The following is a 246,408-nucleotide window of genomic DNA, read 5'->3' as shown; positions in this document are numbered from 1 at the left end:
ATAGTGAATGCCAGCACAATAATTATATGTGAGCACAATTTTCAAACTGCCCAGTATTTTTGCTTTATAGTAAGTACTAGTACTAATGATCAGGTGCCAAATGCTGACATGAATTCACATATAAAAAGTTATCCTACGTATTTTTTTCTTATAGCTGCTTGTGTTTCTTCTGTAAGCAGGACCTGTGTGTGTGTACTTGGAGGTTAAAATTCCTTGTAGAGAAGATTATCGAATTACCTGAATAAGTGTCAGCTGGGGTCACTCCCCTCCCAGAGTTCCAGACCAGCTGTGCTTGTCTTCTTTCTAATTGCCATTGGTCTCAGATCACTCATATTTCACACTCCTTCCTTATCAGTCCCTCTCATCCTCTCTGGAACTAAACTGTATTTATACTTTGATTATAATTCAGACAGTTTTTGTTTATTTCCTTTCTTTTTAAAAATTTTGGTAGAGAAGAGGAGATACTTGAGGCCTGCTGCTGCAGAGGTGTAGGGGTAAGTAGACAAAACTGACACTGCATAAGATCAGTATCAACCAGCAAAATTTCTGCTTGATTCAGAAAGGATAGCTTACTGGGGTCAGAGCTTCTCTGCAGCCCAAAAGAGCAAGAGATACCTGGAATCTTCTTCAACAGACCGAGGGAAACCACATTGCTAAGTCTCTTGAGTAAAGACAGTAGCTAGTACTGTATGAATATAATCTGACATCTTACTTGATATTCGTTGGATCTGATGACATAAATATTCTGATAGCAGTGTGTGTTGATTTTTCTTAAAGGAGAAAATGTTAAACAAAATAATATATGGCTGTAGACTCCTGATCTACAGGTGCAGGTTACTTCTCTTTGGCCTTATTCTTGTTATGAAGGTAGAGTGCTCTCTAAAAGGGAGATGTTAAATCAAAGCTCAGTGTATTCTGTAGCCGTCGTAGCACTAATAGCTATTGATGCTACAAATTCTGTTGTCTTTGTTAGGATTTTGGCTTGAATTGTCTCACTGGAATTAAAAGCCTTCTGTATACTTGCAGATTAGAAGGTGCTGCTCCAGTAATTCAGATTAAATTGAGCCTTTCGTAGCCTGTTGTATAGGTAGCACAAACAGTGCACAGATCCCTCGGGAAAGAGGGAGATAACTGTGCATCAAATAAACATATATACTATTATATATTTGTGTTTTGGCTAAGATGGGAGCAGGTGTTTGACACTTTGCTGTCTGTGCTCCCTTCAGAAAGCTCCAGTTCGTTCCTGTGGCCCATCCCTGCCCTGTTCAGTTCCAGGTGGTGGATTTGCCACAGAGCATCTGCTCTGTAAAGTGATATCTCTTAAGAAATGTAACGCCAGCTCTGACGTGACAGTGTATTACCAAGTAAGGTACTAGAGATGTGCGCATAGTCGTTCATATTACCTGTAGTATTTGCTGTGCAGTCACAATTTAAAGCGCAGTCGGTGCAGAACCAGTCTGCATAGTTGCTGTGGAGGGCAAGTGACCTGAATGGTAGTAATTTTGTAAGCACAGTTCCTGTGCTCAAGACTTACTAAAATCTTTGATGAAATTACAGCTTATGTTATTTTGTGCATGATTATTTTGGATATGTCTTTTTTGGTTTTCCATATGCCAGGCACTGCAGTCTTGGTTTTGTCACCTTACCTTTCTTGCCAGTTGATGCTTTTTTCCCCCTTCGTGTAATTCAGGGTAGTCTTCCCACCCATGCAGTGGATTCCAAATGAAACGATTTGCTTTCTGCTTTGAAGGCACACTGAGAAACCAGAAATTGTTAGCTAGTTGTTTTGAATGATAACGTACTGAGCATTTAATGCTGAAGTCCATCCAGGCTGGATTTGTTTGTTTGAGGCTGGGGTGAGGAGTTTAAGAGAATGTGTGCTTGTGGTAAGTTTTGACCGTTCCTAACAAATCTTGAATGCTTATTAGTGTGTGTATAGGCTGCATTTACATACTATGCAATGCTTGAGACTTGGAAGAATAATGGTTAATATTAAGATAGGTCATAACTCTGATGACATGCACTTGTTACAGCCTACTAGCACTTTTATGGTGTAAGTACCTGGGACTGTCCTGGTATGGTTCTTCAAACAATGCATTGTTTTGCTTAAGAATTAATAAATGAACATTTTAATTATAAAATATAAGTGCTTGTGAAGGTTAATCTCCTGTCTTATCCTGTTGCAGTGACATAGATTTACCTGTGTTCATCTCTTCCTAAATCAGTGAGGACGGGGGAATCTGGGGGGAAGTTTAGTGGGTTTAGTCCATTCTTCCTTAATTTGACCAGGCTTGTCTGCAGGGTCTGAAACAGCATGGGTATGGTCAAACACCTGCTGGTGTGAACAGGAGGACATTTTGACTAAATTCCAGCTTATTTCAGATGCACATGGAGGAGCCATGTTTCAATTTCCTGCAAACCAAGGAAACACTTGGGTAAGCTCACTGTGGGCAGGTATAGAATCATAGAACCATAGAATGCTTTGGGTTGGAAGGGACCTTTAGAGGTCATCCAGCCCAACCCCCCTGCAGTGAGCAGGGACAGCTTTAACCAGATCAGGTTGCTCAGAGCCCCATCCAACCTGACCTTGGATGTTGCCAGGGATGGGGCCTCCACTGCCTCTCTGGGCAACCTGTTCCAGTGCTTCACCACCCTCATTGTAAAAAATTTCTTCCTTATATCCAGTCCAAATCTATTCTTCTTTAGTTTAAATCCATTATTCCTTGTCCTGTCACAACAGGCTTTGCTAAAAAGATTGTCCCAATCTCTCCTATAGGTCCCCTTTAAGTCCTGAAAGGCCACAATAAGGTCTCCCTGCAGCCTTCTCTTCTCCAGGCTGAACAACCCCAACTCTCTCAGCCTGTCCTCATAGGAGAGGTGCTCCAGCCCTCGGATCATTTTTGTGGCCCTCCTCTGGACCTGCTCCAACAGGTCCATGCCTTTCTTGTGCTCCCATTCAGCTGTATTTTCCTGAACAATTAGTCCCATATACCTTGTTGCTATGGGAAACCGTAACTGTAGTTAATTCCTGGAAGAGTGTAGCTCAAAGTCCAGAGTAATGTACTACAAACAAATGCAGCATCATCACTAGATGCTTCTGTCATAGCTTCTCAATTGATGTATCTAGGTCTACAGTTGGGCCCATGTCTTATCTTAGGTTGAGTATAAATGAGACTTGGGGTGCACCCCTATCCATGTTCATTTGTAGTACTTAGAGTCTGAATCTGGGCCAGTGATGATACTTGGAGTATCACACCTTCTCTAATTTAATTGTGTTGGTGCCTTATATATTGAAGTTATATGAGCTTCTGTAAACTGATAACATGACTGAAGAAAAAACCCAAAATGTTCTGGATTTGGTGGTTGTCCATGTAAGTCGTAATAATGCCTAAGACATTGCTGTTCATTTGTAGCTATCTCCTGGGCAAAGAGTGATAGCTAAGGCAGAGGAGCAACCTTAACTGTCATTTGGGATTGTGTGCCAAAGTCCTATGGCTTTGTCTCTTAGTCTGCAAGAGACAAGGTAGGTATTCATGATTGGAGTCTGTATTGATAGTTCTTAATGGGTAGTTCTTAAATTGCCAAAATTTAAAAAAAAAAAAAAAAAAAAAGAAGAAACAAAGGGAGATGTAGATTGGAGAGTCCATGCCTCACCACACTGGGATGGAGCTCACATCTACTTAAAGCCAAAAGGGCAAAAGGATTTGAAATTTGGCCTGTCCTGCAAAAAGACCGGTGCTCATAAATGACAGTCTGTTGAGGCATCTCATACAGTTGAGAGAACAAACTTATTCATAGAATAAACTTCTTCAACTAGTTGAACTATTTAGAATTTCTTGTTCTTACAGTGCTTGTATTTATAGTACAGTGATACAGATCTTGGAAGCTCATGTTTATCTGTCAGTTTTGGAAATGAAAATAATTTTACATGGTGGTTTAAAATCTCTGCTGTGCATACTCAACCATGTTATGTAATGCTGGGATTGCACAGACTGTGTCTGTCTTTTTTTATTCTTTTTAGTAAATAGATTCTTTTTTTCTCAAGTCCATTGCCTTTAAAATTTTGCTGTTCCCCTTTGCTCTGTTAAGATTCTAATATTGATAATAAAAAGGCCTGTGTGAACAACAAAGCCTCCTAAAATAATCCATTTTGAAATTATTAACTTTTTTTTTTTTTTTTTTTTTAAATTATGTGTTTGTTAAGCACCGTCAGTTTTAGTGCCTGAGCAACTCTGCATGGGTCTTTTTGGGTGATGATGCTTCTGTTTTGAAGACTGCTACTATTTCGTAAATGAGTTTTGCAGTTTCACAGGACTGTCTTAAAGGAAGAGCAGAAGTTAAACATGCCAGCTGGAGTACCTTTCTCATTCAGCTCCTAGGGGTATGATTATGAATACTATGTGATCAGAGCACCTCTACTGAACATTACCTTTTAAACAAGGGATATTAGGTATTTATTGGAGAAAGGTGCTCCAAAAGAACCACAGGAGGCAATTGAGAGGAACAGAAAGGCAGGCACAGGTGTAGAAGTGCTTCTGTGACCTTAATGGCAGCCTAGAGATAAAGGCTTTTGGTCAGGTGTTGCCTGAAAGAGTAACTGTGAAGGTTTTCCTTCTCCTGTAAATATTAAGGAATAAAGGAAGGAAAGGTATGTAATTGTCTGGTGTGGCTCCACATGGAACTAGAGCTGCCTTTGAGGTCCGTGAACTGCTTTGTTCATATGGACAGTAAGTCTGTTAAGCTTCAGTTACTGTATTTTCTAAAAAAATTCCATCTTCTATAGTAAATAAGGCAATGATTAAACAAGAAAGAAAAGCAAAGAAATTACTCATCTGCTCATCAGGACTGTCATATTGGATCAGACTAATTCCATTTACCCCATCTCCTGTCTGATAGTAGCTAGTAGCGGATACTTAGAAAAATAATTATGCCCTAATGCCTTCTCTGCACCATTAATGATTTTATACATAGGTATTGTACATTCTCTCAGTTATGTCGTTCTGAGTTGAAGCTTTGAAAAATGTAAAATCTTCCTCAGTTATCCTTGTTGACCTTCTTGGTGTCTTCTCTAGCTGCATTAGGCCTTATTTAAGATGGAAGGATCAAGGTTGTATGCAAAATTAAAAATACTTATGCACTGTGAGTTTCCTCTACAGCAAGAGATTCTGTTAACCTCACCTGCTCTTTTGCAGGCTTCCAGCCTCTGATATGTTTGAAAAAGTTTTTATTATTAACTTCTTCATGACTTTTATTGGTGCTGATCAAAATAATATGAAGTCAGTTTATGAGGTCAGGCTTTTAAATGTGGCACACATTTCAGATATTGCTAATGATAATTTAACGTAAATTTTGAATAATTTTCTGTCAGTTTTTCATTATTACTGGAAGTCTAAAAGTCAATAGCCTTTGTAAGAAAATTCCTGTCATCAAAACTTAGACCTAAACATTACTTTCCAAGTATTGTCTTCTAAGCATTATTGCAAGGTGTTCTCTTTGCTTAGATCTCACTTAGATCTGTGCCTTACTAGAAAAATACTTAAATTCAGTTTTTTTTCTTGAACGTTTGATCATAAGGCTTTCCATTATCCTTTATGTGTAATGGCTTGAATTAAATGAATGTATATGCTTTCAGCTAAGTCTCAGTGGGGGAATATATACATGAAAATAAATTACTACAGTTGGAACTAATTAATTCCTCAATTGGCAGACTCAGCAGATAAAATCCTGCATAGGGTAATGTGAAATGTCTTTGTTATTTGGCCTCAGTTGTACCGGGCCAAGAACTGTAGTTAGAACCTCTACCTTTCCACCTTACTTTGTAGCCTATGGGCAAGGACTGAAGAACTGAACTGATGTGAAGACCAAAAAAAAAAAAAAAAAGAAGTATCAGTTCAGCCTTCTCTCAGCTGTAATCCTGTGTAAGCCATCCATGTAACCAGGCTAGGGCCTATCAAAAGATCGAGGAGATTTGCTTGTTATGCTATCATAACTTTTACCTCCCTGCTAAGATGGCTGCCTTATCATGACTGACAAGATTACAGTGGTTTCCTTAATAGTGTGGAGAACTTAGCAGGCAGCTGCAGCTAATCTCTTCAGAAAATGTTCTTCCACTGAGGTGCATAGTGAAATTTGAATGCTGCAAATAATTTTAAAAGATTATTATTTTTTTTAAATCATGTTAATTCTCATTCTGCTTGTTGATGCCTAGGCACAGATACAAGTTAGCATTACTAATCTCCTGTAAGAGCTAAGAACATGGCCTTAACTAGTGCTTGTTGGTTTCTTCTGGTAGATGGTACCACTTGGCATGAGAAATCTAAGCTCAGTGTCCTGAGGCAGGTGGCCTCACTTCTGGGGACACTGTTGTGACGTAATCTTTTGTGAAGCTAATATTTTGTGTTACTGCATCTGCTGCTGTGATATCGAAAGCCACAAGTTCAATTTTGTGTAAAATTTGATTCTGTGAGACTTGCGTCTTGGCTGGGAGCCTGTGTTTGTAGCCATACAAGGAAAACAAGGTGCGTTAGCTCAGTTTGTTTTCTACTGATAAAGGCGCAACAAGCCTGGTAAACCATTTGCCACGGACATTTCATCTAGCTGAGACTAGCCAGTTCAGTCTCTGTCACTGCCCCGAAGAAAGCCAACTCCCCCCCATTTTTCTCTTACAGGGACTTCAGATGATTTACTTAAATGCATGGCTTTGCATATTTTTGTCCTGTGACTAGGATGACCAGTGTATGCCTCTCTTCCAGCTCATTGCAGCAGATTAGGGTTCAGTCTCACTCTTTATGTGCGAGAGCTTACACAGCCCTGTCCCTGGCACAGACTTTGGGAGCTCTGGTTCACCCCAGATCTACCATGTCATCTTGGCTAGGACAGGCTTGCTGCCATTCCGTGGGAATGATGGTTTACAAGTTGTTGCAGAAACACACAGCTGCAGCCCCCATTTCTGTCATCAGGACAATCCACAACAACCCTCAAACTATGACTGAAAACAGCTCTATCAAGCTGTTGCCTAGGGCTGTAGTGATACCTTCAGCAACCAGTATGCTGTTTCCAGGGCATCCTTGGTCAGTGCAAACTCTTACAAACAGTGCTCCTGTTATAGCTGTTTGAATAGAGGGCACCAAGACCTGCAAAGTAAGAGCGAGGGAGTGTGTGAGTGTGGCTGTTTTGTTAATTAGTGTTTTGAGCTGGCCGCTGAGCACCCAGCATGTTAATGTGCACATGGACTGTGGCTGGAATCTAAAAGATGGGTTATGTATCCCACATCTAAATTCACTGTCTCTGTTGCTATCTTTCTCCCTCTGAATCCTTCCAATGTTGAGACTGTGCATTTAGGAGACAAGTGAAATTGGCACTACTCTATGAACTCCTGCGCTGAAGCAGTGAAAAAGCTCGCAATAGACCATGGCTATAGCGCCCTTCTTGAAGGCAAGTTTGTAAATTAGAAAGATTTAAAACTCTTTCACAAAGTTAAAGGACTAATTTGATGGAGGTGTGAGGAAATTATGTGTACATATGCCTGCAGAAGGCAGAAAGGTAACCAAGTTACATATGTTATATAAACACTAAAGGGATTTATACAAGTGCGTGTAGTTGTACAGCATCTTAATGTTAGCAGGCAGCACAGTATTAGAACGGATTATCTCATACTGTACAGTTACTATGTGTAAAAAGGGAAACAAATAAACAAAAGTTTATTGCTAATACAGCATAGAGTAAAAAAAAAAAGGGGGGGGGGGGGAGTATAGCAAGCATACCTCATACCTCAGTGCCCCAGACAGGTCTGGGACTGTCCTATGAGGCTCTTTCACTTCTTTTCATTTGTACTTTCCTCTCTGGTTAGACTTGGAGAGATTTTTTTTGGTCTGGTTGTCAGTTTTCCTATTTGCTATCATATTACCCTGTTAAAATATTTAACTGAAATGGAGAAATATTTTAAAGTAAGAAACCCCTATTTTTAGTTAAATAGAAATCTAAACCACCAATATTTACCAGTACCTAAGTCCATGTTAGTTTCGTAATAACTGTTTGTGTCTGAAAAGCATTAGCTGCTTGGCAGCGTTCCTTTAGGGACAAAAATTGACTGAAAGTTACTTTCAATAAACACACTGCTTCAAAAGGCTGTACACCACCACATGACAGTGAAATGTTGTATTGTCTTCAGTGCTCTGATTTCTAATGCTTCTTGCAGTGTCTCCTGCAAATTAACCTGGGGTCGAAAAAGAACGGTCATTCAATGCACAGTTTGGTTGTCCTGGTTTTCAAGAGGTACATATCAATGGACATTGGTATTTATGGCTACTTTATTCCCCTGGCTGATAACTTGCATTTTAAGTTAAGTTATGCAGTAGATTTCTCACACAGACTGACCAAATGGGCCATACAGCAATACCTGAAAGGAGAAAAGTCTTTTAAGCATTTGACTGCCTGCTCAAGCTTCTCGCTAGACAGGGAAATGTTGTACCTTCATTTGTATAGGACCCAAACCGCCCATCCATTTCAGAAAATGCCTCCCGTCGTCCCTCCTTGTTCACAATATCCTTGTTTCTTACCTAGGATTTCATTTTTACAAGAGAAGGGGAAGAGAGAGCAAGCTAACTGCACATTTAGTTCTGACTCACTCGTGTCTCCAACTAAAGCTATAACTGTACTTCTAGTACAGTGGATCTCATTTCAGCTTTTTTTAGAAGAGATTGTTTGTATGTTTTAAAAAAGAAAAAGTTAAGACTGCCTGTTGTGATTCCAAGAATAGCAGTATTTCTGTCTTTTTTCAGGACAGCAAGAGTGGATATTTGGCTGTAACAAGTTGTTCAGCTTCTGTAGATATGCTTTACCAAAAGCCGTACCAAGAAACTGAGTAGTTTGCAACTAGCCCTTGAATAGTCTAACCCGTTAATAGTTTGGGTTAAAAACTGCACCAGTTTTGTTGTATGCACCATTCACTTTTGAGACAACATTTTCTCACAATGGGTAAGGACTGGTGTACTTCTACCACTGGAAGCTTTACTCACTTATTTTAGTTACATCACTGATATAATTGTTCAGCTCAAGGAAATAATGAACCCAGTACTGTTTTCCATGTGATCTGAAGATGGCCAAAACCAAAGTGGCGGAGAAAGATAATTTGGAACGAAACGGTCTGTTCACTTCCATGTAGAATGCAAACTGTTTTCAGTATTGCTACTGTGAAGCTGCAGCTACTGCAGATACAGAGCGAAACTGTACAGAGAACAGCTGAATTATACAATAGTGTTCCCAAGTCCCACTTTGGGTTTGGACAGTTGAGAGTTAAGGAAAACTCAGACCAAAATATGATACAGTTCCAGGTCTAGGACAGCATTTTAAGCACTATAAAGTAATTAGTTCAGTAGTCCCAGATAAAAAAATTTAATCTTTCTATAGAAACAGTGCACTGTTTTACAAATGTGTTCATTTGGTTTTCAGTAATCCGTACTGACGTAAGTACAGCAAGTGTTACACAGAGCAGATCCCTCCCCTGCCCCTCCCTGGTCCTTTTGTCTGTAACATAAAAACTGGAACACAAAAGGCACCAAGCAAGAACTTACTCTAACAGAACTTCATATGACAAGACAGAGATCAGAAATGATTACAATGTTAAATATCATCCTAACAATCATCTGAACCATATTTAAAATAATTAATTTCTTAAAAAACAAATTTGGTGTTTGACTTTTCAGTAGTTATAAATCTGTAAAGGTTGAAATCAACACTGCACATCAAGTTCATTTACAATGGTTTGAAAAAAACCTGCAGCCTTCTATACATGGTTTATACAGGTTGGTTTGTGTGTATGTGTTCTTAAAAAAGTATCAAAACTGTAGAACTTTCAAATATATTTACATTCATCTGTTAGTTACAGTGTTATCACATACAGCCTTTTCTCAGTTTTTTTCCTTCATGTACACAGCGCATGGATTTGTAGAAACAGAGCTTCATACCTTAAAACAATAATTGGATAACTCAATCATTTTTTTCACTGCCTTAAAATCTAAAATTTGAATAGAAGGATGCTTGATTATTTATGTATTGTCTATGCAGGCCATGAAGTATTCTGAGAGTGCGTATTATGTTTGTAATGTATACTAGGTCTTCAGACACTTTCTTCCTTTTCTTAGTCAAGAATCAACTTCCAGCTCACATTACACTGAATTTTTTCTAAAAGAAAGAAAAACAAAAGGAAAAAAGGAAAAGAAAGAAACCCTGAACCTATTCAGGCTGAGTTTCTTCTACTCACTTGAATACAAAAGCTTGGACTGACGTAAGAATGGTAGGAAGATTTCTCTAGGTTTTGGTACCGTTCAGGGAGGTACTAGTCCATTATGCAGTGGTAGGTAGGTATATTCGTGTCCTGTAGAATCCCCTCGGAATCTTACAGAATGAGATGAGAAAAAACTTTTTTCTGCAAGGTGCAGGATGACCCAGCCAAAGATATTGGTAGGGCTGTGAAGTTTTACCCTCCTTTAACCTCCTTGCCTAGCGCTCTGTGGTATGTGAGACCTACCATGGTGCGGGTTGTTCTGTTGGTGGTAATTTGGAAGGCAATTGCTGCGCTTTAAAGAATGCTATGTATGGTGAATTCAGACACTGCCCTATAGCATCTCCTAAATCTGGACTCTTGATCAGTATGAGTAGGGGAAAAGGGCAAGGAGGGAAGGAATTAACTTCTGTTATTGTGGGGTTTTTTTCCCCGCTGATGAGCCAGGTGAGAATGCTCACTTTGGGTGTATGGAAGTATATGGCTAAATCTTTGTTGCCACTAATTCTAAACTAATTTGAGAGGTGCAAGATTCCCAGTGTGGAAGAGCATTTACATTTAGAAACAAACAAACAAAAAAGCTAAATCAAATTTGTACCAAGCTGTAAAAAGCAACAATAGAAAACCAAAGAAAACGTGGGCGCTTTAGGAGTTTCTCCTGACTGAAATGCTGTAAGCAACAGCTCTTCAGTAAAAGCACTGCAGATGAACTTTTCTGGATAGACTGGAAAATGTAAAAGCAACCCTTATGAGCCAGTTTGGAAAACAGGAGCTCTGTTTGTTATGGGAGTGCTTCATTTGTCAGCTATCTTACAGTACAGCTCTTTCTTACTTAGTGTCTTCAGATCTCAAAGCAAACTTCTCAAACATCCTGTAAAAATTCAATTATCCCTAATTTTCATAAACGTAGGCTAGTAGTTTTAAAATATATGTTTATATTTTTATATATGTATATATTTATATGCCTATATATCTATCTAGCCTAGATAGATATATACACAGATAATCTATGCACAGCAAGCCAAACATACAAAAAATAAATACTCTCACCCCTCTACTATATTTACAGAACAGATCTTATAATCCAGATTTTGTTAATAAATATTTCTAAACTGCCTGTACAGAATTTGTTTTACTTATGTTGATGGATAGCCACAAAGCATATTCAACATATTTACAAAATATCTATAAATATAGACTTAAAATAAAGCAATAGCTACTGAACCTTCAGCCTGGCTGGTTATGTACATTGAGTTAGTAGCTCAGCTGTCGCTTATTCACTATCACAAATGGGTAGTGCAACAAGTTAAAATGTGTATAAAAGATTATACATACAAAACTCTCACATCCTTTGGATGTCTGCAGTTCATTATAACTTTGTGGTTACCCTTCTGCAACATAAATAATGATTAAAAAGAAGAAGCAGGTTCTGTGATTCAAAGCAAATTTGTTGAGTGTGGTAATTTGGAGCAGCAACTTCATCCTCATGGCAACCCGTCATCTTCTAAGCTTAACGCTACACGCTGTGAAGGAAGAAAAACACGCTTGAGGAGAAAGTTTGTGACTTGTGAATTTTGATGCATTAGAACCAAATTCTGACACTGCTGCTAACTTGTATTTCCTGTTTAAAAATCTCATTGTTGTCCCTAGTGTAGTGGTGACAGAAATCTATTTTTGATCCGATTCTTTTCCCCAAATGGAGTTGCTCACTCAAGTGTTACTAAATAGGTGTTGCAAAGTTTAATTCACTTGTGAATTACATGGATAAAGTTCTTTGTAAGGGATGACACCTTCTTGTAGTGTGATCTTTAGCAGGATCTTTAGATAATATAGGGCATTACCTATGTGCTTGCCTGCCTGCCTATAGAAACTATATTGCCTTCACTCATTACTTAGAGATCTTTGTGCTTTCTTCTAAAAAACACAATGCAGTTGTAACTGCCAATGCCTCATCTCACCAGGGCTGCTGCTTTGAAGGAGGCTCCTTTACAGGCAAACTGCCATGCAGAGCAGGTTCTCTTTCTTCTGCATACACAGGACTTGCTATCAAAATGATTGTTTGCTTTTTGTAAAGCTTAATCTTGCCAAGGCAAATTTCCTTAACTTCTTACAGAACCTCATTCAGAGGAATCTGACTGTCCTTTACAGTTATATTATACAGAATATATTCTCCCTGGCTTGCAGAGAAACTCAAGTTATCCTTAAGATAGCTTAGACACTTGGTAGCAGTCTAAGCACAGGTATAATGGAATCCTGTAGAGGATAAATAATCAGCTGTCACATACTGAGCTCTTGAGATAGATAGCTTTACACTTGCTAGCTTACTACAGGTATCGAGTAGGACGATTCTTCTTCATTTGAACAGAATATCTTATTGTATAGACTGCTATATTCTAAGACAACTGCATGAACAGCCTAGAAGTTTAGGCTTCTGCCTATTCAATGACTATTAATGAAGTTCTGGTTTTTGTCACTGTATGCCAAATAACCAATGCTGTAATCGGTTGGAGATAATTCTGTATCTACACTCTCAACAAAATTAATACCCTCCATCAGCAGTTCCCTCAGATACTTACTGCTGGGTAGACATGTCCAATTTGGGCAGTCCGCCCAATGTGGATTTCGTCTTCATCTTCCTCTTCCGTTGTCTTCCTATACACTGGATTATCAAAATTCATGCTTTTAGTATTCTTCCGTTTCCAGTTTCTCCAGATGAGGTATCCCCCCATGCACAGCAAGCCAATGACCACTGAGGAAAGGGGAAAGAAAGGGCTGTTAGCCAGGCATGAATCTGCTGGGATGTTCCCATGTAGATATCCATCCTTGTACAATTTTCCCAAAGCCAGGCTACTTTTCTCCATTTCAGCAGTTCCTGTACTCTTTCCCACCCCAGCCCTGGAAGTCGGAAGAGTGTATTTACACTAGCATTTTGGTATGATCTCCTTCGAAGGTTAAATCAAATCAGCTTACCGACAGGAATGACAATTCCAATAACAGCTGCTGTCACAGTTGAATCAAAGCCTTGGTCATTATTTGCATCTGTAATTACAGAAGTAGTTCTGATCATTTAACTCATTTGCTGATTTTAAAGCTGTGTCTAAAGAATCTTTTATGTTAGTAACCATGTTGTTCTGCCCATCAGAAAGCTTTTGTAATAGAAGAGTTTATGAAAAGTTCCGTAATAAAATTATTACAGAGAAGATAAAAAGCATATACACACAAATCTGGGCTAAGCTGACCTGCTTTTTTCTTAGGAACAATAAACAGCCTGGTCGTAAAGTGCTACTGCCCTCGCAGGATTGCAAACTATACACCAGGAGAGTGTGGCCAGTTAAGGGAAGCACTCAGTACAGTGTTACCAGATAGAGAAGCTCTAACCAGAAACGAGTAAGTTACCATACTTGTGCGTCCAATTTTCAAGCACAAAAAAGGAGGCCTGTTTTAAAAAAACGTGACATTTAATGGAAATTCCATGCATGGATCCAGGGGATGCTGAATAGTGCTCTTAAAAATCCACAGTAGAACACTTTCTAGTACTGACACAATTAATGATTTATTGAGCTGTCAGAAGAAGAATGTAGTTCAAAGCCATGTGCACAGCTTTTCTTTTTAATTATTTTTTTATTTATTTACAGCTAAGGAGTTAGTCAACACATACATCACTCACTGCTGCAGTCTGCCTCAGCATCCAAGAGTGACCCCAAAACTCGGTATTGTACTTAGAAGAGAAAAAAACAATTTTAGGGAAAAATAATTTTTAAAAAAATCAATATACCTTTCAAGTTATATACTTGAAAATGTTTGCTCTGAGCTCTTCTAATAGGGGATCAGTAAAGAAAATTTATTTTTGCTAAAATATCAGGAATTGAAAGAGGAGGAACTAACTGTAGTTTGTCCTTTGATACACCAATTCATGGAACTTAAAAGGCAATTTATCCTTTTAAATACTTCCCTCTGGCAGGTTGTTCTATTACATAGTTATTTACTTAATAAGCCAGACTATTTCAAATGTGGACAATTCAAGCACCTTGCTTCCATGGCTTATTAAAAAGTTAATTACTGCATTCGAAAAAAATTTGCACAAAGAGAACTTACAAGAATGAATTTTAGAAATGGGATTCTGCCTTCCCACATGCAGTACAGAGTGCAGCGCATCACTATTACTACAAAAAGGCATGCTAGTCAAATAGGGATGGGTTATTTTTGCTTTCCAGATGCAATGGAAACTGCCTATTCTGCTCAGGGAAACATTTAGGGGAAAAAGGTATTTTACTCTTTAAAGCAATCTAGATCTGTTCGAGGTCTTGAGTAACAGTCCTGAAGAGTAAAGTCTTTGCTCTGGACTAGAATATGTTTGGTGGGGTTTTTTTTGTTTTGTTTTGGGTTTTTTTGTTGGGTTGGGTTTTTTTTTTTTTTTTTGGAAAAGCAGTTCAGCTTTTCTGCTTTGCCTTGGCAGCACGATCTAGAGGAATTACCTGTCAGCACTGAGATGGTAGGTTGCTGTTTCATTACACACTCATTGTGTAGGGTGAACTTTAGGAGAGCCTATTAGTGCTCTCCATTGGGATACTTGTCTAATATTGTAATGAAAAAAATCAAACGTATGTCATGGATCAGGCCACATTAACATGCAAAGCACAACCATGCAAAACAGATGCAGCTTGTCTTGGGCTGTAGTAATTCCAAACGTCCAGCAGGGCTAAAGCTGGACAGGAGGCATGTTTCACCCACAACTTGTGCTGGATCACATTAATAATTAAACAATTAAAACAGGTAAAGTGCCTGTAGCATCATCCATATTACGGTATGCAGCACTACAAACAGCACTGAAGCTGGGATGAACTAGTATTAGGCACAAGGCAAGGACTAGTATCAACTCTCAGGGCCTTATCTCTAGAGTCAGCTTTACGTGTGTTGGATGAAAACTTAAGCTCCTTAACATCCTGAGCAACTGGAATCACATAACAGAGGTGTCTGCAGAAAGAGTACCTGATTTCTCCTGCAATGCAACAGTATGTGCCTGCATCTGACCTGTTTATAACTCAGTTGTTAGGTCAGGTCTCCCACCAGTGCATGAGTTTTTGTGATATCGTATATACAGAAAAAGAAAAAAGGAATCTCATTCTCTTACAGTGCTGTGATAAATTGCTGTTTCCAGTGGTCATCTCAGAATCTATAAGGATGGATGTGGCGGAAGGTAAATGAAAACTTGGGGTGGTAATGGTAGCTTCTGATACAGCTTTGGGGACGACTTCAGTGGTGTTACTGGCACTGCCAATTACAGCTGCAATGGTTGTGGTACTGGCAGTACGGGATGCTGCAGTTGTAGAAACCAGTACAGTAATTGAAGTAGTTGGAAGATCTGAAAAGCAAGAGCAAACATGAAATTTGGTAGAAGTACACAAAGCAAATCACAAATGGTGATATCAGTCTGGAGAGGATTGTTATGTTTACTGATTAGAAGCAGAAACCAAATTCCAATTCTATTTACCAGGTAGTCAGACATCAATAGTTCTCTGCCTAGAGCTACAGCAATGATTTCCTGAAGTCAAGCTTTATTTATTAATAGTAATAAAGCATTCTGGATGGAAGGTAGTTAAGAAGTTCAGAAACTTAGGGGTTTTTTCAGTACCTCAGAAGATACTGAATTTGTACCAGGAACTATTTGCATGTTAGGGAAAACTACACTGAAACCACCTGTCTCTTCAGGATATTATCAACAATGACTGTGGCCTCCCCAGATCCAGAATCTATAGGGCAATAACATGACAAATTTTAATGATTTATTGACCATTCACACTTCTAGTGCTGGGTCTTATCCCTTTTTCCCTCTTCCTGCTGTATTTTTTTCTGGGTACGCTTTCAAAAATAAGTTTTCAATAAAGGACACCACAATGCTGTGCTCAGAAGGCAGCAGGTATGTGGAATACAAAAGCTAACGTGTGCTACACTGTCAGGAAATACATTCAATCCAAGTATGATTCTGTTGGAATAGCGAAACAGTGACGTGATTGTATTTACCTTTGTAGCATTTTTTCATGTCAGGACCCAGCCACATATTGTCAGGACAGGCACATGTATATTTGGGAGAATGGGGAGAGATCTGAGGTGCAGGAAGACACAAATACTCGCAGCCTCCATTTGGCTGGGGGCTGAGCTCACAAGAATCTGGAGCTGTTCAAGGATGGAAGACAAGATAAGTTATTTTTCTGATTATTTCTTGTTCTTGGCAAAGAAATATCAGGTCCTCTAAGAAGACTCTCTTCCACTCCCTACCTCAATTAATCAAGCTGCTTAATCATCTTTACAGTTTGGAGTAGAGTGAAACCTTATAGACTACTATAAAAACTGCCCAAATATATAATGAATGGCAAGCATCACAGTGACAAGAGTAACTCACTGTTATCAAAGATGCTAATTAAACAGCCATTAACGAATTGCAGACTTTTCAATAAATGCTGCTGCTGAATTAATTATGCAGGAACTTCAAACATTAGGCATCAATTTCACATTATTACTTGTGCTTTCTCTCTCATCAAGAACCATCAGGAAGCATTTCATTTGCTAATTAAACAAACCTGATTTAGGGCCATGATACCCCAAGGACATGTCTTACCTTTGGGCTGCTTTAATTCATGAAATACCACGATGTCATGAGGATTATTGAGATTTTCTGCCAAAATGGAGATGTCCAAGCCACTTAACCTGTTTGCGCTGAAGATTGCTTCGTTCTCCAGGTCAGTCCAGAACACTCTGTCCTGCAGGAAATACACAGGATTTCTGACCTGGCCCTGCTCAAATCCAACTCAAGTTGGATTAAAATCCAGTAGTCACAAAGTCAACGCAATGTGTTCCCACCTTGGGGCACCTTCAGTTCATGCTAATTCTATCTACAGCTTTTTTCTTTTTTTTGGACACTGTCATTTCTAGTGTTTAGAAGCACAACAATCCTACATGTTTATTAAGTGCTTAGTAATTCTCAGTAGCTATGAGACTGAGACAAGGGAGCAGAAATTTGGTTAAGTACAGAAGAGTTGCATCCATTCTGTTTCTGAACCATTTTTTTTTTTAAAGACACGGTGGATCAAGAGCAGAACCAAAGGGCCATACCAGAAACTTTTGTTATCTCTGCTGGTTTTTTTTCTCCTTTTCAAATTTAAGACCTGCATTAAGCAGGTATCTATGAAGAGGCCAGTGACTACAGCACACCTGGAAGTTGAATATCTATTTCTCTTTTTTAATTCGTATCTTTTGCATGGCATACTATGATTGAAGATACAAAATAACTGGTCAAGGAGGTACACAGGAATTACAGTTATCAAACAGTATTTATTTGCTTGGTCAGCTATGTATGCTGCTGCCTGCTAAAACCAACGTATATTTCAGTAAGGAAAGCCACATTGCTGGAGAACAAGGGCAAATTATGAAAAGCAAAAGGGCTGTCTGTTATTCTAACCAGCCATTCAGATGAGGAAGCATGCAGAGAGGTTAAATAACCCAAGAGATCCTTCCAAATGTTGCTGATGAAGATAAAACTAAAGAGTCTTGGGGAAACCTGTGCCCAAAGTTAGATGCCTAGATATCACACATTACATGGGAGGAATAAGGATTTTAAGGAACAGGGGTTTGCTGAGTCAAAAGCCAACTTAGTTAAGTGAAACAAAAAGAAAGGAGGCTGTGACACACACACCTTGACAGGGAGCCAACCAGACACCTTTCTCTGCTATAGCTTACCTAGAGCAAGGTGCCAAAGTTGAAGTTTTTGTTCCCATAATCATTTAAATATTGCAGAAAGGAGCTTAGCTACAAGAGAGAAGACTTCACTGCCCCAGGCTAGTGATACTTGGCAATCCTCTGCCAGGGGAGGAAGAGCTGGATTGCCTCTCTGCTTCTACCCAGGCAAAGCAGGGATTTGAATTATGTCTTCCATACCACTGGGGTACTCCTGAGACAGGACAGGGAATGCAGAGCTTCAAACGCATGCTTAGCATGAGATACAAACTGGAAGGAAGCCATTAGTCCTGGGCCCTGCTGGGGAGCTGTGTATAAACTGATGGCAGAAATGTGGATGCCCATTTAGGTAGTAATTTCTGCAGATCTCGGTTCTTCCTTGATGACATTTGAGGATCTGAACTGTACTATTTAATTAATTACTGCACTGCTCTTAGTAAGGCTACGGCACGACACTGAATGGTACAAGAATACTGAATCTACTGAATCTACAAGACTAATAGGGTTTTCAATGGAACATACTCAAGTAGGAGTTGGAAGCCTAACGCCTTCATGAAAATAGGCTTATGTCTTTGTAGGATCACAGCTTTTTGGACAGGGAAGTTTCTCTGATGTGTGGCAGGGTTTATGTGTCAGTGTTTATGTGTCAGTTTATGTGTCAGGCTGAACTGGAGCAGTTCAGCCTGAAAAAGGATTATCTGACCCTTTCAGAACTAGGTGAACAAGCACCTTTTTAATGCCAAGTCCCCACCCCCAGCAATGCACTGGTGCACAGTGACTGCAGGGGGAGCCCTGTGAGTGCCTTGCTGGCACAGATAGTCCCAGCTGAAGCCTTGAGACTCCTGAGACAGGTGAAAACGTTTCTGAAGATACTTCTGCAGATGCTGGGATGGACAACAGAAACAACTAGCCAATGCAGCAAAATTTAAGGGGCCGTCCCCTCCCCTGAGGGTTCTGTTTGCACCAGAAAATGCAACACAGGTATGCAAAGATGGTGTGAAACAAAGCTGCTGGGAGGAGCAGTGTTATACTGCAGGCTGAGAGTCTGCTCTGAGCCAATGCAGCTCCCCTCAAAGTCCAACTTTCAAAAGACAAGAGACGTACTGCAGTGTCACTCAGTGAATAGTTGTCCCACCTGCTGATCACAGTAAGCGGCTTCTCCCTTCCCTTGCTAATAGTTTTGGCCTTTCTACGGACAGTAGGCTCAATTCTAATTAAGGAAAACCCATTACCCATTTTCCAGTTCTGTGGGAGGTGTTACGCTGGGCACCACCTGCCCCTCACGGATGCACTGGTACTACATTAGGTAAAAGCATGAGACAACGCATTGCTGCTTATTAAGGGCTTTAGAAAACAATTTTCCCTGCTGAACCCACACCAGGTTAATCAGTTTCTATAGTAGCAAACGCCCTCGCTGAGCTTTCTGTGCTATGCAAAAGGCAGAGCTTTTAATCAAGAAGAGCTTTGAGACCTCTTGCAGTCTCCAGTCTGTTCTGCATCCGTTTTCGACTCTTACCTCAAACACTGCTAAGCCGAAAGGATGGCTCAAATCGTCAACAGAGGAGATCAGAACTTTTCTGTTGCTGCCATTGAAATCAATGCAGGACAGTGAATGCAATTTGGAGTCTACCCAGTAGAGACGCTGATTCAGCAAATCTGAGAAGTGAAACACAATGAAGCAAAATTACACACAGCTCCTGCAACTCTTTTTTCTCTTGCCCAGCATGTTTTTCATGCTGGCAGCATGACTAATCTCTTTATTATTGGGCCTCTTTTTTTTTTTTTTTTAACCACTAGTTCTGATCTTGAATCAGTGCCCAGATATGCTGGGATAAGACCCTATAAAAAAGATTAAAGAGGAGGAACATTTTGGGGGGTGTGGGGGGGGTATGCCTGGCTGACAGCTTTGTACAATGAGGTTCCTTTGTTACCAGAGCCACAGGCCAGCAGCAGTTTGGGCTTCCCAGAGTCACTCCATCAGTGCCTGCGCAAGAAGCTTCATCCCTCTCAAGGGTATTCAGTCCTTGGCCTCTTGCTGGAGAACAACTGTGATTCAAATGAAACACCTCTCTGAAGGAGCTGTGCAACTTACACATTTTCAGGGAAGAAGAACCCTGGGTCCAGAAACCCTTCTTGTGCTGCAGAATGGGGGAATGCTGGTGGTGGGGACACTCCTACCACAACCAGCCAGGTGTTGGGGAGGGTGCAGGTAAGAGTGGGAGGGAAGGATCCAATGTTATTTAGAATGCTAAGCACTGAATTTCTCTTCCTGGAGCAAATTCACTAATTTTGGATGAGATTCACTAAACAGAATGCAAGTGGAGGAGTGCCAACACAAAACAAGTTCTGTAATTAAACAAGTCACTAATTAATTTCTTAATTACTGAATGATAACATTTGTTCACAGCAGTAGCATTTCAGCACTATGCTATGGTAGCAGCATTTTCTCCTACATCCTTGCCATGGCCAGAATTTTCCAATACAAAACCAAGCCGAGAACCTCACATCTGCATGGCGTTAAACACACATGGCTGTAACTCCAGAGGAGGGTGTCCCCTGCTGCCCTGTGAGGGCAGGAAACCTCCTTTCCACTCTTGCAACTTGGTGTGGCAGCGAGAACAACCACAGCCCTGTGTGGGCCAGCAGGATGCAGGAAACGAGCCAAGATGGGTTCCATCTCGCTATCCCCACCCAGAGCGGCTGGGCAGGCATGTTGACAGGGAGTGGGCTCTGCAGGCTGTGTGTCTTTCCTTGATGTACTGTGCATTAATCAGGCCAATGAAGTATCTTGACACTGCTTCTGAGACAGGGCTGGGTCCAGACACACTAGCACCAAGGACTCTCTGATGCTTCCTGGACTTCCAAAGGGTTGTTTGCAGCTCTGCATCCTCCCCCCAAATTTCCCTTTGCCATAAGGCACACCTAAAACCAACTCAAAGCTCCTGCAGTATGAGGCTCTGACTGTGGCAAGACTTACTGCCTATGCTTGCTACTGAAAATCGCTTGTGGTGCTGAGCAGTATTTCTGCTCACAGGACAGAGTATTTCCAGGATTTTTGTGTGCAGGTGCCTTTGCATATTTACAATTTTGTTTTCCTATTTAACAACAAAAATAAATTTACGTCAGCCACAGTGGACGCTGTAGCTCTAACCTGGGCTCTTACCAAGTGTGATGCCATTTGGCCACTCAATGTTGTCAGTCACCAGCACTTGCCGCCCCATGCCATTCAGGCCAGCTTTCTCGATCTTAGCTTTGTCTCCCCAGTCAGACCAGTACATGAACCTGAAAGAGACAGATGCAAGAAAACAGTAAATTGGACTCTAGTGTAAGAAATCTGCGCTACTAATTGGAGTAGGAGGTGCCCTGTTCTCTCCTTATTATAGCAAAGCCCCTCAGCCACTTCAGTTAATTCTGATATGCACCTAGTGGAGCCACATACTGTCCCACAGGGTACGCTGCCACAAAACTTGCACCAGAATGCAAAATCACACCTTAGTAACCCCATGCAAACTATCTCCTGGTGTGTCTGCTAAGTATGTAGACTTCACTTAATCCACGTATCCCATACACATGTCAGACAGACTACTTCATTTCCCAGCTCAACCTATGTGCCTGGACCAGCTCAGGCCCATCAAACACATGACCTGACCATTATTTTCAGAACTTTCTTTAATGGGAGTGACCTTGCAAAGAGTTAGTTGAATCATCTCAGCAGGCCCATTTAAGTTCAGTGGATCTACTTATCTTAAAAGGCATCTGAAGTCTTGATGAGATGAGAACCACCCACAAGTTTGTAAGAGAGGCAGAAAGAAGACTGGAACATCTCTGTTGGCGAAGGGAGTGTTTGTGGTCTTTACACCTACCTCCGTGTGGGATCAACAGCAATAGCTCTTGGCTCACTGAGGTCACTGTTGAAAAGTGTCCTCCTCCTGCTTCCATCTGCAGTGGCCACTGAGATGGTCTTGTTTCCCGAATCTGTCCAGTAGATATTCTTATGAACCCAGTCTATTGCCAGTCCTTCAGGAGAGTTCAGCTGGCTGTCTATCAAAATCACCTGCTCAGCTGTGTCACTCGCTTTGTCTATGTAGGCACTGCAAAGACAGGACTCGTCACTGGACTGACACATGGCATGGAGAGGGCCATGCACATGTGCATGGGGGTTGGACCTCAGACAGCTGAATGCCTGGTAGCAGCACTGCAACCCTATGCAAAGAAAATGCACATGCGGCAGCATGACTGACATGGAAACCCTTATGGCTGCATGCTGCAACCTTCCACTTTCTCCTACAACTTGTTCTTATTTCCCTGTATCTGGACGGCAGGGATTTCCAGAATAGGGAACTGTAACTTTATTTTTCTACCTGCTTCCTGCTATAACTGCACAATTCAGCAAAACATTTGACTTCAGGCACATTAGCTTCAATACCATCGATTCATTGGACATTAGAAATACAGTGCTCTTATATTAGCAATGTAATACAGTGCTCTGCTGAACAGAGTTGAACTTAGCCTGCAAATAAATGTGCTTAAATGTATTGCAGAATTAGGACCTGTGTAACTAATTATGATTCATCAAAGGAATTCATGGAGCTGTACTAATTTTGCAAGTGATCTCATCAGATACAAAGAAAATGTTCACTAAATATCAGTGGTAGCCTCAAAATCTTTCAAAACGCTAATGAAAGGCAGCAAACTCCACATGGATGTTTCATAAATAACTCAGTGTTGCTCCTACAAGCACGCAGGCTGATTCTGCTCTGTTGCCCCTGTACCAATATCAGTCACACTGGGTGAAACGAAATGGAGTTATTCTGAGCTTGCATCAGTATTTCTAAGAGCTTAGTCTGGCTCTTAGAATAACTTGGTAGATCTTAAAAAAGTTACAAAACAGCAGAAAGTTTCCAACCCCCGCCCAGACATTTGAAACTGCAAGATGGTTTACATCTCCTGTTCACTGCCTATCCTGCCTTTGGTCATGGAATGAGAAAGTAAGTTGTATGGGAGCTGAGCGCTCAAGTATCAGATTAGAGACTTGGAAACAAATGTCTAAAACCACAGATTCTTGACACTGTTTTATGGTCTGTGGCCCAGGCTGGAATGGCTATGCAGAGTCAGCCTGGATTAACAGCACGCTACTGCATCTTCACTACAAGGAATGGTTTTGGTTTCTCTCTGACCCAACACCAAATGAACGGTATCACTGGGGTTCTGCAGGGCATCTGACAGTGTTCCCAAGACTGTTATTTTAGTCTGACGAGTGCCACATGTTCTAACTACACAACTCCAGGTCAGTTAATTCCTCCCCAGTGAAACAGTCGTGTTCAATACTTCTCATCCACCACTGCGGTAAGCTGCTGCGCTGTAGCCCCAATGTGACTCCCTGCACTGGTGGGGAAGCCGAGAGAGCCTCCTGTGGCTTTCAGAATGGGAGGGCTGAAATACAGGTGATATTTCAATTCTCCCAGTAACTAAATATTGTAAAAGATCTTCTGACACCCCAAAGGGGACATCACCTCAATAGGAGAGGATCTGTCAAGGCGAGTGAGGTGAGCATTAAGAAAGATGGGATCTCTTGCCAGCAGTTCCCTCCTGTACCATAGTTTTCACCTTGCAATAGCCTCTCAACTATAGACTGCTTTTCCCCAGAGGACTCCTGCAGGCGGAGTCCTGTTCTCTGCTGGAAGGACATGGTGGCCTTTTGTTGAGAAGTGTTTGATATTAGTGACAGTAGCAGTATCTTAAACAGGAACATTAATTGTTAAGAAGTTATAATTGCACAGCTGGCTCTGCAGAAAAGTTGGGACTTACAACAAAGCTAATGCAAGCAGGAGTAAGAAAGACAAAAATTCTGTTGTTTGGAAAAAGAAAAAGGCTTGGTATAGCCACGTTCAGGGTATGAACACTGTTCAGTGGCCCCCAGCGCCCCAGGGCATTCACCGTCAGAGAGCTGCAGAAGGAGCAGTGTGTCTTGAATAATTCTCTGTGTATGAATACAAAGCCCTTACCCACCCCTGCCTGTGCCGACAGAATCAGACACAGTGAAAGCAGCCAGCTTCCTTCTGAACCATGTCCCCATTGTCAGAGCCCCACAGGCCTGCTCAGGGTACCTGCCTAGCTACTTGAGTGCTTAATACTCAGCACAGCCTGGGCATATTTCCCTGCCAATGGAATGGGAGCTACCACAGCCTGCAGAAACCCTGGCTTGGCTTCCACACACTGAAACAAATCAACCTTTGCCTGATCATTAGCTAAAATCCAGAACAAATCACTGTAGAAGCTGCAATAGGGTGCAATAGCTATGCAAATCAGAATATACATGGGGGATTTTCAGCACATAAATTAAACGCATTTTTAACTAGGCACACTCACAAGCCCCGGTACATAATACTGTGATGGATGCCACAAAAACAGCTGAAGGAAGAGGGAGAATGAGAATTACAGAATGTGTCCTGTGGTCAAGTGCTGTGAATTTAAATCCAGTCTACCAGAGACTGCAGTGGGCAGCTAGTATCTATGTTGCTACCTCCTTGCTCCCACCATTTGCCTCCTTTGTGCTTTTAGATGCCATGTCCTTTCTGGTTTCACGTACAGCAAGCACACAGCACAGCAGCAGTCTCACGCAGCATCGCTTAGCCATATTATGATTCAGTAAACAAGAGTCTACGTGTAATTGCACAAATGCAGCAGGATCTATTATTGACGAAAAGCCTTCCTGTATTATCAAACCAGGTAACTGCACAAGCCCCTGATTTCTTTATCAATTACCAAAAAAGCTTACAAAGTCTGGGCCACAACAGGTAATCTGGTAAGGGAAGAAAACCCCTCAGGTTCACTGTACCCTGCATTGTTTCTCTGCAGATTGTCCTTAAAGGGTACAGATCGAACCACAGCTTTGGAAAGGTACCAAAACACACATCCTCTCTTGCCCCTTACCTGTAGATTTTTCGGTAGAACAAATCACACCAATATATTCTGTTTGTTGACACCTCCACATCCAGTGCCACGACATTCTTCAGCATGGGAATGATGCGGGAGTAGTCCCTTTTCACCAGGTCTATCTTACGGACCTCATGGCGATTGGTGAAGATCAGGTACGGACTCTTGCCTACCACAGAAAATAACCACATTTGTCATTTTAGCAGCTGACTCAAGGGCTGGATTCAGCTTTCATTTCTCAAACAACAACAGAACTATCAGTCACTGATAGTTCTGCTTTGTAAGGAAGCTTTACGCCACACCAGAAGCAAGTGTAAATGGCTTCCAGAGGCAGAGCTATCACATGTGGACATGGGGGACTGCAGCACCTCTGCGGTCACTAGATGCACACTGGGTCTTGGTCTGCCCAAGAAAAACTCTGGGGAATGTCCTCACCTTCAGTTACATATTTCAGATACAAAATACGTGGGCCAGATTTTGGTGACTCATGGCCAGGACAAGGAAGAGACTGCCCTCTGAGCTGGCTGGAGGGAAGGGAGGCAGCCAGACTTGAGGCATGATAGAGCCACACTGAATCCAGCAAGGCCAGGACTGGTTGCCAGGGAGGAATTTTAGACTGTCACGTACATGCAGAACTCACACAGTCCACCTGACCACTTGGGCTCAGGCAGTTCAAACTCTCTTTTTTGTGGGGCCAGAGCCTGCAGCCTGGTTGCTGGCGATACTGCTACTGCAGCCATGATCTCAGGCCAGAGCCTCTCAAAAAGCGTAAAGTTGACCTGAATTTTCCAAAAGACAGGAAAGCAGGACACATAGAAACCCAGTAGTTATTTTGCTTAGAAGATCATAACCAGCCCTCCATGGTTATTCACAGTGGGCCCAATGGAGGCCAGTTTGCTACTGTAGGAGGCAGACACCTATGTTTCTAAATTCAGACCAAGAGGTGCACATCCTCGCCCTCTGCAAGTAAGCAGAGCACGTGATTCTCTGTGTTCTTAAAGTGTCACTAAAATAAGCTACGAGTCAAACAGCTAAAGCTTTAGTTTGCTCTGTGGACCTCCCTGTTTGAGGCGGGGACAGGATGGGAAGCTCAGAATGAGCTTTAGTGGCTTACACTGGTTTGTCTCCAACAGTGGCCAGTAGAAGATCCTAGTGAAGAGCATCTTTCCACTGGGAAGGACAAAAGGGGATTCAGGAACATGATACTGAAAGGGAAGAGCTGGGACAAGGTTCTAGCTCTGGAACATGTTGTGCTGCAGGGCTCCCAGCACAGGCTCTCAGGCACAACAGCATTTTCTAACCAACAAGCAGATCAGTGTCCCAGGCTTTGGGTCAGTCCTGACTCACTGCAGATGTGAGACTAACAGACTTTATGAGGACAGAAGGACACTCTGCATACCATATAGAACCTGGGAAGAAAGAGGTCACATGGATGAGCAGGATAACACTAGAGAGGCAATCTTGTATTGCAGGTAACTCACCCTTCCTCAAGAGACCCACCATTTCCATTAAAGAAACCCCCAGCATGGCTAATACTCAGTCTTGCACAATTCAACTTTCTATCCCTCTGACATTAATATCCATTTTTGCAATAAGGTTGAGCAAACTGCTGGTGTTTGTGTTGGTATTTGCATAGAGGCTGGGAGGGTGGAGAGGTGGCTACCCTACCGTGCTTTAATTGGGGTGTTTTCTTCCTTTTAATACTACTACCACTAAATGTTTTTGCTGCACTGTTTTCAGTAACACCTGTCAAGAGATTTTTGTTTCTAGTTTCAGCTTCAAACGGCCAACTAGTGACTGTAATCTTGCTCTGTACACTGTTAAAATATTCTGATCTGCATGATCAGTAGTTCTTGCCTAGAGACGCATCTGCTATCACTGCAGCAGTTCTGTGCTGCTCGAAATGAAATGTCTTTGCTTGCTTGCTTTGCTAGTTTTCTTTTGTTTCTGTTCCCCTAGCCTCAGCCCTGCAAGCATATTTTCTTATCGGAGTTGTGATGTTGAGCAAGCAGAGTTTAAGTGCCTATGGCACTGTCTTACCTACAGCTTTGCAGTTCTTGGACAGGGTGTCCATCTCATATCCCTCGTAGCACTCGCATTTGTAGTCCCCCTTGTAATTAATGCAGATCTGGCTACAAGCGTCTGGATTCTCACATTCATCTATGTCTGAAAGGAGTGTTTGAAACCCATCAATAACTTGAAATCAAACCATCTGTGATGGAGCAATGCTGAAGTGAATATAATCATGTCTCTGTATGGTGAAACACAAGGGACTGCTGTTTGCATGTAAATTACCTCCACACGTTTTTTTATCCAGAAGCTTGTATCCGAGCGGGCATTCACATTCATAACCAATCTTCAAGTCTTTGCATATGTGTGAGCAACCACCGTTGTTCATAGAGCATTCATTAATACCTGGAAAGGATATACAGATTATCTATGACAAAAGAGGGCTTTTAGTTGTAAGACTGAATAAAATTAAGAGAGGTCCTCACAAATTTTCCCATATCTATGAGCTTTTGGTAGCCAGGAGCTGGCCCCACAGAGCATATAAGTGACTTCACAGATAGGAAGCTAACACCGTATCACTTTCTTGCTCTTTATTATTCCAAACCAACACTGTAGGATCATTTGGACTGAAAGCTAGTGGCTAAATTAACAGGGAGCCCTGGGGATACAGTGTGTGTGAATCTGCATCTCATCCCATCAGAGAGCTGCTGCTTTGAGCATGTTCTGCCACATGCGAGGAACTTCCAAGGGACTGACGGCTTCTCTCCAGGAGACTCCTTCTTCCCCATGCGCTGGTTCATGTTGACTTTTCTGAACAGTCTCTCTGAGCTTTAATAATTCATGCTGGGGGAGTCTCATCTCCCAGGGGCCAGCTATTTTGAAATACTGTACTATTTTCCCATCTAGCTCCAAGGAATGATCTATGTGAAAATTCCAGAAAACACCAGAGTACAGTCTGTCAGAGATACTCCATTAGCACTGAGATACAGTCCTCCCACAAACACCTCCCACACAACAGTCTCTGCTGGCAGCCTGCATCAGCCCAAGTGTGCAATTTATGAAGCAACAGCCCCCATCCCCTCCTGGGTCCCTGGCTAATCCAAGGCCACCTCTCTGATCCTGCTTTCAAGTGCTGAAATGAAAAACAGACTAAACGGATCCTTGTAACTAGAACTGAATGAGAGGTTGAGGAAAGCTGGTTTCCTGTCAGAAATAACATTTCTTGTTGTTGTAATTAACCTACACAAGGTGAAGAGAAAGTCCGCTCCCTAAGTAAGACTGCTGAAAAGAAGCTGCGGGATTTCAGGGATAGTGGGCTCACTTGAACCAACAAAACTGATTTGCTTCAATCAATGCAATTTAAAGGCAAATTTTTCATTTATCTTTTACTTCTTACTTCCTTGCACACTGCAGGTGAGCAGTACAGCAGAGCCATTAAACCAGTGGTCTTAGAAGAAAATGAAAACAACCACAAGCCAATTAAGTCAGTAAGACTAGGAAAATACCATGCCAGAAGGAACCCCATCTCAGCTCTGGAATGCTTTCACCTTCCTATCTAATACACACACACATACAGATACCAATACATCATTAACAGATGAAGTTCACTAGGCTCCAAGAAGGTGTCCACAGAGTTACATTATGTGTTATCACTGTTCAGTGATGTTTATTAATGGATATCACCTATTCTTACACTTGCATAGGCCTCTAGCAAATTGGGTCATAAACATGCACAGCTGCTCTCTGCAAAATACTGCAAAGGCTGTTTTGACTAACAAGCAAACCTTCACTCAGATGATTCCCATGGTTTCAAAGGTGCTTTGTGGAATGGATTTAGAGACTTAATCAAGTGCTGGTTACTTGCTGCACTTCTCAACAGGAGCTGAGGAGGAGCCAGGCAGAGATGTTACCCTGTTTTTCTGCTGGGCAGCTGCTGCCCATTACCCAAACTTCAGCAGTATATTCACTGCCTGCCTAAAATAAGACAAGTGATGTTCTGTCTTCTGCCGTGCTTTTTGGGGGAATCTCGGAGGACACTGCAGTGTCTAGCACACAGCTAGACAGACACACCAAGATGAGGTGCATGTCCTGTACCTCCTGCCTTCTGTGTGGATTACTTGTGCATGGGCATTACATTCACAGCAATCCACATCATTCTGCACTCTTAAAGAAACACGTTTCCTTTTCGGGGCTATTCTCTGCTCAGCTTCCTAACTCAAACGACACTTCACTGCCAGCCTGGGACTGCACCAAGTCAGCCACGGCACCACCATAAGGTTGAGCGCCTAGCCCAGCTGTGCTGTGCCACTGCCCAGTCTCCTAAGACAAACTGGGCTGCCAGCTTTGTTGGGAAACCTCCACAGACAGACAAGTTCCAACACCCACTCAGAAAGACAGGGAGATGTGGGTTAGTGTGGAAGAAAGCAAGGGCATACTGAAAGCACAAGGTTAAGAGCATCCTTGCTAGGCATGCACACACACTTCTTGTCTGATACAGAGGAAGGACTGGCAGTTCTTCCTGAATGTGAGTTATTTAAGAGGCAGGCGCTGAGCTCCATGCTACTGGTGCTCCCTGATGTCATGGAAAGGGATGCCGGCCTGAGACATTTCCGCACTGGGGAAAAAACCAAATGTGTTTGAGTAATGCTTCAGATTGGGGCTGGTACACACAATGCCTGGTGGGAAAGGTGAGAGAGGGGCTGCCCTAGCGAAAGCGGCACAGCTCTCTGGCCTGGGCTTTCCGTTCTGCTGACCCTGACAGCCCCCATGCAGACCCAGCTCTCATGGCTTGTGCATTCTTGCTAGCCCAGAGCTGGCAGGACACTGCAGAGAGCAACCTGCTCCCATTTCTAAGGGAAGCAGTGACAACATGTAAAACCCAGAAATGGCTGAAGTCATCTCTCAGTGATTGCTGTCACTCTATGTGTTTTCACCTTCAAAGCATGTTCCCAATGCTAAGTTTTTATGATGTTATCATCGTCTTACAATTCAAAGATAATTTAGGCAATGAGGCTAAATAAACTGGTCTGTGCTGTGGAGGACACTAGTATCTGGTGAGAGGGGGAATTCTTGGTTCCTAGTCCCATGCTCCGTTCATACATCCCTCCAAGAATAAAAGCTGAGTTGAGAAGGGCACAGTTCAAACTTGCAGATGATCAGACTAGCCTACTAATTATATTCATATGAAGGGTGATGAGAGAATAAAGGCAAGGAAAGAGGAGCAGAGTGAGAAATAGCATTAGCAGCTACATGTGGTTACACTCAAAGCTGTGAGCACCAGATGGAGGAGAGGGGAAGCAGTTACAACAGGAGCAACACGTAGAAGGCAAGTACTGTACCACATTCTTTCAGAGGCTCGTCAGACCCGTCCCTGCAGTCTCTATGTGAATCGCACACTTTGCCTCCGTCAATGCACTCTCCACTCTTACACTGAAACTTGCTGGGACTTTCACATGCTGACTCTGTCATGTTGGGCAAGAGAGGAAAGCAACTAAGTTAGACGAGGCTCATGACAACAAAAAGCCTGACATAAAGCTTCAAGAGGGTGTCATTAGCAGAAATGGGATGGGATTAAGCAAATGAACATTAAGCCTGAGTATCATGCAAGGAACTTTTCAAGTCATGCAGTCTGCCTGATCAGCACAATCATCTCTCCCAAGCAACCCCACTGCCAGAATGGTTTAAAACTCTCTACAGGAAGCTGCCTGCCATGGCCCAGAGGAGCAGCACAGGCCTCTTCGCTTTCCAACGGCCACACAGCTCTCGCAGGCTCACGCCACAGAGCACAAGGAGTGCAGAGTTGTCTGTACTTACCTTGGATGCAGCCTGCCTCGTCGCTGTTGTCAGGACAGTCATGCACCTTGTCACACTGCTTTGCTCCGTGGATACAGGTCCCATCGCCACATTGGAATTCATCCGGCCGGCAGGTCACCAGAGCTTTAAGATAACACATTCAAGCATTAGCCACACAGGACTTAAATCTTTTGTGTGGTACCTTTTAGCCATGTACCTCTGACACTGCTGGAGTTTTGCACCCTCTGTCAGAAAATGTCACAGAGCATCAGCAGCTTCCACCAAAGCAACAGAGGCGGCAGCTGCCTCAGCCACTGTCCTCCTGTGCCCCTCTGCCATCCCAGATCACTCTCTATGTCCTTGGAAAAAGACCCCCAAAGCCCGTATGAGCAGATCTAGTGAAAACAGAATCAGTGCAGGCAGTGAAGCTTTTGGGTGAGACACAGGAAAGTAAGCAGGCAGCAAAACTATCAGCAGTGGAGCCCTCCTGGGGTCTTCAGTCTATGTGAGAGGCCAGGCTGCTTTCCAATGAGGAATGCAGAGTGGCACTGGGTAGGCAAAGGCTCCTCAGCTCTCCTTCCTTCAGAAAAAATTATATTTAAGATATATTTTAAAACATGTTCAGGCTAAGAGCATGGGAAAGAGCCATGTATTGACTCTCTCTGTCAAATCCAGTGTGGTCACACTAGGGATGAAGCTAGCAACACAGACATGATCATTCAGGTTACTAAATGCCCATGAGCTAACAGACCACTGGAAGGCAAAAGAGCTCCACTACACTGTGGCTTGATGTTTCTCAGGGTTACAGGCCAAAAACATCTCCAGTGTCAGGCCAGGTTTCAAGCCTGAAGCTCATTTGCCCAGGTCAGATTATTACAGACTTAAAACAGATCTGATGAACAGCAACGTTGGGGAAAAAAAATGAAACAGACATCTGCACTGACCATACTAAAAGCAGTCATGTCTCCTTCCCCAAGGTTACACTAAGTGAGAGACCTCACTAGCTGGGACCAGACTCGCGCTGACAAAGGGTACAGGCACTTGCTAGCCAGCAAAAGGCTGCAGCCTGTAGTTCACTGGCAAAACAGGCTCCTCATTCCTGGGACATGTTATGCAGCTTACTTCTGAGGGGACCGTCTTACAGATGTTTTCTTAAAATCCTATTAAGGCAGCGCACCCTGGAGAGCTCTTGATTCTAGCCTTTCCATCTTGCTGATTGCATCCTGGAATCATATGATGGAAAAACACTGCCTCTGAATAGCTATAGGAGGTCAGCACTGATGTTACTACATGGGAGGTGAGAGCTATGTGGCAGACCTTCCTTGACAATTTGACAAACTGGTTCTAATACAAAAATTACTGCTTTCACATAACCCAGGAAGAGCCACAGACATGAAGTGAGCTAGCATCGATACCATAAAGTATTAGTTGCACAAAGGCTCAGCATCTGAGGTGATTGCACAATCTGCAAGGTGATTGCATCCCACAGGATGCAGGATCCAGATTCACGACTGCTTCACTGAACTTAGCTCTAGTGCATCTTCAGCAGGCGAAGGACACAAGAGACAGGGAAAGCCACAACTGCAGGGCTGGGGCGGGGGGGAAGGGAGAAATCCTGCCTTTAGAAATACATAGTATTCACAAGAGGAAAGTTTGGAAATAACACTGCTCCTTGGAGAGGAAAGCCATATGCACTATATTCATAAAAAGCTGCAAAGCAAGGAAAAAATCCCGAGCAATAAGCATAGTTATGGGACCAGCTGTTTCACCACATTTCAGCTGATAAACCCAGGCACAGAAACAGGAAACTTCAGTGGGACATCTGGGACAGCAGCTCCAAACTAAGCATGTGGGAACTGCTGCTCTAAATGGAGAAAAATGAAGTAGAGGAAGAAACAAAGCTGTGGTCTGGGAAAATCACAGACCACATATCTGGGTGGCACTGAGAGCTCCTGCAGGGAGGCAGAGGCACTTCTGCTTGAACCGTTCCTGCCATGTACAACCACCTGCCTGGAGAAGCTCTGACGATGGAGAGACCACCTTCCCCCTAGGCAATCCTGACCTCTACCAAGCTAAACCTTGGCCATTGCAAAGCTTTTCCTACCATCTAGCCGAAAATTCCCTTGCCACAAATATTTCTTGTCTTCACCCCCAACAGGAAAAACAGTTTAATTCACCTTTTCTGTAGCAACTTCTATATGTGGAGACAGTTAAGGATGGTCCTGTATTTCTGACTGTAAGTATTAACGCCCCGCAAAAGCGTAACATGCAATTAAAACCAATGGGGGTCTTGTCTTTCCTGGAGGAGGAACAGGTCTCCAGGTTATCAAGTAAATCTGCATGACAACAGCTACAGATTTGGAAGGCAGCCATTATAAAACCTACTAATTGTCCTAAATGTAATCTTCAAAGGTCTTCTAAAAAAGCAGTTATAGCTAGATGCTAAGAATAGAAAGGTTTCTAAACCTAAAACAAATTAAAATGAAGGAGAATTTTGCAGGAACTGCAAAGACAATGTTGCACAAGCACCACAAGACTGAGAGAAAAATGACAGCACAGCTCTTAGCTCAGTTGCTACAGGGACTGCAAAACACAGACGTGGGACAATACAATGTCATCGCACAAAGCTTTTACTTCAGGAAGAAGAGAAAGAAGTTTGGAGACCAGGCTTGGTTTCCTGTCTCACTTCTCACTCCAGCAGAGCTGTGGAAGTTCAGACCTTTGAGGAATGGTCCCTGAGCCTCTTAACAGACATCTAAAAAGAGCACATACAGTAACAACTCTTACTGATCACAAAGATATTAAAATGCATATACAGCATTTCCGGTTTGTGGTCCATTTTTCAGTAGGAGGAGAGGGAATGCTATGTTTATACTGGGCCTGGAGAGTATAAGTTTGAGGGGAGAGGGCCAGGAACTTTGTTATCCTGAAGCCAGAACACAAACCCATCTCAGCACCGCTGGCAGAGTCGGCAGCAGGTTGCCATCAGGTCCATTCCCAAAGCAGAGCAATATCCCAAGAAGATGGAAGAGCTGTGCTGTTTATTTGCACAAGATGTTCAGAAAATTGCTGTGCTATATTGGAGGGTTTAAATCAGTGAAATCTCAGCAGCTTTATAGCCATCTCCTCTGCTCCGCAAACCAAATATGAAACAATTTACCGAAGCCCTGCTAAATTAACAGGCACACTCAGACACACTTCCCATTTGCAAATACTGCACAAAGCTGTATTGCTCAAATTCAGCAGATATATTCCAGATTCCAAGTCTAAGCCTGTGTTTCTTCTGTCTTCTGTCCCGTCCCCCCCTCAAATGAACTTAATCTCAAGAAAACCCCAGCATTCGCAAAATGCATCAATCCCATTTTATAGATGGAGAGACAGAGGCACAAAAATGTGAGGTCAGGTCTCAGGGGATCTGTTTTCTAGCTGTCAGTTGTAAGCATTATTTATTCTCCCTCCTGGATGCCCTAATGTGAGTTGCAAAGGACATTTTAAAATATAACCATTCCAGATTTGAAGACTAATACATCTAACCTAATGTTCATTTTATAAATATATATACATATTTGAATATATATGCTAGGGAAAAAACCCCAACCACCCAATGTTCTCACATGGCTTTCCCGAAATGACTCATTCCCTCCTATTTATTTGCTGTCTCACTGCCAAAACCTGTTTACCAATTGTCACCCTTCATTTCTGCTCTACTCATTTATCACCCCAAAATGATTACAACAAACAACTGGTGATGGCCTCATGACATTTATTTTTAAAGCATTACCTCCCATTCCTCTATTTTATACAATGCAAACCCCATATGGTTCCCATTTGGAGAGAAGACATAGTGCTGGTATCTGCAGTTTTAATCAAGTCAAACCTAGTGGTACTTGTGCCATCCCTGTTGCTAAGGGGATGGAGCAGTGTCATACACCTGTAACTCCCTGCGTGCCACGCGATACTGATCTCAAAAAGAGAATTTCTGGAGAGGAAAAAGAATAATAAAGGTCAATCCCTAAACTCTTCAGTCCAACAGATGAACAGTGATGCTGAGTTTCCAGAGCTCTCAAATGTCACTTTCTTACTGCAGGCATGTGCACCCAAGCAACAGCTGCATTTAGGATTGGGAAGCAACATCAGTTTTGACTCTGACCCAGCTGACCCATCAGCTACATGAGCACTCAGTGCTGAAAGTCCTCTCCTGGCTACTACCTTAGAGATTCCCCTTCCTGCGCTGTAAACAGCAGCAGGCTTATGCACCTCTCTGGCATGGGGGTGACTCCTAGCTTGCATGGGTGTTAAGGGCAGAACCAGGCACTCTGTAGCTAAAACATGGGGCTTTGAATCCCACTGTTTCCTGGCCCACAGGACTGAAAGCAGCAGAAGCAGCTAACATGCTCGTTTCGCATGGGTAGATAAGCTGCACATTGTGCTGTACTGAGACTTACTGGGAAGAAACCTCGGGTGCTAAATCTCCGCTAGTCAGAAATGTAATTGTCTCAAGTCACTTCTGCCACATTTCCTCCTTCCTCCACTGGTTGTCAGTACTGTGCTGTGCTGCAGCGGTGTCCAGCTGCGTCCTCTGCCCCAGGGAGGCTGCCCTTGGCGTACCTGGAGGTGCTACTTGGTGAAGCCGCTCTGTAGCTGAGGGGTGCTGTCAGAGCCATGCTCCTTTTGGGCCTCACGTCTTGGCAGTTTGAGCTCAGCTGGATATTGCTGGTGTCTGTCAGATCAAGGAAAGAAGCTGGGGAACAGAGGTGCTCCCTCTGCCTCAGCAAGGTACATGTACACAGTCCCACTCCTCTCACCCAGCAGAGTGACAAAGTAAATGGGGCCGATAAAAGACTTTAAAAAAATCCTTTCAAGCTGAACCACAGGGATTGAAATTTTAGAGACATTTCATCAGAAAGCGCCATCTGTAAGCTGCTCCCCTCTTGGAAATAGAAGGGAGCTCACCTTTCCCTCTCCTGAGTTGTCTAAACTCAGCCATCTTGCCTAGTTGCCATCACTGGAGGGAATGCAGCCTATGGGACAGAGGTCAGTTCTGCTGGTAGTCCCCTGCACCAGACACCAGTTCTTCAGCTGTGTTTGTAATGCGGGCCTAACCACTGCCTCCTGATTCGGAGGGGATACAAGTACAAGAATTGTCTGCAGGAGGTCTCAGAATGAAAACAGGCACCAAACACCACAGGCCGTCCCAGCTAGCAGCACACATCTCCACCAGACATACTCCTGCCTGGCTTTCTCACAGTCACTTCATACTGAAATGGATGCCAGGAACCAACTTTGTCTCCTGGCTCCACTGTCCCTGTGATGCTTCAGGCCCTGGAAATACTGCCTGGGTACCTGCTGCCCAAGAGCTCTGTCACCTCCTGTATCCCCTTCTTGGAGATGAAGGAAAAGACATCCTACCTAATCAATCCATCCCTACTCGGAAGGGGGTTGACAGCAACGATATCCTTGTACCCAGCAGTCAAAGCTGCTGTCTTTCTCACCAAACGTATTTGGCTTCTCCTGCTCTGCTCTCACCTCTCTCTTAAAAAAGTCCTTGGCTCTTTTAAAGGCACAGCAGCTCCAGGGTTACCTGTGGCTCACCCCCCTGCTCTCCTGCAGTGTAAACAGTGGGGTCCAGGACTTACTACATTCTCCTCCTCTTGCTAAAGAAGCCACTGAATTTCCATCTGCCTCTGTCTGGGAGAGAGTCTGATGCCCTGCTCCTTGAAGGGCTCTCCCACAAAGCTGCTCTGAGCTCACCAGCCTGGACTCCGTGTTGTCATGGGTATGAAAAGATGGTGCTGGTAAAAGTGGTACATTTTCTTAGGTACCTTTGCAACAATGTCTGGTTTCTGCAGCTGGTTGCTGCCTTACTCCCCAGAGGTGGCCCAGTGTCAGAGCTGCTAAATATATACAGCTATGTAAATATTTTATTTCAATCTTGTGATTATGAATATTTTAGCAAAACATTTTGCTCTTATTTTCTTGTCTGTCTCTCTCTCTCCCCCCCTCTCTCTCCCTCCTCAGGTAAGTGACCAGCTTGAACAGTTTAGTGGCTAAAAATGGATGAAACATTCAAAATACCACGCACACCACCAACACCATGTTAAATGCATAAAGCCAGCTGAAAAGAAATCCATTATTTATTAGCTCTGTGCCTTTATCAAGCCAAGCTCAAAGTGCATTTCAAACTGGATTCTTCAGAGGTGCTGCTCTTGACTGCCTTGTTCAGTATACTCTAACTTCAGAGGCAGAAAACTAATTATTTTTTTTCTGCTGATCATATATTCCCTTTAGCATTGCGGCTTCTAACCTCCAGGCTGTGACCCCACCATGCAGCCTGAGGGCTTTGAACATTTTTCCCATTTTCCATCCCTTGTCTTTCTAGTGAAACAGATCTCTTCTGAGGCACAGTACCATCCAACACCTCTTGCACCTTCTCTCTGAATCCTCAAGGAAAATGCATAAAAGGAGTCTGGAATATCCCTGACCCTGCTGGGTTGGGCACCCAGCCATGCCATTTGGGACACAAACACTCCTTGTCAGACACACAGATGTTGCACAGACATCAAAGAGCTGCCTTAAAACACAGCCCACAGCAGCCTTCTTTCTTGGCCCCTCTCCCCACAAAAGAGAGCCCTCAGCCCTGCCCTACCCCTGCAGACACTCACGGCAATCCTGCTCATCAGACTTGTCCTTGCAGTCTTCATCCCCGTCGCACTTCCAGTTCAGGTGGATACATTCACCATTGCTGCACTGGAACTCATGAGCCGCGCAGGTGTTGAGGGCCTTGGCATTGTATCCACACTGCTCTACAGACTCGTCCGACTGATCCTCACAGTCTGGCTGGTTATCGCAGACCCACGACTCCGGGATGCACACGCTGTTGTTGCACTGGAACTCATTGGGGTTGCAGGTCAGAGGGGAGCATTTTCTTTCATCACTGCCATCCCCGCAGTCATTGTCACCATCACACACGAAGATGATGGAGATGCATGACTTGTTACTGCACTGGAACTCATTGGGAGAACAGGCTTGGAAATAAAAACAAACAGATGAGCTGTGAGGTCTCCAACCTACCCCTCATCACCATGCCAGCTTTAGCACATTACGAATGTCTGAGACGGGGAGGGGGAAGGCACAAAAGCATTACCTTGGCTGTCCTAACCCAAAACATTTTTCCCCGATGGTAAACTACATGGCAAGAAGCAGGTGAAGACACAGTGGTCATCTCCCCAGCTGTGCCATAGGATGCATCCTCCATAGGCCATGGGCAGCCCTGAAGAAGCAGGGGCAGCAGGGCTGTGAGAACTGGAGGTAGAAAAAGTGGGGGGCCAGCTGCAGTGCTGGCCTGGTGTTGAGGCAAGAGCAACCAGGCAAGCCCCGGTGTATGGGGTGACAGCACGGAAAGAGCGGGGAGATTGCAGGGCGGGCTGGAGGTGTGCTGGTACGCGCTGGTGGACTCGCACAGCACTTCACTTTGCTCTGTGCTGACATTACCAGCTTCCTGACTTTCACAAGCACAGAATCAGGTTTCAGGATTTCACAGTGTGCGTGGTTTTGGACATATTAAGTGGGATGTGTAGGGTAAATATTTAGTGAGTCGAGCATCAATTTAGCTGCAATCTGCCAGTAAGGCCCTTTACAAAACACTGAATGCCTTCCCTGGAAATCACAACTCAGCATTAACATACAAATGAGGCGTTTGTCAGATAGGAAGCTGAGTGAAGTACTCTCCTCTGCAAGCCTAATGGACAGCTGAACCAGAGAAGCCTGCTGAAATTAAACTTTCAGGTACTCCAATAATGTGCAGTTCACAGTCACTTTATTTCATCAAGGTGTGGGGAAAGCAAAACCTTGGAAGAAATTCTCCATAACTACTTTTAGGTAGTTACTTAAAAAAGAATTCTGCTTCTGCAGTTTCAGTTGTCTACAGGAAAGTTTACAAGTACAATAAATATATACAAATAAACTACACTTTTTTTTTTACATTGCACTGGGAGTCTTTTTGTCTTCAGAAGCAGAACTATTTACTGTTGTACCTGCAGAGCACCTACAATAAACCACACTGTTCAGATGGTACTGATCGTTGCAATGGCAAGTGCATCTGGAAAGCAGCAGAATCTCTGTAAAGGAGTTGTCATATCCCAGTTTTCAGCCAACAACAGGAACCCAGTGGTATTCTACTGAAATATTATGTCTTGGTTTATACCTGGGAATGAAACTCTATTTATCTAGCAATTAAGAACATGTTCACTTATACATGGATACTTATTTACATTCTAGCTTGCAAACTTGCTGGTCTCTGTCTCTTAACCTAAGCAGCCTGTAGTTTTACATCAGAGTGTGTCAATACATATACTTCTCCCCTCCTGCCCTGTGCTCTGTCCCATTTAGTCCCAGGTTTTCCAGATGTTATTGTGCCTACCAGAGTAGCAATCTGCCTAATTAGAAGAAAAGAGAGGTTTGCCTTCCTTGGTGCAATACTACCATGCACTGGCTATGACCCAAGCTCCCTCCAGCAGGGATAAATGTTAAAGAGAATCGTAGCTGCACACTGCTGTGTGCCCAACTTGACATCAGTAATTAAATGCAAGAGTGTGGTCACCAAAGGAGCACCTAGTGTTAGAAACCAAAGCATCATCTGGTCCAGGTGGGTTGCTCAGGCTCCTTCTGTACTCAGTAGAGTATTTTGGATATAGAGATGCCCTCAACAGGCAACTCCGGCCACCTACGCTGGGATAAGAACTGTCCCTTGGAGAGGTTAATATTTCTCCTCTCCAAACAGAGGGAACTGAGATCAGACAACTAGTATTAGGAGATGAATCCCTCTCATAAGGACCTGAAATATGAGCACAGTCTGGTGAAGAAGCATCAAAAAACCCCAAACCTCTTTTACATGGCAGAATTCAGACCATTAAAATGCTCCGGTTTTCACCCAAATTCTGGGCTTTTTCTTCATTGAGCATACTTTTCTATCCTTATACCATAACTAGAAATTAATTCATCTATTAACCCTACTGATCAGTACACAGCTGTATAACCTAACACTCTCTTCAGATGATGCATACTATGGAACTGCCAAGTGGAAATTTAAGGTAACAGTTATAATCTTGCCAATCTATTTAAAAAAGGAACTGAGAAACAGGAATATTTCTAGGGCTATGTACAATTTCTGTAACAGATCAAGGCTGAGAAGAAATTGCATTTCTGGCGTTATTTTGATGAATCTCAGAAACAGATCAGTGAGCAAAATTTTGCATAGTCCTTTGATCCCTAATTTTTGGGCAAGGTTGTAATGATTTGCACACTCCAAATGTGCATTAATTTCTTTTCCCCCAACTGTAATGAGTCCATTTTTTTCCCTCGTTGTTTTCCTGGTCCCACCTCCACCCTTCCTTCTGTCTGGATGCATTTCCCTTCAGAAATCTGCTGCATTGGCAAATTAGCGACTGATAAACATATGTGTGGGATACAGACAATGGAAATTTGCACAAAAGCTCCTCCTCTGCACCTACAAATCCCAGTACAGATACAAAATTACTGATAATCGCAGCCAGAAAGCAGAAGCAGTTCAACTTTTGTAACCTCTCATGAGGACTTTCTCTGTGAAGCTTGTGAATTACTAGCTAGAAAAATTGCAAAGTCATGATTATTTCATTTCTTTTTAAAAATTAAATTTAGTGTGATGACAGCACTAGAGACTAAAAGTTCTCCCTCCACTGAAAAAGCACAGCAGCCTGGCTGTTGCTAACTCCCCCTTCCCACCACCGCAGTCCTTAGGTGGGGATCAACCTCTGCAACTCATTTGCGCAGCTAAAGCCAGGGGCAGTGGCACCAGCACTGACAGGGCATCACCTGCACTGGGACAAGGCCTAGGAGGCCAAAGAGCAGCTCTTTGTGCTCAGGTCTTCCTGCCTGGAAGGGCAAGAAGCTCAAATGGGACAGTTCCTTCTGGGTCACACATGCCTCCAGCAGAGACCTCCATCTCCATGTGCAGCTGGCTGTCCTGCTGGCCATGGGAAGGCAGATAACATTCCAATTCCTCTCACCCTTCCATTATCCTCTCTGACAGCTAAAATCCGCAGGGCATGCCAGGATAAAGCAAAGTCTGCAGCTTCCAGCCACTTGCGGACTTGCTCTGGCACAGACAGACAACAAGAGAGAAAAGCTGCTTACAGTCCCTCTGTACCTAGGCCAGAACACTTGTGCTCTTCGGGGTCCCTGCTGCATGGTTTGGTGATGGTTTGAAGAACCTAATAAAAAGCAGTGCTACAAATTATCTTACATAGCACCTGGAGAGATGAGGATGGGAAAGTAAAGGCCCAGGGACAGTTTACTTCACACCTCCTTTCATAAATCTGTCAGGGTACCTAGGTAGTCCCATCACTACAGCATTTCACTGTCTCCAGAGCATTTCAATAGAAAATGTGCAAATAGTAATTAAATGATCACTGGGGTATTTTTTCTTTGACTTGAGCAATTTGTTTGCATTCTCTGCTTTTGCTACCTGTCCCTATTGCAGTCTTATTCGTGTACAACAAAGGAGACAAATATTAGCTTGCATTCCTTAGTGCCAAAGAAATTAATAAATGTTATACTCTAAGGTGCAAAACCTATTTCAAATATGAAGTGATCCCAGTAGAAATCTTGGAAATGTTTGTCAAGAAGGTTTTAACCAACAGGCTTTAAAGCAGTAAACACATAATTACAAAAGCAGTTTTGCACAGTACTGTAATCCGTTAAGGTTCTTCACGGTTTTAGGAAGCAAAATATCACATCTAAATGATAGTGTACATGCGCTTTGGCCTATAGACAATATATACCAGAGGTGTTCTGCATTAATTTCTGCCTTGTACTATATGCCAACACATAGAGCACACCTGTCACCGTTTTTGCCTCACAGCCTCCAGCTGCAGTCTTGTCACATCTTTTGAGGAGAGTGGAGCAGAAGTAGTCTTTGGATAGATGAAGTCTTTTTTTTTTAAAAAAAAAAAAAAAAAAAAGAGAGAGAATGCAGTTGTGGAGTTAGTGTTTCAGTACTTGCTGGTTCTCTTTTGCCTGGAGCCAGGATTTAACCAGAAGCTTTAGTGAGTAGTCTGGTGCAGCAGGGACAATCTTAGTTCAGGCACTGCACAAAAAATTAAGATAATTCTACCACATGCTTTTTAAGTGCTTATAGAGGAAAGTAGAATGCTCTAAAGATAAAGCGCATTCTTGGAGAACTGTAATTTCAAAAAATATATATTTATACCTAACAATGTTTCTACAATAGACATCTCTACCAAGCATGGATCCTCACATCTGGATAAAACTCAAAAACATGAAATAAACAGGCTATCCATCACTAATAGGAGCTGAGAATTATATACAATGGACTATAACTGCTGCCACTGCTAATCTTTAATTGAAGATTTTCTAGCTTTTCAGTAAGAGTCAGATATTTAATTCATCTCTCCTCCAAAAAAGTCAGTTCCACTTGAAATTACATGAATGGCTTAGAGAAAGATAATTATTTGGTAAAATTTTTGGTAAAGTGGATAACAGCAATTACCGATGCTGAAGACAAGAAAATAATATGAATTATTACACTGCATTTTTCTGACGCCCTTCCCAAAGCAACTTAAAAAAAGTGTAGCTCAAAATTGCCTGTTTGCTTAAACATGATAATGCACCTTCTAAAGATGGCAAAAGGTGATTTGTGCATACTAACATTTGCATTGGGGAGGGACAGATCTGCTGTTGATTCACACCACTTCAACACTGGCAGGAGAGGCTGGTGGACTTCAGAAACTCTCCTAAGCTGTGAGGTTTAGGATCTGAGCTCCACATGGCTGCAGGAGTGGAATGCCTGAGCTCCATCTGCCCAGGTAATTCTGCGTGAAGTGCAAACCCAGCTACCACAGGCCACATAAATTAATCTCCGAGCTGGACCATGAGTAAGGAGGTCACAGAATCCAGACAGGCTAAATTAAGCTGGAACTCCCAGGCCAGTTACCAATGCTGTCATCATGTTAGTTTTATTTAACTAGTATTTATTTTCAGGCTTAATTGTATCTAAATTATTTGTTTTGTCTGCAGACAATTAGTGTGCTTACCAAATATCTGAATATTTCCTACAGATCCTTGGTCAAATGCCAACTGGTTAAAGCACAGATCCATGCCTAGGACAAGTTTCCCACGGAAAGCTGCACTCCGGGAAGGACAGCAAAAGAGATGGAGGTAAATGAAGATGACCTTGAAGCACATTGCTCTGAAAAAAATGACAGGCCTCCCATGGAGGGAATAATGCAGCTGAATTGCAGTCTCACTACTAACCGTGGTTGTTGCTATGGCGATTGATACCGAAAAGCTCATATAGACAAAGACTGCAGAAGGAATAGTAATTCCTGATACTGTTCAAATCACTAATGTAGCTAAGGAGCCATCTCACGCACTCTTGCAAATTAATATTTGCATGCGCTCACTGCCTTTGCCACACTGCTCCCCTCAAACACAAATGAGTTATTTTTCCATTCTCTGCAGCAGTATTTGCATAGTATTAGTTAATTATAATGGAGCAACCGGATGCCAAAGCGCCTGCTGATAAATTATAGTTGGTTCAAAAATGTATTTACTGATTTAGAATATATTTTCTGAGAATCATATATTCATTCAAAAGGGTTTAATTTTCTGAAAATAGAATTAATTGTGACCCCACAATTTACAGAGAAAAGCACCTGATGTACAAAAGGTATGCACACACTGAATTTTTTCCCTGTCTTTAATCTTACTTATGTGCAATAAAGTTGCTAACTCATAGTTGCAGCCTCCTCAATTTTATGTCATACCAGGAAAGTGTTAGGAAGTTTATCACAGGTTCTTCTGGTAAATGACCCCAAAATAAGAAGTGAGTCCAGTGTAGAGGGTTTAGGGGTAAAATAAAGAAGCTTGGGAGAAGAAAAAGGATGGTCAGAATGCCTAAGGTTGATACTGTGCTGCTTTTTGCTAAAATCCAAGACACCACATGGGGATCTCGTGGGGATAAAGATGTAATTATTACTCTTTTATATTCTGTTTGGGATATAATCAGGTGAATCAGATTAGAGATGTTTGGTACTAGCCAAAATTTAAATGGGAAAAAAAAATGCTGGGATATATTTAGTGGGTTTCTTTTCTGACTTTGAAAATTGGAACCTGTATGGGACAAGCTCACTCCTATTCCCTCAGACATGGCTTGCTTATTAAAATGGCAGTTTTACAAATTACACCAATTTGGCAAATCCCTCAGAAACATCTGATAACATCCATGAAACTAACAGCTGCTTTAATATTATCACACAAAATTCTGTATTTCTGAGGAATATATAAACGTTCTTCCAGCAACCAGAACAGGGCATTACTGAACAGGGCCTTGATCCTGTGACAGTACACACAAAAACCGTATCACTGCGTACGCAGACCTCTTGGATTCAGCAGGACTCCCTGTGGATATGACGACAGCCTGCACAGAACTTTCTGCATGACCAGGAGTTAATTTTGCTATTGCAGAGTTTAAATCACAGACACTTTGCCAGGATCTACTCCACAGATCTCACCTTCCATCCGTTGGGCAGACTTCCACTCTGTGCTCATCTGCTAATACAGAGACACAAACTGCCTTATTATACCCGCCTGTTTTCTTCATTGCTTTCTCGTTTCTTATGTCCAGCTCAGGAGAGAGACTTCATCAGAATCTTAAAAGCTACACTTTAGTCACATTGGCAAATAACAGCACAATTTGTTTTATTCTCAGAAAATTTGCAAGCTCCATTTTTTTTCTGACTGGGAAAGGCAAGGAATTCAAACCCATGTCTGTTGGTCCACCTCTATGTTGCTGGCCTGCCACCTCCTCCTTACCCACACATTCCCAAGCACAGTTTAACCGGTTGGAAAACAGAACTGTTCCACCAGAATCAATCAAGCCTTTTACACTGCCATAACTAAAAAGGGAATCCTGGAGGTTTGTAACAATCTACAATACTTATCTTTATTGAACGCAGATAAAGAACAAGGGAGCTGCAACTGACACTACAAAGCTACATGTGCTGCTAATGCTTGTGCAGCTACCCCCATGTTATGGTAACTGTGCACACATCAAAAGCACCCATAGAGAAAGAAAAAAATCTGAATTCTTAGGTAGAATTCTTCATTGATGGAACTGCCGCACAGGCCTATCTGTGAAAAATAGAGCAAAGAAAAGCCACACTATCCACCCTCGGTATATGTTTCTGAACCAATGGGCCAAACAGGTAAGGCAGACAGAAAAGCCCGGACTCAGCCTGATAATCTGGTAGCTACAGCAATGGAGGGTGCACGGGTTTTAACTCAGATGAGTAATGAGGGACAAAGCAGTGCTCACATTGCAAGCAATGAGGTCACTGCCCCATAAAATCTCCAATTCCACTAATTTACTTTGCTTGGTGGGAATTCTCTGTAAGAGGAGATATTTCTTCTTATTGCAGTTTGCTTCACTATTAGACTTAAATATTCATTACATTTAGAACATGGCACTATTAACTCTTCTGGAGCACAGAAAAACCAAGGAAACGCTGAGAGTTGTCACATCTTACCCCCCCCAGCCCCCCCCCCCCGTTTACCCAACTGTCTCTCACATTTCTCTAGGAACAGCAATCCAAAGTGAGTTTGAATGTAGGTTCATTAACAATTAAAAAGATGCTTTTGAAATAAAACATTTGCAAGACAACTGATCTGAAGGGAAGAGTACCTTAAAAAAGAAGCATCAAGGATCCGAGACAATTGGCAGAATTCAGTGTAGCCAGATTCAAGGTTATGAACATAAGCACACACTGTATTGATCAAGTCTATAAAGTCAAGACCACTGTGGAGGTTTTGGGAGGGGGAGAGATTGCCAGACTTTTCAGGAAACAACCAGCCCCTAATTATTTTCACTTATGTGATATTAGGGGGCATAGCTATTACTTGATGTAAACAACATCATGTACCACATAATGTACCCACAATTCCACAAAAGAATGGTGATAATTTTTAGAAAAAATGTCTTGGATTTTCTACTCAAATGGAAAATTTAAAGACTGAGTAACACTCACTGCAATGAAAAGTGTAAGGGTCGTGTGCTAACTGCAGTCACTTTAACAGTAGTGAGATTTCTACGGCATTAGGATTTGCCCTTCAGTATCTATGGCTTTGAAACAGAAGGCAGCATTTTGCTGGATTTGGGCTGAGATGAAGAATCAACTGTGCAACACGAGCAATTATTTTAAACTTGTTGGAAAAAAGAAGTGTATTGAAGTGTATTTTATCATGAGCTAAACCTTCCCAGTTATATTTTATCAAATAAACAAATTCCTTGCAAAATATAACCAAAGTTAATCCAACTACTATATCTTCCTCTGTATGAAAATAGTGTATTTCAGCCACTAAGATAACTTTCAGATGTTGTTTTATCCATTAACATGACTCATAAACGAGCTTTTTTTGGTTTTGCATCAAACATTACATGGTCCTTTCCTGTGTAGGACTGTACTGAGATCAAGCTAACTGATTTTGATTCAGTCTTCAGATCATATGCTCAGGAAGCATAACTGTTAAGCACTCGTTAATTAATGTAATGCCTATGTACCCATGACCACTGAAGGATGGAACTTCTACCCACGTATCTGCCATCATAACACGATCATTGGCACTGACAGCTACAGAAGATTTCCCTTAATAAAACTAAACAGATTCTTCTTTTTGGATGAATAGGCTCAGAATTATAGCTCCACTCTTATGACGAAAGCATTTCAGGACATGAAATACAATCATATTTGGCAATAAGAGATGCAATTTCTTGGCTATTTCAACTCCAAGAGCTCTAACTGTTGAAAGACAGACTGCCCAGAAGATAAACATAACTACAGGCCAATTTTTGCTGCTCTGACAGTCAACATGTGAGATTGGAAAGAAGAATCAGAGACAACTTCTCCAGCTAAAGTACCGAAGATCAGCAGGACAAAGCTTTTGTGTGTGTGCACAGGTTCAGCAGTATTAGGCTTTCATTTTAATTATCCACAAATGTTTTTATAAAACCAGTTCTTTCATACCACTCTTCCACAACTCTGTGAAAAATTATCATTTGGGGTGTGGGGGGCATAGGGGGTGTGTGTGTGCATGCTTGCAGTGTGTTCTTCGCATCTACTCTTTTTTTCTACTGTACCTTCAGGGAAACATTGTAAAAGTCCCAAATTCTGAATTGGCTTGTTTTCATATTGTGTTTTCGTCTATTATGTTTTAAAGAATAAATTATTCATGGAACGTACTGATATAGACAATTTATCTGTAACTGAGGGATCAGCACAGACCAAATGTGCAGAGGTCACCACCAAAGCCTGCTGTTGTGAGCAAGGCACCACTCAGTACTGGGAAACTCCATTTGCAGAACGGTACACGTATCTGTTCTTTTTTAAACCTAAGCTCAAGAGACAGCAGTAGGGAAAGCAAAGCTATTTTTCCCTAACCTTCTGCAGGTAGAGCCCTGGCACAGCTTAGGCCATGGCTTTAGGGTTTATTTCTTGACTTACACAATGACTATCTTGCCTCTATCCTAAGTTCATGAAGTATTTTACATTTAACTACAACAAGCATCCAATATATTAAAAATGCAACTACCTTCATTTTTCCTGTAAGAGTGCAATTAAAGGTAACTACCAATCTCATTTTTCTTGCTGTTTTGTTCTGAAGGAACTCAGGACAAATATGATTATGGACTGAGATTTTTCCTCAATAACAATGGGGATTTTTCTGCAATTACTACTGCTTTCGAAGGAGCTCTAATACTTTAAGCAGTGATAAAGTGGCAGCTGTGCATGTTTAATTTCTGAGAGCCAGGGCATAATGCACAAGCATTAATCCCTCCAGCTGTCCAGTAATTAAACATCATGTAAAGCCCAGACGATATAATTGCTGTGCTACCTTATCTTATTTATGAAGGACTTTCATTTGTTAAATCTATAGTCATTTTCTTTCCATCCTTGGAAATAATCGTAGATTCCTCCACCATAGCAAGTATACTCAAGTTACAGCTACCTTCTATAAAATGACAGGAATTTCAGGCTAGCCATGTCTCTCTTCATCACATGCTGAAATAATCATGAATAGTGATAGTATATAAATATTTCCTCTACAGGCATGAATAAAATACTATGGGCTTTAACCCCATTAAAATTGGTGGGTTTCTCAGGGAGTCTATATGGCAAAATCTGATTCTTTGAGTTTGATTTCCCTCTGAGCTCAGTGAGGAACAGTACTTCACTGTGCACCTAGCCTGTTAATGAAGGTAATGAACAGAATTCGTAACTTTGACAAAAGCATGTATTAATCAGGCTGCAAAGGAAGATAAAATTAGTGCTACATTATCACCAAGTAAAAAGCTCTCAGTAGGATCTGTGGAGATTTGGAATGAACAGAATCAGTACGGCCAAATCCCCACATGTAGGACTGGAAGTGTGACTTAGATGCAAAACACAGGTATCTTTTACTGCATGAAGAAGAAAACTATAGTGAGACGACATGATGTTCATTAATGCTACAGGACAATGATAAAAGATGATAAAATAATTTAACTGTCAACAGAAAGGTCACTTCATGTGAGTGCAGGTACAGGAGCAGTGTGGAGGCAGGTGGCTTTAAATCAGCTTTGTCATTTCCCCACTCCAGCTGGCTCAGCACCAGGTGGATCTGCTGGAGGGATCAGACCAGCTTTAGCCTGCTTTAAACTCTGCCTTCTGCCAATGGTCCTCAGGTGATGTGAGGACTATTGAGCAGGGCATTGGAAAGAGTCGACTGAAAGTTTTTGGCACTTGGACCTTACAAGAAAAAGACCCCTCACTTGTAGGCACCGCTGCTTTTTATGGCGTATCACACATGTGCCTGGAGCTTTGCCAGGAAAGAATAAGTGAAAAGCTCCAGCCCTGAGGATCTTGTAAGTGATATATACACTGTGGAAACGTGAAGGCTGTAAGCTACCATAGCAAGAACATGTGGCTTACAGCTGAGCAAGACTGTGCTTACTGTTGTTTTCCTTATTAATTTAAAAAACTTTACCCAGTTTGTTCACTTTTAATCTGGCATATTGTTAACATAGGGCTGAAAATCTAGAACTAATTCTGAGATGTATGGTCAGCAATGAAAAGCTGGGAGACCAGGGTCCAAAAGAAGGTGCTCTCAGTAATGAAGCTGTCACTGTCATGAGACTCCTGCAGGAATTACTGGTTCTCACTCTTTGACAACCTAATGAGATGTCCGTTACCTGCACAAGTTCCCATAGATCCCTGTCTCTGTACTATAGTTAAGCAGAATAAATCACAGTATGGGAAAATAGCTTATTATGCTATCACTATACCAACAGATACATCATTTCACTGTATCTGACTATTGGGAAAGAGGAAAATTGTACACTTCCAACTCCTCATCTGCAAGACACAATTTCCATACTAGGTGCAAGAAGTGTTCCAGGTGAGAACAAGTAACACAATCAGAAAAAATGGGGCCAGAGCCTTGCACTCTCTGTTGACCAGCCCAGACTGTCAGGAGGAACAAGCAATGTGTGCATTAATGGGGTGCAATGCCCATTTCAGGTGTTACAGGATGGTAGCTTTTCTGTTCTAAAGCCATGCTGAAATGCTCTCTGCACTCCTGAGTGGCTGACAAAACACTAGTTAATATCTCTCTCAGCAGAGATTTAACAAGTTCTGCAGTAGTTAGTAAAGTCCAGACTGACCCTCAGTTGCAATGCTTTAATTACAGTCTCCCATACTTAATTTCTCTTTTTAGTCTCAGTAAACGCTTTCCTAAGCTTGTCCAATCAATTGTGACACAGGTTAGGTACGCTGGGAGCAGAAAACCTCAACCAGGGAAACAAGAAAAAGGAAGCCAGCACCTCCAAGCCAGGAAATTCAAGATTGCTCTTATATTATTAACTGTTGATGTGAACTTAAAAATAAGGGGTTTCTTTTTTCATTTTATATACTGTTTTATTTTAAAAAGGTAGATACTTGAATTTTCAAAAATTGTTTGTGCACTGGAAGTTAGCAGTGGACTTAAAGCCTACCTGTTGGAATTATTTAGGCAGAAACACACTTAGCTACCCTACATGCATGAATTAATACCTGCAATTAATCCCTGGTGCAATTACAGCCTGTGTAGACACAAATCTGTTTCCCTAATCACTGCTGCTTTATCCACTGCAGGTTAAATAATTCACAGCTTCCACTGCTTCCTTGGGAAGTTCTTCCACAGGCTGAAAATTGCACCATTCTTCCTCCTTGTTCATGGGTGAACAACAATAAAGTGCCTTACCATCCATTGATAATGGGTTCCAAGCAGTATGATGGGGTCAGTGCCTGGACTGCTTATGAGAATAACTGCATTCCTAATACTGGCACCAGACCAGGCCTAACAGGCCAGCAAAGGCTGTTTTACACAGCTCTGTGGAAGTTTTTATTTTAATGGATTTCACCTATCAAATTGTTGTTTCTCACTCTAGACATGGCAGACAGGACCCTTATTTCAGATAAATACAGTCTGCTTTGCTTACTCCTAAGGCTAGCTTTTTATAGGGCTAGACTGTACACGGAGAGATGAGGGGAAATATTTGACTTATCCATTGTTTGAGATGATGCATTTTTTTTTCAGCATACCTGCACTCAGGTAAGTCCAGAGCTTGCTAACTGCAGCTGAACCCTTTGTCTAGAGGGGATTATACAAGGACAGCATACAAGACTGCAAATTCTCTCCTTCCTTGAAGGAAAGCTATTCTGAGCACTGCTGTGACAAACCTTTTTCAGATCACACCGGATGCCAGTCAAAACACCAAGTCTTCAACAGTGACCAAAAGCAAAGGAGGGATGTAGAGCACCAGTTTGCTTCCATTCGTGCAAGATGATGCACCAAGGACATGGCTGATACAAAGTGCAAAGGAGAACCCACCCCAAACAGAAGATTCTTTTATTCACATTCTATACTTTTTGTCTCCGAATTTCTGAACAGCAGCTTTCTCCCTCCAGCTGGCCATGCCAGTGCTTACCCTAACTATGCTGCATAAATTTCACATTGATTCAAAAAGCAATTACATAATTCTGAGAAGAAAAATCCATCAAGAATTATCAAATCCAGAACAGTACCTGAAAAGCAAGTTGCTGGAGCCAGAAGCAGACACAGGAGGAGGAACTATAATATACTTGCACTGTTCTTACAGTTTTGGGTGATTCTACTACCATAATCATTGTTTTCCTCTCCTGCACTCTCCTGCAGCAGATGCTCCCTTAACTTGGACTGTGAACATTTTGCCATAGGGACAGGTGCTTGCACAGCTTCAGCACAACCAAGCCCTGCTCCTGTATCTGGATACCAGCACAATATTGTTCGTGTTGCAAATTACCAATGCAGAAATGCAGGCTCAAGTAATGTTCATAAACTCCATATTAAGTTCTTTGAAGAATTATAATACTAAGAGCCAGTTATTCCTACCAAGAAATTGGAGTATCCATAGTTAAAATATGTTTAAAGTGTCACATTAGCTTGAAGTAATAGCTTTATTAACATGGATTTAGAAAGAGCTTAGAGTTTTTCTTCTGGATGCCCTCACTCACAATATCTTCAAGTCATCTTCCACTTGTTTATTGCACATGCAGGCTCTCACCGTAGAAATTGTCTTGAGCACAAATAAACTCCCTTCCAAACATTTATCCAGAAAGATGTGTTATTTATAGACAAGTTGGTCAGCTCTGTGAGAGATGCAGCCTTAGCTATGACAGGGTGCTCTGCTCCAAGGGGCTGCAGGTGACAGTCAGTGCTTTTAAAATGAGAACAAAAACGTGGGCGCAGAGGTTAAAAAAAAAAGAAAAGGTCTGAACCTAGGAACAGGTTTGTTTTTTTTTTTTTTTTTGTCCAGATACTGTGTGCTGCTGAGATAAGAGAAAACAGATAAAGGAGGATTCTAAACAGAGAAGAAATGGGAATGTTAACAGAGTATCAGTGGATAGGCTTAGTGAGGTTTATCAGATTTGGATAAAAGAGAGGACAGCTATCAATCCTCCACAAGCTCTCAGAGTTTAAACAGCTAACACATTTGTTCTCATCCATGAGGAAAACACCTTAATTTGACAAGCAACCTCACTGAAAATGCTCCCACTACAGCCACTCAGCAGTACCTCCTGTTTTCTTCTCAAAGCAAGTTTAATGCCTCTGAAAGGTGCTGAGTCGACAGATCTTAGCACTGAAAGCTTCTGATGTTTGCAGCCACCCAGGAAGCTCCAAGTTTGCCTGTCAGTGCCTTTCTGCCTGGTCCTCTGGCCAGAGAACGGCCTGTCCCACATTCAGACTCAGCAGCAACCCATTGGCAGAGATTGCCAATGTGCACCCACTGAGGTGGCAGCCTATGTGGGGAATACGTCATAAGGAACTAGATGAAAGTCACCAATTCATTTCACATGACTTACCCAACAACCACTGTCAGAAGACAGTAATTTGTCCTTGGATTGAATTTCCATTTTAAGAACCGACACGTGCACTAAAAATGTGGAAGATAAGCAAGACTAGAGATGCTGAAACATCCAGAAGAGAAACCTCAGCTACTTCTAAATCCATTAATAGCATCATTATGCTGAAATTATGTGGCATTCGGAACATACTTACATTCATTTTGGGGGTTACCTAGAGCTTGAAAAAAAGAAGTTCAACACAGTTTGAAGTAGAGTTTTAGTATAATAAAAGACTCCATGAGACAACTCCTACTGGTGTAAGCAGCAGCAGCATTAAATTAGTGGAGGCAGCCACCAGTGTAAAAATTTTAATTTCACTAACTCATATTGGGAAAAGAATAAATTTTTCAATAGCAGTTACAATTATCTTCTGAGCTTGTCTGTAATTCAAGCCTCCCATTCAAAGGAAAAAAATGCATATGCTATAGAGAGAATACTAAGAGTTTCATACAGAAAAGAAATAAAAGACTTTTGAAAACTGCTAAAACATCATTAGCTTAAAGGACACAGGACCAGGGGTCTAAGCACATCACCAACTTACCATATCATAGTAATTTATTACTTAGGAATTGTCCATGCACACGCACTTAATTCCACATGAAACAGGAGGCAACGTAAGGCAACCCATGCCTTTTCCCCCAACTGGAACTATGCTGCACAGGCTCACTGCAAAGCACAGTAACCTGTTACTGATACTCCAGGACCTCTGAGTCATGTGCAATATGGAACGGAGATGCTTTGAAAAACTCTGTATTGAAGCTGTAGTTAATTGAATTAGTGAGCCGCACCAAACCTTCATACTGAGCTTCATACATAACAAAGCACACACTAGGTTTCATTATCAAGGGGTTGAGGGAGGTGGTTATTCTCCTTTAGCTGGTAATTGTTAGGTCGTATCGGAAATACTATGTCCAGTTTTGTGCCACCCTGACAGTACAGGAAAGGCATTCGCAACCTGCAGAAGATCTAGTGGAAGTCCAGCAAGACAGTTATGGTGCTGAAGCATATGACACAATGAGGGCCTGAGGGAAATGGGTTTGGTTAACTTGGAGAAGGTTAGAGGGAGATCTTATTGCAATTTTCCAGTATCTAAAGGGGTGATACAGTGAAGCTGGAGGCCAAATCTTCTCAGAAGTGCACAGCAAAAGGAGAAGAGGCAATGGGCACAAGTTGTGACAAAAAAAGTAAAAAAGGACAAAGAAAAAATATTTTTACAATGAGTGGCTAAACACTGGAACAGGTTGCTCAGACAGCAAAATCTTTGGTAAGACTTTGTTTGATAAAGCTGACTGCAAAGAAATAAATTTATCCACACATTTTACTCAGAACCACAAAATGTTCACATAAAACGTATTTCATTACACAACTTCAATGAAAATATGTAATATGTAATGTGTATTATGAACTGGCTAGGTATTAGAGCCCAAAATTCACTTTTCAAATGAAGAAACATCAGTGTGTGCGTGCATGTAATCATTCAACTCTTTCACCAGTAATCTGGAAGTAAAAATAACATTGTTGATACCACATACACCACCAGAAATATTGATGGATGGGTGAATAACTACACAGAGCATGAGAAAGCTTCTTAATAGCCTGGGATCATTTGCACACAAAGAACTGAAGAATGACAAACAGAGTTATATAAGAACAGTATTAGAAAAGTGATTTTACTTCTGCACAGGCTGGTAAGACTGATATTCCCTAAGTTCTGGTGGTCTGTATAAAAATAAAGTTGGAAAATAAGCTGGGATACTGAAGGGAGCCACAAAAAAAATGAGTCAAGCATTCATTCAAAAGAAAATATTTGACAACAAGAAGCATAAAGATCTAAATATGTTTAGTCTATCAAAAAGACAGTTTGAGAAATGGCTTGATTACACAGTGTAGGAGTTTTCACAGAGGCAAAACACTGTTAAAGAACTCTTTCATTCATAGAATCATAGAATTGTTTAGGTTGGAAAAGACCTTTAAGATCATCCAGTCCAACCATTAACCCAACATTACCAAGTCCACACTAAACCAATTAAGGGTAGACTAGACTAAACCATGTCCCAGAGTGCCACGTCTACCCGTTTTTTGAATTTCAACAGAGAAAGTCCCAATAAAAGGCAATGGCCATTTAGGGACTGAATTTAAAACAGTTACAGTAAATAGTGTATCATTCTCTCTCTGTCCAGTGAAACCAACAAGCTATTAATAAAGAAGTGTCCAGGCCTATCTATTATATCCCAGCAGAAACTAGCCTTAGTCTATAGGACCGCACTCTACAGGAGGAAGGACATGGTGGTAAGCTGCTGAGCTACCACAGAAGAAGGTTTGAACATTGTTATTTAAGTACTTACCATATCATCTAGGTATTAACCCTGATAATCATGTTCCAAAATACTGTATTCTGCTACAGTAGTAAAAGAATACTTAATTCTCCATAGAGTTCACTTTATATTCTCCAGCCAGCTCCAACTGGAGAATCCTTCTTTCCTCTTTTTTTCTAAAATTCACTACTAGCACTGCAAACGTAGAGTGAATGAATTTGTTGGCAGGAAAAGTCATCCCTTTACGTGCAATTTGTAATAGTCACTCTAGAACTTTTATAGTCCTAAAGGGAGATGCTGCATACATATTAAAGTATTACTCTAACTCACCAGGAGTACAACCAGCCTCATCAATACCACTTTCACAATCCTTCTGCCCATCACATCTCCAGGACGATGGTATACATTTGTTGCTTAAGTCTCCACAGCTAATTTTTTCAGCTGGACATACTTGCTTGGCTGGAAGAAAAAAAAATAAAACAAACAAAAACTTAAAGATAATTCTAGGCATTGCTAACATTGTTTACACTTTTAAAGTTACTTTTACTTTGTATGGCTCAATCCTGAGACATATTGTAATGAAATCCCAAGTCAAGACTCATTTTGAGGTATGGCTGCTTACATGTCCTGTACATGCTCCCCAAAAGAGATCACAATACTTTTACATGAAAAAAAAAGGAGGGGGCAGCGAGGGCAGAAAGCACCACTGTTTATTTCAATAAAATCCCAGAAACTTAACTTTAAACTCAAAGGAATTAGGGGAGAGGAACAGAAGTCAGATTCATATGCAACTTCTACCTAGCATTTTTTGCAGGCAGGCTCTTGCTTCTGGCCATCCCAGAGACACCGAGTTGCAACAAACCATACATAGGCCCGATGGCTCTTAACACACTCTTGGGGCCTGGTGGCCCTTTCCTACCTTCTCCTTGGCATCTCAGTTTGTGCATAGGCTAGAAGTGCCCAGCTTTGCACTGTGACTTTCCTCTCTGCAACATGCTACTGCCTCTTGAATCAGGTCTCCTTGCACAGGCTTCCCCAAAAACAAGGACCTTCCTGTCCTTCCAGCCTATGCCTAACACAGCCAATCCCTTCCAGGAACGTAACTGTACAGGAACATGCAAATAAAACAAATACCACCCCCCACTCTTATTTTCAAGCTTAACTCAACCAAAATGAACTGAAAGAGTTGCTTCAATAGATCAACAGGGATTTCAACTAAGAACCTAGGGGTAGTTGGTGAACTGGCAGGAGGACTGGAAGACTCAGTGTTAGCAATGCTCAATACAGCAACAGCACTTTCTGTTTGTGACTGCCTCAAACCCCCAATACACTGTGCTTTTGCTATTAAAAGACTAGTGCACAGCAGCAATAGTACTGGACAAACTACTCTGAAAATATTACCTCAAATTAAGCCAGGATAAACAAATTGCCTGATTTTAGTATAAGGGTTTACTTATATGTTTGGTATTGCAAAGCAATTTCTAAATTTAATCATCTAGGCAGATTATGGTCAGTAAACCTGGGGAAAAAGTGGCAAGCACAAGCATGAACTCACACATGTTAAACAAACTTAACTCTAACTACCTAAATTAAAGGTTACTGTGATCTACAACGTGGAGACACAGGAAGACCCACAGAAGCAAAACCCCCAGTACATGCAAGAATACAACTATGAAAAAAAATCTCCCAAATTTATCTGGAACCAAGTAAGCTGTGAAGCTTGTTCTCTTGTAACTATTTTGCACTGCCAAAATTCCTTTTTTTTTTCACTAGTGTAAAGACCAACAGATCTACATTTATTGTGACAAGGCTGCTTGAATGCATAATGTTCCACAGTTTAAACAATTGTTTAGTATTCTGGAATCATCAACCAGTTTGGCAGGATTTGCTTATTAAACAGAACAATTTCTCTCTTTAAAAATATTACATGTTTTCAAATAGTTCTTCCATTGGTATTAATGATGATAATGCTATATATGGCTGCAGGTGTACTGAAAAGGGAGGAACCTAAATTCTGAATTAAAACTTTCACACTACCCTGCCCGTGGTAAAGGTATTTATGCAAAGTCAATCAGCTTCCCAAGTGTTGAGCAAGAGGATGAAAATTAAACCTCTCCCTTTCCACCTGCACAAGAAGGCTGTAGACGTGCATCTTATAGCCCCAAAGCATCCATCAGCCACTTAGAAAGCAGGGCCATTTAATCCCAGGATTTCTCTGTTTTAACACCTTGAAGTGCTATAAGCAGCAGCTTCTAGAAGCTGTGGGCAACCAATACATCAAGAAAAATTAGGTCCTACCACAGACAGGCAGTTAATAACAGGTGTAATGAAGTTTTATAACCCTGAGGCAAGACAGCATTTTTGTTGACATTTGCTCGCTGCATACCTAAATAACGTTTATGAATGTTGCATGATCTACAGAGCAGGGGAAAAAAGGGATCCTTACTTAGGCTTTTTGATTATTTTACCAGCAAGTCAGTAATAAAAATCACCTGACATAGGAAAGGCTCCACACCACCACCCCACCGGGATCAACATGTCTGCCAGCTCAGATCGGCACCCCGCCACAGGCTAGGACCTATGTCCTGCATTTTCCCCTTGACCCTGGTTCCTCTAAGCTGCAGGTTTATAGTGCACGACTGCAGGGACGCTCGGTGGCGCTGAGCACTTGTGTCCTTCCACAGAAGTCAGACAGCACATCTGAAAACCAGCTCGCTTGCCAACTGTGCAAAATGGTGTAAAACAAGGTGCTTGCCCTCACCCTCGAGGAAGCTGGCAGGCCTCACTGCGGCTGAGCTGCTCCAGACACCATCCCCAGAGCTGTATGCCGGGGCGCAACATCCTTAAACATGCCCTAATTCATGGATACAGAAGGAAAAACAAATTCTGTGGCAGCTGATTGGCAACCAGCAGCCCCCTCCAACAAGAAAAAAATGGAGCTAAAATGGTCCATTTGGCCTAGAAGCACCACAGCCCCTCAGCACAGAGGGCTCACACCCCAAAAATACTGCTTCTACCAGCCTTACCCAGCCCTCTCATGCATAGGTGCGAGTCTGGGGAACATTGCATGGAAAAATAAAAGTGCGCAGCCCGGTCGCTGTAACTTTTTTTTTTTTTTTTAACCCTCTGTACAGAGCCACACAAGAATTACAGATGGCACTCTGGCAGGAGGAGCCTGCAGGGGCCCGTGAGGGAAGGCGCCGGAGGCCTCGCCTCACCTCACTGCCATCAGCCCCTCTGAGGAGAAAGGTGCCAACTCAGAGGAGAAGACAGTAACTTCTGGGAAAGGGACAGGGATGGCCGTAGGCCACGCGTATGAGGCAGCACAGCAGGCCAGGGGGTGTGAGGCCTGGCTGCAGGGAAGGGACCCCAACCCCAACAGCAGGGCTGCCTTGTCTCCCGAGGGACCCACCAAGCAGCATCGGTGAAAACAGGGCTTTTTGCCACAAATATCTTACAGAGGGACAGCATGACTGAGGTCTCCAGCAGCTACCCGGGCCATCAAGGCCTCCAAAGCCTCTCAGCTCTGAGGTGCAGAGCTCCACGGCCTCCGAAACCGAGCTCCCCCTCCCAAACATCTTCACCACCAAACCCTGGCTGCTGAGGAGCTGCTTCAGAGAGCCCGGCAGATGGGAGCTTGCTGCTGGGGCAAGGAGGTCACAGCTCCCCGTACCCTGCACATGGCCGCGCGAGACAGAGCGCTTGCACCCTACTGAGCCCCAATTCTGCCCCCCACTCAATTCAAGGTTGGGCGCTGTGATGAGGTTTGCTTCTAGGCCACCCCATGCTCTAAACCAAGTTTTTACCATAAGCAACACATGCTTAGAATACATGAGATGAAAATTATTTTCCTCGCCAGATTTATTACTCCAAATGGATTTCCATGCTTTTGCACTTTGAAAGTTTGTCTCCTGAATGCACTGCTCAAATGCAGACATGAGCAAGGTTTGCATTGGACTGGTCTCCCACTTTTCCCAGTATTGCCAAAGAAAGTCACAAAGACATTTTTAATCAGGTTACTGGTCCATATCCCAAAAAATTGTTCTAGTTCTTCTTGCTATAATGATGGAAAGGAAAATTTGTTTTTGATGCCAAGTAGGACCAGCTTTTACATCCTCATAGTAAATCTCCATTGAGAACTAAGTAGGTCAAGACAGGCAAGAACACTTTCCACACACCTGATTTTGAAGAAGGTGAAATATAATTATAAAATGGTATCATAACACACTGGGATCATTAACCAGCAAGAAGGTTATTTATTGGTCACAGTTTAAGTATGGGCATTGCTTTTGCTTGGCTGCTGTAGGCAAATGCTTAATAGCTTTGGGAAGCTGAAAGGCTTGGAAAGGTATGTACAGAAGACTCCTATTTACGAAAAGCAATCTCTGTGTTAATCATCTCACTGACAGCATAATTACAGACACTTAAAAAATGTAAATCAAAGCTTGAACTTGCAGGGATGCAGCAACAGAAGCTGCTGTTGGTCACAGTTCATCAAACCTCTGCGTTCCAGTGGTTTCTGCACCCAAGCAATCAGTGCATGGAAGCCAACAACTTGTAAGCGCTGGCAGATAACAGATAGTAGATCTTACATAAAACTCAAAGCAAAATTTTGATGAAAATACTTCTGCATTATTTCAACAAGTTGAGTTCCCCTCCCCACCCCTGGAGATGCTGCAGCAGTGCAAGCGGACTTGATGTGGTTGTCCACACTACGAAACAGGCTTTTAGCTACTGCAATCCAGTATGTTTCTGTACACTGCTTACACAAACCCAGGCCTTTTGGGCTTACGTGACCAAAATGTTTACTTCCTACTTTCCTCTTCATCCACCCAGAAAGGAAAGGGTTAGCGCTGTACATGATGGTGAGTGCTCTTACCCTGGATATATTCTGGACCAATTCGAGTTATAGCAAGATCTGCCTTTTCAGAAAAGCACCATTAAACAAGTTGGTTGAAATGTCAGACACATCAAGACCAATTTATCACAATGAACTGCAAATGCCAAGGATGGACAACAATGGTTTATTTATAAGGAGACAAGAGCAAAGAAGACAAGAAGGTTCCATTTACTCACTACCGCCAATGGCACATTCTTCTTTTTCTTTAGAGGAGGCTACACAGTCTTTCAGAGAACCATAGAGCCTAACTGGCGCCCCACTGTTTGCTTCCTCTTGTGCCACTGCTGTGCTTTTCAGGCTCCGGACATCATGTATATTCAAGAAAGCCCAAGAAAACAGAATTGATTTACTTTCAGAAGACCATTTGTCAGGTTCTCACCAAACAGGTACTCTAAGAGCATACACAAAATGTAATTAAGCAGCTTCTACTGGTGGGAAACCCACAAGACTTTTCATCAGCAGACTGAAAGAACACCCTTTGTGGAAATACATCATCTTACAGGTCTGAACAGTTTCTCTATATCTGCTGAAATAACCCCATCCTCTCCAGACTGACCCCCATGTTTTTCCCAGGTTCTTCAGAAGAAAAATCCCAACCCAAAACTTCATTCTGCAACAGAGAAAATACCATGCTGAAATGGTTTAATTAATTTCTGACATGCCAATAAACTGTTCCTGCAAAACTTCCACTACTACCCTTATTATGGACCTTAAAATTCCTACCTCCCTCTTTCCTCCAGCAATGGTTTAGGTGTCGGCTTTTTTTTAAAGGAATGTTTTTTAACAAGGACCTCCCCCCCTCAAATACTGCTCTTAAATCTTCTTTTGTCATAGCTGGCAGTCCTATCTCAGAGATGTACCAAGAACAAAATGAATGTTCATACCTGCCCATGTGCAGGACTAGTACCTCTATGTTTCCAGCCAAAACAAGCACAATTGTTAAATGAGCAACTGTTCAGAAGAGAGGAAGGGAGCTGACAGGTAGAGATTGCCTAGGGAAATTCGGAACTTGGAGATTTGTGATTCAGAAAAACATCTCAGTCACAAGTTTGCATATATAGTTGGGTTTTTTTTTTTAATATATATATGTATGTGTGTGTGTGTGTGTATATATATATGAATGTACATCCCAGTCTACACTCACTACTGACTTACATCTGATATTTTCCCATTGAAGTATTTAGGGTGCCTAAGAAACACCTTTCAAAATCCATCTGGTGACTTAAATTACTATCACAGCTGAAGGTGCATCTGCACCAGTATTTTCCTTTCCTTGCCTCTTCTCCGACCTCAGTGTGGGTGCTAGGAACACTGGCTTCTACCCTATTCACCCACTAGTTCCCTCAGTAGCTCAGGACAGGTTGCTGTTGCCTTAGTTTACTTCACTTAGCCCTGAAAGACACATCAGGTTTTCTGCTAAAGAGTGTTATATAATCATATTTGTTATATTTAGTTATCTCCTCCTTGTGCCAAGCCAAGCCCAAAGCAAACAATATCAACTAAGAGGCTCATTTACAGTGAGAAGTGTTCATGTGGGGACAGCAACATTCATGGTGGATGCGTCTCGGGAATTCCTTTGGCACTGGTGTACAGAGCACGCACACACACCGTGACTACACAGGAACTCCCCTGAACCCACAGCTTCGCTGGGTGCCTGTGTTTGGATCTATGTGTTAGCAATACACAAAGACAGAACACGTTACAGGGAATGTTAAGCAAATAATTGTTTCCACAAAGGTTAGGATTCTGCAGTGAACTTCCCCTTCTGTGATGTAGTAAAGGAACATGCTACGAGCATCAGCCTGCTGGGATTGCAAGCTTTATGTGAACTTGCAACTTCTAAAGCCTGTGCAACTGCATCCAGTAGTAGTATTTGGTTTGCTCACCATATCTGTATTATGCATACACTTGAGATCACTGACAAAATAAAGGCATCTTTACATTTCCAGTTGAAACCAGCCCACGCCAAAATGAATGTCATGATTAGCGGCTTAAGTGAATTAAGATTACAGCACTTGGAGACTTGGAATGAGACCAAGCCAACACCACAATTGATGCCTTTGTTGACAGAGGAGGCAGAGGAGGCTGACCCATCCATCTGCTAGCACAGGATGGTCTGTTCAGGTCAGAATTGGGACGTGCTGACAACACTGATTCCCAGGACCTGGGAACTTGGGCTGCTGCTACCTGACTACATATTTGAGTATGTAAGAACACACTTATGTGCAATAACCTTTGTGAGAGCATGCAAAGGCAGGGAAATAGTGAAAACATATGCTCTCTGCACAAAAAGATAATTAACTTATGGCTGTTTCCTTTAAACTTTGAACACAAATTACTATAAGCAACTCAAAAGACAGATTAGGAAAGGCTACTAAGAAACCATACTATAAAGGACAAGAAATCATATCATAAACAGCATTATTAGTTGATAAATCTGATAAAAAGTTAGATTTTGTGGCATGATTTGTTTGATGGTGACTGATGTTGAGAAGTTCCCAGGGGAATGGAAAAGGATTTACACAGATTTAACTCCACTGCACTGCATAGTACAGCCCTTATTAAGTCCATTCTTGTGTGCTTGTAAGAAAGGCTTCTTTACAACAGCATGGGTTAGGAGTCTTCGATGAGACTCCTCCTCTACCTAGAAACCGGAGGGATAAAATAAGCTTGGTGTACAAAGGGTTCAGCACGTCTAAAATAGATAGCATGCACCTTGCTTTTGTGCAGACTATCACATTAGTGATTATCACCTCTGAGATCAGAGTGAAATAATCAGGAATTCAAAATCCCAGGATTAATCCTAATTACTGAAATACAGACTCACGGTCAGAATAACAGTGAGGTAGCTTTTATAGGAAAAGCATGTTTCAAACACAGACACTACAACCAACCTCAATGAAGAAAATGATTCTCAGGGGTAGTGCCAATAGTTTTAGTAGGTAATATAAACTGTATTTGAGCACAGTGTAAACAGGTAAGATATTTCTGTAGTAGGCTGAAAAGACAAATGGCATCAGATTTTATAGTAACGAGTAAGTGAGCGTCATGTCTCACAACTTCAGTCACCTGCACGGGTCAGGGAAAGGATTCTTTACCCAAGTTCAGAGCTATCCTGGCACACTTATGGTTTGTTTTGAAACCTTTCCCAGAATACTGAATATTGGCACAACTCAGAATAGCATGCTGGACAGAAAGGACTAGTACTCTTGGGCTTCCAGCACATCATTTTTCTTAGATTTCTGATTGCTATGTCTTACTCACCCATTTAAAAAAACCAAAACTACCATCAGACTTGGATAAGAAAAGCATTTCCTTCTCTCAGTCAGACTGGCAGGACTTCAGCTGATTTTGTCTTTCTGTAAACACAGCAAATGCTCACTTGCTGCAATCATCTGAGCATGTCTCACCTAATTAATTTCATAGCTTTGCAAGATATTGTTTTGACGGCACTTCTGTTCTCCACCTGATATGCCCAACAGGCCCTGCTGTTGAGAACTGAACTCAAGTCACTTGGCTCATTTCAGGTAAATCCAAGTCAATGTTAATGGCCCATGGTAAAGAGGAGGTCAAACTGGATGATTTCACAATGCTCCTTGGCCTCAAACTATAGGAAACTTGCGATACTTTCAGTAGGAGTCAGGAAGCTTTCTAATTGTTTTTAACCTATCCTCATGGTCATACTTTCTAAGTTTACAAACTAAGATCAGATGCTTAACAATAGTCAGGCTACAGGTTGTTGAGCCTCATTAAATTCCTTCTTTTTGTTTTAACTATCTAGCACTTGTAAAATGACAGTGTTTTCGTGATGTCTGTAGAACACACAGGGACCGTCCCCCACTGTCAAGTCTGGTTGAGCACAGACAGACCAGTTTCTAAGAGATCCTGACAGGTTTTTAAGTATGAGAAAGACCTACATGTCACAATAAGGATCTTCTGCTACTAAACAAACCACACTGCATTATCTGCCATCACACACATGATAATTCAAGAACATATTGTAAAGGCTCATTCCCTACAGCAGCTTTTATGCCCAAGCAACTTGTCACAGAAAAGTTCCCTTCCCAGGGGACACTTAACACCTGTGCACAGAGAGTTAGCAACTCCTCAACTAGCTCAGTCCTTGGACTCTCTTGGCCTTTGTACTCCACCTAGCTCATTCAGCCCAGCTTCTTATGATCAGTAGTACTTCTTCGCTGTTAGTTAAATGGCTCTAAGCATTGATTTGGTCAGAGATGCATGAATCCTTTAATAAACTCGAATGAGATGTAACATAACCCAGGGATTCCAATCCTTACTACCATTTTTATATAGATTCTGGACAACAGTAACATACAAAACAACTATGACCACCACCTACTTGTGGCATGACGGCACTAAGAAGGTGTTGATCCTGTTGCAGAGCCAAGCCTGAAGGGTAAGACTCCATGTGGCAAGGCAGAAGAGCTGAACAACAGAAACAAGGTTGGCACAGTCCAACTCCATCTGAGTAAAACATTGTTATAGTGTTTGCAGCCATGTGAGATACTACGAACCTCTTGCCACCTCTAAATGCTACAGTTCTGTATCTTTCCTGACACCACAGCCATATGCTCACTAGAAATGTTTACTCAGATTAATCCAGAGAATAAATTAAAACAGCCCTGTAATGACAGGCAAGTGCCTAGCTTAATCACTATGAAGCACAGCCCTCATTGTTTAGGGGAACAAAAAGGGGATTTTGACAAACTGAAGTCTGAGGCCCTCTCCCAACTTTTCTCCCTATTTCTACCAACTTTGGCCCTTTGCACGTCTTCTCTGTGGATGAGACAACTCCATGATTTACCCTGGACTTAAAAATGGAGAAATGTTTGAGCACACACGGAAAAATCCTGGTCCAAGAAATTCGCTGTTGCCTTCAACTGAATCAGGAATCAAGTCACAGATCATGTTGAGACTTTGCCAAAATGGCTCCAGCGACTGCTCCATCCCAGCTAGTATCCTGGAGGCCAACATTAAATATGGAAACCAATCAAAATATATCCTTGCCAACTGTGCCATTTACTTCCTTATATTAAGTCACAAAAGGATATTACTGCTACAGTGATTTTTAAGAGGAGAATATAGAAGATTTAGTTTTGTACTTTTATCAGCAGCAGTCATAAGGCAAACTAGCCCTCTTAAACTCAAGCAGGATAAAACCCTTAACTTATATCTGCTTACAGGAAGAGTTCAAGGCACTCATTTAAATCAGAAAGTAGCCTCTGTTGGTATTTATGGGTAAAAAAAGTGCAATGTCAGAGACTTCAAACAGGATGGTGCTACAAATGCCATTGAAGCCCATCATGTAGCTGAGCAGGAGGAATGGGCATGGAGTCAGAGTGGCTGGATGCTTCACCCCACCCCACTGAAACCCTAACATGGTCCCTCCCTGTGAAACCACCGAACCTTCTTGCCCTTCTCTCTGCTCCACCTCTAAGCCAGGGCAGAACTTGTCTTCTCAAGAGGAGTTGTGACACTAAGACATTATTCTGCCTACTGAAAACCTGCGTTTCCATATTAGAGTTCTTCAGATCATTTTGCACTACTAAAAATTTTATTTTCCCTTCGCTGATGACCATCTCTGATCTCAGGGATCAGCTGGTCATGCCCTTAGCTTGGCACAGAGGAAAGGAGAGAAGGTATTAGTAAAATAAACACAGGGAAAAGCTTAGACATCAAAGAAAGTGAGAACAGGTGAAGAACAACCTGTTCTTGGTGTACCTTAAGCAGTAATGTGTACTGCTGATCTCAAAAAGTTTAATAATTTAATAAACTGACAGTTGACTGTGTGTGTTAGCAAATACATAGGCCTGTTAGCAAAACCCAGGACTCAATTTTCTTTAGAGATAGTTTTCTAATAGCAAAGCTATTAAACATTCCCTTTTGCGAGAGGCGTTTTTCACGCTCAATCAACAGCAAAGATTAAAAAAATCCAACAAAGAATAGCTTTGTTTAAGAAGGTCAGTTAAACTACTGCCCTTTTTTTTTTATCCTGAACATGACATCTTTAAACTCTATTGTTTTTACAGCTAGTTTCAGAGTGAGTGATGTACAACATTGTCCTGTCAAACCTCCCATCCCACCACTGTCTACATCAATAATTACCCTGTCAGTCTGGGCACACATTGCCAGTTGTATGCAGTTCAGCCTCCCCTCCTTTTTGCATTAACAGTAATGGGTGAGGTCAGGAAAAGAAACAAAAAGAAACAAACAAACAAACAAACAAAAAACCCAAAAGAAAAATACGGGGGGGGGGGGGGGGGGGAGAGGAAGAAGAGAATTTGCCTTTCCTATAGTCCAGAAATCAAACAGCTCCAGTCTTTGACATGGTTGAGAGCAGAGCTCTGTTCCTCAAATCAGATCCTCTACCTCTGCTTATATCCGGGGATGCCTACTGTGAAAACCTAAGTCTGGCTGCAGACAGCCTTTAAAACTCTATCATGATCCACTGTGTTCCCCCACGATTAGCGATGCATGATGCTTTCAAGGCAATTCTGATTCAGGCAAGCCTTAGGAGAATAAAACACTCAAAGGTAACAGCTGACCCAGCACAGACTGGTAGCAACGTAGCTGGGAATCAGCGAAGTTCAAACACAGACATGCTACGGGAATAAAGAAGAGTGTCAAGGAAGAAATGAGAGTCAGGAGGTTAAGGCGGCACAAGCTAGGCATGAATGGAAGTCAGCTAATTAACCCTGAGAAATGCAACTTTTGAAAGGAAATCTTGTTCGCTGCCCTAGATCAGTGATTCCGAAGCCTTGTGGGCAAATAGATTTTTGAACAACTTTCAAACTTTCTCACGCAGCCACACAGCTGACAAATTGATGCATTTAGCTGCTGAATACAGCTCTCGGGGCCTGCAATGGCCTTGCTGAGCAAAGGTGCACAGCTGGGGAATGACTGCCTCAGCCTTCCTCCACCGAAGTGCGACTTATAAATAAGTCTTTTGTCATCTATTGAGGTATCAGCCTGGCCATGTCAGCCATGTGCCTAAGTAGCACAGCCTAATTCCCATTACCTGGGCATCCTATGGGCACACCAGACCCAACTCCATAGCCTTGACTTACGAAGCCTGTCCCTCATGGCCTGACTTAGCAGAGACCGCCAGAAGAGCTATTCTCTACAGAAATGCAGGTAATAACTGTATTCTCCTGATCTGTAGTAATACAGTAGTGCTTCTTTCTCTATTCCTAGGCTTTTGGTCTAAATACATTGCAGCTTTATTAACATCAACCTTCTTCACTAAAGATTCAGTGATAAAATACTCCAGATTCAGCACACAATAAATCAATCATACCTCCCCGTATGATTTGTAACTCAGCAGTTTGAAAGCATCTTGGAACAATTTCTGCACAGATACTTTTAGATAAAAGACATTTACTTTTTATTGAATCAAACATTATTTGACTGGTTTTGGTTTACAGATCCAAACGATGGAGAGTTTTCTAGACTCTCTTCTAATCTGTGGCACTGTGACCCTGAACTGTTGAAAATTAGTTTCTAAAAAGAATTCATTCTTTTCACTAGCAGTAATCTCGCTTAGTACAAGCCTACCAGCCACAATCACCTTGCCCACTTGTCAAATTCTTATACAAGCAGCTGAGCACAGCACCAGGACCGATTTATCTATTTCTCTTCCCATATATTAATTTCTGGAAGTCCCCATAATATGCATACCAGACCGCTTCATTCCTATTACAGCAAATCCAGAAACAAATTCCAGAAGGCGGCTTATTTCGTACACATTCTGGCACATTTAAGTTCTTGACTTCTCTACTTCCTTTGAAGCAAATTAATGCTCAACTCAAAATTAGGTTTTTAAGCACAATTTAAAAATCAGTTCACTAGAGTATATCACACAATTAACAAAAATCAGCTACCAGATGTCAGTCTGAACTTGAAGACAGAAAAAATATCATATTTTGTAAGTACTGAAAGTAATTACAAAAATCACTTAAGCTAGAGAAATGCCTCTGCAAAGGTGGCTCTGTTTTATGTGGCCAGTACAGAGACTGGAATTGAGAGTACTAAAGATATCAAAGCAAACATCCAGAACAATACTGGGATGAACCCACTGGCCAGCTACCTTGATAAAAGGGGTGTGTGGATATAAAGATATAAAAAAATCCTGTAACGATCCTCATAGTAAGCAGCTATGCACTGTGCCCATTTAGCAACCACATAAACCAAGAAATATGTGGGGCCAACTTCCATCTCCAGTTCTTCCCAGAAAGTCCGACTTCCACCAAGGCACCAGGAGAGTACTTAGCCTATAAAATGAGATGGAAAATAACATATATATATAAACTGGCAGATAACATACATGTAGACTGTATTATAATAAGTTTTCCTGTGGCAGTCCTGTCTCTCTCTCTTGTCACTTAAGCAATAACCAGGAAATTATCAGATATTCTAGCACTATCCTGAAGATAAGCATAGTTTGATATCTGATGAACTCCTAATGAATATACTGTTAATTGCATAACCTTCCTTCAGTACAGTAACTTTTCTGTTCATCAAGGGCATGGATTAAACAGCTTCTCTGGTTTAGAGCATCCTTGTAATTAATAGTATATTCTTCCGACTTCTAAATATAACCTATAATGAGATGCTTTAAAGAATCCAAGCTGCACCTTTCACCAAGCACTTTTGATCAGATGAAAACGAGCCAGAGCTTGTTCAAACAATGGAGCCTGCTTTAACTGTGACTGTCAGCTTCCCAGTGGGCCCAATCCTGAAAGGCAGCAAGCCTACTTCAAGCAGGTCGTGGCAACAAAACCTGCCAACGGCAGAAAACACCTTCCTCTATCTACAACATAGCATCTCTTTATCTCTGGGGATATTCTGTGCAGATCAGAGATGAAAAGAAGTATATATAGATATATTAGATATAGATAGTATATATAAGATAGTATGCATAGATATATACTAATTAACTTCTGCTCAGTGAAGAATAACTCCATGAAAACTCTGCATCAATCTGCCTATCAGGCAGTAAGCTAACACACTGTGCAAAATTTCACCAATTACATTTTCTATCCACGTGACATGTCCCCTCTCAGAGGTTTCTCCTGTTTTCCATTTGTTGAGGAAAGACAGATCACCAAGGATCACAGAACAGAAAGAAGGTATCAAGAAACCTACGAATGATGATGCACGGCTGGGGAGGACGACAAGGGTCGCCCTCCCCTACCCATGAACAAACTATTTTCCCTTAACCGAACAAGGCTATTTTTGCCCTGAAAATTCCTTCCCAGTGATCTGGATGCCCAACTAATTCACAGATGGAGTACCTCCCAGTGTCAGAGCTTACTGCGGCTTGCAGCAGCTGGGCCAAATGTCTTTATCTATAAACTGTGCAGCTTCACTGACATTGTTTGCACCGGCTGAGAGAGCTTCCCATGTTTAAAAGCTACAGGACCATTAAAACCAGCCAAATGGTTCCATAGCAAAAGGTTGTCATTTCTACATCAAGACCCCGTTTAAAGGGCAGGATATCTTTAAGACAGGTATCTATTTTGATTTAAAGGCTTCAGTTGGTAAAGATTTCTGGACAAGGAAGTCCACTTGTTTATTTACCACTACTGTTAAGAGCTGTATCTTATCTCTACTTCTCTTATCTAGTTTTGGCTTCTGTTCACTGGATCAAATTATGCTGCTTCTTGCTAGGGCTAAAGAAACAACTGTGTGATGAAACCTCTTCTCTGAGGAGACAGGTGTAAATCAATAAAGGCAACTCTCAACCCTCTCTTCAATAAATCAAACACCCTTCTAATAAGGCGTATTTTCCAACTCAATAATCATGTGAGCCTTGTAAGATTGTTCACAACCCCTTGTCTAATAACCTTTCCATTTTATAGCAGCTACCCATGTCTTTTACCACCTCTCAGTCACCTGTTCTTCAATTTAACATGGCCTCTAATTATTTTGTAAACTACATTTTTATAACCTGTATGCTTAAGTCAAATCACGTATCACAAAATACACATAGTAACTTATTAACATACACACTATCTTATTAACAAGGTCACGATTCAATCAAGAAACAGTGAAAAGTGAGACAGCTCCTGTTTTCCCCAACATGTTGACACGGATTTTTTTTTTTTTTAAACCTTGATTAAAAAGATTGTATTCCATTATCAGCCTTTCTGTGGCTTTGTCCAAAACTAACAAGAGCATGATCAGCACATACAGCTCTTGGAGCTGAACTGTGTACTGTTGTAGCAGTTTGAAACTCAAGTCTTGGACTGCAAACCTTCTACAGCAGGTTCTGTACCATGCTGTTTAATGTTTTAAACTACCACGAAAATACCAGCTTTTACTCACTTAATGAAACTTCCACCAGTGTTCCAACATCTGTAAAAAAAAATAGCAATAAAAGCTTTCAAAAAAAAAAAATACAGACAGAAAACTCACTGGCTGTGTCTTTCAATGAGAGTTTGTCAGTACTTCTGGTTTTTTAAAAAAAGAAAATTCTAATAGCTGCGGTTTAGTAGCAGGCATGCATTGAATCTGCAAATGTTATCTTCTTCCTCCTCTTTCTGAACAAAAGTTAGAAGTACTCTTGGTATTTACTCATTTTCTGCCACTGCAGCTTACTGTTTCACTCTCATTGAACAGTATCACACTATATGGATTTACTTTTCATACAGCTAAAGAATTCCTTACAACTCTTAATATACCCGGCCATAAACTTTTCATGCATACTTCTGGCTTTCCTTATTCAATGTCTTTATTATCTAACAACCCCTTGTACCTAGACTGTAATTGTTTCAACTATCAATATTATAGGTTCTTATGCTGATTTCCTATGGAAACTTTGTTTCCATAAACAATTAAAAAACTCCCAAGAATCTATTTCTCTGCCCTCATAAATTCTAAAGGCAGTGGCCAAGTCAAAGAAAATAGCAAAAAGATAAGAGGTCTCTAGGAGAGTTCCTATAAGGCCAGTGAATATTCATGACTGGGCAGAATACTCTGACAGAACAAAAGGCTGCCATGTAAGCTCAACCTATATTGGAAGACAAAGAATCCATGCAGGAGGAAACTGGGGAAACCTTTTCACTCAAATGCTTACCCTCTTATGCACCAAAAAGTCAATCAAGTCCAGGACCCAAATGAATGGGGAGGGGGTTGGCGGGGAGAAATCAAATTTCCCTAGTTCTGGTGCTCCTGAAGCTACTTGCTAATCCAGTGATTGAATTACCTTTATTTGCAAGAATCCTACCCACATAGCAAGGGGGAGGAAGAGCTCCCAGAAATGTAGTAAAATGCGCTGGTTCTTAAGGGCTCACATGTGCCTTTTTAACTTTTTCAGCAGGAAGACGTTCTTTCCGCCCTAGGCTAACTAAAAGGGGTAGAATAGATTTCAGATAAAGTTCTGTCGCCTGTATAGTAGCTAAGATTGCGTTTGGTCTAGATCAGGTAATTTTTATGACTTTCAAGTTGAAAGTACAACTCATTTCCTATGCAGGTCAGCTATAATTTCCTATGCAGCCACCTAAGACTTGAGAGAGTCTGATGTCAGAACTTTAAATAACTTGCTGCTCTCGCAGTGTCTAACCTTTCCAAAACCTTCTCTGACAAGAAGATGGAGTTGTCTTTATGTAGGTTTTTCCACCTGCCAACTGCAGGAGAAAAGACACACAGAGCTCAAGGGGAAAGGGTCTAGCAGACTAAGAGCTTTGCTGTAAGACTCAAAGCACCTGCCCAGCCCTCCTTCACACTAAAGACAAAGAGTAGCAAGAAGCCACCATCCCTGTCTGCTAACATCAGGGACATGGCATGACTGGCAAGCACACACGCACCTTCCATTAATCATCCTATGCCTTGCAGAAAGGTCAGCTATACCGCTGTGAGACAGCTCCTCTGTGGTACGGGCATCTGTGCCATCTTCCCCAAAGACGACAGATGCCAGTCTGCTAACCTGCTTTTAGAAGAGGGAAAGGATAGCCTGGCAGAGATTTTGATCTGTGTCACAATTACAGTCCAGACCTGCAGCATCACACACTTCTGATGAGCCCAGGCTGGAGTTGATAAAAGAGGCTGAGCTAAACCAGTATAACCTTCAAAATATAAAGGAAATAGTTTCTTACATTCCCCCTAAAAAGCAACTGAAAGTATGACAACTCTCTGAATACCTAAAGAATTCTTCATTCTGTTGGGCTAAAAAAAAAAAAAAACCAAACCAAACCACAAAACAAACAGGAGTAGCCATGTGAAATCAGCAAAATCAAATATCCACTTCCTACTCTTTGAAATAACCTCAATATCCTGATTGACTGTGACTGGCTAAGTGTGCTCATAACAATGTTCTAATATATCAATTGATTACCTCAGCCTTTTCAAGAAAGGTAACAGTGAGCCACACAAAAGTATAAAACCAGCCTGCAAGTCGCCCCAGCATCCGGATTCCAGCACTATTTTGAAATAGTACCTAGTCTCAATGAACCAGGGTATACAGAAAATAAAATGCAAATTCAGTGAGCATATTCAAGAAAAGGATATAACATGCTCTTGTTGACTTTCAATCAACAGAACAACCTGACTTGCTCTGTCCAGTCTCTCTGCTGTCTAGGTCCAGTTCATAACATGGTTTTAGCTGACAACACCTACACGCTACACAATGTGCAGGAGCCCCAGGTGTAGCAAATGTTTTTTTAAAAGACAAATTCGTGCATCCATGTATTGCGTGTATTGACATATGTCATCCACGGCTGCCATAACTGTGCATTGATCATCACACTCAAGGACTGCATGCTACTGTTTCTCCTTCTCCTCCTCCCAAACCTCTCTATTCTCTCCATCCAGTCAGTTTTGATCTCTAAAGATCTCTGGGGTTTGGGAAAGTGGTTAAGTAATTAACAGTACAGAGGAAGTAAGTCAGCACATGTGCGGGTTTGAACTACCAAAATTTTTCCTTTAGCTTAGTAGGAGAGAAAATGTGTCTTGAAAGCCAGAAACATCAGCCCTAGTTCTCATAATATTTGATGAGCAGATAGGGATGTATTCACTCTTTCTGGGACATGTGTTGTGCAACAGCTTCCAGTGACAGCTGCTATATACTCTTTGGAAAAAAACACTTCTTCCAAGCCAGGACCATAGGAGTTGAATGACAAAAAAAAAAAAAATCCAAGTTAAGGAGAAGAATATGCAGAATTGTTGTTAGGCTATGAAAAGGTAAGAACCGATCCCACAATTCTGAAGTTCCTGATTTTGCATAATTATTTAACACACTTTTCTCAGGAACCTGAATCCCAGACATACTTTTCTTTAATTCTTTTGCAAAATTTTAGAGATCTCCCCTCCATTTATTATGTATAACAAGGATTACTTTTTTGTTTAGTTTAAATTGGCCTTTTCTAAACATCATTCTATAGCTTCAAGTTGTTTCCCTTTGAAATGTTTTCACAGTGGTCGTCTCCCTGGTATTTAGAAATCACCATGACTAACTCCTCATAGCTTCTTAAATATATGCAAAAAGAAAAGGACTTCGATTTATGTTGCTAAATGCAGTCACATCACAGACTGTCTCCTGAAGCCAGCCTTTAAAAACTGTAATAAGTATTTTATACCATATGATGAAAATATCATGGGCTCCCATCTCATAAAGAAAACAGTCACACACGTGGAAACTCCTTGCTCACTAGTCTGTGGAAAGAAACTGTAATGCAGAACTTAGATACACATGTGTATAGAAGTTGGCATGCATAAGCACAGTGCAATGGCCACTATTAGATAAACAGAATATCTTGCACATCAGGACTCAAACTGTGCTCAGAATTCAGGCCACCAGTGATCTGAGGCCACCAACACTTTAGATCTGTTACTACTACTGTTTTTCATGGCAAGTATCATCTAAAAGGATAATTCTGTGTTTCAAATAAAACAAGGTGTAATGTTTACACCAGCACAGTCTGGCAACAAAAGGAAGGACAAAGAACAATCAAAATTTTGCTTTTTCTCCGTAAGCCTGCCATACAATACTGCTTAAACATTTCTCCCTTAAACCTTCACAACAAAGATTACTGGCTCATGAAAGTAACAAGGAATAGTTCAAAACACACTAAACAAGGGAGCGTGACTGGTACTGAGACAACATCACACTGCTGTTCTGCAATGACGTGCTGATTTCTAGACAACCCAAAAATCCATGCTCCCAGTCCAACAGCAGCTAGAAGCAGCAATAGCGTCCTTTAAGTTTCAGGACAATACAGTCCAGCTACAGCATGCACTAGTACAGCAAGATGCAGAATCTGAGAGCACATATAGAAGGGATGATCTGTGCCTAAAGGCTACACAGACTCAAGACTTCCACTTTTTTTTTTTTTAATAAACTTTCACATGGATGGTTTTGAAGAAGTTGCTTAAGCTCAGTTTTTGTCAGAGCCTGTGCATCTCACTGCACTCACTAAATTACTGATGCACGTACACATGATATTAAAGCATGGACATGGCCAGATGCCCTCCTTCCCACTAGCACTACAGAAGCAAAGTCTGCAAAACAAATTGCTTCCTAGAAACCATTAATTTAGGGCATTCAGCTTAGAAGAAACTGCCTACGCTGAAGCATCAAAAAAAGGTCCATTTAAAAAAATTTGTAATCTTTTTCAAAGGTCTCAGCTCAGAGCCTAGAAATATCTCCTTGTGCAATTCTGAAAGTCTAGGCTTTACTCCTTAACTTTACTTCTTAGAAAATAAACTAAGAAAATACTTTACTAAAGAGGTGTGAAGAAAACATAAGTAAGGGATTGTGAAAGAACAATGCTCAACTTAAAATGTCCCCATGTTCTTAACTTTTACTCAGTTAATTAAAAAAAAAAAAAAAAAGGCAAGAAATTAGACCAAGAAGAGTACCGAAGTTAAGAGCTTTTAACCCGATGGTAAAGTTGAACCACAATTCATAGCCCTATTATTAACTGGTGCCTATCAAAGAGGAATACAGTCAGACTTACTCCAACCACCTAGTAAGATACAGTGGCACCACTGCGAGCAGCTTTAACAAAATTACACCACGCCGTTTTTGCAGATGGTGACACTCTGAACCACTTCCCTCACCTATGGTCCCACTGCAAGGCGGCAGCAGAGCCAAAACTCAAACCTAGGTTTCTTGACTGCCGGGCCTGCATCTCAACAACTTCCCTGAGCAATGTCATGCAAGTCCCCTGAGAAACATGTACTGACATCTTAACTTCCTACCACTACCTCCGTGTAGAAAGCAGAAGCAGCTGTGCTCCACCCCTGGCACCAGACTCCTGTTTCTCCCACCCCTTACTTTCACCCTCCTACCTTAACTGCTGCTCACCCTGCCCTTTGCACAGAGCATCCTCTCACGCTTCTTGCTCATGCTCTTTCTCTTCCTCAAATCCACCCTCACAGGCTACTTTTGCCAAAACTTATAATAATCTTGTTAATAGAATTATATATCGATGTATCTACTATATATATATATATATATAGGTAACAGCAAGCCATGCTTGGCCTCAGATGAGGGACCCTTTGACCTTATTATTATGATCCTTGTTTCACTCCTTCTGCTATTCCTCTGTTTCGTTAGTCTTCAAGTAAATTGAGTCTGTTCTCATATAGAACCCACTCTGCAAGCCCCCATGCGAGTAACTTCACCACAGCCGTAAGCTCTGTGCTAGAAGGCAGCTGCACAGGCCTGGGCAGAACCCCATTGGCTTAAGCAATGCTCTGTTGCAAACACAATTAATTAAAGGAAATGGTGAATGCTATTACAGGACCCATGTTTGATCTGCTTTTCTGAAGCACCCTCACATAGCTCTTGGTGCTGAAACAACCTCTGAGTTTAATCATGGTTTGTAAAAATAGTTGGTGGTTATCAGAAAGAAGTACAATATAGAAGGGGTTTGCAGTAGAGTAGTTAAGTGCAAAAAGGATTTTGAAATGTGATTTTGAAATTGACAATTTTTCTTTAATCCCTTTAAGCAGTTTATTTTCCTGTCTGGCTTGAATATAGTGGATCAGGAATTGTTTCTCTTGAGTTTCACATCAGATAAGCAATTAGGTAATTATGGAAACAGAATGGAACTTTAATTATAAAAGAAACCATAGATTGTTCTATTGTGATCTTCTGCAGCATTGCTGTTTCTTATAAATGAACATATTGTGCAAGCTGGGAAGAAACCATTGATTAAAATAATCAAAAGCCCTACTAGAACCTTAGACATGTTTTCCCTTTGTGAAAAAACAAAACATTCTATCTGAAGGGTTGAGAGATTTCTCTCTCTTCCAAGGCTCACTTTAATTTTAACTTGCAGATTAATTTAATTAAATCTGTTCTTACAGGGTGGTTTGGTTTTTCTTTATTTTTACATAAACTATACGAAAGCTTGGTGTACTCTGATAAATCTAGAAGATTAGAAAATTTTACCAATAGCTTTTTATCTTGATTTCCTACCAGTCATTTTCAGCTGAAGCAACTTTTTTGACTAATATGCTGTTTCCAACCACACCAGCAATCAAATACTTTTGGAAGTGAAACATCAGTAGTTGCATTTACAGGTACCTGATAAGCAGAGCAACTTTTCTGTTCCTGCTCTGAAAAGCTAGAATATCATTAAACACATGGTCAAAGAGTTCAGTCATAGGGAGGAGTCCATAATTGGAGTTATCCACCATGTTAGGCTACTAACTGAATAGTCACCACCTTTTCCCCAAACACCTCTCTTTTTTCAGTGGAGCGGGTGCTCTGCAGTCGATGCCAGCCCAGTGCAGCCACATATGTACCAATATTTCAGGGGAGATCGGGTCCAGCAGAGGCAGCACCACTTCTGCAGATGCTCAAGAGTATAAATGAGACTGGGGGGGTTCATATACAAAGTGCATGTGTGCATGCTGGCTCCTTTCTTTGGCTGGCTAATCAAAAAGCAATTCTGTACCCTGGGTGCTAGGAAGAAGGAACACTTACAGACCGCACGCTAGGCTCCATCAAGAGACTGCTGGTTACAAACAGTGATGAAAACACTACCTCTTCAGAAGAACTGTGGCTAAGAGTCCAGCACACATCCATGGGGCTCTCCGAGCCTCGGTATCAGCAGCTGCTCTTTCGTTTTCCCTCTTCCCAGGCTCATTTGCTTTCTCTTGTTCACAGATTACTCCAGTTCTAATCAAAACAAGGAGGAAAAAGCCCCACAGAACACTAGGGGGACAAAATTATACAAAGGATAAAGCAGTTGAGTAGCATTGAGACCATAGCCATTTGTAAAAGAGATTATGGCTGCAGAAGTGTTTCTTATCAATAGGGAAAATAAAGCCACAAAAGGTCCCTAGATGAGCAAACATAATGAAACCTGCCAAGATGAGTGATAAAAATTATAGAAAGAAAAATTATACAAGTCTCCAGGAAGCTGCCGGAATTAATTGTAAAACACTTTTCCTGCTACCTGAAGTCTGCACTTAATCCAAATGAAAAGCTTGCCTAAGTATGCCACAACATTGGTATTTTACCTTGTATCTGCCATTATGATATCTCCTCTCTGTTCTATCAAAGGATCGAGTATACCAAACAGCACCCAGGGCTTTTTAAAAATTCATACTGTAGAGGAAAAATTGAGTGCAGCGTTACACTCCATGTTATGCCATCTCCAGCACCCACAGAGGTTGAAAGGAAGCCATCCTGCACCATTGCTGGTAACATCTGCATGGCCACAAAGAGGCAATTCCTTCACCAAGATCTGAGCTCACACCAAGTGAAGATGCTGCTTTTTCATGCTAAGGTGACAACTCTTCTGAGGTGTTAAAAGTATTAACAAATTAATTCCTGTTCAAAGGGACCAGCAGAACATGAAGAACCCAGGGCAAAAAAAGGATTCAGTAGACTAACATAGACTTAAGTTCTAATATGTCCTCAGTCTTCTATGTGCAAAAGAAAGTAAGTCTGAAAAGGCTCTGCTGCTATTAAATAACTGCGTTTCTTATCTTGGAGTGAACATTTAATCTTTTATATACATACAAAGAAACCCCCACCTGTTTTCTTTTTCAGAGCATGGAACAGGCAGCTTAGATGGCAATTTTAATTGAATGTGTTCAGGCTGTTGCACAAGAACAGTAGTGTGTAGACCTGTGGCTGAGAAGAAAAGGCTTTCCCCTACCACCTACACCTTTACTTCATTACAAATATTCCTGCTGGTTCACACAACTCAGCTCTAAGTTTGACACTTGCAACATGTCTAGAGGCAGAATTTGAAGAAGAGACATAAATTCTAGCAGAATTCAGTATTTTAATTGCTATTTCTAATTCACATTCCATACAGGGCCAATATACCTGCTGAAATGCTTGAACGACACACCATTATTTTTTTTGTGTCTGTGTATTTAGAAATGCACATATGCACATGTATAATTTTACCCATATAAATGCACACGCAATAACTAGAAATGACATTGCTGACTGTCAAACATGGCAGACTTGCTTTTCCCTGTACAAAAAAAAAAAAAAAAAAGGAGAAGCATGGTTATGTTTGTGCTAAAATGACTAGTGTTTGCAACCTCTATGCCAAAACAGAGAATTCAGAGTCTTTATACAATAACTTGAGTCTTGTACAACAGTCCACTTAAAGAACTCAAATTACATGGTAAGATGACTACCCTAGCAGTATAAGCCAGAATAATGGTGCAATAACTGGCATGAGTCCATTCATATGGGAATGTGTAAGCCCATGCAGTCTAACAAAGGTACTAAGTCCTCTGTATGTTAATGCAAAGGATTCTTAAGATGTTTTAAGGTGTTAAAATACAAGACAGGGTGAGCTGAAATCTGTCGCTCTGAATATAGCCACTGAATACCGCGTCCCTACAAAGTAGACTAGAAGCTATTGCTAAAGCAAAGCCCTGATTAAGGTGCTCAGCATCTATGGAAGCTCTTTGCATCCCACAGTGCACAGGGTGAAGATCCACACTACCCTCACGCGTGCAGATAACGCCATCAGTGACCATGCCTCACCCCAGAACACAATCTGACTGAAAGCATTTCAGAGACTTAATAGTCCCCAGTGCAAGGTTTAAATTACATAAATTATCTACCAAAGCATGCAGAGACTGCATATTAAACCAGTCTTAATCATGATCCTAATCCTCAAGGAAGCAGGATGGACTATCACAATACCCTTATTAAAACTGTAAATTATTTCAGTGGGAGTTTGTCCTGAATGAAAACACGATCCTACAACTGTAGAAATGGAGAAAGAGAGGAAAAATACCTATCAAGGAAAAGGTGGTGGAACTAGGAATCACAGCTTCAACATACAATTAATTACAATATTAAAACACAGAAGCTATTTAAATGTGAAAAATGTTAAAATAATGTCATTTAATATTCACTTATTTTCCTCACACCATAATTCACCCATTTAAGAAAGGTGAAAAGGTTTGCTTTCTGTGCTCTTGCAGTGCAATACTGCTTCATTCAGTTAGCAAAACATTTAAATTTTCAAATTGTGTTTTGCCTTTGATTCCCAGGAATTATTTCCTTTTCATATCAGTCACAGTAAATAAACCAACTGTGATCCCCCTCTCCCCCAACAAACAAGCAAAGGTATAAATATAAAAATCAGGTAATCTGTATTTCAGAAAGCAAGCAGCAAGAGAACAGAGAAAACAAAAGCACCAGGGAATGAAAAGCTGCTTGAGTATTTCTGAAAACCTCTGAAGTTTTTACTAGTTCAATATTTATGGCCTGTTAAATAATTACACATACAAGAGCTTCATATGCTCAACTTTCACTTTCCTGCTATTCTCTCCTATTGAAATAACTGCAAGATTGATTATAGCCATAAAAAGGCAGCATCAAATCCTTTTATGACCATTCCTGTTTATGAACTGTGTGAACACATTAGACCAATAGGAAAAATATTTAAACGCCAGCATCTAAATCTTTGTAGCAGTCAACTAACAAAAGCTCAAAGTTGATCTGAGGTACAGGAACACTGCAAATGTCAATGCTGTATGAAAAAGCAACTTTCTTGCAAGGTAACATTGCTTAAGAAAAGAACAATAAAAACGTCCAAAAAGACTCAACCAGTATTTTCTATTGGTTTTCCTATTGGACTCAGCCTGAGATAAAAGCTCTAAGCACCTTCCCTTAAAAGGGAAAACACATTTTGTTTTGAACAGGTACTACTTAAAATTTTTAGCACTGGTAGAATTGGAGCACAATCATTACATACCCTAAATTCATTTACATCTCTAGGTAAGTAAAATGCTGAGACCACCACAGCCATGTAATCATCAAAACTAAGATGTAATTCACTGCCCATTAGCCACAGATAAAGTTATCCCACTACCAGGGATAAACAGCCAGGCTTTTGAGTTTGCTGAATTTCCTTTGATGTAAAATGATAATTTCATGCTTCAAGAAAAGGAACAGGATGCAGGAAAAACGATTTGGTTCCTCACCCTGTCAAAGACTTCTTATGTTAGTCCCTACAGTTTTGTGTCCTTTGAGGTCAACTTGGGGTTGCTCAAAAAGGACACCTGGAGGCATTCAAAGCAGTTACAGTGGTTAAGGAACCAGAGGCCCTTAGGATAAAAAGGACTTAAAAATCTGCACTAGACTATAAGCCACGATCCGTAGGGAACTACTAGTCGGCCAACAGACCTCAAATAAGTGTTGTCCATCTCTAGTGTACTGTTAAACACTTTCATGGAAAGGAGTTTTCAAGAGTCTGGAACCTTCTGCTAAGTAGACTTGGAAGCTAAGTTGCATACTAAAGACATAAAAATGAATTCATTTTTAAGTTATATTTTAGATGTGGTAAAGCTTTGACAGAGGTGAGTGAACAATGCAAAAACTGTATCCTGGTTGTAGAACTGTGTCATTTCCAGTTACCTGACAAAATAATCTGAAATGAGAGACTACATACAAGGACAGGCTGAGGGAACAGCATTTGTTCACCCATCAGAAGAGAAGGCTAATGGAGGATTTTATTGCTGCCTTAAACTACAAAATGGGAGGGACTAGAGAAGATGGAGCCAGACTGTTCTCAGAGGTGCACAGTGACAGGATGGGAGGCGACAGACACATGCTGCAACAAAGGAAAATCTGGTGAGATATAGGGACTTTTTTCATTAATAAATATGGTCAAACCTGAGGACAGGGGTCCACCTTGAGCAGGGGATTGGACTAGATGACTCCCAGAGCTCCCTTCTATCTTAAATTATTCCATGACTTCATAGAGAGATTATCATGAGCTGTTTTCATTTTACTCTGTCTCAATAAATTTGATCTCATTGACAAATCAAAGCTTTCATCATTAGCCCTACAAACCAGTCTGGGCATCTGCAAAATGAGACTGCCTCTTTTGTGCCTTGCCACTGGGAGGGTCCTGTAGCTCTAGCAATGTTTCCACACCCCGTACCCTGTCCTATATTTGTTTTACAGATGCGGTCCTCAGCGGCTGCAATCTAGCAGTGCCCCCAACAGCCTGCCAAGGACAGTGACGGGGGGACAATTGCAGGGGGTCAGCAACAAGACTAGCAAAGCTGCTGTATTCTATGTTGGCAATCGCCAGTTAGTGTAGTGAGAGTGTTGTTAAAATGCACACCTGCGTATCTGACATTAACATCACCTTATTCAATTCCCTGAATGATCTGTAACAAATCAATCCAACAGAATGGTCTTTAACTTACACGTTCCACTGCATTTACAATCCCTCACCATCTTATCACATATATACAAACAGATCTGCTCTTAATGTTGGGGGGAAAAAGATAAGGCGGGGGGGGGGGGGGGGGGGGGGGAATCCTCTCTGTTACTGCCCCAGGTCCTAAAACCTGGTATCTGGCTGTGCCTGGCTGATTTGGCCTAGTTTTTATTTTGCTACTTGAAGTTCAATGGCCCAGTGTATGTGACAGTCCACCCTTCTCCCAGGGTAAGTTCTCCAGGAGCAGGGAACAGTTTATTAAGTGACTTTCCACAACAGCGCAGTAATGTCACCAAACTCACTCAGTCATGCAGGAGACCTGTATCAAAGAAGAATAATAGAGACGTAATATCCTTTGGGGTGAGCGGAGAGCTAGGAGAGCACTGTGCATTTGGGGGCGAGCAATACTGTCAATACTACCAACAATTACAGAATTTTGCATTTGGGCAACTTAATAGAAAATGAGGACAGAACTGACCACCACTGTGAGAGATCAGCATAAGCAGCAACAGCACACAAAATGCCCAGGACCATGGAAAATACCCATTAAAAATATAACTGTCAAGTTTAGATACATCTCCTGGAACGACTAGTGAAATGTACTTCAAAATAAAAAGGACTGCATGAACTGCTACTCTATTTCAAACCAACATTCACGCTTTGATTTTATATTCCATTTCCATTTAAAAATCTCTTTCCAAGACTGCTGCTTATTAAACCTGCCCTATTAAATCATTCCCCTATTAAATGCAATATGAATTCAGGTTTCCCCTTCTCTTTTTCTTCCTCATAACACCCTACTGTACGTTCCTGTATAACAATTTCTGCTCTTAACTAGGAGAATGTCACATATCTGATAAAGAAATAAGTGGTGAGTTTATGCTGCCTGCATTCCTCGATCTCATTATATATACAATGTCCTAAGGCAAGAGTTTGCCAGCTTAGGTTTTCACTTGCTCTATCCTTTTAATTTGTGTTCCCATCAGTGCTGTTACTGTTTGTTAGCATTTGTTTTTATTTTTCTCTAGAGATTTTTTGTTTAAGTCACTGGTTAAATAATCAAAATACTTCAGAGGGAAATTTAAAATTTCCTTCTTGTAAAAAAGCAGAATGATTCAGTACCTGCACTGGAACAGCATTAGGTGGATAACATTCATTTTGCTGGAGGTCTCTGTTAGCTGAGTAAGAAAAATGACTTCCCTTCCCCCTCTCTCAGCTTCAAGAATCTGGATAGGAAAATAGCAAGGAATCTTTTCATATGCATAAGCAAAGCCTGTGTGTATCAGCAGCAGCTGCACCACAGCTCTAGGGTGATCACCAAGCCACACTGCACTGATTTTAGTGAGAGCGATGAAAAATAAGTCTGGGGCTCTGGCCATGATGGGCTCTCCAATGGGAGCGTATGTGTAGGCTACCAAAGATCTCCTGCAGTTGGCATAGGCATGCTGCTGTATAACCTTGCAGCAAACAGTTATAAGATCCTCAGTGTTCGAGCCTACTCTGAGGTCAAAAATATTTTCTGTATCTCAAAACAGCTGCTGGTGAGGTACGTGGGAGTCGCAGGCGTTGGGCTGACAGAGGCACTAACTCTACTCCCACTACTTCCAGATACTTTGCTATCCTTTTTAATGATTTGTGTGGAGCTCCTTGCATACTAACAAGCTGGCATGATGAAGATGAAATCCATTATCACTTCAGAGCACCTTCAGCAGCGGCAGTTTTGCACCCACTCTAGGCTCTCCCTCACGGCAGGCAGGGAGAAGCAGCAATGGCTGATGTAAAACAAGAGGACAAGCCTGCTTCTCCCTGGCTATTTTCTTGGCATGTATCCTGCAAGGCCACAGTGGTTCATTTGCTTTACATACAAGCAGTCATCCTTTCCTGAACCAATCGCTGAATGTAAAAAGGCTTTGTCAAGGAAGATGAGGCTAGAAGTTGGCATGCCCAAGTACTCATTCTTGCCCTTCCCCACCAGGAGTACCACTGCAGCACAGCTAAATGGTGTTTCTTTGTTCTGTCTCACCCACCATCCCACTTCTTTTCATTTGTTAAGTATGATTCTCAAAAGAACTTTCTTCTCTTCAATATTAAATTCCTCCTCCCTCTTCTCCCTCCCCCAGCCTCAATCAACACAACTTCTTAAATTGCGAATTTGGTCCCTTCTGCCCCTTGTGGATAGCACTAATTTCTGAGTTCACATGATTTTGCTTCTCTTGATTTAGGGGCTCAATCTGCTTCCACACAGAAACAAAAAAAATAATACCCACCCCCCCTCAACTGGCAGTATTTCTGATGATGACTTCAGAGAGAACAGATCCAGCCCACAAGACACCCCTGAGTAGATCAGCTCACAGAAAAGGGGGACACATTTCTTTGCAACCTTAATATAAATTAAGTGAGACAAAATAAATTCAGCAGCCAGATAATAGCACTGAAAAACTGACAGATGGCAGAACACTGAGATTTAGTGGTGACACACGTTACATGAATAATTCACTTGGACAAACCTATGGATGTGAGAGCATGTTTAGGTTAAGGATCTGGCTTAAAGAAAAATGAAGAAAGCTAACCAGTTTCTTATTTGTAATGACCCATTTCAAACCAAAAGCCTGGATAACCATCTTCTCCAAAATCAGCCCATGCTAGAAATTAATCAACCTTCAACTAGCACCAAAACCCACAAGAGCGGGAAGTCCTATAGATCTCATCAGTTGACAATTCAATGGGACTCAAAAGATACCCTTATAGCTACCACTCCCAGCCACATTCAGTGGCTTGAAGAAAACACAGTTTAAAAAAAATAATTGCATGAATAGCAGAAAAGGCCCCAGACATCACAGGTCCAACAGAAGTCTGTCCAGCTGTGATGCCATCTTACCTATCTGACAGGAGACAGGTCAAGCTGTCCTGAACACCTGGGGATGGGTTACATCCCTAGAGAGGATATTAAGTACAAAGCTGAGCAACTTCAGTGATCTGGGAAACAGAAAGAGCAAAGTACTGTCCTGGTTTTGCAGTGGGGTTATCTAACAAAACAAACAAAAGACCACAAACTGTTACCTTTAACCGAGCATTAGAGATGGGGACACAACATCCCTAACTACCAATAGAAGAGCACAAAAATATTTAAAAACACACCACAAAAGCATTCAGAAAATAAAAAGCCATTTAGCAGGTGGCTAGATGCTGAGAGGAACTGCCTTGTTTTCATCATATTCTAAGCTGGAAATACTCCTAAAATGCAACAGTCAGCATTATCAATGCTCTTAACCTCCCTAGCTTGCATGGATTATGGACAATGTCCCAATGTTGCATTAATCGAGGAATAACCCTAGATCCTGGCAGAAGTGCTGGCAATTATGTGGCCTGTCTGAAAGCAATTGATTTTATAAAGCAGTTTGATATTGCCAGAGGTGAGAAATCTCCGTTTCTCAACCTGCCCCTTCCCTAGGGAAAATCCACAGTGTGCAGGCTCCTCCAAAGGGCTGTGCTGCATTTCTAAGCAGGAGAATGAGACCGTCATAGGGGCCTGCCATCATTCCTCAGCCACATGGAGAAAGTTCAGCCTTGTTTGCATCAAGGAGAAAGAAAATGGGACTGGAGGTAGGGACCATACAGGAACGTCCAACTATATGTCTTTCCTCTCACTACATTCTCCGTCTGTCATTACAGCCTCTTTTGTGCCCTTAAATAACATTTACACACACAAAGAGCTAGGCCTTTTATGCTAAGGGTACAAATTAAAAGCAAAGCCTAACACTCCAGTTTCTTGTTTAATAGTCCACCAGGTTTATGGCTCACTGCTGTCTTGACCAGCGGTGGTAGGAAGACCTACAAACATATGTGAATTAACCCCACAACCAGCACTGTGCTTATGCATTACCAGGTTGATTCTGTTTCCTCACAGAGCAGATTGGATCAGCCTTTGAGATCACACATACTTTGACAAGGATACAAAACATGTGGGAAGAATGTCCTTACCGTGCAATTAAAGCCTACAGCTGTTAACAGTCATAAGATTAAAACTACTTGATCTTCATCTGATTAAGTGTGAACTTCAGATCTGAATAATCCTGTAAAACAAGTTCCAAAATTCTAGCTACAGACATTTTTAAGATTTGAAGGCAAGCTTTTGATTGGTACAGACAGAAACATTGGTTTCTCTTGTGAGCTAGCCACAAGTCAGACATAGACTTGTCTTAAGTATCTTGTGAACATCGAGACACAAGTTCATGGATCCATCAAACAAAAATTGATCTATTTTGGCTAAAACTCATAACAAAACCTAAATATCCTGTGCTGAGACAAAGCATGGTAAATCTGCTTGAGAGTGCTACAAACAAATAAAATACAGCACAGTTATATGCCACAGTCTTCGAGCTGGTTTCAAAGCCCTTATATTTAAAAAAAAAAAAAAAATTAAGAATTGGTCCATACAGGTACTGCTACTTTCCCTAGGAATTCTCTTAGGCATGTACTACAGAATGGGAACAAACTTCCTGTGTCAAGGTGACACTGGCCCACTCCCATTAGCAGCAGGGAGATGTTTCAAGGGCCATCTATTTTTCTGAACAGAAGAACCACCACAGAAATGCTGACTTTAGTCTCACAAGGTTTCAAGCGGGGAGAGGCGGGCAATCACACAAACCTGAACAAATTACTTTCCTCTCAGGACCGCAGACTCATAGTGTAACAATCAGAGGCTCAGGTCAAGTCTCTTTTGCAATACTTAAGTTGTAGGCTGATTTCCCCAGAGGATGAAGTAAGTCGGGGAAAAGTGGAAGGTGAAATGGCTAGAAAAGGAATGGAAGATGATTAAGAGAAATCGTCAGGGATCTTAGCAATGCATGGCCTATACACAGTCCACGCTATAGCCTCTGACAAGAGATTTACAGACAGAGACTGCAGTGAATGGAGCTGCTTAGTTATTCAGCCCCGCTCCAGGCAATCAGGCAGTGGAAGTAGCATTAGTAAGATAGCTTTTGACTAAGGAGGATGCAGGGTGAAAGACCAACACATACAGTACATAAATATGTTAATGTAGTTACTGAAGTAATTTTTTCTGTAGCCTGTATATGGCTGTGAAAATGATTCCATTCATTTTATGCAAGGGAAGTGCATTAATCTTTCTTAATTAGGGAGAAAGTAGGACTGGTACTAGGCTTAAAAATAAAAGTATGGTTAATTTTGAAGGCTTCTATGTGCCCCATTCTGGTGAAATCCAATAAAATACTTCCTCCAACATGGCTTCTGACTCATGGGAATGTATTTGTGAAGTACTTACTGGAAATTCAATAGAATGGCTTGTACTAGTTTCTTGGTCTGTCCAAGAACAAATCTGCAGATGTACATAAGCACACAAATAGAAGTCTATATATTAGTGTTTTCATTAAAATATCCCTGGGATTCCCTTCAACTCAACATCAGACAACCTTCACAGTTCTAGAACAATGGAGCACAAATGGACCTCCTTGGAGAGTCAAAAGAACAAGATAAAATGCGCTACATGAAAATCAAGCATGTCCTTTTACTTACTGAATCAATGGGTTTTTAAAAGGTGTTAGCTGCAGTTAACATCTGTCATACATAAAGTCTCAGCTTTAGTTATTTTACATTGCACATCTTTGATCTGCTACCTTTTTCTTCATTTGTTCTCAAAGGCAAAAAAAAAAAATTGAGCAATATTTTAACATTGCAAAGTTCCTCTCCAATGACAGAAGTGCTGTCTGCAGTGACGATAAATCCCAATATGTTACCATGCAAAATGCTGCAAGTCTGAGTTTCCAAAAGGCCTGGTCCCAGGTGAGTGTGAATCTTCATGCACCACTGCTGATCATGAGCTCTACAACCAGATAAACTATAAACAGAGCTAGAGATGTTTTCAATTCCGTTACAGACAGAAATACAAACTACTTAGTTCTGCCTGTATCACAACCTGGAAAACTGGTTTGAAAGTTTGGAAACCAGATGATTTGAATGACCCGAATCTTTTGTGTCTTTACTTTCTGCTCTTACAGAAGGAAAAGTTGACAGATCATCCTGCAAGTGCTGGGAATAAGACCTCCAGTTTCTCTACGCTTTGATAAGACAACATGTCTGAGAAACAGCAGGTTTTTGTGCTACTCACTGCATGCTGCTTCTGATTCATCTGACCCATCAGGACATTCTTCTTCACCATCACATTTCCACCTGGCTGGGATGCAGTGGCCGTTGTCACAAGTGAAATCTGACTCAGCACAAGTTTTCTTCGCTGCAAGGGGAAGGGGAAAAAAAAAAAAAAGCACTTGTCATGAATATAAGCAGTGCAAAAGACCTCCATTGCATCCAGTCCCACTAAGGATGATACCGATTGCCCTGTATTGAGAGGATTCACTTCACATTCAACATAGCTTCTTCATGACAGAGTCAAACAGGTATCAAAGATGGGTGTTTCTTCTTGCTAGAACTCTTATCCCTCCATTATTTAACATAGTTTCACTCTCTTACGTCTTTTTCCAGACATTCAAAAACCAGGGGTGTTCTTTTTCAAAATAATTTTTTAAGGCTTCTACTACAAAAAGCTACTGCCTACATGGAACTCAAAGTGTGCTGCATGATTTACAGAGAGGTAAGACAAACAAGTCTCACCTTTGAGGTACTGTTATCTAAGTAATAATGTTTTTATCTATGCAATCTATTCATGGCTTTTTAGTACATCTGTCACCATAGTAGACGATCATAAAGCACCCCTCCAAACACTAAAAAAAATTTCATTAAATGTCAACCACCCCATGCTCTTTGCTTTGCTTGCATTAATCTAGGGCTTGAAAAAGATGCAAGACATGAACTCAAGCAATTAATTGGTCTGTTCCTCTGTGCCAGCAGCACAGCACAATCAGTGCCCTGTAATACAAATCAGCATCTTCTCACCACAGCAGAAAGAAAGTAATCTATAGATATCCGGCCCCTTCAGTCCTTGGCCTCAGTGTCAATGTGATCACCAGTCACTCACCGCTTTTGCAATGGTGACTTTAGTGGCTTTTCTGCCAGGAATTGGACTGAACAGCCATACCATGAGAGTTGTGAGCAATGGCTCAGTCTCAGTGTTACCACCCTTGAAGTGCAAGACTCTGTGGCTAACTGGTATCTATCTACCTTTGTTAGCGATCAATTTAGATAGGAAGCGGTGACGGGGAGAAGATTTGTTTCTTCCCTCTGCAAAGCTGCTGACAACCTAATAGGATCACAGGAAAATTCAGGTAGTAAAGGACCTCAGGAGGTCATCAAGTCCAACCTCCTGCCCAAGACAGGGTCAGCTCTGAGGTCAGACCAGGTTATGCTGGGTTTTATCCAGTCCGGTCTTAAAAATCCTCAAGATGGAGACAGCGCAACCTCCCTGGGCAATCTGTTCCACCGCTTAGCTGCCCTCACAGTGAGGTTTGAGCTTGATAGCTATTCTCTGATATAAGTCATGTGCACATATCATCGTCACATCAGTATTTCTTCCAGCAAACATTTTCAGAGCATTAAACACAACAGATAAGCCTCCAGGGTTTGATTACCCACTCCCCTCCTCCTTTTTTTCTTACATGAGCTGCTGTCAGGGAGGGAGCCACGTTAAATATCGGTCACATGCCCACACAGGAAACAAGAAGCATTACTGTGTGAGGTGCTGGAGAGGTCTACATGGCCGAAATCAAGTATTCATGTTCTAAACACAAAACGTGCAGCTTCCCTGAGCAGGCATCCAGCAGGAAGACACTGCAAAGCGTCACAAAGCAGCTGTACAATCTCTCAGGATGCACTTTATAAAGAGAACATAACATTTACTCCCCTTCTGTTGCTAAATGAGCCAGATTTCGGGGAAAAAAAAGGACAATTTTCTCTTCAGTCATTCAGAACCAGATATTATGAACTAACATAGGAAAAAAAACCCACCCCATATAGACCAAGAGTTTTACAAGAGACCAGTGATACTAAGAATCCAGTCTCATCTTCCAAAGACGTTGTACATCTGTTATCCGAGGGAACAGACCTTCCCTTGAACATCTCCAGTTAGAAAACAAAAACTTGTGAAACAGAATATCAAGCATCAGTTCTTATTTATTTAATGTAAGTTTGATTTAATTAATCTGATGTATTTAACGGTCAGAAACTCTGACCAGATACAGATGGGGTATGCATGCATAAGCAAAGTCGGAGCACTCCCCTGCTCACTGGGAAGCTGACTGGGTAAAATGTTGGTATCTACTGTTAGGGGAAGGTTATGGCATCTACAAATGAAACAATTACATCTTCATCCAGAAAGCAGAGACTAGTATAATACCGGACACATAAGAAACATAATTTTAAAAACGTGTTTAGTTTTATACCAGCTCTCTCAATGTCCTAATGTCTTGCTTTCCACAGGAAAGCTGTCCTTTGACTCATTTTCTAGAGATCCAGACATCAACACAACTACTTTTCTACCTCACAATAAACCTCTCCTTTTTTCCATCAGGCTAACATAACACTCCGATCACTGTTATTTCCGGGACATGTGGACGCAAGCGCGAGCGAGGGGGTCAGCCACAGAAAAGAGCGTAACAGGCATTCCCTGCAACACGGCCAACCTGCTCACAGCAGATGGTGGCACTGATTGCTTTGTTCCCCTGACGCTGCTCTTCGGCAGCACAATTAATAGATTGCCAGGATTCACAAAAGGGGGAGAAAAGCATTACTGACAGTCCCAGGGCATCATTTGGAAGGTGTTAACATGCTCCCCCAGTGCAGCTCCCCTTCACAAAATGAAGTTGGGCACAACCGCTCATCAGTGGTGGCCTAACAAAAAAGCACCATCCCTGTCCGCATGCCCACCCGAAGGTCCAACAATCCTGTGCCAGATAAATCAGCAGGATACAAATGCATTTGGTCCTTTGTTTGAATCTAAGCTGTCCCATCTCTTAAAGGAGCATGATTAAGGGAGGGGGAGTGCAAACCTGTCTATGATTATTAGACTTCCTTACACTTTTTTTTTTACTGTTTCTGCGTTTTATTATTTATATTTTATATACTATATTTTATTTGTTATTATTTTTTACTACTATTACTCCAACACATTGGGTCACGGCTCTGCAGACTGTCTTAATTCCAATAAATTCTGCTTTGTGTTGCAAACAGCAACCCAGATTATTCAAACTGCAACAATACTGAAGCACTGTCTCATTTCTCACCTCTAATGCAAGACTAGAATCACTTTATTTCCAAACAGATTCACCTTCTGGCACTCAATCATCATGTCTCTGGGATCACAACACAGGCAGGGAGCAGTTAATTAAAATATCAGCTCTCTGTCTTTTTCTTCCTTTTTCTTTTTCAAGCCCGATAACCTTTTCTATTAATCTCCCATGTTATACACCTTTCTTCTATCAATTCTCTATTAAAAAATTCATTGACGCTCACACCATAAATTGTCAGTGGTGCATTAAAATGCAAAATAAATAAATACATCCCTTTTAGACAATGGGGAGGACACAGGTTCATTTTATGGTTTCACCTGGCTCAGAAATAATTTTCCTTAGCTAATTGTTCCCCTGAGATCCATTTCCTTTGCCGTAAGCAGCCCAGGCAGCTCTGCTCACATGTCTCTTCAAAATGAACATAAACAAACAAGAGTAAGTAGTCACAGCATCCCTGCGCCTCTGCTCCTCGGGGGGCAAACCGATACCTGGAACAAGAAAAGAGAAGGCTACTGAAGCGTACACAGAGCCTTTCATCTTCTTCCCTGCTCGGATGCAGAGAGTGACACCAAAGAGACTGCCTTTCTTTTGACTCTTGCTTGATTTGCCTTTGGTACCTGCTTTTCCTTTCTCACATCTGCAGCGGGACAGATATGTCAGAAACTCCAGGGTGGAAGTCGGCATCTGTGCGACCATGGGGCTCAGATCCCATGGGGAATGAGCCCTGGCTTGGGCAGCTTTCCAAAGGAAGGCTTGGTCAAAGGATGTCATTCCTGCTTCTCTTCTCCCAGGAAGAAAGGTAAGGGGGGAAATGAAGGTTTCAGCTTTATCCAGCCATGACAGAAAAACACCTTAACACACTGAATTTTAAACCTAACTGCATCAAACAAACATGGTCCCTCATTTTGCAAAATGTCCTTTTCCTCTCCATTACTCACATCTCTTATTCTGAACTGCAAGTAAGGATTCAGGGTTCATCCCTGCAGCAAATTAAAACCAGAGAACCCAAGGAGACTGATTTAGAATATGAATGTTTATAGAGGGAATTCATAAAAAAGCAATCACTGGGGATATATATAATTAGATTGGAGGAAATAAATACATACTGAAAGGACCAAATCTTGAACTTGCTAGGAGCAGGGACTGGATGATTTAAAACGTGACTTCTACCTTCCAAAAATACCGCTCTCTGAAAGATCAAATCCCTGACCCTAAAGCCAAACAGGTATCTGAATCTAACTGAAAGGTCCAGGATTTATTCTTTTTTTCCTCTTTCTAATAAAACCCAACATCCTCCCACCACCCCCACAAGCCCTTAGTCACTTAATTTAACCTCACTTAACTTTTGCTTCAGTTCTAGAGGCTTTATGGGGCCGGAACGTCTTTACAATTACTCTTTGTAAGATACCAGGCCCTCTGTGATTCAACTTCCAGTTCATGCCTCTTGTTTATTCCTATTTTGCACATTTGTAATACTACAATAGTGTCATTTTTCCTAACTTTCCCAAACCAACACAGCTGAAGAGCAGAGTGAACATATTCCCTCTCATCATCAACAGTTCTGTGAGCAAACCTATAGCTATTCAACGGCAGCAGTGATATAAAAGCACATTTTCTGGTAACAACTTGCCTGTAAAGGACAGTTAATACAAAGGTTTCCCCCCATCCCAAGAGAATGAACCTCTACGTAATAATACCAGACTCTAAACACAGGATTTTTAGATTAAGGTTTTGTTCAGTCTCTGGGTCGTGTATCCAAACAGAAAACCAGGCTGAGAGCATCCTTGAGCATCAACCTATGAAGACCCCGCAGATCCCCTTTTTCCCCCATTGTTGAGATGGGATTGTTGAGATCCCCTTTTCCCCCCAACTGTTGACCAATTTCCACCAATTCTGAAAGGGGGGAAAGATGTGAAAAATAAGTCTACTCCTATAAGTTTCATAAAATTGGTAGCTGAATAGAGAACAATCAAAATTACAGCTCCGCAGAGGGAGATGAGGGCAGAAAGAGGCCACTGGGCCAGTCCGCGGCATGTGCTGCCAGCCAGCTGGGTCCATGCAGCTTCTGCATCTCATACCCCAGGTAGGTTTATTGCAGAGAGAAGACAGCAATTAGGGATTAAAAAACAAATGACCAAGAGCCCCAGACACTAAAAACATTGAAAAACTTTGTTTTCATCTGTTATGCTACCCTCATTCCTTTACACAGATCCTGCTCCTGTTTTAACTTCTGAATCAACACCAGACCTCCCATGAAGCTGTGTATCTGTTCTCATTTGCAGACAGTATTCAGCCTTCTTGTGGAAAATAGTTTCACCTAAGCCGCTGAAAAAATAAAATAAAATAAAGTAAAAGGCCATACAATGAAAGTTTTGCTGTGATCCTTCTGCAGCAATAAAATAGCACAATGCTGTAGGATGTGAGAATGGGAAGATGATGGTAGGCCAGAAAGAGAAACTGAAATTCATAAAACAGGGTTTCGTTTCACGCTGGGAAACTTCAATGGCAACTTTGATCAGTGGCTTATCAGAGCCACTGACAAGACTCCATACAAGAAGAAGAAAAGTAGCATCACATGAGTTCAGGAGCTTAACACAGAGCGTCGCCATCACTCAGCCCTGAGAGGTACCAACAGCGGCTTGAAGTGTAACGTTGGCCACAAGCTAGCTTTTCCCAGAATAAAATACATCATTATTACGGCTCACTCTGCCCTTAAGGACCTCAATTAATCCAGTCTCACAGTGAGCAAAAATCACCCCAGTTGAACCATTTGCTTGGCCCAGTGAGGTTTTCTGCTTACCAAGAGAAAAGCAGGGGCTGGGCTCATTTTCCAGCTCTTGACAGAGATTCTGGGCTATGCCAAACTTGACAGGAAACAGGTATCTTCCATTTATATAACCTCAGTCAACTCCTGATCGCAAACGCAGCCACCACGACATTGCAGATGCCCCTCCCAAACAAAAATTCCCAGCAATACAAGAAAGCAAATTGGTTTTTAATTTTTTTTTAAGTTTGAAGTTATGTTCAATGCAAACTTGACATATACTCCCACACACAGAGCACTCTTGGAGCAGGAGACTGAGCCCCAACCATGCACTTCATCAACGTCCCTGCACTTCAAAAGAAGTCTTTGGTATTGATCCCAAATTCTTTGACCAGGTTATATACCCAAAGGACGTCTTAGTCCTCTTACAGAGATTTGAAAATCGTAACCTACATCTGACAATATTGCAGCCCGAGTACTCTCAATTCCTGCTGTTGACTAACGTGGTATCGATTTTGCAAGGGAGGAAGTGTAACAGGGAGTGTACGACAATCCACCCCGCTGTGATTTCCTGGTCACAGCAGGTGGGCAAACAGTCCTCCATCCCTGGCCATGCCCAGCTGCCCACGCTTTAGGCACCCAAACACCAGATGTTGGGAGCCCGATCCCACCAGCAGCACCTCTGCCAGGGCTACGGTATCGGCTGCAGGCAGCCCCTCGCTGCCAAATCCTCAGCATGGGAAATTCCAGGAACATGTTGTTTTGCAGCTACAAAATGACAACAGATAAGATCTGAGAGTTGAAATGTCAGGAAATCCTAGTGGATGTGGACTGTCGAGTCCTTTTAATTTGCAGACAACTAAGGATACCTTGAACCAATGAAAGGGAATATTTAACCGCTCTCTGAATCCGGCCACTTTTTGCATGCTGCCATCTCAGCAGGCAATTACATTTATAAAGCAAGATTAATCAGATCACCTCAAACAGCCGGTGTTCAGATACAGACCACAGTCCCTTTGATACTCCACCAGAAACACATTTTAAAGAAGCTTCTCCCCCAGATCCCCTGAACTGGCCTCAGAAAACAATGCCCAGTTGACAGAAGCCTAGTCAGAGGGTTTGGGATTGATTGAAGCTGCTATTACAGTAACCAAAACACGCAGCTGCTGAGTCTAAACTAGCCCCTCTGATCAATCAAATCAATTAAATTAAAAGCAGAAAAAGAGATGTCACATGTGATTTTTTGTTAGTATCAAAGGTATCCACCTTTGTGCATTTTAAATGGTAGTATGTGTAAGCCTCCTATTTAGAATTATTTAAATACATTTTCATGTTTAATGCTGAGAGTAATGTGAAGAAAATGGCAGCACCTAATTGCAAGCTAGGGAAAGCTATGGAAAAAACACAGAATGCTGAAACCGCATTTTGTTCTCATGTATGAAATTAAAGTGACTTCAACTAACAAATACATGCCTTCATTGCTAAATTTACTGATGTAATCAAGGCAGAACTGAACAAAATTTTTCCCCAACCTGTCCTCAGGTTGCTCTGTTTTTTCCCAAATATACAAACTGGTCTAATGAATACAGCGTTTGTCCTTAAAAAAACCATGCTTTAACAGTAGGAAAAGCAGGAACTCCAGAAGAGAATTCAAGGACACAATGACCACTTGGCCTGGTGTGCTCCTTCAAGGGCATTAGAGGTCTGTAAAACATGCTACTTGGGTATTCAAGACAAGTTTCCCCTTTGGAGTTTGAAGGCTTCAGCAGGGCGCTGGGGCTTTGTCTTGCCTGGGGAGCTTCTCAGCTGCGAACAGCTTGGGCAGAGAACTCGAGCGCTGCCTCACTTCAGAGGAACGTGCTCCACTCTCCTTCGGGCAAGGCTCCTTCCAACATCTGCTCCCTTTATTTTTCCTTCAGCTTTCTTGGTTTTTTTAAGATCCACTTGTAAAGCATCAGTGATCTTTTAAGCTGTGCAAAACCAGGTTTTGTGACAATTTCCTCATTGCTATTTTCCAGGACCCCACATCACCTCAGTGTTCAAGTCTCTAGAGTTTAAAAAACCAAAACAAACCCAACAAACAAACAAAAAACCCCAAACAACAAACCCACAAGAAAACCAACCAACCTCCCCCCCATTCTACTTGTAAATTGGAAAATCATGTCCTTCTGCAGAGGAAGGGGGAGGAAGGGACAGATTTTTCTACCAGCATCTTAAATACACCCCCAGCTTTGCTCAGAAATAGGCTGACAACACTGTCCAGCCTGCAGTCACCTCTGGGTGCTCCTGATCAACCTCGCTGCAGTGTGGCAAGTTGGCAGGTGCGAAAAAGTACCTGCCATTCAGTGCCAAAACACATCCACCGACAAAATCTCAATGACGCTCATCCTCATGCAGCAGCAACAGTGACAAGGAACTGGCAAGTGTACAGACAGGGTCAGGTTTCAGAAAATGTAATATTTATTACAACAAAGATTATACAAGGTAGCACTGTACAAAAGGACTATCAGAAAGCTTGCTCCTCTTACTTAAGAGATCTGAGAACTTGAAACACACAAGCCATGCATGCCCTCAGTTACAGGTATACGGACACCGAGACGTTAAATGACATGCCAAAAGTCATGCAGCAGATCTGCGGCATAGCCAAGGATATGACGCACAGCTTTCAGGCACATCTGCTAGTGCGGTATCTCAAGCCTAAGTCAAAATTTCCTCTTTATGGAAAAGAGCAGCCATCGCTCTGCCGTGGAAGTTGAACGTGTTTCCAGAACTCCATATTGCTGCAGTCATGACCTCTTCAAAGGATCTGGTATGCTCTGAATTTCCAGTTTGTTTCTAAACATTTCTTTGACTAAAGCTCATCCGCACGGACTTTTGCTGACAGAATTGCCAGCTTTGTCTGCCTGCTCCGGATTTTGTTTTGCTTTCTTTTAACAAGCAGCAAGACATTGTTGCAAGACACAAGCTCTTGGGTGGCACCTACATGTGTGTTATTTCACAATGAGGGACATCTGCAAATTCCTCAAGAGGCACTTGACAATATTCGTCTTTCTGTTTCTGGGAATGAAACACTAGGGGCCATATTCTACCCTGATGAAACATCACCAAAGTCCATGAATAATTACTGGCCTCAGTGGTCTCTGTGCAAAATTGGACACAGATGTTTTTATGACACCCTATGATGTCTGTTTTCAATATAGGTTTTATAATCCTCACTTAAGTCAGTATTTATAGGTGCCTCCTGGAGGCGTACAACTCTGCTGTTCAACAGGATGGTCACAGGGAATGAAACTGCTCCTGGACAGAAACGTGAAAACAGTGAAAAACTCCCCAGGCTCTGAAACTTGGGAGTGACTGATCCCAAGGGTTGGACTCCTCAGCCAGGCTGATACTGTGCTGCAGTCCCAGAAGCTTCAAAACTCTTGACATCCCCAAATTATTAATGGCTATCCCTCTCCATAGAGAGGTTAAACAATCAACCCCCGATGAAAAAAAACAGACTTCCTGAGGACAAAACATACTAAAGGCCATTTCTGCTAGCAAATATATTAAGGCAGAAAAGCAGAAGTTGTTAACAAAGCAATTCATTAATAAAAGTTGTTCGTGGAGCAATTTTTGTTCCCACCTACAGACACGCCTACAGCTCATCAGATAGGCACCAAGGAAATAGAACAGCCGTATTTTAAGGCTGAATTTGCTTTCCCTTATTCAGAAAAGGAGAGGAAGGAGGAGACTAAGGACGTGTGAATGCAGATCCTTTCACTAAGCAATACTGAGAAGGGATATCAGGAAAAGGAGGGCCTTCTTATATAGTTAAGATTTCTGCTCTATTTGATGTTTTTAAGGATTATTCTGTTTTCATAGGTGGTGGTGACAAGATCTCCAAGACCAGTGGAGAGGATGGCAAAGAACATCCCCAAAGCCTGAAGGGCTACTATTTCTTGCCTGGGTTATGCCGTTGATTTGAAACGTTACAACACTGGAGCTTAGAGGGGAGACACCATGTTGCTGGATTTGCCTTTCACAGCTTGGACACAACACTCTTCTCATTGCCTATAAAGCACACCAAAGCAAAGCATGGCATCTTCAGCAGAATTTCATGCTAAGTGTGCTAAAAATCAAGTTTGCATGCAGGAAGTAAATCCAGGAGTCCCAAACTCTGCACAGATCCAGTTATGACAAACCCTCTACCATGCTCTCGCTGCAGTTACATGATATACGCTTTTTTTAGGGTTAAAATCAGCGTGAGGTGTTTCTGGCAATCCTCAACCCCTGGTTGTATGTTTGCCACTTTACTGCTAGAGCCTGCCCTTGCACAACTGTGTATGCGTTTTGCAGCCCAGGTCACTCGGTTGACATGGGCTGTAAGAACATAAAACACATCTGTCAGGAAGCAGCAGCAGCAATTTCACCAGTCACCTTTGCCACCAGAAGCAGAGCAGTGTGATTACACACTGGGAGTCCCCAAAATTGCAGGCAAAGTCACTTCCTCCACAACTTAGCCTTAAAACAGCCAGAAGAGAAATATATACCATTTAAGCCCTGTTTTGCAGAACTTGGCGTGGGTCCAGGCTGCATACTGTTACTACAACCGCACGGAAAAACAGCAACCTGATATTTACACCTGCAAGCTCTGTGTTTGTAAGCATGGTAAAACACACACATACCACATTCCTATGAACAAGCATTACACATTCCCAAAAATGCGTTAGCTGCTAACAGGCCAGGTATCTCTGTGCTGTAATGTAAATAACCCAAATCTAATGACATGCTGGAAACCCAGCAGAACTCAATGCAAAACTCACAATCCCTAACAATCCAAAGAAAAGAGGAAAAAAAAAAGGAAAAAAGCAAAGGCTCTTCAAGAGCCACGATCAAGGACCGAAATCACGTACTTGAAGCCTCAATCCTCTCAGTGGCAAGAGGATGCTTTCTGTTGGTAGGAAACAGGGAGAGGGGACAAGAGAGTCGTAACAGATCTGGGAGGACTGAGAAAGTATTGCCAGTTCTGTGCACAAATCCATGTGGGTGGCCAGTAGGGAAAGGCAACATGGCTCTATGCTCCCGATTAGGGAATTACATGTGTAGTAACACACCCGAGCATTCTGTTTTGCAGCTAACAGCAGGCGAAATGAAGCTGTTACTTTGCTTGGTTCTGCTGCATTTGTTTATTTTTTTATTAGAAGCAACACCACTTTTAATGTCACTTCTATACACGGTCCAGTGGCTTAATATTGGATCAGTGTTTGCTCTTTTTCTCCTGCTCCTAATTTAATCAATAAGTTGCAGGGTGAAAAATGTAAGATATGCTCTACACAGTTAAAAATAACACCACATGCCATGGTTTACTTTTCTGGGAGGCTAAAATACTACAATTAAAATGCCCATTGCACAGTCTTGGAAGAATGAAGAGTCAATAGCAATGAAAGGAGTGGGGATTTTCCTAAAGACTTAATCCAGTGTTTTCAGCTTTATCCTCTTTTCCCATTTGCTTTGTTTTTAGCAAAATTATGGCACTTTTTGGAGTAAAAATTTATTTCTAGGATTATTAAAAAAAAAGTTCCCCTTCTTGACCATGCATTCCTTGTCCTGAATTCTTTAACTGCTTCAAACACCAAAAATAGAAATGGAAAACGGAAAGTAATAATCAGTATGCCACAGAAGAAAACATATATGCAGAAAACCCCTGTACCATAATGCACACTACTAAGAAGCATTATTGTGTCATACCAATACGTATAGTACAGGAACTTGCATTGCATTAACTGCATAGCGACACATCAGGAACATCCAAGATGATAAAAAAAAAAATTTAGACTCTGGTTCTTAATAATCTTTAGACAGACCAGCACCACAGATGTCCCTCTGTATCTACCTGTGAAGATATGTTTTCTACAGCTCTGTTAGCTGCTCTGTAAAGAAGACATGAATTGCATCCAATGACTAATTTGCCAGGAATCTTGCCTTTTTAAGACCACTGAATAAGAGCTCTGGGAATTGTAAGGAATCGCACACAAAAGCATTTTCAGAAACGTCTCCAAAGCCAGCATCATTTCAGACTGAACAGCAGGTCCATCCTCTGATCCAAGTCTGTTACGGCAGAACAGTGCCAAACAAACGTCGATTAAATATTCTGCCAGGAAGCATGAGCGGATGGGCTTTTGCATTACATTAAGTGAAGTGGTCAGGTTAAGAGTTAGGCAGCGGTCACACAGTTCCTCCATTCAAGCACAAACCTCTTCACCCATCATCGTGTGCTGTCAAATCCTTTTGTGCATTGCAATATTAAATACTAGTACCCTGGGGATGGGAAATGAATAGGCACAACATGGAAATTATGATGCACGGAGCAATACCCTTTAACCTATTAACAAGTATGACCAAGCTTACTTATTCTGAGCTCTCTAATCATCAAGGCAAGAAGACATCAACGGCTACTGTATCACACTGACAGGGCCTTCAATGGCAAGTGTGGTTCAAAGGTCCATAGGAAACACAAAAAGGCTTTGTCTTTTTATGTAAAGAACAAAGCTACCATGTGGCACAGCATCACGCATGCAATTAGTCAGGAAAGTTAATACAGTAGAAGCAGATGGTGGAACCATGTCAACATTTTTAGTGGGCACATTTCCCCTTACTCTCAAAGTTGCTGCGAACTGAGGTCATGGGGGAGCAGCAGGCAGATTGTCCATAAGCTGGACCACACCAGGGATCAACATTATCCTTTTATCTACCTGAGGTACCTGTGTGCTCCCACTTCTGCTGTCATAGCTCCCATTTTTCAGACACCTCCTCTCCACGACATCCCCATGCCACAGGTAGCACCATTAGCCTCACTGCACACGGAGGGAAACTGAGGCAGAGACAGTCAGTCTCTAACCCAGGTTGTGCTGGGAGATGCTGACAGGCAAAAGCATTAAAAACACACCTTCTGTGGCCCTTACACTGCTCATTTTGCTCATTTCTGCAGCCATGAATTACCAAATGCTATACAAATCACCTGTACAGTACAGCTACAGGACACATCACTCCAAAGTACTTTATAGATTCGCAAAGAGCAACCGCTCCTCCAATGCTTCTCACCTGCCAGCCCTAAAGCTCAGCTAACACAGGACAGGAACAAAAGGCTTCTTACCACCAACTGCACTAGATGTGCAGAAAATGTAAAACCCAAACCACAAGGATTGCACAAAGAAATACAACACAAGAAACACTGTGATTTGTATGACTTTGAAGCAACAACCCTGCACACAGCCTTCAGACAAAAGTCTCCCCTGCTGTTATCGTCAACCAATTCTGACCAATTCCCCAGCTCCGTACCTCATGGATTTCAGCGGTAGCCAGGTGAGGATGGCAGGAGCTTTCAGCTCTACAAGTCATTTTATTAAAATTAACAACCAGCAGTTAACTCAAACCGCACGTATGCTCCAGTCACTACAGCTGCCGAATTCTGCAGCCCTCAGTCCAACCCGCTTTCCTTCAAAGCTCCTGGCAACCCATTAATTACAACACATTATTTACAGCTTCCAGGAGCTTGAAACCATGGGATGCACTTGATGGAATTTATGCAATTACGTACAGTCAGTCCTAGCGACAGGCTCCATTCTTGCTCTTGCTCGCCTCTGCTCCCACACTCGGCCGTTTCCTTCCCCGCAGTTTATCCACGCGGTGCTGTTCAGCCTGGGCCTGCCACGGCGCGATCGGCTGCCATGGAAATGAGCAGGAGGCAACAAAGGAACCGCGAGGCTCTCGCTGGAGGATGGAGGTTGCAAGGCAATAGCGCAAGAAGGCCAAGACAAAGAGAAACCAATTTGCCTGTTGCCTCTAAACACAAACAACTCTCCCCCTTTGTGCAAGATGTTGATGAATAGTTTTCCCTTGGTTTAGAAAACCAAGCCCCTTCCAGCCAAATGCAACCAGGCTAGGTGGACGGCGCATCCTGCCTTTGGTCCTATGCAGCAGTCCATCTGTTAGTGCTTTTTGGCAAAACATCAGTAATGAGGTGATCCACAGCCAAAAGCAAACCCGGAGGATGTGTAGTTTAACTTACTTAATAAGCAATCCCCATGTCACTCGTACCGCAGCATCAGCTGCAGACAGATTTTCTCTACTTTCAGAAGGAGTTTTTCTTTTTTTACTCCATTATTAAGTAGTCACACTCATCAGCAATTCCCTTGACTTTGTAAGAAAAAAGCATTTTAAAACATACATTAGAAGGTATGACTGACAAGCATAACAAAGTCTACTGTGTCTTTGAACTGATTTCCAAAGGTATTTTATGAGAATAAATGGAAAATAAAGTTCTATGGAATCGTGAACTTTTTACTGCTTAAGGAGTCCCACACAAACACTGCTGAAAGATCAAGTACCATAAGCCCAAGACATACACATATATAATCCTCCCAATGACTATAACTTTTTTTTTTTTTTCCCTTCTATGTGTTTCTCAGGTTTTTTTTTCCAGGAGACCAGTGACTTAGCTATGTAAAACCTATGGAAACCATCTTTAATGAGACATAAAAAGGAGAAAACTCTGTGAAAACAAGCCACTACCAAAGCCTAATAGCTTTCTTCCAGCAATACAAAAGAGGATTTTGGCTGTATTCTCCTGTGGTTCATTCACAATAGGAAAGAAAGCAAAAAGCTGAGAAAGCATTTCTTGCATGATGCAGAAGCAGCTCCTCAGATTTCAGCCTGCAATTCCAAATACCCAGCCTGCCGGCACCATGCCCTCAGCTGGTGTGAGCAATGGCTTACCCGTTTTTAAGTCACTCTAGCTACTCCAATTCAGATTACCTCTATGTCCTGGTTTCAGCTGGGATAGAGTTAATTTTCTTCCTAGTAGCTGGCATAGTGCTGTGTTTTGGATTTAGTAGCAGAAGAATGTTGATAACATGCTGATGTTTTTAGTTGTTGCTGAGTACTGCTTATGCTAGTCAAGGACTTTTCAGCTTCCCATGCTCTGCCAGGTGCACAAGAAACTGGGAGGGGGCACAGCCAGAATAGTTGATCCAAACTGACCAAAGGGCTATTCCATACCATATGACATCATGCTCAGTATATAAACTGGGGAGGGTTGGCCGGGGAGCAGCAATCGCTGCTTGGGAACTGGCTAGGTATCGGTCGGCGGGTGGTGAGCAATTGCATTGTGCATCGCTTGCTTTGTATATTCTTATCATTATTATATTGTTATTATCATCATTACTATTTTACTTTATTTCAATTATTAAACTGTTCTTATCTCAACCCAGGAGTGTTTCTCACTCTTACTCCTCCGATTCCCTCCCCCATCCCATCGGGGTAGGGGGAGTGAGCGAGCGGCTGCGTGGTGCTTAGTTGCTGGCTGGGGCTAAACCATGACACTCTAGAAGTCTCTTTCACCAAGATGTATTGCAATAGTGCATTGGCATTATTTAAGTCCAGATTTAAATGTACTACAGAAGAGGTATTTTTCACCACAAGCCCAGAAACACAGGAGTTTGTATCAATATTTGGCTCCTGATAAAGTCTTTTGTCACTGTGATTTTCATAAGCACAACTACGAATGCACTTGTAGGAGATCAGTGACCACGAAAATGTCTCCGAGATCACTGTTTTATTATGTTTTCTCTCTTTTCCAGCATTGCCCATTCTGTACGTGGTCCTTGTGGGTGATAAAGTACCAGTATTTTCTACCTAGGGCAGCCAGAATGAAATGCTACTTTTTAACAAGTCAGTCAGCAATATCTTTTTAGACTGTTCAAAAGAGGGGTTTGTAAAAGCCTAGCCATTTAAGTATGGAGTCCTAAACTTGCAATACTTCAGTAATTTTCTGGGTCCCCAGCATTAACATACACTAAAAACATTAACCTACATGTACAATTTTAATTCAACAGGATTTCTTTTTTTAAGTTGTCTTTTAAGTCTGTTATATTGCATATACTGGCAATACTGCATGGCTACCACTGCATGCAGCAAATGATCTGTAGCCCCCAGCTAATCAGTACCCTCTAGAAACAAAAAAGAAGCATCAGAACCAAAAAATGAGATTCAGGTGTGAGAATTCTGCCTCCAGCAGGAGGGACAGCATCCCCAAACTCAGCATGTCAGAAATTAAGGAACAACCAGAGGAACCATCTTCATATGTTCCTCTAAACTCTTCTCTACATAGCAGCACAGGTAAAACCCTATATGGAGACTATGGCTACCAGGTAAAGTTAAAAGGTTTCATAACTACTAAACACCATCCAGCCTGCCACCACCAGAACTGGGACCGGTGAGCAACATCAGAATTAAAGTTCCCCTCTGCAAGTGGTTTCCAGTCACCTAAGTGTTACCAAGACAACTCCAGCGATCAGAATACAAATCACCTTTGGGGTACCACAGTCAACTCCAGCACTTACCAACTCTGCATGCAAATTTAAATCACAACAATTTAAATGACAACTGTGTAAACAGCAGAAACTATTAAACTATCACAGGAGTCAATGGTACTATAGTCAGGAAAAATGTTACTGGAGGCAGCAACAAAACGGAGCAAAAGGAGGAGGAGACACACACATAAAAAAGTTCGGCCTTGTAATTCATGAGTGCCAAGCAAGGGCTTCTCATTCCCTAGGAAACATCACTTTTTCTTTGACTTCTTCTTGTCCCGGATATCAACTATAAATAAGTCCCGATGTTGGGGCAAAACTTTACATGTAAGAAAGCCAGGCAGCTCTGGGTGCCGAGAGATGCCTGGTTATAAACAACCCTGGAGCTGTGCATTTCAATTGTTTTATCTCTGACAACTGCAAACAAAGGAAGGAGGAAAACAAAAAGAAACCCCAACCCCCCCAAAAACCTTCTTTTGCCTTTGGCACCGATGGGTGATGCAATCTTAAAACTCAGAGTATTAAAGAAATGCTCTGGATGTACAAACTGTTCTGCAAAAACGCTGATAAACCAAGCACAGTGGTAGTTACATTACTGGCCTGAAAAATTAATTAGTACAGCTTCAGCAAGTGTAACTATATGGACTTAGGCAACATAACTAAGAATTTTAAGATGCATGAGCTCAGAGACTGAAATCTGAGAACAAGGGACTGGTGGGAAACACTGAAAACTGCATTCCCCATTAAAGCTGTGTAACATAACAGTAATTTTTTAATCCTGTCAGAACATTTTCCCTGAGAAGTCCCAAACACTTTACAACCAGAACAGTTAGACCCAGATTTTCAGGAGGAAACTGGTGGTGCCCTCAAATTTAGGCTTCCATCAGGAGGTAACTTCACCTGAAGCTTCTCACAACCAGCGAGAGCCAAGAGAGTTCTGGCCAAACTCCTTCCTCACCCTGCTGTCCCATCTTCACGCAGGCTGTAACCCCCACCCCCCACAAAACCCCTGAAGCCCTGCATTTTGGTGGGAGCATGCTAAACTGGATCCCTCATGAGCAAACAGTAGGGCAATAAAAGTGAGAAAGATGGAAAGATAAGTGAAATAAACCACTTGGCTACCAGAGCTTCAACAGCCATTTAAGTTATGTTAGATATATGGAATAAGTAAGATTTATTAATAGGCTCCATATTCCTCCAACAAGGCTCTTGAAATATTCCTGACAGGCGGTCTGGACCCTCAGGCAGCTTCGCAGATCACCCACACAAATGAAAGCCAGCTCAGAAGTCCTGCTGTCCACTGCTCACATAGCTGCTTGGGTGTTGCTGAAGTGTTCACACGCCTTCATTCTTCCTCTTACAGCGACACTTTATCAAGTGCTTGGCTACAAGAGGATTTACTGATTAAAGTATCAAGAGGGCAAGCAGCTCAACTGCAGAGAGCCAAAAGCAAAGCAATGTGAGTCTGACCACTGTTCCACCTTTCCTTTTGCTAAGGTGAAGTTTCTATCAGATTAATAAAGTGTGGCTTTTAAGTAAAAATTCTCATTCTCCTGCCAGGTTAAATTACTGTTGGATAGTCCATATGACCAGGCAGGAGCCTCTGTTAGAGTATGACAATTTGCCTGGTGGGACTCTCTGTACAGCTACAATCACTTGAGATGTTGATCATTCCATAGAAGATGTGGGATACAGCCTGTTATTAGGCCTTTTCTTGCCCAGCTGGGAGCAATTGATTAAATCCCAGCAGAGTTTATTTCAAAACCCAAGAGAACTCTCTTCATGTTTGTGCATGAAAAACTGCTCATGTTTTAGTCTATGAACATTCAGAAAAATATTTTGTAGAGCCTACCATGTATGTTGCTGGCTGGCCCAAAGATGCTGAAGTAAGTTAATCAGAGAGTGCTCCAAGGGGTCATGGCACACAGTCATCAGAAAATCTCTGATGTTTTGGGTCAAAGAGATGTCACAGGGACTGGAAAGTCAGTTTTCAATTAAAATCCAACTCATTCGATGCTCAACTTGACAGTAAAAGAAGCAGACTATTTCCCCAAATTCTGTAAACTCTGGAGCCTTTGCTGCTTGTGCGAGGAGCCAGGAAGAGCTGTGCCAGCACACAGTGGTCATCATGACAGTAAGGGTGGATCTGACAGAAACCTAGGTTTTTAATGACAACTCAAGAGAAGATAAAAATGGGATCTAACTGCCACGCTGGGCTACATGAGCCCAATATTACTTGAATGTTAAGTGCAACTGGGGAAGAGGAGTACAACAGAGTACGATAGTCATCAATTCTAATGACCATGTGCTGAACCAGCTGTGCCACGCAGGCCTTCCTCTGCAAATCCTGCAGTTACTCCAGTCTGTGGCTTATCTCATGTGGTCACCAGAGCTAGGATAGATGAATGAAGGTTTCAGGCCAAATTTGCTGAGCAATCACTCATTCCTTGGTGGTAACATTATAATTAAAAATAATAAAAAACCTGGAGATACAGAACTCCAGTTTCCCAAAAGATCACTCCCAACTATTCATCAGTGTCAGAAGCTGCCCATTGAGTGGACAAGCCCTACCAGAGCCAGGTGCAGGGCTTTCAAGGGGCTCAATATCTAGATCAGTTGGATGTTCAAAACCTGCCAATACTTTCACCATCTTTTCATCTTTGAATCAATCTGGCAGCTGACTGAGGTCATAAACCTCAGAACTTCCCTCAGTCTTTCAATCTCAAACAACTTGTCTGCTCCTTCTCCCTCCCTTCCCATTTCAAATCAAGTCGTAAGTTTTAGCCCAAGCAGTACAGTCTGGCCACGTGTCACACCTGCATTGATTATCTCACTTATGCCTGGTTCCATGAGACACTACACTTTACACCAGAACTGAGTCTAAATGGAAAGCTCGTAACTCCCAACCAGATGCAGCTGAGAGCCCTGCTGTGCTCTGCTGCGGTTCCTGGCCAGCCAAGTGAAGTGAGACTCCCTGAAACCTTCTGGCCACCTAGAATATGAGAGAAGCAACTTGAAACAGCTCCAAGGATTAACCTGCATTTAGAAATGCTTTACTGCTGGAGTGGACAATATGAGCATGCACTATGAGCTCAACAGCACTGAACAGTGACCAACTCAGAAGAGAAAAGGCAGTTTGATGAACAGTAATTCCCACCAGATTCCTTAAGCCTGATGCACATCCACTGTAACTCCAACTTCAGTAAAAACCACAGCAGGACCTATATATAGCCCTATCTATGCCATCCCTTCAACAATCATATATGCAGAAACAACTGCTAAACACTGGCAGTTTATTACTGAATTCACAACCCATGGTTTCCTTAGTTTTTCTTAGCTCCTTCACCCTGAATTACAGGCATTTACAGTTTGAGGCTCTGCGCACTTTCCCACTTGCCTGTTCAACAGACTCAGACCATAAAACCTGAAGTCTCTGTAGTTCTGAGGGGAAAACATGCTGCCCTTCAATAATTAGCTACAGTCCTTCACAGAGTTACTGAAGCACTCAAACCAAAATAAAAAATAATGGTTTCAGCATTATCTTGAATGCAAGAATAAAATAAAAATCTGTTTTCAGAGCGCTCGCCATATTCCAGGCGGCCAAGTGGGCACTGGCAGCTGCACTGAATTCATAGCAATGCAGTAATTAAACGCTCAGTGGTGTGCGACACAGGAATGTGGAAGAAGTCTAACCAGCAGAATCACATCTTCTCCCTATGGTGGCAAGTCCTTCATTCTCAGACCAGAGGCATGATGGAGGCACGAGGCACCTCTGTTCCACATTCCCTCTGCAAGTCAGTACATGAAAACAATACGGAGTCCCTCACTGCTCTGTCAGGCCTTAAAAACTAAAATAATGAAAGCCAAGTGAAAAGATGAAAGAGCACTATGCTCTGCCATAACTTCCCTGCTCACTAGCCATTCCCTGAAGGCCAAAGCCCCCTCTGATTGTTCTGAGAGGGGAGAGGTAAGGATTTTTCCTAGAGATGCTGCTTCATACTATGGTAAGAAAATGCTGTTCCTTCACATGTGCAAACTGAAGACACTTCTAACTCGCTGGGAGTCAAACGGGGCTATAACATGGTGTAATAAATTAACCTGGCCCTGCTCGTAAGCCAGCGGCACAGATGTGACTTACTTTACTACCAATTGGAATTGATGTACAAAAACACCACAGGTTTCCTGCAAACTGACAAATAAAAGCGAGACTTAAACAGAATCAATTAAAATCTTCATTCTGAAAAGAAAAATAAAAAGGGCATAAAAAGATCTTCATGATCCCCTACTATGTGGCAGCTACAAACAGCTGTTAAGGAGAAGCTGTGTGATGTGGTTCATCTCATCTCTCCAAGTGCTTGCTTTCTCAAAAGCAGAAGATGGGAATAAAGAAAAACAAATCTCTCAGAAGGCCTAAAGAAGTCAAGAACCACACGTTACTATTGTTAGAAATAATTTTGTTCTAATGACTCTGTCCTACAGTACTTGGCATTGGGAAGTTCAATCCCAATATCATTGATCAGTGGGTGACTTCTCTGTTTTCAGTCTATGTGCAAATTTCTCCATTAGTTGCCTCTGGGAAAGGAATGAAACTGGGAAAGAGCACAGAGCAAAGGGTCCATCTGCGTGGGGGGAAAATAACTGCACACTGGCTTTGATGCTTTTCACTTCTCACACATTTCTTTGGCTGCTACAGGCAAAAAAATAAGCAAAATAATGAACATGTAGTTAAACCCATTGCCAAGTCAATAGCAGCTCAATCCCAGGTTGGGTAATCACCTAACTGGTATCCCTGGACATGCATGTGGTGATTTAGCATGAAATGAATTATTAATGAGGACAGATGTCTAAAACCGACCACGCCCCCCTCCCCTCCAAAAGCTAACAAAAAAACCAAACGCCAGCTGATATCAAATATGGAGCAAATGCAGCTGGAAAATTTAGAAGGCATAAGTTTCTCCAAATGTCCGTTCATTTAACGGTCCTGTTCCTTGAAACTACAGCCACTGGCCAGCAGGTGTTTCCCATCTGATGGACAGAGTCATTCACAAGTCCAGCAGAAGCAGGTAACACACAGACTCACCCATCCTTCCCTCCTCTGCCTTCAGCTCTTTATTCGGAAAGAGGTGGAAGGGAGGAGTAGGTTGGCAGAATAATTATTAGAGAAGGGAAGGGGCCTATGCATGAATGCACACCAACTTGCAAACTTCCTTTCTCATGAAAGAATAAACGATTCAAGGATGTGAAGCTGCCAACAGATAGCAGAGTAAAGCCACTTACAATATTTCAGCAAGAAAGCTTCTGTTCCCTGCCTTGGGGAAAAAAAAAAGTTTTCTTTCTCATAGAGCTGGCTCCATTCTTTTCCTTTTTTCTTGTCAGCTCTCGGTCCATGGCAGTTCATTATGAAGATATGAATGTTTCACTTTGTTCTTGGGTCAGCTAGGTCCTGTCATACAATTCAATTGGCAGGTGAATTTTAAATGGGTCAGAACTGACAGTAAGCTGTTAAAATGAAAATAAGCTGATTGTCCCTGGGAATAGAAAAGAACAGAGAGGACTTTCAGAGCATCTGTGTCTCCAGGTAACCTTCATTATGTAATGGAGCTGCCTTACACCGATTTTTTTTTTTTTTCCATTTCTTTCTCTTTTTCCATGGAAGAAACTAAGTCAAGGTTTGCTAACAGTGTAATAGCTGTTTATCAAGGGTTAAACTTAGTAAATGCATATAATGCCTGGAAACAGTATAGGACTCTCAGACTGTAAGAATCACAACCTCTGGGTCTTGCACGCATAGGGGTTGTGCTCCTTGCATATGCAGGACAGGGGCCTCTCATGGTCCCTACAAGGCTGCTGCACAGTGAGCAAGGACCGGCCACAGGTCTAAGGCTACAACACACAGGAGTGCCCAAATTCAAATTAAGGACTAACAGTGACCTGTCCTCCATAGCAAAGGTTTACTGGCAGTCTCCTGAAGACTAAATTTGACTCTCCCCTAAAGCCAGATGCACTATGTACAAGGGTACAGTTATTCTGAAGACAGATGAATTTATAAATAGTTGCTTAGAAGTCTTCAGGCTCATGCCAGTTTTCTGTGGAAACACTAAGTCCTTTGCTAACTCAATTCAAGTACAGGCTCAAGATTTAGATCAAACACCCACTGTCCTCTCGACGAGTCATCCAAGGCCAAATGGAGACCAGTCACTAATATTTAAAATGTAACTGATGATGGCTACTGGCTGCTTAGAGGACACTGTTCAAAATTATATCCTCTCAAGAATCCTCGCAGATCAAAATCCAAGTCAGAAGACAAACACTTCCTGCTTCCCCAAGTCATGCTGTGCTTCCAAACATAGCCTGGAAGAGCTCTTCTAATGGGTTAATCTGAATTTATGTAAGCTCAAATGGAGAACAAAATCTGGTCTTCCATGTTTTAGCTGCAGTAAAACAAGAAGCAAAGTGGAAAGCCACAGACACCTGCTGTTGCCCTTGCTGTCACAGTCCAGTGACTGCTGGTCCAGTGGACCAGCTTTTCTGCTTTGAGACCAGAATGGCTGACAAGTTTTTAAATAGCAGAGCAATAGAAAATTTGCAATTATTTCAGCTTCAGGCCTGTCCTTAAGAGATTCAATGTTATCTAAAAACTAATAAAAACATTCAGAACACACACACACAACAAAATTACAATTTGAAGTATTTTTCCATAGTCAGCAATAAGAGACTACTTAAATTTGATTTATGTAAACATAAAATTGTGGAAAATATACAGCTTGCAGTGATATTTCCGTCCCCTTCCCAATCACCACCTTGAAAAGTATGTATTGTTTTCTGCTTTATTTGAATTAAATCTTAAAACTGGATGTTTATGTCAGTTTTTATTAGTTGTTTTCACTACTGTTTCTTAGTGCAATTTTACTGTACAACTTGCCACACTGCAGAACCTTTTTTTTATTCATGCAGCAAAGAGGCTGACAGGGTGAAGCTTTAGTTTGTAGCTTAGTCCTTTTATTATTAGTCTACATTTTTATGATCTTTTATAAATCAATAAAATATTTTGTAACAGTGAAAGTGAAAAACAAAAAATGAAAACCTCCCTCTAGCCTTTCAAGAGCACAGCAGAGTCCTACATCAGTGACACCTGAGGGGCACCGCATTTGGCTGAATCCCCATTCTGTGGTGGCATTGCCCCATGGCTTCCTTCCTTCTCTGGACCCCAGGAGTCCCCAGGAAGAAATCCCAGAACAAGTTGGAACAAGCACGTGAGCACACACACACCAGCCCACAACCTTTGCTCTTCTGCAGCAATGTGTTGCCAGCTCCAAAATAAACTGGAAGAGGTGGGGGGAAAAAAAGGGGACTCAAGCCAATCTCCACATTCCTCCCACACCTTTCCTTGCCAGGATTCATATATAACTTGTCGGTTATAAAATCTGCTCTCTGCAAGGACAAACCTCCTCTGGAGCAGCAATATCCCAGGTGTCTCCAAGCTGACCACTCTGCCAACAGCCACGCTCAGCAGCTCTCATTTCACAACCAAATGCTGTATGATGCTGGACAGAAGCAGGGTGAGATGCCATTCCCACCCTGTAACACTTTGCAATCTACATTATAACGAGATAATAAATCACGAGCGTCCTAACATCACATTCAAACAGTGATAATGCACCCTACCTGCCCCCAGGGCACCTATAAATCACAACCCCCTTTCCAGAACGTGTGCATCTGTAATTTTACAGATTCAAAAGGTCAAAACTTTACCTGCATTTACTTTTATGCTATTCATACATTATTAAAACCTTTTAGGAATCACCCACTTGCTCCAGGCCCTCCCACAGCGATGGGCAGCAAGGGCATGCTAGCTCGGGAATTATTATATATTCCAGGTCAAGGACAACAATTCAAAGTCAAGCACAGAAGAGAAAGATGCTAAATAAGGTCATGTCTTAATATTTCTAATTTAGCTCCAAAATAACCATTTTTATTTAAATTTGTGTGCATTATACAACTAACATTGGAATCTCTCATTTGAACACATACAGCCGTTTACCCAAAAGTATTACGATGCTCTAGAAATCTTCCCACTATTTGTAAGGAGCAAGCAAGAAATCAATCTACCTGCACAAAAAAATTCAGCTGCTTCTGACCTATTTATGAGAAGCCAAAGCACCAAACAGCCTATGGAGATGGAATAATACAGCATTCATCTGAAACTCTGAGAAAAGATCGATCCCAAATAGTCAGTTCTCTTTCCTCCTCCAGCTGTATGTATTGGACAGCCAACACCTGCCATAGCTTTACACTCTTCTGCCAGTACGAAGGAATATTCATTTTTGCCCATGGGAAAGGATGAGAAAGAGAGACACAAATAATTTTTATCAGCATTTCCTAAAGCAATTTTTTTTTTTTTTTTAAGACTCCCTTCAAAGATTAGTAACTCCTTCATTGTTGATTAGTTTGAAAGATTTCATTCAAAACATGGCAGAAGGCAGCATGGCAAATCAGATGTTGAGTTTAACAAAAAAAAAAAAAAAGCACAAAATGCTGAAAACTTTAGCATCGAGGCTGCTCACCATTTTGTGTGACAGCACTGCCTACACCTTAAAAGGGGAACAACTCATTAGCAGAAAACATAATACTTCCTGAGAAGTTTTAAACCTGCTTGCTGGAAATCAATCTTCTAGCATACGTGTGCTCGCACAACGTACACATATGCATACACATACTCGTACACATACATAGCCGTTATGACCTTAACTATCCATCCTCAGTTATTTGGAAATTATGCAACTCTTCAACTGCTGCATCCACCTATCTAGCAGAAATACACCTTTCCAAGCACCGTCAAACTCAGAAATATTACTTATATGCTTATATCTCCTTGTTTTCCAGGAGATATGATTTACTTACCAGCCAATGAACACATACATGGTCACTGTTTATAATGCCCAAGTGCCTGTTACTGCTTACTTATTCAAAGATTGAGCGGACAAGAAGTGCAACCTTACAACCAAAGGACGCACATACAATACGCGGAGAACCTCCCAGCTACCCCACGGCTCCCACACCTTGGAAGACCCTCCCAGCCACTTCTGTAATGTCATTTTCTTTAGAATGGAAACCCGTGCTCCACTTTGAGTTTTCAAAACTCAAACAGCTGTACACAAAACAAGACAGGGCTGAGCACACAGGAATATTCAGTCTTCATGACACCCCGTTAGAAACTTTGCTGGGGTCTTATGAGCCATGCTAGCAAGCCATCCTCCTGCAGCAGTGAAGGCAGTGAACAGCCTGATTTTTAACAATCCAATGAACCCAAGTGACACATTGCATTTTTAAAACTTACTTAAAGAGCTGCCAGAAGCCTCAGCCTACTGCTAATGGCAGCGCGTATTTGAGCACCAAAGAAATCAGATTTCACTGGAAATCTGGGGATTTCAGGGAGACCTGAGGTTAGCGCTTCCTCCTCCCTCGCTCCTGCCAATGGATGTACACTGATACAGCACCAATAGCAAGGACTGCCAAGCCCAGCTGTAGCTGTAAGCAGCGCTTTATGAAAACAAGTAATATCTGAAGCTGGTTTCAGACCACGTGCTGCATTTTGACCACCCTCTCATCCATTTGAAATTGCAGATGGAAATCCTGCTCCTTAGCAAGAAAAATCTTTCTGACAACAATGAGGAACTGGGAAGCATCTGGTCTGCCTTCCCCTATCCTAATCTCATGGGAACTCAGTAGTCTGACCTTTCAGCGGGGTTGTGCTTGAATAATTCTGGTAAACTCACCCTTTCAACCCATCTCCTGCTTTCAGTTCAGCCTAATTTATTGCCTATTTCCATAACATGCTCCTCTGGTGACCTGTGTATAAACAACAGTCACTTATACAAATCAACATTTTTTTTCATTTGGTTCAAATGCTTTCATATTTACCTGGCACCTGCACAGTATTTTGGACTAAAAATCTCTCACTTCAGATACCCCTGATCTTATCCTAATCTTGTATTTCCTTCTCACTTGCCTTGTAACATTTGCAAGAATGAATCATGGAATAAATAAAACTGTTAAGTTGCAGTGCTGGTTATGTTACTGTGCTTGGGATAAACAGACCATCACAACATCATCGCAACATGCTGAGCCACCCTAACAGCCGTCAGGACATCATAAACTCACCACACTGTAATATCACACATCCATTCCTACGGGTACAGGCTGAGGTTTCTCCAAAGCCTGAAAACTCCAAATACACTTACTTTCTTAACATCACTCGAGATGTCATTGTCCTGGAAACACTTCCTATAAACAGTCAATACCAATGGCAAAGCCAGACAGGTTTAATTCCACTCCTAAGAACGTTCTCCACTTCTAAGACATTCATTGAAAACATTTACTGACCTGCTCCCTCTAACTCACAGGATGTTCCGAGTAAGTGATGGACACATTGCCAGCAATGGCTGCTGCTAGCAGAAATGAGTGATGTTTGGACTTTCATGTTCCACTAAGTACTAATATCAATTACGAGTTCTTGTACACTTACAACGTATCATGTTCACTGGTCTGTACTTGTGAATCCATAAACTGATCATTAATGTAGCACCAAGGCCACAGTAATATTTTTACTGTAGAGAAGGACAGCACAACATCTCATATCAAAGCAGTAAAAATCATTCCCCGATGAAATCAAGCAAATAAACATGTTTCACATAAAAGATCAGACACCCCCCCACACCCCCCAAGATCTAGCCTTATTGATGCATATTAGCTCAAATCTGGAGCCACTCACCTCTCTCCCCCACCCTCTTGCCACACAGCATGTATAGCATGCACTTGTGCCTAGGCTCCGAGAGCTTTATGATACTGTACATGGCTATGAGCAACTAAGTTTAAAATACAGCCACAAGAATCTATAACCAATAAACCACAATGAAATTCTGGGTCTGTCAGGGTGAGTGTGCAGATTGTCTCAGTTTGTAGCGTGAAGCACACATGAAGCTTCTGTGGTTTACCTTCTTTCTAATAGGTAGAAAGCTTCATTTTATTACCTACCCTTGAATAATTAAGACTATTTGCTCAATGGTGCAGCACCTCAGCCCATGAATAAGACTAAACAAACTTTTTCCTAGTGAATCTCCACTGACTTAGTTAAGTTTTATTACACCTAAGATCTCAGACCGGCAGGAGTGTGAACAAGCATGAAATCTCATGTTCTAGGTCCAGGCAGCCCAGACAGTCTCCACCCTAAGCTGGTTCTGTTCCCAATAACTTTAACTGAATCACTTGGTTTCCTATCTTTCATCTGGAACATTAATATATACTTCACAGCCCTGATTTAAAAAAAAATAAAAAAAAAAAATCTGTGATTTAAAGTTTTCACAGTGCTTTGAAGATGACAGCTTCAACAGAGAGATGTGGTTTATTTTTGCTCAGGAAATTTCTGCCATTGAGTTCTGTTTAAAGAATGTATTTATCTGGAGAAAAATCTACTTTATATGAATAAAAAGCATTGTATTTAATAACATGTCTGGGGAAAAAAACAAAAAAAAGAAAAAAGAGGAAACATGGCACAACAGGAAAAGATCCTGGACATTAAACGTTGGCAGGATCAGAAAGCTCCATTGTCTCTCCAAAGCACCCTGGAGATTTAGGGGATCCCTGGAGTGATCCTACATGTCCATAACACAAGCCAAACAAAGCAGGCAACTATTGCATCAAAACTCTGAGGGTCCTAAGCTTCAAGAAAAGCTTGCCTTTTGCTTAGTTCCCCTCATTTCATAATTTGGTTAATAATGTAGCAGACCTTCTCTGCGAAGTCAGAACCTCACCTACTGGTGTCAACAGAGGTTTTCTGTCTGGATGAGCAGTCTGTGCTCCTTAAGCGGGTTCCACTTCATCAAAGCTGCATCAGTACGTATTGCCACAATAAAGTGCATGTTGCAGAACGTGACCAAAAGGAGCATCTTATATGCTTCCTGGACTTCTTGCTGGTCAGAGGCGTTAAGACAGCTGCGGCCTGAAGCAAGGAGGCTATGTGGATCTAAGGCTTGCCTGTTGTTTCCACACCCTGACCCAATCCTGCTGCACAAACTGCCAAGTTTATGCTACTTTCACTAAATATGACATTATGTAATTCCCCCCCCCTTTTTCTTTCTTTCAAAGAGGGGGGTTGCTTTTGTTTTGTTTAATTTGTTGTAGCTGCTGGCATGTGTGAGGAGAGCAGCATCCCAGTTACAATAGTTTTGGAAGCTGGATTCATTGTGTTGTGACGGGCTGCTCAGGGCTCTCTCTGCATTTTTCCACTTCCTTGGCAGAGCTGCAAGCAGTACAATGTCAGAAGACAAATTACAGAGGCATTTACCCAGTTCTGGGGCTTGTTGTTTGCTATTCAGCCTTGACCAAACTGGCATGATGTACTGAGCACGCTCCACTGCTTGTGGGACAATTTTCTTGGCACTGCAAAGAGACTCGTCATCATATTTTTGGACAAAGGCACTGTGCTAAACATACCTAAGTATTTTAGAATACAACCCTATCGATGTAAACCAGCATAGCTTTACAGAAATCAACACACTTATTTACATTCACTGCTGCTAAGGATTCAGTCCTTTAACATCCTATCAGTTTGAGAACAGGGATTTTAAAACATATAGCACTGTAGGATTTGTGTTTGTTCATTACTGTACAGGCTTTAAAATAGTCGTCATAAAAGCTTCAAAATACAATCATCAACCAACATCATTCACACAGAAGCAGTATGTGAACTTTGCCAGCTTATAAATAATGAGCACATGCGTTGTATGTGCTGTTACCAGGTATATTTGTAGAATTGCCCACAGTTCAGCCATGGTAGAAGTCACACTAGGGCAAGTTTACCAGAGAAACCTGCTTCATACCCAGTAACCCGACTTGCTCTCACATCTCACAGGCTGTTAATTCTCCCTCAGTAGTTTTCTTGCCCCTAATGCTCTTTCCTTTTCCCCCTCAAAGCATTTTTCCTCTATCACAACAGCCATTTCAGCTTCTGACTTTAACTGTGTTACTTTGAGAGCTTCTTTTAATGCACCAGCTCCTGGCTATCTAAGGTACAGGCAGGTACCTCCACATTTCATGCGGTGACCAGCCTGGTCACCTCTCCCTGCCAGTTCTTGGCTCTCATGCTCCATCTCGAGTTTAAGAGAGACGCACTGAAATACTAGCCAAAGTGCTTGAGCTTGTTCATGGACTCACAGCTTTGTATGAAGACCTTTAAAGCAAAAAGTAACCTATTTTTCATGTTTAAATGAAATGTGAGAAATGAGACAGTAGAAACAAAGGCTTGAATTCTTCCCCCTTCCATGTGCTCCTCCACTTTGGCCTTTCCTGCACAATCAAGGCAGTGCTGCATCTAAGGCTGGGACAAGGTACCAAGCATCAGAACAAGAATTTAACTCACTCTCAAAGTGCAGTGGAGCTATGGAATGTCTCTAGGCAGATACTGTTAGTTTAGGATCCAGCTCTTTTATCCCTAAAACCTTTCAGAAACAAGGAGAATGTAAGTCACAGCTCTTCTCTCAGGGAAGAAGGGATTCCTCCTCTTCTACTGCTGTGGAGTCTGCCCTAACCCAGAAAGTGCTGTTTGGGCTCGTTGAGAAAGGAAAATCCCAAGCAAACTCCTTTCCTCTTTAGAAGGAGAAGAGCAAGGAGAAGAGAAGAACCAGCAAATATAAGTGAACTTCAGTCTGGATGCCAGGGTCCCTTCCAGCACTAAAAAAATGCTTTTGAGAACTAGACATACTTCTAGTACAGTAACAAGGTACCTGATGGAGCCCTGAATGTTACTCACAGGAAAGGTTTGGGTGAGAAACAAGATAAAAAGCACATTTGTGGAGATGTAATGGATCAAATCCACTGTGGCAGGTGCAGTTTTGCAAATCTAAGTTGAACTATGCTCCCTTATAGCAGTCCTGTGTTCATACCCATGTCAAGAAATCCCATCAGGCATGCAGCCCTGATACAAGGAAAATACCATTTCTCAAATACGCAGCACACTATTATTCACTTCAAAGCCTTTCCTAATATGCTACAAGGTTCTGAAATTATTCCTTGAACAGGTTAATTCATTAAATGGTTGGAATACTTTCCATTCTTTGCTTACACAATGAGTTTATCCTGTGATTTTGCTTTAATGATTATTTGTATAAGGTATTAAGTTGACTAGTAATAGACAATTTACAGAAAAGATAAATTGGCTGAACCTATTTAAGTTAAACTAGGTTTCTGCACCAAACATGGAGACATAATGCAATTCTGCTTCCTCTCACCAGCACTTTGATGGATGGTGATATTATGTAATAGGGATATTATGGAGGAGGAGAAACCTTGCGTTAGCACAATACAGCAGCTCATAAAGGCTTCAAAAAACAACCGCATTGCTGAATCGGGAAGTAAAGAGGAAGAGCTGATCTTAGAAGGAAAAGTCATTACAGGTTATAAGAAGGAACAATCTAGCTAGGGAGTCAAAGCATGGATGATGACCACTGGCTTCATCCCCCTGGCTGCCTCCTTTACATGGAAAGGCTCAAAATGAGCCATGTCTGTGTTACTTTTAAAGCCTATTTAAAACCAATACAGAAAACAAAGGGATTAGGAGAGAACTTGGTTTTAATGTGAACCTCTCATTCTCTGTTCCAGCCCCCAAACACCACCATTTGCCCGAGTCGTTGAGTCCCTGTACCCCGTCCCACCCCAGCACGGTCACAGCTCTGAGACAAAGATTACCCTTATCACATGCCTGCATGACGTCCTGAACTACAAAGTCCTAATTTTTCATGACCGTTCCTTTGGGGGCCACCTCCATAAAAATTAACAGTTATTAATCACCAACAAATCTATTAGGTTCCTAGATCACATGTGTATGGACACACACATGCGTGTGTACATCAGAAAGAAAGACTAAGAAAAAGATTTCCTGATTTTTTTCTTTGCTGAGACATAGCCACTGGCGACATTCTGTTGGGGCAGCACTAAGACAAAAGATCAAGTAACACAAACATACTAGCTCTTCCTAGTTTTAATCCTTTTCCCAATTCTTTCTTCTAATACGCAGTGTCATTTTGCACCTAAGTGAAGTCTAGCATGCCATGGAGTCTTTCTTGCAGAAAATGTCAAAATAAAGTCTAAATCCTAGAATTTAGGAAGGAAGTGCTGAAGATCAAAAGACAGAGAGCTGCACTACTGACTCAGAGCCCAGAAAATGGTTCCCGAGGGGACTGCAACAGAGTAATGCTAACAGGGATATTTTCTGAATTATCTGAAGGAAAACAATTGGAAATCGGAAGTACAGAGGCACTGAATCGTTATCTGAACAAGTGTAACACCCGGGTTATCTTCTCATCCGATGAAGGGGTGGGGAATCCTACTTTCTAGGAAATGACAGCTGCAAACTGCAATGGGAATTATGCTGTTTACTGTCTCAAGTACTCCATTTTCACACAGAAGAGTTTACTGCTACACAAACTCTTTCCTATGCCAGCCATCTCCCAGTCTTTTAGGGACCATCTACATTGTCACTGCCATGAGACAGGGACCATCACTTCTGTGTCATGCATATCCACAGTGAATAATAACTAGAGCCAGCCAGTCTCCCCATATGAGACTTTGTGCACATATCCCAGGTTGAAAGTCTCATTTTCTTATCAGAATCTATTTTCCTTCAGGCTAAATCCTTCACCATCTTTTCTCTGACTCCTGCCATATGCAAATGTCAAAGGGTCATATACAAAACAGCGAGATGGAAAGGAATGAGGACAGAAACATCTACTAACCAGAATGGTGCTGCCTGCAGACTCTGTCCTGGACCAGAGGGGTTTTCCTCCTTACTGTCTTTCAGCATAAAGGAATAAGCACTGTGCAAATATACAATGATAAAGGAGATCCTAAGATGTAAAAGGATTTTAATGACTGGCTTTCACTGGGATCCTAATTATGCTTTGCTTGCAGTGCTCACCTTGTTTGGAATAATGTTGCATCATTTTCCTGATAGAGAGAAGGCAGACTGCCTATCTTCTGGATCTGCTGAATCTCAGAAAACACAAATTGTTCTCTTCTGATTCAAAGAAGCGGCAGTGACAAATTTTCTAGCAGCTATTCAAGGACTTAAAAGAGCAGTTAAGCTTCCACACTTAAATATATCCCTTTCCCTAAAAAGATTTTGTAGAGCCCCATACCATTTGTGTATTTGGAATAGATTTCCATACTTTTGAACTGAAACAGATGGAGATTAAGTGACATGCATAAAGGGCCCAGAAAGTTTTCATTTAGCAATCATAGATTCAAGAGTTTTGAGGACTAGACTAATTCAAAAAGTACTAAAGAAGCCATGATAAGGCCAGCACTGTTACTGTTTGTGCTGGGTCACAACAAAGCTCGCAGCTGAAAGTCAGACATCCTCCATAAGACTGAACTTCCCAATTTCAAAACTCAGGAACTTTCTCCCTCTTGGACTTCCCCCTTTCCATTTACATATACATGTTTACACATCAGACATAAGCAAATGGGAGAGAGAGCCTATAAATTAACAGTCATGCCTTCTAGCGGTTTGAAAAGACAGAAATGAAGAACAATAATTTGATAACTGCTCAAACACTGTGGTCTCATGGGCTGAGACACAGGCTCTTTTCATTGCATTTTATGCCAGAACATTTCTCTACTTAGCTGGATGGGCCAAATTAGCACAAAAATGCCATGTCTGCTCATTAGATGAGCGCCAGCCTGTTCAGCTGGTATAACTTTACCTTGTATCACTGCGATCCTAGAAGAGCATTATTTCTACCTATTCTCCACGAACACCACCTCTGGGGACCCAATCACTCTTTAGCTTCCTATTTCAGCGCCTTTTCTGCTAACCTTCATGCTTTGGATGGGCAGGCTTTACACCAGCAACCTGCACTCACTGTTGCCCCCTCTCTTCAGTGCCAGGTTATGTTACAAGACCTCTCAGGAACAAAATGCAAAGGCCCAGAGGAAGATCCTATACTGCAACAGGGCAGGAGTTTCCCATGGGTGCTGGCTGCCATCACCTTAAAAGGAGTCATCCTCTTGTTTGAAATAAAGTTGTGTGAAGAAACACAAGTTTCAGTAAAGGCTGCTTGGGGCTATATAAAAGGCCTTTGAAAAACATTCAAAGACCCTTGTACAAATTGCATAGCTCCAGCTAACAGATACAGCACCTGTCTTAATATACTAAAATTCACTGTCGGTGCTCCTTCACTGACACTTAAGCCAATGTTTTATTTCACATTTGTTGCAGAGTAGGGATACGCACATTAGGAATCATTCCACAGCACTGACACACAGATGCGCAATACCAGTGACACACTTGTGTCCTTGAATCCTCGAAGTCTCCAAAGGGAGAGACAAACAAGGCTCTAGTACTTGCAATCCTTACGGAGTAACAAGGAAACCTGTGGATCCCCCAGACCCTCACAGGAATCCCAGGTATGGAAAAGCAGCAGCACTCCCAAGCAGGGGGACATGGAGGTGGCTACCCCTCACAGCTACCCAGGATGACTTTACCTCCCAGGCTGCTGGCTCTGAATAATGTGATTAGGTCTTTGAAACAGTCTCTACAAGTTTAAGAGCAAGTCGGGCTGAGAGCAGCTGTACAGAAGAATAGGAAAAGGTCTATTTCTCAGGAAGATCAGCCTCCTGTACAGGAAGGACAGGCTGCCCAGTGTGCCAGAGATGTGTTCTTTGCCAAAACGCCAAAAAGAAGCAATAGAAAGCTCTAAGTCAGTCTGCCAGTTCCACAAGCACAAACTGACTGCAAAGCTAACACTGGATTACAAAGAATCACTTTTCTGCTTGTGTTAAGCAACCCTCTCCAACACCACTGAAAAAAGCTCACCATTTAAGCAGCAAGTGTTGAGACCACCTGACAATTATCAGCAGTGACAACAATAGTTAAAATAAACCCCAAATATAATTAAGAAGAGGCAAGTACTTTGGTTACAAGTTCTGCATTTCCCCCCCAGAAACTGTATTTTCTACACAGAGAAGCAAGTATTCTGGTTATGGCATGCATTAAGCAACCGGGGTGGGGGTGGTGCGTAATCAGAGCATGGAAATCACAAAGCAAGTTAAACAAAAGCAAAGAACTTTCAATGTCCTGACACAAGAGAAAATATTTAGAAGTTTAATTAGCACTGACCACTGTACATTAAGCTTGCTATTTCCTGAGGGGCTTGACATTTTGGATGCTGCGAGAACACTGAGAAATATCAGCTCTTGCAGAAAGAACTGTTGTTAAAATCTAAAACCCACTTTGAAATACAAAGACTATTTGCACAGCATTAAAATAATAGCTAGAACTGTCAGTCTGGGCTCAGTGAGAACAGAACTACTTAGAGGAAGCACGTGAACCTGCCAAGTGATGTACTGCAGAGATTTTTGCAAAACGTCGCCTCACATCCTTGCACCCGTAGCTGAGACCACCACCAAGAGCATAACTGCATCTACTCCAGGGCAGCCACTACTAACTGACCTGTGTTTCTCCACCTACCTCCAGAAAGCCACCTCTGCAATACAGTTGGCCACTTCTCACCAATAAAAACTTAAAATTTCCTGCAAACCCCAAGCACAACTATTCCTTCAGGTCTTTTTCCATTAATGTCTCCTACAGAGTCATCTCTAGGGGGCAAACAAACCACCCCCAAAGCCACAGCACAGCCACAGCTGGTCTACAGGCAGGCAAGGCACACAAAGCTGCTGCTTCCAGTTTTGGGCAGGAAATTTCCAAAGGATTTCCTCTGGATGGCACCTGAAACTGCCATCACCCTGTGAGCAATATAAAACCGCCTGGTTCCTTTGGAAGGTTTGCTCTAGAGCGAATGCACTAGACCATGTTGTATTTCACCCCAAGTGATGCACAGCTTCCTTCTCTCTGCCCTCCCCAACACAGCCATCACCTCTGATCCACACTGAATGCAGGCACCAATACCTTCACGTGAGTCTTGCTGACCACATCACCCTTTCAGTGCGTTTTTGCACCAAGCAAAACCTTCCTGTTCCTCTTTTAATGCTCAACTATCAGACTGCTTACTGAAGTCTCCTGATCTCTCTTGTCTGCTCCAATCTGCCAACAAATCTAAGGATCTCGGGTACTATTTTCTGTGTTCCCCCATTCCCAGAAAGCCTCCCTTGAGTTGCTGCCTGCTATAGTACTTCCATTCAAATCTCTCCGAAAGCCCCCCTCCAAACGCTCCGTCACAGCACTGAAGAGAAACCTGGTGGAGGCCACTTCAAACAACAGTTTTCGTTGTGATCAGCAAACTACTGACACTGAAGCCAAACTCGGCAACAACAGAAATTTGCTTGAGGCACTCATTGACAGTAAGTCGTATCGCCTTCTGAAATAAATACAGCATCAGTCATGACAAATGCTCTCAGTGACTGGTCTCTGTATTTTCACGTAAATAAAAAGGGGGATTGATCTGCTTAAGGTCAATTCTCACCACATCAGTTTATATTTGCATCATTTTTATTTTGTTTTTCGTTTATTTAATTTGCTTTGCATTCCTAGAATCCAAGGTCTTCACAACAAAGACCTCAATGTCTTTTTTTGCTACAGAAACAAATAATAGTGCCCAATTCTGTTGATGCAAGCACAAAGTCATAGGCACATCCATCCAGGAGACTTTTTCAATGTCATACAGCTCTCCACTGTCACAGGGAGTCTGGATGCAGTCATTACTCCTGTCAATCTTTAGGATGCAGAGATGAAGAACCAGCTTTATCATTCCACACTTTGATGAGCTTAGATATCGTGGCCCCTGGAAGTAATGACAACCATCTGTGTTTGCCTATGGTTATTACAGAGTTACACTGTATGAACCACTGGAAAGGTTCACTGACTTCAGAGCCTGTGTCAACATACACCAGGTGAGAATTTGACTCTTTCTTTGCCTAATGGAAAGACAAAAGCACAGAGCTTCTGCTTGTGAGCCTGTGAGACAGAGATTTGTGCACCTTGGCTCTCCTGTTATTTCCAGCTGGCCAAATGAGCGGAATTTGTGCTTAAAAACAACCAACTCCCTCCCAAAACCAGTATTTGTCACATTTATCATAGAAAAAAGGGACAAGTTATAAACACATACATCTGTCCAGACAGCACCAGTGACAGCTGTAGAACCACATGCATTTAATTAACTCAATATGTAAAGTGTCAGACAAATTTTGTACAAAATTCAGACCTGGGCCAAATGTAGACCCAAAAATAGGTGAACAAAATCTGCACAGAAGCGCTACTGCTTTGAAACTGTGTTTTCTGAAAGCAGTATACATCAGCATAAACCCACACTGCACATTAGCAATCGGACACAGAGCACTCTTAAACTTTGAGGAGATGTGAGGGGCAGTGTTTGTTTACACTGCAGCATCCCAGAGATTTCCAGATTTCTCACAAAGCACTAAAATCACTGGGAACTATCACCATGCAGTCCCCCCCTCTTGATCATGCATGACTTAGAAGGGAGGGAAGAAACAAGCTTGCCATAAGCAACAGCGAGTAATTAAAGATATGCCCATTTGGACGTGCAAAAGTACTTCAAATGGCTGGTTAAAAAGCTTGGTGGTTTTTAGCCCAACCGACTGCCAGCAAGTCTTTGTAAATTAAGATATTCTGAAACCAAAGGAAGCTCCTCTCGGTTCCTCCAGTATTTTAAAATTATAGAACCACAGAACAGTTTTGGTTGGAAGGGGCCTTTAAAGGTCATCTACTACAGCCATCCCTGGTGTGGGAAAAGGTTGTGCTGTCCATGTGGGTCCGGCCTGCCTCTGGAAGAGCCTGCGTGGCCTTCCCAGCTTCCCAGCTCTGGGATCGGCTCTGTCACTGAAAGCTTTCAGGGTGATATTGGAGCTCCTGACCCCAGCCCCTCCCCCACCTGTTAGCCTTCCAGTTTGATCCCAAATGAGTCTTTTTGGTCCAAAAATATTTTGCCTGTGGTTCCAGATGAACTCTCCCCCCACCCTTCTGATCTTTAAGATCAAATCAAGTTATACATGCGACAAAGAAATCTAGCAAAATCAAATCTCTGTTTCAGCTTTTAAGTCACTTGGACCCAAACTAAACTGCAAGGTGCATTCATCAAAGGGTTAAAACATGTGCCTGGCTCTCCTTGCTGTAAACTTACAGTGCTGTAATTTTGATTATTTTTAGAGTGCACAGGTTTTGTCATTTATAAACACAACTTAAAACAAAAGTTATTGGTTTATATCCTTTTTTATTACTCACTCTGTAATAACACTATAAAAGCATCATTTTTTTACCATCTCAGCATATGGATGCCTTATGATGATCCAGTACATTACATTAAGACCAAGAGAATTAAAAGGCAATAGCACACTTGTGTCAAAAGTTAATATAGACATCTGCACATACTAAGTGCTGTTATATTTAAGTGGTCTTCACAAGAAGAGCCAAATCTTCTTTATACACAGTACAACCCTTGTTTACATGTCTGCTCAGAGCACCATGATTATCTTGACTGGGCTTGGTAACAGAGCAGCACTCTTTAGCCCAAAGAGTGAGATACGATATAATTACTCTCTCAGGAGAAGGCTAAAGGCAAGCCTCAGAGCTGACCTTCTCAGACACGTACAGTTGTGTCTTAGCATTTAATTAGTCTGATCTGACCTGAAAACATTTGCTATCCCATCAGCTCTGTGAAGGAATGCACAGCACAAAGCCAAAGTGGCAGTGACTCAGAACAAACCCAACCTAACATTGTAAAATAGAATTAAAAATAAAAGATATAATCCGTGGTTCAATGGCTTTAAAAAAATCACAAAGTGTTGTCAAATATTCATTTCTGACAAGGATCAGCAGCACTGAGCAAAAGAGACTGAACTACCTCTGGGTCCCACCAACTGTAGAAGAGCTCATTAAAAATGCATCCAAGAAACAATTTTCTCATGCTGCAAGTCAAGTTTTATTTAAACAAACTAAAAGCCAGACAACTAAGAAACTACAGGGAACCAGGCACCACACACATCTCAGAATCTCTGAGGTTTTGTGCTGGAGAGCAATCACTCAGCCCTGAATGCCCGGGCTGGACTCTCCATGAGAATACAAAAAGCTTACCACTTCGCCCATGAATCCTTAATTCCTCAATCTGAGAGAATGCTGTTGGGAGCTTAAATGATTGGCATTTGAAGCCAAATGCAAGTTATTAAACACAAAGAAAATTAAGGTTTCTAATATACTTGGTTTTCTGTCTTAGTTCATAATTTGCTTCCACAGTATCATAACTCTTAACCCCAGCCAGCAACTAAGCCCCACACAGCTGCTTGCTCACTACCCTCAGGTGGGATGGGGGACAGAATCTGAAGAGTAAAAGTGAGAAAACTCATGGGTTGAGATAAAGACAGTTTAATAGGTAAAGCAAAAGCTGCGCATGCAAGCGAAGCAAGACAAGGAATTCATTCACTACTTCCCATCAGCAGGCAGGTGTTCAGCCATCTCCAGGGAAGCAGGGCTCCATCATGCCTAACAGTTACTTGGGAAGACAAATGCCTTAACTCCAAACGTTGAACCCTTCCTTCTTCTTCCCCCAGCTTTACATGCTGAGCATGACATCATATGGTATGGAATATCCCTTTGGTCAGATGGGGTCAGCTGTCCCAGCTGCATCCCCTCCCAACTTCTTGTGCACCCCCAGCCTCCTCGCGGGTGGGGTGGGGTGGGATGGGATGGAAAGCAGAAAAAGCCTTGACTCTGTGTAAGCACTGCTCAGCAGTAACGGAAACACCCCTGTATTATCAATGCTGTTTCCAGCACACATTCAAAACATAGCCCCACAGTAGCTACTGCGAAGAAAATTAACTTTATCCCAGCCAAAACCAGCACACGCAGGTATCAGCAGATATCAGTACCTTGTACTCAGAGTCCAGTATTGGATGGTACGAACCTCTAGTGCCACATCTCACCCAGGATATATTATCTCTTGAAGTTCCCCAGCTCCTCAGACTTTCCTCCATCTGCTGACTGCACTCACCTCCTAAGATGTGGCCCTTTGAGTACTCAAATGCTCAACAACCCCAATTTCAACCCCCCGGGTCTTGTTCTTTCACTCCCTAGGTTTGCTCCTCTCCATACAGCTTTGTGCAGTTTATTTTGGAGGTCATTAGGCAGCTGTATTACAGTCCTTCTCACACAGCCTGAGAACTAGACTGAATTGCTGAACAGTGAGTGAATAGAGTGGGAAATGGAGCAAGGGAGGCACATGTGTGGGGATGGAGGAATCACAAAGCTTCCTATGGCAAAGAAGAATCAGCTTGCTTCTCAGTTGCTCCTTGCAGACGTTTGGGTTTTCACCACAGTCTGTATGTATAAAGCAAAACTCTGATCTTTACTCCAAACTCCCCGCAACCTCATTTCTCAGTCAGTCAGCAACCACTCTCACATTACACTAGGCACCTGTAGTCCATGTCTCATTTTTCCATTTCACCTGTAGTCCATGCCTCATTTTTTGATTGATACCTTTTTCTATTTTTCCTCAACCAAATAGCACCTCGCACACCCTGGGCTCCTCTCTGCTTAAAGGTACAGGTCTTGTCTGGAGTCTCATCAGTCCCAGTCATTGCAGGATCCTTCTCTCTATTGTTGAATAGATGCAGACTTCCTTTTTGGCTGCCTACCTCCAGCCAAGGACTGCTACAAACAACAAGAAAAACTGACCAGCACTTTGGCACATCAGCCCCACTTCTGTGCATCCCTCCACCGATGAATTCACACTCCTCTCATACCGCAGCATGGGATGAGCCTTCACCTCTTCTCCAGCCTATTTTCAAAGCAGTCTTTCTTTTGCTTTTCCTCACACGGTCACTAATGTTTCAGAGGAGCTGCTGTAATCCTAAGGAACCACATTACTGCAATCAAATACTTCCTTGAAGATGCCACTTGCTAAGAAAAACTGAATACAGGTAAGTTTGTAACATGTTCTTTCTAGCAGCTATGACACTGACCTCAGCACAGCAAATAAAACACAGTCCCAACCACACTAATAATAAAAACCCAAGTGACATAAATTATGTTACTATAGCTAAGCTAGTCCATTTCTAATGGCCCGTTTCTAATACTACTCCAAAAATTGCAAGTAACATCTTTTTGACTAGCTAAAATAAACATGCTTGTCAGCCCTACTATGTTTGCATCCACCATACATTTAAAGAACTTCCAGAAGCAACAGATAAAGCCAGGACTGACTGAAGTCTCATACAGTAGGGCATGAAACCCCAGGTAAATTTCATTCTGCTTTTACTTTCGCAAATCTCATTCTGGTAGGCCAATCCCCAGAGATGTCTATTCATATGCAATGTGAGGTCTCCTTTTCCTTCCCTGTGCCAAAAATAATGCATTACCATCTGTTCACAACTAACAGACATGAACTGCTTCCACAATGATCCTGTGTAAGAGCTGGAAAACTCACGCCAATCTCTACTCAAACACACACTGAGACAAAAACAATGAAAACAAAACAATGCCATCCCCTTAACCATGCATGTCCATCCCCCTCTCTCATGTCACCAGCAGAAGGATGAGAATTAATAAGAATGCTGCTTCCCGAGAGCTTTGCTGAGCTGAACAAGAAATAGATCTGTCTCGTTCTGTTTTATTATTTATAACACCCCAAATCTCTCTTGTAACCAGCTAGTGCAAAGGCAGTGACAAGAAGTGAATATGAATGGAAAGCTTCGTAAACATACAAGAAATAATGCCAAAAAACCACAACAAATTTCTTAGAAATGAGAACTCAGAACTTCAAAGTCAAGTCAACCGAAAAGCAACCTGTCAGGGCAGTAACAAAGGAAGCTGGTGCCACGTGCACAGCAATTACTGCATCTGCAAATTCTGTTGAAGAGCATCCAGCAACAAAGCCTCTCCCCGCTAGTCAAATGAAGGAAATGTATCCTTCCAAAGACAATATAGGCAAACGAGGGGAGAAAGGTAAGGGAACAGAACAAAAGGGACATCCCAAAATACTTGTTATAGTCCACTTTATGATTTTACGTGTATAATTGAGAGCTACTAGAACTGCAGAGTCACTATTACTGCAAAGTCATCATTGACTCAAAATGTTTCTTGAAGTTACTTGGCTCAGAGGGAAGATGATGATGATCAAGGACACACATAGTTGTGCTGCCAGCATTAAAATGCTGAAATAGAAGTAACATATAATTAGAATTTGTCTCAACACTGCCGCATGTGTAAATGGAAATAAAAAGAATTCTGCCCAGAGTTTGTATTACCTATTGATTTTAAGGCCTATACCGAATAATGGCAATTGTTCCGAATTGACTCATGCAGAAGCATATGCTCCAGCATAGGCCTAAACTTATATTAATATGACAAAAAATAGCTTTTTTTCTAGGACCTAAAAGTATACTGCAATTCCCATACACAATCATAGGACTATCCAGTAAGTTTTCTAGTTCAGAGCACTGATGATCTACCCCCAGCCCCCCAAAATTAAAAAAAAAGATGGAACTAAAATGATTTTATACTATGCCAGAAACAGGAGGATGCTTGTAATACTTGTGAGGCTGCGAGCTGGCCTCTGCAGGTTTCCCCTACAGAGAGCCCACAAGTTCAACTTCAAGGAGCTATCTGACATTCACTTGTGAAAAAAGTACAGAAAGAGATAGAGTGGTTTCAGTTACCAACCTTACAGAAGTTTCTTACCGTTCAGACAGTGGCTGACCAAGCAGGCACCCTAGTCTGGTTTTAGTGCTTAAGTTGGTGCTCCTATTCCAGACTGAGCTCCAAATACACCCTCAAAATGGAAAAGAGCGAGCATCATCTCTTCATCTCTCACTGGTACCCCTGAGTCACATGGAAGACAGGTTGGCAGAAGAGACAGACAAGCGCTCTTGAAGAATAATTGCGGTTTACTACCTTGCTGCTCTTTATACTTACCTCAATGTTCAAAACAACTCTTATACAGGGATATGCCTTACTTTGTATGCTGGGATTTGAAGGTTTTCCTTATTGTTTCCTATCCTGGATAATCACTAGCAAACACCAACCAGTTCATGGACAAGAGATACATGACTGCACTTGCTCTGTTTTTAAACCACCTTATAGAGAATTTTTATGAGATCAGCTAACTTGCAAGGAAGACCAACTGTGTGTTTCTCAGCTGCCATTTCATTTAGATGAAACGAGGCTGTTTTCCAGATTAAACTGATAAATTCATATCCCTGACGATGCAAGTCCAATCACTCCTGTTTACTTCAGCCCTCTCAATGTTTTACCTGAATACATTCATGCCTCCATCACCATTTTAGCTTAAGAGATATGACTTTAATTATGAAGCTCACACCTTTTGGGGAAGGCAATGGAGGGAAGGTTTCCACTTAATCCTGCATATATTGAGGCAGAAATTAGTTCTTTTGCTCCATTAAAATGAAGCCTCAAAATACTAAAATTGTATTTTTTTTTCTTAATTATTCCTGCTGTTGCAAAGCTACCAGCACATATGTCACTGGAATAGAAAGATCAGTCTTGTAGGTAATAAGTTTTATTGAGTTCTCAGAACCATATCATCTGTCCACCAGACTTTTTAATTTGCCACATGAATGGTTCAGTCTAACACCAGCTCTCAGAGTATTTGGGTAGGATAGAGTTCATGCTGAGTGCTTCCCTGAGCCAAACAGAAGTATTCTCCAATGTATACACAGATTAGAGAATACTTTTTTCCCCCACAGCAGTATTTAGATCACTTTTTACCACTTTAGTAGCAGATAGCCAATTTATATTTGGCTATTTTCATGCAAACTTTACCCACACCTTGTTTGGCCACACTAAAAACAAACGGAAAATCTGCAGGGTTAACATTGCAGAGCATGGGGGGTGGTAGGGGTGGGGTGGGGTGTAGTGCAGATCTTCCATATTGGTAACTGAGACCAAGTACTGGGGAGTTCACATCACAGCCTTGTAAAAACTACACTCTATTTGAATGGAGAGTACTCAGGGCTGAGGGCCAAATCTTTTACTTAGTGAACTCAAACCAAAACGGTAACGTATCAAGGAGTTAAACTCAGTCAAAAAGAAAACAGAATGAATCCCAGAACCCCACAGAGTTTGACAGGTGTGAGCCCTTACAAAAGCCTTCAGCATTTTCCTTTTTACCTGCTTGTATGAATCAATACTGCATAATCAGGACAAATTCCTGCTTAGCACTCCACGTGTCTCTCGGGGCCAGAAGAGGTCCTGGGGTGAGACAGTACAGCAGGCAATGGTACAAGAGGACAATAATTAGTGGCAGTTCTGACAAGTTGCGATACCTCTGGAAGTGATAAATCCTGGGACTTGCATATATATCCCGTATTATTAAGAAAAGCCAAGCATCCTCAGACTCGAGTGACATTCAAAATCCATGTCTGGTTTCAATGGCCATTACTTAGCTTCACTTTCTTATCACCCCATTCCTCCTGAAATTTTACCCTAAAATATAACTGAACACAAAGTTGGGGGGGGGGGGGGGCGCGGGGGAAGAAGTACATAGTCAACCTGTCCTTCCCACCATCACTAAAGTCAGTCCACTTGAAATACCCAAAGTATTCAAAACCCAGGTAGGAGCCTTTCTTTGCATGAGTAGATTCCTGATCCCTCCTCCCCACATCCCCATCATCTTCAGTTTCACCAGAAGTTCTCACTGTTTCGCTGTGTTAACACATTTTAAAAGTTTAAACAAATCTAGTATCAGTATCTCAGTATAAAACTCGGGGGGAAAAACCCCACTCGACTGGACATCTGTATTCTTGATTTTGCAGTATTTTAATTATGTTCAGTGAGGAAATTATTTAAACTCCATCAATGTAAGCCACACTTAACCCAAATGAAGGACATAAACACAAAATTCTGTAACAATTGGCTAGACGGATTTAATTGAAATTGATGCCACTTCTGCCTATGCATAAGCCCAGGGTAAGTAGAATACCTGTGTACAAAGTGGAATATTTATCTGGGAAAAGGGATATATTTAGTAGTATTAATCCTAAATAGATGACAGAATTGTAATTGGTTTTGGGGAGGAAAGAAAAAGGCTATTAATTTCAACTTACATTGAACAAGATACATCAGGGTAAAATATTGACAAAGCAGATGATTCTGTTCCCTTATGCAGAATGCCAACTGGCACCCAGCTTCAAAATGCCACTTTAAAAAACAAACCAAAATAAGACTAAAGAAATCAACCATTTGAAAGACTACATTGCACATAACTGGATCACAAGCAAATTACTTTTCTCTGCAAGAATATGAGGAGAAAAACTCTACTGTAGTTCAGGGAAGCAACCACCTACTTCTTCAAAACACACGTGTATAAACATGTAAGTATCTACCTGTGTACGTACTTCCCCTTTGTGGCCAAGACCTATGTGACCTCAGGGACTGAGTACAAAAGTCAGAAATCTGGACAATTCACTAATCCTGTGTCCAAAAGACACAATAGCGCAGCAGTTGATGGTGCAACACTTTTTTGGTATTCTGTATTATTCTATGATAACAAAACTCTGTGTTATTAATGATTTGAAGGCTATCACCCCTCACTACCCTTCCAGCTAACAGGTCAAGGAAACCCATAAAGGGAGGACAGGGTCGCCTTTAAAACAACCCACACAGTTGCAACTATCACAGCCATAGCCCAACATCCCTGTCACTGCAGCGCCTTGGAAAACAAACCAGCCAGGGTCCTTGTTCGCTGCCTAGAGATGCTCCTACCGTGGAGCTGGAGCCAGCTGCCGTGTGTACAGATCCTCTGGGCTCTGCCCAGCCACATCTTGCCCAAGCTGTGATGTTAGAGTACCTTAAACTGCTGCCTTTGTGCGGATAGGGACGATCCAGGCCTCCATTTTTCATCCGCACAACGTTTTAAACACCCCCCAGATGGGACAGCGGTAGAAGCAGCAGCGGCTGGACTACGCTAACCACTGATTGCTGCCACCACCAAAGGACTACACAGCAAGTCCCTTTCAAATCCACTTTCCACTCCCAATACTGCCAACAAAACACAGGCTTGTACGAACGACCTGCCTGAATAAATTCAGTGCCGAGATGTCCCTTCAGCAGGAACCAGGTACGATCAAGGAGCACATGACGGGTCCTCTCCCAACAGCCAGAGACCTACATACGTCGGTGCGGCTTTGGACATGCTGGCTTCCAGCACTACCTGGACTTCTCAATTAGCAAGAGCAGCATCTTGGGAGAGCTGTCCTCATGTGAGCTGAATGTATCTCACAATTCTTGCTTGCAGGTTCCCCCTGAAGCAAGTATATTACACACTGCTTTAGAAAACACACAACAGTTCAGAAACTACTGCTCTAAAAGAACATTGTTTATAAAAAAAATCACACATTCAAAGCAAACTGTCAAGCAAGAGTTCCTGAACCACTTTAATTGAGCTCCCTTGTGTATCTACAATATAGTACAGACTTATATATTCCTGGGCTATTTTCTTTCCCTACTAGCTGTGCCTCATTTACAGAGCAGGGAATTACTGAATATTTCTGTTCACTGTTTTAATTCTATACCTGGTTATTTGATCTTCAATAAACACTATCCAGCCTCTCCACTGAATGCAAAGCTGGCAATTCCCTTGTGACATTTTATAGTGCTCTCCCAACAGCCTTCTAACCCATTTTAACCCAAAATGTATATGTAATAAATAAATAACAAAATGCTTGAAAGACACATCAACCGCACACAGAAAAGGTCACACTAAAAGGTCACAGTTTGGCAAATGTTAAAACACAGGAAAACTTGTCATGTAAATCGGAAGTGTCAGAGAAGTCCTTGCTATAAAACTACCACCAGCTATGTGTACTTTAAAAAAAAAAAAAATTATGATCTGTGAGACTTTAGCTATTAATCATTCAAGGCAGAGACAATTTCCACTTTTGCTGCAGATGCCTCCCAGGCACCCCTTGCCTGGCTGAGATGGCTGTGCCCCCTGCCCACTGGAGATGCTAAAGGACTCCCACTCTACCCTCAATCCCAAGAGGCGCTCTGTGTCACACAACAGCCGAATCCCAAAATGCACAAAACGTGTTGTTTCCAGGCAATACAGTGTCAGCAGTTCCCACAATCACTTGGGATTCGTTCTTCTCTTACTGCCTGGGTTGCAAATAAATTTCTTTCTGCGCCTTCTATTTTTTTCTAAGTCAGCAATAGGGTAATCCTTGGAGAGTTACGAAGCTGCTCTTTAGGGAAGTAGTTAAAAAAACCTAGTGTTTGGCAAACAATATTCTTGCTACAAGTCTTAAAAAAAAAATCAGAAAGCAAATTTCTGTAATGCATTTTGAAGCAAAACTATACTGTTTTGAAAATATGATCCCATTACTGTGTGTAAATTTGCAAGTATTTTTCATGCATTTTGCTTTAAGACAAGCTGTAAAAGGAAGAAAATTTATTACTGCACCCTTTTTCTCCCTCTTCTTGGTTTTAAACCGCAAAGGAAGTTCTCACACAAAAAACATTTTTTTTCTGCCTTTCTTTTTAAAATAAAACATTCAGGTCTCATCTCCCTCTGAACATGTCAAAACTAGCAAGCTTATGTTATCACAGGTAGCAAACAAAATCTGATTAACTGAAATGTAGGGGATTTCTTTTTAATAGTATTTAAACCTATTAGATGGCAGCAGAAGACTTCTGTTTCATTAAAAACACTTGAGAGAAAAAGCTTGTTGCTAAGTATTCAGCAACATTGCTCCATCAGTAATACACTGAAAGCTCTTAATCCCTAACCCATGGATCACACAAAGAAACCCTCCCACAGAGACAAGATAAACTAGCAATAGCCCTACTAGTTCAGGTGACATGGGGCGAAAGCCACATGCAGTCAGACAATGAAAATAAACCACAAATATTCAAAAGGTTGGTGGGTTCCCCCCCACACAATCACAAGCAGAACTAAACTAATTTCTATTCTCTAATGTGCTTTCCTTTACAAAATGTGTTCCAACTTTATCTGTTTTCAACAGAAGTGCTCACAGGCTGTATACAGAGTGGAAATGCACATGTAATTTAGATGTAATTTAGCAGCTAAATTATCTTTGTGGTAAAGGTCCGTTACTAAATCACTTCACTGGAAAATTAATAATAATGAAATAGTTATTAGCATCCCTTGGACATATATGCCATCCTCAGCATGTTTTTGATAATAAAGTGGTCCTTAGCCCTGTGCCAGTTAAATCAGTAAATGCATATTAACTTGCTTCAGAATACACAGGGCACTTTGCTTGAAAACTACTTAGAAACCAAAGATGAACTGAAATCTTCGCCTCACACTTAAAGGCTAGAACATTTTATCTGACGTTCATTCCATAGTCAATAAAAATGCAGACTAAGTTTTTAAAGAAAAAAACCCCAACCTATAAAAAAGAGAGGAAAACCAAAAAGCGAACTGATAGCAATAAATACAGGGCAAGAACTCTTGAAAGCAACATTCAAACAAGATGATACAAGAAGAAATTCTCCAGACAGCAAAATTAAAGACTACAGACATTTTAAGATACGCTAAAAGTGACAGTAATAATGTAGAAAGTGCTCAAAAAAAGTTTCTATTCCACAGCAGATCACCACAAAATACTTCAATTTTAACAAGTAACACAAGGCAGTTAAACAGCAGCTATTAAATTCAGACTTTTTAATGCAAGTAACCTGCACCCCAAGAGTTTATAAGAGCTGACTGAGGGGAGGCAATAAAAAATACTGTTTATTTCCATTAAATCTTAGAATACTCATGTCATTCCAGGAGACTCAAAGAAAGCTAATGTTGTGTCAGAATTTAAATACAATGAATGAGTGCTTATCGACCTGTCAACCTAATATCAGTTCTAGCTAATCTAAGAAAGTGAATTACATTTGTCTTTAAGACAATCAACATAAGTTTATAAAAATGAGATCCTGTCAAATTAATCTGTTGTTTTCCTTAGCGGGCTATGAGCCCTATAGAAATAACAGCTTTTGTAGCTTATCAAAGCAGATGTGAAGAGCGATTTGATTAGTGACTGGGAGCACCTACCTGGCAAACAAAAAGGGATATCAGAAGAGTCATTTAGCCCAGCAGGCAAGTCTACCGTGCTCCAGTGACTTTTGGTTGAAGGTAAGTTCAGACTGGAAGTGTAACATCATTTCCAGGAGCTAACAAATCTCAGAACAGTGTTGCAGAGTCCACTGCCTGTTCTGCAGCAATAAGCTGTTAAATGAAATTCAGATTTTTGAAGGAATGAAAGGAAGAAGAAAAAGGGGAATTGCCTGTCCATGAAGCAAAGAGCAAGTCCCGGGCAGTCACACAGATGACAACTCTGCTCTCACCTGTGCTCAAACCCATTTCAAAACGTAACAATAAATGTTCAAGAAAGATTTATATTCCCACATGTGCTTCCTCTATAGCCTGCTCATGGCCTGATTCGGGGCAAGAACGGCCCCCCACAGACAGAAGGACACGCGCTTCAATTAGAAACAGATGCTAACGCACCACTAGTGCTGCCAGATTACTGGTATTAACCTTGTAGAACAATTATTAAAGCAATAAAGTTAAAATGAATAGTTATCTAGCTACTGCAAATTGGTATTATGAAAATGAGTCCTGAAGTTATTACAAAATTTCATAATGCTTCATAAACCGTTAAGTACTGAGACGTGACAAGGTAGCTATCAAAGTAGTCAGGAGACAATCATTGGAAAATAAACTAACCAACTGTTTAGCCCAGGCCCTGATTACACAAAGCGGTGACCAGCTAACCTCATCAAGCAAAAGTCACCATCTATCACATCAAAATGCCCAGGAAACACAAGCTGGAAAATAAACAGGTGAAAACGCATCTCCACGGGCACTGCACGCAACAGCCGTAACTGCAGTACTTCCCATCAAACATTATTAAGCAGAGCAGCACCGCCTGATAATGTAATTCTACGACGTTTAGAAAGGCAGAAGGAACAGAGCTGGAGTTATGCTAGGCTGGGCAGAAGACAGAAAGCCCCCCCAGCAGACCATAAACCATAAAACCAACTGAGTGAATCAGGCTCAAAAAGCATTGCATCCTGAGTGAGATGCAATCTCTTAAGATACTTGCAGGCCAATACAAAGGGAGCAACACAGCAAGAGTGGCATGCTGAGGGAGAGGGGGTTGTGACGGTTTGGGGAAAACAAATGGAAGATACTGTTAATATAAAGAAAATATTTAATTGTTAATATCTGACAGCAATTCAGGAGATGATGCACTTAGTTACACTTTCTGGATTACCCTTAAAGAAGACAAGTTTCCAAAGGCCTGACCCATTTTTGCTTCCACTGAGTATGTGCCATTGATTCAGTGGGGAAAGGCTCGCAATCGCTATCGGTATTACATGACTTCTGCCTAATTACAAAGATGACAGCGAGCATGTCTTTGGGTTGGACGCAAGCAGAAGGTATCATCTCTATACCCCCTCTCAACTGCTCCACTGCCCTCTTTCAGCTTCAAACTACTTGAATCCCTCCAGAACATTTGCCTATGTACCAGGTATGCTGCAAAATGTCCTCAGACACCAATCCTAGCAGAATTCAGGGGTTTTTGGCAGAACCAGGCCATGCAGCTCCAGAACAAAGACCAGCCAGCTTTTGTAAATTACTAATCAGGTAACACTGAAGAATTTCTGGGGAAAGTTGAAACAGAACTACCTATAGATATCCATTAGTGCCCAGATAAACCAAAATGCAACCAAAGGCATGTTTGAAGCTTTGCTAGCTTTAGGTTACATTTTGCCTCATCTTTCAATGTGTTTTGGAACATTAAGGCAGTTTCTCTAACATATATAAAAAACTTGTGAACACAAGTGGGTATCTTACAGTATAGAGTTATTTTTACTTGAACTTGTTTGAAATGGCCTACATAACTTATGGCTAGTGTATTAACTATTGTAGCTTTCCCAAAGGCATGCTGATAAGAACTTGACGTTTCATCACATACAGCATATGTATTGTGGCCTGGACTTTCCATTATTTACAGCTTTGCCAAACAAATAATTTCAACTGAAGTGTCCTACATATGGTCTGTTATCCCCCCACCTTGAAGTCAGACACTACAAATTTAAGCTATACCAATCTGTAAAGCCAGAGGAAGTGTGGTTCTCCCAATTTAAAAAAAAAATGTTTTGAATTCAAACATTTCACATTCAATTTTAACAATGGTTTTCTGTGGTTTTACAACTACTTACAAGGGGGAAAACCAGATTTCTTGCTTCCATTCCTCTCCTTGCAATAGTGAGGAGCTGATTCAGGAGATGTTACGATATACACAATTGTGTCACAAATATTTGCATAATCTGAAAGGGCAGAGTTCAGCGTGCAATAGTCACTCATGTTCCATTATTCATAAATGCTCTGACAGCATTTCCACGAATGCCCAGTAGTTAATGAATCCTGAAAGCTTTTAGTTCAAACAATTATTCCTCATGAAAATGTGCACCAAAGCATATTATTTGTTACTCTATTTGCTTCTCTCCATTTAAATTTCAATTGCTGGGCAGGAAGCAGAAACAAAACCTTCACTGTTGGGTGACAGCCACAGTAGAACAAATTATGAAGGTGAAAGAGCTGATGAGCATACACTAAATAAAAGTAAGTCCTTCAAAGTACATTAGTGTGAGCGCCACACATCTGTATAAAATAAGGGTCAGCTTATGAATTATTTACAAGCCAAAAGCAGGATATGACTGATTAATATTATTTGCTATTTTCAGTTCAAAACAACTGCAATTAACTCTGCCTTTGCTATTACCTGAACAGTTAATCTACACTAGGGAACAACGCAGCGATGCCCAGTTCCAACTGATAACCATGGGAATTGCATTACAAGAGTCACTTTCAACAGCATCTCTAACCCTGCCTCCTACACGAAAGGGATGTTTTCTGGGAACACCGCAGCTCAGGGCTAGCAGCAGCCATGTAACCTCACAGCCCTCCATGCTGCACCAGCCAGCAGCAAAGATGTTCAGGAATGCTGAAGGCAGATGCTCTACATCCTCCCAGCTGCTCACAGGGAGAGCACGTCGTGGCTTGATAAGAAACATGTTTTATGCACAGAACTTGGATTGAAAGAAGAGTGGAGAGGGGCAAGTCAGTCTGACTGGCTTTGAAGTCTGACCTGCCTGATAAAGCAGTTTCTGCCACGCCAAATAAAGGTCTGCGCTCCCCCAGGAGATAGGCCACTCTTCATGCATCACAAGGGAGAAAAATCCGGTCGCCGTGCTTGCCGTCCTCTCCTTGCCACGGGTGAAAGGTGCATCAGGAGATGTTACATTCTGTTTGCAGCTGAATTACTTGAGCTGATAAGCATTTTCAAGTGCCTGAGTTTCGGCTCCCAGCGAGGCTGGATCTGGGAGCTGCCCCATTATATCTACATGCTCTCTTACACACATATATCCTCCCGCTATGGAGGAAACATTTGTTGTAAACATATGGAGAGGCCCTGCTGGAGGCCAGCATTTAATGCTCTAGTTAATAACATTTTTGAATTAAAAAAAAGGGGGGGGGGGAGAAATAGAGAAAAAAATAAATTCAGTAGTATGTGAACACAAATGGTAAGCACAATGGCTCTCAGGTGTAACAGGATTTGCCAAGGTTTGAGAAACCAAGCTTAAAGATATTCTAGGGCTCTAATAAATAAGGGACATGGCCCCCATACAATACATGAAAGAATTGGCTGCCTATGTAAATATACACACACACAGAGGAAGGGGAGATTCAGCCTGTTTGTGGTCATTTTGAGGCATGCTGACAGCAATTTGCATTGGGATGGCGTTTCTTAACAACATTCTCAAATACAACAGAACAGTTGTTTTTAAATGTCAGGCAACATTTAGCTGACTTGTCTTGCATGGTCCTCCTCTTCTGTACAGGGACTAGCAGCCGCCTGGCTGATGCTCTGGGTTGTTTTCCTCCTGGCTGGATTTCTCAATTTAGCTGCCAGCATTTTTGTTCTTTGATGACTGGGTTTTTAAGCTGGTACCCACTGCTAATGATAATGGCTAGTCAGGTCTATTACAGCGCAGTGTAATACTGACAGCCCACATCCCAGAATGGGGAAAAAAAACAAGCGGGTTGGATCACAGAGAGGCAGAATGTGTGGGTATGGATTTCGCTCCAGGATCAGCTGTGCCTTCCTTGACTAATTAATCTGCGAGATCTGAACAGTCGGTAGAATGGAAAAAATGGGTCAAGTTGGCAGCATGGGACTTAAATAAATAAAAATGAGGCATTAGCTTAGACTGTGTCTGTGCTTTGTTCAGGTTTGAAAACAGCACAATATAAAATATAGTCTTAGAAAATGAGGTGAACTGATGACAAATTAGATGAGGGCACAACACACTCTGCGAGGCAACTTCTTCCACACAAAAGACAGCATCAGTACCTTTACAAAAGACCAGACCATGACACCGTTAGGATGCCAAGATGGACAATGCGCACTTAACGTACGAAAATTAAACACGCTTCTTGCAGGGAAGGGTAACACCTAAAAGATAAAGGCAGATCTAATCCATACAGCTACAGTTTTACTTTACATTAAAATTTATGTTGTATGTGCATGTCTTTTCCAAAGTCTGGGAAGCTCAAACAGGCAATCCCAAAGAAGGAAGCCCAGCATCCCATCCTGTGTGTTACTACCTGTTTTGCTCCTTCAGTTTCCGATTTGTCAAAGCAGAGCTGAAGGACTGACCACTACGGTGAACCTTGTCGTTCTTTACTACAAAATGAGCTGGTATCTGACTGGGGTAAAGCTGACTGCTCACCACTGGGACAAGGATCATTGCTCAGGAACAAGAACTTTGGTTTCAGTCATGGAAAGCAAATTAATTTCCTGAAGCTCAATTTTCAATGGATTTGGTGTAGAAGATGTTCAAGAGATGAATGAAGTTTTTGAGACCAGAACAGGACTGTGTGCAGATTCTGCGACGTCTTATGCAGGTACATAAGACCCTTTCACCAACCCCCTAAAAACCCAAGAAACTCAAAAGATAGAGGCAGGAGACCTACTCCCTTACAGCTTTGAGACCTCCATCCCTCATTCAAATGCCATTGAAATCAGTCCACAAATAAAAGAAGCCAGACACTTCTATGCCAAGAGTGAGTGTATGCAAGTCTTCTTGTTACAGGAGAATGAGATGAGGCAGCTGAACACACCTCGTGACAAAACAGACCCAATTCTAACCAGATCCACAGTAGATGGACCACTTCTCCCAAGAAGGGAAGCTGTAGTGTATATTGAGTGAGTCAGAGGGTGCCAGTCATGTTCACGTCTAGGCACTAAGTTCTTCTATGCCTCTCAAATACAGCACTGATTTAATCTAAGAAGGTTTAGAGAAAATAACTTGTTCTTGCCTTTCTTCACGGAGTGCCTCTTTTCCCACTTGCCTCTGCCCACTCCCTTCCTACCCTTAAAGCACGAGCAGAACTTAATTCGATCTGTTACCAACTCTCATTTGGGAGAAATCTTGCCTTGTATGAGGTACCAAAGAGTAAGAGCTGGGGACTCAAGAATGTTTTAAAAGGATCACTGAGCAGGACAACATTGCAACACAAATTCTGGCTCCCAGTCATACACACAGACAACTGAGCCACCTGCCAACATTTAAAGCAAATGAGCAGAACAAATTTCTTTGTGAATTTACTGACCAACTTCCCTCCTCCTCCACAAAGGCAATGCTGTGCTCCACCCCTGCCCTCTTTGGGCAGCTCACTCCCATCTTCTGCCCAGGATTTTATTTTGGTCTGGTAATTGTTGTCTGCTACAGAAGTTACTTACAGCTACAGAAGACAAACGGCAGGCAAAAGCAGCTAAGACCACTGAATTTGTCCAAAAGCATTACATGGTGTATATTTCATTCTGTAACTTAACTAGGCAGCCACAATAAAAGCCCCAGACTTCTCTCCTTGTCCAGAAGCAATTCAGGCCCTGGGGAACGATCATGAATAGTGGCTAATGTGGGTGATGCCATCTCTAATGCAACAAGGTCAAAATATATAATTAGCATTTTTCTCTCAGGGTTTCTTTCTCTTGCTGTAGTTTTTGCTCAGTTTGCTTTCCTGGGCTGGGGGCCATTCTTGCTGCAGGGTAAATCAAGAACAAGCTCCAGTGAAGACAATAGTGCTATCCCAAAGAAAGAGAAATCCAGCTCTCAGTTTGTAAGGGTACTCAGCATTCACTAGTGCCAACTCAAATGCTACAATGAAAATGCAACTCATCCATCCAAGAGGTTTGTCTTCCATTCATAGTCAATATCATCAGGTCAAAATTTACAGCAAGGAAAACAACACAACTGTTGTTGTTTAGCCCCTGTCAGCAACCAAGCACCACGCAGCCACTCACTCACCCTCCCCTCCGGTGGGATGGGGGAGAGATTCGGAAGGGCAAAAGTAAGAAAACTCATGGGTTGAGATAAGAACAGTTTAATGATTGAAATAAAATAATAGTAATAAAAATTGTAATGAAAAGGAGACCGATGGGAGAGAGAGAAACAAAACCCGGGGGGTGGGGGTTGGGGGGAACCCACAAGTGATGCAACCACTCCCCACCCACTGACCAATGCCCAGCCAGTTCCTGAGCAGCAATCACTGCCCCCCAGCCAACTCCCCCCAGTTTATATACTGAGCATGGCATCATATGGTATGGAATAGCCCTCTGGACAGCTTGGGTCAGCTGTCCTGGCTGTGCCACCTTCCAGTTCCTTATGCACCTGGCAGAGCATGGGAAGCTGAAAAGTCCTTCACTAGCATAAGCAGTACTTAGCAACAACTAAACCAGCAGCATGTTATCAGCATTCTTCTCATACTAAATCCAAACCACAGCACTATGCCTGCTACTAGGAAGAAAATTAACTCTATCCCAGCCGAAACCAGGACAACCACCTTGATCCACCTTAGAGCAAAAGCTAAGAGCAGAGCATATGAACTGGGTGAAGGGGACCTCACGAGAGTTGTTAGCATACCAGGAACACAGCAATGAACTTTCATTGGGATCTTTGCACTTCTGGTGGAATCTCAAAGACGTTAAAAGGGTGAAGAGTTGCCATGACAATGAAAGGGAAAGATAGATCTCTGAGGCAGCGCTTTACCAGCTTGGGTGGAGGATACTTGCTGCTGGTTCTACAGAACAATGACTGTATTCACCTCCCTGGTTAAAACCACTGCCTTCCTTTCTGCACACAGCATTGGTAATAGCTAGTCATTTATATATTTCATGGGCATCAAGGACAAATTTCAAATGGAGGGTGCTGGGGAGGCAACCGATAGTTTATGGCACAGTCTAGATTTGTTCTTTATATGGAGGCGTGCTATTATCTTTAGTAGGCTCACATCCTCCTCTCCCAGCATGTATGTTGCAGTGCTGCCCTTCCACCTCACTTGCCTGCAGATCTGCTGCATCCCTTTCAGTGGGGTCAGCCTGCTGCGTGCGTTTTGCTGTCACTTCCTTGGCAGCAAGGGGGCAGCTGGGAGGAGGAAGGGGTCACTGCCCGTGGCACAAGAGACTGTAATGCACCAACACAAATCTTCCACATTGTCACCCAAAGTAAAGAGCACATCTCTAATTCTGTCTCACAGTAACCACCAGAACCTGTGATGTCTCCTCGATTCACATGTGTCTTCCCCCATTTCCCTCCCTGGCAGTTTTCTGCTCTTTTCCTCTACCTGAAACTCAGAGCACACTTGAAATCTGTCAAATGGTTTCCATTTGTATCCAGGAATCTCAGTATTAATAATACATTTTTACCCTATTATTTCTACTTTCAGTGAAACTTCATAGCAAGCTGACAATTTCTACCTTATAAACACTCCCATGACATGATTTCATGAAGTCTGGATGGCACCTGAAGCAGCAACAGGAACTGCAATTCAGCCACACGAGTCTCTGCTTTGAGGAGGGATGCTCGCATCCTTCATTGTGGTACCTGGGGTTTGCTGTCATCAAGTCGCTTAAAGCAGTGTGAAAGGTGCACATTTCAAAGCCCAGCTACTGGGGAAAGGTAAGTCCAGCTGTCCTCTGCTCTGAGAGGCCAGGAAAGTAAAGCAGAAATCACCTGATTTATTCTCCATATAACACAGGTGGCAATAAAACAGGATAATACTGTCTCAAGAGCCAAGCAAGAAAATCACTCTCCCTTTCTTTCCAGCCCCCCAAAAGAGAGCGCAAAGCAGAAAAAGCAAGAACCAGCAGACAAACCTGCAGGACAGTGTAAGGGAGACATAATATGACAGGAGACCCTCCAAAGTACATAGCTAATGAGATGACTGATTAGGTACTACATCCCAAATAATGCTGGGACTCTGCAGTGGGCACTGGGGCCAGCTTTCCATGACACAACACAAAACCTGGTGGTTTCTCTGAGGAAGAGAGGATTAATTATATTCAATCTAAAGCCAAGGGATCATAAAAAGTGAGCCTCAAAGTCTGGCAAGCTGGTTTCAGATTAAATTCAGTGTTCAAAAGATTACCATTCCTTTTCAAGTTTTTTTTTCCTTCCTGCTCTTTCACAAAGCCCCTCCATCTCCACAACATACCCCTCTGCCTTCCTGCAAATCACAGTGATCCAATTTCACCCACACCCTCATCTTTCTTATTGCTCCACCCCAGCTTTCTAGCCCTCTACAGCCCTGCTCAATGGGGACATGCAAAAATCTCAACCCCTTCTCTCCTCCTCACCTTCCCGAGCATTATCTTTGATAATACTAAATTTGGGTTACACAACCTGTATTCACTCTGTTCCTGACAACATTTCCTTGGCTGTTCCTACACTGACAGAGTTGCTCACTTCCACTTGCATAAACTACATTCTCCTCTCCTTGAGTTCACCCGAGTCCTTCCCGTACCACGCGCTTCCAGCGGCTCAAACGCACACCAGCCCCACGGACATGTGATCTGTGACTCACAATTCAAGTCAGCACTTAAGCTGCTTTCCCAAGCCCAAATCCAAATCATCTGACCAAGCATGCCACAGAGTACAAACACAATCCACCTTAAAAATCAAGTTCTGCAACCAGGTGTCATTTGCTGAAGGAAATTTCTCCCTTGCTACTTCAGAACACAGCAGAATTTCTAGACAATCTAAGTGCTACAAAAATGGCTTTGTAGTCTGAGCCTATCCTACTGCATCAGCTCTCCTGCCATGGAAATGCTTCTCTTCACAAGGTTTATTACTTCTAGTATCCCATGTGAAAATTAAATATACTGTAGAACAAATGAACAATAATAATAGTAGATAAGATACACAAATTAACCTGTTACTGACATTGGAACTAAAAAAGACAAAGCCAGTAGTTGCTGACAGCCAGATCTGACATTTAAGCATGCATCATGCACAGCTAGAGTCACTCTTTTAGTATGAGTGCAGATGAGAAATCCTCATCGTGTGACAGATGCATTCAACAGCTCCTGGGGCAGATGCAACTATGAAATAGATTTTGGTGTGGTCCAGTCCCCCAGTACGGCAAGAAGGGATGCACAGAAACACATGCTAAAGCAATGGGAATTCCTAAACGATTGGAATAGGGATAACTGTGGAGATACCAGCAGAGCTAAAAAGCTGTATTCTGGAATCATTATTTCATCAGTAAACACAGGGCCCAATTTTGTTCTCAGCTACAGTGATATAAAAAGCTACAGTGGAATCAGAATAATCGTACTGCAAGAAAAAAAGTGTTAATAACAAAATCAGGTTTGTACTACCTGTGAATCTATGGGCAACATCTGCTGTGCTGCTCTGTCTTATTTTGTTTCAAGATTTGTGGCAGTCCCTACACTTACAATGGGAGATACAGCAAACAATCACTTCTGTTGGTAGTAAATGATACCCTCTAGATGGTCCTGCAGAAAATCTTATGAATAGCTGTTTCAGTGCTTCTCAAAAAGACAACAGATATTGTACTGTTAAAAAAACCCCAAAACCAAATAATACAATAGTCTTGTTTAGACACATCCTTTGTGAATAATTACCCATCAAAATTATATGAAGGTGATGTTAAATATGTTCTCTACTTGAGGTTTTAAATAACATCATCCATTATTAAAAAAGCAAAGACGTTTACTGAATTGCTACAGTTTCTTCACAACTTGGACCACTCACAAGGTTTTGGACTCTGAGCTCATCTCATTGCCAGGCCAGAAGCATGAGCTGCTTGCTTGTTCCCAACATGTGCTATCACAAGCTAGAGGTATATTTCCTTTTACACTGTAGTTTTTTAAGCAAATGTCATGAAAAATTTCTAACTGTCTGTCTATTTTTTCCCACCCTAAATCATCTGTCATACTTTCTCTATTGTAGCAAAGTACAATTCCTTTTAAGGAGCTGTTTCTCTCAAGAAGAAATTGTGGAACTCTGTCTCCAGGTTCAGATCACATGTAAGATATTTAACATGCGGATAAAGAGTTAGATTAAAATAGTATTAGAGGTTGCAAAACCCAGCTCCTATTGTCAATTCTGACAATACCTAATTTTTAAGGGCTTGACTATGCCTTCCATGTTCTTTTAATAGAAATCCTGGAAGATTATTCTCACGTTTTGGAAAGAAAAGAGGAAAAAAATCAGACAGAAAAATTACAATTCCAGGACGGAAGCTAAACATGCATCTATAGAGATTTGCACAAAGGTTCATGCCCAGCCGAATTTTAATGGGGCTGTTAAAAGCACATCCTCAACACAAATGCAAAGCCATGACAGATTTCAAGCCCTTAATGACTCAAGTTCTTCAGTGAAGACCAAACACACACACACAGTGAGACCATTTTCCTTAAGTCTCTGATAAACAGCTCATCTTTTACTTTATCAACAAAACCTGTCTGAAGCAGATACAGAGTATATTTGGGTGTAGATAGCTAAACTAGGACAACTGAAAGCAGGGTTTTAAAAAGGGAAGTTTTGAACAGTGTTCATCACAGCCAGTGCTTCTGCTAGATCCATTTTACTCCAATACAGTTCCTGTGGCAGTGATACAGTCTCCAAGCCAAACTGTACGAAATGGAAGGAGAATGTCTTTGTTAAACAATCTGTGAAAAAATAAATAATAAAGGTAAACAGTTCCTATACCTTTTGTGAATTACAGCTGCAAAACACTGTGAATACAGAGCATCCAACTACCTTCATTACGCTCTCATTCTCGTAATTCCCTTCCTGTGAGTGCATGCAAGGAGAGCTGTATGCAGACTGCATATAAAACCTCAAACTTATACAGGCAGCTGTGTATTTCGTGAGCTTCTGTAAATATCCAGCAGGATAACTAGACAGACAATACCTATACGTATAGCACGCACCACCTAGGAAAAGTCACTGTCCCTGGGAAGACAGACATACATCAATATAGCAAACGCTTGTACTCCTTTATTCTCAGGCTGCAAACTATGACTCCTAAATACTACCTCTCCACTCACCTTAACCTGCTAAAGCAATATGTTCTTTGCAGTATTGGATGATCACTTCATTTACAAAACATACAGTCCACCAAATACTGTTATTTGAGATCTCACATAAACTCATGCAGCGAAGGGCACGGTCTTGCATTATTACATTTTCTCCAGTGCTGTTTCTTTAAAAAGAAAAAAAAAACCCAACCCACAAACACACAGACATCCTGATGATCCAGTTATAACACTGCCCCAGAGTAACAGCAGCAGCCCAAGGGAGGGTGCTGTGGACCAAGGTGTGGGGTTAGCACAGTGAGTGGGAACTTGGGAGGACAGGAACTTCTGAAGGTAATTTTTTCCACCTGTGAAAATGTAACATTTAATTTGCCCATAAATCGACTAGCCTCCAGTGTATTTCATACATGGAGAACATCCATTACCTCAAGCCCTAAACAGTGTCTTCCAAATTAGGAGAAATGAACCCCCACAACCACATCTAAACCAATCAAATCTAAAATCATTAGAGCCATGTCTTTCCACCCTCCCCTTTCCAATTTAGTTAGTGTCAAAAGAGTAACAAGTAATCGGAAAAATTCCTGCTAGGCTTATCTCTCAGTCCAGTGGGATCTCTAAATCTTTTATCTTATTTTTCATTGTGAATGCTGATAACACCCATACTTGTTCAGCCCAGATTACGACATACTCCAATACACATTCAGTGAGTGACTGGAATTTACATCTTGCAGGAACCCGGTTTCCCAGGAATCTTCCTTCACCGTGCTGAATTTTGTGGGTAAGCATCCAAAGGAGCAGCAGCATCTCACAGTTTCCAGAGACCTTCAGTGACCCTTTTATAATCTGCATTTCAACCACTGGTGTATGACCCACACACACACACTTCAAAATAAATGTGTTATTGGTCTATTAACTTGAGAAACACAAACTGCAAGGGCCATTGGGGCTTTATGATAATATTTGTATTCTGGAAAAACTCTTGTGCTACTTCAAACTTACATGAGACTGTAGCTTTTGCAGGTGTCACCGATTTCTCTTGGAGAGATATCAGGAACTATTGCAGAAGCGATACTCCTTTGCTGACAACAGCTGCATCCGTACCAAAGGTTGCCCGGGCTCAGCTGAGTCATTCTGACTCTGCAGAGCCTTGGTCTGAGGCTCCCAGATGGCCACAGATTAAAATTTGTCATGCAGCTGGTATTCACACGCTCATTGACCTCTGTGAATGAAATTTTGAGACCTCTTGACTCTCAGTGAGCAAGTTTACCATTATTGCTAACACCAACATGGCTGAATGAGCAAGCCTTCCATACGGCAGGAGACAGACTTGAAGAAAATCAAAATTCAGTGGGCTGGGATCTTCTAACATCATATGGCAATAGCTGCTTCACATCTTTCTTCCTGTACAACAGGAAGGTGGAACAGTCATAGAATCATAGAATCGTTTAGGTTGGAAAAGACCTTTAAGATCATCCAGTCCAACCATTAACCTACACTACCAAGTCTACTCCAAGCCAATCAAGGGTAGACTAGACTAAACCATGTCCCGAAGTGCCACATCTACCCGTTTTTTGAACACTTCCAGGGATGGTGACTCCACCACCTCTCTGGGCAGCCTGTTCCAATTCTTGACCACCCTTTCCGTAAAGAAATTTTTCCTAATTTCCAACCTAAACCTCCCCTGGCGCAGCTTAAGCCCAATGCTAGTCACAATGCTAAAGGAACAGCAACCCTCCCCATCACACACCATCCACATGGTGGAGCATCCCCTGTGTGGATATTGCCACCAGGAAGAATGCTTTACTCTCTTCAGCCTTTTCATACTCACCTGCTCAAACTGAGAGAGACCACACAGCACATCCCATGTGAACCAAAATACAATTTTAGTTTACCATTTTATGCATCTCTAGATCAGGACTGTATAATTAGCTGCCAGCAGTCAATGCCTAATTAAATAGAAAGTGAAAATAATAAGGAAAATATCTAACAACCTAAATGAACCTGAATTATTAACAAAAACTGCAAGATTGATTTGTGTGAGAAATATTCACAAGAAAAGGTGAAAAGGAAAGAGTAACAGGAGCATAAATACTCTGGAAGCTCACCACTTGGTCACCTATCGAATGAATTTCCACTAGTCATAAGAAAGCACTGAAAGATCTGGATAAACCACAAATTTCAGGAAATTCTGCAGAGATCAAGTCTCCTGTCAAAGACAGGGAAAAAATAAAAGATCTCATTCATTTTACATACTTTGCCTAGAAAACATAAAGTCCCTGGGTTAACCTGAACCACAGCAGAGTGAAAGGGTTCACAGAGGAAGAGTTACTCTTCTGGACACAAACTAGCTTCAACAAAGCAAGAGGGGAAATTTTTCTGTAACAGCCTGTGCATATTACTCTGAGGGCAAAAAGAAATATGTTATGCACTAATATATCCAGCACTGGCTACTGCTGGAGGCAGGATGTCAGCCACAAAGGGACAATAGACTGATCCCATATGACAATCCTATATTTCTGTGTATTTAACCATATAATTAAAACCTTCTGCTGCTACACATACTAATTAGATGGGCAGCATTTATTTCAACAGTCAGCACACCCTTGACTGACAGCATGGCAGCACCAGGTGACTACAGCAGCTAGGCTAATGCTTAGCTGTTTGGAGATGTCAGTGCTGGCTCATCAGAGGACGTGCTGGTAGGACTCAACAGGGAGTTAACATGCATCTCCACTGGACTGCATAAGTACCCTTAAAATCACCAAAGACGGAATCGCTCCAAGTGTAAGAGACGCCATGTGTAACCATCTTGCAAAGAAACAGTGACAAAGCCAGATCCCAAGGAGCATCCACTGGGGCCTCAAGCAGAGGATGCTCAACAGTAAGCCTGAGAAGCTGTAACTCGGGACTTTAGCTAACTAAAGCTTCACATACCTGTTTCCAGCGCAGCTTCCAGTTCGGAACATTTCTATAGACAGTGCGATTTGCAGTGTGGTAATACATCCTGCAGCAGACTAATTAACGCATAGGAAAATCTGCACTGAGGAAAGAACATGACTTAAGCTGATGTAATTTATCTACCCCCTCCAACAATGGCCTCCAACAGCACAGGTGCGCATCTGCAACCAAATGCAGAAAAAAATTCAATCTTGCCTCCAGGTGCACCTTATTAAGCATGCCCCCCACCCACCCACTGCAGGACCTCAGCACCAAGTGCAAGACTCTCCTGCAGACCTTCAGCTGGTCTTCAGAATTCTAATGGCCACTAATATTTGTAATTAACCCTCCCAGTTCCCAAGAAAAGACAAAAGACACTTCTGCGTAAGAAACAGCAGCCGCAAACCACACAAGAGCAGCATTCTCTGGGTTGCAGAACACCACAAGCATCAAAGTCTCAGGGAAACTTCACCACTCTTGCACGCATAGAAGTTCACCAGATAGTACCCGAACTGAATAAACAGTTACACTGCCCACACACATTCATTTACACATCATCCTGTGCTGTTAAACTAACTGCTTTCTGCATACGTTAACAGTTTTTCCTTTGAATTTATCTCGGACCTCAAGTGATCACAGCAATACACGGGCCACCACAAACCCTGCGGGCTCAGGTAAGTTGGGTCCACACCACCGTACCACCTTTGGTCATTAGATGTGGTACAGTTGCCTGGCTCTTGTTAATCCCTGCTACTCAGCTGCCTTCAGGAAATGAATGGCTGTAATCATCACGCTGCCTTTGCGCTGAAAAGACAGCATTAGGTTTCATCAGCTATTTCACTGTCACACTGCATTGTCCGCAAAGGATAATGAGCCCAAAGGCTCTGCCACTCCAACCGCTTTAGTTTGATAGCGAACATATTACTTCATGGCACACAATGACAGGAGACTGTCCTGGAGCACGGGGAGAGCCTGCAGACACTTGTAGAGACAAGGCACACCTGTGTCTCTGCTCACATACTTTTTTTTTTTTGTAGATTTGTATTGAGGCTTGGGCTTGAGTTTTCCCAGTTCTCACAGCAGAAACTTGCAGTCCTCATGGAAACAAAGACATAGCACCATTCTTTAAGGGTTTCTCTGGATAAATAAAATAAAAAAGTATTCTCTGCAGAAATTTTTTTTTTTTTTTTTGGTGTTTAGTCGGAACTTCTGGTTATCGGTCAGGGAAGTGATTTTAGGTTGTAACTTACTTGACCACATCTTATGGTTTTTGCTTCTTTTTGGTTCATCCTGGATATTACAAAATTGTGTTTTTTACAGTTTGCTCTCATTTTCACATTCCTAAGACATGATAATAGCTGGGCTATAAGCACTGCAGTGAAGCATTAATTGGATTTTTCCAGCACCTTTCCGCTCTCCACTGACAAAAATCTTTTCCAGCTGAGTTCAGCAAACGTGCATTTCTGAGCGAAGTCAGCAAGACCCCACACTGAGTCACAGCCAGTTTAGGTACAAACAGTTCCAAAGCAGAATTAAAACAAACAAACAAAGCCACCAACAAAATCTCGAATGCTTATTTAAAGCTACAAACTGTTGATCTAAAAAGTTGGTGCTGAGGAGGGAGAAAATGTAGTCAAAACATTTTTAATTTGTGAAATATTATCAAAATTTACTGATGGGGGATACCAAACTAAGCTATGCACAATCACAAGGCACTGACAAACACCAGTACAACGAGCTAGGCTGAGAGCTCAGTGACACTGGGATAAATTGTCTCAATTTACAGTGGCATTACTAGGAAAGCTCTGTCCAACAGACAGCAGGAAGAATCTTAGTTGCAGAGAACATGAGTCAAGGAGGACCCATCCATCTGCACCCTGTACCACTTCTGCCTGTTCTGCCTGGATAGCATCATTCACATACTGCAATCACCCCCCTTTTTGCACTGCAACAAAATATTACAATTATTTAATCCTACACTATGTCATCTTGAGCTCCCTGCCTACACATGGCTTCTAGAAAGCAACTTACCATACAACAATTATTAGTCCATACATTATGCAAGTAATAATCTGGAGAGGGGAAAGAAAAAAACAAACCAAAAGAACAAATCCGTAACATTAGTAGGATGGCTAAGTGTCCCATTTCCAAATAAATGTCAATTTTCTGGTTACCTGAACAGCACAGGGATTACAGATTTCACCCATGCTGACAGATGGTATTTTACAGTTTTGATCCATGACACATTTAAAGGAATGCATTCATGAAGCAGGACACGTGAGAAAGAGTAAAGGACCTGAAACAGGAAAAAATGGACTGTATTAAGCATGCAAGATTCAAGCATGCAAGGTTTCACTCTGCTGTCACACCAGGATTGATCCCATTAACTTCCATGGGGACAGGCCCGATTTACTCAGTTTTAAACAATCAAACCGAGGCCTGTGGATCGAGTCCGACAGAGCATTTCATTTGAAGCACGGCAGGCTCCACGGGCTCCGTCAGGGCCATACCCCCACTCACGGCCAGGCACACGCTGCAGAGATTTGCTAGTGAGCCGTTGTGCTCAGAGAGGCTGTCAGTGCCGCAGCAGAGCTCCCGTATCGACCCGGCTAATCCTGCTTTCACTTCATCCAGTTCCTTATCGGAAGTATTTGAGGACAAATAAGGTAACTTTACTTATCATGTGGGAGCAATTAACCAGCACTGGGTCCAAACCACCCAGCTCACTGGTTAAACAAATATAAACCCCATGAGGATCGGCATAAATATGGCACTGTATCTTACTGCTCCCTAGGCAGTCAAATATTATCCTGAGAGTTGTTCCTATCCAGAGGTGAGTGTGCAAGGGCAGACAGCAAATACAGCATCATTAAGGACAAGGTAAAAATACATGAATTAAAAGCATGCTACTGAACATCACATCCTTACATGACAAGGAAAATTTCCACAGTTCCTGTTTGAAATCTAAACAAAACACACCCTTATTTGCACTTAATTTACTGTCTCTCCTTCCTCTGTATTCTCAACAACTGTATGAAAGCCGCTGGCTAAAAACTCTGCTCTCATGCCCACATTTCAATTACTGGCTTTCACAAGAGTTTAAAATTTTGTCAATTTTATTAGTTTTATATAAGCACAGTGATCAATCATGAAGTAAAGGATATGAAGAAAAATGCGATGAACAGTATTGCTTGACAGCTGCTTGGTGACCCATGTGAGACTAGCTGACGGCATTACTCCGGGATCTAATAGAGAAGCCTATACCTTCAGATTCACATTAATTAGCATCCTTAACGGCAACACGAGCAAAGAGGCCAAGGACCAAACAGGCCACGAAAATTCAGCAAACCACTTCTCCCTCAGCTGAGGGGGAAGCAGACAGGCAGCCTGCAACAGAGCAACTTCTTTGTTATTCCCAGAGAGAGGCAGACACAGAGACAGTGTCCCAACAGGTCTCTGCAGAGGGTGACAGATGATTTCATAGATGATGAAGTTTTAAACAAAACAAATAACAATGGTATAAAAGGCAGAAAGAGCAGATTGCCTCTGATGTGGCCAGAGACACCCTTTGAGGATGCTAATAGAGTAGAGAACTGATTTGCACCACACAAGAAGTGCTTGAATCAAACATGAGGATGCATAAAGATCCCTTTCCCTGGAAGACAGTTTTAGACTCTGAATTTTTGGCAATAAGATGTGCAAAACATTAAAATATTTATCAAGCAATTTTGGGCCAAAGACACAGGCACAGGCTCTGCACTATTTTGACATGGGTCTCTTGTGAGAGGCCAGGGAGCTCTTGGTACCTCTGAAAAGACGAGCTCCTCATAGATTGGGCTCTTTTTCTTAATCCAAAACTAAAGATTTTATTTGTCCTTGCTGACACAATTCATTGTCAACACAGCTGTTCGGAAGCTAGTAACATCAGTGACTTCTCCTTCCCTGTTTCTTTGGAGTTACTATGGGGTTTTTGTTTGGTTTCTTCTCAGAAAATTCTGGCAACTCTCCTCTGGACAGGAGGCAGCACAACAGCATGTGGTCTTATGCATCAACACCCAGGCATCACATGGGATTTCTCAGAAAGTCAGATCTTCTCACGCAAAAACCTGCCACCCTCCCACATACACACACACAAAAGGCTTGTTATTAATACATCAACTAGTTTTTTTAAAAAAAGTTTCAGATCTCCTTAAGCTCTCAGGATTCAGGTCACAGGAACACTGTCCATCACACAATTTCCCAGCTCCTGACATGTCATCATCCAAATGCTCACGGCAGGAGCCTGCTTGCGCCTGCTGCTTTCCCCTCTCCCCTTCACCCCCTCGCCATCCCAGAGGCAGTGCCGAATCCAGCACTGTGACACAGCAGCAACAGGCACCTTTTCCTTGGAGCCAGTGCCATACCACTGCTGGGGATGAATGGGAAAGGCTGGTAGCGATACATTCGCTGATCAGGTTCACGCTTCACAAATTAAGTTGGAACTATGAATTCAGACATATGACTCGCTGTATTTTAGACTGGACATTTTTACATAACGCATGTTCCCTGCAAAGGCTGCGGCGCGCAGGCGGAGGCAGCACAGTAGGCACCTGCTCCGCTCCATACCTTCCCGTGGTCAGCTCACTGCTGACACAGACAACGTGCAAAGAAAAAGGGTGGCACAAAAACAGGGTGTTGAACACAGAGCAAGTTTATCACAAGGCTTGCCACCAATTCACAGGACATTCAGATGGTCCATGATGTCTTCAGTCTGGTAACGGAGGGTGGGATATCTTAAAGAGAGTCTTGGGCTCAGTGAAGGTGAGACACATCAACCAACTGCTTCCAAGTGCAATAAATGGTCTAGGGGAAAGACCTCAGCAACCCTCTCAAGCTGCACAAGCAACACCATCTCAGCCACCACCTCGCCGTCTTCTGGTCTTGTTGGGAACAAAACCCCACTAATGTGGGTACAAAGCTGCAACGCAGGCAACTAAAAGAGCACACAACATGGACGTAACTGTTACGACCAACATAAAAGTGATCCTCATTACCTAAGAAGACAGGCTATGTGTATCAATTCAATCAAAAAAAAAGATGCTGGCCAAGAATCATTCCCTGAGAACTACTTTGGATGCAGCTGTGTATCAAGATCCAAATAATTTAGGAGATGGAGCACACCTTGCAAAGAAACCAGTCCCATGGGTAATGATGCTTGTACCAAGAGATCAGCAGGGGATGTGGAAGAAGGAAAGGGGTTAGGGAGAGTTGTGAGGATGCAGTTCAAGGAAGAAGCTTTGATCTAAGACAGAAGGAAGGAGGGAGGTGGGGGGAAAGTCCTTTAGACTGTATCAGCATGGTTTATTTATCAAGCTAGAACCTATTATGACTGCACCAATTGCTTTGAAGTTCCCTGGCCTATGTCAATTGTTTATTTACGATTCCATAATTGAGTTATGTCAGAAGTGCCAGCCTGGGAATTAAGAGTGCTTCCTAAGGGACAACGAACATGAATACGTTTTAACTCCACAGTGCTTCAATATATGCTGTCAGGATGCACAGGTTTCTGTTCTAAACTGGGCGCCTCTTCCCCAAGGGCTGAAAGATGTTGAGTGCTTCATGACAATGACACTAATAACTTGAAAGAGAGAGGACAAGATCACCACTGTAAAAACCAGCATCTGTCAGACTGTGCGAAATCAGGAATGCCTATTTCACCCGTGATACCAGGAACATATGGAGGCTGATGCCACTGGTCATAGGTGGGAACTGAGCTCCACCAGAGTCATGATACCAAGCAGTGGCAGTCAGAAGTGATATATTAGGTATTAAAAAAAAGTTGCCCGGATTTTCTCCTCCTCCATACTCCAGCCACAGGGAAAAACAAACAAACAAAAAAACACCCCAACCCACAAAACAAAACCAAACTCCACCACACTCAACCCACAGCAAAACTCATCTAACCTGAGCCCACAAAAGATTTTTTTCTACAGGTGATCTATTTCCACCAGTGCTAGGCAGCTCCCTGCAACATGTCCTAGAGCATTTCACACTCCAGCTTCTGGTTGAATATTTTTCAAGTATGCTGTTCTCATAGATTTCCCAACTTCTGTTGTTCTTCTTCTTGGCAATATATTTATTAGATGTAACTCAGCCATTAACAATCCAATACTCTTTCCCACTTGTGGGGCAGTCTTTCACAGCACTATACCCACTCCTTCCCTTCTCACAACATACATTAACACAGGCATTTTCTATTCCTCCCAACCTTCCTCTTCCTTGTCCCAGCTTTCATACTGCAGTCTGCCTCCATTGCTTCCCTTTCTACCAGTCTGTACTTTGACCAAAAATCCAAGTACAGGAAACAAATACTCTACTGTGCGAAGCCACCATTACCCCCTTCTTCTTTCTCTCTTCATCATACTCTGGAGATGCTGAATATTACCAATAGGCCCCAGTTTTATTTATTTGTTTTTAAATTCTGCTCTCAGTCTGCCCTACCCAGTAAATTTTGCAGTTCTCAAAGTATAGTATCTTTTCTGTTTTAAGCATGAAAACAATTTCTCTATTGAGTTTTAGAAGCCTAGTTATTTCTATTAGAGGTCATTCTCAACAAAGTATGAGGGATTCACAAACACGAGTGACTGTGCCCCAAAGCACTCCTGTGACAGAGGCAATGCATTCCATTTCTAAATGAGGAACTGGGGCTCAGGGAACAAGGTACGTGATCTGTGTCTCACACACAGGAAGGAGCCCAGGTCTGTAGTCTGAAAAGAATGTTTAAAACAAAACCAACCACCCCACCCCCCCAAAAACAAAAACAACAAAAAAACCCCAAAACAAACCACACGATAATTTTCTCTCGAGCACTTTGTGGTCACTAATGAAAAATCAGTTAAAATACCTGAATTCTAACTAAATCCACAACATTCACTACTTTTAACTAGTTTCCTACTTCAGTGAGAAGATGGTTTCTGCTCCATCCGAGTCCTATTTCCAAGGTACAACATGACTGGGGCGTTTGGAGTCACTGGGTATTACACTAGTGAGGGAAGCAGAACATGTTAAATGCAGCTCTTTTAATTGTGTCTCATTCAGTCTTTCAAGTCCACATCAGCTGCCAAATCCAATTTCTTCTGGGCTTTGAAGTACTTATATTCTAATTTAAAAAATATCTCTGCCGCAATCCCTCATTGTCAAATCATGGCTTACCAGTGACAAATGTCATTAACCTGGCCCTCCCTTCTCTTCTTCAGATGGCACGGCTTGACACTATGCTTGGTTTTAACTATGCCCACTAAAATCTCATGTTGTAGATTTTAAAGGATTTCAAATTCTTATAATTCATTGTTCCATATACCTTCCATTACTATACAACATTTCAGTACATCAACACTTTTCTGATTCATCCTTCATTAAAAAAATAACTCCATCTTCAGTCTACCTTTCTGTACAGGAGGAAGCTGCCAGAATTTAAAAGCTCTCTCTCCTCTCAGCCAATTTAAAAATATATTTGATGAGCACTGGCATGTCCAAACCCAGCATAATGCTTTGAGCTCGAGACATGCTGCATATTCTAGAGCGTAACCTTGAGTCCTGCAACCCTGGGCATCCTAAATCTCATGTTTTCTGTGCTAACAGCTGGGCCTCCAGTATTAGTCACCTCCTTTCTTCGTTTTATCTTTGGCACTAGAAACATGTCTGAGAAAACTGCCTTTTTCTTAACCATCTGGATGACATCCCATTGTTTATTTCCACAAGCAACCAAGGGAAGTCCCACCCAACCATTTCTCCCTTTCCCAGACTCAAGAGTGGCTCTGTGCCACATCTGAATGCCGAGAGAGCGATTGGTTCTTCTGTTTGTGATACAGAGTACTCGGAAATGGCTCTGCTCTCTGGGGCAGTCTTACAGAGTAGAAATGGTGATGAACCAAAATTCAGTTATGTAATGAGATATTGCTTTAATTAGCCAGTTAATTGACTCCTCAGTTGCAATAAGTAAAATCACTTGTTTTTACAAGGCACAATATTTTTTTTCCTAAGGGCTCCCAGGAATCGGCTCTGCATCTTGCTTCCCCACACCCCAGCTAAAACTAAAAAGGATCCAAGAGTGCTAGCATGCTACTGGAGGATCACACATTTGATTACTGTTTCAGGGCAGCCCAGAAAAAAATACGTAAGAGGTGGGCAGAGGTACAGACAGTTGTACTAGGGTAATGAACCAGTCTTCCTCTGATGGAAAGAAGCCTGAATTTGAGGCAGGATAAAATGCAAATAAATTGAGCTGCCTTCATGCTGCCCTCTTTTTACTTTTGTCCAAAGTGTCCCAACTCGGAAGGACATGGACTTTTCAACATAAGTGAGATCCGAGATCCATACACATGATCAAGAGATCTGCTCAAATGTCAAAGAAGAGATACAGAGTGCCTTGGCAGATCTCCCAAAGACACAGTTCAGGGCCAGTTAAGCAATGATGTAGTTCCAGATATCTCAAAGATGAGCAGGAGAGGCAATCTAGGCCATTTCTGCAGCACACTGAACCCAGTGCCTAATCTGGGATTAGGATACCAGACTTCACACAGCAATGACAACCAAGAAGAGATAAAGGGTCAGGCTGGAACGAACCATCAGTCTCTGCCCCAGGGCCCTACACTCTGATTATCCACTGGAGAGCTACAAGGGCTTAAAAAGAATATTTCTTGTAGCACAGAACCATCACCACACTGGTAGTTCCTGAAATTTCCACCTTCTTTCTCCTCCTATCCTGTCCCGTAAAGCCTCTGTGACAAGGTTCCCTAGTGTCCCACAACACATGCCTCTGCCTGGATGTCTTACCCTGTGAATCTTCACGACAAGCCTCTGTCCTTGGCAGCAGTCTGCCTCGAGGGACAGTGTTCCCCTTCACCGAGAGAACTGCAGACAAGCCTTCATACTAGCAGGGTTCTCCAGCAGCTCCCACCAGTAAGACTCTCTCAATGCTCTTGCTGTGCTAGTGACCTTCCATCTGGGAGGTAACCTTAGGTCTCATGCAATTCACCCGCTTCCCTTCCTCTCTAGTCTTGCAGCAGGTCATCACCAGGAGGCAAATAAATAATCATAAATGAACTGTGCAAAAGGCGGGCTGGTGAGTTCTGTGACATTTTAAACATCTGTTTAATAGCAAGGGATAGAAACCTGGATGAATGCAAAGCAGCAGGGCACACTGCCTGGATGGAGGGCTGAGTCTGACAGCACCTTAAAAAAAAAAAAAAAGAGAAAACATCTTACCTTGGTGAAAGGGGTGTAAAGAGAATCAGTGGTGTGGTATCTTCACTGGCATTCACACAGGACTTGAACAGGAATTGCAAATATCATTTATAAATAAACTCCTCTTGTAGGAAACCTTAGCTATTATCAATAGGGAACATCTGTGTGTTTGATTAGGGCTGACGTTTTAAACTAAAGCCAAACACTCTGTAATAACACTAAAATCAGCAGCAGTGTAGCAAATAAGTCCCTGCTTTTGATGCAGATATGCCAGGAATGATTTTGGCCCAGTGTTCTGCACCTAAGCAAGAGTAAGTATCACCAAAAGAACGCCTTTCAGGATTTGAGCAGCAGCAGCTCCTGCTGGAGCCTGTAGAAAGCAATACACTTTTCTGAGTGTCTAGGCAAGTAGCTCCCCAAACAGGGGCAAGAATCCCAGGTGGGATCACAAGACGAAATTCAACAGCAGAAGAGCTTGCAACAGAAAACAGGGATACAAGAAGAGAAGTTTGAGAGCCACATTTGTACAAACCATCCGCTGAAAAAAACGAACATCATAGCTCAATTAAAAAAAGCAAAATCCATCAGCTCTTGAAACATAATTCACTGCAAAAATCCTGGAGAGCTGGCTTTTCAACAAAGCATTGCATTTGAAATGAACCAGCCAGCTTAGGGAAGCACATGTTGAAATGGATAGCACACCAAACCAGATACTTACAGGACCAGCACATCCCTAAAAAAATGGACCCTAGACACAGAAGTGTCCAGCGTCTGCCTGATTCCCTCTCTTACACCACTGCCTGGGGGTCCCTAACACATCTGGCTGGCACCAAAGCACAAGAACCTTCTTCTTCCTAGGAGACTCTGTCACCAAATGCCCAAAATACATTATATAGCACTAAAATGAGTAAAACAGGCTTAATTACAAATTACTATTAAAATATGTGGCAGGTCTTAGATATTTTTCCTTTTTGCCTGATGACATTCCTTCGTTTGACAACAAGAACACAGAATTTCCATGACAAAGTTACAGTCATTACAGCTTTCCTTCAATTGAGAATATACTGTCAGGACCAATTCTGCACTAAGTCAGTCCTTTAACCTTTATAACACCAGATACTCAAGGATGGACTGTAGCAGCCTTTAAAAACAGTGCAGACATTGCCATAAAAGAGTTAGAGATGGGAATAAATGTCATGTCTGAGGTGGTTGCATGGAAATTTAAAACAGGCAAAATTAAATTAGCCATGAGAAATCCAGCCTGAAACTCTGCTCTGAATTTGGTCAGAAAGTTTGCTTTGTCTAACTTACTCAAATCAGGAGCTAGGCATTCAGTGCAAGACTGAAAGGTATGAAGGTTAAGAAGATACAGACGACAAAGCATGTAGGGCAATATACAGAAAGCACTGTGCCAAAATGCAGAAGGTGCAATACCGCATATGCTAAAGTCTAGCACAGGATCTCTGCAAGAGAAGGGTGTTTCTAAGAACCCCTACAATAACCTGGGAGACCAAAGCATCCAGAACAATCAAGATTCACTGGGTGACCAGCAAGGGATTAACAAAACCACTGCCATTTAATAGAAGCAATAAAGAATGGAAAAAAATCTTGAGAATCTCAAACATGGACAGATTTCTTCAGTAATAAGTGTATGCATGTATCAAACCAAGCCATAACCTACAATAAAACAGCACTGGCGCTTTTGCAAGAGAACACCTATTAGATGATATCAGCCTGACTTGATTAATAGCTCTGCGGTATGGCCAGCATGTGAAGCAGGCCAATCCTCACCATGCTACTTAATAAAGTAGAGGTCCATCAGTTATGGGACAAGCCATGGTGTCTGAATATGCATGGCCAGAGGCCTCCATCCTCCCTCAGTATAACACTACATGCCATTTTGTATAGAGCACACAATCTCTTCCCACGTGTATGCTTCTCCGTGCGTGTGTGTATTTTTCCAGGCAGCCACCACGCACTGGGGCGGCTCCTCCTGGCAGACCCCCGAGGGCTCAGTCATCCACCCTGCTCCTGGCAGCAGGGCACAAACAGGCAGCACCAGAGGAACCGAGCGTTGAGGAAGAGGAATGAGTATGTGTCCAGTTTCCAACGAGCATTTCTAAAGGAGGAAAGATGCACGGTGCACAGACAGTGCTTTACACTTCACAGCAAAGCCCTCATCTGGGAAAGGAGAGCTGACAGACGGCATTGTATGTACTGCAAGGGGCCACATTCATGGAAACAAGGAAAGAGAAGCATGCGACCCCTCCAGAGCCAGCAGAGCCGTCTGTTCATTTCCCTGTTTGTTTGCTCTTTCAGACTTAAACGCTTGAGCAGATTTACACAAGTAAGTGCACTCAAGAAGTGGGCAAACTGAATATGAACACTAGGCCAACTGGCTGCAGTGTCCAAAGAACAGAAAGTGGTATTAATCCTCTGAATTGGATACCAAAGCACCGCCTGTGCCCCACGGAGCTTCCCAGTGGAGTCCCCTCCCCGTCCTTCTGCAGAGCTGCACGGCAGGGAGGCTGCAGGGTATAGCAGCCCGGTGGGCTGGCTGCAATACCTACCAGATCTGTGCGCCGTCCATCCCCTCCGCCACACACTGCCCTTCCATATGCAGGGGATGGGCAATTGTTAGCAGGAGCCTAAGGCAATTAGTGGAGAAGGAAAATGAGATGCTCAGAAGTAATCTGCACTTGGAAGTTTACCAAAACAGCTCTCAAAATAGTTATTCCAGAAGAATTACTGCAATAGGTTTTTTTAAAAACACAATCTGCCCCTTAGCCAGGCAAACTCTGGACTGCCTCGAAAACCTGCCTCTTCTAGAGCCAGCAGTAAACAGATACCCCTCCGGGCGTATTGTTGCTTAGGGTAGCCCCTATGCTACAGCAAATCTGATAGAGTTTGAAATGCTATCAACACAATTTTAGATTTCTAAAGCATCAAAAGTTGGAAACTAGTTTGCAATGAGAACACTGACTTCATGGGTATTTGTGCATGTGCACACAAAAGACAACTGAGAGTCCAGAAATTAAAACTAGATTTCAAAAATGCTGAAATCCTGCAGCTCGCATGTCCTCCCCTGTCTGTCAAACCCAGTTTCTTAGGAATATATTTACAATGCCTAGACAACTTCTCACCAAACCCAGCACATGTTTTTGCGATTTTTGACAGTTAGAAGAGCATATATTTGTTCACGTTTATTTTTATAATGTTCAACAATATATACCAAAGAGTTGGTAGTATGGAAACCAACAGCATTTTCTTCTACCCAGCTGAAAATTTTACCCTGCCTCAAAAGCCTGTAGAGGACAATGGAGAAAAAGATACCTATTCACATCTTCACATCCTTCCGCTTTCTTTATGCAGTTTTTCACGCCAACAGGGAGAATAGAACTTCTACTGCCCAACCAGAGAATACTAGTGAAAGGCAAGCTGTTCGTCAAAAATGAACCATCTGCATCTTTCTCTTAAACCAATGAAGTTTCATGATAGATCCTCATCATTGTCAGAAGCAGTTGATTGATGTTAATTATTAATTCATGTAAAACTGAATTGAACTAGAAGACAAAGCACCTGTACCTTTACTCACCTCTAACCACAGGCTTCCTCCTAGCATCTTCCAGATCTGTCAGCGGCAGTGAAGAGTTTGCCCATTTTGTCGTTCCTGGCAAGGATGCAGTAACCTTTCCCTTTTGCGCATGACTGCTTTCAAGAGCCAATTTCAAGGGATAGCAAGGTCCACCCCAATCTTGTCCCTATCATTTTCAGGTCTCTATGCAAACAATGAACTTCCCCCAAGTGTAACAGATATGATTGTATCTTCTACTTTTGCACACTATGATCTGCAAATTCTTATAACTCTTCCTGCTCTCATTGCTCCAGACATAATCTTGAAATATTTGTGTCGCCATAAATAGTACACACTGCATTATCCAGACAATATATTTAAAAAAAACCCCCAAAACCAAACCAGTTATGTTGCAGTGTCAAGCACACAAAAGAGTTGTACAATCTTAGTTCTGCCCTCTTGTATGCCCAACACATTCACTAATGAACACAGGAATTTTATGGGGCAGATCAAGATGCATCATATAATTGAAGAACATAATCCCAGAATAGGAGAACATGTAATTGCAAGCGGTATTCACAAGCACACAGACATTCTTGCATATGTTTTTGTTCCTTTGGCAGTAACATAGGCCAGCATTTTAGAAACATCCTGCTAGTCTTATAAAACAACCCAACAAAAGGAAAATATAATTTTTATCTCAACGAAACCTGAAAAGAATTTTATAGTTGGACCTTCTTGGTCTGCAGGCTTTCTTCCTGTTAGATTTCAAATGCCTGCCACATAGAAAGAGGGAAAGGCCATTAGCACCCTTCCCACAAACCATGGGAATCTTTTAAATTGAGTTGAAAAGCAATAGGCATTCAGAACAGAGGAGCTACTGCTGGGTTTCCCCACAGCAGACTTGCCATGTTCTGCAGCTTTTTTGTCCAGCTGCCACAATAGTTTCTCCTTCTTTGCTCTTACAGTTCAATACCAGACAGGTACTGTAGGCCGCAGCTTGAGAGTTGCTACACCACGCAATCCAAAATCATCAGGTGTTTCACACTGTCACTGCTACTGCCTTCACTTGTCTGGATTTTCCTGGAATAAACTCCTTAGAGTAAATCCTAAGGCTGGGCTGCAATCTGACAATGAACAATAAGTCAGTTCCAGAAATCTAACAGCAAGCAGGTTCCCTTTCACCTTTAATAGCTAACTTGGTATTTCCAAGGGTTTTTTCAAATTTTGGTCAAGAGTTGTACCAAATGCACAGTACCACAAATGCAATTTTTCTAAATTCTCAAGGAACTTCATAAGAAGGTAGAACATCAAAAAGCAACTAAAGCTGCAGACAGCATAGTGCTCTACTCATCCCCTCCTCTCCAACATGAAACACGCTCTGCCCTTTCCCCAGCTCCTGTCTTGCTGTGTCTATCTCCTCAGATTTCCTTCTGGTTGCCAAAACGGTCTCCTGACACAGCCAACTTTCATTCACTCCATCTGTCACCAATCCAATGTGATGGACTCCACGAATGGAAACCAAGGTGTCCTCTTAACTCTTTACCGAGAACTTTATATCCTCTCATGCTGCTCTTTGAAAACCATTGTTATCCCATTCTAGTCAACTAGGCTCAGTCAAAACAGTCAAACCACAGGCTGCATCCTAGGGATGCCCAGAAAGCTGCTGCTATCTCCAGAAGCAGGAGCTGGTGAACAAGGACGTGGAATTCCCTCAGTATTTCTCATGGCTCCAATTATCATGACAGATGTACGTTTACCCTCCCTGAAGGGTCAACAGAGTAAGAGAGCCAAGGGAAAGGATACCTTACAGAGACTGGCAATCCTGCAAACAGACTATAAATATAGTCTGCAACACAGACTATAAAACTCTGCCAATCTTAAAGCAACATTTCAGTTGAGTTATGCCAACTTATCCCAGCACGGGCTGACGATATGGGATTGTCTTACAGCCTGAGAGGTCATATCTTGCACACCCATGTTTCTGTGCAGCTGCAAACACACGGCTGCTTGCACAGGAGTAAGGCTTTCATGCCCTTCAGCCAAGTACATTTAAGCCAGCAGGGTTTGAAACTCCATGGCTTGTTTTTCCTCAGCAAATGAAAACTCTGGGCTTGACTACAGTCTTGGCAACACATGTCAAAAATTACTCAACTGAATTAAACACGTTTCAGAGGAGCACAGGATATATAATGTAGGTATGAAGATCTGGCCAGAGAAGGTATGATAAAAAACCAGAATGAAATAAAGTAAAATTAAAAAAAAAAAATAAATAAAAAAAAATCAGGCACCTTTTAATAATTCTTTTGAAGCCAAATTCAGTAGTTACCAGCAGGTTTTGAAGCACTCACTTACAAAAGGCAATGAGATCCCAAAGCAACAGACACTGCTTCCAAGACCTACACAGCCCCTAAATTCATACAGTAAAATGAGTAGGTGTATGTCTGAGACTGGGGGAGAAGACTGAAACTGAAAAGTCATTCTTCTGAATATGCAAAAATATTTGAAAAGCAGTATAAAAGCTAGTAGGAATCCAAATTCTTACTAAAAGCTATTAATTTTTCCTAGTAGTTTCCCATATTGAAAGCTTTTTAGAACAGGAGCGTGTTTTGCGGTGTCCACAGAGAGCAATGCGTTATACAGTATGTTCCTGGAACTTAAGCAAATGTTCTTCTGCCTAATGGACAGCCAGGAAACAATCTAGTTGCTAGAAGTTGTCCTTTTGGTTAACAGAAATAAGCAGCACACAGAAAAGACAGTTCATAGGATACACTGTGCATTGGGGTCCAAGAAAGGACTCTCCTCCCAGGATCTCAGTCACTGGAGATTTCATACAAGTTATTTTTCCACTCTGCTAGTTGCTTGCCAGGTACAGACTGGGAGGCACCTTTACCCTCTCATGATTCAGGGTGGGCTTTCCTAAAAGCATCAATAATTTAATTCACAGAAAAGAAAAACTAAAAATTGTTTTGGGATCTCAAGATTCACTGGGGATCCCTGCAGTGCCCCACTCACATGGCATTCTTCTGGTAAGCTATAAACTCAGTCTGCTGTGTTAATGAGCAACAGCATTCTATGTCTGTGTTGTAGGGTTCAAGTATTTTTACAAAAAAAAGCAACCAAAAAAAAATCAACCCAACAACAGAAAACAACTAAACATACTGAGTCTAGAGGCAGCAGTAAGGACTCCTGGTGACCCTAGCTACAGTGTCTAACCTGAAAAAGCTGCTGAAAACAATCCCTCAACCTACCTTGCTTTTATTATCACTAAAAAGAAAGAAAGAAAAAAAAAAATCACAATGAACTAAGACCATCTAAGGTGAACAGACTGGTGCCTTTTAAACATGATGACCCATCCGAAAAGGCTCATGGCTGTTCATGCCCCACTCTCTTGCAACAAAGACATACACCCACAAGCTCTTTCTCCTTTTCAGGAATTACCAAAATTGTGGGTTTGCCTCTTAGGGATCTGATTTTCTACGTAAAAGCCTCAGTTCCACCTTCAAATAAGAAGCCAATCACAGTTTGATCCCAGGAAGGCACAGAGCATCAGGGGTCCATACGATTTAGAGCCATCTGTTCCCACTCCCTTTTGCTCATAACCAGGGAGAAACCACCCACCCTCATCCTATTTCTATTTGGCTTTTCCAACCTTCTCCAGTTTACCTGGCTTCATGGCTTCTCAGGTTCAACCATGAGCTTCCTATGCCTGTGGGCTTTCTTCCCCTCTCTCTCCACCCCCTCCCACTGATCTACTTTATTAAACACACCTGTCTGCCCCTTCATCCAACTGTTATTTCCATTTGTATTCACACAAATACCCAGGCACACATGCTACTACTGGTAGATGCACCTGTCAGAAAGTGATGAGCAGGAAAGAAAATAACATTGTCTAGCTGGGATAAGACTTGCTAACCAAGGACTTGGAAAGCAGTGCATCAACCCTGCATTCACAAGACACCCTGGGAATCTGGGTCACCCCATCACCACATGCTGAAAGCAGAGCCTCAAACGAGACAGGAGGAGCAAAATGGGATTCAGCTCCTCACCACCACCAGAGCTGAAGGCAGCTTGAAATGAAGCAAGGAAGAGGCATAAATTATAAAGGCAACTGCATAGTGATGCATCCACAGAAATTTTTCTTTCCTAGATGTTTTCAAATGAGAATACGTTCTCTCTGCATGATGCATTGACAGCTTATGCCCTAAGGTAAAGAAATCTGAGCATGACACAGAACCTGACAAGATACTTGTTCAGAAATTTTGCAGACCCTCCAATTTTTCTCTTTACTGCAAAGTATGTAATAAAATCCTATCTAAAGAGCAGATTTCTCTCCAACACATATTTGCCTTTGCTTCCCATTATTTTAAAATGCACTTCCCTTCATGGTTGTAACTAAAACTGGAAAAATTGGGTAAGGTTTTCTTTGCTGTCTACAACTGTTCAAAATTCCACATTAGTAATGTTGAGAGCCTCAGGGTACCAGCTCCCTCTTAATATTTTAAGCATCAAGCAACATACTAAATATGTTTTATTATTACTAATACTTAGTATACTAAGTATTTACTTAACATCAAGCAATATACTAAGTAGTATAATACAAACAATGGGTACATCAAAATTCCCAGTTTCAGGAAAAAACTGATGGAGCTGAACTGGTCTTAAAAACCTGTAAAAATCTGCAAAACACACTTAATGAGAAAACATTCATTTGTTCATCTTTTCACAGTTCTTTTTAAAAAGAATTCAATGATCAGTGTGCTGTTGCCATTCTCTTTGTAACTGCTTTTAGGAACATCAAAATAATGAAAATCACAGTGAAGATTCATCCGGAAGAAAACACAAACGAAGTGAAAGCAAAACCAGGAAAAGCACATGTTCAAAATCACTTTGAAAACAGACTGATTAGGTAATTACTATATGTGCACATGTGAATGTATATATATATATGGATAGTCTTCTCCCTTATAAAGGCAGAACGGCCAAGGTTTGATACCAGTATTTGAAGTATGTGGTACAACCTTTTAATTGTAATGAAACAGTGGAACACAGAAAGTTAAGCTTAAACAGAAATGTAATTCACACCATAAATACAATAACAGATCTGAAGTAAAGGAGAGATGGTTGGAATATTTTTTCCTTACAAGGGAAGATGGTTAATAGATCACACATTTCATTGTAAGATTTGGAAGGGCTTGGTTTTCCTGTGAGCTAAATTAGTTTAGTGCATACATAAAGCTCACCTCCCTATAAAAATGAATTGTGCCTTGTTGCATTAAAAAATAAAAAAAAACAAAATCCAAACAAACCCCATAGACTATAAAAATCACACTTTTCTGCAGCTGTGATGGAGCCATGGAGTATAAGACAGTACAAAGTTGTAATCTGCCTCAAAGGAAACTCCGGGAGGCCTGCTTGGGCAGGTTGCTTGTAAGAAGTGAGCCAAAAGAAAGCGTGCTTTAGTTCATCCAACAAAGCAGCAGCATACTGCTTAAAAACAGTGAATGCTAGAAGTGTATAAAACTCTGGCTATACTACATCCATTAAATGTGTGTAAAGGCTGGAAATTAAATTATACATAAGGTCTTGGAATAGCACTGTTGAGTTCCCTCAAATTTGCATTTTTTTATATTCAAAGTTTCTTTTGTTAAATGCAATCTTTTTTAAAACTTATTTAGTTTTAAACTCACTCTTTGCTTTAAAATATTTTCCTGAAACTACTGCAGTACATTTACAACACAAGCATCAACTTTATACAATTTTTCCAAAGATGTTTCTAGACGTTTTTAATATTTATTTGATGCTTGGTGATTCAAATACATCTTATTGGTTTGAAGGATTAAGAGTGTTTATTCCCATTGCATTTTTTAATGGTATAATCCACTGCAGAATCCGTGAAGAATTTCAAAACTCCACTTAGAATGAGAAGCCTCTAGTAGTTCTGCAGTGCTGATAAGCACTGCCGTTGTGTGAGACCTTGGAGACCTCGAGCGGTTCGCAGCTCCCCTGAGCGTGCGGAACGCCCGTTACTCCGAACCCAAGTCCTCTCTGATAGCTTTCATTGTCGCAGGCTCCCTGCAGAAGCACAGCAATAGACACCTGCATACCCAGGTGGGAATCATCTGCCTGTAAATGATGAATCACACCATTTCACAGGGGTGGAGAGCTAAAGTTTAAAAGGGGTATCTATAAAGTGTCTCAACATCCTTGGTTAAATTACATTAACTGCATGTAGCACTACCAGGTAACCACCCTAGCTCTGTTTTGCCTGCATTCAAATTACGTACTTTTCATTTAGTATTTAATCCTCATTAAACTTATATAACAAAAGAGGTTTTCAAAACTTTCAATTTTCTTTTGAAAACTTTTCAAAACTTTTCAATTTTCAATTATAGCAGGCTATAAATTTGATGTACTGCTTATGCTAAAAGTGCCATCATACCTGGAATTCATTCTGTATTTTTTTGGCATACTTTGTTCATTTCTTTCTGTTACCAGCAAAGATATTTGCACATTTTTGAACGTACAAGAGATCTTGTCTGCATGCATCTCTTTTGTCCACAAACTCACATGTTATAAGTGTGAATACAGCTGAGGGACACTTGCCAGTCAAAACAGATGCTCAATTCCTACACCAGGGGATGGAGCACAAATACAGGATTTGCTTTAATGTATTCACAGCACATCCAGTCCCAACTACTTCCGAGACTTTTCAGTATAAATTGGAGCAGAAAAGTGGCTTAGAAATCAAGTTCCCATTTGAAAGCTAGCATAAAGCAAGGTACTTTGGAGGCAGGAATCTGTCCACTTAAACCATGTTCTACGCTAAAAGAAATATCTAGGTAGGTAAACAATTTTTTGTAGTGACAGGTTTCTCTGCCAAACTTTACAGATTAAACTAGAATGAGTCACAGAAAACAAGTATTACATCTCTAAACTGGTCACGTCCAAGCACAGCTCAGTAATTTTGGGGCTGATGCATACTATGGCAATGGCTGTGGAGTCCCCTCAGGAGCAGGGGATCAGCTGGGGAAGGAAAGGAGAAGACCAAGTACAGCACAGACATGCAAGGATGACGTTAGATAGCACAGCGGTGATTTCTGGCCAGTGGACTGACTTTTCTAGATGGCACAGAGCAGAGCAGCCCTCACCTAAAGGTATGCCAGGAGCCAGCCAGGCTCTGGTGCCACTTGACAATCAGTGTAACGTAAAGGCTAAACTCTCCCTTCCCAGAGCCTAAAGAAAAGCGCTTAAGTCAAATCCAACTTCTGCACCCTGTGCTGGAGGGACTCAGTGGAATACACTGAGAGGTTAGAATTAAAAAACAAATCCAATGATCATTTCTAATAAATATCTTTTTCTCTTCAATGAGCTATGTCATCCCGAGCCCAACTATTTTAAAACTGGAATAAAGGATTTTTATCCTTTTCAGAGAAGAAGATTGTTTTCCTCAGAATTTATGGCACATTCCCTAGATTATAATTGAGGTTAACCATTGTTACGTTTATCATTCTGTGCTTTGCCCTCAAACTGGTGAATATGCTACAAAATCTTGTACTATTCTAATATTACTATTCCTGGCGGGGAAGTGGAGGGCTTGTTCTTTTGGACAGCACTAAAAACCAGCTAGGATTACCCGTTTTCCAGACACATTCGCAGCTCCAGGATGTGAACCTTTGCTTTGTCTCTGAGCACAACTTTACAACAAGCTTTATCTTACAAAGCACAGCAGCCAGTGCCTAGCTGATGCTTTATGTAAAACCGTTATCATTAACATTTGAGAGCCATACTAACAATGCGAGCTAAGTCATAAGAAAAGAAGAAATTCTTTTGATTCTAGCAAAAAACTTGCAATGAAAAACAAACACTTGATTCACAAGTGCTATAGTTGGAGAGGGATAGAGTCAAGAACTAATCTACCATAGTAATTGGATTGAAAGATTCTGAGTTGGTGGAATTTAGTGGCTGTATTAAAAAGCCATCTCCTCTTCAAGGCAAGGAGCCAACATAATGAAGAAAAGACAGGAAACAAGTTAGGGAGTGCCATCCAAGGTTAAAAGAAGACCCTCCTATCTTTAAAACGGAAGGGCAGCCTATTTCCATGAAACTGAGTTTCTCAGTCTTTTGCAGTCTGAAGCTGTTTTTTATCACCAAAATCAGCCATGGAAAATACATTTACCAGAGCATTATTCCTATCATTATAATAATAAAAGGGTCAATTAAAACTCAGTTAAGTGGTAAATCTGTTGTGTAGTGGACCAACTTCAAAAGAGAATTTCAGTTACTTCAATAAAAACTAAGTAATACTGGGCATAGCACTGGTTACCTTTCCAAATTTTGACTCTCTACTGCTTAAGAAAGCCAAATCCTTTTTTATAGCCTTGTTCCTCCCCCCAGAATGACCAGGCAATTCTGAACCATTTCTCAGTTCAACCGTGGTATAAGTTTCCAGAAAGAACTCATTTTCCAGAATAATTAAATAGAACTTAAAAATGCAATTTCATGTTTACAGCAGGAAATAACCAAACTTGTCTCTGGTTACCAAAAAAGAAGAAATAAGAAAGATTTAATGAATTGGTGTTCATATTACATCTATTAAATGGGAATCAACAGTTCTAAGAATCTACTGCATGGCAAAAATAGTAGTGAGGGCCCCATTTTTGCACAAATAGATTACATCATAACACAGCAGTCATTGCTGCAATGTGCAAACAAGTCCTGAATTCACACTACATCTGAGCTGTATTTGGAGCTCAGCATTGTACACTCAACTTTGTACACCAACAAGCTTTGTACACCTAACTGTCTAAATGAAATCAAAGGGAAATTTTGTGCATTACTTACAAGGACTCGTCCCTTTAGCTGCTCCAACAGAACATGACTTTCATAGCCAGGATCTATGTACATATTTTTCAGTATATTTTTTCTTTCCTTTTCTACTAAAAAAAGGATGAGAGAATAAGCTTTGCAGGGTTAGAGAAGGGTAGATCACATCTTAGCTCCTTACAAGGTAGGATAATGACACAGCAAGTATTAAGAACAGTGTCAGAAGTAACTTCTCTTGATCATTTAGATAAAAAGGTTAATAATCATCTATTTCACATCTTACCACCAAACAGCTGCCTTAAAATTCTTACCAGGAAGAGGCTGCAATACCATTTACACTCTAGACTTCCCTAGTAGGAAGTAAAATTTCCTTTAAATTTTATTTCACCACTTCTTTTGCTTCTCTGTTTCAACACTAGAACTGCTCATTGGCCAAAACCCAAGAGCTCAATACTGCCAGTTTCAGGAGGACTTAAAATACACACAAAACACCCTCTCAACCCAAGGCTGCATTCTGCAACGTGGGTCCACTTTTAATTAAAAGCAGAAGCTCAGATTATCCCACCCAACCATTAAGCAGTGTAACGAGTTTTCTTAGTGCCACTTTAATAGCCTGCTTCTTTAAGAAGCTTTTAATTCTGCATTCAGCTTCAAGACACCAAATGCTGCCAGCACTGTCTGATCTCAGCACGACAGGGAAAAATACCACTAGGTCTCTGCTCCAGTATTTCTAACAAACGTGGTTGAAGGAAATTATTTGCCTGGATTATGAGGCTAACAAGTATTCCCCAAATCAGTGATGAGCTGCATTCGTTTTATTTTTCACTCTTGCTGGTAAGAAACCACCAAAGCTTTCTTCTAAAAACTCCCCTTCAACCACAGCAGGGATGACTAATTAGAAGCACCCTGTCTGGGGTAAAAAGAAAAAGAAATAAATAGTTTGTCTAAGCTTATGGAAATGTGGCTGCCTGCTTCACTTTCTGCCTTTTCTTCTTGTCAAGCAAACAAAGCGGAAGGGTGGGAGGGGGAATGGCAGCACAAGCAGTGAAACAGCCTCGGAAATTCAAAGCTGAAAAGATGTTCCAACTGATGAAAGGCAATGAGAGGAAGCTGCTCGGTTCTTACTCTGCTATACCAGATAAGAGATCTTAGGATGGGCGAAATCTGTTCCCTAAGCATGGTTCATCAGGGCCTATCAAGGCTTCAGAAACATTATTGCATTTTTAATAATTCAGGAATCTGTGTCCCTCTTGATTAACATCTATGTAGCAATTGTCCAAGCTTCACTGAGGTTGTCATTTTGCTGTCTGGAAATATCTGTAATTGGTTATACCAGCTGAAATGGTTATTTGAGCTTTTCAGTGTCTTTTAAAGTTGGTGTCTTAATGAAAGGGCAATTTTTTTGACAGCCGATGCCAAAAATGTGCCTGGGAAAAGAAAAAATCAGGAGAGGAGGAGAAAGAACAAGGAGAAAACAGAACAATTCATCTGCATACACAGAAATGCATGTTGTACAGATGCCTTTGAGAGTATATACCTGCCCCTTAGACCTGTAATCGCCTGCTTGCAAGAGTGTATCCATTAGCAACAATTTGCACAACTGTTCTGGCTAGCTCAGCAGTAACTGCAGATGCATGTGCAGCTTCCACTAAAACCACAGGAGAGGGAGTGGATGTCCTAGAACCAGGACTTGTTCCAGGTTTTTTTAATGGCTGCAAACAAGTGGTAAAGATTATTATATACCAAAATTAGCAGGGGAAGGGAGCCCACTCATTTTTCTGATAAAACCTGCTGGTCTAAGCCATACATATGTTACAGTCTTCAGATCTGTTTCAGAAGTTTATGTGTCTAGATACGCCAGGACACTTTTTGCTACATCGTAGTTCACTGCTGAACCAAAGCTTTGAACCAAGTAATTCTGCTAACTAAGGTCTGCTAACTGCACAGAGGTCCAAATCCAGAACAATTAACTTAAGCCCATTTCTGACACTCTCTAGAGGAAGATCACCCTCCTTAATAGATCTTATATTCATTCAGAGCAGGTGATGAAATTCTTCTATTCACTGCATCAAAACTGTTTGGTTTACGCTTAAATGAGACTATAGAGCAACTTTGTTCCTCTAAATAATATATTTTCCTAAGACTGACAGGTAATCAGCACTTTTTTCCATGGCAGCCCAAACAAAGCCAAGACTTGGAGCCGTGAAGACATCAGACACACAGAGACGGTTGGTAAGACAGCCTCCAGACCAGGAAGAAGGACAGACACCATCTATCTTCAGCAGTCTGGAAAAAAAGTATACATTCTTTTGTACTGGCTACAGCAGTCTAATCTGCCCTGCACCATGAGGGATGTGACAAGGTCCCTGCATTCTTACAGAGAGGCCTAGGAGGTCTTGGTGTCTCCCAGGAAAAGAGGATTCACGTTCAGTTGAAAACTGCACAATGAGAACAATAGGAGCAAGACATGTGGTAAACAAGTTCCCCACGATACTAGTCCTTCACATTCTCCTGAATCCTTGTGATTACTAAGGGGGAGACCATGACAACAGCAGAAAAGCCATTCACTGCTGACATTGGGGACACAATGGCCAACTAGTACTCTGGGTAAAATAAATCACCCACTAGCTGTTTTATTAATCACCCAGCCAGAAAGCTCATACTTTATTGCAGAAGATGAAAGAGACAAGTAAACCAAGCTGTTCATTGACAGGAATGCATTAATATTCATTTAGCTTCTTATATGCTTCCAGTCAGTCCAGGAGAAGAGCTGGGCATTGCTGCTATGTCAGCACTTAGCAGGTTTTAGGTCTTGATTATATATTGAATTCCCATTTAAATTCAAGATAAACCATGAAGCAAGAAAGACTGACACTGAAAACCACATACACACCAGACTGACGGCTATCCGCTAATTAACACAAGTGTAAGAGTCAACACAGAGATATCCTGAAACTACTGTCTGCTCTTGAATGTAAGCAGTAGTGGGAAGCTGATACTTCTAAAAGGAAGCCCTACCATCAATGAGTACGTATATACTTCAGTGAGCTTTTCTCTAGGAAGCAAACTTTCGGAGATAGCCCGGTCCACATCCTCACATGTATTTGTACACACACATTAAGAATTTGCCCTCCCTGAGAATTTATTTCTGCAGCTGTTCACCCATAACCAAATTCTCATTTCATTTCTCCGCAGTATGACTGCAAAACAGAAGACAGGGAAGAAAAATGGAGCAAAAATGTCACCAAGACACTATGGCTTCGTTATTTTTTTCCCTTTCATGATTTCCTAGCAATGCTTTCACAGGTAGTCTACACTCTTCAGTCCACATATATTACTTTTCTCCCCCAAAGTATAAGACAACAAAGTCGGCATCAGAAATTCACTGGAGGTAAAACTAAAGCATTATCATGATGACTTAGGACAGTATCAAACATATCATGTGACCCATCTATAACTCCAGGACTCAAAATATCAATGGATCAGACATCACCAAGTCTGTCAATGATGCAAAATCAATATTGCAGTAACACAACTTCATTACCTGTCATGCAAAGGCACACACACACCTAGCACTGTTCTTTACTTTTGGGTATGTATACATGCTTAAAGAAAACCTACCGCCTTTGATTTCACACTCTTCAGGACAAAAGCTTCATAGAAAGTCAGTAAGCTTTGCACTGGACAAGGTTACACATGCAGATTTGCAAGTCATGATTACAATGCAACACTACTGGGTATAGGTTTATTCCACTTCTATTAGGAGGCTATTCCCCCCTTTTTTTTAAAAAAAAAAAAGTTCATGGAATGTTCTGCATGCTCAGAAGAGCTTCATGTGGCTTTTTTTTTTTTAAAGAAATAAGATATTGAAACCCATGTGAGATTTTTCTGAGAAATAACATATGAGAATGAATACGTTCCAAAAATTGTGTGTAAAGAGGTGAAATCTTTTTCCTTTAAGTCTACACACCCTTATTTAAGAGAATGCATTGCTGATGAAACGTACCAGAACAAAGGCTTTGAAAATTTAAGTTCACAGGCTAAGTACACCACAGACAACAGCAATTCATACATCTTCCAATTTCCTCCAGCAAGCCTGAACTGTTTAATGTAGAGAGGAGATGAAGAAGAGAAAGCATGGGAAAGTATTTTAATAAAGTAAATGGCACAGAAAAAAAAGGAAATTAGGAACTCTGCAGGCTCTTACAGTGGATGGATCATGGCAGACTACAAACCTGAAGAATCACAAATAAATCAGTGAGATTTTAAACATCATATGGATTTCCAGTAGAAATCATGACCACATATCCCCAAGATTTGGGGTGAGAGGAAGAAGGGGGTTTCGGCAGAAAGGGAGAAAATAAATTACATTATTATTTTGACGGTAAGTACATTCATAAGGTTTTTTTAATGGGAATTCTAGTTTTAATAGGATATAATGTCTTCAGTTTCAGGGCCTAACATAATCACTGAAGGAGATTAGGTAGCAACTTTCACTGATGGTTTTCTAACTGGCTTCTGGCACCATCCCCTTAAGCCCACCATACCGGGTTCTTCACAAGACAGAATAATGAGGATGGGCCCCTGCGGCAGACTCACTGTGACAGGTCCTGCATGTCCTGCACCACTCCTAGAATGACCTACTGACAACTAATTTCTGCGAGCACAACTTTTCCACCAGTAAGAGAAAAAAAATAATAATCAGAAAACAAGATTAACAAGGATACACTAAATTTCAAATGATGGTATGTTTTGTTTTCAATTTAAAAATAATTTCTAGGCATTGGAAAGTAAAAAAGATTGCTGTGAAAGAGGCCTGTTCGATTTGTCTTCCATGCGGTTCTCACCACTCTATTTAAAACCATTCATCCAAACACAAGGTATTCTCAGAGGCACTATTGATAAAAGACTGCACAGAAGCCAAGTGCCGCAAGCAGCTATTTTTAATTATCCAAACTGTGCACTGAAAACATGCACAGCTTTACAAGTGAACTTAAGGTCGGAGAGGGAAGCAGGGGTTAAAAAAAAAAAAAAAAATCACAGCAACAAGCTACACGCTAAGAAAAATCTCCCTATGGAACCTCCCTGTCTCGCCTAGGACTGTATATCAGTCCAGGTGAAACATTTTGGGCTATTGTAAATGAAGATAAAACATGTTGGCATCTGTGTGACAGACATGGCCACAAATAAGTCAAGCAATAAACAGCACAGCATGCTATTTCTGGCTTTGTGCCTCCTTTTTGTCACATTAGGGTAAAAAGTTGCATTCAAAGACCACAACTGTCTCTGAAACAAGAAGCCTCCCAACACCCCCTACCATCTAGGCAGAAAAGCAGACAAATTCAAGTGTCTGAAGGGATTATGGGATAACAGGGAAGCCTGCTAACAAAAGCAGACAGCCGTTGTGGCTTAAGGAATCAAAATGAACACCCCAACATCCTCCTCCTAGCCTAGTGCAAGGGTTTTGCGATGACAGTGCTTGGCCTAAGACAACACTGACGGCTACTGATTCTTTCCTGCCCCAACCCTTCCCTGTTGTTCTTCTCTGAGTCCTAGGCAAACCTCTACAAGCTTTTGAGGGACAATCTCAGACAGTCATTGCCAACACAGCTTGAGTCACACCACATTTGCCACACAAACTTTTTCCAGCAGTGAGAAAACATGGTTCTACCAGTCCATCCAAGAGGCTTGAAGAAGAAATAGCAAAGGGTCACACAGACAACGAGATGAACTGAAACTCAAAGACATTTGTTCTGCTCTTATTGTGCCCTACTCTAGCAGAGAATTAAAAACCTCAGAGCCAGGTCTTTGCTATGTGTTTCTAAAGTGTCCAACACCATGCTGCACCAGTCCTGTGCAGAAGTGCCAAGTGGTACTGTACGAGCCAGATTTCTCAGACGTGTTGCCCCGACTCATGCTCACTACTCTCCTCAACTGGAGCTCATTATTTCCATGGGCTGTTTTGGCTGAGAATTGCAGGCCGTATATTTTTCCAGTGTAACTGTGCCCCAGAACAACGCTGCAAGATTTTCAAGTCACTCTGAAATAGTGAGTGTCTGATATGGGAGGATGTGTCTGAGCAGCACATCAAACAACCATTTCGGTACAAATTCCATAGACATGAAACAACCTGGCAGCAAAACGTACCGCTTCCAAGAACTGTCCAAGGGCTGAACATCAGCTCAGGGACGGAAGCAGTGCAGCTGTAAGCAGGAGGACTGGGTGATGATTCCACAACAGCAAAGCAAGGGGACAGAGTTACATGCCAGAACAACAGGGTATGGGGCACCCTCAGAAACAAGCAAGTCCGATGGACTTGTGTGGACTGCTAATTCTAAGCACACCTGTGTATAAAGAAGGATGTCATCTTGAACAGAATCCAAGATGACGCCCCCCCCCCCCCCCAATTCTTAAGGATCTACATCTAAATATTGTCTTAAATTTGCATGTTGGAGGTGGGGGGAAGAAACACCTTATCACAGGGAAATGCTAGCATATCAACTGATCTTCAGTACCTGTCCATGAGTATGCTGCTGCTCCTATGTGGAATAATCTGAATTACTTTCCCTCTAAAACACCTTTTCTTTCTTTGTGACGATTTGCCACTTTTCATATCAAGGCTCTTTTACTCAGTAAATGCAGCTAAAAAGTAGTTAGATACTATACTTATTGTAATTCTAAATATTGTAATTATAATGAAAATGCACAGGAAGAGTTTGCTTAAAAATAGGAGGCTAAAGACAAAGATCCAAGGAATTAAACAAAGGAAGATGGGTTATTTGGAAGTATAACAATGTATTTTCTCTCCCTCTGCCTACCCAGGTGTGCTCATGACAGCTATGGTTGTCAATGTCTATGCTGTCATCTTCCTAAACAATTTTTGAAAGCATGGAGCTCTGAGAGTCCATTAGAGAAAGCGAAGTTCTGCACTACATCAAACTTCAAACACTAAATAAACCCTATTTAAAATATGTTTCTAAACCAATCTCAAGAATGTATAGGTAATCTTAGTTTTGGGGCTATCTTGACTCAGGCAAACATGGTAAGTCCTCTCTCACACTTTTGGCAGCTGTGACACTTCAAGGTAGCCCAGCTGCTTTGCAAGTAAACAAGATAAAATACATCGTAAATGATGCTTATACTTTATACAGCATTTTTTATCCATTAATCCAGTGACAACTCATGAAGGTTGGCAAGAATGTTGATGCTTCCATTTTAGGCAAAGATGCCCAGAGGGGTTAAGCGATTTGTCCCATGTCACATAAAAATGCAGCTGAAGCCAAGGACAGACTGATTTCTGAAAAGCAGTGAAGCACAGACACTTTGCCTCAATTCACTGAAAGCTGGAGTCCCACTTCTTCCAAAAGCTAGTAGATACAGACATTGCAAATGATTTACACCTCTACGTCTCACTGTACATACTGCTACTTAATACCTTTCCCTGGTATGCAGACCTGTAACAGGACAGTGAGTTATACAACCATCAATCCTATCTACTTGTGTACACACGGTCGAGTGCTGTTGATTTTTCTCATTGATTACATGGACACATCACAATTTCGTGAACACAGCCCAGTCCAGCAGAGCCTCAACTGCTTGACAGCTAAGACCGAGCCATGGGCTACTCTAGGTTGCACATCCTAAATCCCACTGTGGGATTTACCTGGAGCAGCCATATCCAGCACAAGGGTACAGTGCCACACTGGCCTCCTAAATCCTACCTGAATTTATGAAAGAGGTTGCACTTCGGGCGATTCTGTGAACTAGTCAAAGCTTCAGGCTAAGAGAACATGTAAAAGACTGGACAGAGTCACGTATTGGATTGGCTCACCAGAAGCTCATTTGTTTCCTCTGAACAGATTTGTTTCCTCTAAGGCCACAGACTGGCTGCAAACTACTCAGAAGCCAGTTGTCTTTGGCTATTTTTAGGGCTGGGTGTCCAGATTTTCTTTAGGAAATGCATGCCAATCTTCAGCAAAAAGTCAATAAAAGAACTAATCTTTGCAGAATAACCAGACTGTGACAACCCTGCATGTGGACGTCTGACACCAGCACCATCTCCTTTAATGAACACATTTCAGCACTGACAGACACCAGAAAATCCCAGCATGGAGTTAACAGCCCCCTTAGATGGAGCCTAGCAGCAGGCAGGCACAGCCCCGGACCCAAGCTACCAAACACCACTACCAATCTGGCCTTTTTTTCAAAACTAAATTAGGGCCTACAGCCTTTAATTGCCAGGGCCTCTGTCTCAGATTCAAATACAACTGGATTTTTTGTTCAATGAGCAAACTGGACTTCTACTTCTTCCTGCTTTTTGTCCTCCAGCAGTGAAACTGGAGTCCCATGCATGGTTATTTTCTGAGACTCCTGCAATTTTACCATCCTTGCATTTTCCTCCCCTTTGCCTTGCTGCGTAGGTATTCCTAACACATCTGTATCACAGAATCAAAACACCCCACACCCCTGAATTGCTTTTACTGCAGGAAACACAGACTCATCCTGCAGATTCCTGGAGAAGGCTCCCAGCAGACCTCATTGCGGCCTTTCGATATAGAAAGGGGCTTATAAGAAAGACAGAGAGAGACTTTTTATCAGGGCCTGTGGCGATAGGACAAGGGGTAATGGTTTTAAACTAGAAGAGGGTAGGTTTAGATTAGATATAAGGAAGAAATTATTTACTATGAGGGTAGTGAGACACTGGAACAGGTTACCCAGAGAAGTTATGGATGCCCCATCCGTGGAAGAGTTCAAGGTCAGGTTGGATGGGGCTTTGAGCAACCTGATCTAGTGAAAGATGTCCCTCCCCACAGCAGAGGGGCTGGACTAGAGGATATTTAAAGGTTCCTTCTGAGCCAAACCATTCTATGATTCTAGGATTATGTTCTCACAGCTGGGATCTCTGAAGCTTGGAGAGAGAAAAATATCCTGTATTTATTGTACTTTTTTTTTTTTTTTTAACTGAAATACAGCAGCAATAAATGTCAGTTGAAAGCAATGTGTATTTTATGGCTATCTAAGACTTGGCGTGTTTTTCTGTGTGTGGATCTGACAATTGCAAAACTCATTAAAACAGACAGAGCAATTGCAGCATGTGAAGAGCTGCACTTACTGTAAGTAAGCAAGCTTACTAGGCAGCTGTCGCAGAATAACCTGCAATCTCCAAAGAATAACAACTCTCATTATTTTAGGAGAGCATCTCCTTCCCACACTGAGATGACCAGTTTTGTGACTGCTTTTTTTATATAAACAATTGCTCAACCAAGAGCAAAACAATTCATCCCCTCTGAATTTGGGCACAATAAGGAAACAGCAGGAAAATTAGGCCAGCTACGCCTTCCTTCCCAGCAAAGGGAAATACATGAAGTAGGCCAGAAGGGATCTTGAAATGTCTTCCACCTTGAACTCTTGTCCCAAGGCAGGATCAAATGCCCTGAGCCACTCCTGACAGAACTTTGCTTGTTCTTAAAAAGTTCCAGTGACAGACATACCCCCTAAATAGTTCATACCACACCTTCACTGTTGCCACCGTTTAGACATCTAATCTCAATCTCCTTTACCAAAAATTTGAATTTTCAGTACTAGTCTCAAAGTACTTCCTTGGAAAGAAGTTCCGCTAGTGGAAAGGTTACCTTGCATGTCTCTCCTATGACACCATTATTCACACGCCAAAGTGTGTTTTTCATCACTGTGATCACACTACAGCCTTCTATCATTTTCTTCAGTAATTGTCAACTACCTTATCTACTTAAATTAACAAAAAAATAAAAGGAAAGCACATAAATAAATGCTTCTTGCTTAGTCCTAATACCAACCTCTAATATTTCACAAACTCCAGACTGCATCTGCAGGTCAATAACAAAAAACTCCAAGAATACAGTTGACTCTTCTGTCAGTCTCATCCCTAGAGTTACCATTTGCAGCTTTAATTCCTGCTGCAAGAAACCACACAAGTGTCCCAGTCCAAACTAAACAGCTAAAACAGATTAAAATGCAAGGGCTTGTGTCCAAGGGCTTGAGCTTAGTCATTTGAAATTAAGAGCTCCATCAGCCCAACATGGAAGTGTTCAGCGATTTACACTAAAAGGACCAAAACATGGAGATCCTCTCTACTTACAGCTTACACATCCTAGCCAACACTGTGGCCCCATCATCTAAGGCTGCACTTCTGAAGGCCTCCAGGGCTGTGGAAGCCAGTCTCCACAGTCAAGGTAGACTAGCGAGGCCTCTAGCAAGCACACACCAAACTGAGCACAGGGAAGGCTAGATGATGACTCTTTTTTGCACAATAAAGAGAAGGAAAAACAGCTGGAAGAAATCAGATTGCCATGAGGAAATCCAGATCAACAGAATCAAAGAAAAGCAATGAAATTTGACCTTTACAGTGGAACAAGGTAGTTCAAGGGAACAGTCACTAGCCTGAGACTTGGTACCAATGAAATGGTACCGATTTCATAGCTGGGACAAAGTCTCTGCTGCCAGAGGGGCATCACAGACACAAAGTCTGAGCCTCAAGGCAGATGTTCCAGGATTAAGGCCAGAAACTGCCTAAAAGCTGCTCTATCCAAACTTGAACAAAGTCAAGTCTGGATCACCTCACAGCAGTCTGACAAGTGTCCCTTGAGCCAATATGGGACAACTGCACTTCAGGGATAAGCAAAATTTCATCCAAACGTACATCAAAAACATCTATTATGAAGCTAAAATAGAATATGAAATCAAATCAGAGGAAGAAAAATGCCTGTGGTTTACAGAAAGATGAACAATAAAGGGATATCTGCAGCACCATATAAATCAATTAATATCCCATGCCAAAAACTGATCACCTTCCTCCAATTCTGAACTGCATTTCTTACAGTGACCTTAAGCCCTGAACTTATCCGTCTAGTTCTCTATAACAAAGACCAACAATGTAAGCAATAAATCTGCTCCCACTGGCATTCTACCAGCTTCATCGGTATTACAAGGGATTTCTGCATTGATTCCCACTCTGCGGAGTGCAACCAACTGCACCTATGAAGCAGGTCCAATTTTTCATTACTCTCGAGCTGTGAGCATTGATAGGTGTCATTTTGGAAGTATCTTTCCTGTATGGCATCCACACAGAGCCAGGATCTGCCAGTGGCCCCTCTATCCGCAGTATGGTATTCAGCCACTAGATGTCTGTGTTATGTATCTGTAACTTTCCCCTGGTACTGGCAGAGCCAAAACTGGAACTCCAGCTAAGTAGAAGCCTAGTCTGTTTGGAGACTGGTATCTTAAAGACACGGTGATTACGTGATCATGCTGTTTTTCTGTCTGTTACACCTCATTAATATCCACTAATCAAACCAGCTGATTAATTTCAATCAAGTGTAACAAAGTATAGGTCTCAAAGATTATCTTTATATAGGAACTTCATTATGATTCCAAAAATGACAGCCTGTGCGAGAGAGCTCTGAATTAGCATCCTCACTGAAGGAAAGCAAATCTCAGCCTGTGCACACATCCTGTTTGGTGGCAGTCAGCGATGCACTGACAACCCAATCAGTATCCATAGCTTCACACAGAGTACCTGGCTTTTTCTGCTCTCTTGAGAGCAGGTCACAGAAATCAGGCTGATTGCTGGGGGCTAGGAGGGTGAAAATGCAGGTAAGACACATAGGACAAACATACGTGGCTCAGATTTTGTTAAGCTGAGTGCTTATGGGAGGTCTTGTTCTGTATCTCTAACTGCAATTTTCTTTAATAAATGCCTCCTGATTAAGAAAAACTCTAATCTCACCCATCTTGACAACTATAAGCTAACAGAATATATGACCAAACCAAACAAACCAAGCAAAAATAGGGACAGACTTATAAACTGAGTATGGAAGATTCAGGACTGAATTTCAAACCTACAATGAGAGCAGAAACTCAAACAGACAATTTCTTTTTTCATTTTGTGAAATGAAAAAGATTCACTCTGTGTTGATGTATGACATAAAGACTTTATGCTTCCAGCCAGGGCCAGGGTGCTAAGAGACCTAAAGAAAAGCTGACAATTGTCTACAAGCCAAACTTTGAAACATTAAATTTTAAAACTTAATAAAAATATAAAAAGCGATAAAAAAAAGCAGTAGCCTGAAACATTGCTAGGCTGGGGTTTGGATTTGTTTGTAAGAATGCTTTAGAAAACACTTATTAGCCATAATTAGTGGCATTAGTGTCATGGATTGGTTGTGCTTTTCAGGTAATCATCTCAGAAAAATACTGAACAGGAGGTCATCAGATGAGGCACCAAACCAAAGGTTTGTATAATTTACTGCAAAATACAGAAGTCAAATAGAAGAGAAAGCCATTAGAAATCCTGAAAGCAACCTTGCTGTGATTGATACGACTTGGACTGGAAAGATGGGGATCCTACTGAAGACTTAGGAAAACACCCAGAAGGGATAGCTGGATAGCTCTGGTTTAGTAACTGCCTGTGAAATATTTTGCACTTAAAACCCTGCTTCATTGCAAGTCAACGTAAGCAGTGACCAAAAAATATTATTTCTCCTTGGAAGGGAAGTGGTCAGAGGCTGAACTCACCCAACAGCTGTTTATTTCGTAAGTTCTGCCACCATGCTTGCACCCTTTCTGCAAGGAGGACTTTAAAGGCAAAGAAAACAACCCACATTTTTCCTCTGGTTTTGGTGCTGGCAAAACAACTCTGTAGAGATTTTTGTCTCCACTCTGTTTGCAGACGTAAAGACAAGGGTTGCACAAATGCCAGATAATCCTAAACATAAGGATTAAGCAGGGAACAGGAACGCAGCTGTCCTTCAGGCCACACGTTATCCTTTCTGGTCTGTCTACACCTGGGACTACCAGCACAAACCACACCGGGCCACTTGACCTGAAGTCCTGGCAGGTGTGTAAGCCTGCAAGGTTGCCGAGTCACCACTAGACCAGAGGGTAAGAGACAAGTCCTCCCTTTGTCATTTCTACAAAATATGAAAAGCATTTAAAAAAATTCAGATCAGACATTCAACAAAACCACCAAGTAGTACCCATCATGATGAAATGGAAAAACTAAATTTAAAATGTCCCATGAGTATAGGAAAGTCATGAGCCTAAGAGCAATGACTTGGTAGGAATGCAGTACCATGCCAAAAACCTTGGGGAGAGAGAGAAGAGCACGAGCATTTGCCACATGTTAATGGAAAAACTAATGTCCTCATAGCTCCTGCATAAACCCACGCCAGATGATCCCACAGGAGTAGCAGTGCTGATTCCAAAACGTGAAAGCCGCATAAGTTCAAGTTTTGACTGAGGATTAAATTGGATTTCTTATACTGACCAATAACACATCAACACAACAACAGACACTGTAGAGGGCCCAGAGGTTAAATCAAGGTCTTGTCTACTCTGAAGATTAACGATCTTGTATCTGGAAACATCCCAATGCCTTCAAAATGACTGTGTTAGCCTCAGACACCTTTGGCAGCATCAGATTTAAAGTTCAGCTCTCAGTGCTGATGATCAGCAGCTGAGTTTCCACATTCTAAGTGCCTTACAGTTTGGTGAGACTTTTCTGCCTCAGAGGTAAAAAGAAAATAAACTGTCCCAGCAGGTACTAAAATATTACAGTGCCCCTTACAAGATCTTCCTGCTGTTGCTAGCAGAAGGGAGCAGCGCGCTGCTCCCCTCTCCTCCTTGCAACAGCTGCCATTGCATACGGGAAGCACAGTAGCACTTTGGTTTTTGACAGTTCATCTAGCATCCTTGGAGCACAGCCCTGACAAGATATTAGAACATTTTGGAGGGATTCTTTGGAAAGAATCAGGGGAAAATTGAAACAGACTTTGAACTTTGCCAGCAACAGAAATTGTATATGCATAGCAACCCTCTGCATATTTATTGCCTCTTCTCTCTCTTGCAGCAGCTAATAGATCACTGCATAAACTACTGGAAGTAATTGAGGGGAAGGAATTGAATCTTCCTGTGCATCAGGCACAAGGAGGATTCACCCTGTATTGAGGATGAGAGGAAAGTCACCGAGATGACTCAGTTGTCAGGATGTCTTCCTAATTATTGCGGTATTTAAAGAGAAGAAACATGCAGCTCTCAAACGTGACTCTGCCAAAAGTGATATGAAAATTAAAATCCTCAGAAGAGTGCCATGACAATGCAACCTCTGGAGAAAAAAAAACAAAAAAAATCTCTGACCAGGATTTTGCAGAGACTTAGATTTCAGGTGACACTTAAAATTGTGACTGCTGTTGCAAGATCAGCATTAATTGTGAAAATTAACTATCTCTTCTGTGATTTTATTCTATACGTGCCAAGAAAACAACAAAATATTGATTGAGTGAGCTGCAAGTTTTATTTACATAAGGATCTGATTGCCAGGTTCATTCTTATGCAAAGCAGAGAGAGAAAGCTCTTTCAGCAGGCATTTTAAAAAAATCAGATCTAAAAATAACATTATGCTTTGGCTTTACTTGTAAAATGCCTGAGAGTGTGTGCCCATGTTTCTTTCTTCAGTAGTCACCATGAAACACAAGAACGAGATCGAGGAATCCCTGCAATTTCCATTGATTTCAAACTGGAGATGAGTTTGCTCAGAATTGCAACGCAACTGACCCCAACACAGTAGCAGTAAGATGGAAACAAGAAGCTAGTGTCCATTTCTGATTCTCAGTTGAAAGCACATCCCCCAAAATATCTCCCACTGTTATCACTTTGAATGTGTAGTATTTTTTCCCCATACATGCACTCCTGTGAAGCTTTGAAAGCTTTTATTTTTTTAGTGCTGTGTCTCCAGGTCCTTCCTTGAAGCTATTGTTGTTTCTCATACCACATCCTTTTGAAGTTGTAAAAACAAACGTGTGTGCTGTATTGGACTAATGCCAGAAGGAATGACCTAGCCAAGTCATTTTTGAAAGAGACCCCTCCCCTCTGGAATGGAAGCAAATTGGTGGCCTTTGAAAGGCAGAAGACCAGCTCCCTAAGCCCTCATCTATGAAAAACAGGCATACCTGACAAAATGATGAGGGAAAGCACATCTCCATATATTATCTGTTCAGGAAAAAAGTCAGAAGTAACTTTTTGATAAAAAAGGCTACCTCCATTTAATAGCTTTTTGCATTTAATACTTTTCAAAAGCAAAACGCTGCCTTTTTTGTTACAGCTACACTGGGAGAAGCATGCAATCTTGCATGATGTGATAAAACTGAGCAAAACCACATCTCCAGACCAAAAAGTGCCATGAAGAACATTTTGTATTTTATAAAGTTAATTCTAGGTCACTCTTAGCATACATCCATATTCACAATTCATATCCTTGTTCCTACCTGGCTATTTACAAAATTCCATTTCTTCCCCCAACAGGCCATACGGCACAAGGTAGTACACAACAGAATGCAATTCTGGGATAACGGTATAATTCTACTTTCCCTGGGGGCTTTTTTTTTTTTTTTTAAATTGTTATGCCTCAGGAGAATGGAATGAAAAAAATCACACCATCATCACTTCTTTGCAAACACTTCTGCTCATTTTGAAAAAGCCACAATGCATTTCAGTGCAGAGTAAAAACTCAGTACTAAGCAGCTGAAATAAATTGTTGGGAGCAAAACTGTTCCTTTCTAAAGCTCTCAGTGAAACATTTACTGATTAAATCTGGTATGAGATCTTGAAGTCCTTACTAGATACAGAAGCCTGTTTGGGAATTTGCCGTTCTCTACATAAAAAGAAAACAAGTGCACCCAGGAGTAAATCTTTGTAGCCAGAAACAGCCAGGCATACTGCAGTGCAGGCTTCCAGAACATCTGCTCTACAAACCTAATTATCCCTCATTGCACAGATGCAAAAGCCATCTGAAATGTTAGCACCTGAGACATGGAGATGATTTTAAGCCACTTTAAAATGGACTTCAAAAAAAAAGGAAAGCCATGCAGAAATATTTCTGTAAGCTGATGCACATTCTGTAAGTCAACAAAAACTGATCCCAGTTCATTCTGGTATCAGATAAGTCACATTCCCACAGTTGTCCCATAATGCGTGTTTACTCTTACTGCTCTTTAGACTCAGTTCTCAGTGGGATGATGTGAAACTGTGGTACTACTATCTACTACGATGCAGCCAGTTTTTCAGGGATTTGGCAGCTCCTTTTGAGTCCAGAGTGTGACAGCTTCATTTAGTCTTAACCTGCAGTAGAAATACACAAGTCCTAAAATCTAGATAAGAACATCATTTCCAGAAGGAAATGTTAAATTAAGCTCACCCTCTAATAGCTACAAGGGTACTGGTCCAGCTCTTGGTGGCCCTTTTATTTACAGATTCCTTCCTGAAAACAAATTGCATGTGAAATTTGAGAGAAGTTTTAAATGGGATTATTTATACAAATGTGGCAAAGAAGTGTATATAAATGAGGCTGAGATACGTGGCTGTACAGAAGCAGACAGGTTAAATCATTTAAGGAACAGTATCCGCAAATCTCTTTTCTCAAGTGAAGACATCTTTCTCTTTGTCTACCAGGAACTCTGTTTCATCTCATTGCTCTTGAATTTTCACTAACAGTCAAGTGGCAAGCTGCCAAATAACTCACAGTTGGCTAGAAGCATGGTCACCTACAAGCTAATTGATGCCACAAAACTTCCCTCCAGGATGCCATCTGGGTTGCATTCAATATTCTTACTGGATTCAGAAGTCCATCCCTGTAAACTTGAAAGCTGCTTCTCTTGACCAAATGCCAGTTTGCTGATTTTGTTTGCAAGCACAAACATTTAACTGAATAGGAATACCAAGTTCCTATTCCACTCTTCTGAACATATATCAACTGCATTATTTTACAAAAATAAAGACAAACCCTTTCCCCATCTCACAAGTAGGTTATCGGGGAAAATGAGAGCTGAAGGGCCTTGTCAATGCAAACTTAGAAAGGCACCAATATAAAATAAAAAGGTATTTTATACCAGGTCCCTGCCCCTGCCTGAATAAATAGCCCACATTTTAATAGAACTAAGTACCCTGCATCTCTTGATGGGTATAATGAGACTTGTTTTCATTTTAAAAAATAGGGCATTTATTCAATAACCTAAATATTACTCTTGGGGCCTATCTGCCCCACTAATAGTCAAACGGGTAAGATAGGCATTTTTATTTTCCTATTGCTACTTATTGCAGCAGAAAAACACCTTACTGACATGCAGTTGCACCCTTCCAGTTCTCTGCACTGACAGCGATAGTCTTCTGTATGCAAAGCCAGTTCCACGGGAAATAGCAACAATAAATCAATGCAAAGGTCTTTTGCTTTCCTGTTGTGTACTTGCTGCTTGGCAAGTTTCAGTAATTCTACTGTCACCCCATCAGACTCAGTCATGAGACGGGGAAAGCCACTCACCTTTACAGCATGACAGCTGGGATCAAACTAGCATCATCTGATGCTGGAAAGGAGCTATCCACCTCCAAAGAATTGGTGAGGCCTACGTGAACACACCGTCACAGTTACTGTCAGTAATCTGAGGCTAAGGAATGAACAAGCCTGAGCACAAACAGTTCTTCATTTCCAGCTGAGGACTTCCTCTGATGACATTTGAGGTTCAGTTTACACAGTTTCTTTGGCGAGGAGCGGAGAGCCTGCCACAGAGCCTGTTGAAACAGGGACACGCTTTGTCAAGCTTTCAGCCTGCCCTTCCCATCACATCCTCGTTCTGCCCTTTATGGGTTCTCTACATTGGGCATATTCTCTCAACAGGCATCACACAAGCTCCATTTACTAAAACCACAAAGTTCAGGCATGGCTGACTTTCCGTCTGGCTCACCAGACGTTGCACAGGGGTTTCATTCTCAGCCCTGGTGACATTTTAGTTCTCTTTATGTTTCCCCTGTCTTCCAATGTCTGAGCAAGCTTATGCTACAAGCTCTCTGCATGGAGAGGCACCTTTCCAGTGGAGAACTGCAGACATAACTGTCCAAAGCACCCAAATCACCCTTCAGCAGGCCTGGCTCTCACCTGCATGCTCCCCCAAAACACAGCCCCTGAACGTTGTCCCCAGAGGGGCTGCATGAAGCCTTCGTGAGCAAGGATCCTTGCAAGAGCAGTACAGTCTTACTGTATAGCCACCTTCCTAGAAAAAGTTTGTAATATGACCGATTCAGCAGGACTGAACCACGGTTACCTGTTCTTCATCTGGAGGAGACACAGCATGCTGGAAAACGCAAAGGCAGTTTATTTGCTTCGCTTATTCAGACATAACGCTGTTTGAATAAAAAGTCCAACCTAGCAAATATTCATCAAAACTCTCCACCAAGTTCATACAATTATAAACAAGTATACATCAGGGACAGAAACATAGAGTGCCTACTCATATTTGGCAGTTCTTCCTGGCCATTTTCTGCAGTCAAACTAAAAATCTAATACTCAGGAAGTGGTTTACTACCTATATATTACAGGAAAATCCTATTAATATTAGCTGAGGAATGGGTACTGAAAAAGCAGGATGTAAGTTACAATACTGACATAACAGAATTAGAGAGGTTTACAGTATTACTAAATACTCACACAGCAACAATAAACTTACTTTGAACTTACCAAGAGTTCTGCTGTGCAATCTAATAGGCTGTAGCTTAGCAGGAGAAACTGTCTCTCCAAATGGTTCAAGGTTGGGGTTTTTCTATTTTGTTTTTTTGCCAGTTGAATATATTGCACAATATCTAAAACAGAACATGAACTTAAAGTTTTTTTCCTAAGCAAGTGGATTGAAGCAATAATATTGAGGCTTTCCAAGCCATATTCAGGCCAGGATACAAGACTGTCAGCAGGACAAGGAGCTTCAACTGGGGATACTCAACCCAAGTGGCGGTAGGAGCATGACCCGCACACTGCTTTGTAGGACTGAGAAACGCTGCTCATCTCCCTTGGGTCCATCCTTGCTGTGACAGATAAGGCTGCAAACTGTGGGCCAAGCCTGAAGAAACCTCAGCTGCTGCAATGTTCATTGTCCAGGACAGGGTGAACACCAGAGGCACTGGCAAGTCAAAGCGACTGTGAGAATTTTACTGCCATAAGTGGCATCTCAATGCAATTTAAATATTATGCCAACCCTTGTGATTTCCTGCTCTTTTAGTCCTCCTGTGTTAAAGTTCAGACTTATGCACTACACCTATACTACACTGAGGACTCTGGGTCTTTCTGCTCCAAAAAGCAGAGAGACGTGAAGTTTAGCACGCAAAGAACCTGCTTTAGCTTCATCAACAGATGGAGTGAGCTTAGCCCCTTCCACAAAAGAGCAGACTTGTAAATGCAGACTAAGCAGCCTACCAGCAGGTCAGGGGGCAATTTTACAAGCTCCAAATTGAAAGCAAGATCATTCTTCAACTAGGGGTATCACAAACTAAAATATGCCTGTGACTGATCTTCCCTTCAGCAGGACACTGGAGAACACAGGCAAAGGAAGTACTGGATACAGACTGAACAGTCAATAAAATATGGATGGTTTCTATTTTCATGGCTTGCCTATGGCAAGTCCTGACACAACGATGTAGCTGGGGGATGCGTGAGATCAGGAACGGGATGAAACTGTACTTTCTTTTCCAAGACAGAATTACAGAGTTAATCCTCACTTGAAACAGAACAGTGGTCCAAGCCCAAAAATTGCTGCCCCCTTCATTGAGTCTACTCTGCACATAACTAGGTGGGAACTGACAACTTGACTGTGATCAAGGAGTTGTCATCAAACGTGGTATCTCCCCAGCAAGCCTGCTGTTCTTCCTGCACACCATGATTCCTGTCTGCAGTACTGCAGAAACCACTTCAACCTGTACCATTACAAAGGATGCATCATGGACCGGGATTGGACCTTGATTTTTTTGTAGGTCCACGATGGTGCTCCATGCACTTCTGGAGGCTAAACCAGGGTAATACCCTAGTGAAAACTGCTCCAGAAAACATATTTGTGAGCAAAAGAGGAATAAACCCATTGATTTTTGAGTTTGGAAAGGTTCCTCATTATCAGCTGTGACTGTTTATAGCTGTGGAGGACAAAAGACCCCTTGAAACATCACTTAAAAATGTGATGTTTTAACTAGGATATTCCCCTGACAACATTGCTCCCCTCACCATTATTTCACAAGGCTCACCTCAGGAGATAAAACGTACCCAAGGTAAGGTGAAACTCTGCCTGGAGAGGAGACGGTGGCCCTGCATACACTGGAGGAGCCCCTGCCAGCACGGCTATGTGGGTACAGCCCCGCAGGTGCAGCGAGGCCGGCCAGGGCTCTTCTCCCAGCAGAACCTCACAGACCACACAAACCCATCTCCTTTCAGCCTTTCTGGGCCCACAGCAGCATTTTTTCCAGCTAAGAGACGTCAATCTCAACGGAGCTATGCCAGCAGGGAGAAGGTCAGGCCTGTGCTATGAAGCTACAGGGCCAAGCTGTTCGTCAGCAATCTGAAATAATAGATCAGCATTTCCTCAGAGACTTCTGCAGCAGCAAGATCAGGCTGAGCCATCATGCAGACAAGATGTTTTCTTCCTTCAAATTTCAACATCAGGGAATGGTGCTGTCCATAGATTAAAGTAATAAGGAAACCCCACCAAACGCCACAATTAATTAGAGCAGAACGCACAGCAAATATCTTCCCCAAGTCCCACGATACTCATCGTTTAATATTTTGATTTCTAACACTTCAGAATGAAATGAGATCCTCGATCTTCCAATTCATATCCAATGAGAAATATAATTCTCTCTCCCACACACACACAGTGCTAACAGGTATGAATCTTCTCCTTCCCATCTATTGATGAGAATTTACCCAATGTAAGACAGTGAAACCTGCATCATTCTTATATGTCAAACTGCTGTAAAAATCTCTGCTATTATAAAAGCAGAGAAAAAACCCAACACAGTAACAGATAATCCCAATTGATTACTGTAGAAAAATGACATTTACACATGCCCTTTTTCTATGTTAAAGGTCAAGCTGATGCACCAAAAAGCTTCATCTACAGGAAACTCACCCCCAACCAGCTCAAGGATAGATGACACCAGCTTTCAGGTGTACCACAGTCACAAAAAATGGCCATAATTTTTGAAGAAAAGCTTTAGGGAATTTCAGTTTGTTGTCCTCTGTCTCATCAGGCCTTTCCCTCAAAAAACCTAATCCCACACGACTTCAGTAAAAACAAATAGCAGGGAGAAAACCCTATTCAAAAATGATACAGCAAGATTCTGCCCTAAACCAGTCATTGAATATGTTTCTAATGCCACATTCAAACTCACACTCCCCCACAGAAAGAAAGAAAAAACATTCTTGTGGGAAGGGGGCAAATTAGGTCCTGTACTTGGCTGCCTTCCTCCCCCTCTGTGGTTTTCACTGCCGGAGAAGCATCTTTTTTGCACTCTAAAATTAACCCTGTGATATGATAATGAAGCCTGCACAACACAGCACAGAAAAGGAACCTGTTAGTAACAAAGATCACTGCTCAACCCTTACTATTACGGACAACCCACTGACAGCTATCCAGCTTGCATAGAGAAGGAAGGAAAGAAAACAATCTCCTAAAAGGATATTTTGGTTTCAAATTTTCTTGAAACACTCCTACAGTGTGCTGTGCGGGCAGAGATGAAGCTGTCAGGGCAACAGCCCTGTAAGCCAAGGACCCTGTAAACCCCAGCACACATCTGACTCTTGCTGCAGGAATGCAACATTTCCCATGGTGCTGAGTATCTCAGTCCTGACCTTGAAAGCTGGAGGATCAGAACTGTTCAGTGACAGGTGATGGCTTTTGTTCTGTGAACACACATCTTCTGGGTTATCATTTGCCAATACACTTCACAGTACGCCCAACAATCTGGCATGCAACTACCCTGGAACTGGAGTCAACAGTAGCCAGGTGTGAAGTTCTGCGTCAGCTCCGTTCTCTCCAACACTGTCACCCGCAGCCTCAACCTGGATTTCAGTCTCAAAGTTTAAAAATACTGTAAATGAACTAAATAGATCTGGGCAGGGTGAACTTAGCAGCTTCTAGCCAGCTGAAGTACAGCATTTGTGCAGGAGCTATTAATCCTTTCTACAAGTATTTGCACAAAATAAGGCTGGCAGCATTCACATGATTGCGTGCATAATCAAATGTGAAGAAATGCCTGCTGCTCTCAGACAAGCTTTGCAGAGTCTCCTTCGATGCCTGAGCAAGAGAAAGTGTTAACAAAGGCTTTGTGCATTGCTGTTGAGGACGGGCACTCTGCAAAACAGGGCCATGAGAATGAATGGCTAAACTCATGCAGAAGGACTTGAAGGAAAAGGATTCTAGCAAGGCAATGAGATGCTGCTTGCAAGCCTGGGAAAGGCTCCACATCACTCAGGCACAGGCTCATCCACAACCATGAAGAAAAATTAACTACATTATTTATAATTTCCCTCTAGAAGAGGGTGCCTGGATTTATACTGCAGGCCCCAGGATTTCTCCCCTGCTCCGTACTCACACTCTTTGAAGTGCCATGCCACGATCAGAGTCCCTCCAGTCAAGAACTGGACGGATGCCATTTTTTTCAGCACCTGTCAACGCAGCTCCTTAATCCTTATTTAACTTCAGGGATCAACATGCACTGGCACCTTGGGCAAACATACGTAACACATTATTTTATAAAGAAATAGGACAAAATTCTGCGTTAAAGAGCTCTTGTGTAAAGGGGAACAGAAATCACGCAGCAAAGAGCAATTCCTTGAAGTAAAGCCTGCAATTCCAATACACCAATGTGATTCTGGCAGAGATTGTTCCAGAGCTTCCCTTTGAAACTCACTATTTATCATCCACCAAAGAATTGTGCCCATATAGGCTACCCCTTCTAAATTGTATAACAATCCCAACGGGATCGCGCAGTAGCACCCAGCTAATTTAAATGCTACCTGTTATTGCCACCACGGTAAGAGCTCAGCCCTACATATTAAGCTAGCAGAAACGAATATTGTTGCGCAAAATTAAGAGTTGTGCAATCTAAATTGTATCTTTATTGTTTTACACAAGAAAGGAAGAAGGAAAAGAGAGGCAGCAATAAAATATGTAATAGCAAATTAAATTTCCCTGATCATCTTCGTTCTTGCCAGTCAAGGATATGTTACAAGGCAAGGGTGCACTAGTGATAAATTACTCCAATAGTTAGTGCTCAGATAACAGTGAGGTGTGGGCATGGAGGCAAAGGCGGTCTGGAGAGACAAGTGTCCTCACATGAAATGAGAGGAGCCTCTTTAGCAATGAAAAAATCTGTCACGTGCAGTTTCAAAACCGGGACTTTCGGCCAGCCGAAGAGGTGGCTGCAGTGATGACTGCCCATATACAGGCTGCTCTCTATTATTCTTTAGGATATGTTAGAATGTACAAAAAGAAAGAAGTCCATTTTGAAAAGTAAAACAAACACCATGTTCCCCCTCAAATGTCTGTATTTTGTGTGTCTTTGATACTAAACACAATAAGTGACCCACTTTAAGTTGACCCAACACTAAAATTTTGAAACAGTGAGTTATCTCAACACTGGGATTTTTCAGAATATTTTGCAAACTGTATATGACAAAGGCAAAGGCTAAGCCCTTGAGCAGTCATTTAATCCAAGGAACATGATTATCTGTGTCAAACAATGCGATAATGGACCAGAAAACAAGAAACTGGAAACGTTCTTCATGAGTCACTGATGTTCACAATGAGTTGCTGAATCACTCTACAGCCTTGGGCAAAGGATAACTTCTCTAAGCATCAGTTTTCACATCTGTAAGATAATATTTAGTCCACTTGTATGGTGAAGATTTATAGAAAGCTAAACTGCTAACCAGCCACTGGATGACAAAAGTGTAATCAGCATCACACAACTACACTAACAAGAATAGAACCACTCAGTTACAGAATAGAACCGCTCAGTTACAGAGACAGGAGGTGTATTTCTTGGCCTATATCAGTCAACACTGACATTTGTTATCAAAGAAACTGGGGCATTTCTCTGTTTGTAAGTAGCTGCATAGATGCAATTATGATTCAGGATGAGAAGCCTACAGAAACAGTTGTAAGTTTACATCTGAAATTCTTATTTTCAGTGCAAGTATATTCACTACTCCTGCTATTGCTGATTTTTATGTTCTTAACTGCTCCCTGGATCACACAGAGTAGCATCATATCTGGACAGAACAGGTCCAGCAAATCCAGCAAGATTTACTGATATACAATCACTGCTAAATCAGCAAGCCAAGCAGGTGGTATCATAGGAGACCCATTCAACACACCTGGAAAGATACCTACAACGTTATTCATCTAGATCAACAAAAATAGAAAAAGCCTGAAAAGCCACCAAAGAAATTAATCACATTAACTTTATACATGGAAAGCAAAGCTGGAAAGAAAACCTCTACTGGGTAATGCACAGCTGCACAAAGACTTGGGATTAAAAGAAAATTTTAATTAACCCTTTGAAATGAAGCAAAATGTCACCTCAATGTACATCATACTACACATTACATCTCTAGGAAGGAAGCATGAAAAAAGTACAAAACAAGGCCAGTTAAAATACAAAACAAAGTTAAAACCTGGAATCAAAGCAGTTATCTAAATAAGGAAAAAAGTACAGTTAAGCGTTTACTGTCAGATGTACACGCTTCCTTCAATAATTATTTTTTTTAAATTGATAAAACTATGCTATAGGCTACTTGGAAAGGGAGAGAAGTCTACAACAACAACATTTCAAATTTAACCAAAATCAAGAGGAAGTTTCCATCTATTTCAATGGATTTTAAACACACACTTTTCCCCCTCTTTCAGTGTTTTGCAAGTAGAAGAATTCACACCCACAGAAGCTACAGAAACCAAGCTAGAACTCCAGAAAAGATAAAAAACACTTACAGCAGGCAAAATTCTCACCCAGGATGGACAAGATTCTGCAGCACTAATGAATTAGATTTTAAATTATGTATCTATCTTTAAAAAGAAAAAGTAATCACAGCACAGAGAGCAGTTGCCAAAAAGAGCCCTTCTGGTTCTGCAAGTACAGGACTGTGCTCCTGCTGCCATGGAAACTGAGTCCCTGACTGCTCTGGTCCTGGTACAGTGCCACACATGCTCTCAAGCATTTAATAAATATTAATAATGCAAAAATAATATTGATGTATCAGAAACAGAACGTCTAAAAAAAAAAATTGGCAGTAAAGGCCACTTTACATGGCTGCAGCCCAAAGGCTACCAGCCTTACTCTAATCCAACTATAAATCCCATTCTCTCCTACTTTCTAACACTTGCTGTTGGCATTACCTGTAAGGTTAAACTGACCGTCAGGCCTTAGCTTAGACTGAAAAAAACCAGGAAACCTGGAGAGAAAAATTGAAACACTTCTGCTAGTCCGACAAGTACCTCCGCAGTAAGCAACATGGTTGTGCATATTGAGCACGGGACTGGTAGGCAGGAGACCTCGTTCCTGTTCCTGGCTCTGCTGCTGACCGCTTGTACAACTGCGAGTCCCTCCGGGCCAGCTCCCACCTGCGGAAGAGCTGAGAGACCATTTATTCACCTCGTCATGAGGAGCAAGGCATAGGGCTGCCGGATCAGCCTCAGCTCTGGGGAGAAAGTCACAGTCCTTGCCAGGAACAGAACCACGGTCGATCAGGGCATCATTATGAGGGCAAGACACCGAGTATATCTCACCCCAAGAGGTCATCAGAGACGGAGCTCACAACCCCGCTTTAAAAATCTTCTGCTTTCTCTTAGGTTAAAATCTGGCTTTTGAAAATATTTCGGTTTGGATGGGTTTAGTTTTATTTTTCAACTAGCTTGCAGCATTATTATAACTTTTAAAGTCTAATTAGTTTGTTATCTCTTGTATTTCTGCCAGAATCTTTCACAGGCCAGAAAATCTGCATTAATTTTATCACAGGGCCTTTTACCCCCTTCCCTTGTGGCCATCTAAATATTAATAATTTTAACAGGAAATAGAGAGTTAGAAAAACTACACTCAGCATATTCAACACTTCCCGCACAAGCACCGTAAAATAGCGTAGGCTTCCCTTTGGCTAGAACCAGCTGTCTGCACTGGAAGCAGAGCACACTGGAGCACGCAGTCTGCTTTTCTACCAAGGACGTGCCACTGCATAAGAAAAAAAGCAGCAACACAAACCTTCATCCCCATCACTCAAACTCATCTTAGTGATTTGTTTTCTTGGGCAAAGCGAAGAAAGAAAAATTGACATCTTATGGCACTTTATAAGGCATTTAACGACACAGAAAAGCAGAGCTGAGCAGTAACATGCTTTGGGAACATCTTTGGAATTACCAGGGAAAAGCTGCAGATAAATGGGAAAGTTATAGAGAGGAAAAGGCCGGAGAGCAACAGTACAAGGACCAGGAGAACTTCACACCAAATCAAATCTACCACAAACGCATCTCTAATAAGACATCACAGTCTCTGAGGCACACCAAAGACACCGTAAATTTGCCAGTGAATTAAAAAAGCTGCTGCCATTAAAAAAGCTAGCAGAAACGAAAGCTGGGTGTCCGCTCTATTAGAAACAGCTAGGAGAATCAACAATTGTCAGACTTTTTCAGGCCTTACAGAGTGTTTAACGGCCTTTTAGGTGGACAATGAAGTCAAGAAAACTCATTATTTCTAGCACTGGCTATCTCTTAGTCTGAGTGTGTCAGATAAATGCATTCACTAACACATTACACTTGGTTCCTCCAGTCTCTTAATTGTGATTTGTTCATTTGAATTAATCTCTAAACATTTTCTGATTATTATTAAATTATTCGAAGTATCTTCCACTCTAACATCAACCAATAAGAAATCACACCTCAAACCTGTGCTAATCCTGGGTCTGTAACACTGCAGACAAAAGAGAACTGGTCTACATTGACTTCTGTTTCATCTTTTTATACACTACAATGCTCTCATCCAGAGCATTTTAGCTTGCCTACCTTGGCTCAAAATGTAGAATATTTTTATATCCTCTGAAATGAGAGCTCCGAGCTCTTTGATAAACAAACCAAGTCACTGTCGGTTTTGACTGCACTTTCATCATCTCCTTCTTGAACTTAATCATTATTTTCAATCTTCCCATTCTCCTTGACCTCAGGAAAGCTTTTCAGATCACAGCTTGTTCCTGTAGCTATATCTAGAGCAATCCATGTGCTTTCTTGCTACAGCACAGCAGCACTCCGTAAAAATCAAGTTCTTTTCTCTCTCTAGCCATAATGCCCCCAGTGGCTATCCCACGCACCCGAGTTCCCTCTTCTGTCTTTTCAGTGGTCCTATTCCAGTTCTCGCTTGCTCTCTTTCTTTCCCAGACCGTTAGCAGGAGTGATAGAAAAAAACACCTCCTGGAAAGCAGTTTGTATCTGGAGATAATAAAACTCCTCAAGCGAATGTGCCAGGAAATGGGGAAATGGAGAAGGGCATGTTTCCCACATGTACTTAATCCTTCATTTTCTACATAAAGGATGCAGCATAGGGAAGATAACCAAAACCCCAAAAATATGCAAGTTAGTTTTCTCAGAACAGACAACAAGAATATGATGAAGAAAAGGAAGATAAGCAAATAACAACATTCACTGTGGAACACGAGAGATCAGTAAAGTGGTTTTGAGCCTAGCTTGCACATCAGCACAGTACAGACCAGGACAGGCAGGCAAGAGGCACACAAGCAAGCAGACGAGCCCTGCCTCTCTGCACCACTCTTCCCAGTGCTTCTAGGTTTGGGATGAGCATGCAAGGTGGCCACACAACTCAGTTAAGCTATCACTGACATAATCAAGAGCATATGACCACACATATGTCAAAGGAACCTAAAACTCCGCATGGTGATGTGTATGTATCAAAGACACACAGGTCTCCCAAGTAACATACAGCTATCACTCAGCACAGAGAATACTGTCTCAACACTGAACATGAAGAAAAAACTGAAGCAACAGATAACAGAGGACAAAAAAGGCATAGAATATATGTGACAATTGTGACTGCCTGCTGGCTCACTTTGTCATGCCCCAAAACCTGCACGCATGGCACACCATTACACCCCTGCATTTCAAAGCCACTCAGCCCATATTTAACTCTTCACAGGATCCAGATTTTAGTTCTCAAATAGGCTTTTGATATATTTTGATTCCCAAATTCCAGCTCTAGTGGAATTTGAGCGGAAAAGCAAGGAGAATATCAGGCTGCCTCCTGGGCTTTTGCATCGGCAGCAGGAGTCAAACTCTTTGCAGATTCTCTGTGCACAAGCCAGCAGGAGAACAGGAGTCTTTCTTCCTCCAGATAGCAAGGGAAGCGTGTCTCAGCCATACAGTCACATACTGTGGCCCCAAGGCAGGGCAAGGGCTGAGGTACAGGGAAGTTTGCTGATGTGACGTGTTTACCCTGAATTCTGGACATGAAGGAACCGTCTTTGAAACGGTAACTCCCTTCAGACTGCATCTCATACCTGAGGCGGCCTCAATCCTGTCCAGTATAAAATATCCCTATGAACAGTACTCACCAGAAAGCAACGCCGCAGAAAGGATCCCAATGCAATGATGGAAAATGGAGCTTTAAAACAGCAACAGTAATTCTGCATTTGGCTGTGCCCCTGCAGGCAGGTATTACAAAGCTGAAGCGGCCTTGCAGCTTGTGTTTCATTTTAGGAAACTCGTTAAGCTTCTGCTTGCTCTTTGCAACTATACTCTTTGCCACATTTAAGGATTAATCAACAGTGAAACATTTAAGCAGAGGTCTTCCGGTCTGTTTTACCCACTCTCAGGTCTGGGTTAAGATCATGTGAACTCTACTCGCAGCAGAAAAATAAAATCCTATCAAACACAACCATCAAACTAAGAGCTCTTATTTTGTGTCAAATATATAGTGTTGGGCTGCAGTTCGCAAGTTATTCCTTGTTTTCTGCTGGCTGCAGTGGCAAACAAGAAGAAACTTGCAAAACTGGGCAAAAAGTCTCCAAGAGCCACTCCCCCGTCAAAGCAGCTCTCTAGGATTTTCCATTCTGGGTGCCGTGTCACGCAGCAGCAGGCACCCTGGGCACACAGCTTGCAGGCTCTGAGGCCGACCTGGCCCTGCAGCATCCATCTCTCCTGAGGGAGACGTAGGATAAAACCCAGTATCCCACATTTTCAGTTATCTCAGTAATGAGTGATCCTTTGCCAAAACACTGTGCCTCAGAAAATGGATATTTTTCCCACTATAAAAATAGCTTTGATGTTTTATAATGTTGCTGCTATACTGTTAAGGAAAAGTCTCGATGACTGTGTATCTGCAAACATTCTCTGAAATAGGCTATAAAATTCAGTCTTGATTTTCCAGAGTTTCCTAAGAGGAAAAAGCATCACTTGCTTGTACAGGGAAAGAGTAAAATACCTCTAAAAAATCATGTTCAAAGCTGCCCTGAAGCCCTGTCCTCATTGTGTGGATCACATATAGTGCAGATCATGACAGTGCCAGCTGTAAACTGTGACTGGGTTTTTGTCTCGTCAGGCCTACGCAGCCTGGACTGAGCTCAAGCAAATAATTTTGCATAGAGCAGAGTCAATAGTCTTATGCAGATTGAAATCCTGTAATAGCTACCCAAGATTTCTAATTCCAGAGCTTATGACTTGATTTCGCCAGTAGTCCAAACATAACCTTCCCTATTTTTCTCTTGGCAGTTTAGTTTCCTTTTAGTAGATACACAGGAACATTTTAAGAACTTCTCCCTTTTTCTTTTCTTTCCTGTAAAATGCTATAACTTTCTGAAAACATGACAGAAAAAAGGCATCGTCATATTTAAGCAATCTGTATACAGCTTTATATATTTCCACCATGCACACAAATTAGTATCTCCTCCTTCTCTCTTGTTAATGCTTCACAAGCCACATGCCTACAGACAAATGAGCACGGTCTCCTTTCTTCCTGGTAGCCTCCTTTGCAACAGTTCTTTTGCTACCAGGATTTGCTTCCTTTTAATTCTTGTAACTATATTTATACTTACTTGCTACCTAGATCTATTCGGTTCTTTTTTCACCTTTCCCTAACAGGCGAGGCACTTTCTGCAATCCCTATTTTCCTGTTCTTCCGTAAATCCTCAGCATTTTGTCTTCATATTGCAAGAGTCACCTATTTTTTTCTGGTGGCCCTTTGACTGTTTTAATCATCAACATAACTAAAAGGACTTGATAACACTGAAATATGCAATATGAAATATGCACCATATGCAGAACCGATACTTGCTCAAAGGAGGAAGACCAAATAGGCATTAAGTTTCAACTCCAAAAATGCTTCTTGGAATATACTAAAATTGTAAATATAATTTAAATTGAACCAAAGTGATATACACAGTCTAGTCTGTATTGCAGTGGGTATCTTACAAAAACAACCAATGCATGATAATCCAAGTAGTGTGAGCAACAAACCCCATTTCTCTAACATGCACCTAGTCTCTACTGCCTGCTGTCCCAAGTGAACCGTGTGGTTCTGCCTTCATCAGCAACATCAGTTAAAGTTACGAAAATGTGTTAAACAGCTTTTTTTCTTAAAGAAGAAAACCAAACTGGACTCCTTTCATTTCATTCACTTCCTGCAAGTAAAACATCTAAAGTCAACTGCCACATACCAAGAAAGAATTTGGCCCTTTGATATATAAGAAGGTGGTTATTGAGCAACCTAGGATAAACTTAACACACCTGACAAACCAGTACCAGGTAATCTGATTCATGTAACAGCAGAGATCATTACTACCATCCACAACAGAAAAGAATTACTGAATGGAAAGCAAATTCCAAGGAGACAATACAGGATGATTACTGAGACATTCTCCTTAGAGTCTAAAAATCCTTTAAAAAAGCCAACATTATACCAGCAAAGCTCTAGAGCAGGGGTTAAAAAAAAGAAACAAACAAAAAAAACCCCCAAAAACCCCAACAATGTTAGTCTCAGGCAAAGATGGCTTCTAGTAGGAAGCACATGGAGTACTGCCAGAAAAATTATGTCCTTCCAGAACTATTTAAGATACTCTTGGTTACAAAATCTTCCAGTGTATATAGACCGTCTACCACAAGGACAAGCTTGTTTCATAAACCAATTCTTAACACAGATGAAGACCATCCTGTCTCTTCAATGAGGGAGGATATATACAAGCAGCAATGAGCTATTACAAATATGTTATCAACTCTGGAAAAAAGCATCAGCAAGTAATTACAGGGGTTATCAGGGTTCGTATCAGTACTCATTACCAGCAGGCTACCTGTGTATCGTTTTTCCCTCTCCATCACCACTCCAGCATGCTGAGTTTTCCAGAACAGTTTCTTCCACCACATATGTTCATAAAACAGTTTTAAAATAAATATCTGTTTATTACAGCAGTGATAACAGAGGTGATATCTAGAAGCAAAAACACATGGAACATATTCTTTCACCCAGAGAGTATAACTCAACATATGCTGAAAAGCAGTATGCGTTTCTAAAAGAAAACAGTGTTCAGAACAATATAAGTGAGAAAAAAGTGTGTGAAAAATGCAATTTAAATGTCTTTCAGACTGCTTGGAGAAGCAATTGCAAAGTCAATATATATATATGACCTAAATTAACATTCCATGAGTAATTTCTGTAGTATGCTCTCCAATCAATAATAAATGCTAAGTTCAGATTAAAGCAAAGAACTCTTCCTGATGTCTCCACATCCAAAAATTCTTTTTCCAAACATCTCAAAAGTCACCATTCTACCACAGTCTAGTCATCATATTTTTACCACCCACAAACCCAACAACTGTAAAACCCCTCTAAAGTAAAACTAAATCAGATGCAATAATCCATCTAACCATTCTAACACAGCACAATTCACACTGAGCTGACACTCAACAGGATGTTCCTTTACACTCGCTTTTCTGATGCAATGCTGAGAGGGCTGATCACAAGGAAAAGGGAAAGAAAAAAAAGCAGCCCAGATACTGACCCACTCACCCGTGCTAGGCAACGAGCTCAGGCCACAAAACTACTCTTCAATGTGGAGTGCAGGGTGCAGAATCTGTTCCTCAAGATGCTACTCCAGCCACGATCCCAACCTCTGAAACAGCAGTTCCCAAAGCACAGCCCATACCTCACCTGCAGCTCACCAAGCCTTTGTACAACAGCACAAAGTGAGACTTTTAAATAGAAGGCTTCAAGAATACCATTATCAGCCTGCTCAGAGATTGCCAGTGCTTCCACAGATTAGTGTCTCTCTCTGGAAACTCATACTCTTCTGAGAAAACTTGCCCAGTAATGACTACACACAAGTCCAAGCTAGTTCTCAGTCAGCCATGGCTTCCCTGAGTCTTCTGTAATTCGGAACATTCCAAATCTAAAGTTGCCTCTAACTAGCCTCAATACAATTCCTACATAAAGCATTTCTGTATCTGAATTAAGTGATGCTGCTAACTCCCCAGGTCATAAACTTAGGCATATATAAAGCCCATCAAGTCCTCTGAATACAAAAACCCCAGAAATAAATGTTCTATTTTATGTTATAACATCAAGACGTTTCCCATGAACAGTATTTGGGAATCCCTGCTCTCCTTAAACTAATCTACTTAGACTTCACTCTGAGTATCACTTGACATAGATTTATCGGTGAAGCTGTTAACAGGACAGTCGCATACTGAAAAACACATAACCAGTGACTCTTCTCTTCTTGATACATCCCCGGCTCTATGAACTTTCAAGAGTTCACTCGGTGAATTATAACCTGATGCACATCCAACGTCTATTATCCTACAGAAATAATTCAAGAGATGTGGTACTTGCTACAATATTTGCAACTTAAAACTCCAAATTAAAGATACTTGTCTTTAAGACTCAGGCTCTATAACTTCTTTTACAGATGCTTCTTACACTGCATGGTTGAGACAATTTCTCCTAGGCTGTCAGAAGCTGTAAGCAAAATAACAGAGAGATAATAACAGCACAACTCTACAAAGTACCCAAAGTTTACTGGGTGCCACTCACAGGCACCAGGGCTGCAGCACAGGAGAAGGCAAGACTGCCATCTTCTCGGGACTGAAAGTATAGATCTCCTTGCTCTCTCTTTCCTTACATCTACCGGGGAATCAGTCAGTGCTACGTGGCTGACGCTTGCCAAGCAGCGCTAGCCACTCATCTCCCTTCTCCTCACCATGACTGCAAACATATGTTTAAACACAAAACTCACACCAACCCCACATCTTCTAGGACGCTTCAAAGTAAGCAGTGTTTCACACGAGCACCTGTCACTGGCCCTGAGCACGGACTCCCCCGGGGTTAAACATCTCTCCCAACTCCCCTGAGGACACAAACTGCGCTGTTCCCTGTAGACGCCCCGAGCAGAAACGTCGCTGGAGGTGAGGGCGGAACCTCACGGCGGGCAGGGAGCGGGCAGGTGAGCGGGCAGGTGAGCGGGCAGGTGAGCGCTTCCGCCAGACCCGCGCCCCCGCGTCACCCTCCGGCTGCCCCTGGCCGAGCCAGCCCGGCCGCGGCCGGCAGCGAGGAGCCGCTGCCCCCCGGCGCGGAGCGCAGCCCGCGGCGGGCCCGGCTGCCGCGTCACGGATCTGCTGCTCCCGGCAGCCAATCGGCGCCACAGCCGGGGACGGCGCGACTTCATTCATTCATTCATAAAAAAGAGGCGCAGCGCAGCTAGGAAGCGCGCCCTTCCCGGCTCGGCTCGGCGCGGCGCGGCGCGGGGAGGGCCCCATCCCCGGCCCCCCGCCCCACCGTGCCAGGGGACGGACACTCACGGCAATCCGCCTCGTCGCTGTTATCCGAGCAGTCGTCGTCCTCGTCGCATTTCCAGATGGCGGGGATGCACCGCTCGTTTCGGCACTGGAACTGGTCCTCCTCGCACTCCTTGACGGCGCCTGCGAGACACGGGGCCGCGCCTGGGTCAGCGGGGCGCGCTTCCCCGGCGGGGGCACCCCGGGGCCGCCCCCCTTCCGCGCACAAGCCGGGCAGGGCGCCGGGAGCCGGCGGCCGAGGGCGGGGGCTGGGCTCGCCAGGGCAGCGGGGCTCGGTGCGGGCTGGGGGAGATGCGCCTCCGCGGGAGGACGGCGGTGATCCCGAAGCTGCTTTGTGCAGGAATAAAAGGGACCGTTCCCGTGCTTCCCCGCATTGTTTTAAAGGCAGGGGGGGAAGGAGCCTGGGAATAGAAGATGGTTAAACCCGAAATGCAAAAGACAAAGAAAAATTATAAAGCACACCGACGCTGGGACCTCCTGCGCGTCCGTTACCGGGGCAAAAGGCACAGATACCCGGGGACGCGGGCGGTAGCAGGCACCGGCGCCGTTCCGGGAAAAGGGAACTGACCCAACTAAAGTTGAGGGCGAGGGGGGGGACGCAGCAAATCTGCTTTGCAGCCAGGGTGCAGCGCTGCTTTGACGAGGCACAAATCTCCTCAGAAAGGGATTAAGGGTGGCAGCTCCTGTCACCAGCGGTCGGGTTGCGTTCGCCCGCTAAAGAGCGTGCCCGGCCCCCGCAGGTCGCAACCCCCGAGCGTGCCCGGCCCTGGCGCGGGGCACCGCGGCGAGCGGCTGCCCGCGGCCGCACGCCCCTGGGTGGCCGGGCAGGCAGGACCCTCGCCCCCTCCCCGGCAGCGCCGAGGCGAGGCGCGCACTTGCCGCACGCCGCGGCCGCCCCGGCGCGGAGGCGGGGAGCCGCCGGGCCGCGCCGGACCCACCTTTGCCGAGGTGCAGCTTCAGCAGCAGCAGCTGGAGGAGCAGCAGCCGGGCGAGCGCTGGCCGGCACATGGTGCCCGCTCCCTCCCTGGCAGCGCCGTGTGCGGGGTGCGCGCAGCCGGCGCGCCGCTCGCTGCCCCGTGCCGACTGCGGCCGGCGCCGCCCCCGCCCCGCCGCGCGCCGCCGCCGCGCCGTGACGCGCCCCGCTGGGCGGGCCCCGCGCGCCGCCGCTCGGCCCGGCCCTGGCCCCGGCTCCGGCCGCCGCCCGCCGGGAGCGGCCGCCGCACACCCCCCGCCCCCCCCCCCGGCCTAGCGCCGCCGCCGGGGCGAGCGCCGAAGGGGCCGCGGCCGGAGGGACACCTGCGGGACACCTCCCTCGGCGCCGGCGGCCAGCGGCGGCCACCGGAAGCCCCGCAGATGGCACACGCCGCGCTCGGGCACGCGTCGCCAGGCCTGTCCGCGGAGGCCGGTGGCCTGCGCCGCGGCGGCGGCCGGGCGGGCGGCGGCCGGGTCACCTGCGGCCGCTCCGCGAGGCGCGAAGTCCCGCCACGGCTGCGGGAGCTGGCGGCGCCTGCGGTGCCGGGCAGCCAGCAGCCAAAGGCGCTGGGCGAGCCCAGGCCCCGCTCCGGTAGCCCTGGAGCTCTTGCTGGGGTAGACTGGCCTGCGCCGCTCTGGTGATGAGCCTCCCTCCCTATGCCCGGTTACAACGACAGCCTTGTTCGTGATCTTAGTGTTATGAAGTCAATTAAACACGCGGACTCTTGTAAATGGCCTTGAGTCACAAATTGTGTGCTCTCCTCGTTACTTCAGATCTCCCGCTGAGGGATTCCATTCTGACCATACTGATGTGGTCATCTCCGCTTAATTGCGTTCGAATTAGTGAAACGTGCAAAGTACGCAAAAGGTGGCAACGTCCCTTCGCAGGAATGGCTCGCCCTTGCTACTGCTTATGCAATGCGGTCTGACCAGTAACTACAGAGGAGATGTTTTACAAGCTATCGGGGCCATGCTTACTGCTCCATTTGCACAGTGCTGATGAGAAAGCGGTTCACTCTAATTAACACTGCAGCGTTGTTCATACAGTCAGGATTAAGAGTATTTCAGCAATCTTATTATGAAAAGATATTTTTCAGGAGTAACTTGGATCTAACATCACAACATGATGTGCAGTGTTACTTAAAAAAAAAAAAATCAAGCACTAATTCTACATAAACTGATGTAATAAAACTTTTCAGTTTCAAACCCTGAAATGTCATTGACTTCAGAACTGGTCCACCATTTAAAAATGCACCTGCGCCTTTAACAAAAATTTTGCGAGTCATTTGTAGCATCACTAATGCGTTTGAATCGTGAAGAGGAGAAGAGCTAATCATTGAGCTATTTCACTAGCAGCTTATAGAGTATTAACAATTTATTCAAGCCTTTTTGAACAATTTTTTAGCATACAAAATGTAGTGCATGTTTGTGTTGGCTGGATCAATGTGATAGATGACAATAATTACTTAAAGCAAATGAGGTATTTATAATACATTAGGTCAAACTTCTCATTTTTAAATGTGCCAAAACACAGATTCATAAAGCTACTATAACTCCTGGCCTCATTCTTTCCTAAATTAGTTTAAATTGGAAGTGGCTCCAAAGGCAATAATGAAGCTATCTGGTATGAAACAGGTGCGACTGTGCAGAGCATCAGTCACAGCAATGATTTGCTATGATTCCTATCAGAATTTTGTTTTATTAAAAAAAAAAAAACACAAACAGGGATTTTGGCCTGAATGCCTCTCACAGAAAACAACATTAATAAGCTTTTTTTGAGTAAATTGCTCTGATGACACCTGACCAACAGCAATTTCAACAGCCTTCACTGACCAGCCATTGTAGGGGCTACTTGTAGCCTAGTACCATCTTGTGGACATATGAGTCTCCAAGGAATTGCAGAGGCAAGAAGGAAACTAGAGGTGCTAAAGGGGAAGTAAACTGGGCAAGGGAAACCATTTGGTATGTAAGAGAAATTAAATCTAGTTTCATCCATTATGTTCCAATAGTTAATTGAGACTGTCAATTTACCTCCCAAGGTCCATATCTTCCAGGAGCTCACCTCTTGAGTCAGAAACTGGAACAGGAACTCACACTTCTTTTATCCAGACTGTATGGAAATCTGTAGAGCAACAGCACAGGCATATTTGGCCAAAGAGTAAGTCTCCAACAGCTCATACGCAATATTTAGTAACCATCATATACAAAACACATTCTAATATACTGCATTTGCTAGTTGGCAACTGAGTTTGCTTATAGATTTGACACATAAACCAGTCTGTCTCCTAATCTCAAGACTGGTTGTGGTAGGTGAGACCAAGGGTCTCTGTAGCTCGTTCTGACCCACGCTGCAGCTGACAGCAGATACCTGAGAGCAAATGTAAGACCAGAGCCAGCGTGCAGCAATGCTTGCCCAGAACAGTTTCCTATCTGCCAGCCATTAGTGCCTTGAGGACTTCCTGAGACAGTGGTAGTGTCTTTGTATTCAAATAGTCCTGAATAATTTTTCATGAATCATAGAATCATAGAATGCTTTGGGTTGGAAGGGACCTTTAAAGATCATCTAGCCCAACCCCCCTGCAGTTAGCAGGGACATCTTAACTAGATCAGGTTGCTTAGAGCCCCATCCAACCTGACCTTCAATGTTTCTAGGGATGGGGCCTCCACCACCTCTCTGGGCAACCTGTTCCAGTGCTTCACCACCCTCATTGTAAAAAATTTCTTCCTTATATCCAGTCTGAATCTATCCTCCTTTAGTTTAAAACCATCACTCCTTGTCCTGTCACAACAGGCCTTGCTAAAAAGATTGTCCCCATCCTTCCTGTAGGCCCCCTTTAAGTACTGGAAGGCCGCAATAAGGTCTCCTCACAGCCTTCTCTTCTCCAGGCTGAACAACCCCAACTCTCTCAGCCTGGCCTCATAGGAGAGGTGCTCCAGCCCTTGGGTCATTTTGGTGGCACTCCTCTGGACCCACTCCAATAGGTCCATGTCCTTCTTGTGCTGAGGGCTCCAGAGCTGGACTCAGTACTCCAGGCAGGGTCTCACCAGAGCAGAGTAGAGGGGCAGAATCACCTCCCTCGACCTGCTGGCCATGCTTCTTTTGATGCAGCCCAGGATACGGTTGGCTTTCTGGGCTGCAAGCACACATTGTTGGCTCATGTCCAGCTTTTCATCTACCAGTACCCCCAAGTCCTTCTTCGCAGGGCTGCTCTCAATCCCTTCATCCCCCAGCCTGTACTGGTATCAGGGGTTGCCCCGTCCCAGGTGCAGGACTTTGCACTTGGCCTTGTTCAACCTCATGAGGTTCACACACGCCCACCTCTTGTCCAGGTCCCTTTGGATGACATCTTGTCCTTCTGGCGTCTCAACCGCACCACTCAGCTTGGTGTCATCTGCAAACTTGCTGAGGGTGCACTCGATCCCATTGTCTATGTCATTGATGAAGATATTAAACAGCACTGGTCCCAGTCCAGAATATCTGTTCCTTTCCAAACGTAATATAAGTTAAAGCTTTAGCAGGGGGTCACACCCTGAAGCAAGGAGTTGCACAGCTCTACATGTTGTGTGATACTTCACATTGCTCTGCCCCTGCTTGGTCCTTGCTGGCTCCAGGTGTATAGCACAGAATGTGTGCTCTTGCCATGCATGGAAATATTTCTGCTTAAAAGTAACGTAAGTGAACGTAGGAACACAGTGCCATCCTAATGATTTTTAGAAGACCAGCACAGAGTTGAACTACATGTTCCTTATTTTTGGTTGATCTGTAGCATAAGGGTGACCCAGCTTTATTCAGCACTTCTCAAGCTAGTACAGGGCTCCTGCTGTAGCTGACTCTTTCTCTGCTCGCTATTATGTATAGTTTTTATGAGGAATTAGGCTCAGGCTGCTGTGTCAACTCTTTTTTCTCTGCATCTGGGTGACTGGTATGTTTTACCTCTATCTACTAACTAAATATTCAAAGTCATCCTAAAAGTTCAGGCAGACCAACCAGCCATGGGGCAGCCTCAGCCCCAGGGCACAAAGAAGACGAGAGCAGGAGGCTCTCAGACTGTGTCAAACTGCTGTGAAGGAAGGGACAGTTCAATAACCTGCTGTATGTGTAATTTGCTAATTTGCCTCTACTTCTGGTCATATACTGCTGTACATTAAACAACACAACACTAGCACAAATCAGCCTGCCACTAACAGAGCAAGGAGGTGCATCAAAACAGTGAAATGCTATTTCTGTAGAGCTCCACCCAGATGGAGCTTCCCATCAGCTAGCTCTGTCTTTCATCATCCACACCATTTCTTTGATCTATTTCACAAACTGATTTTTTATAGCTACATTACTTTTTTTCCTACCACAGAACCCAGATCTTTTTTCCATACATTTTGCAACAATTGGTCACTTAGATCCATAGGCATCTCACGAGAGCTACAACTTATGCATCAGAGAAGTCTCTCCAGTGTCATGACGAATAACTGGTATTTTGCACACTGGATTTTCTGCAGACTTATATTAGTATACCAGGTTCTTTCATTGTTTATTCACACAGGTATGCACACCCTCCCAACCACAGGTTTTATTTTAATTGGAAAAGTCATTCAGAAGCATGTAAAAAGCAATGCACCAAACTCATTTTAATGCAAGTTCATGTGGTGTTTCCAGCTTTTTTCCACTGTACATACACTTTCCCTTGTTTTGCAGAGGGACACAACACAGGTTCAGACCAAAAGTCCATCCCGAGCAATATGCTACAAGCACTTCCACCTGATGTACAATACACAGGAGCATTTTAGTGTTCACCATGTCGCAGCTGAAGAGGCCACAGACTAGCTGTACAAGATGACGTGACCAACACTATCACACTGACTTAGAAATGGGCAACAGATTCCATCTAGTTTAACACTGATAACCTGGGCATGATGGTGCCAAGTCAGAGCAGTATCAGACTCACCCTGGCTTATTTACTGCCACTCACAATCAAGAATGTCAACAAGCTGTGGACCTCCCCTGCCCTGTGATCGCTGTCAGAGAGACAGCCCCAGCCAAAGAGAGCTCTCTCAAGTATGGAAGAAGGGAAGGTGCTTCTTTTTTTTTTTTTTTTAATAATATCTTTGCTAAATGTAAAAAAAAAAAGAACAGGACTTGCGTACATGCACTTCCACTGGGAAGTCCCCAGTCTATCTGCTGAAACACTTCAAGCCATGGAGACCAACCTTAAGCTATTTGTACTAACACCCCCCTGCCTCATTTTCCCCCAAAAAACTTAATGTGCTTCTACAATCTTTTTTTTTTTTTCTTTCAAATGGACATTTAAAAATCTGTCTTCCTGTATTTGTACAATAACCTTTGAAAATATCCCCTGTCCATTAGGCTGACTTTTTCAGGCTTGTCTTTCAACTAGACAAATCTAATTCCTTCAATCCCCTCATGGCTTTTAGATATGCTAATGTAATATGTTTTGCAAACAGATATTTAAATTAAACCTTTTAATTAAAGTTAGTTGAACCAATGCACTAGCAGCCACATCCCTTAAACTGCCAAATGATATGTCAGTACCTTCAAATATTATTTACATTTTAAAATAAAATTCTCTTGCCAAAACTACTGAGTTTTCAGCTACACATAGTATTGTATATTCCATGGAAAACTAAAATTCATTTGCTGCTGCTTCTACTATGTGAAGTACAAAACAAGCCACAAACCCAGTGGAGTATAAATACAGGTTCACTTCTGATCAGGACTTGTCCCTAAGACTCTTGGATAGCTCCTGTTTTTTACCTACTGTGCTCAAAATGACTTAACACTTTTCACAAGCTTCCTTCCTACTTTTGGGATTAACAAACCTACTTTTGCTTGCACCTTGTTTAATACTCTGTTTTAAAATGTTCTGCTTACTCGTTTTATCTGTTAAGATAACTTTAGTCTTTCACTTTTGATTAATTTCTTCAAAATTGGCCCATTTTAAACTGCACAGAAAGATTTCTTCTACTTTCTCTTTTCATAGTTTTCCCTAGACTGATTTCCAAGAGCTCTCAATTAAAAATTTCCCCCTACTAACTTCCTTAAATACTTCCACTCTTGCCCATGTGGCTATAGGAATTTCCCCTAATTCATGCATCTGACCACTGTTACTGTAGCATTGGTGGCCATTAGCATTTTAACCCTCCATCCCCTTTACATCATTGTGGCCATCCCTGTCTGTCTCTTTGTAAGGCCACTTTTAATCACAGGTGATGTTACTTTTCATTTGCACAAATCCTCTTGTGTGTGTGTGAAAGCAAGTTAATACTCAACTTCTTTAGGGTATTTTTCTAATCCATATTTTTATTTGTATCTGACTAAATGGTGTCCATACATTGATCTCCCTTTTGTAAGCTCTTATTTTTGCAATTTTTATTGTTTTAAAATGCTTTGTTCGATATCTTCTGTAATCTCTTTTGTTTCTCAGCTTAATTTCATTCTCTTTGAACTTCAGCTTCTTTCCGGAGGACTCCAATCCCCTAAGTCAGCTGTTTGCTGTTTTGCTTTTCATATTTCTTATTTAAATCCATGCTCTGTACCACTTTGTCTATTGGATCCATCTTCCCCTTTCACATTCTAGGAACCTTTCACAGCCATGGGACTTTCCTTTTGCTTGTTTCATGCCTAAAAGGTCAATTTAACCCCCCTAGAACACTCAAAGTCTTCTAATGACATCCTTATTTTTAGTTAGGTCATGGCCTAGTAAAGAAAGGAGGACATCACACAATCAGATTTAAATCAAACTACAAACCCCATCAGTTTATCATCCAAGAATTGTCTCTCCTGCAAGCCAGAATCTCTCACTTCCATAGCCAAAATTCTTCTTTGTCCTACAACTGTCACTTTTGAACTGTCAGTTCTTTATTCAAGCATAAGTAGCAGTATGACATAACACTGCCACACTGCTGGCCAAACAAAATCTCAGTGGTATTTGTTGTCCAAGTATGAGACTGCAACATTTAGTGACCAAAGCTTCCACTTAAATGTAAAACACACTGCATCACACATTCACTAACTGCATATACACATGCACAGATATCAGCCCGTATCTCACACTCATGGATTCTTGTCTTCAGACCAATTCTGACTCGCTGCAAACCCAAGTTAGTCCACTTTGACTACCACCTCCTGGTTCTCCTTAGCAAATCAACTGAAATATTACCCAGCACCATTCAGCAGTATTCTGGCCATGTAAGGTTCCCAAAGGAGCTGGGAAGAGCAGCTCCCTGGGAATGTGGCTTCCTGGAGAGTTACTCACAATACTTTTCCAGTATGGCTTCAAATCCATCTTCTTCCGCTTCATGCTCTTGCTCCTGCCTCTCTATAGTGGCTCTGTTAAGGGAGTAAGGGGAAGGTAAGAGATGCTTTGCAGTCCATTGGTAAAGTTGTTTATTCAGCTAGAGAGGAGTTAACACTGAAGGCTTCTGCCCTTCATTCCCATCCCAAGCCTGAACACCCTGCCATAGCAGTATCCATAGACAATAGATCTTTGAATGCAACCAAACCTACAGTCACAATAGGGACCTTTCCCATTAATTTTAATCAGCATAAGAATGAAGGGACCGAGAAGAAAAAAAGTGAGGATTAGGTGTCTGGCAAGATCTTTTGCATGCTAGAGGAGCACTGCTATAGACTGATCTGCTCTTTGCTGTCGTACAGTGACTAATCACCGTGAAAGCTAACAGAAATGCAGACTTGAGGCCACAGTTAGTAACAAGTACAGTGGGATTTTTTCAAGATGTTTCACTTCAAACTATTTATCCTGTTACTACTAACAAAGGAATCATGAATTGGAGCAAAACCGAAGTTGACAGTGTCTCGTGTAACTCTACAGTGACCGTATACCAATGCTGTAAAGCAGCAGATTAGTACCACAGGCTGTTGTTTGCTCTATGGCTCCCAAATGGCTTAGACACAAACAGTGAAACCTAGTAGCAGCACCAAGCCTGGGGTTTTTGGTTTTTTTTTTCCCGCCTTTTAAAAATTCTGTAAGCTAGACACTCACTCCATTTTTCTCCCACACCTTATTTGTTTAGGCCCCAATGCTGCAAAGAAGCGGTGTATTGTGCATGGATGGCGGAAGTGGAGACAAGGTCTGATTCTGTAAGGTGCAAAATTCCCTCAGCTCCTAGCAGCGCTCTGGAAAGCTCTAAGCTTCTTGAAGGCTCACAGACAAATTATTTTAGCATTAATTACAACATCAATGAGAAAATAATACCCAAATGGGAATTTAGGATGATGTCTGTGTGGAATGTTTCTCATTATATTTGTATGGATTTTCTATGACAGCAGAACACTTTAAAACCCATCTTGCTTTCAAGCTAGTGCTGAATCTATGGCTTCATGCTAAGCAGCAGGCACAGTCTAAGTTGTCTAATTTGTAAATTCTTATAGCTGCTAGACAAGGTTGTCTTTCTTTATGAAGGAATATGAACTCAACATTTGTTTTCCTTTCTAAAGTGAGAGCTCATTAAAAGCAAATTTTTCAAGGTTGGATTCTGGACTTTTTTTTCTTGCTTTCTCTTTTGATTTACTAGCTTGTCTTTAATAATTTTTTTTCAAAGCTATCCCATTAGATATTGCCATCTCATCACTTTCAATACCTAAATAAGAAGAGAATGGATGGAGTCTTGTGCATAACCAAAACATTTGAGCTTGGTCAGAGTGGAATTATTTGTTTTTTCAAAGTGGAAAAAAATCAAACTATTTAAAATCCCCCAAAATAGGAATGGGGGGAGGGGAAGAAAAGGGAAACACTGGGAGATCTTTTTTCCAGGAGAGAAAAAGAATCCACTTATCATCTTGCAAATGTAGGCCTCATGTTCAAATATCTCTTCACTTTGCACAGTGTTTTGCTTAGTCAATAATAAAATTCCTCTGGGTGTCTCTATGCACAGCTTTGTTGGAGATACCTGAAAGTCACACAAATGCAGCCTTGTTTACATTTGTCCATACATTTAAGAAGACTTACCAATGTAACTGAGTTGTGAAAAACTTGTTTCTTTCAAGTTGAGAAACCTTTTCTCACAAATGTTAGGGCAGAGCTGACGCCGTGTGTAGAATCCATGCTTGTATGAGTGATAGATGTGTATGTGCACTCCCAGAGCTACGGTTCTTTTTAACAGTTTCAGAAAGAATGTCCTTTCAGATTTCCTGGTTATTATACCATGTTGCAACAACAGCAGTTGATGGCTCAATCCCTGTGGCATTTTGCCATATTTCATAAAGCACCAAGTGATAGATGCACTTCAGAATAACATGTCCTAGAGACATCGTTTCTAGAAGCACAAAACAGCTCTCCTCCCACCCTTACTAGTACACCCTTCAAAATATTCCCCCATCCCCAGTTCTTCCTTCAAAAGCAAGTGTCTCTCAGTTCCACAGATGTTAAGTTCTAACCAAGATGGATCAAGCCTGAAAGAATACAAGCAGATAGATACTTGTAGTCTAAACCAACCTAAAGAAACTCCTACTAATTCAGCTGGTCCTTGATTTGCTGCTCCTCTTGTGCTTCAGCCCTGGGTTCTCCTATGGCTCTGGTAAAGCACAGTATTTATGCATTTCTATGTCTGCAGAGATCTTCAACTCATGTACAGTTTGAATTTCCACAAGCACCTCCCACAGCACTTGGTTAAAGCACTTTAATTTTTACTCATGACACTCCTGCTATTGTCTCAGAAAGACCCCGTCTCCCTTTCATTCACTGTTTAGAAAGCTTAAACACGTCCAGGCTAATCTCAGAGTTACTATTTTTTTAAATAACTTTTCTATTTCAATATAACCTATGCCACTCGGTAGGATTGCCAGATATTTGTTGTCCACTAGTCATGAAAGGCTGGTCTTGGTACTTGCGAAGGAGGCCCATGATCCCTAGAGGACAGAAGGGCAACACCAGGCCAACACAAAGCACTGGAGTAGAGCACTGAAGGGCTACAGCCAACCTCACAGCCCTGCACAGGTGATCCCTTTCTCCTGGAAAATGACACATCCCATGGCCATATCAGGTTAAAGCAGCTCATGTTCTTCAGCTGGTTTAGAGGGCTAGGACCCAAACCATGGGCACACTCACCTGCTAGAGGGTACAGGCCTCAAGGACTAACAGGGGCTCCCAAAGATCATGACAAGTCCTTGTAGTTCACCTGAAACTTGACTTGGGAAGTGGATTGTTTCTCTTACCATTACAAAGCAGACATTGCAGAAATTCGGATATTCCCATCCAAACATTTGAGGTCTGTTTTGATTTAATACTAGCCAACTCTGTGGGTCCCAAAAACATGGCATAATATTTGTAGCTCATAATTCAGTGTAGAGTAACACCTGCTTTCAGTCCAAAAATGAAACTTCAGTTCAGCAAATCACCCAGCCATTCACAAAGGCACAGAGGGAAGTCAACGCCACCTCCCTTTGTATTGGTTCGCAATCTTATCTTTGCCTTGCCAAAACAAAATCAATAGAACAAAACACCAAGGTTTGGGCCTTTTGTTAGTCATTTGACAACCAAAGTCTATAAATTCATTTCCCCGTTTCATTCCTTTATTTATCCTGCTGCTCTGAAAGTCCTGAAAGGACAATGAAAACTGGCCTGACTCTGGCTGTCTTAGTCAAATAAAGCTGGCATGGACATGGAGTTACACTTAGCCACCCACCCACACAATTTTAGCTTCCCAGCCATCAAAGCACAATCAAAACTGCATTTTCCTGACTGTCAGTTTCTCTATGCATTTTTTAGAGAGCAGATGTAATAGGTTTTACAGGGAGTCCCTTTGATTCGTGCCAGCCCTGCACATTCTCATTCTGCCCCTAATCTCTCCTTTGTGGCACGCGGACTCGGAGCGGTGGGCATGGATCCCAGCGGACACTGATTACCATCCAAATTCCCTTTTGGAAATGATCCCATCTGGCAACTGCAGAACCCAGAGCTTCGACCCTCGGCCATTGTTCTTCTCCAAAATGAGCAGATTCAACTTTATTACAGATTAAACATTAGCTGTATTTTATGTTTAAAGCTAATTTCAAGTGCTATGTCAAAACACAGAAGCTTTCCCTGCTGACCCTCCTGGACAGTTTTTGTTTTAAGGGTGAATAAAAATTAAGCAGTCCAAGCCTTTTTTTTTTTTTTTCTTCAGAATACATACAAAGAATTGCTCCCCAAGCTTAAATTTTGCATGTCAAGTTTCATCTGGGAGCGGATTCGTTTTTATAGCTCAGTTCTCAGCTGTGCAAACAGGCTATTATTCATGTTCATCTAGGGTCTAACAGCATTATTGGCCTCTCAAAAATTTGCCAGGCCAGGAAAATTTATGCAGGACCCATTTTGGAGAGGGAAGGAAAATGAGACAGGGCTGAACAGGCCTATGAAAGGCAACCAAAACTTGTACAAGTAGGCAGTTGGACTAGATGATCATTGTAGGTCCCTTCCACCTAAAATTCAATTCAATTCAATTCAATTCAATTCAATTCAATTCAATTCTATTCTATTCTATTCTATTCTATTCTATTCTATTCTATTCTATTCTATTCTATTCTACATCTTACCCACAGAGCTGAGAGCAATGTAGTTATCTCCTGTTGCACACTCCCCACAGTGAGGCTGATATCAAATCCATGCACAGCTCTGCACTGTGACCTCCCTCCCCCCATCTGTGGTCACATATGCAGGATGCAGATGGTCAGACTGCTCTGTGATCTGCTGTGGAGAAGACATAGTTGGTATATAGGCCATAGCATTGCCTTGCAACCAGGGAGTGTACCAGGTAGTAGGGCCCTGCATGCACTGAAGCCCTATCAAAAGCCCTATTCCCAAGCAGCTGAGCCCCTCTTCTTACCATTCAGCCCCCCTAGCATATCTGATGCATGGATGATGATAGGTCTCAATTCACAATTCAACTCCCCCCCGCAAAATAGCCAAAGTGGACAAATCCGACCTTGAGCAAAAGTGTCCAGTCACGTTTCTTGCAGTGGTGCTCATAGTATAAATGTTTCATGGATAAACATTGGTCTTCTTATACAAGGATAATCTGTAAGGCTAGACTGTGCAAATAAAAAAAAATTAAATATTACTGTGCCTTATATGCTTGTGTTATGATCTATTGATCTTCATACATCTCATGCACTTGGAAATGAAATTTGTACCAAGGGCAGCAGTAATCTTTTTTGTACATTATATTCTTAAGAACATGAACTTACTTATGAAACATGAAATTACTTATCTTTCCGAAACACATACAAAATTCTGGTAATATAAAATAAAAGTCTTCCCTTAACAAACAGAAATCCAGTAGAGTTAAGTTCTCTCCGGTTTTACCTGCAGTGTGGGGTGGTATTTTCATGGATTCTTCTTACGTCAGTTTTTCACAATATCAAAATTATTTCCAAATCAATTTTAAGAATCTAAAGCATTGTACAATGTGTCTGCAAATCAAAAGCAATCTTTTTACTTTTATGCAGCAACACTAGTGAGTATTTCATGACAGTCTTTTAACAGACTCTCCTGGTACCTTTATCATTAACATTTGAATTGGGTACAGTCCTACTGTAGAAGTTTGTCTCTCTAGGTAGCTTAAACAACTCTTTTGTCAGTGTCTTTATTAAAAATGCAGAAACATAGTATCATCCCTTATCAAAAATTAAAACAGCATGGTTGGCACCCTTATACAATTTTTAAATTGTCATTGTTCTTGTGTTAAGTTAAAGCCCCCTCGTTTGCTTTAGACATTGCTGGGAATTCATCCATCTTCAAAGGAAACTCAAAGGGCAAGACAGCGTTCTGTGATTAAATGCAAGAGTAAACAACGAACATAGTGCAACATGGTGCTTTGTTGCCTTTTTTTTTTTTTTTTAAACCAAGTGCACAAGGATTCAGATGTAAAAGCTACCAGTACTTAGGAGAACTTATCTTGAAATAAGCCAGTGTCTGAGTCCTACACAGCAGAATGGGAATTTGTTGGTGGACAAAAACTGAAGAGTACCCCTAAAAAAGGCTGAAAAGTAAAATTTCAGTTGAATGGTAGTCTTTCTTTAATTATTGCTGTGTGCAGAGGAGCTTATTACTTAATGAGGCTGTTCATGGCTTTCAGCAAATCGCAAATTCTTTGTCTTCTGTCATATGGGAAGTCAGACTAACCACTATCTTCTGACACCTTCCTGTGTCATCAGCACTAATATTTATCTAGGCAGCAGCAAACTTGATATAAATCCATCCTCACAACAACCTTCTGAGCAACCTGATCACCTCACATGATTCACTTCCATGTAGCTCAGATCTCTATATACTGCATTGCTGTCTTCCATGTAGAGTCTCCTTGAAATCCTATCAGTGTTAACCAGTATTTGTTTACAAAACACGCTTATGAAACCAGGCAATTCATCCTCACCACCTGGAGGCTGACCAAACTGCCCCTCTATCCTTGAAGGTGGATAATTACACATATTTTTCTTTCTGTAACAGCAACATAGGACAAGACTGGTGACTCTGCCAAGGAAAAGACTAGACTGGCATCTCCAGTCATTACTGTTGTGAGGTGCATGAACCACCACCATGTTCCTAAATAACAGTGGTACAACAGGAAACACTGAAGTCATCAACAGATGTCTTAGCCCCTGCCCAGTACTTTCCGTGATCAAATTCTGTTTTCACTTACAGTATTAATAAAATCCATTATGTGAGATAACTGCACCAGGCTGACTCCTTATTTTCTTTCTTAGTTTCAGACAAAATATTTCACATATTTCAGAGAACTAAAGCAGGGAGAATATATTGTTCCCCCACATGAAAGAACAGAATATCCCTAGTACCATTTAATTGAAAAGGCTTCAGAGCCATCAGATCTTGAAGCAGGCACTTCAAATGAGTTAAAAACCATGTAACTTATTTATTGCACACAAAAACTATGCTATGCTTACATTATAAAGGCTGCTAATCAAGCACATAAAATGGTGTGGTTGCCTGTGAACCAGTAATTCATGTACTTCGTGCACAGGCACCATGATAGCACTGTAAATGACACTGTCACATATGCTCTTTTCCATAAGACCCTTACCTCATTCAGTGCACAGAATGAACAATGTTCAACTAATGTGTAGCTTTCAATAGTTTATTTTCCCTTCATTATTCACTCTCACCAGGCATTATTTATTGCATGCTATTCAGATTCTGCTTTGAAAACAGAATTATTCATTTCTTCATAGGCTTTTCTGTGGTGCTTATCAGAATAGTATGAATGCTTCAGACATCAATACATTCATTTTTATAAACTTTCTGGGATGTTAAGGTTATAGTTTTGCCATTTTTATGGAACATGAACTGAGTAAGAAGTACCAGCTAAACTTTTATACCTAACATAAGCTGTTTAAAACTTGTGTTTTCAGGCTATTATACAGTACTTCATATATTCAAGATGAAGATTCCAGTGGTTTCAGCTGGAACTGTGATTGCTCAACAGTTACCCAGTTTACAACCTGGGGATCTTAGCTGTGTACCACAAAAAAGACAAACTCACAAGTAGAAAACAGCCTTGAAAAGTTTCATTTGATGCAAGAAGGATGCTCAGAATTAGATAAGAGTTCTCTGGCATATGTGGAGATAAAATCCATTTCCCTGCTATTCACTTGCCACAAGAGAAAGTCATCACAAAACCATAATTTTTCATGCTGCAGATCCTTGCATCACTGGCTATGTGCTCTTTGCTTTCTGCAACAGGAAAGGCTTTGGTGCTCATTCACTACAGACTGTTGATTTATCTCCAGAGCACACTTCATTATGTTAATTTTTAAATGAATCAAAGGTCCCAAGCAAAAAAAACCCAAAATATAGTGTGGAATCCCATAATTACAGATTAACAAAATTCAAGTGTGTAAAATAGGTGAATTAAGGTTGCATAGGAAATGTAGGAAAGCTCAACTTCCATGAACTTAACTTTGTCATTTTAACACTCCTATGTCATAGGTTTTCTAAATGTGTATGTAAAGTCTGCGCTCTTTTTTAGCAAAAACCGTAGACCCAGCTGTTATCTCCTCAGACGCTCAGTCAGACAGCTTGCTTTTCTAGCTGTTGGGCTGTAAGAAGAGGGAGGATGAGTGCCCAGCCTAACTTAAAGCATCCCATGATTAAACCCTGCTCAGCTAGAGCAAACCATGCTCACCTGCGCAGAGTCATAGGAGGTTTCAACAATGATGATCTGGCAAGCCTTACTGGACCCAATCCACATAGATGTTGGGCTACCAGCATGCAGATGACTATCCACAGGAAGATTCAAACACATAAAAGTAACACTCCAGCCAGACTTCAAATGATAACAGCAGTATGCTGGTCCCTCAATGCCTCTACCGCTTACAGCCATCTCTGGATCCTACTGTCCTCTCTGTTCCTGGGCTGAAAGCAGAAACAGAGTAGTTGAGTAACAAGAGTGTTTGAGAGACTAAAATGTTTTTTATGATGAGTTCTTGGATTGATTGTTTTGCGTGTTGGTAAATCAAGTCAGTCTTCAGCATAAGTGAGTCTTCTCATCATACAGTCCATCTTAATATCCAGCCACAGGGAAACTTGGACCACATAAATGGCAGATGTGTCTTGGTTATGTTGTCTGAGAGCTCATTTTAATGAGGAGGAGATGGGACTGAGGCAGCAAACACCAAGATAAATCCGCATTGCGGGAGACTGTCTGAGGAGTTGAGTAACTGTTACAGAAAAGGTCCAGCTGGGTGCACAGACAATTTGCATCTGCTCTTGTAAGCATTTGCAATTGTCTAACTCTGTGAGTCAGAAACATGTATCTTGAGAAGTGCCCTAGGCTTCTGGAGAGGAAAGATTCCAACTAAGCTTGTATTACACACACCCACCACCACCTTCTCAAACACCTTTATTGTAAAGTAGCGCATGGGCAACCAAAAGAACAGCTCAGAAATGCCAGATAATTTCTTCTTTGCACATATACTGGAGGGCTCCTGTTGGGATGCAACAGCAGCTTTGAGCTTGCTCCAAATAGCACTTGTTGGGAGATATCAAATTTCAAAACAGAACAGGGGGGTGAAGAAACCCAAACCCATCAATACCACTTCCCTATATGGCAAATGAGTCATTTAAAGTAATCACACCAGCAAAGCTTAGACTTCAAAGCCTGGAGGGTTCTCATCACTTCACTAGTTACTCTTTCAGAAATACCTTTCATATTACATGAGAAAGAAAATGAATTCTGGATGCATCCTTCTGCAGAGCACAGATACAGGCTGTTGTGCATATGAACACAAGATAAAGGGATATGGAGCACCAGGAAATCACAGTTACATTAATGGAAACATTACTGTGCAATGATGCGATATTCCTGGCCAGTAGCTGGCACGAAGCACAAAAAGGGAACACACAGCAGGGCACCTTATTAGACAGGTTGGTGGTGTTGCTTAAGATCAGAGGGTGTTCAGAAAACAACGTGAGAGCCAGAAAGCCTGTTCACAGTGCTCTGCCTGGAGAGTGAGGGCAAACAGGACCAGTGACTGAACAGCACAGAGCCCGTCGTGGCCAAGAGAAGCCTTTGTCACATCTTCAGACAAGGGAATTTGAAGTACTGCAGCGCAAAAAGCGATGTCTGGGTCTGGGCATCCTTAAACTTCTGCTCATGCTTCTCCTAGGATGTGTGCAATGTGCCTGTGATTTTGTTCTGACTGAGCTCACTACGAAATTGTAATGATTTCAGTGGAGATGCACAATCAGACCCCTTATTCAAAACACTGTGGAGACTAATGTACCTGTCCAGAGTGATATTACAGTATATGCTTCCCTGGGACAATATTTGGTTGCACAGATATTGATCTCCTTCTTCAAATTAGAACTGATGGAAAAATCCAGTGATTTTTTTCAAAATCCAATGATTTTTTTCACACAAGGATTGGTTTCTCTAGTTATTACTTATTCTCCTAACTGAATGGATTCAGCCATCTATATAGTTCCTCTCTTTTCACAAAAGAGAGCAAAAGCTTCTCTGTGTTATTGTATTTCTTATTAGTGGGTATGCAAAGTCACAATTTTTTTTCTGTAATATTGGTGCTTTCTTGCTGACAAATATTGATTTTTTCCACGCTTCCTCCACTCTCCATGGGTATTTCCTTTTGCTACTCTTCTTACTGTTTTGACCTAACTGAATACAGTCATCATTAACACAACCAGAGAACTGTGTTACAGTCATGGAACAGGGAGCATTTAAAAATTAAATTGCTGGCTCAAATTAGTTTTGATCACTTGAAACAAGAAGTTACCCTAGCAGGCAGCTTATTTGAGGACATCACTTCTGCACTGGGCCAGGCAAGAATCTGCATAGTACAATATCCTCCCTCCAGCAGTGGTAAGCAGCAGATGCTTGGGAAAAGACTATATCCTGTGTGATCCTTTTCTGACATAGGCTTCTGAGGAACAGTAATTCAGGGGATTCCTGGTCTGCAGGTTTTCTCTAGACCATTATAATTACTACCACCACTGGATTTACTTTTAAGGAGAACTGTTAATTTGTGTAGTGTTAAATAATAACAAGGCCTTGTATGTCAGGATTAGATGTTCCCACTGATACTAGAAAAGTATGCAAACTATAGAAACTACAGTTGGTATTAACATTATTTTTTGAAGACTCTGGACCATGGTGCAAGAGGTTGAGAAGAATATCCATCATCACTGTCCACACTATCTTTGTTTGATAAGGAAAGGATGTACAGTTTCCAGGACTACCCCCCATACTATTCATGAACAGAACACACGCTTACAGAGAGATTTATCAAACCAAGAAAGATTTACTGTTTTGTTGTCATAAAAGTCCCCAAAAGTCACAGTGAAGGATGGAGTTGGGTGAATGCAGGAGGCTTATAGCAAGAACTGAAACTGATGATGTTGCTATGGACTACACAACCCATTTGATATGCTGTGCAGAAAGCATTGTGGCTGCTATGCAAATCTTAGAGCTCAACTGCAGGAAAATCAGGACACAACTAAAGTAGGATAGATTATTTAGGCAGCAGGAGAAAAGGAAAACATAACACCTGGGATATTACTTTAGAACCATTTCTTTTCAGACTGCAATGTTGACATCCCAGAAATTCAGTGTAAATCCATGCCACTGAAGCATATCTGACTTCGAAATAACCTGCTGTTACAGACCTACTAAGAAACAGCAGTACACAATTTATTGGAGTTATTTCAGTTCAAGGCAACAAAGCTCTGCATTGCATATATCAAGATTTAGCTCAGTTTGAATGATTCAACAGTTAGCAGGTACTCTTGCTGATGACAATGTCAGCTATCTGCCACACTGGGTTTCTCAGTACCATGGCAGGGAAAACACCTTTCTCTCCTTCCAGGTACATTACTTCCAGATGTTCCAGTAACACAAAGTAAATGCATGTGACCAAATCCATATGCCAGCACCTCTCTCAGGGATGGAGGAGCACAGGATCTGCAGTGAAAAGGTGAGGGATTGTTTTGCTTCAGATACTGCAGATACTAGGTAGGGTCTGGGCACCTTCTGTAGGTGGGGTTCAGCAGGCAAGCCTTGCTGCAGCTCTGAAAAAGATGCTCCTTCCCTGCAAGTGACACTATATTACCAATCCAATGGCTTCAGGTTAAAAAAGTATGGTAGATTTGTTTATTTGAACTATAGTGGAGCACTGACTTGTAACCAAAAGTCTGAATGACAAATTAATGCCTTTAAAACAATTATTTATGAAACGTACGGTTGTTCAGAAACACAGATGATCCCTATCAATACATCTCTGATAAAGTTGCAGCAAGCTGTTTTAGATTAGCCTTTCTCTCCCTACTTTATCATCCTTTCTATTTAATAATGGCCTAGATCTCATTTATATGGGGAAGGCATGTCTAGAGACTGTACTGCATTAAATTAGAAACTGTATTTCCATATTATCTGTGACATTCAGATGCACCTCTATTGATATTTTTTCCTTGGTTAATTAAGCACTGACTTGAGTATTAGCTCACATCCTGGCCTTCCTCTCAGAGGTGATAGTAAGCTCTGCATTCTCTCCAGGAGCTAATATACATCAGCTGTGGTAGTAAGTCTGTAAATTCTCTTTGCTATACCTTTTGGAGAGTCTATCTTCTGTCCTGTATTCCCATGGTTATATTTAATATTTCTTTATTTCCACAACATTACATAATCTGCACCAAATTTTTGTTCTCTGAGGAATCACAACATAGTTGAGGTAGGAAGGAACCTCTGGAGATCATCTACTCCAACTCCCTGCTCAGAGAAGAGTCAGCTAAAGCAGGTTGCCCTGGGCTGTGTCCGGTCAGGTTCTGAATATCTCAAAGGATGGAGACATCAAAGCCTCTCTGGGTAACCTGTTCCAGTGTTCAACCAACTCATAATGAAAAAAGTTCTGACATTCATATAGAATTTCCTGCATTTCAGTTTGTGCTCATTGTCTCTTTCCCTGTCACTGGGGACCACTGAGAAGAGTCTGCTTCTGTCCTCCTTACACACCGAGGCCCTTTGGTTAAAAAAAAAAAAAAGGAAAAGAAACAATAAACAAACAAAACAAGAGCCAAAAGCAAAGTAAAAAACAGAATTTGCATTCTGTCCTAAAGAGCATCTTTGATGATGTGACTAGCTCCTGGGTACCTGGGCGTCTAACTTTAAACCTCTGAGTATCATACGCATTTGTGTGCTTTAAAACACAAAGCCTGCTTGGGTGTCAGGAGTCCAGGTCAAGTTTAGTATGTCAGTACCCATGGTTCTGACATTTCCTAATGTTATACTAGAGAGGAGAGTTGGAAGTGCCTTTGGTGTGCTTTATAGTTTCATTAGTAAAATGACACGACACTGTTAATCTCCAGAAAGTATCTTCCACAGAATTAGCAACATATTCCAGTGCCTTTTAAGAGCAAATCACCATCACCCAGGAACATTGCAAAAAGAGCCGCTGAGCATAAAATAATATGCTATTTTCCTGAAGAGTTGAAGAAACTAATACTGCTCACCATTTCCATAGGTGCCAGCTGGCATCAGATGTTAACTAAAGCCATAGGTAGCAATACCAGCTATAACAGCTCCTGAGGGGATGCAAGCACACAGCTGCCCCTCACACTTGCAGCTAAGATACCTGGCATTAGACTCAGGTCACCTGTCACAGTGCTTTAGAGGAAATTAAACCAATTACAGAAATGGAGGAGGACCTTTTCTGTGAAAAGTTGGATGAGTCACCTTTCCTATGGCACAATTTAGCTATGTGTAAATCGCAAGACAATACTGTTCAGCTATGGATGTCTTTAACAGTTATATTTAAAGGACTAAAGCTGAAGTTCGTAATATTGTCTTGGACAGATAAGAATGCTCAATGTGTGTATGAAGAGACTTGTGAGGTAAGGCAGTGTCAGTGCCGCTGCACTGGCTCAGGTCACTAGTGCCATGCTGCACAGGAGGTCTGCAGTAATAGGAGAGTGGAAGTTAAGAGTCCCTGTCTTTTCATCCAAAAGCTCACTGACTAAAGAGAGCATGACCAACCCACCTGCCATTTAGTATCTCAAATTGCTCATAAGAATTCCTATAAACAGGCATAAAGTATTATTAATAACGTTTTCCTAACATAAAAATGATCAAAATCCAAACGCATTATAGAATTAATGCTTTATCATTTCCCTGGCACTTAATGAGGTTATTACTGTACTGATAAACTGATCTCTGTTAGACCCCTAAGGGGTTTGTATCAAGATGTCAGCAGCGAAATGACCATGCAAGTGGCCTTGCTGTACAAGTTTTATTTTTTCACACAAGTCAATGAAGCATAGAGTGACTGTCATAGCCCTTTGTTTGAAAACAGCAGCAATAGGGCAGACTACATACGCAGTTTCACAAAGCATTAATCAGTTGCTTGCACCATTTAATTACTATCTATTATTTTATGTTTTTGATAAAGTATTCAGTGGAATTAAATACTGAGCATCACTTTCAGCCCTTGTTATCCAATTTGGCTTTAGCAAAATTGCATAAACAAGTGCACAATCTCAACATATTTCAGCACAATTTATGGCTCCAGGGATTTAAGTTCCAGGAACAATTTAATCAAAAATAAACATCATTATTAATAGAAGTGATAAAGGAGTGGGATGATAAAGCAATATGACTATCACACAAACTACCTAATGGAATAATAAAGTACCCATTCTTTTCACCCAGCTACTTAGATTTAAAACCTCTTTTTGTCCTCTGTACTAATAACCACTACGGTTTGCCTGCATGTCCCCTTGAAGAGGAGAGAATGGGGCTTTTATTGCTCATGTTTTTCCCAGTCTTATACAAGACAGGAGGTTATAGAACATAAATTTTCAGTGATGCCATAAGCAAAGGAGTGGAGGAGATAGAAAGATGAAACTACTGTATAACACATTAAGGAGCAATAATGTAAAATCAAACAGTCCTGAATAGAGCACCCATTGCTTCTGCTGTCAGAGCTATTGATAAACTGACAAATGAAATTGTTCTGAAGGAGGAAAAGCATGAGACTGTATGACTGGCAAGCGCTTACCAGGGATTATAAATATACAGTGCTCTCTGATGAGATCTTCAGCAGTGCATGTGCTTGAAGTTAAGACTTTAATGGGACTGAACTGGAAACAAAATATATTAATAATGCTAATAAAACACACAAAGGAGGCTTCAAGATAATTTTTATCTGTTCTATGAAAAATGATATGGAAAAACTGCTCAGGACATAAGGTTGTACAGTTTAAAACTGGATGAAGTATGCACCATTACCAACCATGCAAAAAATTCCTGCAGTCTATTTCCTATGAATTTATAGAAGGACATCTCAGAAAAGCTGACAAACTACAAAGAAATGACTACATCTGTGAGTCCAATAAATTGGAAATTTATCCTTCCTCCTCCCTCTCCTTCCCACCACTTCCCCAAGTAAAGGGGAGAACTCATTTTTCCATTGAGAACTACTAGCTTCCCTGCCCTGGTCATCTGCCACTGTGGCTGCAGGAGCTGAGAGCAGCCTGAAGTTTTCAAGTGGTATATGCAGGGAAGTAGCTAGAGAATTGTTCTCTGCCATGGCCCAATCAATAAAATCTGAGGGAGTTATCAGTGAGCAACCAGAGGTGGCTTCAGCATGGGAGGCATGGAAGGCTGCATAAGTAGCATCACAGAAAATTGCACAGATTTAAGTTTGCCCTTGATTAATCTGAAATACTTCAAAATTCTTGGAAAAAAGATCCTTTGAACATGAAAGGCATTGTCATTAGAACACAGCACTATTAGAAGTTCGTGACATTTAGCCACCTATAGTTTTAACAAAATGGTGTCCTTCTGTGTGTACAAATGATGACCCAAGTGCAGGTACCCCAGAAACCCAGCAGAGCAATGCAGTTCATTCAACATTCTTATTCTTTTCTTCTTTTCTTCTTCTTCTTCTTCTTCTTCTCCTTCTCCTGCTCCTTCTTCTTCTCCTTCTCCTTCTTCTCATTCTCCTTCTCCTCCTCCTTCTCCTTCTTCTTCTCCTTCTCTTCCTGCTCCTTCTTCTTTTCCTTCTTTTTTTCTCCTTCTCCTTCTTTCTTCTCCTTCTCCTTCTCCTTCTCCTTCTCCTTCTCCTTCTTCTTTTCCTCCTTTGTTTCTCTTCCTAGCATGGCATGTGCACCCTCTAGTTTTATTTGAATATTCTTAAAAGAACAACTGTTCTTTTAAATATAATAATTTTAATTACAAATATGTACTTTTGTTTAAAAGTCATCCAGATGTACAATAATCACAGCAGTCATTTTTAAGAAATTTAAATCAGAAATAAATTGGTTAAATTTTTCTGGCTTTAGGTGTTACCTGACAAGTGAACACATCCCTTCATCAGTCTTTTGTTGTTACTAACCATAATTACTTACACTACACAAATTCTGTCTTAGTATTGCATCCTTCCACACCAACCTGCTGATCTCTTCATACGTATAAGTAGAGCAGGTATGATTTTCCATTGGTCCAGCTCTTCACATGTACACCAGCTATGGGTTTCAACAGACAGCTCATCTCTGTTTGCCAGGCAACAGCCATTGCATACCCTTGAAAGCTTTTCAGGATTCAAACAGAAGCACTTCTTAGCCAGGCCCATTCTGAAATGGCATATGAATTGATGCTTCAATAGGGCATCGGGCCAGGGAATTCAAGATGCTTTTCCTTTTACACCAGTCTAGAAAATTAAGATTTCCTCAGTTCAAGCCATAAGACAGCCCTAACAGAAGGTGGGAGACAATACCAGGATCCTTTATGTCAATCATCCATTTGGAATCTGTTCAGAGGCAGAAATGTTTTTTTTTTTTCCTTTTGTCTTTTCCTTTAAAGGCCTTTATTTTCCATCCTTTCATCTGTCTCTTTTTTCTTTGATTCCCAGTACTTTGGGCTAATGCAGCAGGATATTAGTCTCTCACAGAAAATGCTGCTAATTAGTTTATTTCTGTATTCATCGCCAGATCAATCTTGTAGGGTGCAACCCAGCTATCAGGCTCTTTAGAAGAAATCCTGCTCACCTCAATTTCTGCAACATGTTTGTACCAATCTGTCTTGTGTTTTCTTCAGGATGTATAAAAATAAAGTATGAAGACAGACTTTTTTCCTCCTGTGGCTTATCTAAAGACCAGATTTTGCCATCCTTACTCATACTGAATGGTCACTTATGACAGATATTCTTTAATTGATTTCAGTGGGACTTCTTATGTAGTGCGCATGGTAAAATGTGGCTTCATAAGCATAAACAAATGCCCTTCTCCCCCAAGCCAGGAAGGGCTTCAAAAGAAAGATTCTTTATGCTCAGAAAAAGACCACTATATTCATTCCAGAAAATGCATATAGCAGCACTAGCAGGACCCCAACTTCTAACATACAGAACCAAGAGGTCAGTTATATTTTTCAGCATAAGAACTGAAAGGGTTTAATGCCATTATTTCATGCAGTGCAATGGCCTGACATCCCTACCTGCTCAGTTCACCTTTATGTTGTTATCCATTTTATTTAAATGGTTCTGCCACTCCCTTCTATCTTCATTAAAAGTCTAGAACCCTCTTCAATCCCATGGACATCCAAGCCTTTTGAAAGCTAAAGATTGCTTTAAAGTGTCATTGATGCTTAACCTACCAACCAACCATCAGTAAATATGGTAGGACCCACATCATAGCCCCACTGTCAATTGATAGCTTTTGTGATACAATAATAATACAGGTCACTGCTTGCTACACAGATTCCTAAAGAATAAATAGCTTCAAATAGAATTCAGGCCCAAAGAACCACAGGAAACCATTATCTGAACCTCAAAGAACAAACAAAAAATAATTCCTGATGGTTTTGGGCTTCTGTCCCTCAACCAGAAGCAGTCTGGGGCCATCAGAGCAGCTGGTCCTATAGTCACCTTTCACAGGAGATTTGGCATTCTCGTCCCCTTTAGGCCAAAGCTCAGATTGGAATTTATTGCTACTGTGGCTTTTCCCCAGTAAAAGCTCTTCAGGCAAGCAAGGGCTGCAGTTCTTACTCCTCAGCTAAACAGGAAAAGGCTTTTCTACTATAACAACCCAGTTGTTTTCACCAATTTCCAATTCTGTTTATCAGTTACACAGAAGATGTACATCAGGCTGAGATGGGGCTGGAGACACCAGAAAAAACACTGATGGTTGAACCAGCAGGGTGCAATTCTCATCTCCCTGCTTTTGCATGCACCAGTATCTGCATCTCTGAGCAACAGGAATGAAGATGCCTAGTTCATAGGACACATGAGAGTGCAGCATTACTTAGAGGTCAAACTGCTGCTGCTATTTTTTTGGAAAGTAGCTTAATCAGCTAATATATTAGAGTTAATAGATAGGTACTGCTGCAGTCTGTGTGCCTCTCAAGCCCAAGGCTACTGATAAGCACATTTGTATTGATTGCGAAACAGTATATTCCAAGATTTCAGTCCTGAAGGAGTTTTCTCCCAAGGAAAACTAAAATACAAAAAATTCCTTCAGTCCAAATGAGAGAGGAGGGAGCTGGAAATGACTGCTGAGTTGCACACAGGACTGGTTAGATCATGCCCACACCACATGTAGTATTGCACAGGTTAAGGTTTGGTTTGCCACACTTCCCTCAGCTCAGTGCCAAATGCTGCTGCAGCGGGGCCAGAGCACTCCTGCCGGAGCCAGCCACAGAAGCAGCTGCACAAATGCCTGGTGGGCAAGAGACAGGCAGGGAAGGCTACCTCTGGCCCCTCTGCCTGCTGAGCAGCAACCAGGGAGCTCCACCGCACAGGACTCACCTGAGAAAGGGGACAGGAAGGAGGGCAGCCTATGCATGCTGGCATCTTCATGGGACTCAGGAGTCAGGGAGATGGATGCATGGAGGTAAGTCTCAGGAAAACCAGCTGCGGTGCACCAGCATGCATCTGCGCTGTGCCCTCCTAAGCAAAGTGCTCCCTGGAGGCAACATCAGCCTAAATGCCAGTCTGGCTTATCCTCTACTGTTGGATTTCCAGGAGGATAAAGACAAAAGCACTGAGCTTGCTGTGGAATATCTGGATTCAGGTTCCTGCTAAATCACAAACATCTTGTGGAAACCCACATAAGAGACAGGGAAAGGACAATTCACTGTCAGTTAAGTTTCTATATCTCTACCTGTGAAGTGCTACAAGAGAAGGCACAAAGTAGGCAACAGAAATAAAAGCATAAATCATCTTACTCCAAGAGGTCAGTACAGCTTGTCTGTGCACCATCACCCGTGCAATGACAAGAGGCAGAGTGCTGGCACACAGACACTTCTGAGGCACTTTACAGCATATTGAGGCTTCCCAACAATGCAGAAATAGTCTGTAAGTTGTTTCCAATCATTCTGCCTTCCCATTCTCAACTGAAATAGAGGAGCTGGCTCCAAAAATGCCAGTTACATGGAAGTGCTGATATAAATGCCAGGGTAACAAGCTCAGTATCATTAAAACCTGTGAAATAGATGAGGAATATTCATGTAAACAGTGTAACAGATTTAAAGAATTAGAAATTAAGTAGGTCAAAGTAATTTCAGTCAAGATTTTGCAGCAATTATCAATAATTTTAGAATAGTTATAGCCATCATGTTAGAATAAAACTAAAAAAAACCCAGAAGAGTAATTTATGACACCTTAAAAAAATTTTAAAGGGTGGTCACTCAGTGCTTTGCCAAACCATGTTACTTTTGCAGACTTGCATTTCAGTTTAATTTCACAAGGCATTTGGAAGACATTTGGAGATATTTTTGGAACCATTCTGAATGAGTAGGGAGCTGCCAGATTTAACCAACGTGGAAAAAAATGAGTAGAGGCACCTTTCAATAGCCTCAATCAAGGTGAGCACTTTTTTAGGTCCCATAATTCAAGGTAATGTTTTGTGTTTCCCCCTGTCATATTATACCACAAAGAGAAATGCCAATATGCAGCAGGTAGATAAACCTCTGAAAAAATCAGGAAAAAACAGTATTAAAATTTTCCCGAGCAGCTTCTTCCTTGAGATACTCCTGGGTCAATTCTTCAAGGCAAAAAAGCCTTGATGGTTATCTCCAAACTCACAAAGGCTTCCACAAACCTAGAGCTATGTCTTTTTACAAATATGTATCGTGAAAATACTTTAAACTTATTATTATTTTCTATTATTTATTTCTTCACCATCAACAACACATACATATTCATTTGACTCACAGAAAAATGAACAAGGTAACATGGGCTTTTGCTACTTGCTGGTGATAATAGGAGATTTTTGACTTTCTAGACTAATTTTTATTTCACGCTTCCGAGTTTTGAGCCTTACCATGAGGTTTGAGCTTCAAAGCAGCACAGCGAGGAACAGGACATGTTTGCCACGCATTTTAGCACCAGAGGCAGCTGTTTCTATTGCCTACTGGCTAAACCCCGTTGTACAACACAAGGTAGAAAGAGCAAAACAGATTAAAACATTTCATATGGAAGACAGCACTGAGGACTTATATAGTGATGGATGACAAAATATTAATTAGATATGGCAAGCTATCCAGGGGAATGAAAGACAAAGAACAGGCAAAACCTGGTTGTCCTTGCTGGCTTTGAACTAATGACACATAAAGCAGGAGCTTACTGCATTCAGAACCAAAGTCATGAATAATTTGACACTTCTCAGATGACTGTTGATTTTGCCAGACATTGAAGGGCAGTAAAAAGTTTTCCCTAATGACAGAAGTGGCATAACTGCCACTGATACTATAATTCAGGCTTGAAGTCCTGGAATCAAATGATTTTAAAGTCTTTTCAATTACAGCTTTCTTCCTGCCTAAGCAATTATTGAACACCCCGCCACTATATTTCTTTTATATTTTATAAATATTTTATATTTATATTTCTTTTGTGTATTTCTTTCCTGCCAACTCCTTCTTTGCAGAAAGTGGCAAAAGATGAGCCTTTCATGACAAAAGCATGCAAGTTGCTAAGATTAATATCATTATTTGTTGATCTTTTTTCTCAGCAAATCTGCAAACTAGCACAGTGAATATAACAAATATAAGCAAGCAACAGAGGTGCATTAAAGAACTAAATAATTGTAATCAGTGTGACTAGATTAAACAGCTTCTTAAATATTTCAATGTGGCAATCCTTTAGGAAGTGTTTATGACAAGCTTATAACAGTGCCAGGCAAAAGACAAAGTGGAATCTGTCCAGGCTCATCCATATTTAAATGCGTGTGCTCAGTGCAAACATAGCTTAGGGAAAAGTGATGACATCTCCAAACTTACGATAGGTGGCAGGCAAGAATGCTGGCAGAAGCAACCAGGAAAAATAGAGGAGATAAATAGGGAAGCTGACAGCAAGAAACCACTTGAAAGTGTAAATGAGCTCAAGACAGAAAAACGCAAAGACAGTGCAGGTCCTGCAGTCCAGGATGGACTATAGGTCACCAGACTATACCAAATTTCTTGCAAAATTTGTACTTGCCTTTTGAATATTGTGAGTGAGAAGCTAAGTGAAGAAAAGACACTAGCTATAAAACAATTCGGTTATCAAAATTGCAAACAAACTATTCAAGGAATAAGAAGGGAAAAAAAGGGGGATGCAAGAAGATGGCCAAATATTTCAGAAACTTGAAGAGCTTCAAGCTGCCAGGAATGAGAGGAAGACAGTGGGCATGGATCAAGCCCTGAAAAACAGCAGCCTAAGTGAGAAAAGAATGGGAAAAGAAAACATTTCCAACATTTTTTCTTTCTGAACGGTTCCAGGTGCTGTGACTACAGCCTGTCTTTTTGAGGTGGAAACCTCTTCATCTGCTGCAGACATCTAACAAAGGGGCCGTTCAGCACACCCTGCCTGTGTGGCACATACGACTTTAATAGTCATTGTGGGGAAGTAGATGTCCCCAAATTGCTGGAGGCTCGGGTTGGCAGTATACACATGCCAGCCCTTCCACCTTTCATTTCAGGCCAGTAAGTTAGTTACAGAAACAAAGTACAGCTCATATCTTCTGCCAACTCAATTTATTCTCTCCATCTGGCACACAATCCAGCATTACAATATAAGATTAGCCTTTTCCAAGATACCCATCTGCAGAACATAAGCTATCTACAGGTGATGTTCCATTCTGTCTCCAGCTCCTTCCACTTTTAAACACTGACAAAACCTCAAATTTTCCACTGTATCATCTTGAAACTAGCCAGTAGAAGATCATCTTTTTTTCCTCTTCCTCCACCAATAAGACCACTGCTTAGTTTCAGTCTCACAGGGTCCCTTTGGGATATCAACAGATATCAGATGTCTGGAGGTAGACAGAGTAACATATAGACAACTGAGTATGTCTGAACCTGGAGTTGGCAGACTTTATTTGGGGGAGTGAATCACTGTATAGACAGTCCAAGATCAGGAAACAGTTGACATCACAAGTCCTACTCCAGAAGTCACATCTGAAATCACAGAGATACTCTATTGAGGAATTGCATTTGCTTAAAATGGCCATTTAGTAAAGGGCTGAACCTCTCAGCAAAGCTCTGGTAACAGTGTCAGCACTAAGGAGGAGACCCACCACAAAAGTACTGACCACACATGCCAGCACCTGACCTAGATACAGGAGATTGAACATACTACCATGATCAATCATGTGGTTTTGATCAATGCCAAAGGAAAAGAAAGCAGCTACTGCACAGGTAAAGAAAACCCCTCTCTCTCCAAGTCACTGGGTTCAGTCTGTAAGATTTACCTCTATAATTGACATACAACATGGAGCTTTGCAACATGACCAACAACATACGAGATGAAAATATGCCTCAAGGAAGAAGGGAAGAGGCCAAGCAAATAGAGCAGGAAAAGAGGCAAAAAGGAAGGGAGACTACCAAATCTGCCTATATTTCTGCTCCTCAGTATTTCCTTACTGCCAATATTTTGCAAAACTGTTCCACAGAGCTTTCACTCCTCTGCTTTGTCATTTATAACATAAAGTCAAAGACCTCACAACCCAGAGAGAAAACTATAAACATGTCAACAGTGGCATTTTCCATTTAAATCTACATAAACTTTTAGGAAGAAAAAAAAAAAAGAAAAAACTTCTGAATTTGCCTGACCTCTAGTTTTTGGGGTTTTTTGTTGTTGTTGGGGTTTTTTTTAACACCAATTAAGGTTTTAGGTCAGAAATCTCTGAACGCTCAGTATTTAATTAGCATTAGGCACATGACCAGACACCGTTGTATCTAACTTGTGGTTTGGGAGTTAAAAGTGTAAGCTTTCCACTTGTGGACAGTCACCCTCAGGAATTACATTTTCTTTGGTATGAAAACCCTCTCTGTAAATTGTTATGTAATCCCAATTCTGTTTTTAAAACACTGAATGCAAGAAGAGCTGTTCTTCACAGTCCTGCTATCTTAAAAACAGATTAGTTTTAATGTATGTAGACACTGATGCTTTCTTTTGTAACACTGTATGCACAAAAAACTTTTTTGTTCATGCCAATTTGCATGCTTTCTGTCACATCAAATGAAACTGCTCATTGGAAATTGGGACATAAGCTACCACTTGCATTCATGAATATGTGCCGCCCGCTTTCATTTAGCACTTGACATTCTAATGTGCTCTTGAGCAGTTCCGCAGGTGAAAAGGCCAGTCATTATCAGCAGCCATGGGAGATAAGAAATATATGGGAAAAGCTTATCTGAATCCGAAGATTTTCAGGTTTAGCAAGTTTTTCACGATTCAATCCTTAAAAATAAACCTGGAAGAAGCTTTTCTCCCTCTCTGCTGCTAGAGATGGATCTCTGCATATTTACAGCAACCTCAACAAAGGATTTCTGTAGTGCATTTCCACTCTTTCCTGCATTGCGCTTTACACAGTAAGAAGCAAGACGGTGGTTCTCCCATAGCAACTACAAGGGGCTTCAATTTGTTAAAAGGTGCTTCAGTGCAATGAGACTCAGAAGAGCATGTGGGTACCAGTGTCTCTTCACAGCCACTCCACATCAGCATTAAACACTTTGAACTGCCAGTGTAACAATAAAAATAAAGCCATTCCTCTTAAAGTGACCCACTGAAATAATTTATGCAGTCTAACATCATAATTTATTCATTTGTAGTTTCTCTCCAAATACACACTGAACATAGCTACAGAAGTGTATAAAGCACTCTTCCCTTCCTGGTTAAAATGTATATCCTCTCATAGCTGGGAGTTTCAAAGAAACAGCATGATTACAATTCCGTGGAAATGGAGAAGGTTCACCAGAAGATCGGTCACATGGGTTTTGCTTACACGATGAACACAGATCTGGGTTAGAGCCTTGGGCTCTAATCCACCATGCTGCCCGTCACATGTATCTGATCAAGTGAGTGGTCTGCAGGCTCATATTGTATTCAGCTTAATCAATAGGCTCAACCAACTCAAAGGACTCTGTTTCTGCTGAGAAATTACCTGCTAAGAAATAGGTACCCATTTTCACAGGGGATCCTGCTCCCATGGAAGACAGGCAAAATTCCTGCTGACTTCAGAGAATTCAAAGTCAACCTACCAGCAGTTCAGCCTAAGAGATTTTAATCTTATTTTTAAATCCAGGAGATTCAATTTTACACCCAATTTTTAAGTTTTACCTTTCTTTTCTTCAGCGCTTTATTCTTTCAATTGTCATTTTTGTTCCTTGCCCTGGCATTGGTTTTCCAAGGAAACCCATTCATCCCAGCATTTGTGGGACTGACCAAGCTCATCACCAACTTGCAGAAATGATGGAGATAAACAACATGCAGCCTATTCAGATTAATGGGTGCGATGATAATGAGCTCATGACAGGAGCAAACAAAAGGTCTTTACAAGGCAACAATGACTATTGCTATGGTGAAGTATTTTTACAGACTGGAAATCGGCAATAAAAAGATTCACTATCTGCTAAAGGGATCTATTAATAACAAGCCTTCCTACAGAAAACAGGGCATTTTGAAGACAAATTGTCAGCCACAACTCCTTTATCTAGGGTGCTCAAGGAAGTGGTTCTGCCAACAGAGTAACTCAGTCTGCAGCAGAGGACAGCTTTCAAATAAAGGAATGGTACCTGAGAAGTAAGACTTAGCCTGCAGCTTGCCAGAAAGACTTACTATGTTAGTGCACATGCTAGTAAGCATTTATTAAGACAAAACCAAGTAAGGCAAGTTATTTTAAGGATGACTGCCTGGGAAGGTAAAAGTTAAGTAACACACTATCCCCAAAATGCCACCAATAATGAATATCGTGCTAGGAATGCAGACTATCTTCAGAAAAGCTAAGAATAAAATAGTCCTGGAAATGAAACTCATCATCAAAGTCCTCCATAGCTAGAAAAAGCCCATGTACAAGACATGACAGAAGTTATCAGCTCTGGTAAAAGCCTGTTGAAAGACATTTGAAATCAGCTTCTAAGACATGAGGAAGAAACATGTTCTGCAGGGAGCCACACAGGGTTCGGTCCTTTTGTGGATCAAATTCAGTGGACTTGTCAATCGATCAATGGATCACTGAATCTGAAACTACATCTGTTTACACTGGTCCAAATTGGCTTCAGCAAATGAAACGACAGCAAGATGGCTCACCATCTTGAATGCACTTTCTTTTATGAGGGACACTTCAGCAAACCTGAAATGTAAACAATGGCAATTCTTTAATAAAATTCTCTTAGTGGCTTTCATTGTTAATCATATGCCTATCTCCTCCTACTATCTAACAGTCCAAAGCATATATACGAGTGTCCTCACATGTGCCTGCTGTAGTTCTCCAGCTCAGGTCAAAATGCAAGCTGAAGCATTGCACACAGAACTTATAGGAGGAAGCCAGGAATGCAGGACCAAACTCTGGTGCTTTAATTCATGACACTAGTTTCACCTGTTTATAAAAACGCAAGAAGAATTAAACAATTTGGAATCAAGTATTTGAATGCAAAATGGCAATGCTGAGTATTTCAAGATTTCATGTTCTGATGGAGAGAATTTTATTTACACTTTGATGGCGCTTCAGGTTTGCTGGAAATAAAAATAAACATGTCTAAAATCAACAACTGAGAAGCGGTGATTTTGTGTGGTCATAGCTTTATAGTACATTTATAGTGGTTACTTTAAGGGCTGAGCTCAATTGGATTGCTTTGGATTTGTATCACAGCACTATATTCTATTCTCATTTGAACTGGTATAATTCTGGAGAACTTTCATTAGCAATAGTGGGATTACTCCAGATTTGCATTGAAGGCAGGTTTGCTTTGAACTACATCATACGAGCAGTATAAATTAGGACACTGGCCACTTAAACACATGGCACACTTCTAGAAGCCTTTTTACAGTGCTCAGGTAAGGCAACAAAGAGGAGAAAGAAACCAACACAAATAAAGATAAGACTAGGTTATTTACAGGAGCTTTCCAGATTCACAAGGATTAGAAATATGCTTATGAAAACTATACTTTTTCTTATTGTTTCTGAAATCATTAATCATGGTGCTGAATATGAAAACAATCATTTAGATGCAGCTGGAAAAATAACTTATCCACAGCTGAACTGGAACTGACTCCTTAGAAATCAGTAAATGAGAAAATTTTTAGTCATTACTAAGTGCAAAATTATGCAGAAGTGCTCAGGGTTCCCAGGCTGCACTCTCTCCAGCTGTCTTTAGCAAACCAGCTAGGAAAAAGGAGGAATGTATTTTCACTGCAGCTACTGCTGTCTGTGCATCTATCTCTTATCCAGTACATCATGACCCTTTATTTTCTACAGAATATGGAAGGATATTCCAATGCATCCTTTTCAACCATACAGGTGTAGAAGTAGACTGTGTGCCCACGTTGAGATGCTCTTCCCTATTATTCTCAAAACAATCTTCTGTTTATAACCTGAAGTTAGGACACACCCTTAGGGCAGAGTTAGTAGTGGTTAGCTACCAACACATATTTTCTTGAAGAACTCCTTTTTAAGCAGATAAACCTAGAACTGTACCTCAACTTCTTTTAAGACTCAGAAATCCCTTTTATTAAGTACATGGAGCAATCTGGATTCTGATGGGAATCCTCATTAAAATGAGCACAGATGTACCCTATAAGGTTCAAGAATTAATGGTGAATTTGTGTCCAAAAAATAAATACAATTCAGCCCAACGTTTCCTGAATCCCACACTACCTGAGTTCAATAGTTATGTAGTTGTTAAGCTGATATATCATGGTTAATGACAGCACCTGCAAACACACTACATAATGCTACAGCAGTGATGGGAAAAACAGCATTTCTTGAGATTATGGTTCTTTTTAGACTACATGCAAGACTACACTGAGCTTCATTAGTGATATCTTTTAAAAATTGTATGTGCAGTATAGCACGCCAAATGATAACAGTCTAAAAAAGGAGGGGTTTGTAAAGTTACCTGTGCACAACTCTCCTCCTCCTAGTCTCAGTAAACCTAAGCACATATATTAGCACTTGAATAAATTGACAGTGGCTTCATTTCCTCTGCCAAAATCTAAGATTGAGAAGAAACAGAGCTATTTCTTCAGCTGAAGTTAAAGGAGTATACTTTAGCATACAAAAAACTGTATTGACTCAGATGTCCAGGTGGGAGGAACTGTTGAGTGGGAAATTACAGAAGCAAAGAGAAGGTTCTCCAGAATGCAGACTTATATGCATTTTCTGGTCTGTAAAGAGGGCAGCTGGGTAGGAGGAGGAAAAACATCTGGATTTTTAGCACTGATTTGAGACAGAGAAAGAATACTCCTTTGCTTTCCTCTTGTCCTGTTCACTGTTAAAATTCTCTTTCCTCTGGCCAGACTCACTGTTAATCAGTCGTTTAAGAAACTTACACAGCTAGCTGTGCAGACTTCCACTTCCCGTTGCTTTCATCAGTGGGGACCTCTGCTCACACGGGTGGGCTGAAGCCTAGGTGCTCAGAGAGCATGAGGAATAAACCCACAATCCATGGAGGGTGACTTAAGTGGCAAATGCCTTCAACTGGGAAGATGGTTTCAAAGATTAATTCTGGCTGCTTAGGTCTTTCCTCTTCGCTGGTCGGGCAGCAACTGTATTGAGCATTCAGTCCAGCACAAACCAAGCAGTAAGCTCCATTGGGGTACAGTCTGTATGAGTGAATCTGCAGTCACCTCAGCTTGATGGGAGAACTTGCTAATGCGCGCTTGTCTCTCACAGTATGACCGTGCCGTTGGTTGGCACCACCTGCCTTCTTTCTCTGGGGCAGTTTAAATCAACTCATGAAAAGAGAATGGCCTGAAGGTTAGAAAGAGAAATGTAAATCATTATATCACCCCTACACAAGCTTTTATACACCTCCTTGATCCAGGCCACAAAGTTTCTCGTCTTGGATGCTAGTGAAGACTTGAAGACCATTCCCTAGTTTGGATGAGAAGGTGGTGAAGTGTGCAAGGCCTGTAACACAGAATCCCTTCTGTGTTTTAGCAAGGCTTGCTCAACTAGTGAGGCAGGATCTACACAGAAAAAAATGAATCTCTCCTTCTGCCAATCTTACCTTTCCCTTCCTTCTCCTATACTGATTCCCACAACCTCTGCTTTGTTGTGCTCTACCACTCCTTCTTGGGGTGGAGAATTCCCCACTTCTTCTCTGTGTCCCCCTCCATTACCAGCACTGCACTCAAGCCTCAGCTGCCCTAGGATTTCTCTTTGTTCGTCTCCTGAAAAAAAACTTCTCTGCTAGGCCCCAGCACCTTCTGCCTTGACAGCCCCAGCTCTGTCCATCTGGGAACGTTTCCTAGATCCTAACAAGTCTTCTGCCTTTTCTATCAGCAATTTCCAAACCCCGTGCTCTTTCCTGTTCTCTGTTCCCTCTTCCTTTTGCCACCTTCTTCCTTTTGGCTTTCACCAAGCCAGAGGAATCTGCCAGCAGCATGAAGGAGGCTGTACCAGCACTCCTACTACTGGCAGGGGGACACGGGTTCGGCAATTCTCCCTCAAGTGCCTCTTTCCAAACCACTCCTTCTAACCTCTCCCCCACTGTCCCCCAGAACACGTTTGTCTACAGAAGCAGTTTGGCAATTCAGTAAAACAATCCATGGACATACCACCACATCTCTGTATGTATCCTAGTCCCCCACTTGTACATTCTCTCCCACATGTGTCACTCAGGCACAGGCAGTGCTTTCTCTTTGTGTTTTAAAGCAGCCCACAAACTCTGAATCTCCAGTGGAGACCCTAGGCACCAGTTCAAATAAGCAAGCAGATTTGAAAATAGCTGCACTAGGGGATACTCTGTCCCCATTACAGAGCACAGAAGAGCTGTGATCAGTCCGGCCTGTTATTACAGCAGGCAGCTCTTGCCCTGTGGCAGGTCGATCTTACTACAATAGCATCTAAGGCCTCCTTCGCATGAATACAACAGCAAGATCAAATTTGATGATCCAAATATAGTTTGGGAGAAACGTTGCTTTTAAACGCAGCCATGAATCAAATAGCAAGTATAGTAACATGACTCCTAAAAATGAGGATAATTTTCCTTTAAAGTAACAAACCAAACTGTGGTAAATTTTCTTTGAAATTTAGCTTTATTGAACTGTGCCAAAGTATGTATTAGACATTAAGTTAGTAAAATTTAACTACTAGAGTATGAACTCAAACTCTACAGGAGCCCACCGATGGAAAGCTCCATACTTTTTAAGATAGCAACCTATATGTAAGACATGGCTAGCAGCAGACTTGCTTGGGTTCTTTCACAAACACTATTTGTTTGCTAAAGCATAACAAATTTATATGTTTCTCCTTGTGCTGTATACTCAGGATTTCACGAAGTGAATAACAAATCAGACTATGTTTAATCTTGGGGGAGCACCATTAAAATCCCTTGCAAATGTCCGTGTCACAGGTGTTTTGCTGCAGATTCTACTCCAATGAACACACAGCTGCTTATCATCACATAAACTAGAGTTCAGATAAAAGGAAGATGGGACATGCTGGTTAATCAGGGAGAAGAAAAAAAGAAAAAAGGAAAAAAAAATTATGTTTCCATCTTTGACTGTGTTTTCTACATCACTGAACACTGAGACACAATGTCATTTATTTCAACCATATAAACCATGAACACATATTTGTGGATGCAATTACTTCAACTTTATACTCACTAGCTTGGAAACAAGCCCCATTTGTCTCATTCCTCAAGGAAAATCAGAGCCATAATGCAGAAGTGGAGAATGGAGATGTCACATCCATTCAATTCACCCTCACAGCTTCCTTGTCTCCTACACAAATCCCTGTTCCTAAGTTATGTGGGACAGATTTTCATACACCTTACAGGAACTGATTTGCAGTAAGATTAGTTTTGTGGAATAAAGATACGAGGAAAGAGGGAAAGATGAAAAGGTGCCAAAGTGGACGAGCATCCAGTATACAAATTCAGAGCTTCCCTGAGGAGCAGCTCTTGGAGATGAGCAACAGCTCTAATGCTCTTTGCAAATATTATTCCTTTGCTGTTGGATGGCTAAATAGCCTGTTGAAGGACATTTTACTTATTCAAACTTAACCATATTAGAAAGCAGCAGTTAACTACTTAAGAGTAGAATACTTCAAAACAGCTTTTTGTGCATTTCTTCAGTCATTAGCAACAACACTATAAGCCCCTCTTTAGACAAATAGCAAATTTATGCAGCATGATAGCAGGAATCATGCTGGAAGGAAATTCCCTGGATTCCACTCCTGCACCACTGACTCTCAGTTTAAGGCAGCTGATGTATTTGCCCAGAACAATCTTTACAGTAACATGAAGTTCAATGGCTGTTGCACTATTTGAGCCCATGCAGGCCTGGTTAGGCTGCTTGCAAGCACTGCTGAAAGGGAATTCTTTAATTATTTCTCCCTCATGCTCTCTTGCCAGTCCATGGGACCCAGTGACTCCAGCTGCCACCTGCATCAGTTTGGTCTAGTGTAGTGGATGGCCTGGTAGAGACCCAAGCAGTGAGAAGGCTTGGTTAACCTGCTTAAAGTGAAAGCTGTCTGCTGTCCCACTGTCCTGTCCTCCTTCCACTTAGAGCTGACCTAAAATCAGCTGGTTTATGTTACAGGATGAACAACTGCAAGGGTTAATGGTCAGAGAATAGAGAAAGCAATACCTGTCCCAACTCTGGAGGGAATTAACCAAAAGACTTTCATTACACTGATGCAGATTACGTAGAAGAGGATACGCATATACCTTATTTCTATGAAGCAGAGAAAACCCTGAATTAAAAGAAGCTTCCTTAAGTAGAACCTTTGAATAATTCAAGACGTATGAAATCTATAATTATTAATATTTTCCCAGTGTCCTACAAAATAACCTTCCATATTGCCCAGCAAACAGCTCACAGCAGGTAGTACGTAGAGAACTCGGTTTCTTGTGGCAGGTAGTATGCAGAGAACACGTATCAAAAGTTGCTACACAGAAAACTAATAGTAGTGTGAAACAGGATAATTTTTCCTGAACCCATATGGTCTCAAGCTGTACCTTTACTGCAGCCACTGTGCACGCAGAGCTGCTGGAAGCACAGCATATCATGGCAGAAGGAAGGGGGCTGGGTTTTTTTCAGGGGAAATTAGGCAACCTCTTTAAACAACATGAAGTAAGCTGAAAAAAATCATTCCTGGAATAGCTTTGTTCACACCAGGGATTTTGCTACCCTGAGTACACGAACCAAAATTATAAAGTTTGTAACACTACCACACTGTCATAGCTCTGTCTGCACAACTTTGTACTGTAGAGCTGGACACAGAACCATAGACAGATTCTAAGATTATACACATTGTTTGAGATGGCCTTAGAGCTGCTCACATGTGTAACAGGTCAGAATATAACATTTCATAAAGTAGAATGTCTTAGAAGTCTGCTGGTTCACAGCTGTCCAACTAATAGTTTATTGAGCTGAGTAAAGATTCAATTTTTTACAGTTTAATTATTATAGATTATTATTGAGAACCAATCATTGATTTTCATAAGAGTTGAAATCGCTTGCTCTGCTTAAGTCAGCACAACTAAGTATGATTCTGTCCTTTTCCACACTGATCCTTGAGGCTGTAGGGAGTACATTCAGGGACCCACATGATAACCAGAGAGAACCAGATCCTTAGAGAGCTCTTCCCCATTCTTAATTTCTTCTAATTATGTTAAAAAATTTCCATAGTCTCTGTTTCATGGTATTGTCTGTCTCCTCTGAAAGACAAAACCTTAAGTAAAGGACAGTTACCTCCTAAATGAGCATGATATGACACACTGATGCTGAAGTCTCATTTCCTCTCTACCTTGGGGCAAAATGATTCCAGTGATTTTAGCAGTTTCTCACATTGGTGTTATGTAGCTATGGCTTCCCCTTGTACTGCATTCCCAGCACATTACTTCATGTGTACAGAAAGCTGTAAAATCCTTGGAATACATTAACACATCTTACATGAGAAACACAGCTGTTTGAAGTTGTTCACCATAGTTTAGGCACGTTCCTTCCAATTTACCTTCAGTAATTGGCCAAGACATTTCCCTATATTACTATTCTATTCAGTAACTTGCCTTCATAGTATTGTACTTGTCTGAATGCCTTTTACCATCTTTTTTTTTGTAGTGTGCATATCCTTTCCCATTGGTGCTGCTATCTCCTTCCATGCCTTATCACCCCGATCAGCAGACACCAATACACATTGATTTCCTTTTTACTATGCTGGCTGAATAAAACATAGGTTGTCCTGGGATGTAAGCCTTTGCCAGATCCTCAGCTAAAGCATAGCAAAAGAGAGTTTCATGAGTCCCTTGTTTACACCTAGAAGGGTGCAATTTATTTATGATTTAAAATAAAGAACCAGATTCTAATGCAGTCTTCCTTTGTTCCATTGTATAAAATTAGGGTAATCCCAGATCATCCCAGAAAGGGTCCTCAGTTGGTGTGGAGCATCAATAGCCTGTCACTGCCAACCTGATTCCCAGGACCTCTTCTGTTAGAAACACTGGGAGAAGAGCTGGACTAGTCCTATGATCCCAATGATTTGAAAAAGGCAAGCCCCACCTATAAAAAAGACAAAAAGGAGGACTCAGGGAAATATAGGCCAGTCAGCCTCACTTAAGTCCCTGAAAATATCAGAGCATGTTCTCAAGGAACAATCAAAGAACTAGCAATTGCTCATGTAAAATTTCCAAACCTCATTCAGCTACAGGAAGGCAAAATCCAGTGTCAAGATCTAGATTAATTTTGTCCTTGAAGATTATTAAGTTAGTCTAGTGAGCAAAATGAAATACTAAAAAAGGGGAAAGATCAAACCAGAACATAATATAAGAAAAGAGTAATTTTGCTAAAAATAGTATTGGGGAAAAGAAAGATTCATCACGTAAATGCAGTATGAAAGATATCAAGGCAGTATAGTACAATGAAGTTGGATGCATCTGTAAGATTGATATGCATACTAGTCCTAGGACAGTGACAAAATTATTTTAGTATCTTCACTGCACAGATACATTCTTAAGACATTAATACTTCAAAGGCTGAAAAATTAATAAAAACACACACAAGGCATTAGCATTGTATCTGTATGTTAAAATGCATTTTCATATGGTCATGCTGATAAAAGCAGGTTATCCAATTAATGAGACAAATAATTACAGATGCGCTTCATGGAAGAGCATGTTATTCAAAGAAAATTGCTGTAATTATTGTAGGTGTCCTGCAAAGTATTATCCATTCCTAGCTGCTTGAATCTTAAAACTTTGACTCAGTCAGCTCTTAATAAGATATCCTAACTAGAAGTGTTACCTATGCCCCTAATAACTAATCTTGAAAATAAATGACTAGTTTATCAATGAAGGGCACTGTCTATCTCTATGTAGAAAAGTCAACTCTATTGTCCTGGTTTCGGCTGGGA

The 246,408-nt window shown here is 41.8% G+C and overlaps 1 protein-coding gene across 2 annotated transcripts; it reads right to left on the bottom strand.

Annotated features, from left to right (window-relative positions):
- Positions 1-11,766: 11,766 nt before the first annotated feature.
- Positions 11,767-206,137, bottom strand: LRP8 (LDL receptor related protein 8). 2 transcript variants are annotated; one of them, XM_075710192.1, is made up of 19 exons: positions 206,068-206,137; positions 205,133-205,252; positions 87,292-87,414; positions 54,909-55,037; positions 37,414-37,776; positions 30,773-30,895; positions 30,298-30,420; positions 27,245-27,364; positions 26,990-27,115; positions 24,947-25,118; positions 21,877-22,104; positions 21,177-21,295; positions 19,530-19,669; positions 16,899-17,040; positions 16,304-16,456; positions 15,414-15,644; positions 13,253-13,321; positions 12,859-13,031; positions 11,767-11,805 (listed from the first exon to the last, which is right to left on the bottom strand). In XM_075710192.1, exons 1-19 carry the CDS (start codon positions 206,135-206,137, stop codon positions 11,767-11,769), a joined length of 2,763 nt encoding a protein of 920 aa, XP_075566307.1. The 2 variants fall into 2 exon arrangements, with proteins under 2 accessions (XP_075566307.1, XP_075566308.1); XM_075710193.1 differs by lacking the exon at positions 30,298-30,420.
- Positions 206,138-246,408: the final 40,271 nt, after the last annotated feature.

Source organism: Pelecanus crispus, chromosome 5 (genome assembly GCF_030463565.1).
Source record: "Pelecanus crispus isolate bPelCri1 chromosome 5, bPelCri1.pri, whole genome shotgun sequence".
In the NCBI taxonomy this organism is placed as follows: domain Eukaryota; kingdom Metazoa; phylum Chordata; class Aves; order Pelecaniformes; family Pelecanidae; genus Pelecanus; species Pelecanus crispus.
Note: the sequence above shows the minus strand (reverse complement) of the source record. Positions and strands in the feature narration are given on the sequence as shown.

Bases quoted from the DNA above. Each gene is read 5' to 3' on its own strand.
- LRP8 (XM_075710192.1), bottom strand. From the start codon at position 206,137: ATGTGCCGGCCAGCGCTCGCCCGGCTGCTGCTCCTCCAGCTGCTGCTG. The intron at 25,119-26,989 runs GTAAGACAGTGC...TTTCTGTGGTAG, and splicing joins CAAGAACTGCAAAGCTGTAG to GCAAGAGTCCGTACCTGATC. The intron at 16,457-16,898 runs GTAAGACATGTC...ATCCTTGAACAG, and splicing joins TGAATTAAAGCAGCCCAAAG to CTCCAGATTCTTGTGAGCTC.